The sequence below is a fragment of the Tachyglossus aculeatus genome, chromosome 1 (assembly GCF_015852505.1).
Source record: "Tachyglossus aculeatus isolate mTacAcu1 chromosome 1, mTacAcu1.pri, whole genome shotgun sequence".
NCBI classification, from domain to species: Eukaryota; Metazoa; Chordata; class Mammalia; order Monotremata; family Tachyglossidae; genus Tachyglossus; species Tachyglossus aculeatus.
In genome coordinates, this window is record NC_052066.1 from 136,080,576 (window position 1) to 136,368,933 (window position 288,358).

General features: G+C 45.9%; 2 protein-coding genes and 2 non-coding genes across 11 annotated transcripts; all 4 read left to right on the top strand.

Moving 5' to 3' along the window:
• Positions 1-58,138: 58,138 nt before the first annotated feature.
• ELOVL5 (ELOVL fatty acid elongase 5) lies at positions 58,139-168,535 on the top strand. Of its 8 annotated transcripts, none has more exons than XM_038757168.1 (9): positions 58,140-58,232; positions 119,305-119,386; positions 126,393-126,458; positions 131,356-131,543; positions 155,008-155,085; positions 156,508-156,679; positions 158,714-158,838; positions 163,236-163,370; positions 166,588-166,716. In XM_038757168.1, the coding sequence occupies exons 3-9, from the start codon at positions 126,401-126,403 to the stop codon at positions 166,714-166,716; spliced, it is 885 nt and encodes a 294-aa protein (XP_038613096.1). In that variant the 5' UTR covers positions 58,140-58,232; positions 119,305-119,386; positions 126,393-126,400. The 8 variants fall into 8 exon arrangements, with proteins under 8 accessions (XP_038613243.1, XP_038613096.1, XP_038613319.1 ...); XM_038757104.1 differs by lacking the exon at positions 58,140-58,232 and adding an exon at positions 60,598-60,768; XM_038757242.1 differs by lacking the exon at positions 58,140-58,232 and adding an exon at positions 67,887-68,040.
• LOC119934356 lies at positions 144,710-144,847 on the top strand. Its single transcript, XR_005452918.1, has one exon. It is a non-coding gene; the product is annotated as a small nucleolar RNA SNORA7 (small nucleolar RNA).
• A 61,224-nt stretch (positions 168,536-229,759) lies between the features above and the next one.
• On the top strand, positions 229,760-253,402 carry GCM1 (glial cells missing transcription factor 1). Its single transcript, XM_038762493.1, has 5 exons — positions 229,760-229,831; positions 242,541-242,793; positions 246,519-246,631; positions 251,596-251,724; positions 252,677-253,402. The coding sequence occupies exons 1-5, from the start codon at positions 229,760-229,762 to the stop codon at positions 253,400-253,402; spliced, it is 1,293 nt and encodes a 430-aa protein (XP_038618421.1).
• On the top strand, positions 234,239-234,376 carry LOC119936801. Its single transcript, XR_005453850.1, has one exon. It is a non-coding gene; the product is annotated as a small nucleolar RNA SNORA7 (small nucleolar RNA).
• Positions 253,403-288,358: the final 34,956 nt, after the last annotated feature.

A 288,358-nucleotide genomic window follows, 5' to 3' on the forward strand; every position in this document is an offset into this window, starting at 1 on the left:
CTCTCTCCTTCTTTGCTGTCTTGCATTTCCTCCTGCCTTCAAGATGCCCCTACTTGGATGTCCCCATCACCTCAAACTTAATATGTCTAAAACTGAACTTCTTATCTCCCCACCCAAACTCTGTCCACCTGCTCACTTTCCCATCACTATTGACGACACCACCATCCTTCCTGTCTTACAAATCCATCATCTTGGCATTACCCTTGACTCCTCTCACTCGTTCAACGCACATATTCAAGCCCTCACTAAATCCTGTCAGTTCTACCTTCACAACATCGCCAAAATCTGCCCCTTCCTCTCTATCCAAACTGCTACCAAACTAATGCAAGCACTGATCTTATCCCACCTTGATTATTGTATCAGCCTCCTTGCTGACCTCCCTGCCTCCTGTCTTTCCCCGCTCCAGTCCATACTCCATTCTGCTGTCCGAATCATTTTCCTTCAAAATTGTTAAGGCCATGTTTCCCCACTCCTCAAGGAACTCCAGTGGTTGCCCATCCATCTCTGCATCAAGCAAAAACTCCTCACCATTGGCTTTAAAGCATGCAATCACCTCGCCCCCTTCTACCTCACCCTACTGCTCTCCTACTACAACCCAGCCCACACACTTCATTCCTCTGGTGCTAACCTTCTCCCTGTACCTCCATCTCATCTATCTCACCACCGACCTCTCACCCACATCCTACCTCTGGCCTGGAATGCCTTCCCTCCTCATATCAGGCAGGTAATTGTTCTCCTCCACTTCAAAGCCTTATTGAAGGCACATCGCCTCCAGGAAGCTTTCCCTGACTGAACCCTCCTCCCTCTTCTCCCACTCCCTTCTGAGCCACTAATACTTGCTCTTACATTCATCCTCTCTGCATTCCCCATGGCGCGTATGTATATATTTGTATATATCTATAATTTTTTATATATTTATTTATATTAATGTCTGTCTCCCCCCCCAGGCTGTGAGCTCATAGTGGGCAGGAAATGTGTTTGATGTTATATTGTACTCTCCCAAGTGCTTAGTACAGTTCTTTGCACACAGTAAGCACTCACTAAATATTATTATTAAATAAATATTATTATTATTTGAACACCAAGGGACACCAAATACCACAGTGGCACAACTTATTATTATCATTATGATAATAATATAATGATGATAATAATAAGTTGTGCCACTGTGGTATTTGGTGTCCCTTGGTGTTCAAATTAGGTGTCAGCATAATGTGTACCTGTTCCTCAGGCCTTTGGGACCAAACACAATTTTGTTCAAATCGGGAATTAGTTTCAGTTACAGGGGAGAAGGGGGAAAGGAAATGCAAGAATAAAATAAGATTAATAATTTTATTTGAATAAAATAAATTAAAAAGTAAATGAAGTAAAATAAAATAAAACTAATTATGGCATTTAAAGCAGTTTTTATGTGCCAAAGCACTGTGCTACATGTTCTTTTTTTAAATGGTAATTGTTAAGCTCTCTTACTATGCATTAAACACTGTTCTAAGCTCTAGGGCAGGTACAAGTGAATCACTGGGGTAGATACTTGGGAAGCAGAGTACCTTAGTAGAAAGAGCTCAGGCCTGAGGGTCAGAGGAGTTAGGTTCTAACCCAAGCTCTGCCCATTGTTTGCTGTGTGACCTTGGGCACTTAACTTCTCTTTGCCTCAGTTTTCTCATCTGAAAACTGAGGATTAAATCCTACTCCCTCCTACTTAGACTATGACCCCATGTGGGACAGGGACTATCCTGATTATCTTGTATCTACTCCAGCTCTTCATACAGTGCTTGGCACATAGTAAACACTAAACATATACCATCATAATGATTATCATTATTATTAATGTTCACATAATGAGATCCAGCACAGTTTCTGTCCCACTAGAGGCTCACGGTCTTAGAGGGAGGGAGAGCCGGTACTTTATCACTATTTTACAGCTGAAGAAACTGAGGCTCAGAGAGGTTTAATAGCTGGCCCGAAGTCACACAACAGGTCAGTTAAAGAGCTTAAATGGGTACCCACGTCACCTGATTTCCAATCCTGTGGTCTTTCCACTGGCCTTGCTACCTTTTCTACTCATGGAAACATTTTTTTTTATGGTATTTGAAAAATGCTTACTATATGCCATGCATTGTAATAAGCATGGGGTAGATACAAGCTAATCAGGTTGGACACAGTCCCTGACACACATGGAACCTCACAGTCTTAATTCCCCATTTTATAGATGAGGTAACTGAGGCCCAGAGAAGTGAAGTGACTTCCCCAAGGTCACGCAGCAGACAAGTAGTGGAGCCGGGATTAGAACCCATGACCTTCTGACTCCCAGGCCTGTGCTCTATTTGCAAGGCCAGGCTGCTCCGAGCACTGGCAGGTTGGGCTCTCCCCAAATCACCTTCCGACGTCATTCCGTAAAGTGTCACTCCACTTTTCAAAGATCCGCAATTCTTGCCCATCCCTCTCTATTTTATTATTATTAGTAATAATAATAATAATAATAATAATAATAATGTTGCCATTTGTTAAGCGCTTACTATGTGCAAAGCACTGTTCTAAGCGCTTGGGGGATACAAAGTGATCAGGTTGTACCACGTGGGGCTCACAGTCTTAATCCCCATTTTACAGATGAGGTAACTGAGGCTCAGAGAGGTTAAGTGACTTGCCCAAGGTTACACAGCAGACATGTGGTGGAGCCGGAATTCGAACCCATGACCTCTGACTCCAAAGCCCGTGCTCTTTCCACTGAGCCACGCTGCTTCTCATAATAATGATGGCATTTGTTAAGTGCTTACTATGTGCAAAGCACTGTTCTAAGTGCTGGGGAAGGATACAAGATGATCAGGTTGTCCCACGTGGGGCTCACAGTCATCACCCCCATTTTACAGATGAGGTAACTGAGAGTCCGAGAAGTGAAGTGACTTGCCCAAGGTCACACAGCAGACGTGGCGGAGCAGGATTCGAACCCATGACCTCTGACTCCAAAGCCCGGGCTCTTTCCACTGAGCCACGCTGCTCAGTAGTAGTAGTAGTAGTGGTATTATTATTACTATTTGTTAAGCACTTATTATGTGACAAGCACTCTTCTAAGTGCTGGGGTAGTTACACATAATCAGGTTGGAAACAGTCCTTGTCCCACAAAGGGCTCACAGTCTAAGTAGGAGAAAGTACAGGTTTTGAATCCCCATTTTACAGATGATGACGTGGAGGCACACAGAAGTAAAGGGATTTGCCCAGGTTCACACAACAGGCAGCAAACAGAGCTGAGATTAGAACCCAGGTCCCTTGGATCCCAGGCCCATGTTCTTTCCATTAGGCCAAGCCACTTCTCTAGTCTACCCATGTGCATATAAATAGCACAGGTGGCCTAGAAAATCATTTCGAATGGAGTCAGGTTGCTATCTGGCTTTTCTTTTATGTTAAACAATCTACTGATAAATGACCTTACTTAGCTTCCCGTTTCAAAAGCGTCTTCTAACCACTGCCAGTTCCCCCTCAATAAGAGCCTCTCTAAGTTAATTTTTGGCTCCCAGCCTTGAAGGAGAGTTCTCTGGGCTATTTATAACTGTCCATTAAAATTGGTACCCAAAGGGTGGCCTTTAGGGCTATCCCATTGGGTTCTGGGTGGAATTCAATCAAGAACTTGAATCAGAGCATATAAATGTACCATCAAATTAGAGCTATCAAATGCAACTGCCTCCCATTTAAAGATTAAAAAAAAAAGAAACAGGTACTTCGGCAGGCTTGAATAATCCGCGATTGGTATTCGGTTCAACTAGTCCTTCAACTTCTCAAGTTCAGTGGAAAAATTCCAACCCAATCAAGTCCTTTCACTGAGATATTGCGGTGCTGCTGCATCAGACGCTAAATAAATGGAGCAACTGGATCAGCTAGGGTTTCGTATTCCTGAGCTGAGCTACAGATCTCTTTCGGAGAGACTGTGAAGAGCGGCTCAATGAGACAAGACAGTGGAAGCAAAGAAAACAGTCGATTTTCAATCATCTGTTGGGGGTTGAGGAAGGAGACAAATACGGATCATCAATCAGTAGATACTCAAAAAACCTCCTCAGTGAAAACCAGTAATAATAACTGTGATATTTAAGTGCTTACTATATGCCTAGCATTGTACTAAGCTCTGGGGTAGATACAAGATAATCTGGTCCTATATGTAATTTATTTACTTATATATTCTTATTTACTTATTTACTTATATAGTCTCCCCCTCTAGACTATAAGCTCATTTTGGGCAGGGAACGCGTCTGTTTATTGTTATATTGTACTCTCCAAAGCACTTAGTATAATTCATTCATTCATTCAATCATATTTATTGAGCGCTTACTGTGTGCAGAGCACTGTACTAAGCGCTTGGGAAGTACAAGTTGGCAACATATAAAGACGGTCCCTACCCACACAGTAGGCACTCAGTAAATATGAATGAATGAATGAAAGTAGATCTCACAGTCTGAATAGGGGGGAGAAGCCGTATTGAATCCATATTTTGCAGATAACAGAACTGAGACACAGAGAAGTGAAGTGGCTTGCCCAAGGTCATGCAGCTGACAAGTGGCAGAATTGTGATTGGAACTCAGGTCCTCTGACTCCCAAGTCCCTCTGCCCTCCCTCTGCCCATCCGCCAAGCTAGCTCTCTTCCTCCCTTCAAGGCCCTACTGAGAGCTCACCTCCTCCAGGAGGCCTTCCCAGACTGAGCCCCTTCCTTCCTCTCCCCCTCGCCCCCCTCTCCATCCCCCCCATCTTACCTCCTTCCCTTCCCCACAGCACCTGTATATATGTACATATGTTTGTACATATTTATTACTCTATTTATTTATTTTACTTGTACATATCTATTCTATTTATTTTATTTTGTTAGTATGTTTGGTTTTGTTCTCTGTCTCCCCCTTTTTGACTGTGATCCCACGCTTGGGTAGGGACTGTCTCTATATGTTGCCAACTTGTACTTCTCAAGCGCTTAGTACAGTGCTCTGCACACAGTAAGCGTTAAATAAATACGATTGATTGATTCACCACCATTTGCAAATAATTTGGATCTACCCTTACTATTTAGACAGTAAAGTTCTCGCACACAGTTTGCACTCCATAAATACCACTGATTCTTGCCATCCGGGGCCCACTTCTTCTACTTCTACTGCTGTTTCCCAAGGAACTAGAAGTATTATCCACACACAGTCAGCTCTCAGTAAATACACCCGGAGGATCAGAGATCAGATTAAGGAGTCTCAAGCCTAACTGAACTCTCTACTTGATCAGTGCTGTTCAAAACAGCTATTCCACTAAGCTAGTCCCAGTACACCAAGATAAACTGTAACCCACCACTTGGAGTTGCTTGTTATTTCAAAGATTCCTCTTTTTTTCTTTAATGGTATTTTTTAAGCACTTACTATGTGCCAGACACAGTACTAAGCACTGAAGTAGATACAAGCTAATCAGATTGGACACAGTTCCTGTCCAACGTAGAGCTCACAGTCTTAATCCCCATTTCACCACTGGGGCTGCTGGTTATCTCAGTGGCTTGGCCAAAGAGTCCTCTATTTTTTTTTAATGGTATTTGTTAAGCACTTACTATGTGCCACACACTGTAGTGAGCACTGGGGTTAATACAAGCTAATCAGATTGGACATAGTCCCTGCCCAACATGGGGCTCCCAGTCTCAATTCCCATTTTACAGATGAGGTACCTGAAGCACTGTAAAGTGACTTGCCCAAGGTCACACAGCAGCCAAATGGGGGAGCCAGGATTAGAACCCAGGTCCTTCTGACTCCCAAGGCTGTGCCCTACGCACTGGGCCACGCTGCTTCTCTTGCTGGAGACACCCACTGCTGATGCTCAGAGATTCTTATCTGGTTAATTAACAGGTGTGAAATGCTGAGTCCTGGGTTTCTTAATCCTGGAGTTGCTAGGGCAAGAGAGGATATATTTAGGTAACTGCTATGAGTTTCAGCTTTTTCTCAGTTTAATTTAGTCGAGGAGGCCTTTTCCTTTTCAGATAATTTGGCAAATTTCTATAATGAAAATAGAGATGCTGTGGACCTATTGGAGCAAGACATCAAACCAGTCTTGGAATTACTACCATTACCCTCTGTCTCTCTTCCTTGTCCGAAACCACCTTCCCAAGTGAATATGACAAGCATGCACATGTGCACAAACACACACACTATTTACAGGTAAGGATTGAGGATTGAGACTGTGAACTCCATGCGGGACAGGGACTTTGTCTGACCCAATTTGCTTTTATCCATCCTGTCACTTAGTGCAGTGCCTAGGACATAGTAAGTGCTTAACAAACACCGTAATTATTGTTATTGAGAAAGAGAGCTTGGGAGAAGCAAAATGTGTGGGATGGGGTGTTGCAGATAAAGAGAACTGATACATGAGGAAGACAAACAGTGAAGACTTTTTCTTTCTATGCTACTTGTTAAGCACTTACTATATAGTGCTTAGCGCTTAGAACAGTGCTTTGCACATAGTAAGCGCTGAATAAATGCCATTATTATTATTATTATGTGTCAGGCACTGTAATAAGTGCTGGGGTAGATACAAACTATTTTTTTCATTCAATTGTATTTATTGAAAGCTTACTGTGTGCAGAGCACTGTACTAAGTGCTTGGGAAGTACAAGTTGGCAACATATAGAGACGGTCCCTACCCAACAGCGGGCTCACAGTCTAAAAGGGGGTGACTAATCAGGTTGGACACAGTCTTAATCCCCATTTTACAGAAGAGGGAACAGAGACAGAGAGAAGCTAAGTGACTTGCCCAAGGTCACACAGCAGACAAGTGGCGGAGCTGGGATTAGATCCCAAGTCTAATCCAGGAAGTAGTGCGGTCTACTGGAAAGAGCCTGGACCTGGGAATCAGAGAACCTGGGTTATAATCTTGGCTCTGCCACTTGTCTGCTGTGTGACCTTGGGCAAGTCACTTAACTTCTCTGTGCCTCATCTGCAAAATAGGGATTCAATACCCATTCTCCCCCCTACTTAGACAGGAGCTGCACGTGGGACCTGATTATCTTGTATCTACTTTAGAGCTTAGTAGAGTGCTTGGCACATAGTAAGTGCTTAACAAATACCACAAATACCACAAGCAGGTTCTCTGACTCCCATGATGTGATCTTTCCACTAGGCCATGGTGGTTCTCTAGCTTTTGAAACTCAATGTTTAGAAGTTCTTGCTCAATTCAGGGAAATATGGATGACCTTTGGAAGTTTTTGAGGTGTGAAGTGTGGCAATCAATATTTCAGGAGAGTGAATTGGGTAGCCAGGGGCAGTGAGGGGTGGAGGAGAGGGTCGGGTGGGGTGGGAGAGCAGATAGAAGCAGGAAGACCCATGAGGAGACAGCTGAAGTCTTTTTGTCCTCTTCGATCAATCCTAAGAGAAAGATGGTGAGAAGCGGCATGACCTAGTGGAAAGACCACAAACCCAGGAGTCAGAGCACCTAGGTTCTAATCCCTGCTCCACCATGAACCTGCTGTGCAACTTTGGGAAAGTCAATTCATTTCTCTGTGTAACAGTTCCCTCATCTGCAGAATAATAATAATACTGGTATTTGTTAAGTGCTTACTATGTGCCAAGCACTGTTCTAATTGCTGGGGTAGATACAAGGCAGTCAGGTTGCCCCACTTGGGACTCACGGTCTTAATCCCCATTTTACAGATGAGGTAACTGAGGCACAGAGAAGTTAAGTGGCTTGCCCAAGGTCACACAGCAGACAAGTGGTGGAGCCAGGATTAGAACCCATGACCTTTGACTCCCAAGCCCGGGCTCTTTCCACTGAGCCACGCTGCTTCTCTCAATGCCTGTTCTCCCTCCTACTTCATTCATTCATTCATTCATTCGTATTTATTGAGTGCTTACTGTGTGCAGAGCATTGTACTAAGCACTTGGGAAGTACAGATTGGCAACATGTAGAGATTATCCCTACCCAACAATGGGCTCACAGTCTAGAAGGGGGAGACAGACAACAAAACAAAACGTGTAGACAGGTGTCAATACCATCAGAAAATAGAATTATAGCTATATATACATCATCAATAAAATAGAGTAATAAATACCTACAAATAAAATAGAGTAATAAATATGTACAAATATATACAAGTGCTGTGGGGAGGGGAGGGGGGAGGGCAGATGGGGGGCGATGGGGAGGGGAGGAGGAGGAGGAGAGGAAAAGGGGGGCTCAGTCTGGGAAGGCTTCCTGGAGGAGGTGAGGTCTCAGTAGGGCTTTGAAGAGAGGAAGAGAGGTAGTTTGGAGGATGTGGGGAGGGAGGGCATTCCAGGCCAGAGGTAGGATGTGGGCCAGGGGTTGATGGCGGGACAGGTGAGAATGAGGCACAGTGAGGAGGTTAGTGGCAGAGGAGTGGAGTGTGTGGGCTGAGCTGTAGAAGGAGAGAAGAGAGGTGAGGCAGGAGGGGGTGAGGTGATGGACAGCCTTGAAGCCGAGTCCTACTTAGATTGTGAGCCCCATGTTCATTCATTCAGTCATATTTATTGTGCACTTATTGTGTGCAAAGCACTGTACTAAGCACTTGTGAGAGTGCACTGCAACAACAAACAGACACACTCCCTGGCCACAGGGTCCCATGTAGGACCTGATTATCTTGTATCTGGCTACAGTGCTTGGCACATAGGAAGCATTTCATAAACACCGTCATTATTATTGTCAACTGTGATGGGAAAGCCAGGCAGAGTGGGCTTGGGAGGGAAGATGAGGAGCAGAAAATTAGCCTTGTTTAGCTTAGTTGGTCCAGAAACCATTCCCACTGCTTGCTATCAGAAGTGCTGGATATTAGCCATATTACTACCTGGTAATCATCACTCGGTTACCCAGAGATTTAGCAACAACTGTAACAAGGTAGGTTGTTTTGAAGCAGGGAGTGATTGGCCAACCATTTCATAACTATGTCTGCCTTGAGTCCAAGAACTACAAGCCTCTAGAGAGAGTCGTAGTTAAATGCCATCATTATTAGTATTATTACTTAACCTTGGGAAAAAGACAGATCGCAAAAAGAGCATGAATGTTAATGACTGGGGAGGAAGCTGCATCTGAAAACCACAGTAGCCATCTTGTTAAATTATTATATCTGGTACTGTCCAAAAGACATGCCAGATTTTGTGTCTACAATCCTACCCTGAGACTCTGCGATTCTTCAACCCATTCATTTTGGTTACGGAATATCCGGGGAATGTGCATTTTCTATTTGGTTTTGTTACTGTCTGCCTAAGTTAAATTACTGGATTTAATTATCCATGTTGGAAGACAGTACCAGCGCCAGAGAGACTTAACTACACATGCAGCTGTAGCTGAAAAGACTGACATATGGTGGAATGCCTACTCCACATTGCGTTCGCGATGAGACAATCTGTGGCTTCTGTGTGTTTGCCTCTTGCAGCAATCAATCAAACAATTATATTTATTGAGCATTTAGTGTGTATTTCATTCATTCATTCAATTGTATTTATAGAACGCTTACTGTGTGCAAAGCACTGGACTAAGCGCTTGGAAAGTAAAATTCGGCAACAGATAGAGACAATCCCTACCTAACAATGGGCTCACACTCTAGAAGGGGGGAGACAGCCAACAAAAAAAAACAAGTTGATAGGCATCAATAGCAGCAAAATAAATAAATAAAATTATAGATATATATTCATTCATTCAATCATATTTATTGAGCACTTACTGTGTGCAGAGCACTGTACTAAGTGTTTGGAAAGTACAATTCGGCAACAGATAGAGACAAATATACACAAGTACTATGGAGCGGGGAGGGGGGTAGAGCAGAGGGAGGGAGTAGGGACGATGGGGACAGAGCACTGTACTAAAGCTTAGGAGAGTACAATACATCAGAAGATTTTTTTGTTTGCTTTTGTTTTTTTCCTATGTGCCAAGCACTGTACTAACGCTGAGGTAGATAGAAGCTAATCAGATTGGACACAGTCCATATCCCACATGGGGCTCACAGTCTTAATCCCCATTTTATAGATTTTACAGATGAAGTAACTGAGGCACAAAGAAGTGAAGTGACTTGCCCAAGGTCACACAGCCGACAAGCGACAGAGCAGGGATTAGAACCCAGGTCTTTCTGCCTCCCAGGCCGATGCCGCCATCAGAGTGGTCTCAGAGTGGTCGAGTGGGAAGAAAGAAACATTCCCAGCCCACAGTGAGCTTACAGTCTAGAGGGGGAGACAGATATTAATATAAATAAATAAATTACAGATATGGACATAAGTGCCGTGGGGCTGAGTGGTGCATAAAGAGTGTAAACCTAAGTGCAAGGGTGACGCAGGTGGGAGTGGGAGAAAAGGAAATGAGGGCTTAGTCAGGGAAGGCCTCTTGGAAGAGGTGTGTTTTTAGTTTACAGTGAAGGTGAGGTGAGTGATGGTGTGGAATATGAAGAAGGAAGGACATTCCAGGCCAGAGGCAGGATGTGGACCAGAGGACGGTGGGGAAATAGACCAGATTGAAAATGCATCAGCTCCGTGGGGCTCTCAGCTGAGAGCATCAGGGGGGCAGCAAGAGGGCAGGGACGGGGGACAGGCAGTAGCTCGCCTCGTGGTAGAACACAGCAGCCAGAGTCTGCCTCTTGGTACCCCAGTCTTCCTGAATCCTCTGCCCAAGAAAAGGAACCCCTTTCTGAAGGCTATCAGGCTGGACTGTGACTGTCACTAGTCTGTAACTTCCCTGAGGGCAGGGATCATATCTTTCAATTCTTATTGTATTGTACTCTCCTGAGCGCTCTTCCCACAGTAAGTGCTCAATAAATACCGTTGATTGACTGACTGATTATCTCTTGAAAGAACCCTGTTTTTCCACAATGTACAGGCCTGCACTCACTGTGTCTTTCAATCCTTTATTCTTCCCTCCGCGCATGTGTGTGTGTGTGTGTGTGTGTGTGTGTGTGTGTGTGTGTGTGTGTGTGTGTGTGTGTGTCTTCTTAATGGGGCAACCATGTGTAGCTTAGCTTTCAGCCCAATGCGAGGGGGTTGTGTGACTAGTGCTTTTTGTCTCTGGTTAGCCAGGATCTGCCTGGTTAAAGATCTATAGACGGGAAGTTTTTCCGTTGAATATTATATTTGGTCATTCATCCACCCATCCATCTATTTAGTTGCATACTTGCTCATTCATTCATTCATCCATTCAGTTGTGTTTATTGAGTGCCTACTATAAGCAAAGCACTAAGTTCTGGGGAAGAATACAATAAAAGATGAATAAGACATGGTCCCTGGTCCTCGGGGCTTACAATCTTAAAGCGGAGGCAGGAGTTTGGTGACAGACACATGCAGCGTGGCTCAGTGGAAAGAGCACGGGCTTTGGAGTCAGAGGTCATGGGTTCAAATCCCGGCTCCACCACATGTCTGTTGTGTGACCTTGGGCAAGTCACTTAACTTATCTGAGCCTCAGTTACCTCATCTGTAAAATGGGGATTAAGACTGTGAGCCCCACGTGGGACAACTTAATCACGTTGTATCCCCCCCAGCGCTTAAAACAGTGCTTTGCACATAGTAAGCACTTAACAAATGCCATCATCATCATCATCATCATCATGCAGAAAGACTGACTACATAAAGACATAACATAGCAGAAAAATAGCAATAATAATAATAATTGTGGTATTTGTTAAGTGCTTACTATGTGTGAGGCACTGTACTAAACACTGGGCTACATACAAATTTATCAGGTTAGACACAGTCCTGTCCTGCATGGAACTCCCAGTCTCAATCCCCATTTTACAGATGAGGTAACTGAGGCATAGAGAAGTTAAGTGACTTGCCTAAGGTCACACAGAGACAGGTGATGGAGCCAGGATTAGAACCCACATCATTCAGACTACCAAGCCCGGGCTCTGTCCACTTGGCCATGCTACACTAAGATCCCCATTCATTCATTCAGTCGTATTTACAGAGTGCTTACTGTGTACGGAGCACTGGACTAGGTGCTTGGAAGTACAAATCGGCAACAGATGGAGATGGTCCCTACCCAACAACGGGCTCACAAGCGCTCAATAAATACGATTGGATGAATGAATGAATGAACCGTCTCTATATGTTGCTAACTTGTACTTCCCAAGCGCTTAGTACAGTGCTCTGCACACAGTGGGCGCTCAATAAATACGATTGAATGAATTTTTTTATTTTACTTGTACATATTTACTATTGTATTTATTTTATTTTGCTAATATGTTTTGTTTTGTGGTCTGTCTCCCCCTTCTAGACTGTGAGCCTGCTGTTGGGTAGGGACCATCTCTATATGCTGCCAACTTGGACTTCCTAAGTGCTTAGTACAGTGCTCTGCACACAGTAAGCGCTCAATAAATACGATTGAATGAATTTATTTATTTTACTTGTACATATTTACTATTCTGTCTATTTTATTTTGTTAATATGTTTTGTTGTCTGTCTCCCCCTTCTAGACTGTGGGCCCACTGTTGGGTAGGGACTTTCTCTATATGTTGCCAACTTGGACTTCCCAAGCGCTTAGTACAGTGCTCTAAACACAGTAAGCGCTCAATAAATACGATTGGATGAATGAATGTATGAACCGCCTCTATATGTTATTAACTTGTACTTCCCAAACTCTTAGTACAGTGCTTTGCACACATTAAGCACTCAATAAATAAGATTGAATGAATCCCCAGACCACCGTGGCTGCTGCCTGGATTATCTCTGTACAAAAACGCTCTGGGCATGTTACTCCCCTCCTCAAAAATCTCCAGTGGCTGCCAGTCAACCTACGCATCAAGCAAAAACTCCTCACTCTCGGCTTCAAGGCTGTCAATCCCCTCGTCCCCTCCTACCTCACTTCCCTTCTCTCCTTCTTCAGCCCAGCCCGCACCCTCCGCTCCTCTGCTGCTAACCTCCTCACTGGGCCTCGTTCTTGCCTGTCCCGCCGTCGACGCCCGGCCCACGTCCTCCCTCTGGCCTGGAATGCCCTCCCTCTGCCCATCCGCCAAGCTAGCTCTCTTCCTCCCTTCAAGGCCCTACTGAGAGCTCACCTCCTCCAGGAGACCTTCCCAGACTGAGCCACCTCCTTCCTCTCCTCCTCCCCATCCCCCGTCCCCTACCTCCTTCCCCTCCCCACAGCACCTGTATATATGTTTGTATGGATTTATTACTCTATTTTACTTGTACATATTTACTATTCTATTTATTTTGTTAATGATGTGTATCTGGCTTTATTTTTATTTATTCTGGTGACTTGACACCTGTCCACACGTTTTGTTTTGTTGTCTGTCTCCCCCTTCTAGACTGTGAGCCTGTTGTTGGGTAGGGACCGTCTCTATATGTTGCCAACCTGTACTTCCCAAGTGCTTAGTACAGTGCTCTGCACACAGTAAGCGCTCAATAAATACAACTGAATGAATGAATGACTGTCCAAAGTCCAGGATTCCCAGACACGGCCTTCCCAACGTTCTAGAAATTTCAGAAGCAGCTTAGCCTCTGTTTGAGTCCTTCCTGCCCTGCCCTGCAGAACCTCTGGAAATCAGTCAATCATATTTACTGAGCGCTTACTGTGTGCAGAGCACTGTACCAAGCTCTTGGGAGAGTACAATGTAGCAATATAACAGACACATTCCCTGCCCACAGTGAGCTGGCACAGGATAACAGGGGGCACCCAAAGCATAGTGACTCAACAGCTGTCTGATGATGCACTTGGACTGAGGCCAGCTAATGGCACAGCTTCAGGGCTCCAAGGCGGCTCCTGATCGGCACTGCTTTTCCTGATTAACATCCAGTCCCCTGTTCGCTGATTTTTAAAATTCTGTTGGCTGAGGATTTGGAACCATTTGCAATTTTGGTAGCTTGCCCTTTTGTTCTCAGTGACTTCCTTTCCCTGTGGTACAGTCATTCTGTTCCTGCTGGAATCTTACCCGGACACAGACCAGCACAGGGCAACCTCCGCTCCTGAGCCCCTGATGCCTACGAATTCTAATCCAGGCTCTGCCACTTGTCTGCTGTGTGACCTTGGGCCAGTCACTTCACTTCTCTGTGCCTCAGTTATCTCATCTGGAAAATGGGGATTACGACTGTGAGCCCCACATGGGACAATCTGATTACTGGTACCTAACCCAGCACTTAGGACAGTGCTTGGCACATAGTAAGTGCCTAACAAATTCCATTATTATTACTACTATAGAGCCAATCAATCAATCAATGGTATTTATTGAGCACTTACTGCCTACAGAGCACTGTACTGAAGAGAAGCAGCGTGGCTCAGAAGAGAAGCAGCGTGGCTCATTGGAAAGAGCCCGGGCTTTGGAGTCAGAGGTCATGGGTTCGAATCCTGGCTCCGCCACATGTCTGCTGTGTGACCTTGGGCAAGTCACTTAACTTCCCTGAGCCTCAGTTCCCTCATCTGTAAAATGGGAATTAAGACTGTGAGCCCCACGTGGGACAACTTGATCACCTTGTATCCCCCCCAGCTCTTAGAACAGTGCTCTGCACATGGTAAGCACTTAACAAATGCCATTATTATTATTATTATTATTATTATTATTATTATTACTAAGCAGTTGGGAGAGTACAATACAGCAGAGTGGGTAGACACGTTCCCTGCCCAGAACAAGCTCATAGTCTAGAGTCAAAGGGAATAGTTCATTTGCTCCTGTAAGTGAAGAAGTGGCACTTCTGAAAAACTTCCAACATCCCATAGTGTGTAAGCACTTTCAGGAATGCTGGGAGAGCATTCATTCTCCTTGGGAAAATACCAGAGTTGCCCTTGACCTTAAGAGAAACATGGACCTTATTTTCAGGTGAAATGCCTGAAAATACCTTGGGCCAGTCACTTAACTTCTCGGTGCCTCAGCTTCCCCATCTATAAAATGGGGATCAAATACCTGTTCTCCTTCCCCCTTAGACTCTGAGTCCCTTGTGGGCCAGGCCCTGCGTCTGGCTTGATTATCTTTTATCCACTCCAACAAACACACAGACACACCATAAGTGCTGAACGAATACCTCAATTGCTCTAATTACTCATTCTTTTTCTTCTTATTATTATTATCATTATTAGGGTTTGTTCCATTTACCGACATTTATGGGAGTGGCACAAACTGAGGCTTTGCTTTGGTTGGAAATTCTTTGACTTCCAGTGTGATGGATGTTTACGTTTGACTCATGATCTCCAGTCTTGATGATCAGATTACTGCTCTCAACTCTACCCTTTCTACTCAGCTAGACTCGCTCGCTCCCCTTTCCCTTCGCCGCTCTCGCACCACTAACCCACAGCCATGGATCACTGCCACTGTCCGCCTCCTTCGCTCTTATGCTCGAGCTGCCGAACGCTGCTGGCGAAAGTCTAAACACCATGCCAACCTCGTTCACTTCAAGTTTATCCTTTCCTGCCTTAACTCAGCCCTCTCTTCTGCCAGACAAAACTATTTCTCCTCCCTTATTGACACCCATGCCCATCACCCCCGCCAGCTCTTCCGTACATTCAACTCCCTTCTCAGGCCCCCGGTTCCTCCCCCTCCTCCTTCCCTCACCCCCAACGATCTGGCCTCCTACTTCATTAACAAAATTAAATCCATCAGGTCCGACCTCCCCAAAGTCTCTTCCCCCCTTTCTCCAACCCCCCGGCTCTCAACACTCTCTGCTACTCTCCCATCCTTCCCAGCGGTATCCTCAGAGGAACTCTCCTCCCTCCTCTCAAGTGCTACTCCGGCCACCTGTGCTTCTGACCCCATTCCCTCTCATCTTATGAAATCTCTCGCTCCATCCCTTCTCCCCTCCTTAACTTCCATCTTCAACCGCTCACTCTCCACTGGTTCCTTCCCCTCTGCCTTCAAACATGCCCATGTCTCTCCCATCCTAAAAAAACCCTCTCTTGACCCCACCTCACCTTCTAGTTATCGTCCCATATCCCTCCTACCATTCCTTTCCAAACTCCTTGAACGAGTTGTCTACACGCGCTGCCTAGAATTCCTCAACAACAACCCTCTCCTCGACCCCCTCCAGTCTGGCTTCCGTCCCCTTCATTCCACGGAAACTGCGCTCTCAAAGGTCACCAATGACCTCCTGCTTGCCAAATCCAACGGCTCATACTCTGTCCTAATCCTCCTCGACCTCTCAGCTGCCTTTGACACTGTGGACCACCCCCTTCTCCTCCACACGTTATCTGACCTTGGCTTCACAGACTCCGTCCTCTCCTGGTTCTCCTCTTATCTCTCCGGTCGTTCTTTCTCAGTCTCTTTTGCAGGCTCCTCCTCCCCCTCCCATCCTCTTACGGTGGGGGTTCCCCAAGGTTCAGTGCTTGGTCCCCTTCTGTTCTCAATCTACACTCACTCCCTTGGTGACCTCATTCGCTCCCACGGCTTCAACTATCATCTCTACGCTGATGACACCCAGATCTACATCTCTGCCCCTGCTCTCTCCCCCTCCCTCCAGGCTCGCATCTCCTCCTGCCTTCAGGACATCTCCATCTGGATGTCCGCCCGCCACCTAAAGCTCAACATGTCGAAGACTGAGCTCCTTGTCTTCCCTCCCAAACCTTGTCCTCTCCCTGACTTTCCCATCTCTGTTGATGGCACTACCATCCTTCCCGTCTCACAAGCCCGCAACCTTGGTGTCATCCTCGACTCTGCTCTCTCATTCACCCCTCACATCCAAGCCGTCACCAAAACCTGCCGGTCTCAGCTCCGCAACATTGCCAAGATCCGCCCTTTCCTCTCCATCCAAACTGCTACCCTGCTCATTCAAGCTCTCATCCTATCCCGTCTGGACTACTGCACTAGCCTTCTCTCTGATCTCCCATCCTCGTGTCTCTCTCCACTTCAATCCATACTTCATGCTGCTGCCCGGATTATCTTTGTCCAGAAACGCTCTGGACATATTACTCCCCTCCTCAAAAACCTCCAATGGCTACCGATCAATCTGCGCATCAGGCAGAAACTCCTCACCCTGGGCTTCAAGGCTGTCCATCACCTCGCCCCCTCCTACCTCACCTCCCTTCTCTCCTTCTACTGCCCAGCCCGCACCCTCCGCTCCTCCACCACTAATCTCCTCACTGTACCTCGCTCTCGCCTGTCCCGCCATCGACCCCCGGCCCATGTCATCCCCCGGGCCTGGAATGCCCTCCCTCTGCCCATCCGCCAAGCTAGCTCTCTTCCTCCCTTCAAGGCCCTGCTGAGAGCTCACCTCCTCCAGGAGGCCTTCCCAGACTGAGCCCCTTCTTTCCTCTCCCCCTCGTCCCCCTCTCCATCCCCCCGTCTTACCTCCTTCCCTTCCCCACAGCACCTGTATATATGTATATATGGTTGTACATATTTATTACTCTATTTATTTATTTATTTATTTATTTATTTTACTTGTACATTTCTATCCTACTTATTTTATTTTGTTGGTATGTTTGGTTCTGTTCTCTGTCTCCCCCTTTTAGACTGTGAGCCCACTGTTGGGTAGGGACTGTCTCTGTGTGATGCCAATTTGTACTTCCCAAGCGCTTAGTACAGTGCTCTGCACATAGTAAGCGCTCAATAAATACGATTGATTGATTGATTGATTGATTGATTGATTTAGCTAAGGTCGACCTCCTTAGTAATAATAACCATAATGACGGCATTTATTAAGCGCTTACTATGTGCAAAGCACTGTTCTAAGCACTGGGGAGGTTACAAGGTGATCAGGTTGTCCCACGGGGGGCTCACAGTCTTCATCCCCATTTTACAGATGAGGTGGCTGAGGCCCGGAGAAGTTGGGTGACTTACCCAGGGTCACGCAGCTGACAGGTGGCAGAGCTGGGATTTGAACCCGTGACCTCTGACTCCAAAGCCCGGGCTCTTTCCACTGTGCTACGCTGCTTCTCCAGCACTTACTATGTGCAAAGCACAGTTCTAAGCTCTGGGGAGGTTACAAGGTGATCAGGTTGTCCCCTGGGGGCCTCACAGTCTTAATCCCCATTTTACAGATGAGGTACTGAGGCCCAGAGAAGTGAAGTGACTTGCCCAAAGTCACACAGCTGACAATTGGCAGAGCCGGGGTTTGAACCCATGACCTCTGACTCCAAAGCCTGTGCTCTTTCCACTGAGCCACACTGCTTCTCAGTCAGTAGTAGTAGTAGTCAGCAGGGCACACACCACACACACACACACACACACACACACACACACACACACACACACACACACACACACACACACACACACACACACACACACACACACACACACCCTCCCCGAATGGCACAGGGAGAGCCAAAATAAGGAAAGAGGAAGAGAGACACAGAGACGGAGAGAAGGAGAGGAAAGTGTGTGTGGTTGTGTGTGTCTGCGTGTATTGCATGGGTTGGGTGTGTGTTGGAGAAGCATACAGAGAAGCAGCGTGGCTCAGTGGAAAGAGCCCGGGCTTTGGAGTCAGAGGTCATGGGTTCGAATGCCGGCTCCACCACATGTCTGCTGTGTGACCTTGGGCAAGCCACTTCACTTCTCTGAGCCTCAGTGACCTCATCTGTAAAATGGGGATTAAGACCGTGAGCCCCACGTGGAGCAGCTTGATCACCTTGTACCCCCCCCCAGCACTTAGAACAGTGCTCTGCACATAGTAAGCGCTTAACAAATACCATTATTATTATTATTATTATATCCCTACAGAGAGGAAGTTACAGAGGGAAACTTGGAGAGGGGGAGGAGACCAGGAATATCTTTCTAGATTCCTGCCCCACTTTGCTCTGGCTTTATGAGTGAAACCTAAAAATAGATTCTTCTACCGCCCACATTCCCGGGATACTGGCCTTTTGTGGTCCTTCAACCTGTTTTTCAAACACAGAATAATATGTGCTCAGTTCCCTCCTGGGCGTAGCTCCGTGCTAGGCATTTTCCAGAAGTTAACCAAACACGACCTGCCCCTGTCTTCTGGCAGTTTACACTGTCAGCTGAAAGACAGTCTGGGCAACCAGCAGGTAGCAGAAACATGGCTGGAGCTCTGAGACACAATGATACAAAGGCTTATTTTTACCCTTTGTGTTGGATTATATACTTTACCTTATGTTGAAAAAGAGGAAAGTGTGAGAAAGGGAGGAGTGGAAGCTCCTTGAGGGCGGGCATCTTGTCTAACATTTCTATTATATTATATTTCTATTATATTCTATTTATATATTATATAATATATTTTATATTATATACTAATATTATATATTATATTCTATTTCGATCAGAGAAGCTGTGTGGCCCAGTGGAAAGAGCCAGGGCTTTGGAGTCAGAGGTCATGGGTTCAAATCATGGCTCCGCCAATTGTCAGCTGTGTGACTTTGGGAAAGTCACTTCACTTCTCTGGGCCTCAGTTCCCTCATCTGTAAAATGGGGATGAAGACTGTGAGCCCCCCATGGGACAACCTGATCAGCTTGTAACCTCCCCAGTGCTTAGAACAGTGGTTAGTACATAGTAAGTGCTTAATAAATGCCATCGTCATTATTATTATTATAAAATACTCCCCCGGGGCTAACTACAGTGCTTTACTCACAGTAAGTGTTCAATAAATACCAATCAGTCAGATAGTCATATTTAGTGAGTGATTACTGTTTGCGGAGCACACAGTATACATACAATATAATACTAAACAGACACATTCCCTGCCCACAATGAGCTTACAGTCTTGAAGGGGAGACGTAACACTGGTTGGTCGATTGGAGTAGGCAGAGAAAGAGAAGTCAGAGGACAAGGGGGCAGTGGTTGGGGTCAGTGAAAAGGGACAAGTAATTGTTAAAACTTTTGGTGCCCGAAAATGGCAGATGAGCTTCACTGGGCAAGGGCAAGACATTGCACCAAGGGGAAAAAAATCAGTCGGTGATATTTAATGAACCCTTACTGCATGCAAAGCACTGTACTAAGCGCCTGGGAGAGTACAATACAGAGCTGATGACACATTCCCTGACCACCAGAAGTTACAGTGTAGAGGGAGAGACAGACTTTAAAATAAATTCTGAATATGTACATGAGTACTGTGGGGCTGTGGGTGGGGTGAATAGCAAATGCTTTAAGGGGACAGATCCAAGTGTCCCCGTGGATAGAAGCATAGAAGGGAGAGGGAGTCAGGGGCATTAGTCTGGGAAGGTCTCTTGGAGGAGATGTGAATGTAATAAAAAAAACTCTATTGGTGTCTCACAGCTGCCAGGCCCAACGCAGGAAGGCTATCCCAAAGTCACTGTTGCCTGCTTTTTGATCATCAATCCAAAGTGTGGCATCAGCCGACAAGGGGAACAAAACCAAAACAGAAGGCTTTGATCCTCTGACAGAAAACCATGTTTCCCCACTCCTCAATAATAATGATGGCATGTGTTAAGCACTTACTATGTGCAAAGCACTGTTCTAAGTGCTGGGGGGATACAAGGTGATCAGGTTGTCCCACATGGGGCTCACAGTCTTAATCCCCATTTTACAGATGAGGGAACTGAGGCACAGAGAAGTTAAGTGACTTGCCCAAAGTCACACAGCTGACACTTGGCAGAGTCGGGATTTGAACCCATGACTTCTGACTCCAAAGCCCGGGCTCTTTCCAGAGAGCCACGCTGCTTCTCTCAAGAACCTCCAGTGGTCACCCATTCACTTCCACATCGAATAGAAACTCCTCACCATCGGCCTTAAAGCATTTAATCACCTTGCCCACTCCTACGGCAACTTGCTTCTCTCCTACTACAACCCAGCCCATACTTGGCTCCTCTAATGCTAGCCTGCTCACTGTACTTTAATCTCATCCATCTTGCCTCAATCAATCAATCAATCGTATTTATTGAGCTCTTATTGTGTGCAGAGCACTGTACTAAGCACTTGGGAAGTACAAGTTGGCAACATATAGAGATGGTCCCTACCCAACAGTGGGCTCACAGTCTTAAACGTTGCCTCCAACCTCTTGCCCACATCCTGTCTCTGGCCTGGATCGCCCTCCCTCCTCATATCCGAGAGACAATTACTCTCTTCCCCCTTCATTCATTCATTCATTCGATCGTATTTATTGAGCGCTTACTGTGTGCAGAGCACTGGACTAAGCGCTTGGGAAGTACAAATTGGCAACATATAGAAACGGTCCCTACCCAACAGCGGGCTCACAGTCTAGAGGGGGGAGACAGACAACAAAACAAAACATTTTAACAAAATAAAATAAATAGAATAGTAGATATGTACAAGTAAAATAAATAGAGTAATAAATATGTACAAACATATATACAGGTGCTGTGGGGAGGGGAAGGAGGTAAGGCGGGGGGGATGGGGGGGATTAAAGGCCCATCTCCTCCAAGAGGCCCTCCCTAACTAAGCCCCACTTTCTTTTTCTCCCACTTTCTTCTGCATCACCCTGATTTGCTCCCCTTAGTCATCCCGCTTCCCAGCCCCATGGCACTTACGTACAAATCTGTAATTCATTTTTTTTATATTAATGTCTGTCTCCCCCTCTGGACTGTGAACTCCTTGTGGGCTGGAAATGTGTCTGTTATATTGTTATATTGCACTCTCCCAAGTGCTTAGTACAGTGCTCTGCACACAGTAGGAGCTCAGTAAATATGATTGACTGACTGGCTGACTAAAACCATGGCAGGTCTACGTTTGCAACACTGGCGAGTTCTCCGGCTGCTGCCTCTTTGGGATGACATAGGCATCTTTGCTTAATACCCACTCTGCCTGCCTCCTTAGTACTTCAAGCACTTGGTACAGTGCCCCGCACATAGTAAGCACTCAATAAATACCACTGACTGATTCTGTGTTTGCTGGTTTACTTATCAGATATTTATTTTTGGCTTGTTTATTTAGTAGCCTATTTTTACCATGTCTCCAAGCTCTGACTCACTTGAGTTTAGCCTTGATTTCCCCATTAGATTGGGTGGGCAGGGAACATGTCTACGAACTCTGTTACTCTCCCAAGCGCCTTAATATAGTGCTCTGCGCATAGTAAGTGCTCGATAAATATGACTGAATGATATTTATTTATTTATTTTACTTGTACATATCTATTCTATTTATTTTATTTTGTTAGTATGTTTGGTTCTGTTCTCTGTCTCCCCCTTTTAGACTGTGAGCCCACTGTTGGGTAGGGACTGTCTCTATATGTTGCCAACTTGTACTTCCCAAGCTCTTAGTACAGTGCTCTGCACACAGTAAGTGCTCAGTAAATACGATTGATTGATTGATTGGTTGATTGATCCTGTGTTTGTTTATTTATCAGTTATTTCTTTTTGGCTTGTTCATTTGATAGCCTGTTTTTACCATTGTCACTAGGCTCTGAACCTCCCTACCAACTCTGTTGTTATACTGTACTCTCCCGAGTGCTTAGTACAGTACTCCGCACACAGTCGGCACTCAATAAATAATAATGATATTTATTAAGTGCTTACTATGTGCCAAGCACTGTTCTAAGCACTGGGGGAGATACAAGGTAATTAGGTTCGTTCAATCATATTTATTGAGCGCTTACTGGGTGCAGGGCACTGTACTAAGCTCTTGGGAAGTCCAAGTTGGCAACATATAGAGACGGTCCCTACCCAACAGCGGGCTCACAGTCTAGAAGGGGGAGACAGATAACAAAACAAAACAAAATAAACTAAATAGAATAGTAAATATGTACAAGTAATAAGACAGTTGGCAGAGGAATCTCATCGGACAGCAACAGGAAATTCAAACACTGCCCTTTCCGGTGCATTGGTGCGGCCCCGATAGCCACACGGCAATCGCTCAAAGGGATTATTTTTTAAAGGATCAACAGCAAAACCGCTCAGAGAGACTACTTTTTAAAGGATCGACAGTAAAACCGCTCAAAGAGACTGCTTTTTAAAGGATCTACAGCAAAACCGAGCCCCTGTCCGTCTGCTACGTTTTGCAGGGAATTTTTCAGCCACAAAGATATTTGTTCGAGAAGAAATGAAAACATAAGGCTGCATTCGACCTCCATGTTTTCGGTTTACAGTCTATCCCTATTTTACAGATGAGGTCAATGAGGCACCGAGAAGTGAAGTGATTTGCCCAAGGTTACAGGACTGACAAGTGGCGGAGGCAGGATTAGAACCCATGACCTCTGACTCCCAAGCCTGGGCTCTTTCCACTGAGCCATGCTGGCTCTCTACTATTGATTGATTTATTGATTGTAAGGAATTCAAGGCAGGAACCACGTCATTACATGTTAGGCTTGCTTAGAACAGTGATTGGCACATAGTAAGTGCTTAACAAATGTTGTTATTATTTATTTTTATATAATGTCGGTTGAATGCTCCTAAGAGTTTTGCGCACAGTAAATGCTCAGTTGAGGGCTCTACAGAGAGGAGGCACCTAAGTTCTCTGCCCATTGTGGATCCTCCGGACAGTATTCGGCACATAGTAGGTGTTCAGTTCTCTGTATACAGCATACAGTCTTCTAGACGTGAGCCCACCTTCTAGACTGTAAGCCCACCGTTGGGTGGGGACTGTCTCTATATGTTGCCAACTTGTACTTCCCAAGCGCTTAGTACAGTGCTCTGCACACAGTAAGCGCTCAATAAATATGATTGAATGAATGAATGAATGAAAGGTATTCAGCACAGTGGTTTCTACATAATAGAAATAGAATAGAATAGAATAGAATAGTATAGAATAGAGAGAAGCAACATGGCTTAGTGGAAGGAGCACGGGCTTGGGAGTCAGAGGACATGGGTTCTAATCCTGGCTCCACCACTTGTCTGCTTTGTCACTCTGGGCAAGTCACTTAACTTCTTTGTGCCTCAGTTCCCTCATCTGTAAAATGGGGATTAAAAGTGTGAGCTCCACGTGGGGCAACCTGATTACCCTGTATCCACTCCAGTGCACACAGTAAGTGCTTAACAAATACAAGTATTATAATTATTATTATTATTATTACAGGCCTACTTCTCCGCAAGCAACAGATACTCGGGGCAGTGCTCTGCACATAGCAGGTGCCCAGCTCTCTACACACAGTAGACGCTCAATATAATGATCTACATATAGAAGGTGCCCCTCTCTCTGCACATAGCATGTACTCTTACAGTGCTCTGCACATCAGTGCTTAGAACAGTGCCTTGCACATAGTAAGCGCCTAACAAATGCCATCATTATATAGCAGGTGCCTAATTCTCTCCACGCAGACTTCTGCACACAGCAGTTGCTCAGTACAGTGCTCCACACATAGTAGGAGCCTATTTCTCGGCACATAGTACATACTTAGTACAGTGTTCTGCACAGAGTAGGTGTTCAGGACAGAGCACAAGTCTGGGAGTCAGAAGGTCATGGGTTCTGATCCTGGCTCTGCTACTTACCTGCTATGTGACCTTGGGCAAGTCACTTACCTCATCCACTTTAGTAAAACGGGGATTGAGACTCTGAGCCCCACGTGGGACAGGGACTGTGTACAACCTGATTTGCTTGTATCCACCCCAGCACATAGTACAGTGCCTGGCACAAAAAAAACGCTTAACAAATACTGTAATTATTATTATCATTATACAGTACGTGCTTAGTAGAGTGCTCTGCAAACAGCATAATAATAATAATAATAATAATGAAATTTATTAAGCGCTTACTACGTGCAAAGAGCTGCTCTAAGCGCTGGGGAGGTTACAAGGTGATCAGGTTGTCCCACGGGGGGGCTCACAGTCTTAATCCCCATTTTACAGATGAGGGAACTGAGGCATTGAGAAATGAAGTGACTTGCCCAAAGTCACACAACTGACAAGTGGCGGAGCTGGAATTTGAACCCATGACCTGTGACTCCAAAGCCAGGGTCTTTCCACCGAGCCACAGTGCTTCTTAATATGCTTAGTACAGTGCTCTGCACCCAGTAAAGTCACGGTACAGTGTTCTGCACATAGTAAGCACCCCCTGAACCCCATCTATGGCAACTGCCAGCTGAATTGCAATGTAGAAGATCGAATGCCACTAGTCAGAGCACTCTTCGGGCTTGATTTGCCTTCATTTGGATTCCAACAATGACTTTCTTCCCTTATCCCACCTTTTCTTCCTCTTTTCTAACCTGACATCTGATAGTTATTCCGTGTTCAGAATCATTCCCTATAGTGCAAAGAGAAATTACATATATGAGGAGATGAAAAGTCCAAAGCAAATCGAACAGTAAATTCACAGATTACTTCCTCTCCACTCAGGGCAAAGTTGGAGGCTGAAAAAGTTTCCAAATCGCTTTCAATTCTTTTTTAAAGTCAGAGTTTGGATAATGCGGTTGAACGTTTTATAAGCATGTAATTTGAAATGGCAGGATACTGTGACAGAAAGGTGTTGCTGGCAACAGCAAAAGAAGAAACTTAAAAAAAAGTTTAATTACTTGATCTGGAGCCTAATTAGCTTGGAGAGAAAGATTTTGCTATGTTAAAAGCCCGGATACCTATATGGATTCCTTCCTATATGGATACCTTTTTAGACTGTGAGCCCCCTTTTTAGACTGTGAGCCCACTGTTGGGTAGGGACTGTCTCTATATGTTGCCAATTTGTACTTCCCAAGCGCTTAGTACAGTGCTCTGCACATAGTAAGCGCTCAATAAATACGATTGATGATGATGATGGATTCATCAGACTGAAGGGACTATGCTCATATCTATGTATGGCTCCGGTTTTAGAAAGCAAAATTGCCATGATCTATAAAGATCAAGTGCAGCGGTGGGACTAAAAAGAGCAGGGAAAAATGGAAAAGCATTTGTCATAATTTGTCAGTGAATTGTTAGTTACTCCTCAAAAAGCAATTTCAGTGCTAATGTAGAGTAAAAAAATTTAATTCAAAGTGATCAGAGAACAAAGTATGTTGCAAGATGGGAAAGCAATAGCAATTAAAGCAGGTTAGCAAAAACACTTAAAGTTAAAAAAAAGTATGTGATTTCTCAGAGGGAAAGTAGACCTGTCTAAATCTAGTCGCTGTGATATGTCTTCATGTAAACTGAGCAAAACTCTACTTACACCAGAAAACTAAATAAAAAGCTAAGCCAAGGTACAACTTCAGTGATGATAAAGTTTCTCTTTGAGAAAAACTGAGGAATCTGCTGGAACCAACTGAAAAGGAAGAACTGAAGTGAGTCATGCACAGTGCTATTATCTTGACTTGGCCTAGTACATTTTAAATACGTTTTTCTGAGGCACTTTCACACCATTCTCACACAACCACCATGAAATAGGAGAGTGTTAGAGGGTTAGATATTATATCCCTACTTTACAGATGAGGAAATTGAGGCCAAGCCAGTTTAAGTGACATGCCGCAGGTCACGGAGAGCTGGGACTAGATCCCAGGCCTCCTGAATCCCAGACCCATGTTCTTTTCACCAGACCACAGGGCCTCTCTAGAAAACTTTTAATACTTGCTGAAGCAATCAATTATTTATAGTTATTCATTCATTCAATCATATTTATTGAGTGCTTACTGTGTGCAGAGCACTACTGAGCACTTGGGAAGGTACAATACAGCAATAAAGAGAACAATCCCTGCCCAAAATGAGCTCACAGTCTAGAAGAGGGAGACAGACATCAATGCAAATAAAGTGACATCAATATAAATAAATAAAATAAAATTACAGATATATACATAAATCCTGTGGGGGTGGTGGTGGTGGTGTCAGGGTGACGCAGAAGAGAATGGGAGATGAGGAAAAGTAGGGCTTAGTCTGGGAAGACCTCTTGGAGGAACTTTATTGAGAGCTTACTGTATGCAGAACACTGTAGTAAGTGCTTGGAAGAATATAAAACAACAATATAACAGACACATTCCCTGCCCACAATAAGCAAGCAATATCAACAACTTAAACCCCGCTGAATGACATAAATAACATATAGTAAAAACACAATATTTGGTTAAAAAACCCTATTCATCTCAAATTTTTAAATGAAAGAACATAATAATTGTGGTATTTGTCAAGCACTATGGCAGAAATGAGGTGTTCAGGTCAGACATAGTTCCTGTCCCACAGTCTAAGTAGGACACCAGATATGGAATCCCCATTTTAATAATAATAATAATAATGGCATTTATTAAGTACTTACTACCCCGGCCCACGTCATCCCCCGGGCCTGGAATGCCCTCCCTCTGCCCATCCGCCAAGCTAGCTCTCTTCCTCCCTTCAAGGCCCTGCTGAGAGCTCACCTCCTCCAGGAGGCCTTCCCAGATTGAGCCCCTTCTTTCCTCTCCCCCTCGTCCCCCTCTCCATCCCCCCGCCTTACCGCCTTCCCCTCCCCACAGCACCTGTATATATGTATATATGGTTGTACATATTTATTACTCTGTTTATTTATTTATTTATTTATTTTACTTGTACATTTCTATCCTACTTATTTTATTTTGTTGGTATGTTTGGTTCTGTTCTCTGTCTCCCCCTTTTAGACTGTGAGCCCACTATCGGGTAGGGACTGTCTCTATGTGATGCCAATTTGTACTTTCCAAGCGCTTAGTACAGTGCTCTGCACATAGTAAGCGCTCAATAAATACAATTGATTGATTGATTGATTGATTATATGCAAAGCACTGTTCTAAGCGCCAGGGAGGTTACAAGGTGATCAGATTGTCCCACGGGGGGGCTCACAGTCTTCATCCCCATTTTACAGATGAGGTAACTGAGGCACAGAGAAGTTAAGTGACTTGCCCAAAGTCACACAGCTGATAAGTGGTGGAGCTGGGATTTGAACCCATGACCTCTGACTCCAAAGCCCGTGCTCTTTCCACTGAACCATGCTGCTTCTCCTATTTTATAAATGAGGAAACTGAGACACCGAGAAGTGAAGTGACTTGTCCAAGATCACACAGCGGGCAGTTGGCAGAGGTAGGATTAGAACCTAGGTCCTCGATTCCCAGGCCCATGCTATCTCCACTAAGCCACTCTGCTCCGTAGCTTCAGGTCACAAGAAAGAGAACTTTGAAGTCACAGGAAAAATTCCAGGTAGAAGAAAAAGCATTGGAAAAATGGCTTCAAGGCTTGGGGATGGATTAGTTGGAGAAGAAGTGCCAGAGAGGGAACTTTTAAATGGCCACGGGGTGCATGCATGTGTGCATGAGATAACTGCGGTTTTTTAAAATGATTCTAAATGAGACCCTGGAAACATTATCTGCTTTCAGGGCCATCTCAGCCAACCCCTGATCTCCAGAGCTCAGGGATTTAGCTCAGGCCCACAAATCTCTTTTCAGGGGGAAGCTTCAACAATGGCAGTTCTTCTTCCTCCTGGGATTTGCACCCTTTATTCACCCCTCTCTCAGCCCCACAGCACTTGTGTTGCCAACTTGTACTTCCCAAGTGCTTAGTACAGTGCTCTGCACACAGTAAGCGCTTAATAAATACGATTGATTGATGGTGTACATAGCCGTAATTTATTTATTTGTATTAGTGTCTGTCTCCCCCTCTAGACTGGAAGCTCCTTGTGAGCAGGGAATGTGTCTACAACTCTGTTATATTGTACTCCCCCAAGTGCTTAGTACCGTGCTATGCTCACAGTGAGCGCTCTATAAATATCATTGATTGATTGATTGATGGTTTGGCTTGGGAACTGCATCCCAACAGGGTGGAAGTCTCTTCTTCTACTCCCTCCCATCTACCTGTCCCCAACATACACACATAGGCTCAGTGGGAAGTGGAGGTCTGGGAAGAGGAGCAGCGTGGCTTAGAGGATAGAGCATATAGGCCTGGGAATCAGATGGAACTGGTTCTGCTGTGTGACCTCGGGGAAGTCACTTAAATTCTCTTTGCCTTGGGTACGTCTTGTGTAAAATGGGGATTAAGACTGAGCACCATGTAGGAAAGAGACTGGGTCCAGCCCGATTTGCTTGTATCCACCCCAGTGCCTTATATAGTGCCTGGTACGTAGTAAGCACTTAACAAAAACCACAATTAATAAGAGGTGGGAAGAGGTGGCAAGTGGAGGTCTGGAAAGAAGTGGGAAGTGGAGGTCTGGGAAGGGGTGAGAAGAAGTGGGAAGCGGAAGCCTGGGAAGAGATGGGAAGCCGAGGTCTGGGAAGAGGAGCTATTTATCCCTTTGCCTGCCTCCTTCAGACCAGACTAAGGGATTCATTCTGCCGAACAAACATTTTACAGACCAGAATAGTTAACGGTCTTCTAATCCTGAAGGGAAATTGCCATGTAAGTGGAATTTCCACACAGTCAGCAAATCAATCAATTGTATTTATTGAGCACGTACTGTGTGCACAGCACTGTACTAAGTGCTTACAGTCTTCAGCATTCAAGCCCTGAAAGAATTGATCGTTGAACTAAATAGTGAAATTTTTATATTTTCAAAAGATACATTTTCAAAGCGGCAAAATCAATGCCCAGGGACTGATGGAAGCATATTAGTCCCCGTATTTTCTCATTGCGAGGTATTTTCATCGGAGCCCACGTGAGAAACGAGAGTGGAGTTTTCTGTTCCGTTGTTGATCTGTGAAGGAGAAGTGGAACAAATCATACAAGGACTCTACTTTTCCTCTACCTACACATTAAAATAGTTTGAAGTTGCTAGGTTCATTTAAGAAGGACTTACACTTGAGGGGATTTCCGGGTATCGGGGTTGGGAAAAATTCTCATTTGAAATCACATCAAATGTTCTCACGCTTGGAATCCAGTTGGATAGTGTGTAGCACTTCCAAAATAAAAACCTGCAAGATGTTGGGGACATGGGGATGGGGTAATCTCCAGGGCCAGGGCTGGGAAGTGGCAATCAGAACTTGTGGCTGATGATTTTGACACTCCTGTGTACTCCCTGTGAGACCTGGAAAGCATTCATTCTGTAGTTCTGTGAAACCTGATTATACTTGTGACTGTGTAGCCATTTTGGACAGGAAGTGTGGCTGGCTGGGAAAACTGGTGGCCATTTCAATAGGATTATACTTTTCAGGGGCCCAGATTTAATTGCAGGCTGTAGTAATAATAATAATTATGGTATTTCTTAAGCACTTACTATGTGCAGGGCACTGTACTAAGCACTGGGGTGGATACAAGCAATTCGGGTTGGACACAGTCCATGTCCCACGTGGGGCTCATAGTCTCAATTCCCATTTTACAGATGAGGTAACTGAGGCCCAGAGAAGTGAAGTGACTTACCCGAGGTTACTCAGCAGACAAGTGGCAGAGCCGGCATTAGAACCCATGGCCTTCTGACTTCATTCACTCTCCAATGGCTTCTTCCCACTGCATTCAAACAAGCCCATGTCTCCCCCGTCCTAAAAGAACCCTCCATTGACCCACAGCTCCCTCCAGTTATCATCCCATCTCCCTCCTACCTTTCCTCTCCAAACTCCTTGAGCAAGTTATCTACACCCACTGTCTCAAATTCCTCGCCTCCAATTCTCTCCTGGACCCCCTCCTATCTGGCTTCCGTCCCCATCTCTCCACTGAAGCCGCTTTAAGGTCACCGATGATCTTCTTGCCAAATCCAGTGGCTTCTACTCCATCCTAATCCTCCTCGACCCCTCAGCTGCCTTCACCACTGTGGACCACCCCCTTCTCCTGGAAACATTATCCAACCTTGGTTTCACTGACCCTGTCCTCTTGGTTCTACTCCTGTCTCTCTGGCCATTCATTCTCAGTCTCCTTTGCAGGCTCTTCCTCTGTCTCCCATCCCCTAACTGTGGGGGTCCCTCAAGGTTCAGTTCTGGGTCCCCTTCTATTCTCCATCTACATTCATTCCCTTGGAGAACTCATTTCTCCCATGGCTTCAACTACCATCTCTATGCAGATGATACCCCAATTTACATCTCCTCCCCTGATCTCTCTCCTTCTCTCCAGGCCCTCATCTCCTCCTGCCTTCAAGACACCTCTACCTGGATGTCCTCCTGTCACCTCAAACTTAACATGTCCAAAACAAAGCTCCTTATCTTCCCACCCAAGCCCTGTCCTCTCCCAGGCTTTCCACTCACTGCAGATGGCACCATTCATTCAATCACATTTATTGAGCACTTACTGTGTGCAGAGCACTGTACTAAGCATCACCATCCTCCCCATCTCACAAGCCAGTAACCTTAGCGTCATCCTTGACTCCTCTCTCTCATTCAACCCACATATTCAATCTGTCACCAAATCCTATCAGTCCCACCTTCACAACATCACTAAAATCCACCCTTTCCTCTCCATCCAAACTGCTACCACATTCATACAGTCACTCATCCTATCCTGCCTAGATTACTGCATCAGCCTCCTTGCTGACCTCCCAACTTCCTGTCTCTCCCCACTTCAGTATATACTTCACGCTGCTGCCCGGATAATCATTCTATAAAAACGTTCGGGACGTGTCACCCCCCTCCTCAAAAATCTCCAGTGGCTGCCCATCTACCTATATGTTGCCAACTTCTACTTCCCAAGGGCTTAGTACAGTGCTCTGCACACAGTAAGCGCTCAATAAATACGATTGATTGATTGATTGATCTACCTGAATATCAGACAAAAACTCCTCACCATTGGCTTTAAAGCATTCCAACCCTTCGCCCCTCTCCTGCATGGAAGCAGCATGGTATAGTGGATAGAGCACGGGCCTGGGAATCGTGGGTTCTAATCCCGGTTTTGCCACTTGTCTGCTTTGCAATCTTGAGCAACTCACTTAACTTCTCTGGACCTCAGTTCCCGCATCTGTAAAATGGGGAGTGAGACTGTGAGCCCCATGTGGGACGAGAACTGTGTTCAACCCAATTTTCTTGTATCCATTAAGCGCTTAGTACAGTGCTGGGCACATAGTAAGTGCTTAACAAATACCACAATTATTATTATTATTACCTCACCTTGCTTCCCTCCTACAATCCAGCCCGTACTCTTCACTCCTGTGGTGCTAACCTTCTGGCTGTGCCTCAATCTCACCTGTCTAACTGCCGAACCCTGGCCCACATCCTACCACTGGCCTGGATCACCCTCTCTCCTCAAATCCTCCAGACCGTGAATCTCCTCGCTACAAAGCCTTACTGAAAGCATATCTCCTCCAAAAGGCCTTCCCAGACTAAGCTCCACTTTTCCTCATCTCCCACTCCCTTCTGCATTACCCTGACTTGCTCCCTTTGCTCTTCCCCCCCCCCCCCACCCCAGAGCACTTATAATAATGTTGTATATGTTAAGCGCTTACTATGTGCCAAGCACTGTTCTAAGCGCTGGGGGGGATACAAGGTAATCAAGTTTGTCCCACATGGGGCTCACAGTCTTAATCCCCATTCTACAGATGAGGGAAGTGAAGTGACTTACCCAAGTTCACACAGCTGACAAATGGCAGAGCCGGGATTAGAACCCACAACCTCTGACTCCCAAGCCCAGGCTCTTTCTACTGAGCCACACTGCTTCTCTAACGTACATATGTACATATCTCTTATGTACATATCTGTAATTTTATTCATTTATATCGAGGTCTGTTTATTTGTACTGATGTCTGTCTCCCCCCATCTAAACTGGGAACTTGTTGTGGGCAGGGATTGTCACTCTTTTTTGCTGTATTGAACTTCCCCAGGCACTTAGTACAATGCGCTGCACATAGTAAGTGCTTAATAAATACGATTAAATGAGTGAATACTTTATTACCAGCGGTATTCAGGAAGTCATTCAATCGTATTTATTGAGTGCTTACTATAATAATAATAATAATTATAATGATAGTATTCGTTAAGCACTTACTATGTGCCAAGCACTGTTCTAAGTACTGGGGTAGATACAAGGCAATCAGGTTGTCCCACGTGGGGCTCAGTCTTAATCCCCATTTTACAGATGAGACAACTAAGGCACAGAGAAGTTACGTGTCTTGCCCGAAGTCACACAGTGGACAAGTGGCAGAGCCAGGATTAGAACCCATGACCTCTGACTCCCAAGCCCCTGCTCTTTCCACTAAGCCACACTGCTTCTCGTCAGAGCACTGTACTAAGTGCTTGGAAGCGTGGCTTGTTGGAAACAGCATGAGTTTGGGAGTCAGAGGATGTGAGTTCTAATCCCAGCTCTGCCACTTGTCTGCTGTGTGACCTTGGAAAAGTTACTTAACTTCTCTAGGCCTCAGTTCCCTCTTCTGTAAAATGGGGATTAAGAGTGTGAGCCCCATGCGGAACAGGGACTGTGTCCAACCTGATTATCTTCTATCTACACCAGAGCTTGGAACAGGGCCGGGTACATAGTAAGCACTTTTAACAAATACCATAATTATTAATTATTATTATTACTACTGGGCCCAGCCCTCCGCAGCAGGCACACCTCCTCCAAGAGGCCTTCCCAGACTAAGTCCCCCTTTCCTCATCTCCCTCTCCCTTCTGCCTTGCCCTGACTTGCTCCCTTTGTTCTTCCCCTCTCCCAGCCCCACAGCACTTATGTACATATCTGTAATTTATTTATCTGTATTGATGTCTGTCTTCACCCATCTAGACTGTAAGCTTGTTGTGGGCAGGGAATAATGTCTGTTTATTGCCATACTGTACTTTCCCAAATGCTTAGTACAGTGCTTTGCACACATGGCCTAGGTGCAAAAGCACGGGCTTGGGAGTCAGAGGCTGTGGGTTCTAATCCTGGCTCCGCCACGTGTCTGCTGTGTGACCTTGGGCAACTCACTTCACTTCTCTGGGCTTCTGACCTCTTCTGTCAAGTGGGAATTGAAACTGTGAGCTCCATATGGGACAGGGACTGTGTCCAACCTGAGTACATTGTATCCATCCCAGCACTTAGAACAGTGCTTGGCACTTAGCGCTTAACAAATACCAAAATAATAATAATTATTAGTCATTCAATCATATTTATTGAGCACCTACTGTGTGCAGAGCACTGCACTAAGCACTTGGGAAGTACAAATCAGCAACATATAGAGACGGTCCCTATCGTCTCTATTCAACTTGGTCCCTACCCAAGTCGCTTCATTAATTCATTCATCCATCCAATCACATTTATTGAACGCTTACTGTGTGCAGAGCACTATACTAAGCTCTTGGGAAGTACAAATCGGCAACATATAGAGATGGTCCCTACCCAACAACAGGCTCACAGTCTAGAAGGGGGAGACAGACAACCAAACGCAACACGGACACAGGTGTCAAAATCGTCAGAACAAATAGAATTAAAGCTACATGCACATCATTAACAAAATAAATAGAATAGTACACATGCACAACACTTCACTTCTCTGTGCCTCAGTTCCCTCATCTGTAAAATGGGGATGAAGACTGTGAGCCCCACGTGGGACAACCTGATTACCCCGTGTCTATCCCAGTGCTTAGAACAGTGCTTGGCACATAGTAAGCGCTTAACAAATACCATCATTATTATTATTATTATTACCCAACAACGGGCTTTAATAAATACGAATGAATGACTGAATGATTGAATGAATATCCCCCGGTTGGGTAACTGGCCAGGACCAAGGAGGCCCTCCCCATCTCCCCCTTACCTCCTTCCCTCTGCCCATCCGCCAAGCTAGCTCTCTTCCTCCCTTCAAGGCCCTACTGAGAGCTCACCTCCTCCAGGAGGCCTTCCCAGACTGAGCCCCTTCCTTCCTCTCCCCCTCGTCCCCCTCTCCATCCCCCCATCTTACCTCCTTCCCTCCCCTGTATATATGTATATATGTTTGTACATATTTATTACTCTATTTAGTTATTTATTTATTTTACTTGTACATATCTATTCTATTTATTTTATTTTGTTAGTATGTTTGGTTTCATTCTCCGTCTCCCCCTTTTAGACTGTGAGTCCACTGTTGGGTAGGGACTGTCTCTATATGTTGCCAACTTGTACTCCCCAAGCGCTTAGTACAGTGCTCTGCACACAGTAAGCACTCAATAAATATGATTGATTGATTGATTGATTCCCCTCCCCACAGCACCTGTATATATGTATATATGTTTGTCCGTATTTATTACTCTATTTATTTCATTTGTACATATTTATTCTATTTATTTTATTTTGTTGATATGTTTGGTTTTGTTCTCTGTCTCCCCCTTTTAGACTGTGAGTCCACTGTTGGGTTGGGACTGTCTCTATATGTTGCCAACTTGGACTCCCCAAGTGCTTAGTACAGTGCTCTGCACACGGTAAGCGCTCAATAAATATGAATGATTGATTGATTGATTGATTCCCCTCCCCACAGCACCTGTACATATGTATATACGTTTGTCCGTATTTATTACTCTATTTATTTCATTTGTACATATTTATTCTATTTATTTTATTTTGTTGCTATTTTTTTGTTTTGTTCTCTGTCTCCCCCTTCTAGGCTGTGAGCCCACTGTTGGGTAGGGACCGTCTCTATATGTTGCCAACTTGGACTTCCCAAGCGCTTAGTACAGTGCTCTGCGCACAGTAAGCGCTCAATAAATACGATTGAATGAATGAATTGATTCACTGAATGAATGAATGAATGAATGAATGAATGAATGAATGAATGAAAGTCCCTGTGGGCGCCCCGTGCCCGAGAGCGGCCGGCAGGGGGCGCCCGGCTGTGCCGGAGCGGCTAAGCCCCGCCCCCTGGCGCGAGCCGGGCCCCGGCGGGAGCGTTGATTGGCTGCGGCGGCGGCGGCGGGCTGAAGGAGGTGAACGCGCGCGGGCCGGACGGAGGAGAAGCAGGGGTGTGCGGCGCGCGTGCGCGGACCGGGCCTCGCCTCAGGGTGGCCGTGCGGCCTTGCCCTTTGGGAGGCCAAAATGGCGGGGCGGCAGAGGGGGAAGGGAGGGAATCAATCAATCAATCAATCAGTCGTATTTATTGAGCAATTACTGTGTGCAGAGCACTGTACTAAGCGCTTGGGAAGTACAAGTTGGCAACACATAGAGACGGTCCCTACCCAGCAGCGGGCTCACAGTCTAGAAGGGGGAGACAGACAACAAAACCAAACATATTAACAAAATAAATAGAATAAATATGCACCAATAAAATAAATAGAGTAATAATAAATAGAGTAATAAGCTCACCGGCTGGCCCCTATTATTACCCCAGCAATATTTTTTCCCAAGTGAAATTAGGAGAAGTAGTGTTGCCTCATGAAGAGACACGAGGAAAGGGAGGGAAGAGACACGAGCAAAGGGAGGGAAGGGGGAAGGTTGACGGGAAGGGAAGTGGGGATATGTTTGTACATATTTATTACTCTATTTTATTTGTACATATTTATTCTATTTTATTTTGTTAATATGTTTTGTTTCGTTCTCTGTCTCCCCCTTCTAGACTGTGAGCCCACTGCTGGGTAGGGACCGTCTCTATATGTTGCCAAGTTGGACTTCCCAAGCGCTTAGTACAGTGCTCTGCACACAGTAAGCGCTCAATAAATACGATTGAATGAATGAATGAATGGGGAGGAAGGGGAATGGCAGCCTGGAGGGGAAGCCCCTCTTGTGCGCAAGCAAAGCTGTGGGGAAGAAAGTAGGGGAGCAAGGGGAGGCGGCGGCCTGAAAGACAGTTATTCAGCCTCCTCCCACCCCTCCCCTTTCATTCATAGTCATTCAGTTCTTTTTCTTTCATTCATTCATATTTATTGAGCGCTTACTGTGTGCAGAGCACTGTACTAAGCGCTTGGAAAGTACAATTTGGCAAGAGACAATCCCTCGTGTTGAGAAGCCAGCGTGGCTCAGTGGAAAGAGCACGGGCTTTGGAGTCAGAGGTCAGGGGTTCAAATCCCGGCTCTGCCAACTGTCAGCTGTGTGACTTTGGGCAACTCACCTCCCTGTGCCTCAGTTACCTCATCTGTAAAATGGGGATTAAAAGTGTGAGCCCCCTGTGGGACATCCTCATCACCCTATAACACCCCCCCAGTGCTTAGAACAGTGCTTTGCACATGTAAGCACTTAACAAATGCCATTATTATCATTATTATTATTATCCCTACCCAACGGGCTCACAGTCTAGAAGGGGGGAGACAGACAACAAAACAAGTAGACAGGTGTCAATAGCATCAAAAATAGGTAAATAGAATTATAGATATATACACATCATTAATAAAATAAATAGAATAATAAATGTTTTAAATATACACAAGTGCTGTGGGGTGGGGAAGCGGGTAGAGCAGAAGGAGGGAGTAGGGGTGAAGGGGAGAGGAGGAGCAGAGGGAAAGGGGGGCTCAGTCTGGGAAGGCCTCCTGGAGGAGGTGAGCTTTCAGTAGGGCTTTGAAGGGGGGGAAGAGAGCTAGTTTGGCGGATGTGAGGAGGGAGGGCATTCCAGGCCAAATTTAAAAAATGGCATTATACAAATGAGGAAACCGGGGCAGAGAGAAGTCAAGTGATTTGTCCCTGCCTCAGAGCCCCTCCTCTTTCCAGTAGGCTATGCTGATTCGAGATGTATAAATATGGTATTTTCCTGAAATTGGAGATCATTGGGTGTGTCAATGTAGAACTGAGGATAATTTGAGGACTAGGAAAGAGGCACAAGATGAGCTTTAAGGGGCTTGAAAATAGAAAGTGCGTACACCTTTAATCCATGAACCTTTACTCTAATGCAACAGATTGCTATTGAGCCATTGAGAGTTCTCTGAGCTTGGAAGCACTATATCTGATGAAATCATTATTCACCCAATCTCCAGACCCCTGTCTAAAGCCTCTGGGCCTTATAGTAATAATGGTACTTTTTAAGAGCTTGCTATGTGCCAAGTACTGGGCTAAGCTCCGGGGTAGATATGTGGTCACATCAGATACAGTCCCTATAACACATAAGGGTCACAGTCTAAGAGGGAGAGAGAGCTGGTATTTTCATACCCAGTTTTCAGATGAAGAAATGGAGGTTAAGTAGTATCTTCAAGGTGGAGAACTGGCAGAGCCTGACCTAGAAGCCAGGTCTCTTTACTCCCAGTTACCCTTTCCAGTTGGCCAGACTGCTTCCCTTGTGTCCTAGCCTAATGGTCAAAAGAGTAGAAGGCTTTCTAAATGAGAAGGGTCATACTCTACTTTTCTTGAGGTGCGTGCTGAAAGAGAAGATTGGAAAATGGAAAGTTTGGGGCAGTCAGAAAAATAAGAGCTATGTATGGTAAGACCATGTGCAGAAGCTAATAGAATGAATGTATTCATCTTCTTGTTTAAAATGTCCATGTATTATCATTGGACTTGGTTTTAAACAGTATTAAACTTAAAGGTTTGCCACACAGAGTATAACTTTTGTGCTTTCTGACAGCGGTTTGAGTTTGACATTTGTTGGTACAGGGACCACTATCAAAAGCCATTTGATAAGAGAGCAGTCATTTTTCTAGTGGATTAGTATCCATGACATCAGGATAACCTCTGTAAATATCACCTTCCTGATGTCTTCTAGTACAAAGGACTACTACAGGTGTAAATGACAAGGACCATACTGAGAGCTAGCTGGTCAGGGTTTTACTTTTATCTTTAAAAGACTAACTTCCTTTGAGTTTCAAGTAGATTGACTTCGTTTGGGGTTCACCTATTTTGAATTGCTGTACACCCAAACAATAAGCAGTATTTTCCACACGTTAAATTTATGACAAATAGAACTCTAGAAGATATTCCTACAGCTTAAGGTATCGTTTTGATTTTGTGCTTGGCTCTTTAAGTACAACTTCAGCCTAATACATTGTGTGAAATCAACCGTGCTTGAAACTTGAAGGATGCATCCCCAAATTGCGCATGCACAAAAAATGAGACTTAAAATGCGTAACTCTGAATTTATGCAGACGTGCAGTTTATCGTGATCTGAAGTGATGGATTATTTTCTGTCGTGACTCTTAGGAAACAAATTAATGTTGCAAATGATAGCACACTAACAGGGATAGCTATCCAGGACCGAAGATCCAATGAATAATCATTTTCATGTAAATTCCAATCTCTTCTGATAAAAAAGGCCCCTTCTACAGTATTTGTAACAAATTCCACAGTTGGCAGCCATTTTCTTACTACTCTATACTTTCTTACGACTCGATACTTTCTTACTACTCTTTACTTCTGCCTAATGTATGAAAGTTATTTTCGAATAATTTGTCGGATACAGATCATGCTAAAATAGTCAGCTTAAGAAAAGTGTCAGCTTTTGAATAGGCTCTAGGGTGTCTTGAAAGGGTAAGTTTAGATGAATTCAGTTTTGACTGTGAGTTATGATAGGTTCCAGATAGTGAACTAGATATTTAGGAGAATTAAAAAATCTGAGTGGAAGAAAAATGCCAAATTTCAGAACATTTTTAGTGACATGTTTCCCTATCCCTGGGTTTAATCTGCTCCTCTCTTACTACAACCCAGCCCACACATTTTGCTCTGCTACCATCAACCTACGTACTGTACCTTGATCTCGTCTCTCTCACCATCGACCCCTTGCTCACGTTCTCTTTCCTGCCTGGACCTCCCTCCTCCTTCATATCCTCCATCTCGCCACTCTCTCAAAGTCCTACTAAAGTCCTACTAAAATCAAATCTCTGCCAACAGGCCTTTCCTGCCTGACCAACCCCTCATTTCCCCAACGTATTTTCCTTCCCTATGTGTTGCCTCTGCTTCTGGGTCTGTACCCCTTAAGCACTTTGATACTCACCCCATTCCCATCCCCCAAGCAGTCAGGCAGTCAATCGTATTTTTTGAGTGCTTACTGTTTGCAGAGCCCTGTACTAAGCACATAGAGTAAGTACAATACAGCAGACACATTCTCTGCCCACAGCGAGCTTGCAGTCTAGAGCATTTTTATTCATATCCTTATATTCTGCTGCTTCCCCACTCTGTACTTTAAAGTCTGTCTCCCTCCCCTAATAGACTGTAAGCTCCTTGCGGGGCTGGGATCTTTTTTTATGGTATTTGTTAAGCACTTACTATGTACCAGGCACTGTACTAAGCGCTGGGGTAGATCGAAGCTAATCAGATTGGACGTAGTTCATGTCCCACTTGGGGCTCACGGTAGTAATCTCCATTTTACAGATGAGGTGATTGAGGCACAGAGAAGTGAAGTGACTTGCCCAAAGTCATACAGCAGACAAGTGGGGGAGTCAGAATTAGAACCCAGATCCTTCTGACTCCCAGGACCATGCTCCGTGTACTTGGCCATGCAATTTTTCTTCTCCAAGTGGTTAGTGCAGTCTTTTGCAAATAGGGCTCAATAAATACCACTGATTGATTGGTTGTTAAGAGGGAAGGGGACTGGATTGGGAAAGGGCATTTGAGGTGCAGTGGTCTTTCTGCCCACCCAAACCTGAAGCTCCTGGGGTGAAGTCTAGGACACTCCCACAGGGTCAAAAGCAGTTTGAGCTATCCCCTCTTGCCAAAGTTCAAAGCTGAAGGGGAGAATAGAGTTGTCTGGATTCCCAGCTATAGGTAGAAACTGTGTGGGGTATCACCAACTCTAGAGGCCTGGACCCTGGGTAATGAGACATGAGTCCTTCAGCTCCCACAGGCAATTATTCTCTCCGCTGTACAGATCTGCAATTTATTCAATTATCTCAATACCTGTCTCCCCCTCTAGACTGGGCAAGGAATGTGCCTGTTATATTTTTATATTGTACTCTCCCAAGCGCTTAGTACAGTGCACTGCACACAGTAAGCGCTCAATAAATACAATTGATGGACTGCCTGACTAGCTCCCAAGAGGGAGGAGAACAGGGAGGAGTGGAAGGATCAATGCTCAAAGGAAATCGGATAGGCCACAATTAGTTTGAAGAACTCTCTATAAGAAATACCAGAACACACAAAAAATTCTTTAAACACCTTAATAGAGTCATTAATTCCATCTGATGATCATCGGGTGAGGTGCCCTCATGACTGAAGAAGAATTACCTGAGAGATTGATTGAATTCTTAAATTCAGTCTTTGCTGACAAAGGTGTTGTAGGGATTCCCATAGCCAGAGTGTTTTTGAAGCAGATGAGCCAAAGGAACCGGATTATTGGTGCTCAGCGTGCTTTAGACCAAAATGATGCCCCAAACGATCGGGGCTGGATGGCACCACGCTGAGAACGTCAAAGGAATTTGGAGAGGAAGTGACGAAAATCCTGGTGAGAGCTTGTAACCTAAGATGATCTGTTATACGTGGCCACTGTTCCAGAGCGCTGCTAGATTGCCAATATAATTCCAAAATAATAAGAAGAGCCCGAGATGAGTTATGGGCCAGTCAGCCTTATTTGCATATCTGGCAAGTTAGTAGAATCAGTAATTAGGTTTGGGATCAGTGAGCATTTAGAAAAACACAACTGCTGAAGGAAAGCCAGCATGGTTTATATAAGGGGAAATCATGCCTCACTAATCTGAGATTTCTGAGGGGTCAATAAGCATGAAGATAGAAGGGAACAAATTTGGTATAATAGAGTCTTTATCAAGGTTCCATACCAACGCTTTTGTAAAAAAAAACATTATCGTGGGATTGGGAGGAATGTTCTGTCAGGGACAGAAAGCTGATTAAGATTTGTTAGAGTGAAGACATTTCTTCCAAACCGGAGCCGCCTTAATAACATAGGGATTCCTAAAAGGAAAGTCCAGAGGTTCTGGACTTAGGATCCCACGCAGAGACGCCACAGGCAGCTGCTCACCTCTTGACCTCGCCAACGTGAACACCGCCTGAGAGGTTAAGGGAGATGGTGCCTGAAATTTTCTTAGTATGTTTGGTTTTGTTCTCTGTCTCCCCCTTTTAGACTGTGAGCCCACTGTTGGGTAGGGACTGTCTCTATATGTTGCCAACTTGTACTTCCCAGGCGCTTAGTACAGTGCTCTGCACACAGTAAGCGCTCAATAAATACGATTGATGATGATGATGATGAAATAACCTTCGTAAAATGGCTGCCACACATGCAAGCAACATCAGTGTGGTTTGGGCATTACTGACAGTCGTCAACGTCCAACACCTGTCCTCTCTAATGGTGTGTGTGCACAGTGTCCTTTTAAAATTTAGCTGCTCAGTAAATGTTGCTGGAAGAGTTGCTGGAAAGCCAACAAACTATTCACTTGGAACTGAATTCTGGTCCCAAGCCACTACCCTGGGCTGGCCCTGGCTCTACTGTGGCCACCCCTGCCACTGCCATCCCAGCTAAGCCCATTTCAAGGCATCCCGCGTTGGACGGGGCAGCTTTCCATCTGCCAGCTTGCCTGGAATCTAAAGGAAACGTGGGCCTTTAGGTCAATCAATCAATGGGATTTATTGAATGCTTACTGCATGCAGAGTACTATACCAGGCACTTGGGAGAGAGCAATAGGGAAACAGCTTGGCCTAGTGGAAAGAGCATGGGCCTGGGTATCAGAGGACCTGGGTTCTAGTGACTTAACTTCCAATGCCTCAGTTTCTTCACGTGTACAATGGGGTTTAAATTCTACTCCTTCCTACTAAGACTGTGAGCCCCCATGTTGGGAAGGGACTGTGTTCAATCGAAGTATCTTCTGTCTACCCCAGTGCTTAATATAGTATTTGGCACATAGTAAGTGCTTAGCAAATACCATGCACATGCACAGGATTAGGAGACATATCAATTGGACCTCTCATCTTCTTACCTTTCCGAAGTGAGATGGGGTTCGATGAGAAATCCATTTGCCAAAGTCCAGGGCCGAATTCATTCAATTGCATTTATTGAGCACTTAGTGTGTGCAGAGCGCTGTAGAAAGCACTTGGAAAGTACAGTTCGGCAACAGAGACAATCCCTACCCAACAACGGGCTCACAGTTTTTGGAGGGGTGAGACAGACGACAAAACAAAACAAGTAGACAGGCATCAATAGGTTATGTAAATACTGTGCAATTCTTAGAATGGAGACCTTGTTTTAGGTCAGAGATAGGCAATATTTTTGGGCAAAAATCCCCGAATATCTACTTTCCAGAACTTGGAGTGCCAGAACCTGGTCGAGAAATGCAGGAGGACCATTAGGACAGTGTGACATAGGAAGGAGTTGCCTTTGTCTTGCTTGTGCTCTAATTCCAAAAGCCAACCACAAAGCAAACATTTTGTTTCATACTGTATGCGTTCGCTGTGTTCACTATGATTTTGAGGGTGTCATTTTGAAACTCATCTCACAGTAATTTCAACTTTGATTTTCAGATGCCAGGAGGTTTTAGTCATTTAAGTCCCCTTAAATTCTCACTTTCTGAGGAATTGCCAGGGCACACAGAAATGAAAATGTGTCTTCAGCCACAAATGACTTCAAATAATCCTAGTACAATATTCTTGTAAGTGTGATGTGTCAGAAACACAAGTATAGCTAACTACTTTTCCTCAATGAAGTCTACGTGATAATAACCACTTTTTTAAAAACAAAGTTTATATCATTTGGGTACTTAAATTCACACAGTGCTGGTTAAAAATCTTTATGTCACTTGAAATGCCAAACAATCATCTGTTGAAAGGAAATGAACAAAGTTTTAACACTTTCATAAATTATCGCAGTGATTTAAAGAATCAGAATTTGAGATCTTAGTACACAGATTTTCTTGATGAATACTGTAATAGAATCTCCTAACAATATCCAATCTGTTTCCAGGAGTAAGTACACATGCTGCTTACCTTGCTAGAGGTTTGGGGGAGTTCGAGTTATTCCCTTCAGATGGAATTAATGTGCTATTGTTGTTGACTTTTGGGGGGGCTGTATTTACTTGGTCACTTCTTTCTGTGGGTGTGCCTGAAGTTTGCCCTGAACCTTGTGTCCGCAGTGCTTAGTTCACTACTTAACACAGAGTAAATGCCTAATAAATGTCATCGTGATAATGACAGTGAATGCACTATGATAGCAGAAAACTGGGGCCAGGTCACTTTATGTTGATAAAGAAATCTTTGATGACATTAAGTACGCTAGTCAGTCATTCATTCAATTCAATCGTATTTATTGAGTGCTTACTGTGTGCAGAGCACTGTATTAAGCACTTGGAAAGTACAATCTGGCAATACTGCTCATACATTAGCCACATGCTAGTGGCTTTTGTTCTGCCAAAAAAAAAAACACAGGACAAAGCTGTAGTCATTTTTAAAAATGGTACTGGTTGAGCACTTACTATGATGTGTCACATTCATTCAGTTCATTCAGTCGTATTTATTGAGTGCTTATTGTGTGCAGAGCACTGTACTAAGTGCTTGACGTGGCTTAGTGGAAAGAGCCCAGGCTTTGGAGTCAGAGGTCATGGGTTCAAATTCCAGCTCCGCCAATTGTCAGCTGTGTGACTTTGGGCAAGTCACTTAACTTCTCTGTGCCTCAGTTACCTCATCTGCAAAATGGGGATTAATCTGAGCTCCATGTGGAACAACCTGATCACTTGGTATCCCTCCAGTGCTTAGAACAGTGCTTTGCACATAGTAAGCGCTTAACAAATACCATCATCATCATTATTATTATTATTACAAGTTGGCAACATATAGAGACGGTCCCTACCCAACAACGGACTCACAGTCTAGAAGGGGCAGACATACTGTTCTAAGCACTGGGGTAGGTACAAGTTAATCAGGAAGGACACCATCCTTGTCCCCCCAAGGGGTTTACAGTCTAAGGAGGGAGGACAGGTATTGAATCTGAGGAAACTGAGGCACAGAGAAGTTAAGTGACTTGCCCAAGGTCACATAGCAGGCAGTGGCAGAGCTGGGATTAGAACCCAGGTCTTCCCTGACTCCCACTCATTTATTCATTTATTCACCAGACCATGCTGCTTCCCTAGTAGTTGCCCCCAGACTTTCCCAGGGACAAAATAATAAAGCAGTGTAGCAAGCTTTTCTATCTGGACTTTTTTCTCTGGCGGAGCTCATCACGTTAAGCTTGTGAAAGCTGTGTTACACAACTTTCTTGATTGTAAACTCCTTATGGACAGAATTATAACTTCTTCCTCTAGTGTGATAGCAGTTGTCCTTTCAGTGTGGCCTGCTGGTTAGAGCACAAGCCTGGGAGTCAGAAGGAGCTAGGTTCTAATTCTGGCTCCGCCACTAGTCTACTTTGTGACCTTGGGCAAATCACTTAACTTCTCCATGCCGCTCCTTCCGTCCAAATACTCGGTCTGTTTCCAAATCCCGTGGGTTCTACCTTCAAGACACTGTTAAAATCCCCCCTTCCCTCTCCATTCAAAATGCTACCACGCTGATCCGAACACTTATCCTATCCAGTCTTGACTACTGCATCTGCCTCCTCGCTGACCTCCCAGCCTCCTATCTTTCCCCTCTCCAGTTCATACTTCACTCTGATGCTTGAATCATTTTTCAAGAAATGCGTTCAGTCCGTGCTTCTCCACTCCTCAAGGCCCTTCCAATGGCCAGAGTTAGCTCTGTATCAAACAAAAAACTCTTTACCATTGGCTTTAAAGCACTAAATCGGCTGACTTCATCCTACCTCACCTCACTAATCTACAGCTCAGCCCATACACTCCACTTCTCTAGAGCCAGTTTACTCACTGCCCTGATCTCATCTATCTCACCTCTGACCCCTTTCCCACCCATCCACCTCCAGCCTGAAACTCCCTCCCCCTCCATATATGCCAGACCACCACTCTCTCCATCTTCAAAGCATTATCAAGGTCTTATCTCCTCCGAGAGGATTTTCCTGATGAAGCCCTATTTTACCCATCTCGTTCTCCCTTCTGCATCGTCTGTGCGCTTAGATCTGTGACTTTTGGACATCTGATATTTGCCCCAATCCCACAGCACTTATATACATATCTTTAAATGGTATATTATAAATTACTGATTTATGTTAATATCTATCTCCCCTTCTGGACTGTAAGCTTGCTCATTCATTTATTCATTCATTCACTCAATCGTATGTATTGAGCGCTTACTGTGTGCGGAGGAGTACACTAAGGTCTTGGGAAAGTACAATACAACAGTAAAGAGTGACATTCCCTGCCCACAACGAGCTTGCAATCCAGAGCGGGGGAGACAGATAGCAGTACAAAAAAATAAAATTGTAGATATGTACGTAAGTACTGTACATAAGTGCTGTGGGCTGAAAAGGGGGGAAGGCAACAGGAGCAAGGGGAATGGGAGATAGGAATGTCTGGGACATCCTCTTGGAGGAGATGTGCCTTCAGTAAGGCTTAAAGGGGCAAAGGGAGTAATTGGCGGTTTTGAGGAGGGACGGCGTTCCAGGGCAGAGACAGGACGTGGGCTAGGGGTTGGCAGCAAGACAGGAGGGATTAAGGTACAGCGAGACAGTTAGCACTAGAGGAACAAAGTGTGTGGACTTGGTTGTGGAGGAGAGAAGCGAGGTGAGGTAGGAGGGGGCAAGGTGATGGAGTGCTTTAAAGCCAATGGTCAGGAGTTTTTGTTTGATGCGGAGGTGGATGGGCAACCACTGGAGCTTTTTCATGACATGTCATTTTTTGTAGAAAAATGATCCGGGCAGCGGAGTGAAGTACGGACTGGAGTGAGGAGAGACGGGAGGCTGGGAGGTCAGCAAGGAGGCTGATGAAGTAATCCAGGTGGGATAGGCTGAGTGATTGTATTAACATGCCAGCAGTTTGGATGGAGAGGAAAGAGTCTGCCAATTCTGTTGTATCATACCCTCCCAAGCGCTTAGTACAGGGCTCTGCACATAGTAAGGGCTCGATAAATACCATTGATTGTTGGATGGGTTGATTCCCTCCTTTGTAAAATGGGAATTAAGACTGCGAGGCCCATGTGGAGACAGGGACTGTGTCCACCTGATTATTTTGTATCTACCCCAGTGCTTAGTCCGATTCCTGGCACATACTAAGTTCTTAACAAGCACCATAAAAAAAGACCCTCCCCAGATGATGAAATCCATCTCCGGGTGCATTTATCGCTGTAAAGGCCATTGCGGGACCCTCAATCCCAGCCTCAGTGTGGACACAAAAGGCTGTCCTGTTATATTATGTTTAATGTTGGCAACGTCTGGTGCTATTTTTTCTTTTGCCTCCTTGTCTCACCCATTGCAAAACTTCTGATCCAAAAGAGCCCTTCCTTTTGTAATAACAGCACACCTGTTACAGCATAGCTGGGTTAAAGGGGGGTATAGTTCAATGCTAATAGACTGCCTATGTTCTAGAGTGTCATTGTTTGTGATTCTCAAGAATATTCTCTCGGACAATCAGTACAGTGCTACGCATGCAGTAGCTGCTCAATTATAGACTCTCGATTGATTGTTCTATTGACACTTCTATTTGGTTTTGAATAATTCCTATTGAAAACACTATTGCCTTAATAGAATAAGTATACAGGTGATTTTATTTACTTATAAAATCAAGAGATTCCCACCTCCACACTAGAAGATAGCTTTAAGTACAACATTCACCATCTATAAAACTTTTGTAAGCATATCTGGAGTTCAGTGGTATTTATTGAGCACTTGAGCGCACTTACTGTGTGCAAAGGTCTGGACCAAGCACTTGGGAGAGATGGTAGACACGTTCCCTGCCCACAAGCAGCTTACAGTCTAGAGGGGAAGAGTTATAATGTAACTTGCTTATGTAGAAAAAATAACTAGCGGCATGGCATAGTGGACAGAGCCCACGTCCGGGAGTCAGTAGGTCATGAGTTCCAATCCAGGCTCCACCACTTGTCTGCTGTGTGAGCTTGGGCAAGTCACTTCACTTCTCTGGGCCTCAGCTACCTCATCTGTAAAATGGGGATCGAGACTGTGAGCCCCACGTAGGACAGGGACTGTGTCCAACCCAATTACCTAGTACCCACCCAAGCGTTAGTACAGTGCCTGGCACACAGTAAGCGCTTAATGGATACCATAAATATTATCATTATTATTATTACTTTGGAATATGAACAAACGGCTTTTCATAGCATTCGAGTTTGTCCGCTTTGGCTTCATGTCTGGTTGTGAAATGGGGCTGGATGTTGGGAGTACAGTGTGATTTAATGGAAGGGCAGGCCTGGGATTCAGAAGACCTGGGTTTTAATACTGACTGCGCCTCTTGTCTGCTGTGTGAACTTGGGCAAGTTCACACTTGCCCAATCAATCAACAATCAATGGCATTTATTCAGCACTTACTATGGGCGGAACATTATACTAAGTGCTTGGGAGAGTACAGTGTTGGCAGACATATTCCCTGCCTATGAGCTTACAATTCCTCTGTGCCTCAATTCCCTCATCTGCAAAATGGGGATTCGATACCTGTCCTCCCTCCTATTTAGACTGTGAGCCCCATATGGGATCTGATAGTCTTGTATCTACCCCGGCAGTCCGCCACTGACCAGCTGTGTGACTTTGGGCAAGTCACTTGAATTCTCTGTGCCTCAGTTCCCTCATCTGTAAAATGATGATGATGATGGCATTTGTTAAGCGCTTACTATGTGCAGAGCAGTTCTAAGCACTGGGGGGGGATACAAGGTGATCAAGTTGTCCCACGTGGGGTTTACAGTCTTAATCCCCATTTTAAAGATGAGATAACTGAGGCTCAGAGAAGTTAAGTGACTTGCCCGAGGTCACACAGCAGACATGTGGCGGAGCCGGGATTCGAACCCTTGACCTCGGACTCCAAAGCCCATGCTCTTTCCACTGAGCCATGGGGATTACGACTTAGCCCCATGTGGGACAAACTGATTACCTTGTATCTACCCCAGCGCTTAGAACAGTGCTCGGCACAGAGTAATTTGAAGCAGCATGGTTCATTGGAAAGTGAACCCCGGCTCCGCTAATTGTCAGCTGGGTGACTTTGGGCAAGTCAATTCACTTCTCTGTGTCTCAGTTACCTCATCTGTAAAATGAGGATTGTGAGCCCCACGTGGGACAACCTGATCACCTTGTAACCTCCCCGGCGCTTAGAACAGTGCTTTGCACATAGTAAGCGCTTAATAAATGCCATCATCATTATTATTATTATTAAGTGCACCGGCTTGGGAGTCAGAGGTCGTGGGTTCTAATCCCGGCTCTGTCACTTGTCAGCTATGTGACTTTGGGCAAGTCACTTCACTTCTCTGTGCCTCAGAGAATGAGGATTAGAGTGTGAGCTCCACGTGGGACAACCTGATTACCTTGTAGATACCCCAGCGCTTATAACAGTGCTTGGCACATAGTAAGTGCTTAACAAATGCCATTATTATTATTATTATTATTATCATTATTACAGTGCCCGGCCCATAGTAAAGTGCTTACCAAATACCAGAATTATTATTATTTCACTCTCCACCCAAGCTACACACTGCAAGATCCCTCTTCTGTACAAACCCATTCATTCCTCTTTATCAAGTTTATCAAGTTTTTTCTCTTCCACATTTGATGGTGCAAGATGAGTTGCTTTTACTGCCCGTTCTGATTGTTGGCCGTTGATCTTAATCCTGCGGGCCAGTTATGCCACCTCAAATGACAGATTTCAGAGTATGATTAGGAGGTCTTGGTTTTGTGCCAGCCTTTACAAACCAAGCAGGTGTGCCAGCCCTCGAGGCTGGGCTCTGGCCTCATGCCTCCTATTCTCTCTCTCTCCCTCTCCTTTTCCCTCTCCCGCGGGAGTGCGGATCTGTACTTTTCTGGGGCTGGGAGAGAGGCTCTGTCCTCCCCCTCTGGATCGCTTCTCTTGGGAGTGATTCTGCTCCCCATCATTCCCTCTCTCTCAGAGCACTGGAATCTTTCTCCACTTCCCCACTATAGCGCAGGTTATTCCCACTCTTTTTGAGACACACACAGTAAGCGCTCAATAAATCCGATTGAATGAACCCCCCCTTATCTCCTTCCCCTCTCCACAGCACCTGTATATATGTATATATGTTTGTACGTATTTATTACTCTATTTTATTGGTACATATTTATTCTATTTATTTTATTTTGTTAATAGGTTTTGTCGTCTGTCTCCCCCTTCTAGACTGTGAGCCCGCTGTTGGGTAGGGACTGTCTCTACATGTTGCCAACTTGGACTTCCCAAGCGCTTAGTACAGTGCTCTGCACACAGTAAGCGCTCAATAAATACGATTGAATGAACGAATGAACCATCCTCCTTGTTTTTAGCTCCTCCCCAAGCGCTCTGCCTGCAAGGGTTCTAATAATAATAATAAAACTATTATTGTACTTGTTAAGCACTTACTGTGTGCCAAGCACTGTTCTAAGCACTGTGGTAGATACAAGTTAATTAAATGTATATATACAAGTATATGCACCTGTATATATGTATATATGCTTGTACGTATTTATTACTCTATTTATTTATTTTATTTTATTTATTTTATTTTGCTATTTTATTTTGTTAGTATGTTTGGTTTTGTTCTCTGTCTCCCCCTTTTAGACTGTGAGCCCACTGTTGGGTAGGGACTGTCTCTATATGTTGCCAACTTGTACTTCCCGAGCACTTAGTACAGTGCTCTGCACACAGTAAGCGCTCAATAAATACGATTGATGATGATGAAGGGGGGGACAAAGTCCCTGTCCCACATGGGGCTCACACCTCCTCCCCATTTTGCAGATGACATAACTGAGGCACAGAGAAGTGAATTGAGTTGCCCAAGGTCACAAAACAGACTCGTTGGTGGATCAGGATTAGAACTGAGGTTCTTCCCGTGGCTTAGTGGAAAGAACCCGGGCTTGGGAATCAGTTGTCATGGGTTCTAATCCCAGCTCCGCACACAAAGCTGTGTGACTTTGGGCAAGTAACTTAACTTCTCTGTGCCTCAGTTACCTCATCTGTAAAATGGGGATTAAAACTCTGAGCCCCACGAGGGACAACTTGATTACCTTGTTTCAACCTCAGTGCTTGGCACATAGTAAGCCCTTAACAAATTCCATCATCATCATCAACTCCTAGGCCCGTGCTCTATATCTCTTAAGCCATGCTACCTCAGTGTCCCCTAATTACAGTAGGCAGGTCCTGCATAGTAGCAATAGTATTTTTTTAATGGTATTTGGTAAGTGTTTACTATGTGGCAAATACTGTTCTAAACGCTGGGGTAGGTACAAGTTAATTAGGTCAGAGTCCCAAGGAGCTCAAAGTCTAATCGAGACTAATCGAGACATATCTATTCGATTTATTTTTATTTTGCTAGTATGTTTGGTTTTGTTCTCTGTCTCCCCCTTTTAGACTGTGAGCCCACTGTTGGGTAGGGACTGTCTCTATATGTTGCCAACTTGGACTTCCCAAGCACTTAGTACAGTGCTCTGCACACAGTAAGCGCTCAGTAAATACGATTGATTGATTGAGAGGGAGAACAGGTATTTATTTAATCCCTATTTTGCAGTTGAGAAAACAGAGGCACAGAGAAGTGAAGTGACTCGTCCAAGGTCACACAGCAAACAACTGGCCGAGCCGATTTTAGAACCCAGTTCCTCTGATTCATTCATTCATTCATTCAATTGTATGTATTGAGCACGGACTGTGCAGAGCACTGTACTAAGCACTTGGAAAGTACAATTCAGCAATAAAGAGAGACAATCCCTGCCCACGCAGGGCTTACAGTCTAGAAGGGGGAAGACAGACAGCAAAACAAGTCAACAGGCATCAATATAAATAAATAAAATTATAGATATGCACACATCAAAACAAGTATACAGGCCTCAGTGTAAATAAATAGAATTATACATAAAGACATAAGTGCTGTGGGGTGGGGGGAAGAGCAAAGGGAGTGAGTTGAGGTGATGCAGGCAGGAGGGGGAGCTGAGGAAAAGTGGGGCTTAGTCTGGGAAGGCAGCGTGGCTCAGTGGAAAGAGCCCGGGCTTTGGAGTCCGAGGTCATGGGTTCGAATCCTGGCTCCGCCACATGTCTGCTGTGTGACCTTGGGCAAGTCACTTCACTTCTCTGAGCCTCAGTTCCCTCATCTGTAAAATGGGGATCAAGATTGAGAGCCCCACGTGGGACAACCTGATCACCTTGTATTCCCCCCCCCCCAGCGCTTAGAACAGTGCTTTGCACATAGTAAGCGCTTAACAAATGCCATTATTATTATTATTATTATTATTATTATTATTATTATTATTCAGTAGGGCTTTGAAGGAGGGAAATGTATTTGGCAGATGGGAGGAGGGAGGAGATTCTGGAGCAGAGGTAGGACGTGGGCCAGGGGTCGATGGCGGGACGGGGAGAGGGTTAGCACCAGAAGAGCAGAGTGAGCAGGCTGGGCTGTAGAAGGAGAGAAGGGAGCTTTCCGGAGAAGACCGGGATGCCAAACCGGGAACGCTGGGTTTAGGCCGGATGCCAACTTCATCATCATCAATCGTATTTATTGAGCGCTTACTATGTGCAGAGCACTGTACTAAGCGCTTGGGAAGTACAAATTGGCAACATACAGAGACGGTCCCTACCCAACGGTGGGCTCACAGTCTAAAAGGGGGAGACAGAGAACTAAACCAAACATACTAACAAAATAAAATAGACTGGATATGTACAGGTAAAATAAATAAATAAATAGAGTAATAAATACGTACAAACATATATACATATATACAGGTGCTGTGGGGAAGGGAAGGAGGTAAGATGGGGGGGGCGGATTCGGTCGCTGGCCCGCTAGGCGGGAGACCCTGGCCCAAGGAGATCCTGAGAATGCACGGAAGCATCTCTGCGCGCTGCTTTGGAAGACGAGGTTGTATGGAGGCGATTCCGCTGGATTCCCAGGGATGTGGGGGTCGGTGGCTCCGTCAGCTTCCTCACCTTCTGCAGCACCTCTACGGGCTTCCACGGGTTAATTGGGAGCAACATTTGAGGCTGGGTAGGATCCACCCTCTCCCACAGCTCTGGATTTTGGGACCTGCTGACTCCCGAGCCCATGCTCTTTCCGCTAGGCCGGGCTGCTGCTTCTTTATTTATGAAGCGTTTCCTGGGTGCAAACATTTATATTCCCCCCCAACCTGAACCCCACAGCACTTATGTACGTATCTTTAGATTATATGTTATTAATTATTTATTCATATTAATGGCAGTTTCCCCCTCTAGACTGTACGCTCGATGTGGGGCAGGGAATGTGCCTGCTAATTCCTCTCTCCCGGCTCCGTTGCTTGTCTGCTGTGTGGCCTTGGGCAAGTCACTTCACTTCCTTGCGCCTCGGTTCCCTCGTCTATAAAATGGGGATTAAGACTGTGAACCCCCATGTGGGACAGGGACTGGGTCCGACCCACCTTGCTTGTATCCACCCCAGCGCTTAGGACAGGGCCTGAGGCATAGAAAGTGCTTAACAAATACCATCAATCAATCAATCAATCGTATTTATCATCATCATCATCATCAACCGTATTTATTGAGCGCTTACTGTGTGCAGAGCACTGTACTAAGCGCTTGGGAAGTCCAAGTTGGCAACATATAGAGACAGTCCCTACCCAACAGTGGGCTCACAGTCTAAAAGGGGGAGACAGAGAACAAAACCAAACATACTAACAAAATAAAATAAATAGAATAGATATGTACAAGTAAAATTGAGCGCTTACTGTGTGCAGAGCACTGTACTAAGCGCTCGGGAAGTACAAGCTGGCAACATATAGAGACAGTCCCTACCCAACAGTGGGCTCACAGTCTAAAAGGGGGAGACAGAGAACAAAACCAAACATACTAACAAAGTAAAATAAATAGAATAGATATGTACAAGTAAAATTGAGTGCTTACTGTGTGCACAGCACTGTACTAAGCGCTTGGGAAGTACAAACTGGCAACATATAGAGACAGTCCCTACCCAACAGTGGGCTCACAGTCTAAAAGGGGGAGACAGAGAACAAAACCAAACATACTAACAAAGTAAAATAAATAGAATAGATAGGTACAAGTAAAATTGAGCGCTTACTGTGTGCAGAGCACTGTACTAAGCGCTCGGGAAGTACAAGCTGGCAACATATAGAGACAGTCCCTACCCAACAGTGGGCTCACAGTCTAAAAGGGGGAGACAGAGAACAAAACCAAACATACTAACAAAATAAAATTGAGCGCTTACTGTGTGCAGAGCACTGTACTAAGCGCTTGGGAAGTACAAGCTGGCAGCATATAGAGACAGTCCCTACCCAACAGTGGGCTCACAGTCTAGAAGGGGGAGACAGAGAACAAAAGCAAACATACTAACAAAATAAAATAGAATAGATAGGTACAAGTAAAATAAATAGAGTAATAAATATGTACAAACATATATACATCATTCTTATAATTAGTATAGGGCTTTGTACATCTTAAGTACTCAATAAATAGCAGTCAATCACCAATTGCACAGTCCGGTATTAAGTGCTGAGAGAGAAAATTGTGGGTAGGCATGTGTTGGGTAGGGACCGTCTCTATACGTTGCCAACCTGTACTTCCCAAGTGCTTAGTACAGTGCTCTGCACACATCATCATCGTCATCAATCGTATTTATTGAGCGCTTACTATGTGCAGAGCACTGTACTAAGCGCTTGGGAAGTACAAATTGGCAACATATAGAGACAGTCCCTACCCAACAGTGGGCTCACAGTCTAAAAGGGGGAGACAGAGAACAAAACCAAACATACTAACAAAATAAAATAAATAGGATAGATATGTACAAGTAAAATAGAGTAATAAATATGTACAACCATATATACATATATACAGGTGCTGTGGGGAAGGGAAGGAGGTAAGATGGGGGGGATGGAGAGGGGGATGAGGGGGAGAGGAAGGAAGGGGCTCAGTCTGGGAAGGCCTCCTGGAGGAGGTGAGCTCTCAGCAGGGCCTTGAAGGGAGGAAGACAGCTAGTAAGTGCTCAATAAATACGATGGAATGAATGTGTTGCTCTTTTGTACTCTCCCAAGCGCTTAGTACAGCGCTGTGCACACAGTAAAAGCTCAATAAATACGACTGACTGAGCCCCCCCTTTTCCCTCCCCTCCCCATCGGCCCCCCCCACCTCTGCCCTACCCCCGTCCTCTTCCCACAACACTTGTATACGTTTCTACATATTTATCACTCCATTTTATTTGTACATATTTACTCTATTTTATGAATGATGTGTATACAACTATAATTCTATTTATTCTGACGGTATCGACACCCGTCTACTTGTTTTGTTGTCTGTCTCCCCCTTCTAGACTGTGAGCCCGTTGTGGGGTAGGGACCGTCTCTAGATGGTGCCGACTTGTACCTGAGAAGCAGCGTGTCTCAGTGGGAAGAGCCCGGGCTTGGGAGTCAGAGGTCATGGGTTCTAATCCCACCTCGGCCACTTGTCAGCTGTGTGACCTTGGGCAAGCCACTTAACTCCTCTGGGCCTCAATAATAATAATAACGGTATTTGTTAAGTGCTTACTGTGTGCCAGGCACTGTACTAAGGGCTGGGGTGGGTACAAGCAGCGTGGCTCAGTGAGAAGCAGTGTGGCTTAATGGAAAGAGCACGGGCTTGGGAATCGGAGGTCATGGGTTCAAACCCTGGCTCTGCCACTTGTCAGCTGTGTGACTCTGGGCAAGTCACTTCACTTCTCTTTGCCTCAGTTACCTCATCTGTAAAATGGGGAGGAAGAACCGTGAGCCCGACGTGGGACAACCTGATTACCTTGTATCTCCCAAGGGCTGAGAACAGTGCTTTGCACATAGTAAGTGCTTAACAAATAGCATCATCATTATTATTATGTTATTATTGTACTTCTCAAGCCTTTACTATAGTGCTCTGCACACAGCGCTCAATAAATACGATTGACTGACTGACTGACTGAAAGAATGAATGAAAAGACAGGCACAGAGGTCATGGGTTCAAATCCCAGCTCCGCCAACTGTCAGCTGTGTGACTTTGGGCAAGCCACTTCACTTCTCTGGGCCTCAGTTACCTCACCTGGAAAATGGGGATGAAGACTGGGAGCCCCCCGGGGGACAACCTGATCACCTTGTATCTCCCAAGGGCTTAGAACAGTGCTTTGCACATAGTAAGCGCTTAATAAATATCATTATTATTATTAAAGTCACTTCACTTCTCTGGGCCTCACTTCCCTCATCTGTCAGATGGGGATGAAGACAGTGAGCCCACCGTGGGACAACCTGATCACCTTGTAACCTCCCCAGTGCTTAGAACAGTGCATTGCACATAGTAAGCGCTTAATAAATGCCACTATTATTATTATTAAAGTAAGCGCTTACTAAATGCCATTATTATTATTATTATTAATAATAATAAAGTCACTTCACTTCTCTGGGCCTCAGTTCCCTCATCTGTAAAATGGGGATGAAGACAGTGAGCCCCCCGTGGGACAACCTGATCACCTTGTAACCTCCCCAGCGCTTAGAACAGTGCTTTGCACATAGTAAGCGCTTAATAAATGCCACTATTATTATTATTAAAGTAAGTGCTTAATAAATGCCATTATTATTATTATTAATAAAGTCACTTCACTTCTGTGGGCCTCAGTTCCCTCATCTGTCAAATGGGGATGAAGACAGTGAGCCCCCCCGTGGGACAACCTGATCACCTTGTAAGCTCCCCGGCGCTTAGAACAGTGCTTTGCACATAGTAGGCGCTTAATAAATGTCATTATTATTATTATCATTATTATTATTAAAGTCACTGAACTTCTCTGGGCCTCAGTTCCCTCATCTGTCAAATGGGGATGAAGACTGTGAGCCCTCCCCATGGGACAACCTGATCACCTTGTAACCTCCCTGGCGCTTAGAACAGTGCTTTGTACATAGTATGCGCTTAATAAATGCCACTATCATTATTATTATAGTAAGTGCTTAATAAATGCTGCTATTATTATTATTATTATTATTAAAGTCACTTCACTTCTCTGGGCCTCAGTTCCCTCACCTGTAAAATGGGGATGAAGACTGTGAGCCCCCCTGTGGGACAACCTGATCACCTTGTAACCTCCCCAGTGCTTAGAACAGTGCTTTGCACAGAGTAAGCACTTAATAAATGTCATTATTATTAAGTCGGTTCACTTCTCTGGGCCTCAGTTCCCTCACCTGTAAAATGGGGATTACGACTGTGAGCCCCCACCGTGGGACAACCTGATCACCTTGTAACCTCCCCAGCGCTTAGAACAGTGCTTTGCACATAGTAAGCGCACCATTTTTCAAGCTTCATTAAGGGAAGGGAACTTCCCTGTCAGAAATCCATTCGCGGTCATCCTTTTTGTCCATTAATTCTGTTCTTGTGGGGTGACAGTTGAACACTATCGACACCGTGTATCTGGAGTCCGTTTCGGAATATTAAATCCTAAATACCGACTGATGAGTGTGAGGATAAAGTCAGGAAATCTGGGGGCATGGGGGAATGTCAAACATGTTCAGAATGAAATTTTCCAGCTAAAAGGAGAATTGGCTGATTTCCATGGCAAGTTTTATATTAAAACACGTAGAACAGAGGTAGTGACCAGTGCAGGATCGTCAAAATAAATACAAATTTTGTATTTTCTTCTCTTTTAGACTGTGAGCCCACTGTTGGGTAGGGACTGTCTCTATATGTTGCCAATTTGTACTTCCCAAGCGCTTAGTACAGTGCTCGGCACATAGTAAGCGCTCAATAAATACGATTGATGATGATGATGATGATTATTATTATAAAAGTCACTTCACTTCTGTGGGCCTCAGTTCCCTCATCTGTAATATGGGGATGAAGACTGTGAGCCCCCCCCGTGGGACAACCTGATCACCTTGTAACCTCCCCAGCGCTTAGAACAGTGCTTTGCTCATAGTAGGCGCTTAATAAATGCCATTATTATTATTATTATTATTATTAATAAAGTCACTTCACTTCTCTGGGCCTCAGTTCCCTCATCTGTCAAATGGGGATGAAGACTGTGGGCCCCCCCATGGGACAACCTGATCACCTTGTAACCTCCCCAGCGCTTAGAACAGTGCTTCGCACATAGTAGGCGCTTAATAAATGCCACTATTATTATTATTATAGTAAGCGCTTAATAAATGCTGCTATTATTATTATTATTATTATTATTGTCACTTCACTTCTCTGGGCCTCAGTTCCCTCATCTGTCAAATGGGGATGAAGACTGTGGGCCCCCCCCCGTGGGACAACCTGATCACCTTGTAACCTCCCCAGCGCTTAGAACAGTGCTTTGCACATAGTAGGCGCTTAATAAATGCCATCATTATTATCATTATAATTAGGCACAGTCCCATCCCTCAGGAGGGGGCCCCCGCCACGTGACCGGGGGGAGGCGGGGTTTGCGCATGCGCCGCCCAGTCTCCTCCCAAGGCACTTTGCGCGGGGCAGCGGGCGGGGGGCGTTGGGAGGGGGCTGTTTCCCGCGCGGGGTTTCCAAGGCAACGGGGCGGGGCAGGGAGCAGGCTGGTGCACGAGGCGGCGCGCATGCGCGCCGCCCCGGCGAGGGAAGACGGGGGGAGCCGAGGCGCCCCCCCCCGGCTAATAATGATAATAATAATGGTATTTGTTAAGCGCTTACTGTGTGCGAAGCACTGTTCTAAGCGCTGGGGGGGCGGGTGGGCGGGGGGGGCGTCCCGACCTGGCCTGACCATCACGAAAGTTCCGTCGCCCGCCGATTGGCTCCGGCGCGGCATGACGTCACGGGGCCGGCTCCCGATTGGCCCTCCGCGGCATTGTGACGTCACAATCGGGCCACGTTGGAAGGGCGGCCGCTAGGGGGCTCCCTTCCTGCCGCCCGCCCCCCGCCGGCGGCTGCCCATCATCTTCGTCCGTGGCCTGCGGCCCGCCGGACGGTCGCCCGCTCCTCCTAACCAGGTTATTACTCTATTTATTTATTTATTGTACTTGTGCGTATCTATTCTATTTATTTTATTTTGTTAGTAGGTTTGGTTTTGTTCTCTGTCTCCCCCTTCTAGACTGTGAGCCCGCTGTTGGGTAGGGACCGTCTCTATGTGTTGCCAACTTGTACTTCCCAAGCGCTTAGCACAGTGCTCTGCACATAGTAGGCGCTCAATCAATACGATTGATTGATTGAGCAACGCGCCGTGCCAGATGCGGCAGCTGTGGCCCCGCACCGGTCCTCGCCCACCCCACCACCCCCCGCCTCGTGGTCCATCATCATCAATCGTATTTATTGAGCGCTTACTGTGTGCAGAGCACTGGACTAAGCGCTTGGGAAGTCCAGGTTGGCAACCTGTAGATGGTCCACGCGCGGGCAGTGCCCAGGAAGCCACCGCTAGCAGCCCGCCCATGCTGGCATCGAGGCCTCTCGGCCGGGCTTTTCCCCGGGCTACGGGAAGAAAAAGAAGTATTGGTGCGGTTTTAGGGGCTGCAGGATGGGCGTTGGGCTCTGTTGGCATCAGCCAAGGAAGGTCATCCCTGCCACCCCGACGCCTTGGCACCTGTTAGGAGCGGTGGTCAGGAAGAGGGCCCCCCACTTGCCATTCTTAAGGGGAAGAGGGCAGGATCAGATGGCTGCCCCCTTGCTTTCTCCCTGCCCGGGTGGAAGGATGAATGGATGCATGCATGCCAGTGCTTGGCACATAGAAAGCGCCTACCACATGCCATCATCATCATGCCTACGCCCGGGTGGAATGCATGCCCCTGCCCAGGCGGAAGGATGGGTAGATGCATGCCCTACCATGTATGCCCCTGCCCAGGCGGAAGAATGGATAGATGCATGCCCCTGCCCAGGCAGAAGGATGGATAGATGCGTGCCCCTGCCCAGGCAGAAGGATGGATAGATGCGTGCCCCTGCCCAGGCAGAAGGATGGATAGGTGTATGCCCCTGCCCAGGCAGAAGGATGGATAGATGCATGCCCCTGCCCAGGCAGAAGGATGGATAGTTGCTTGCCCCTGCTATGCATGCCCCTGCCCAGGCAGAAGGATGGATAGATGCTTGCCCCTGCTATGCATGCCCCTGCCCAGGCAGAAGGATGGTTAGATGCTTGCCCCTGCTATGCATGCCCCTGCCCAGGCGGAAGGATGGATAGATGCATGCCCCTGCCCAGGCAGAAGGATGGATAGATGCATGCCCCTGCTATGCATGCCCCTGCCCAGGCAGAAGGATGGATAGATGCATGCCCCTGCCCTGGCGGGAGGATGGGTAGATGCATGCCCCTGTCCAGGCAGAAGGATGGATAGATGCTTGCCCCTGCTATGCATGCCCCTGCCCAGGCGGGAGGATGGGTAGATGCATGCCCCTGTCCAGGCAGAAGGATGGATAGATGCTTGCCCCTGCTATGCATGTCCCTGCCCAGGCAGAAAGATAGATAGATGCATGCCCGTGCTGTGCATGCCCCTGCCCAGGCAGATTGCTGGATAGATGCATGCCCCTGCCTGCACGCCCTGCTATGCATGCCCCTGCCCAGGCAGAAGGATGGATAGATGATGCTTTCCCGTGCTATGCATGCCCCTGCCCAGGCAGAAGGATGCATAGATGCTTGCCCGTGCTATGCATGCCCCTGCCATGCGTGCCCCTGCCCAGGCAGAAGGATGGATAGATGCATGGCTGAGCTGGAGAAGCGAGGTGGATGCCCCAGCTGCAGGCTTTGCAAGGAGCTGGACATCGAGGTGGGGGGTGTGCAGCCCCGTGACCCCCCAACTGTTTCGGTCCTCTTTGTAACGAGCGTTTTTTTTTGGGGGGGGGGAGAGGGGCTGTAAATGATAATAATTCATAATAATGATGGTATTTGTTAGTTGCTTACTGTGCACCAGGCACTTTTCTAAGCGCTGGGGTAGATACAAGCAAATCGGGTTGGACACAGTCCCTGTCCCACGGGGGGCTCCCAGAGTCAATCCTCATATTCCAGATGAGGGAACTGAGGCCCAGAGAAGCGAAGTGACTTGCCCAAGGTCACACAGCAGACGGGAGGTGGAGCCGGGATGAGAACCCACGACTCCCAGGCTTGTGCTCTGGCCACTGGGCTATAACCCCTTCTGCCCCAAGGAGGGAGGGCGAGGCCCAGCTGGTCCTTTTAGGGGGGCAGAGAGCCAAGGGCGGATCTGTGCCCCTCCCATGCCCCTCAGCTGTCGGGCTGCCCGGCCCCCTGCATCAGCCCATGGGAGCGGCCAGAGCTGGTTGGCTGGCATCCCCCGGCCGGACACGGGGGTGGGACGGGAAAACGGCAAGGGACCACGCGACTTTGCTGCTCTATTACAAAAAAGGAGGGGACGAAACCCCCAAAACTCAACCCTCGCAACTGCACCCTGACTCTTTAAGGGCCTCCTTCCGTCCACCACCAAGAGGAAAAAGCGACGCCGGCCCTCACCCCGCTTCCTCCCGACGATTGAGACGGGTTCACCTCGAACCCAACCATCTGCCCGCCGCAATTTTTCACCCCAAATTGAGGTGGGGAAATTTCTCCTTTCAGTCTCCTGCTCCTTGGGGTGCCCGCCTGGGGACGGGGGACGGGGGCGCGTCGTGCCGGGTGCCCGCCTGGGGAAGCGCGTTGGGCAGGGTGCCACTTGGGGAAGCATGTTGGGCAGGGTGCCCGTCTAGGGAGGGGTATTATGCGGGGTGCCCTCCTGGGGCAAGTGCATTGTGCACAGTCTTTTAGACTGTGAGCCCACTGCTGGGTAGGGACTGTCCCTATATGTTACCAACTTGTACTTCGCAAGCGCTTAGTACAGTGCTCTGCACACAGTAAGCGCTCAATAAATTCGATTGATGATGATGATGATGAGGATGCCTACCTGGGAGGGGGCATTGTGAAAGGTGCCCGCCTCGGGCGACACTTTGTGCACGGTGCCCGCCTGGAGAAGGCATGTTACCCTTCTGGGAAGTCACTTTGTGCAGGGTGCCAGCCTGGGGGAGGTGTGTTGTGTAGGGTGCCCACTTGGGTAGTCGAGTCGTGCTTGTACATATTTATTACTCTATTTATTTATTTATTTATTTATTTATTTATTTATTTATTTATTTATTTATTTATTTATTTATTTTACTTGTACATAGCCATTCTATTTATTTTATTTTGTTAGTGTGTTTGGTTTTGTTCTCTGTCTCCCCCTTTTAGACTGTGAGCCCACTGTTGGGTAGGGACTGTCCCTATCTGTTGCCAACTTGTACTTCCCAAGCGCTTAGCACAGTGCTCTGCACATAGTAATCGCTCAATAAATACGATTGATGATGACGCAGAGCAGCTGACAGTTGAGAGGTTGCTCGCACGGCTGGTCGCAGTTGTTGCTTGCCCGCGAGGTGAATTACAGGCATCGTCCAGAGGACCCATCGCTTGGGAGGTTTCGGCCCTCCACAGCTTTCTTCGTTCATTCATTTCACGCGTTCAGTCGTATTTATTGAGCACTTACTGGGTGCAGAGCACTGGACTAAGCCCTTGAAAAGTACAAGTCGGCAAAATATAGGGACGGTCCCAACCCAACAGCGGGCTCGCAGTCTAGAAGGGGGAGACGGACAACAGAACGAAACGCGTAGATGGGTGTCAAAATCATCAGAATAAATAGAATTGTCAGAGGGCCCGTTTCCCTGGGCCGTTTTGCAGCCTGTGAGGGTTGTGTGCGCTGTATCAATTACAGACGTTTACCAGACTTCTGCCGGAACTAGGTTTTGGGCAATTTTGTGGTGGAGGACACGCGTGCCTAACCGTTCCCTATAACTGACCTGCACAATTTTTGCACCCGAGGTTCCCACTGTTTGTTACAGTTGGCCTGGGGGCAAGAGCAGGGGCTTGGGAGTCAGTGGACCTGGGTTCTAATCCCGGCTCCGCTACTTATCTGCTGTGTGACCTCAGGCAGTCACTTAACTTCTCTGTGCCTCAGTTACCTCATGAGGAAAATGGGGATGAAGCCCGTGAGCCCCACGTGGGACGACCCGATTACCTTTACCCCAGTGCTTAGAACAGTGCTCAGCACGTAGTAAACACCTAACAAATGCCGTTATTATTATTGTTATTAATTCAAAGTTGCTATCCTCCAAAGAGACCCTGGGTGGGGGGAAAAAAAAGAAAACACTAATGGACGATGCAAAATACCGTTATTACTATTATTGTTATTAATTCAAAGTTGCTATCCTCCAAAGAGACCCTGGGTGGGGGGGAAAAAAAAGAAAACACTAACTGCCTTTTCCTTGAAATGTATTCAAATGGACGATGCCATTTTTCACTGGTCAGGTTTGTCCTCATCCCTTCCTTCCATCTCTTCCCCTCTTATCTGTGGCTTGAATAAAAGAAACGTTTGGGTTAATTATCGTTCATTGATTCAGCCGTATTTATTGAGCGCTTACCGTGTGCAGAGCACTGTACTCAGCGCTTGGGAAGTACAAGCTGGCAACATATAGAGACGGTCCCGACCCAGCAGTGGAAACGGTACTGAGCACGTATCTAGATTCGGTGGACTTGATACCTGCCCACAGGGAACTTGCAGTCCTCAGGGGGAGGCAGATGGCAAAATAATAAATCACAGGTGGGGGAAATAAGAGTATAAGGATGTGAACGTAAGCGCCGGGCTGAGTATCAAAGTGCCCAAGGGGAACACAGCCGAGCACAGAGTCTCACGTGCAAGAATTGACAGGACTAGAAGCTGAAAATCAAAGTGAAAGGATCATTTCTAATAGCAAGGCCCCTGAGGAAACTGTAAAAGAGTTGGCAGACAAACTGCACCTGGGCCAGCTGCTAGCCATGGGTTGTGATGAGAGAGAAAGAGAGCGAGAGAATGTGCAATGTGTGTGCATGAATAGGTAAGTTACTGAAAGGCTTCACACCATTTCAACCACATTCAACCTTCATTCCTCTGAAATGCCTACAGTGGTATCCCATGATTGATTACTGTGTGCTGAGCACTGTACTGAGCGCTGGGGAGAGGACAAGAGAAGAATAAACGGGTATTCCCCGCCCGCAAGCAGCTGACAGTTTAGAGGACTATGGGAAGCAGTGTGGCTCGGCGGAAGGAGCCCGGGCTTTGGAGTCAGAGGTCATGGGTTCTAATCCCAACTCCGCCACTTAGCTGTGTGACCTTGGGCAAGTCACTTCACTTCCCTGGGCCTCAGTTCCCTCATCTGTAGAATGGGGGTAAAGACTGTGAGCCCCCCCCCCCGAGGGATAACCCGATCACCTTGTCAACTCCCCAGCGCTTGGAACGGTGCTTTGCACATAGTAAGCGCTTCCAGGAGGCCTTCCCAGACTGAGCCCCTTCCTTCCTCTCCCCCTCGCCCCCCTCTCCATCCCCCCATCTTACCTCCTTCCCTTCCCCACAGCACCTGTATATATGTTTGTACATATTTATTACTGTATTTATTTATTTATTTATTTTACTTGTACGTATCTATTCTATTTATTTTATTTTGTTAGTATGTTTGGTTTTGTTCTCTGTCTCCCCCTTTGAGACTGTGAGCCCACTGTTGGGTAGGGACTGTCGCTATATGTTGCCAATTTGTACTTCCCAAGCGCTTAGTACAGTGCTCTGCACATAGTAAGCGCTCAATAAATACGATTGATGATGATGATGATGATGATGAATTCCCTAAAGATGACACTCCTCACCTACGTACCAGGTTTCTGTTGAGCCACCAGCATTATCGAATGAGTTCAGTCTCTCTCAGGTTTTCCTTTCCAGCGCATTAGCCTCTCAAGCTTCCCAACTCCTAGTCGGGATCAGCTTAGGATCGACTTGGGGATGAGCTACAGCTTAGGGCCCCTAAAGAGGAAAATTAATTTATTTCCTGTAACACATTTCCCCGGTATGAATAACGTCTGTGACCATATTGGGATGGACTTTCAGCATCCAAAAAATAGGATTGTGCTACTGGCTATTCTAACAAAGAACCTCATTAATCGATATGTTGCCAACTTGTACTTCCCAAGCACTTAGTACAGTGCTTTGCACACAGTAAGCGCTCAATAAATATGATTGAATGAATGAATGAATGAATATGTATATATGTTTGTACAGATTTATTACTCTATTTTATTTGTACATATTTATTCTATTTTATTTTGTTAATATGTCTTGTTTTGTTGTCTGTCTCCCCCTTCTAGACTGTGAGCCCGCTGTTGGGTAGGGACCGTCTCTATATGTTGCCGACTTGGACTTCCCAAGTGCTTAGTACAGTGCTCTGCACACAGTAAGCGCTCAATAAATGCGATTGAATGAATGAATTAATAGTAATAATGAGGAGAAGCAGCATGGCTCAGTGGAAAGAGCACGGGCTTTGGAGCCAGAGGTCATGGGTTCAAATTCCGGCTCCACCAATTGTCAGCTGTGTGACTTTGGGCAAGTCACTTAACTTCTCTGTGCCTCAGTTCTCTTATCTGTAAAATGGGGATTAAGACTGTGAGCCCCCCATGGGACAACCTGATCACCTTGTATCCTCCCCAGCGCTTAGAACAGTGCTTTGCACCTAGTAAGCGCTTAATAAATGCCATCATCATCATCATCAGCTGTGTGACCTTGGGCAAGCCACTTAACTTCTCTGTGCCTCAGTTCCCTCATCTGTAAAATGGGGAGGATGAAGCCCGTGAGCCCCACATGGGACAATCTGATTACCTTGTTGTCAGCTGTGTGACTTTGGGCAAGTCACTTAACTTCTCTGGGCCTCAGTTCCCTCATCTGTAAAACGGGGGTTAAGACTGTGAGCCCCCGTGAGACAACCTGATCACCTTGTAACCTCCCTAGTGCTTAGAACAGTGCTTTGCACATAGTAAGCGCTTAATAAATGCTATTGTTATTATTATTAGAACAGTGCCTGGCACATAGTAAGTGCTTAACAAATACCATTATTATTATTATTATAATTATGGTATTTGTTAAGCACTTACTATGTACCAAGCATTGTTCTAAGCGCTGGAGTGGATACAAGCAAATCAAGTTGGACGCAGTCCCTCTCCCACTTGGGGCTCACAGTTGCAATCCCCATTTTCCAGATGAGGTCACTGAGGCCCAGAGAAGTGAAGTGACTTGCCCGAGGTCACACAGCAGGTAAGCGTCAGAGCCGGCATTGGAGCCCATGACCTTCCGACTCGCAGGCCAGGGCTCTATCCACTGAACCAGGCTGCTGCTTGGGAGGGATCTCATAAGTGTGTATTCTTAGAATACAAGGAGACGAAATCCATCAGTCCCAGACTTTCTTTGTCTCCCCATTTCAGACTTTCCTCCCAGCTGCCATTATCTTCCTCATTAGCAAGCCCTTCTGCAGATCCTAGCTGGCCCTACACAGATGCTGGGGGACAGGCTTTAGGATGTTTGTAGCTCCCCCATCTTCATTCACTCTTGGGCCTCCTTTTTATTATCATTATTATTATTGTTAATAGTAATAATAATAATTCTGGCATTTATAAAGGGCTTAGTATTTATTAAGTGCTTATTACGTGCCAGGCACCGTACTAAGCACTGGGGTGGATACAAGCAAATCAGGTTGGACACTGTCCCCGTCCCACGTGAGACTCACAGTCCCAATCCCTGTCCTGCATAGGGCTCACAGTCTTAACCCCCGTTTTACAGATGAGGCAACTGAGGCCCAGAGAAGTGAGGTGACTTGCCCAAGGCCACACAGCAGAGAAGTGGCAGAGCTGGGATTAGAACCCGTGACCTTCTGACTGCGTTGTGCTCTATACGCTATGCTCCTTCCCCCTCCCAAGAATGACTCTTCTTTATCAGATATCACATTTAGCCCCCGCCCTACTGTTTGGGAGTGTAGGCTTCTCATTTTAATAAACTTAGGGGAAACAGAGCCATAACTTATTTATATTAACGTCTCCCTCCCTCTCCAGACTGTAAGCTCCTTGTAGGCAGGGAACATGTCTGCCAATTCTCTTATTTTGTACTCTCCCAAGCATCATCATCATCATCAATCGTATTTATTGAGCGCTTACTGTGTGCAGAGCACTGTACTAAGCGCTTGGGAAGTACAAGTTGGCAACATATAGAGACAGTCCCTACCCAACAGTGTTCATTCAGTCATATCTATTGAGCACTTACTGTGTGCAGAGCACTGTACTAAACACTTGGGAAAGCACTATACAACAGAACACAGTGACACTCTGCACGCAGTAAGCGATCAGTAGATATGATTGAGACAGTTCTGTATTCCACGTAGTTTTTAAATATTCAGTCAATCTTATTTATTGTGCACTTACTGAGCTTGGGAGAGTACAACAGAGTTGGTAGACGTGTTCTCAGCCCACGTATTCCATTATAAAAAAAAATTGGCAAACTAATCCAAGAGCACCTAATTCAGAGGTAAAAAAGATGGTTGTATCCGCTGTGGTTTGGGGAGGGACGCCCCAAGTTACTGCTGTGAACCTTGCTGTGGGCCAGTTCAGCACTCCCCTCCCCTTCAGAAAAGCTTTTGCTCCGAGTTTCTATAATGAGGCAACACAAGCCATGGCCTGCTATCCCAAGTACATGCTGTTACTAGGTAGGCCTCAAAGTCACTAATGATAATAGCAGTGGGGCTAACCCTTGACTGCCTCTTCGAGAGGCAGCTTAAGCGCTTAGTACAGTGCTCTGCACATAGTAAGCGCTCAATAAATACGATTGATTGATTGAGAGCAGGAACATGGAGATGGTTTGGGCCCGGCGAAGTCAGTGGTAGATGAAATTCAGGAGGCTCTGACCTGATTCCACCAGAGGACACAGCAATCCTTAAATGTTGGCGTTCCCAAGCTGCTCAACTCCCACTGGAATTGGCTTGTGCTGTGGGAACGCTGTTTTTATTTTTTTTTTCCCGAGTTGGACCAAAATCACTTTGTTTTTGTCATCACGTGGCTTTGATGTACGCAGTTATTTAACAGGAGCATTTCTAGAATCCGAGTCCAAGCAAAGTCCTGGGCTTATTCTAGAACAGAGGTGTGACAGAGTACAATCAGTCGATCGGTGGAGTTTCCTGAGCTCCTGCTGTGGGCCGAACACACTCTGCTTAGCCCTTGGGAGAGTACAGTGCAACGGAATTGGTACACGTGTGTTCCCTGCCCACGGGGAGTTTACTAATAGGAGTTTATAATAATAATGTTGATATTTGTTAAGCGCTTACTATGTGCCAAGCACTGTTCTAAGCGCTGGGGTAGAAACAAGGTAATCGGGTTGTCCCATGTGGGGCTCACAGTCTTCATCCCCATTTTATAGATTAGGGAAGTTAAGTGACTTGCCCAGAGTCACACAGCTGACAAGTGGCGGAGCCGGGATTTGAACCCACGACCTCCGACTCCAAAGCCCGTGTTCGTTCCACTGGGCCACGCTGCTTCCCCTTAGAGTTTGCAGTCTAAAGGGAGGTAGATCGTGTCCCAGGGAGAGTGTCTCCGGTGCCTTGTTGCTGGGGCTGTAGGAAGGGATGGGGAGATCAAGGAGGGAGTATCAGGTTCCTCTTCAACTCTGAGCCGTCCCTGCCTCTCAAGGAGAGAATGTCTTTGAAACCTACTTGGGAGTGACGGTCTTTCGGAGAGATGGCACTTCAGAATTGATTGGAGTCCTTGTTGCACTCTCCTTTCCTATTTCAGATCCTCACCTGCCCCCTCTCTCCGTGCCCAAAACCCAATCCTCAAAGACAAGCCCTAGGAAGGTATCATTGGAAAGCTTCTTGACAGGACCCGGCTCCAATCTCCCTCCTCCAGTCTGACTCCTGTCCTCGAGTTATTTGTAGCCGGAATCCCCGCTTCTCCTTCTGCCTGCATCAGAGGTATTCCTGTGAATTCCCTTTCCCCCTTGGAATAACTTGCCTGCCACGACATTCAGTAATTTATTTGCTTCCCAGGAGTATGAGCCCTCTCCAAAGGGCTGAGGGTTTCTCTGCTTTGCTCCAAAGTTCATTTTTCTCTTCACATCAGAGCGTCTTGGACGTTACCCTGTCTCTTACTGCGAATCCTGAATTGGCCTAAGAAATGATGAGAATATTCCCCATCTGAAAAAGGGAAAAAGAAATGGTTCCAGTTGCAGGCCCTACATCTCAAAGGAAGGTTTTCTTCCTCCTGTTTTCCTTCAGGCTCTTTGCGATGTTTGCTTCCCCCTCCTTTCTCTTTTTCTGGCTTTTAACCCATAATTTATTTGGTGCTGAATAAGGGTTTTTCACTTTTTCTCCCATAATAAGGGTTTTTCACTTTTTCTCCCGTCATCTTTGTTGCTGACCTTATGGAAATGTAGTTTTTCATGGTGAGGAAGACTGTAAGCACCTCGAGGTCAGGGGGTCCTGTCTACCTGCTCTGTTGAACTCTCCCAAGTGTTTAGCACAGCTCTCCGCACGCAGTAAGTGCTCAATAAATACCTCAATGGATTGAGTAGCTGGACTCTATGTGTTTGATCAGTCTTTGTTTTCTCTATCAATAGTGCTGAGTTGCCTGGACCGTTTTATTTATTCATTCAATCAGTCGTATTTATTAAGTGCTTACGTGTGCAGAACACTTTACACTGTAGTTTTATAGATACTCTAGGCATCTGTGCTTCTAGAGAAAGGGGACAGAGACCTTTCACTTTAAACCATGAGGGGTAAGCCTGTGGTCATTTTCTCTTTCCTCCCTTTCTTCCTCCAAGTGCCTGTTTTTAACAGTGCATCTATCTGTCTTTTTCAGCTGCACCAAGGACTGAGAAACAGTGAATGTTGTGAGGCCCAAACAGCTTATTTGGCCCATAGTAGTCTAGAGGAGAAATGCTTGTTTTGTGGCTCTAGAAACAGAAATCTTATCTCTGCAGAGAAATCCTGGCTTATCTTACCCTGGATCTCCAATTCAGGGCCCAGCAGGACATTTGCAGGTTTTTAAACCTCCCTGGGTTTCCTGTGGAGAATACGGAACTTGAGAGGGGGGGTAAAAAGGAAAAAGCTGGGCTCATTGTTCCCTGCTTTTTCGATTAGGGAGGTTCAGGCTACTGCAGCTCTATTTAGCCAGGAGAGCGTGACTAATTAAATTTGAATATTCAATTTAATCATGTCAGAAACGTAATCAGCTAAGAATTATAGTTGGTTGGCCACAGTAGAAAATGTTGATTAAAAGAGCTTTTTATCCTTCAGTGTCCCCCGGTTATTTGTAACTGCAATCTCATATTTTAAAATTCGAAGTCTGATTTGAAAGAGACCAAGTCTCTCGGGGACACGACTGCATTTTAGAATCACCAAAACTCGTCGGCGTTAGGTTTGGATGACATTTTTCAAGATCCGGGAGATACCGGCTACTGAAACAAATGTCAGAAATGATGACTGGATTATGGTTTTAAAATGGCATTGCTGGAAATGATTTACAGTCTGGTGGGTATTAAAGCTTGCTTCATAGTTAAGTCTCAAAACTCACTTTTTGTACTTTTGCTCATTTCACTATTTTGCAACTTAAAGAGTTGCCAGATAAGTCTGGACTTTAGAATCTTCGTGAATTTGCGTTGCAGTTTTTACTGTTGCAATTCACAAGGCTGTCGGTGTTTGAACTTCAGACCTCAGTTCTCCAGCAGTGAGTGTAATTCCTTGAAAAGCTTGCTTTTTATCTTATGAGGTTGGGAAGGGGGTTTATCTTAACTGAATTGTGGACCGTTTGGGGGAGAACATCTACTAGTGTACATTTCTGGCTAATTTTCTTTTCATTTATGAGCATATATATTAATTGACACTGTCTCTTTAGCATGTGGAGCTTTTACAGAGTACATCAGTGGCCTTTTGATCTCATTCTATTCTCCCAAAATAGAAGGTGTTTGCTAAATATTAGACTGGGAGCCCCATGTGGGATCTTGTATCAACCCCAATGCTTCGTACAGTGCTTGGTGCATAGTCAGTACTTAACAAATGCCAGTTAATTTGTGAGCAGCAGCGTGGCAGTGAGAACGTGAGAAGCTGCTTGGCAGTCTGGGTTCTAATCCTGGCTCTGCCACTTGTCTGCCGCATGACCTTGGGCAAGTCGCTTCACTTCCCTGGGCCTCAGTTACCTCAACTGTAAACTGGGGATTAAGACTGTGAGCCCCAGGTGGGACGTGCACTTTGTCCAACCCGATTAGCTCGTTTCCAGTGCTTAGTACAGTGCCTGACACACAGTAAGCACTTAACAAATGCCGTAAAAAATGATTCTTAAAAATACCAGGTGTTTGCTAAATATCGATGGTGTCTGGCATCTGCCTTTGCGGAATTTTGGTTTCAGAACAGAAAGTCGATCTTGACAGATCAGCTAGATCTGCAACCGCTTTGGGTAGGGGCACCTCAGTTCGTAGCCTTACCGTCTTTCGATTTTATCGTGCCCATGGTGGTACCCATTCAGGCTTCGGAGGTTGCCTGGTGGTGTGTGTGATGAGCTCCGATTCGGTGGCATCACTGGCCAGATCCGCTGCAACGGGAACCAGCCAACTAACCACTCCTGATAACCTTCTTGTAGAAATAAGAGAAAGGGGGTGCCCACAAAGGCCTCGTCCTAGGCCAAGGTTGCTCTTCTACCTAGCCCTTCAGCCCCAGACAGTTGCAAAGGATCCCACAAGGCTCATCCTCCCCAACTTTTCCATCACCGCGCTTGCCCTTCCTAAGGAGTTTGTTTCAGTGTTTTTCAACGCAAGGTCAGGGAGTTTCCCCTGGTGTTGAATCAGATTCTTCCCACTGCAACTCGAGCCCCCGTAGAGAACTTCTTGGTCTTTTAAAAGTTATTCTGTGGCTCCCCAGTGCCTGTTTCTGTTACAGGCAGTCGCGGGAAACGGGTAGAGGGGATGGACCGAAGCCGAGCGCATTGAGGTGGTCAAGCATCAGTGTTCCTTTCCCCTTTGTTAGATGAGGAGAGAGGTGCATGCCAGGGTGTTCTGAATTAGTGCAAGAGCCCATTATTGGGTAGAGGCTGTCTCTGTATGTTGCCGACTTGTACTTCCCAGGCGCTTAGTACTGTGCTCTGCACACAGTAAGTGCTCAATAAATACGATTGAATGAATGAATGAATGAGTATACCCTCATCAGCGCTTATTGGGCCCCTACTGTGGGAAGCAAACGGGGCTGGTTTCTTGAGAGCTTTACAATAAAAGGTGAGGTCCCCACCCTCCAGCACTTTACAGTCTCTCAATCAGTCGTATTTATTGAGCACCTACTGAGGGCAGGGCACTGTACTAAGCGCCTGGGCAAGTACAGTGTAACAATGGAACAAAGTTGGTAGACACATTCCCTGCCCCCAACAAGCTAATAACTAGGTATTTGTTAATCAATCAATCAATTAATCTTATTTATTGAGCGCTTACTTTGTGCAGAGCACTGTACTAAGCGCTTGGGAAGTACAAGCCGGCAACGTATAGAGACAGTCCCTACCCAACAGTGGGCTCACAGTCTATTAAGTACTATGTGCCAAAGCACTGTACTAAGCACTGGGGTAGATGCAAGATAATCAGGTCGGACACCATCCCAGTCTCACGTAGGGCTCGCAATCTCAGTGGGAGGGAGAACAGATATCAAATCCCCATTTTACAGATGAGGAAACTGAGGCACTCTAGACTGTAAGCCCATTGTGAGCAGGCAGTGTGACTGTTTATTGCAGTATTGTACTCTATCAAGCACTTCATTCATTCAGTTGTATTTATTGAACATTTACTGTGTGCAGAGCACTGCACTAAGCGCTTGGGAAGTACAAGTTGGCAACATATAGAGACGGTCCCTACCCAACAACGGGCTCAGTGCTCTGCATACAGTAAGCGCTCAAGGAATACAACTGAATGAATGAATGAGGCCCAGTGAAGTTCAGTGACTTGCCCAAGGTCATTCAGTTGGCAGATGGCAGGGCCAGGATTAGAACCCACTGGGGTTCTAATTACAGTCCAGTGGGGGAGGCCAGTAAGGGGAACCGAAGGGAAAGCATGCAACTAGTAACCACAGAAGTTAAGCATCCAATCAGTAGTATTGTGCAAACTCTGAGGTAGAAGACCTTAGCCCTGTCCTCAAGGAGCTGAAAACCCAGTGGACAGAATTAATGAATAAACAAAATACACCAAATAAGCACGACTGCAGAGGGTGGGTAATGGAATGCCCTGATCAGGGAAGTGGTGAGGATTAAGCATGGAATGCTGTTCCATCCTGGCGTGCTAAAGTAATGTTTTCCGACTAATACATGTCTCCCAGGGACCGATGTATGGATGTCTGGGGCGTGAGGGAATCAAGCCCTCACACCAGCCCCTTTTGACTTCTGTTGTCAGGAGGGGGGTGTCCTGAAATGGATGCCAAGCCAACTGGGGGCCTGTGCCCTCCCTTCTTCAGGAGGTCAAGCACGGAGAGAGAGAGGGAAGTTTCGTTCCAGAACCCAAGACCTCTCCTGGACCTTCAAAAGGAAAGAACATTAAAGAGTTGCCGCAGATAGGGTTTGTTTCCATCCAAACAGTTTATATTTAAAAAGGAACACGGTGTTTAGGAGGAAGTAAATGAAATGGAGGAATGTTTAGTGGCTAGAGCTGAGGCCCGGGAGTTGGAAGGACCTGGGTTCTAATTCTGGCTCATCCACTTGTCTTCTGTGTGACCGTGGGCAAGTCAATTCACTTCTCTGTGCCTCAGTTGCCCCATCTGTAAAAGGAGGATTAAGACTGAGAGCCCCACGTGGGACAGGGAGACAGGGACTGTGTCCAACCTGGTTAGACTGTGAGCCCACTGTTGGGTAGGGGCTGTCTCTACGTGTTGCCAACTTGTACTTCCCAAGCGCTTAGTACAGTGCTGTGCACACAGTAAGCGCTCAATAAATACGATTGATGATCTCAGTAGAGTGCCTGCAAGTAGTAAGCTCTTAACAAATACCATTTAAAAAAAAGTTGTTAGAAGTAGACTGGAACAGAGTGTGAGTGGCCGAGTGTGGACCAACCAAAATGAAAACCTGTGGGAAATAAGGAAGTCACAACCCTGGGACTTTCCACGGTCCTCAAGACCTTTTTCCATTTTGGAGAGCAACCCCGCTCTGGGCCGACCATTTTCTTTCTTTCCCTTTATCCATTTGGTTCTGCCGTGCGCCTTTGCCCTCTGTCCACAGCTCATCAGTGAATCAATCAGTCAATCAATCAATCGTATTTATTGAGCACTTACTGTGTGCAGAGCACTGTACTAAGCGCTTGGGAAGTGCAAGTTGGCAACATATAGAGACCATCCGTACCCAACAGTGGGCTCACAGTCTAGAAGGGGGAGACAGAGAACAAAACCAAGCATATTAACAAAATAAAATAAATAGAATAGATATGTACAAGTAAAATAAATAGAGTAATAAATATGTACAAACATATATACGTATATACAGGTGCTGTGGGGAAGGGAAGGAGGTAAGGCGGGGAGGATGGAGAGGGGGAAGTGGGGGAGAGGAAGGAGGGGGCTCAGTGTGGGAAGGCCTCCTGGAGGAGGTGAGCTCTCAGTAGGGCCTTGAAGGGAGGAAGAGAGCCAGCTTGGCGGATGTGGGGAGGGAGGGCATTCCAGGCCAGGGGGATGACGTGGGCCGGGAGTCGATGGCGGGACAGGCGAGAACGAGGCACCGTGAGGAGATTAGCGGCAGAGGAGCGGAGGGTGCGGGGTGGGCTATAGAAGGAGAGAAGGGAGGTGAGGTAGGAGGGGGCGAGGTGATGGACAGCCTTGAAGCCCAGGGTGGTATTTATTAAGTGTTTACTGTGTGCAGAGCACTTTACAAAGCCCTTGGGAGAGTACAGTTTAACAGAGTTGGTAGACTCACTCCCTGCCCACAACGAGCTTACAGTCTAGAGGGAAAGTCATCCTTTCCAAAAGTCTTTGCGCCGGTGGTGACCCCTGGCACTGACTCTATCCCCCTGCCACCCATCTTCCCATCTCCATGTCTCCCTATTCCTGCCACTTTGGCTCCCACCTCAGATCGTCATTCCAGCCCCCAGCTCTCTTAGTTGCCCCATCCCAGTGGCCGATTGCGATTTCCCCCTTCTAGACTGTGAGCCCACTGTTGGGTAGGGACTGTCTCTATATGTTGCCAACTTGTACTTCCCAAGGGCTTAGTACAGTGCTCTGCACACAGTAAGCGCTCAGTAAATACGATTGATTGACTGTTTGATTGATGGCCTTTGGATCTGGACGTTGGTGAGCTCTGAGAGCTAGTGAAGAACTGTGCTCGGCCTCCTGCTCTTTCTCCTTGATTCCCTCAACCACCCTGCTGCCTGTCCCCTCTCCTGAAGTCAGATAAAGGCATGTTCACACACTGTTGCTTTTTCTTGTAGGCTTAGTGATAATAATTGTGGTATTTGTTAAGTGCTTACTATGTGCCAAGCTCCGTACTAAGCACTGGGGTGGATACGAGCAGATTGAGTTGGACACAGTCCCTGTCCCACATAAAGCTCACAGTCTTAATCCCCATTTTACAGATGAAGGAACTGAGGCACAGAGAAGTGCAGTGACTTGCCGAGCATCATGATGATGATGGATAAGCCTTGGTCCTGACACTTCTGTATGACCCTGGGCAAGTCATTTAACTTCTATCTGTCTGGTTCCTCAACCATAAAATGGGAATTCAGTACCCGTCTCCCTCCTCCCCCTTAGACTGTGAGGCCACTTGCGACAGGGATTGTGTCTGATCGATTGTGTTGTATGTGCCCCGATGTCTAGCGCAGTGCTCGGCACACGGTAAGTACTTAGCAGATATCACAGCTATTTGGCCGTGCTGGACCCTTTCCCACTGGGGCATGGAGTCCTTTTGGGTTTTTTTTTTTTTAATCAGAGCAATGAAGTTCAACACTTAGAAATTCAAATGTAGGTTAAAGTGCACCTGAAGGCCTTTTCCATCCAGGATTCATTTACCACCAAAAGTGATGCCAAGTAGAGTGCCGAGGCTATGCCGTGGCACCTGGGCCCGGAGGGCGGTGGCCTTGTTAGACGCAGTGGCCTTCCCTGCCCGTATTAGCTGCCAGAATTCCTGCTGGGAGGAAACCCACGTTTTTCCTTCTGGTGGAAACCGTCACCATTAATGACATGGCAGCAGCCGTTAGAATCCAGGTTTCCCGATTCCCGGAATAGCGCGCTTTCCACTGGACCAACAGCATTGTGTGATCTGGGTTCAAATCTGCCAAGGCCCAGCCCTAAAGGAAGGTAGGGAAAGGGACAGAAAGGGAGAAGGCATGGGGGCTTAGTGTCAGAAGACAGGGCTGAACATTTTGGCTGACGGGGTGGAGATTAAGTTCGTGTTTCATCTTGAGGGGCGCATAAAATAAATCTCTTGGCTCTGTCTCTCTTGCTCCGTAGTTTAGGAAGAAACCTTGTGCCAGCTAGGTTATGACAATCAGATTTTCGCTAGGAGACTAAATACAAGAAAGGGAAAGGGGTGTCCCTGCATTTATAGCTCACCCTGGTCTTTAATCATCAATCAATGGTAGTTTTTGAGCATTTACTATATGTAGAGCACTGTACTAAGCATGTGAGAGAGTACAATAGAGTAAATTGTTTGGCCTAGTGGATAGAGAACAAGCCTGGGAGTCAGAAGGACCTGGGTTCTAATCCTGACTCTGCCACTTCTCTGCTGAGAGACCCTGGGCAAGTCACTTCACTTAACTTCCCTGTGCGTCAGTTACCGCATCCGTAAAATGGGGATTAAGACTGTGAGCCCCATGTGGGACAGGGACTGTGTCCATCCCGCCTAGCTTGGATCCACCCCAGTGCTTAGTACAGTTCCTGGCACTTAATAAGCTCTTAACAAATACCACAGTTATCATTATTAAGAAAACGTGGTCTCCGCCTTCAAGGAGTTGAAAACCTAGAGGGGGAGATGAACATTTAATTAATTACAAGTAAGGGAAGCAAATGAGTATAAAGATATGTACATAAGTGCTGTGCTGTTCAGTTCTTTCGGAAGGAAATAAGTATTCCCTTGAAATTCATATTGGACCAAACCTTCTGAATACCAAAGAGTTCGCCCTGGAGAAATCAAATTTGCTTCTCAGTGACCTATTTTTTGGGTTTTTTTTTTTTTTTTTGGATCAGAGCAATGAAGTTCAACACTTAGAAATTCAAATGTAGGCTCTCTCAGACAGTCCGGTGTTCCTGTATTAACTTAATTTTTAAAATTTCTCACTCGAGTTCCCCTTGCACTTGGAAGAGGGCGAGGGAGCAGGACATAGATGCACAAACTCCTAGACCCCTTCGGGAGTAGTGCGGGGAGAGAGAAGCAGCATGGTATAGTGGTTAGAGCACGGGATTGGGAGTCAGAAGGTCATGGGTTCATTCATTCAGTAGTATTTAGTGAGCGCTTACTGAGTGCAGAGCACTGTACTAAGCGCTTGGGAAGTACAAGTCAGCAACATATAGAGACGGTCCCTACCCGACAACGGGCTCACAGTCTAGAAGGGGGAGACAGACAACAAAACAAAACAAGTAGACAGGTGTCAATACCATCAAAATAGATAAATAGAATTATGGATATTTGCACAATATGCACACAGGGTTCTAATTCTGGCTCCGCCACTTATCTGCTTTGTGACCATGGGCAAGCCACTTAACTTCCTGGGCCTTGGTTACCTCATCTGTCAAATGGGGATTAAGATTGTGAGCCCCATGTGGGACACCCTGATTACCTTGTATCAACCCCAGCACTTAGAACAGTGCTTGACACATAGTAAGCGCTCAACAAAGACCATAATTATTAATGGCGGAGCCGGGATTAGAACCCAGGTCCTTCTGTCTCCCAGGCTCGGGCTCTGCCCACAAGACCAGGCTGCTTCGTCTCCAAAACGCCTGCCCTGGAACAAGGGTGCCGAGATTTAGCCCGGAGGGAACTTAGGTTTAAAAATAGCATTACGGGAGTCAGCTCGGCCCGTCTGGAGCCGATTAGACAAAGTAATGGAAAGCAGAGTTCCAAAATGTCAGATTTGGAGATGGCATGAGCAGTTGCAGTAAGAGCAAAACGTCATCACCGTTACCAGTTTGGTGAGGCCCTTTTCCGTACTTGAAACACTCTTGGAAATTGCCTTTCCGGGGAGAGGGAGCCAATGGGGTGGCATTAATTCATCATCTGTCCCGCTCCGTGACCGCCCTCTATGAAACGTCTCCTCTGCAAACTTTCATGACTCAGAACTGCAGTTTCCAGGAGAGCCATTGTGTTTAGAGGGGAATTGGGTGGAGTAGGAGAAGTAGGTTAAGCAGGGAAACAGTTAATGATAATGATGTTAAGCGTTTGTTAAGCGCTTACTATGTGCCAGGCACTGTAGTAAGCACTGGGGTGGAGACAAGCAAACCAAGTTGAACACAGTCCCTGTCCCATGTGGGGCTCCCAGGCTCAATCCCCATTTTACAGATGAGGTAACTGAGGCCCAGAGCAGCTAAGTGACTTACCCAAGGTCTCACAGCAGACAAGTAGCGGAGCCGGAATTAGAACCCGGGACCTCCTGGCTCTCACCCCATGCTCTCTCTGCTAGGTCACGCTGCTTCTCCAACAGCTGTGTTAAATCCAGGTTTCCCTCATCATCAATCGTATTTATTGAGCGCTTACTGTGTGCAGAGCACTGTACTAAGCGCTTGGGAAGTACAAGTTGGCAACATTTAGAGACGGTCCCTACCCAACAGCGGGCTCACAGTCTAGAAGGGGGAGACAGACAACAAAGCATGTTAACAAAATAAAATAAATAGAATAGTACCGCCAACGGCGGGGGATATTTGTTGGAGGGAATTTCCGAGGAATAAGTGATTTGACTGAAATCAGCGGAGAAGGAAGCATGATTTTTGCGTGTGTATGTGTGAAATGAGGTTTGTTGGGGAGAGCGCTGTGCAGACGGATTCCATTGTTGGTGCCCTCCAGGCGATCTCCCTCCTCATTGTCATCCCAAGTAATAATAATTATGGTATTTTTTAAAATGCTTACGATGTGCCAAGCACTGTTGTAAGCACTGGGGTAGATTCAAGGTAATCAGTTTGCCCCACGTGGGGCTCACAGTCTTTATCCCCATTTTACAGTTGAGCTAACTGAGGCACAGAGAAGTGAAGTGGCTTTCCCAAGGTCACACAGCCTCGCCCCCTCCTACCTCACCTCCCTTCTTTCCTTCTCCAGCCCAGCCCGCACCCTCCGCTCCTCTGCCGCCGCTAACCTCCTCACTGTGCCTCCCTCTCGCCTGTCCCGCCGTCGACCCCCAGCCCACGTCCTCCCCCGGGCCTGGAATGCCCTCCCTCCGCACATCCACCAAGCTAGCTCTCTTCCTCCCTTCCAAGCCCTACTGAGAGCTCACCTCCTCCAGGAGGCCTTCCCAGACTGAGCCCCCTCCTTCCTCTCCCCCTCATCCCCCTACCTACCCCCCCGCCCTACCTCCTTCCCCTCCCTGTAGCACCTGTATATATGTTTGTACATATTTATTACTCCATTTTACTTGTACATATTTACTATTCTATTTATTTTATTTTGTTAATATGTTTGGTTTTGTTGTCTGTCTCCCCCTTCTAGACTGTGAGCCCACTGTTGGGTAGGCACTCTCTATATGCTGCCAACTTGTACTTCTCAAGCGCTTAGTACAGTGCTGTGCACACAGTAAGCGCTCAGTAAATACGATTGAATGAATGAACAAGTGGCGGAGCCGGGATTAGAACCCAGATCCTTCTGACTCCCAAGGCCGTGCTCTCGCATCCCCGCTTGCCTTCGAGTGGGGAGAAGAGCCCACTGTTTCTAGACTGTGAGCCCACTGTTGGGTAGGGACCATCTCTATATGTTGCCAACTTGTACTTCCCAAGCGCTTAGTACAGTGCTCTGCATGCAGTAAGCGCTCAATAAATACGATTGATTGATTGATTGAGTGAGAAGGCCTCGTGGCCGTTCCCCGGAGTCCAGGCTTACCGTCAGTTGCCCGAGGTGGGCCATTTGGAGCTCTTAGCACCCATGGGTGGCAGCTGTCAGTCAGACTGCTGGACCAATTTGAGTCATGCAGAAGGACCAGAATCCTAGTCTACAGATTGAAACAAAAGTCTTTCTCCTCTATTTTGTTAGATTTGGTTTTGTTCTCTGTCTCCCCCTTTTAGACTGTGAGCCCACTGTTAGGTAGGGACTGTCTCTATATGTTGCCAATTTGTACTTCCCAAGCGCTTAGTACAGTGCTCTGCACACAGTAAGCGCTCAATAAATACAATTGATGATGACGATGATAACTAGAGATTTGCTGACTAAACAGAACTTGATGGCGGAAGTACAGATTCCTTCCATTTGTGCTTTTAAATTCGGGTTTGGGACTTTGGAGTTTTATTCCAAATGTGAGGGGCCAAACAAGAGCCATGCAGAAGGACCAGAATCGTAGTCTGCAGATTGAAACAGACGTCTTTCTCCTCTAACTAGAGATGTGCCGACAAGACAGAACTTGATGGCGGAAGTACGAATTCCTTCCATTTGTGCTTTTAAATTTGGGTTTGGGACTTTGGAGTTTTACTCCAATTGTGAGTTTCTACAAAAGCACTGACAAGTCGAAGGCCAGAGGAAAAGTATAATGGTAATAATGGCATCTATTAAGCACATACTATGTATAATGGTAATAATGGCATCTATTAAGCGCATACTATGTGCTAAGCACTGGAATAGATGAGAGAGAATCAGATCGGACACTGTTCTTGGGCCACACAGGGTACACGGTGTAGGAAGGGGAGCAGTGATCTTGTCCCCATTCTACGGATAAGAAAACCGAACTGCAGAGAGATTGTGACTTTTCCCAGGTTATGCCCTAGACAAGTTGTGGAGCTGGCCTGGCAATCAGTCGTATTTACTGAGCGTTTACTGTGTGCAGAGCACTGTACTAAGCACTTGGAAGAGTGCGTTACGACGGAGTCGGTAGAAATGTTCCCTGCCCACAAAGAGCTTGCAGTGTAGAGACAAGCTTACCGTTTAAGGGTAGGGGAGATGGACATTAATATAAATAAGTAATTTACAGATATGAACATGAGTGCTGTGAAGATCATTTATAGAAATGTTCAAGCAACGTGGCTTAGTGGAAAGAGCCCAGGCTTGGGAGTCAGAGGACGTGGGTTCTAATCCTGGCTCTGCCACTTGTCAGCTGTGTGACTTTGGGCAAGTCACTTAACTTCTCTGAGCCTCAGTTCCCTCATCTGTAAAATGGGGATGAAGATTGTGAGCCCCGTGTGGGACAACCTGATTGCCTTGTATGTACCCCAGCGCTTAGAACAGTGCGTGGCACATAGTAAGCACCAACTAATACCATAATTACCATTTCCCGACTCCCAGTTCCCACCTCTTTCCACTAGGCCAGGCTACTTCCCAAAAACTGGCAAGCATAGAAAATGAGAAAGCAGTGCTTCCATCATACATTTTCAGCCCTAGTGCCACTGTTGATAAGCAGATTTCCTCCAAGTGTTTGACCTCATTTAGGTAACAAATGCACCGACTGTGTTCAGCTTCTAATTCTGCACCACTCCTAATGCTCCCGCATTTACCCTTAACTCGTACAGAAGGTAGACTGTGATTCCTGAGAAGCAGCCTGGCTCAGTGGAAAAGAGCACGGGCTTTGGAGTCAGAGATCATGGGTTCAAATCCCGGCTCTGCCGATTGTCAGCCGTGTGACTTTGGGCAAGTCACTTAACTTCTCTGTGCCTCAGTTCCCTCATCTGTAAAATGGGGATTAAGTCTGTGGGCCCCCCCGTGGGACAACCTGATCACCTTGTAACCTCCCCCAGGGCTTAGAACAGTGCTTTGCACATAGTAAGCGCTTAATAAATGCCATCATTATTCCTGCTTGGTTGGACCCCCTTCTTAATTTCTGGCCCTTAAACTGAGCCACAGCCCCCGTCCCGTCCTCCTTCCGACAAAGGGAAGCAGTGTGGCCTAGTGGATAGAACATGGGCTTGGGAATCAGAAAGTCATGGGCTGTAATCCCAGCTCCTCCGCTCGTTTGCTGCGAGACCTTCGGCAGGTCGCTTCACTCCTCTGGACATCAGTTTCCTCATCTGTAAAGTGGAGATCGACACTGTGAGCCCCACGTGGGACCGGGATTGGGTCCAACCCGATTTGCTTGTATCCACCCCAGCGCTCAGTACAGTGCCCGGCACTTAGTAAGCGCTTAACTGTTACCGTCGTCATTATTGTTATTGCGAGACCTGGGCGGCCAGGCCAAGCGAGTGCCATCGAGAAGCATTTTTAGTGCCGTCGGTACAGTCTCTAGGATGAGCATCAGCAAGGACCACTCCCCCCCCCCCCCCATCCCTACTCCCTCTCCCCCCGCCTCACTTACCGTGCTATGTCTTAGGAGGGAGGGAGGGTTGGGGGTTGGCTCTGGGGGCTTCTGCTTTTACCTGCTGCTCCTCCCCTAGTTTCAGGGTCCAGGGCCTCCCCGCTGCAGAGCCCGGGCAGAGCAGGGGCCCTGGAAATGACTGGGTACCAAGGGTCACCAGGACCCACTCCAGGAGATCCTGGGTGATGAACATTCGGTACCATTGGGGCACTCGCCCTCACCACTTTTGGTGCTGGGCACCATTGACTTTAAAGCCCTCAGTCACCTTGCCTCCTCCTACCTCACCTCACTAATCTTCTACTATAACCCAGCCCGCACGCTTCCCTCCTCTGATGCTAACCTGCTCACTGTACCTCGGTCTCATTTATCTCACCGCTCAACCCTCGCCCACGTCCTGCCCCTGGCCTGGAACGCCCTCACCCCTTGTGTCCGGCACACAATTACTTTCTCCATCTTGAAAACCTTATTGAAGGCACATCTCCCTCAAGAGGCCTTCCCCGACTAAGCCCACTTTTCCTTTTCTTCAACTCCCTTCTGTGTTGCCCTGACTTATTCCTTTTATTCATCCCCCTTCCCAGCCCTACAGCACTTATGTACATATATGTAATTAATTTATTCGTATTCATGTCTGGCTCCCCCTCTAGACTGTAAGCTCGTTGAAGGTAGGGAATGTGTCTGTTACATTGTTATATTGTACCCTCCCAAAGGCTGAGTACAGTGCTCTGCACGTAGAGAAGCTGCGTGGCTCAGTGGAAAAGAGCATGGGCTTTGGAGTCAGAGGTCATGGGTTCAAATCCCAGCTCCGCCAATTGTCAGCTGTGTGACTTTGAGCAAGTCACTTTTAGACTGTGAGCCCACTGTTGGGTAGGGACTGTCTCTATATGTAGCCAATTTGTACTTCCCAAGTGCTTAGTACAGTGCTGTGCACACAGTAAGCGCTCAATAAATACGATTGATGATGAAGTCACTTCACTTCTCCGGGCCTCAGTTACCTCATCGGTAAAATGGGGATTAAGACTGTGAGCCCTCCTTGGGACAACCTGATCACCTTGTAACCTCCCCAGCGCTTAGAACAGTGCTTTGCACATAATAAGCACTTAATAAATGCCGTTATTATTATTATTATTATTATTATTATTATATTAAGTGCTCAACAAATACGATTGACTAACTGACTGTCTGACTGACTGACACCCTACGTCATTCCTCTCGGGTCTTAGCCAAGATCTGAGAATCTCCATTTAGGAGGGAGAGGATCCAAAATGGAAATTTTCTGGCCTGTTCTTCATCTGAACCCTGCTTCCTTTTTCACCGAATTCACTTGAAATGATCGGACAGATAGTTTGGGTTTTAGCAGTGGTGAGAATTGTCTCTAAGTAACTTGGTTAGACAAGGCCAAGTTACTCAACCTTCACATCAGTAAAGGTGGTCCTTCTCACTCTCAGGCCCATGTGTTCCTCCAAGCAGCTTGATGTGCCAAGCACTGTACTAAGCGCTGGGGCAGAGACAAGATAATCAGCTCGGACGCCGTCGTTGCAGCAGGTCAGTTTCGCCAAGCACTTGGTACCAATACGGTGTTTCAGTTGTTTTGGCCAAACAGTTGACTATAACTGTGGGAGCCATGCCCCAGAGGGTCTGTCTTCATCATGAAGGCCAATTCGGATGTTCTTTAGGGAAATTTGTGAAGACATGTAATTATGTAGGGAGCCCTCTTCAAGGGCAGTAACGATCATGATCTTCCTTTGAAACAGAAACCAAAGCCAAAAGTACTGCCTTAGATGAGGTCAAACCAAGGCCTTCTGGAACAAAAATAACTTGTTTTGATGTTCATTTTTTCCCTCTATTGATATTTCCCCATAATGTATCGCTTTAGAGTTGTGTGAGCTTTTCACTCCATTGATTTTAGAAGCATTTTTTTTAGAGTACGCAGTTTCCTCTTTGTGATCGCTTTGCTAAGCATTATTTGACCTCATAAAAATAATAATAATAATGTTGGTATTTGTTAAGCGCTTACTATGTGCAAAGCACTGTTCTAAGCGCTGGGGTAGATACAAGGTAATGAGGTTGTCCCACGAGGGGCTTACAGTCTTCATCCCCATTTTACGGATGAGGGAACTGAGGCCCAGAGAAGTGAAGTGACTTGCCCAAAGTCACACAGCTGACAAGTGGCGGGGCTGGGATTTGAACCCGCGGCCTCTGACTCCAAAGCCTGGGCTCTTTCCACCGAGCCACGCTGCTTCCCATGTTTTTTGTGGCTGGAATTATGATCACTTATTTTCCCTAACCCAGACCCCCGTAATTCACTTCTTCACGTTGAGTGAGTTTGTGCACGAGAAAAAACATCAAGAGCCGCCTCCCACTCCCACTTTTCTGAGGAGACCCACATGTTTAGGTTTTGGGGCTATTTAGCATTCCTCTCACTACACTTCACCATCTGAACCTTGGTTTAGCAGGTGAAAGCCAAGCATTTTGGGCAGCCAGCTTCAGGGCTGCAGGTAGCCTCACTGAATCATAAAGACCTTCCAGAATAATCAATCAGTGTTATTTATTGAGCACTTACTGTGTGCAGAGCACTATACTAAGCGCTTGGGAGAGTGCAATACATCAGAATTGGAAGAAATATTCCCTGTGTCGCCTGCTGGACTCCCTGGGAAGCTTTGTTTAACTCTTTTGAGCCAGGAACTAGTTGTGTGTGTGTTCTAAATGTTTGTCACCAAAGCTTGCCGGTGTCACCTTCATAACATCGCCAAGATCCGCCCTTTCTTCTCCATCCAAACCTCTGCCACGTTAGTACAGTCACTCATCCTATCCCGATTGGATTACTGCATCAGCCTCCTTTCTGACCTCCCAAGCTCCTGTCCCTCCCCACTTCAGTCTATACTTCACGCTGCTGCCCAGATGATCTTTCTACAGAAACACTCTGGGCATGTCACGCCCCTCCTCAAAAATCTCCAGTGGTTGCCTATCAACCTCCATATCAAGCGAAAACTATTGGCTTCAAAGCTCTCCATCACATTGCCCCCTCCTTCCTCTCCTCCCTTTTTTCCTTGTAAATCCCAGCCCACGTACTTTGCTCCTCTGGTGCTCTACATATTTATTACTCTATTTATTTTATTTGTACATATTTACTATATTGTATTAATGATGTGTGTATAGCTATAATTCTATTTATTCTGATAGTATTGACACCTGTCTACTTGTTTTGTTTTGTTGTTCGTCTCCCCCTTCTAGACTGTGAGCCCATTGTTGAGTAGGGACCATCTCTATATGTTGCCGATTTGTACTTCCCAAGCGCTTAGTACAGTGCTCTGCACACAGTAAGCGCTCAATAAATACAGTTGAATGAATGAATAAATGAGCCTGCTCACTGGACCTCATTCTCGCCTCTCCTGCCATCGACCTCTGGCCCACATCCTACCTCTGGCCTGGAATGCCCTCCCTCCTCAAATCCAGCAAACAATCACACTTTCCCCTTGCAAAGCCCTACTGAAGGTTCACCTCCTCCAAGAGGCCTTCCCAGACTAAGCCCCCTTTTTCCTCAGCTCCCCTTCCCCTCCACGTTGCCCCGACTCGCTCCCTTTGTTGTAACCCCCTCTCCACCCCACAACACTTGTTTATATATGTACATATCTATAATTATATTCATTTATATTAATGCCTGTTTACTTGCTTTGATGTGTGTGTATATATATCTATAATTCTATTTATTTACACTGATGCTATTGATGCCTATTTACTTGTTTTGATGTGTCTCACCCCTTCTAGACTGTAAGCCCGTTGTGATGGCATTTATTAAGCGCTTACTATGTGCAAAGCACTGTTCTGAGTGCTGGGGAGGTTACAAGGTGATCGGGTTGTCCCACGGGGGGTTCGCAGTCTTAATCCCTATTTGACAGATGAGGTAACTGAGGCACCGAGAAGTGAAGTGACTTGCCCAGAGTCACACAGCTGACAGTTGTTGGAGCCGGGCTTTGAACCCATGACCTGGCAGGGATTGTCTCTCTCTAGTGCTGAACTGTACTTTGAGTACTTAGTACAGTTCTCTGCACACAGTAAGTGCTGAATAAATACAGTTGAATGAATGAATTTTAATAAATGTAATTTTGCAGTTACTGAAAAGGGCAGAACTCGGAGGGAGTTGTCTAGTTCCCAGAACAGACTGGCTGAATGGGACCCAGAGAGTTCTCAAGATTCATTCGCCTACCATTCTTCTCCAAACTCCTTGAGCGAGTTTGTCTATACCAGCTGTCTCAGGTTCCTCTCTTCCAATTCTGTCCTTGACCCCCTCCAGTCTGGCTTCCATCCCCTTCACTCCACAGAAACCACCTCTCAAAGGTCACGTATGATCTCCTCCTTGCCAAATCCAATGGCCTCTAATTCGTCCTAATCCTCCTCAACCTCTCAGCTGCCTTCGACTCTGTCAACCACTCCCTTCTGGAAACATTATCCAACCTTGGCTTCACTGACACTGTCCTCTCCTGGTTCTCCTCCTGTCTCTTTGGCCACCTATTCTCAGTCTCTTTCGCAGGTTCCTCTTCTGCCTTCCATCCCCTAACTGTGGGGGTCCCTCTTGGTTCAGTTCTGGGTCCCCTTCTAGTCTCCCTTTGGATTACTCATTCACTCATGTGGCTTCAACTACCACCTTCATGCTGATGATTCCCAAATCTACATCTCCAGACCGGATCTCTCTCCCTTCTGCTCTCTCACATTTCCTCCTGCCTTCAAGATGTCCTGCCGTCACCTCAAACTTAAATGTGTCCAAAACAGGACTCTTTATCTTCCCACCCAAACCCTGTCCTCCCCCTGACTTTCCCATCACTATAAGTAGCTCCACCATCCATCCTGTCTTACAAGGTCGTAACCCTGGTATTATCCTTCACTCCTCTTTCTCATTCAACTCACATATTCATTCTATCGCTAAATCCTGTCGGTTCATCCTTCACAACGTCACTAAAATCCGTCCTTTCTTCATCCAAACTGCTGCTGTGTTAATCCAAGCATGTATCCTGTCCCGCCTTGATTACTGCATCAGCCTCCTTACTGATTTCCCTGCCTCCTGTCTCTCCCCTCTCCAGTCCATACTTCACTCCCCTGCCCGGATCATTTTTCTACAAAAAAGATTAGTCCATGTTTCCTCACCCCTCAAGAATTTTCAGTGGTTGCCCATCCACCTCTGCATCACACTGAAACTCCTTACCATCGGCACTCAATCACCTTGTCCCTCCTACCTTATCTGGCTTCTCTCCTACTACAACCAAGCCCGCACACTTTGCTTCTCTAGTGCCAGCTTTCTCACTGTACCTCACTAACTCACCACTGACCTCTCGCCCACATCCTGCGTCTGCCCTGGAACACCTTCCCTTTTCATATCTGACTGACGATTACTCTTTCTCCCTTCAAAACCATATTGAAGGCACATCTCCTCCAAGAGGCCTTCCCTGACTAAGCCCTCATTTCCTCTTTTCCCATTCCCTTCTCCATTACCCTGACTTGCTCCCTTTGTTCACCACCCCTCCTTACCCCCCTTCCTCAGCCCCTAACCCTAACCCCTAACCCTAACACCTATATACATACCTGTAATTTATTTATGTACATTAATGTCTGTCTCCCAGTCTAGACTGTAAGCTCATTGTGGGCAGGGAATGTGTCTGTTTATTGTTGTATTGCACTCTCTCAAGTACTTAATACAGTGCCCTGCGCACAGTAAACAATAAATACGATTGAATGAATGAATTTTAGTATTGAGCTCTTACTCTGTGCTTAGGGAATGGGGGAGATACAAGGCAATCTTGACTTGTCTTATGCTGTCGAGTCATCTCCAACCCATAACGACGCCATGGACACATCTCTCCCCAAATGCCCCAACTCCATCTGCAATCATTCTGGTAGTGTCTCCAGAGAGTTTTCTTGGCAAAAATTCAGAAGGGGTTTACCATTGCCTCCTTCCATGCAGTAAACTTGAGTCTCCACCCTCGACTCCCTCCCGTGCTGCTGCTGCCCAGCACAGATGAGTTTTGACTTGTAGCAGATTGCCTTCCTCTCGCTAGCCGCTGCCCAAGCTAGGAATGGAATTGTTAAGCCTCTGCTTGACTCTTCCCTTCCATAGTTGAGACAGTCAGGTCTGGCACAATTCCCTGTTCCACACAGGACTCACAATCTAAGAAGGAGGGAGAGCAAGTATCTTGCCCCCATTTTACAGATGAGGACGCCAGGGCTCACAAGGGTTAAACGACTTGCCCACAGTCTGGACCCCAGATCTCCTGGCTTCCAGCTGCAAGTTCTTTTCACTAGGGCCATACTGCTTCTCCAAAGGGAATCAGCACCTCTTCACATAATACTGCTTCCATATCAGTCAGTGGTATTGATTGAGTGCTTACCATGCACAGATCACTGTACTAAACATCCAAGCAAGGAAGGTAATAATAATAATAATGATGGTATTTGTTAAGCACTTACTATGTGCAAAGCACTGTTCTAAGCACTGAGGGGGATACAAGGCGATCAAGTTGTCCCACATGGGGCTCACAGTCTTAATCCCCATTTTACAGATGAGTTAACTGAGGCACAGAGAAGTTAAGTGACTTTCCCAAAGTCACACAGCTGACAGTTGGCGGAGCCGGGATTTGAACTCCTGACCTCTGACTCCAATGCCCAAGGTAGTTGACCACTCTCAAGTTAGAATCACCTGAGGGGATGAGGGCAGAGAGAAAATGTTAACCAGCACAGGGAAATGCTGAATCAGTCAATCAATCAATCGTACTTATTGAGCGCTTACCGTGTGCAGAGCACTGTACTAAGCACTTGGGAAGTACAGGCTGGCAACATATAGAGACAGTCTCTACCCAACAGCAAATGGGGTATTTTAGAAAGCCAAGGGAGGTGTTGGTTTCATCATCATCAGTGGTAGTTATTGAGCGCTTCCTGTATGCAGAGCACTGTACTAAGCCCTTGGGAGAGCACAATACAGCAGAGCTGGTAGACACATTTCCTGCCCACAACAAGCTTTTGCTGGCACTCCCTGTGCCAAACAGCAGCCTGCTGGCCTGCTTTCTGTAGCAAGTGAGAGGTATTCAAAGTAGCTTGCCCCATCCCCACCCGGGGCACCGAAAGCAGGTAAGAGGCGAAGAGCAAGGCAATTACGTGCCCACAAGCCTGATTTCAAAAGGGATTCTATTTTAGGCTAATGAGGAATAGTTTTGTTTGAGACATTCAGGCATGTTTCTAACTCCAGGGATTCTCATTCATATGTTTGTAGTCCAACTCCTGAGGCACATATGTTTCTGTTCACACTTGCTAGCAAGCCTTTATTCTGCCTTTTTTAGATTAGAAGTTCCTTGAGGACACAGCTTGGTGTCTGTACTGCTGAACTGCTCATAAAATGTTCTTTGGTTTTTGTTTTCTCTTGTTTTGCCTTTTTTATTTTCTGATGATGCAGCCAGTAGGGTGATTTACCCTGCTCCCTTCCTCACTCATCCCTGTCAGGAATATATTACCAATTTCAAAAGCAAACTTGGCTTAAATAGCTCTTTTTGCACAGTGAGGAAATGGGTGGACTTTATTTTCAGAGAATAGATTATAGGGGAGGGGAAGGTAAAAGGAGAACAAAACAATCTGTTAGCATAAATGAATCCCGGCTGTTCACTGTTCTTGTGCAGGGCTACTAAGAAGAATTAATTAGCCCAGAATAGGGAGGCAAAACCTCCGTCCATTCTAAAATCCCCATTTTACAATGTCTGTATGATTTTCATCCTTACATTTTTGGGTGGCAGTAATTGCCGCCCCTGTCATGGAATTTGTGCAACCAGATTATTCCAAGTTTGAATGTGAGGAGAGTAGAGGCAAAGGGTTTTCCATGAGGATATTTTGCCTTGGAATTCCCTTTTCCAGATACCCCACAAGCAAGAAATTGTGGGCACTTCAGCTGTAGCACAAGGCAAATTACTCTACTCCACTTCACAGCCTTATTGAAGGCACATCTCCTCCAAGAGGCCTTCCCTGAATAAGCCCTCATTTCCTCTTCTGCCTCTCCATTCTGCATCACCCTGACTTTCTCCCTTTATTCACCCCCCCATCCCGGCCCCACAGCACTTATGTACATATTGTTAATTTATTTATATTAATGTGTGTCTCCCCCTCTAGACTTTAAGCTCATTGTGGGCAGGGAATGTGTCTGTTATATTGTTATAGTGTACTCTCCCAAGCGCTTAGTACAGTGCTCTACACACAGTAAGTGCTCAATAAATACAATTCAGTGAATGAATGAATGAATGAAATGTTTTTATTCTGAGTCTCTTAAGCTTTTTTGTTTATTTTATGGTATTTGTTAAGCGCTTATCATGTGCCAGGCACTCTACTAAGGGCTGGGGTACATACAGGCTAATCAGGTTGGACATAGTCCATGTTCCACGTGGGACTTACAGTCTTAATACCCATTTTACATATGAGGTGAACGAGGCACAGAAAATGAAGTGACTTGCCTAAGGTTACTCTGGGTGGTGGGGAGAGAGAAGGAGAGAGCACAAGCTCAGAAAGTCAAGTTGTCCTCAGTTCAGCCAGTCAGTGTCTCTTCTGGAACAGAAGTTCAGAGACAAAAAAAATTTGCCAAGGAAGACTCACTGGCCTCTTCCACACCGAGGAATACCACATTCATCATTTCTGAAAAATTTTCAACACCCCCCCCCCCCCAAAAAAAAAAAAGCAAATACACCCTGCTGACCGTTTCACTCAAACTAAAAAAAGACAGTCACTCTTGCCCTTTGAGTTCAGCCTGAGCAGATGTGGATTTTCTGACCAAGTGGTTGGTGTTCCCCTGTAGACTGTAAGCTTGTGGTTTGGGAGCAGATCTACCAATGCTGTTGTACTCTCCCAGGCGCTTAGTACAGCACTCTGCACACAGTAAGCACTCATTAAATACCGTTAATTGTTCCTATGTGAACACACTTGATTAAGTGCTGGTGACTCCAGACGGTTCTGTCAACCTCCCAGCTGACCTAGGTGCTGGAGGCTGCACTTTGCTTGGTGACTCCGCAGGGTGGCAAAGCGTGGAAAATTACCCTCGTAATCAGGGCTATGGCATAGGACACCCAGGAGATCCCCTTGGACAGCAGGCACCTGAGTTTAGCTTCAGGATTAGATGGAATTAAAGGCACTGAACAACTTAAAATCAAGCACTTAAAGGTCAACCCTTGACAGTCCAGTCGTAGATCCCCTCCCCATCCCTTGCCCTAACTCCAGCCGTTATGTTGTTTTTCAGTGTACTTTGATTCTTTGGAAACATCAATACTTGGAATCTGGCTGCAATTTACAAGTTTTAGCTATTGCGTGATGGGTCACCTCCCTGATTCCAATCACAAGGAATTTTCCACTAGAAATCTCCAAAGTCTTCTCCGAAACTACTCCTGGCCCCCGGCTGTGGATCTGCACTACCCCATGTTGGAACTGAAGTTCACTGTTAACTGTTTTAAGTTGAAAGCTGGTATTTCGCTTGCCAGCCAAAGGCAATACCGTAACTTTACTAAAGTAAGACAGTTCTCTTTGTTTCAGAGAATGGTTTCCAGCTGTAATTTTTTTTTTCCATCCCCTCCCTGCCCTGCCCTTGTATGGCACTTGTCTGCGTCCTGGCTGCTGGCATCTCCATCAGATGGTGCAAAGAAACTAGTGATAATAATAATAATAACAACAATAATAATAGCTGTGGTATTTGTTAAACGCTTATGAACTGCTAGATATTATACTAAGCGCTGGGGTGGGTACAAGATAATTGGATTGGACACAGTCCCTGTCCCACATGGGGCTCACAGTCTTAATCCCCATTTTACAGATGAGGTAACTGAGGCCCAGAGAAGTGAAGTGACTTGCCCAAGGTCACATGGCAGACAAGAGGTAGAATCCAGGTCCTCTGATTCCCAGGTCTGTGCTCTTTCAATCAGTCAATCAATCAATCGTATTTATTTCCTTCCTCTCCCCCTCGTCCCCCTCTCCATCCCCCCATCTTACCTCCTTCCCTTCCCCACAGCACCTGTATATATGTATATATGTTTGTACATATTTATTACTCTACTTATTTATTTATTTATTTATTTATCTTACTTGTACATATCTGTTCTATTTATTTTATTTTGTTAGTATGTTTGGTTTTGTTCTCTGTCTCCCCCTTTTAGACTGTGAGCCCACTGTTGGGTAGGGACTGTCTCTATACGTTGCCAATTTGTACTTCCCAAGCGCTTAGTACAGTGCTCTGCACATAGTAAGCGCTCAATAAATACGATTGATGATGATGATGATGATGATTGAGTGCTAACCGTGTGCAGAGCACTGTACTAAGCGCTTGGGAAGTCCAAGTTGGCAACATATAGAGACAGTCCCTACCCAACAGTGGGCTCACAGTCTAGAAGGCCTTTCCAGTAGACCATGCTGCTTCTTGTAAGACACACTACACATACACTTACAGACCAGTTTCAGTCACCAGGCACTGCCCAAAGTGCAGATATTCAGGGTCCAATCTGGCCCTGAGAAGCGAGCGAGGCAAGTGGGGTGATGGCTCCAGGGAGCTCACATTTCGGGGAGGTCCCATTCTCCTCCCAAGAGAGCTGCCATCACGTGAACCATGTGAGGTGTTACAGTCAACAGAGCCCAGCCAGCTCCCGCTGGCCCCTGTGGTATTAGTTGCGTGCAGTCAGCCCTTTTCACCGAGAAAGGCAGCGAGGTGAGGCAGGCTTTAATTCTGCCTGCTGCTGAAGCTGAGCTGAGTTGCCTGCTGTCCAAGGGACCTCTTGGGTTCCCTATGTCACAGGTTTATACCCTAATATTCGTTGTCATAAGCATCACTGCCTGATGTCTACTGTATCAGCCTTCTCTCTCATCTCCCATCCTCATGTCTCTCCCCACTTCAATCCATATTTCATGCTGCTGCCCAGATTGTCTTTGTCCAGAACACTCTGGGCATGTTACTCCCCTCCTCAAAAATCTCCAGTGGCTACCAATCAATCTGTGCATCAGGCAGAAACTCCTCACCCTGGGCTTCAAGGCTGTCCATCACCTTGCCCCCTCCTACCTCACCTCCCTTCTCTCCTTCTACAGCCCAGCTCGCACCCTCCACTCCTCTGCCGCTGATCTCCTCACCGTGCCTTGTTCTCACCTGTCCCGCCATCGACCCCCGGCCCACGTCATCCCCCGGGCCTGGAATGCCCCCAATCCCTCTGCCCATCCGCCAAGCTAGCTCTCTTCCTCCCTTCAAGGCCCTACTGAGAGCTCACCTCCTCCAGGAGGCCTTCTCAGACTGAGTCCCTTCCTCTCCCCCTCGTCGCCCTCTCCATCCCCCTCATCTTACCTCCTTCCCTTCCCCACAGCACCTGTATATATGTATATATGTTTGTACATATTTATTACTCTATTTATTTTACTTGTACATATATATTCTATTTATTTTATTTTGTTAGTATGTTTGGTTTTGTTCTCTGTCTCCCCCTTTTAGACTGAGCCCACTGTTGGGTAGGGACTGTATATGTTGCCATCTTGTACTTCCCAAGCACTTAGTACAGTGCTCTGCACACAGTAAGCGCTCAATAAATACGATTGATTGATTGATTGATGTCTCCGGAGCAGGGGTTGAACAGGTGAGAGACGTGTTTACAGGATCACCGATGGCCGCCTGCTCTGGGCGATTGCTTCTGTCAGAATCACCTTTCTTGAGGTATCAACTTTTGTGTTAGAAAAGCCCTGCTCATTGAAGGAAATGAAATTTGGTAGAATACTGTTATTAAAAGGACAGCCTGAAAGCAGCCTGCCAAAGTCCAGGACTGGTCAGGGAACATTGTTGGATACTGACTTGAAAAGACTTGCCAATTAGTGTAATTTACCGTAAGCTGTGGTACTCCTTTTCCGGAGCTGAGGAGTGTTATCCTATGTCAGGTAGTTGAGCAAAAGGATTGATCCAATCACTTATCCTATCCCACCTTGATTACTGTATCAGCGTCCTTGCTGACCTCCCAGCTTCCTGTCTCTCTCGTCACTCCAAGCCATTCTTCACTCTGCTGCCCAAATCATTTTTTTATAAAAATGTTCAGTACATGTTTCCCCACTCATCAAGAATCTCCAGTGGTTGCCCATCCACCTCCACATCAAACAGAAACTCCTCGCCATTGGCTTTAAAGCACTCAGTCATTTTGCCCCCTCCTACCTCACCTCAATCCTATCCTCCTACAACCCATCCTGCACACTTTGTTCCTCTAATATTAACCTTCTCACAGTACCTTGATCTCATCTATCTCGCTGTCGACCTCTTGTCCTGCCTCTGACCTGGAATGCCTTCCCTCCTCAAATCTGGCAATTACTCTCCCTTCCTTCAAAGCCTTATTGAAGGCACATCTCCTCCAAGAGGCCTTCCCTAAGCCCTCCTTTCCTCTTCTCCCTCTCCCTTCCATTCATTCATTCAATCATGTTTATTGAGCGCTTACTGTGTGCAGAGCACTGTACTAAGCGCTTGGGAAGCACTTCCGTGTCACCCTAACTTGCTTTCCTTCATTCAGTCGTATTTATTAAGTGCTTACTGTGTGCAGAGCACTGTACTAAGCGCTTGGGAAGTACAAGTTGGCAACATATTCATTCACTCCCCCTCCCAGCCCCACAGCACTGATGTATATATCTGTAATTTATTTATTAATATTAGTGCCTGTCTCCCCCTCTATCTGTAAGCTCATTGTGGGCTTTCTAATATTGTTATATTGTACTCTCTCATGCGCTTAGTACAGTGCTCTTCACACAGTAAGCGCTCAATAAATACAATAGACTGATCTAGGCCCAGCCCCAAACCAAAGGCAGTTCCCGTGGCTCTGACTTTTGTAAGCGAATGTCATTTCCTAAGGATTTTTTTTTCCCTTCTCAGCACTCTGCAGGGCACCGGGCCAGTCAGCTTACCAGCAGAGACATTTGTGTAGAAATAAAAGATTAGCTGAGTACTCAATGTCCTTTCTAAACTGGTAGAGAAAGTTCAGTGCCTGCTTATCAACCTTAAAGATGGGCCCGAGTGGATGAATCTGCCCACTTCTGCATTACTGGTGAAGAAAATATTCCATTGCCCCTCCACCCATTTTTGTCAAAATTCGGATTGCCTTGCCTTGCTCTTTCTCTGCTGGTCTCTGGGGTGAGATTTTCTCCTTCAGCTGGAGTTTACCGCAGGCAGGTGCTGAGCATCTCACCAAAAAGCAAGTGAGAAGAGACTTTATCAACTCCCTGAGGACCAAACCATGTCCCTTTACTTTTACTGTACTCTTCCAAGTGCCCAGGGTAATGCCCTATGCACAGTTTGCATGCAGTACTGAATAAATGCAAAACTCAGCTACTTTTGAGTCTCCTGCACTCCTTCAGTTATGCCTGACTTGAATTCTTTTGGGCTTTGGGCCAAAAGACTTCTTTTTGGGGGTTCATTTGCTCTGAATCAGAAGAATCTTCTGAGAAATTACCCGCTTGAGTTTTACATCCACTTTCTCCTATTTTGTAGCTTAACACAAACTGAGTCTTTCTTATTTGAACATTTCACATTTTTTGTTTTGAAAAATAGACTTTCAGCAGCTGATACAAAACACGTATATTCATATTTCATTAGTAGATAACTCAACATGGCCATTTGCTTCTACATTAATCATCAGCAGTAGCAGTCAAAACAAGAACCCTCTCCCTCTGTGTGGGCTCTTTGACGTATCTGCTTGATTGCTTGTTTTGCTCTTTTTTGCTGGGTGTCTTGTCTTATAGAACAGTGCTTTGCACATAGTAAGCACTTAACAAGTACTATTATTATTATTATTATTATCATCAATCAGTGGTATTTATTAAGCACTTACTCTGTGCCAGACAGCGAACTAAGCTCTTGGGAGAGTCTAGTCCAACAGATTTGGTAGGCCTGTTCCCTGCCCACAAGGAGCTTGCAGTTAGAGGTCTTATCTCAATTTTTCTCTGCCTCCCAGTGCCATATCAATCAATTAGTGATATTTATTGAGGAGTTACTATGTGCAGAGCAATATACTAAGTGCTTGGGAGAGTACAGTACGACAGAATTAGCAGGCATATTCCCTGCCTATAACAAGCTTACAGTCTAGAGGGGAAGACAGACATTAACATGACTAAATAAGGCAGCGTACACCTAGGCTTATACCCTAGTTTTTGTTGTATAAACATCAACACATATATGCAAACCCACAGATGCTTTGGAAATGGGTTTAAGTTGACTTGACTGTATTCCTTTTTGAAGGTACCTTTTTCCTCTCTTCAGTCTTCCCGCCCTTTTACCGTCTCCTTGTCTTCTACACCTCCCCTCCCCAGTTTGAGTGCAGTGCATTAACTGGATTCAAATCACATCTCCTCCAAAGCCCTCATTTCACCTACTCCCTCTCCCTTCTGCGTCACCCTTGCCCTTGGATTTATACCCTTTATTCGCCACCCCCTGAGCCCCCACAGGGCTTATGTAATTTATTTTAATGTCTGTCATTCCCTCTAGCCCTTGTATGCAAGGGTTGTGGGGAAGAAGGGGTAAGTGAGTACCTAAGTACTTATGGTGCATGGACTCAAGTGCATGGGTGAGATGCAGTAAAGAGGGGAAAATGGGGGAGATGAGAGCTTGATCAGGGAAGATTTTTGGTTTTTCAGTGGTATTTGTTAAGCGCTTACTTTGTGTCAAGCGCTTTTCCAAGTCCTAGGGTAGACACAAGATAATCAGGCTGGATACAGTCTGCTGTGTGACCTTGGGCAAGCCACTTAACTTCTCTGTGCCTCAGTGACCTCATCTGTAAAATGGAGATTAAGATCATGGGACAACCTGGTTACCTTGTATTTACTCCAGTGCTTAGAACAGTGTTTGGCACATAGTAAGTAAGCACTTAGCAATTACCATTCTTCTTCTTCTTCTTCTCCTTCTCCTCCTCCTCCTCCTCCTTCTCCTCCTCCTCCTCCTCCTCCTCCTCCTCCTCCTTCTTCTTCTTATTATTATTCAGTCCCTGTTCCTCATGGGGCTCCCAGTCTAGGTATCGAATCTCCATTTTACAGTTGAGGAAACTGAGGTGCAGAGAAGTTAAGTGACTTATCCAAGGTCACACAGCAGGCAAGCGGCAGAGTCAGGATTAGAACCCAGGTCCCCTGACTCCTAAGCCTGTGCTTTTTCCACTAGGCCACACTGCTTTTTGAAGGGCTGTAAAGATCAATCAGCCAGTCATATTTAATGAGCACTTACTATGTGCAGAGCTTGGGAGAGTACTTGGGAGAGTACAGTGAAACCAAGTTGGTAGACACATTCCCTGCCGAGCTCACAGTCTAGAGGGGGGAAACAGACATTAATATAAATAAAGTACAGCTATGTACGTAAGTGCTGTGGGGCTGAGGGAGGGGTAAATACAGGAAGCAAATCAGGGCAACAGAGGAGGGAGTGGGAAAGGAGGAAATGAGAATTAGGGAAGGGCAGTGGTCTGTTGAATGTGAAGGAGGAGGGAACCCCAGGCTTGGGGGAGAGTGTGAGCAAAGGGTCGACAGTTGAGAGAGATGAGCCAATCACACCAAGCACTCCACCTTTATTCTCTCATTCTTGTGCTATTTTTGCAGCAATAGCACTTCAGTGGCTGACTCTGATTCACCTTGCAAATCACTGTCCCCCTTGGTCTCTTCTGCTCACTCATTTTCCATTTTGTTTCAGTGCATTTCCTTTGGCGTTTCAACTGGCAGCTAGCCCTGACTGGATTTCACACCTGTTTTTCACAGACTGTTTTCTGGTGGGAGTTGTCGCTCTGTTGTTGTTTGAGGCATTAGCAGTTCTGCAAATGAAAGAAAACGCATATTATTTCCATTCCAGCCCTCCATGACATCGGTGAGGATGATGTCACCCCACCTATTTTTACTTACTATTATCACTACTCATTGGGTGGTTTAACCCTCCTACTTGCTCAAGACAACAGTAGTACATAGTAAGCGCTTAATAAATGCCATTATTATTATTATTATTAGAGATCCTGCCATCCTAGTTTGTAATGTGTGTGTCTTGTTGCGACATCTAGACTTTTAGACTGTGAGCCCACTGTTGGGTAGGGACCGTCTCTATATGTTGCCAACTTGTACTTCCCAAGTGCTTAGTACAGTGCTCTGCACACAGTAAGCGCTCAATAAATACGATTGATTGATTGATTGATTGATTAATCTAGACGTATCAAAGCCCAGATCTGTTGCAGTACTCATGTTACTCTTTATTGTAGGAAGAAACTGAATTATTACCTGAGTTGCTTTTCACTCGGTACCTTAAACTCGTATAGGTTTTTGCAGAAGCAGGCGCGGCCTGGCAGATAGATTACAGATCTGGGAGTCAGAGGGATCTGGGTTCTAATCCCACCAGCTCTGCCACTTGTTTTCTGTGTGATCTTGGGCAAGTCACTGTGCCTCAGTTACCTCATCTGTCCAATGGGGATTAAGAATGTGAGTCCCTTTTGGGTCATGGATTGTCTTCAGCCTGGTTATCTTGTATCTACCCCAGTGCTTAGTACATAATCCCTGGCACATAGTAAGTGTTTTAACAAATACCATAAAAACAACAAAAAAACCACTGTCCGTTGGTTAATTATAGTATCTTCCCAGGTACCAAAATGGAACTGAATGACCTAAAATTTCAGGTGTCTTTCATTTTCTTTTTTAAATTTTCCATAAACTTTCTCTTCTTCCTTCTGGTCTTACCACTCCCATCCCCACCCCCAAAATTGTTAAACACTCAGCAGAAGCGTCCACCAAGTCCTTGAGTGCCTTAGCCACAAAGAGTTAAAATCCGTCTTCCTCTATTATTGCTTTCTCTCTGGCTTGCTTTAGCCAGTTCACTCAATAATGTCGATGTTGGATCAGCCAGTCAGAGCTTCAAAAGGATTTTTCCAGCCTCCCAACAGTTGTTCGGCTCCCACTGGTACATCTGAAGTTGCTGCCCAGTTAAGCGAGCCTGAATTAATTGAGATTTAGAGTTTCCTGCCAAGTCGCCTTCCGTGTTGCTGTTAAAGCATAAGTAAGTGTTGACTTAATCCCAAACTGCCTTGTGCTTTAGTCACTTCATTTTGTTCCAAGTGTGCCGATGGGGAAGTGGTTTAGCTACAAGGATGTTGTGCCATTACCCTTTTATTCCTTGTGACACCAATGCAAAATTTCTCAGGCTGCAAGCCAAAATATTGGTGTTTTTTTTTTCAACCGGCTTGTTCCCCGTTTCCGCCTGGGAGTGGAAACATCGAGCTATCTCCTGCTACTTTATATGGAAGCTGATAACTATGGAATCTGAATTTAACTGACCTCTTTACCGATACATGAGGCAGGATCCATCTGTCCATCCACAATCCATCCAGTTGACTATTATCTCTGGTAAGAACCTTTTTCTGTAAAGGCGCATTTTCTTTAAGTAGATTTCCTGGATAAGGAAAGGCAACTTGATGAGCCTTTAATAAGAGCCTACAGGCCAGGCCCTTTTACTAATCACTTGACATGAAGCACTGTACTAAGCGCTTGGGAGAGTACAGTACAACAGAGGTAGTAGACACATTCCCTGCCCACCTTTTGATCCTGTTCTTCTGATCCTGTATATGCGGTAACGTGCTCAGGTGAGGGATATCTCTATTAATCCTTTTTTTTCCCTCATCATCTTCTTCAGAGAAACTGACGCAGATCTCATGACTGTCCATTTCTTTAGGGTGCTTCTCTCATCGTGGGCTCCCATAGTGAGAAACCTCAGAGTCTCCACGAGGAAGAGGTTAGAGATGAGTAGTTGATCTCACTGAATGGTCAATATTGACCGTATTGTGATATCTAGATCCCAGCGATGTCCTTGTAAGAAGTTTATTGGAGTAAAATGTACTGTGTCATTACACCATACTCTGAAAATGTGATCACAGTTAGATTCCATTAGTCTTTCGTGGATATCGGCTTTCCTTTGGTTCAGTGTTCAGCTAGAGACTATGGTCTGGGGGAGACGGCAAGGTTAGGGCTGCTTCATCAACCCAAAACGGTGAATCAGTGGTATTTATTGTGTGCTAACTCTGTGCCGAGCACTGGACTAAGCTCTTGGGGGAGTACAATATAACCGAGTTGGCAGACATGTTTCCCTGACCACGCTCAATGATGACAGCTAAATAAACTTTTATCATTAATTGTTATCATGCCTGCTGTGACATGGACATCTGTTTAATTTGGCCCAATTTCTCTTGTCTGAGCTGTGAGCTAATTCTCTAAATGTCTACTGAACAGGTAAATCAACTCGAATCCGTAGAAACAGTCTGGCAACCACTTAAGCATTTGTTTTTCTCTTTTTTCACTTCTTTTTCCTTGTATTAAGTGCTCACTGTGTCCCAGGCATTGTACAAGCTAATCAGGTTAGACACAGTCTATGTCCTACAAGGGGCTCGCAATCTTCATCCCCATTTTACAGATGAGGAAGATGAGGTAACTGAGTCACAGAAAAGTAAGTGAATTTCCCAAGGTCACACAGCAGACAGGTGGTAGAGCTGGGATTAGAACCCAGCTCCTAGAAGCAGCGTGGTCTACTGGAAAGACCATGGACGTGGGAGCCAGAAGCATCTGGGTTTCTGGCTCCACGTCTGGTCTGCTGTGCGACCTTGGGCAAGTCGCTTAACTTCTCTATGCCTCAGTTGCCTCATCTGTGAAATGGGGATTATTAAGACTGTGAGCCCCATGTGGGATATGGACTTTGTCCAACCTGATTTCCCTGTATCTATCCCGGCGCTTAATACAGTGCCTGGCACGTAGTAAGTGCTTAACAAATACCATTTTAAAAACAAAAACAAAAAAACAGGTCCTCTGATTCCCAAACTCACGCTCTTCCCACTGGGCCATACTGCTTCCTTTCCCTGGATTGGGTTCTTTTGGGTCATGGCATTTTCCGCCTACCTATGTGCTTTCCCAGCTCGCTGTTTCATTCATCTTCAGTGGTATTTATTGAGCGCTTTCTATGTGAGGAGTACTGTAGTAAGCGCTTGGGAGGGTAAGAGTTGGTAGACACGTTCCCTGCCCACAATGAACTAATTGTGAATAATGCCTGATTTGGGGGTGTAGGAGGGAAGGAACTGAGTGGTGGAGCTTCAGAGTGACAGGACAGTGAAGGAGAGAGTGACCGTCTGTCATTCTAGGAGTGGCTTATCCCAGTTCTCCCTGGAGAAGGAGGATTGGACATTTTGCCCTTCCAAAGCCCCTTCCCATCTGTCAGCCTTTTGATTTACCACCCAAACCTGCCGTTGTAACCAGCCTACACCCTAAATTGCATTTTATCTGAATTTGCTCAAATAATTTGCAATTCTGTTGAATACCTTCCTTGAAAGCTGAGATTTTTCAAGTGGCCCTTCAGGCTCTTGTCAAAGCAATGAGCTGCATTTTTTTAAGGCATCCCAGTGTGAACTCAGGAGTAGCTAGTTTTGTGTAGGAGAGCAGGCTGGTTTGATGTCACTTGCACTTTATAAAGGTTCGTGGACGTGACCTTGTCTGATCGTGACTAAAAGACTGTTCACTCGGTCATATTTATCGAGCACGTACTGTGTGCAGAGCACTTTACTAAGCTCTTGAGAGAGTATAGAGAAGCAGCGTGGCTCAGTGGAAAGAGCACGGGCTTAGGAGTCAGAGGTCATGGGTTCAAACCCCACCTCTGCCAATTGTTAGTTGGGTGACTTTGGGCAAGTCACTTAACTTCTCTGTGCCTCAGTTCCCTCATCTGTAAAATGGGGATTAAGACTGTGAGCCCCCCCGTGGGACCTGATCACCTTGTATCCCCCCCAGCGCTTAGAACAGTGCTTTGCACATAGCGCTTAACAAATACCATCATCATCATCATGACAGTATAACCGACACAGTCCCTGCCCACAATGAGTTTACAGTCTAGAGGGGGAGACAGACATTAATATAAATAAATAAATTGCCGATATGTACATAAGTGCTGTGGGACTGGGAGGGGGAGATTTTAAAGGGAGCAAGTCAGGGTAACACAGAAGGAGTGAGATTGATTGATTGATGGAGAGAGGAAGGGTGGGTTTAATCATCATCATCATCAATCGTATTTATTGAGCGCTTACTATGTGCAGAGCACTGTACTAAGCGCTTGGGAAGTACAATCAGGGAAGAAGTGCTTTCAATAAGGCTTCGAAGGGGAGGGAGACGAGTAATTCATTCATTCATTCAGTCGTATTTATTGAGCGCTTACTATGTGCAGAGCACTGTACTAAGTGCTTGGGAAGTACAAGTCGGCAACATATAGAGATGGTCCCTACCCAACATCGGGCTCACAGCCTTTGTCCGTTAGATATGAAGAGGGCGTTCCAGGCCAGAGGCAGGATCATCATCATCATCATCAATCGTATTTCTTGAGCGCTTACTATGTGCAGAGCACTGTACTAAGCGCTTGGGAAGTACAAATTGGCAACATATAGAGACAGTCCCTACCCAACATTGGACTCACAGGATGTGGCCGAGAGGTCAGTGGCAAGATAGACAAGATCAAGGTACAATGAGAAGGTTAGCGGAGCAAGGGGTTCTGGGTCCCAGACCCCTGGAAAACACTCAACCGCACTTTAATCTGTTGAATTGGTGCAAGTTGGACACAATCCCTCTGTAGACAACAAATGGGCCGGTATAAAGCCAATTTGTCAGGCCCAAATAATCTTTTACTCATTAAACCGGTCCAGCGGTGGGGTGGCCAGCCTTGAGGGTGAAATCGCTTTCTAAATATCACCTCGTTTCACTGCCTGTGACAGAATGAAGACAAATAATGCTGAGTGCATCAAAAAGCATCGACCTAGAAACTGAATTATTTAAGCAGGCTTTTCCATTGTTCCCTTTCCTAAACAGGGTTTGAAGAAAAGTGGAAATATTTGAACATATCCAAAGCTGTTGGCCTCAGATGTTTCCATAGGGCACTGAAATGTAGAGAGGTGGGATGGGGAAGAGGATACTTAAGCCTCGGATCAATTGGAATGAGTTCTTCACCGGATTTCATGGGATTTTCCTATCTCTCTAGCTCGAACTATCCTATTGCGGACTTGGAAGGTCCAAGGTTTCCCGGACTCCTGGATATTTGTATAAAAAAAGCAGAACAATTACGGGGAAGCAGCACGGCCTAGAGGAAAGAGCATAGACCTGGGAACCTGGGGACTGGGTTCTAGTCTCTGCTCTGCCACTTGCTTACTGGGTGACCTTGGGCGAGTCAGTTATCCTCTCTGTGCCTCAGCATCCTCATCTGTAAAATGGGTATTCAGTACCTGTTGTCTCTCCTTCTTAGACTCTGAACCCCATGGGAGACAAGAGCTGTGTCCAACTTGATTAAATTCTATCTACCGCAGTGCTTGGCACCTAGTAAGCGCTCAACAATCAATCAGTGGTATTTCTTGAGCACTTTGTGCAGAGGACTGCACTAAGCGCTTGGGAGAGCACAGTACAACAGAGTTGGTACCCACAAGGAGCTTGCAGTTTAGGAGCTTGTGGGTAGGACATGTTCCTACCCACAAGGATCTTGCAGTTTAGGTATTATTATTAGCATTAGCATTATTATTATTATTGTTAGTTGAAACCAGCCCCAACTAAAAAAGGCAATTGAAAAATCCCGGAATAGTTGATTTCCTTGTAGCTGAAATCCATTAGCAGATCACAGACCTTTTTGGGGGTGGGGAGTGAGGGGTGGGAGAGGTATTTGTTAAGCACTTACTACTTTCCAGGCACTGTACTAAGCGCTGGGGTAGATGCAAGTTAATTAGATTGGACACAGTCCCTGTCCCACATAGGGCTCACAGTCTTAATCCCCATTTAAGGCTGATCTTGTGACTTCTCTTCCAATGTATAATCATGGTATGTATAAGAGCCTGGGCCTAGAAATCAGGTGATGTAGTTTCTAATTCTGGCTCCATCATATATCTGCTGTGTGTCCTTGGGTAAGTCACTGAACCTCTCTGGCCCTCAGTTACCTTATCTGTAAAATGGGGATTAAGACTGTGAGCCCCACATGGGACAGGGACTGTGACTGACCTGATTGCCTCATTACCCCAGCGCTTAGAATAATAATAATAATAATGATGGCATTTATTAAGCGCTTACTATCAATCAATCAGTCATATTTATTGAGCGCTTACTGTGTGCAGAGCACTGTACTAAGCTCTTGGGAAGTACAAGTTGGCAACATATAGAGACAGTCCCTACCCAACAGTGGGCTCACAGTCTAAAAGGGGGAGACAGAGAACTAAACCAAACATACTAACAAAATAAAATAAATAGAATAGATATGTACAAGTAAAATAAACAAATAGAGTAATAAATATGTACATATATACACATATACATACATATGTACATATGCATATACACATATACATATACATATGTACATATATACATATATACAGGTATTTATATGTGCATGTATATACAGGCTTACTATGTGCAAAGCACTGTTCTAAGCGCCGGGGAGGTTACAAGGTGATCAGGTTGTCCCACGGGGGGCTCACAGTCTTAACCCCCATTTTACAGATGAGGGAACTGAGGCGCAGAGAAGTGAAGTGACTTGCCCAAAGTCACACAGCTGACAGTTGGCGGAGCCGGGATTTGAACCCGTGACCTCTGACTCCAAAGCCCGGGCTCTTTCCACTGAGCCACACTGCTTCTCTAGAAGCAGAACAGTGCTTGGCACAGAGTAAACACTTAACAAATACCACTTAACTGCTAAGCACTGTGCTCAAGGCTGGGGTAGGTCCCAGATAATCAGAAGTGACACAGTTGCTTCCCCACAAGGAGCTTAGGGTCTAGGAGAGAAATAGGTTCAAGCTAGTCATCATTTGTCCATCCCCCCTGCCCCCCGCAAGACCCCCAAGGGTCCGTGAGAATGTGAAAGGTTCTGGTGGCAATCCTTGGTGACTGTACTTAGCTAATCAATCAATCAATCGTACTTATTGAGCGCTTACTGTGTGCAGAGCACTGTACTAAGCGCTTGGGAAGTCCAAGTTGGCAACATATAGAGACAGTCCCTACCCAGCAGTGGGCTCACAGTCTAGAAGGGGGAGACAGAGAACAAAACCAAACATATTAACAAAATAAAATAAATAGAATGGATATGTACAAGTAAAATAAATAAATAAATAGAGTAATAAATTTCACTCAGAGCAGCCAATGAGAGTCTCGTGAGATTTCGGAGAAGCAGCGTGGCTCAGTGGTCAGGGGTTCAAATCCCGGCTCCTCCAGCTGTCAGCTGTGTGACTTTGGGCAAGTCACTTCACTTCTCTGGGCCTCAGTTCCCTCATCTGTAAAATGGGGATTAAAACTGTGAGCCCCCCCGGGGGACAACCTGATCACCTTGTAACCTCCCCAGCGCTTAGAACAGTGCTTTGCACATAGTAAGCGCTTAACAAATACCATCATTATTATTATTATTATTATTTCTCACCTACCACTTCACTGCTCTGGTGGAATATCTCGCTAATGAAAGCTTTCAGTCTGAAAAGACTGCTTAATCCTGCCACTCCTGGATATTTGTGCTATTTAAAAAAAGCCAAGGTCTTGTCTAGCTGAGAGTTGCCCTTTGGCAACTCAGCCTAGATGTTGCATGGGGAGATTAGCAACGACTTAGCTGCTTCATAGAGGAATCCACTGGTTTGTCTCGGCCGCTTAGATACATTAAAGAAAAGGCACTTGATCTCCCAAAGGGTGTTGAGGCTAAAGAAATGGCTCAGAATTTACTAATGTATGCCTTAGGTCATGTGGTTTAGGGTAATATTTTAGTCATACTGAAGATTAAATGTCAATCGAAGGAGAGGTCTTAACGGGTCAGTTGTGTAAGAAAACTGTTACCCCCGGTCGCCCCTTAAAGAGGACAAATGAGGGGAGGGTAATTTGTGGAAATGCACTCCTGCACCCCTAATTGATTCTGCTCCTTGTTAGCTGATTCCCACCCCGACCATAGTCCGTGCCGGCCAACTTGTCCTGAGCCCCGTGTTACCATTTTTATTTGTTTTTGAAGAGGGCCAACAGTTGCCTAACCACACTGCTTTTAACTGCCCTTCAGATACTGGGTGGAGGGGCTGGGACCCAGGGAGGGAAGTGAAAACGACTGCCACGTCATTAAACTAAATCACCTCGACCTTTTTTCTCTTTTCCTCATGGGTTCCATTTCACTCCTGCTACCTTTTTTTGTTTCTTATCTCTGGATTCTTGTTCATTTTCTCCCCATTTGAGGGTGAAAATGGGGTGTCGGGTTTCTGTCGAGGGTCTGGCTAGTTCTGCGTAGAGTGAAAGGATTTCATTTTCCAATCCACCCAACCACGCACTTATTTATTCCCCCCTGAATTAGCACTTCAGAGTCAAAGTGACCTTACTAATTTTAAATTTAACATGGCGTCACCAAAGCCTCTTCCCCTGTCTGTTTCACTCCGTAAATGAACCTCAGGTAATCCTCAACTGTGAGCCTGCTGTTGGGTAGGGACTGTCTCTATATGTTGCCAGTTTGTACTTCCCAAGCATTTAGTACAGTGCTCTGCACATAGTAAGCGCTTAATAAATACGATTGAATGAATGATGATGATGATGATGATGACGACATTAAGCGCTTACTATATGCAAAGCACTGTTCTAAGCGCTGGGGTAGATACAAGGTAATCAAGTTGTCCCATGTGGGGCTCACAGACTTAATCCCCATTTTCCAGATGAGGGAATTGAGGCCCAGAGAAGTGAAGTGACTTGCCCAAAGTCACACAGCTGACAAGTGGCAGAGCTGGGATTCGAACCCATGACCTCTGACTCCAAAGCCCGGGCTCTTTCCACTGAGCCACGCTGAATGAATGAATGACTAAAGACGTTTCGCTTTATGGCAAATGGCACTTTATATTTCAAAATGGGCAGCTTGTAACACGTTGGCTCGACCTGATGATGCTAGCTTTCTTTATGGTATCAGCTCGGGGGTCGGGGGTGGGGGTTAGGGGCCTGGGCGTTGTGCACGTGAGAACCAGGGGGAAATGGTTTGGAGGATCTGGGTTCTAATTCCGACTCCACCACGTACCTGCTATATGTCCCTGGGCAGGTCACTTAACTTCTCCGTGCTTCGGGTTCCTTGGAAGAGTACAATACAGAACTGTCCAAGAACCTCCAATAGCCTCCCATCCACAGTGCTCTGCACATAGTAAGCGCTCAATAAATACGATTGATGATGATGACGATCCACCTTCATATCAAACAGAAACTCCCTATCATCCGCTTCAAAGCATTCAACCAGCTCTCCGTCTCCTACCTCTCCTCGCTGGTTTCCTACGCAACCCGACCTACACACTTTGCGTCTCTAACGCCAGCTTGCTCACTGTCCCTCAATCTCATCTATCTTGCCGCCGATCCCTTGCCTCCATCCTCCCTCTGGCCGAGAACTCCCTCCCCTTTCGTATATATTTGGTGCTATTGATGCCTGTCTACTTGTTTTGTTTTGTTGTCTGTCTCCCCTTCTAGACTGTGAGCCCGTTGTGTTGGGTAGGGATTGTCTCTATCAGTTGCCAGTTTGTACTTTCCAAGCACTTAGTACAGTGCTCTGCACACAGTAACCACTCAATAAATATGGTTGAATGAGTGAATGAATATATGCTAGATCACCACTCTCCCCACCTTTATGAATATATTAATAATAATGATGGCATTTATTAAGCGCTTAGAACAGTGCTTTGCACATAGTAAGTGCTTAATAAATGTCATTATTATTATTATTATTATTATTATTATCATATGTGCAAAGCACTGCTCTAAGCACAAAATTACATCCCCTCCAAGATGCCTTCCTCTAGCATCTGTGCCCTCATTTCCCGTACTCCCTCTCCCTTCTGTGTTGGCTAGGATACCCTTATAAGTCTTTGATTGTCACCCCACAGCTCTTATAATAATAATAATAATAATAATAATAGTAATAATAATAATAATGTTGGTATTTAAGTGCTTACTATGTGCCGAGCACTTTTCTAAGCACTGGGGGAGATACAGGGTAATCAGGTTGTCCCACGTGGGGCTCACAGTCTTAATCCCCATTTTACAGATGAGGTAACTGAGACCCAGAGAAGTTAAGTGACTTGCCCAAAGTCACACAGCTGACAAGTGGCAGAGCTGGGATTAGAACCCACGACCTCTGACTCCGAAGCCTGGGCTCTTTCCACTAAGCCATACTGCTTCTCTTCTGTACAGAGCCACAATATATTTCAACATCTGTCTTCCCGTTTAAGACTATGAGCTCCTTGTGGGAAGGAGAACATATCTACCCATGAGCTCCTTGTGGGAAGGAGAACATATCTACCCACTCTATTGTATTGTACTTTCCCAAGAGCCTACCACAGTGCTCTTCACACAGTAAGCACCCAATACCATGGATTGATTGCTCGATGCCACGGCTCCTGCCGAGAAGGCTGCTGTCAACCTTTCGGCTCCAGGGTATCACAGGGTCTGCCGCTTGGGATGCCCGGCCGAATCGGTAAACCTTCACCATGGGAAGAGAGTCTTTCCAGCTTTTTCCACTCCCTTCCAGGACGCTCAAGCTGGAAATTGGAGAGCTTTCTGTGTAGACCCGCCCTTCCGATTTGAAGAGGACCCCAGGGATATTGAAGTTGACCCGTGGGTGCTTGTGTTCACTGTAGAAGTAAACTGGTGCCGGAGCGGCCTGGGCCTTTCCAGACTTTCTCCCCACAGCCGTTGGAGGGTTTGTTGGTATTTTTTGTCAAGTTCTGGGGAGCACTGAGTTCCAAGTTCAGCTGGCACCGTCTGGCAGTATCATCACCCTCCGAGGACCTTGTAGGAGAGTTGGCATTTTCTTGGCCAGGGGACCATTCGCTGTTAGCTGGTGGTTGTCTAAGAGTGAGCTGCCCACTAGAGCCGGTCTGCTTTCAACTTGTGCTCATCAGACCTGTGGTCCGTTCGCAAATATTTATTTATGAGCACCATTTGGTTGTGTCATAATTGTGTATTTGTTAAGCCCTTGCTCTGTGCCAAGCACCGTGCCAAGTGCTAGGGTGGATTCGACATAATCAGATTCCACATGGGGCTCAAAGTCTGTGTAGGAGGGAGGACAGGTATTAAGTCCCCCTTTTGCAGATGAAGGAATCGAGGCATAGAGAATTGAAGTGACTTGCCCAAGGTCAGACAACAGGTGCGTGGTGGAGGCAGGATTAAAACCCAGGACCTCTGACTCCCAGTCCTGTGCCCCTTCCTCTGGGCCACACTGTATAGCACTTTCCTCAGGGCTAGGGGCCCACATTCAGTCAGTCAATCAGTGGCATTTATTAAACAGCTACTATGTGCAGAGCACTGTGCTGTTTGGGAGAATAAAATAGAGTTGGTAAATATGATCCCTGCCTTCAAGAAGCTTTCAGTCTCAGTCTAAAGCATCTAGAGTTGAGGAGCATAGCTAAGAGTTCAGAAGGTCAGGCTGAGGCTATGGGGGTTGACCCTTGGGAGCAAGCTGGACCCCACTGGGCCCAGGGGCAGTGATGATTAGCCCCCCACAAGCATGGGACAGACCCCACACAGAGTATCCTCTACGCAGATCCGTGTCCTACGATGGCTTTTCTCGTCCCTGTCATCCCCCTTGAGACCAAAAGCTCACTGTGGGCAGGGAATGTGTCTGCCAACTCTGTTGTATTGAACCTCCAAAATGCTCTGTACAGTGGCCTCCATACGGTGAGCGCTCAATGAATACCACTGATGATGATGATGGTGGTGGTGATTGATGAGACTTTGAAAATGGGGGAATCACTCAATTGTATTTAGTGAGCTCTTACAGTGTGCAGAGCACTGTACTAAGCCCTTGGGAGAGTACAGTATAATAGAGTTGGCAGACACATTCCCCGCCCATAAGGAGCTTGCAGTTTAGAGGGGGAGATAGACATTAATCTAAATAAGTAAATTATGGGTATGTACATAAGTGCTTTGGGGCTGAGGGAGGGGTGAATAAAGGGTACAAAGCCAAGTAAATGCAAGGGTGATTCATTCATTCAGTCCTATTTATTGAGCGCTTACTGCGTGCAGAGAACTATACTAAGCACTTGGAAAGTGTACTTCCCAAGCGCTTAGTACAGTGCTCTGCACACAGTCAGCGCTCAATAAATGCGATTGAATGAATGAAATGAATGCAGTTCAGCAACAGATAGAGACAATCCCTTCCCACAGTGGGCTCAGAGTCAGGAAGGCGGGCGGAGGTGGTGGTTTAAAGGGAGTAGGAGTAGGGGAAATGAGGGCCTTAATCGGGAAGGAATTGGAGACTTACTTGGGAAATCTTCTTGCTTGGATTTGGAAGACTGATATACAATAGTGAGTTGCTTAAGTCTTCTTGTTACTTTTCCAGCCCTCCCACCCTACACCCCCCCCCCCCATATTTGGTGATGTGTGAGGTGGGCTGGGCTACCCTGACAATCAGTCGTATTTATTGAGTGTTTACTGTGTTCAGGGCACTGTACTAAGGTCTTGGGAGAGTGAAACCCAACAATGTAACAGACACATTCCCTGCCTACAAAGAGTTACAGTCATCATCATCATCAATCGTATTTATTGTCCCCTAAAAGAGTTCTGAGCAGTGCCCTTATTTGGAGCCACCATCCAGTAGAGTCAGTAATAGTACTAGTAATAGTAGTAGTACTAGTATTAAGCACTTCCTATGTGCAGAGCACTGTACTAAGCATTGGAAGAGAATACACAGATGGGAATTAGCCATGGTCCCAGTCCATCGGGGAATTTACAATCTGAGTCAGTGCAAAGTTCTTACAACTGGATTGGATCCTGCCTAAAAAAAGCATCGTGGCCTAGTGGAAAGATCTCGTGTTCTAGGTTGTAATCCTGGCTCTGCCATTTACCTGTTGTGTGACTTTGGGCAACTCACTTAACTTCTCTGTGCCTTGTTTCCTCATTTGTAAAATGGAAATATAAACCTGTTTTCCTTCCCCATGAACCCCATGTGGAACAGGGACTGTGTCTGGCCTGACTGTCTTGTATCTACCCCAGTGCTTAGTACAGTGCTTAGCCCTTAGTAAGCTCTTATCAAATACTACAATCATTTATTATTGTTATCATTATTATTATTATTCCCTAAAATGGAAGAAGGAATCCTGCTCTCTAGGGGACCAATCAGTCAGTGGTATTTATTGAGCACTTTCTATGTGCAAAGCACTGTGCTAAGTGCTTCTTGTGGTCAGGATGTGTGTCTGTTGTTGTATTGTACTCTCCTAAGCACTTAGTTCAGTGCTTGGCACACAGTAATCACTCAATAAGTATGATTGAATGAATGGGAGCATATAATACAATGGAATTAGTGGGCATGTTCCCTGCCCATAACGAGCTTACAGTCTAGAGCACAAGCATATAGTCTAGAGGACTCAATTAATTTCTCCCCAGGGGATGGTGGGGGTGTGGGGGGGGGGGGGTGGAGAGAGAGAGCATATATATTATGGAATTTTTATATATATAAATAATAATAGTGGAGGAAAGTTCCTCCTGAGTTCCTCCCAATTCCTCCCGAGTGGAGGAAGGAGGAAGATTGGGGCAGGTAGCCGCCCGACAAAGCCTGAACTTGGGGGTAAGGGGATGCAGTCTCCAGAAGTGGGGTGAGGTTGGAAGGGTGGGGGGGAAGTATTTGGAGAAGGGGTGGAAGGATGTTGTTTTGGTGGGGGATGATGAGGAGATGCTTCCTCAGTTGTTTTCATGACTGCGCTGGGCTGGCTGTAATAATAAATAATAATAATAATAATGATAATACAGAGTGTTTTTGTATAATGTATAATGTACAGTGCATAATAACAATACACCGCAGACTGTAGTGGCTAGCCGCCCCAAGTCTGCAGTGCACCAGTCTCATGGCTCCTCAGAGGCGCTGGACCTCGAAATTCAGGCTCTATAGACCAGTCTCCCCAATTCCCTGCTCCCCATCTCCCCTCCCGACAGCCCAGTTGTCCAAATCGGGACAAATCTGATCCCCTCACTTCGGGCCTTAAATGCACAATTTGGAAAAATAAGAGGCCGGCCCCTCTTGGCCATTTGTTGCTCGTTTCAAAACCTTCTCAGAGTCTCCATTCTGGGAACTCAGTGATCTTGAAGCGGCATCCGGGGGCTAGTGGGCTCCATTCCCGCTTCATTTCCCATCAGAAATGATCAATGAGAAGCAGCGTGGCTCAGTGGGAAGAGCCTGGGCTTTGGAGTCGGAGGTCGTGGGTTCGAATCCTGGCTCCGCCACGTCTGCTGTGTGACCTTGGGCAAGTCACTTAACTTCTCTGAGCCTCAGTTACCTCATCTGTAAAATGGGGATTAAGACTGTGAGCCCCACGTGGAACAACCTGATCACCTTGTATCCGCTCCCAGTGCTTAGAACAGTGCATTGCACATAGTAAGCGCTTAACACATGCCATCATTATTATTATTATTATTATTATTATTATTATTATTATTATTATCAGTTTTGAACCGTTCTGCCCTGTGGTTCTGTGGCCTTAAGATCCCAACCCTGTCTTTGCTGAGAGGCTCCATCTGGTCTTGCCCATCTAGCGTTGCCTGTCTACTTCTACTGATTATCCAGACATCCAGATAATCCAGATTATCCAGACTGATTACCCAGATTAACCAAGGCTGGCACCACCATCCAGCTTCTTTTTTTAATGTAGGTAAGGATGTCAAAAAAATTAAATAGTAAAGAGTGGTCTTCCCAAAATGTCCAAGCTTAAGGCTGGGAACTCTTGACCAACGACACCTTCCCGCATGTGTTTCTGGTCAAATCTCTCACCCCTTAGGGAATCTTGTTAGAGAATTAGTGTGGCTTAGTAGAATGAGCATGGGCTTGGAGTCAGAATACCTGGGTTCTAATCCCGCCTCTGCCACTCATCTGCTGTGTGACCTTGGGTAAGCCACTTAACTTCTCTGTGCCTCAGTTACCCTATCTGTAAAATGGGGGTTAAGACTGTGAGCCCCATGTGGGACAACCTGATGACTTTGTAGCTACCCCAGCGCTTAGAACAGTGCTTCTCACATAGTAAGCGCTTAACAAACATAATAATAATAATAGTTACAAAGTGTCACTTTTTTGTCCTTTAGCAGTTCTGATTCTCCCCCTCCAGCACTGACTGAGAAGTCCCCGGAACTGCTATAAAAAGTTACCGATGTACCAAAGGTCCTAGCACAAAATTGAAAAAGTACTCAAGGACAATAGGTGAAAATTCACTTTCCTAGTTGAAATTGGCAGCTGACCCCTTCGGCAGATTATGCCAACATCGTGTTATAATGGCTGTGCTTGGAGTGGCCTCAGTTTTGATGATGATTATGATGATGATAATCAAGTGCTTAGTACAATGCTCTGCACACAGTAAGTGCTCAATAAATAAGACTGAATAATAATGTTGGTATTTGTTAAGCACTTACTGAGTGTCACGCACTGTTCTAAGTGCTGGGGTAGAAATAGGTTAACAAGTTCGGACATAGTCCCTGTCCCACACGGGGCCTATAGTCTAAGTAGGAGGGAGAACAGCTATGGAATCCCCATTTTATAGATGAGGGAACTAGGGCACAGAGAAGTGAAGTGACTTGCCCAAAGTCACACAGGAGGGATTAGAACCCAGATCCTCTAACTCCCAGGCCCCTGTTCTTTCCCCTAGGCCATGCTGCTTCTCTTTGATGCTGTTTTATGCTGTTTTTCTACAAAAACAGTCTAAAAGTGTGACATACGGCAGACATACAGCGGAGTCAGGAATAGAACCCATGTCCTTCTGCCTCCTAGGCCGTAGCTCTAACCGCTAAGCCACACTGCTGTGGGAGAATAGGGGTAGTAGACACAATCACGTACCCCCAGAGAAGTCACGGTCTAATGCGGGAGGCGGATGTAAAATAAACTACAGTTGAGGGAAGCAACATGAGTGCTACCCAGTGGGAGTGGGAATTAAGTGAATAGGTGAAGTTGGAGTGGCAATAGGGTGGGGAGATAAGATTAATCAGAGAGGGCTTCCTGGAGGAGGTGCAACATCAGGAGTGCTTTGTTACTCTATTGTTACTCTATTGTTACTCTATTGTTACTCTATTTACTGTTACTCTATTTATGTTACTCTATTGTTACTCTATTGTTACTCTACTGTTACTCTATTGTTACTCTATTTATTGTTACTCTACTTATTTATTGTTACTCTATTTATTTATTTATTTTACTTGTACATATCTATTCTATTTATTTTACTTTGTTAGTATGTTTGGTTTTGTTCTCTGTCTCCCCCTTTTAGACTGTGAGCCCACTGTTGGGTAGGGACTGTCTCTATATGTTGCCACTTTGTACTTCCCAAGCGCTTAGCACAGTGCTCTGCACATAGTAAGCGCTCAATAAATGCGATTGATGATGATACAAAAAAAAGTTCAGCCCATGTCTCCCCACTCCTCAGGAGCCTCCAGTGGTTGCCCTTCCACCTCTACATCAAACAGAAACTTCTCACCATCAGCTTTAAAGCACTCAATCAGCTTGTTCCTTCCCACCTTACCTCACTCTTCTCCTATTTCATCCTCTCGTGCCAGCTTGCTCATTGTGGTCTTGTCCATCTCACTGCCGACACTTTTTCCATGTCCTCCCCCCCACCGCCGTCCACGTATGCCAAACCACCACTCTCCCCACCTTCGAAGCCTTATTTAAGGCCGTGTGTCCTCCATGAAGCCTTCCCCAATTAAGCCCTCTTTTTTCCAGCTTCCTGTTCCTTCTGTGTCGACTGTGCACTTGGATCTTACCTCCTTCCCTTCCCCAGAGCACCTGTATATATGTATATATGTTTGTACATATTTATTATTCTATTTATTTATTTCTTTTATTTGTACATATCTATTCTATTTATTTTATTTTGTTAGTATGTTTGGTTTTGTTCTCTGTCTCCCCCCTTTTAGACTGTGAGCCCACTGTTGGGTAGGGACTGTCTCTATATGTTGCCAATTTGTACTTCCCAAGCGCTTAGTACAGTGCTCTGCACATAGTAAGCGCTCAATAAATACGATTGATGATGATGATGATGATCTGTTCCCTTTACCCCACCCACAAGCCCCACAGCACCTGTGTACGCATCCATAATGTATTTATTTATAGTAATAAGAAGAATAATGATGGTATTTGTTAAGTGCTTCCTATGTGCGAAGCACTGTTCTAAGCACTGGGGAGGATACAACGTGATCAGGTTGTCCCAAGTGGGGCTCACAGTCTTAATCCCCATTTTACAGATGAGGGAACTGAGGCATAGAGAAGTGAAATGACTTGCCCAAAGTCACACAGCTGACAAGTGGCGGAGCTGGGATTTGAACCCGTGACCTCTGACTCCCAAGCTCGTGCTCTTTCCATTGATCCAAGCTGTTATATTAATGTCTGTCTCCTCCTCTAGACCGTAAGCTCATTATGGGCAGGGAACGTGTCTACTGACATATTATACTCTCCCAAGCATTTGGTACAGTTTTCTGCACACAGTCAGTGCTTTGCACATAGTAAGCGCTTAATAAATGCCATCAAAAAAAATGAAAATAATAAATAAATACCATTAATTGATTGTTTCAACTAAAATATATCTCAAATTACTGAGCCCTACAGTTCTTCTGCCTCCATTTCTTTGTCAAAGCCTAATGGATTGGTTTGCCCACCTGGATCTGAACCAAACAGATCCTCCCCCTGCCCTCTTAAGGATCCTGACGGCTCTCACGTGAACTGGGGGGATACCAAGCCTCTAGAACCTTCTCAGCAATTTATTTAATTTTAAACTTTAATTTTTTAACTTAGCTATGCTGCTACCATCCCTATCCGTAACTGTTGGGCCGAACTCTCCCCCCAACCCTGGTATCTCCACTCCTTTCACAACCAATCCATCCTCATCTCCACCACAAAACAGAAGAAAGAGGAGTTAGGGGCGTCCATTACAAAATTTTTAAAAATTGGTTTTAAAACAAAAAAGCCCGGGGTTTTTTTGTTGTGTTTTTTTTTGTTGTTGTTGTTTTTTTTGTTGTGTGTGTGTGTTTAATAAAAAAGGAAAGAAAAGCCACAGGGGAGGGGGCAGGTTGCCAGGAAGTGATGGGCAAGGAGGGATTAACCTTACCAGAGGTGCTAATTCGATCATCATGTTGGGGGTTCTGGAACAGATCCTAATTTATAACATAAGTGTGTGGGAAAACATACTGCATGTTCAGAGAACGTAAAACTCTGCTGTGTCATGGGGTGTGCTCATCAAAAAGTAGTGTTTTCTCTTGCTCTCAAGCACTTTCTTTCCCAGGGTAGTGATAGAATTCAGATTTGCTGTCCTACATCTGAAATACAGCAGTACAAAAAGCCTCCATTCTTCCTTTGATCTCTTTATGCACCCTGTATCTGAATAATGTGCTAGTAATTAGAGGTTAATTGCTATTCCATCATTCAGATTCCTTTGCTTGGAAACATGCTTTTTGCAGTCCCACAAAGAACATGGGAATTTTTTTTTTTATCCTGTCTCCTCTCTTCTTGGAAGCTGCTGTTCCTGACTTAGTAGCAAATTGCTTTTTTAAAAACGAGGACTCCGTGTTGCGACTGTAGAATCCCAGTAGCATTTGATTTGGGGAGAGTTATTGGCAGCAAACTTGAAGAATGTTCCCATGGCCCTGGGAAACAGGAGCAGATTGTTTGAAAGGGATTGAATTTGTATGGTGGGGAAAAGGAAGCGGAGAAATTCAGCCTCTCCACCTGCCTCCCCTGTGCCAGTTTATGCCCCCCCTCCCAAAATTCTTGGCTTCGGGGCTGGTTTAGCTGCGGGCAAGAGCAGGAGGGGAACAGAACAAGATTCGGGGGGTGAGGGTTGTTGCGGGGTTGGGACAGGGTGCAGTCCAGTAGTTAACCCGGGCCCTGGGAGGCTGCTGCAGAGAAGCCACATGATATTATACATCATATATATATATCATGTATGCATAGTACATGATCATCATCATCAATCATATTTATTGAGCGCTTACTGTGTGCAGAGCACTGTACTAAGCGCGTGGGAAGTACAAGTTGGCAACATATAGAGACAGTCCCTACCCAACAGTGGGCTCACAGTCTAAAAGATCATGTACTATACGTGATAGAGGATGGGCCTGCGAATCAGAAGGTCATAACAATAATAATGGCATTTATTAAGCTCTTACTACGTGCAAAGCACTGTTCTAAGCGCTGGGGAGGTTACAGGGTAATCAGGTTGTCCCACGGGGGGCTCACAGTCTTAATCCCCATTTTACAGATGAGGTAACTGAGGCCCAGAGAAGTGAAGGGACTTGCCCAAAGTCACACGGCTGACAATTGGCGGAGCCGGGATTTGAACCCACGACCTCTGACTCCAAAGTGCGGGCTCTTTCCACTGAGCCACGCTGCTTCATGGATTGTAATCCCGGCCCTGCCACCCGTCGGCTGTGTGACCTTAGGCAAGTCACTTCACTTCTCTCTGCTTCAGTTCCCTCGTTTGTAAAATGGGGATCGAGACAGTGAGCCCCACATGGATTACGGACTGTGTGCAACCCTATTTGCTTGTATCCACCCCAGTGCTTAATACGGTGCCTGGCACATAGTAAGCGTTTAACAAATACCATTATTACTATTATTATTGTTAATAACTGCCAACCGCTTTTGCACCAAATCCATTGGCTTTGTGATGAGATTTTCCTCCCAGGGGCACTGCTTGAAGAGTCTTGCTCAAGAGAACAAAACTTAGATCAGCTGGGCAGGGCTTTACCGACTTGCTTTCCCTTCAGGTTCATTATCAATCATCAGTGGTATTTATTGTGCTCTTACTATGTGCGGAACAATCTACTCAATGCTTGGGAGAGTGCAGTACCTCAGTGCTTAGCATAGTGCTTGGCACATAGTAAGCCCTTAACAAATAATAGTAATTATGGTACTTGTTAAGCACTTACTAAGTGCCATGCACTGTACTGAGCACTGGAGTAGAGGCAGGTTAATTGTTTGGGTATAGTCCCTGTCCCATAAGGGACTCACCGTCCAAGTAGGAGGGAGAACCTTAATTATTATTAATTCTTCCCCAATATTAAATTACTCCAAGTCAAGGATATCTTAAGCCCTGGCATGCACACACACACATACGCACGCACGCACACACACACACGCGTGTGTGTGCATGTGTATATATATATGCATATTTAAATAAATAAATAAAATTATGTGATCTGCATTCATATGAGAGAGAATAGATAAGCAGGTGCATGCAAATGAACGCACCCTTATGCTTAACTCTCTGGTTTTCTTGTCTTTCTTTGGAAATGTCTTCAATTGCTGACTATTAAGTGCGCGTTTTATGTTGTTATTCCGCTTCTAGAATCGTCTCTAAACTACATAATTCCCCATTCCTTGGAGGCCCTTTATTAATGCCGTTTGCAGTTCCCCTTGATCTTTGCTCTTATTCTTGCTGACCGAGGGAGGCCACCCAAGATGCATGATGTGAGACCTTTCTTAGATCAAAGTGAACATGTACCCTGCAGCTGCATAGACAGGAAGCCCCTGGAATACATCCCCCGGAGGACCCTTCAGTTTTCCAGTTTTCAGCCGGTTGTCTTCTGGAAACCAAATTTTCACCCTTTTTAGTACTGTAGGACTTCCCATTTCGTCCTTTGCAAAGGTTCTGGCCATTAATCGGGCTCTGTCCCTCCATTTTAATATACAGTTACTGTATTTATAAAGACTTTTATATTGATTCCAATGATCAGGTCAAGCGCAGTCCCTGTCTCTCACACAAAGCTCTCATTTTACAGAAGAGGAATCCGAGGCCCAGAGAGGTTAAGTGATTTGCCCAAGGTCACCCAGTAGGCCAGAACTGGGTCGAGAACCCAGGTCCCACACTGCCATTCTCTCTCTATTATATAGTACAGTGGAGTTTGACGAAGGGAGAGGGGCTGCACATTTAACCAGTAAGAACACTGTTGAGCTGTCATATCTACTGTCCCTGCTTGAGAAAGGCATCAACTGATATATTTAATTTAATTTTATTTTATTTTTTGGTCACCGGGATGGTTGCTACACTTGTCCATTGTTCCATTCCCGTGGGGAACCGTGAATTCTTATTCCTGAAACTTAAGCGGTACTCGTGATTGGCGGAAGAAATATAATCTGGGCCCTTGTAATTTGTTGACTTCTTCTGACCCAGTTCCGAAAACCAGTTGAGGAAACTTTCCAGGAGTGTAACTTTTTGCAGGCAGCAGCGGAGATAGAAAAACTCGAGGCAGACTGTGCTGCCTTTTCTTTTTTGAACTTCTCCCTCTCCCACCTCCGTTTGCACCGTTCTGGGACCCGTGGGGCTGGTGCTCTGCACGGAATAAGTGTACAGTGAATACTTTTCTTGGTAATAATAATGATGATAGTGATGGTGTTTGTTAAGCGCTTACTATGTGCCAGGCACTGTACTAAGCACTGGGGTGAATACAAGCTAATCAGGTTGGACGTAGTCCCTGTCCCACACGGGGGCTCATAGTCCCTATTTTCCAGATGAGGTCACTGAGGCCCAGAGAAGTGAAGTCACTTGCCCAAGCTCACACAGCAGACGAGTGGCGGAAGGGGGATTAGAACCCGTGACCTTCTGTCTCCCAGGCCTGTGCTTTAGGAGACGTCGTGCATCTTCTGTCAGCACGCTCGGTACGCCATGCCGCTTGGACGGCATTAATGAGGTTCTCCAAGCCATTGGTGAGACAGGTTTCCGCCGAGTCCCTTATCCATGGGATGTGGCGTCAGAAGCCTCTCGGAGTCGAGGTTGGCTCACTGGGTATTGCGTAGCTGTGGGAATGTCACCTCCCCCGGGTCCCGCCTCGGCTTATCTCGGGACTTCTCCCCTTCTCCCTTCAGATCCGTGTAGCCCGTCAGACTCCGCAGTAGCTTCTTTGCCTGCTCCTTTCAGAGCCCTCAGGTCACAGCGCGCCTGGCATCCGTGAGTACCCCCCTCGGGATTTGATCGTCCTTGCGGGCTTTCTGTTTCTTTTTTAAGGAGAAGAATAACGGTGATAATGAGGAGAGAAGCCACATGGCCTAGTGGGTAGAGCACGGGCCCGGGAGACAGAAGGCCCTCCGCTTGTCTGCTGCGGGTGACTTGGGACAAGTCATTTCATTCATTCAGTCGTATTTATTGAGCATTTACTGTGTGCAGAGCACCGTATTAAGTGCTTGGGAAGTACCAAGTCAGCAACATAGGGAGATGGTCAATCAATCAATTGTATTTATTGAGCGCTTACTATGTGCAGAGCACTGTACTAAGCGCTTGGGAAGTACAAATTGGCAACACATAGAGACAGTCCCTACCCAACAGTGGGCTCACGGTCTAAAAGGGGGAGGCAGAGAACAGAACCAAACATACCAACAAAATAAAATAAATAGGATAGAAATGTACAAGTAAAATAAATAAATAAATAAATAAATAGAGTAATAAGGTCCCTGCTCTGTGCCTCTCAGTTGCCTCATCTGTAAAATGGGGAGTAAGGCTGTGAACCCCAGGTGGGACGGGGACTGTGTTCAACCTGACTAACCCATAGGTACCGACACATAGGAAGCGCTTAACAAATACCATAAAAAATATTAAGAAAAGATTACTTATTGATTGTCAAATGAGCTGCAATTTTAAGTGCATTTTTTTTGCCTTAGATTTAGCTTGTGAATCACTGTTCATCCAGATCCCTTTCTTCCAAATTATAATAATTATATTTGGTAAGCATTCACCATGTGCCAAAAACCGTACTAAGGGCTGGGCTGGTTACACCATAATTAGATCAGACAGAGCCCATCTTCTGCTTGGGGCTGGCTTACAGTATAAGAGGGAGGGAGAACAGGGATCGAATCCCTATTTTACAATGAGGAAACTGAGGCACAGTGAAGTTAAGTGACTTGCCCAAGGTTACCCAGCAGGCAGATGGAAGAGTCGGGATTAGAACCCAGAACCTCCGACTCCCAGGCTGTTTCCAGGGGACCCACTGCTTCTCATATTACTTGCCCCATACCAACTTTTCCCCCGGTATGTATATTTTAAATAGGTTTTCTTTGTGACTTTTTAAAACCTGATCCTTTCAGAGTCCTTTTAGAACCTGAGCCTGTTGGTGTTGGGTCATTTTTATTTCTCTGATTTATAAGTTAGAGAAGCAGCATGGCTCAGTGGAAAGAGCCCGGGCTTTGGAGTCAGAGGTCATGGGTTCGAATCCCGGCTCCACCAATTGTCAGCTGTGTGACTTTGGGCAAGTCACTTAACTTCTCTGTGCCTCAGTTCCCTCATCTGTAAAATGGGGATTAAGACTGTGAGCCCCACATAGGACAACGTGATCACCCTGTAACCTCCCCAGCGCTTAGAACAGTGCTTTGCACATAGTAAGCGCTTAATAAATGCCATTATAAATAAATAAGTTCTCTCAGTAGTGGTTGTTTTGGCCCTGCAGCCCCACCACACCTGTTACATGTGGTCTGAATTCTGTCACCTTGATAAAGGGAGCAAGTAAGACGGTCAGTCGGTTCTGTCCAGATGCGTATTTTCACCATGTGTGTTGGATAGGATGCTGTTTGGGAATTAGCAAACGTTCTGCACGGGCCTCCGCCTGGGTAGAGTGCGACATGGTGTTGGAAGAAGCGTCCTTGTACGTTTGCACCCTTCATCCGACCCGGAGTGAGTACTGCCGGGCAGCTTTTCCTCAGTGAGGGTTTCGGCAAGAACGCAACCCCCCCTTGCCGAAGGAGAAGTGGGAATAGTTGCTGTCCTGATCCTGCCCTTTGCAGCCCCTCAGGGGACAGAGCAGGCGGGGCACTCTCAGGATGGCCTTGGGGTTCCCCTTTGTGGCTGCTGGGGACCCCACGTCTGCCCACTGTGTCAAGGAGGCCCTGAAATGTCACATAGGATGGATTCAGTTTTGTTTTCTACTTTTTAGTCAGTGCATCCAATATCCTCTGTAGCTCTGTAGCTCAGACAGATTACATCTGTGGCTTCCCTCTTATCTACACTCTCCACCATATAATAATAATAATGATGGCATTTGTTAAGCGCTTACTATGTGCAAAGCACTGTTCTAAGTGCTGGGGGGAGATACAAGGTGATCAGGTTGTCCCGCGTGGGGCTCACAGTCATCATCCCCATTTTGCAGATGAGGTAACTGAGGCTCCGAGAAGTTCAATGACTTGCCCAAGGTCACACAGCAGACACGTGGTGGAGCTGGGATTCGAACCCATGAGCTCTGACTCCAAAGCCCGTGCTCTTTCCACTGAGCCACGCTGCTTCTCACAAAGTTGTCTGGCATGGCATATTTGGTGGATCTGCTGTTCATAATAATTGTAATAGTAATTGTGGTATTTGTTAAGCACTTACTGTGTGCCAGGCACTGAAATAATAATAATTATGGTATTTGTTAAGGACTAACCAAGTGCCAAGCAGTGTTCTAAGCACCGGAGTAGATGCAGGGTAGTCAGAGTGTCCCCCGTGGGGCTCACAGTCTTAATCCTCATTTTACAGATGAGGTAACTGAGGGCCAGAGAAGTGAAGCAACTTGCCCAAGGTCACACTGCAGGCAATTGGCGGAGCCGGGATTAGACTAAGCGCTGGGATAGATACAAGGTAATTGAGTTGGATACGGTCCCTGGGGTCACAGTCTTAATCTCCATTTTCCAGATGAAGTGACTGAGGCCCAGAAAAATGAAGTGATTTGCCCAAGATCACACAGAAGACAAGTGGCGGAACTGGGATTAGAACCCAGGTCCTTCTTACTCCCAGGCCTAGGCTCTATCCACCAGGCCACACCAGAAACTTCATTCGATTGTTTGATTTGCTTTAGTATCTCCTCATGTCTCGTATTAAGGTGACCAGTTTGCAGTGACCAAATCAATCCCTGTTTCCTCACGCTTTTCTTTTTAATGGAGATTCACTTCATTTTCTAATTTCTTCTCTGTCCCAATCTAATTTGGCAGAAAGGGATCTGGATGGATAGTGAGTCACAAGCTAAATATAAGGCAAAAAATGGCCACCAGTGTCCAAACCTTCTTAAGCTATTCATTCATTCAATCATATTTATTGAGTGCTTACTGTGTGCAGAGCACTGTACTAAGTGCTTGGAGAGTACAGTTCGTCAACAGAGACAATCCCTACCCAACAACAGGCTCACAGTCTAGAAGGGGGGGAGACAGACGTCAAAACAAGTAGACAGGCATCAATAGCATCAATATAAATAGATAGAAGTATAGATATATATACATCATTAATAAAATAAATAGAATAATAAATATGTACATATATACACAAGTACTGGGGGGCGGGTGGTGGGGTAGAGCAGAGGGAGGGAGTCAGGGCGATGGAGAGGGGAGGAGGAGCAGAGGAAAAGGGGGGCTCAGTCTGGAATGAGCTTTCAGTAGGGATAGGATAGGGTATGTGTCCTCAGCCATGTTGTTTTGAATGGGTCCTCCTTTTTTTAAGTGCAGTCATTTCTGCCAAAATGTGGTAGTTGTGTTATTGAAGAAGCTTGGGATATGGGAAAATCGCATTCTAATAATGTTTGATTCAAGCGGAATTAGTGAGTTCAGGGGTAGATGATTCGAAGATGCCGCCATTTCTGTCATTTTTCTATAGCAATTTTGTCATTTTCCACCGCTTGCAGAATGCTCTGCACCCTTGCCACTTATAATTGTTGTTTTAGTGCATTGAGTACTGGAAAGTTGCAAAATCACAAGATACCAGCAAGGCTGGTGCAGAGACAGGGACGTGTAGAAAGATTACATCCTGACCAACGCTGGGTGGGCAACCTTCTCTTCCTGCACTGATTCTGCTTGTGTAAACTTGTGGATTGTGCATATCCACAGTACAGACTTCTTGTGTAGGAAAAATGTTTCCTAATTCTGCCATCCTGTAAAGAAAGCACCGGATGTTATTCACCCGGCAGAATTCTTCATTTTCTTGCCTGCTCAATCAATGAATCTTATTTATTTAGTGCTTAACTGTGTGCAGAGCAATGTTCTAACTGCTTGGAAGAGTACAGTATAACAGTATAACAACGTTGGTAGACACATTTCCTGTCCGTAATGAGCTTACAGTCTAAACGGTGAGACAACTTTGTTTGATCTCTTGTTTGATCTTTTTTCCACCATCATCATTTGGAAGAGTCAGGTGATTACTGTGGATTAGAGGTTCCAAACATTGGACAGGTTTATTTTTGAAAGGCATCTGGGGAAGAAAATCCACCCTCCTCTACCACTCGTCCCCTTCCTGCTCTCCCGAGGATCTTCAAAGAGCAAACCAAACTGTAAATTCATTCATTCATTTAATTGTATTTATTGAGCGCTTACTGTGTGCAGAGCACTGTACTAAGCGCTTGGGAAGTACAAGTTGGCAACATATAGGGACGGTCCCTACCCAACAGCGGGCTCACAGTCTAGAAGGGGGAGACAGACAACAAAACAAAACATATTAACAAAATAAAATAAATAGAATGGTAAGTATGTACAAGTAAAATAAATAGAGTAATAAATATGTACAAACATATACAAGTGCTGTGGGGAGGGGACGGAGGTAGGGCGGGGGGAATGGGAAGGGGGCTAAGGGGGAGAGGAAGGAGGGGGCTCAGTCTGGGAAGGCCTCCTGGAGAAGGTGAGCTCTCAGTAGGGCTTTGAAGGGAGGAAGAGAGCTAGCTTGGCAGATGGGCAGAGGGAGGGCATTCCGGGCCAGGCGGAGGATGTGGGTCGGAGGTCGACGGCGGGACAGGTGAGAACGAGGCACGGTGAGGAGGTTAGCGGCAGAGGAGCAGAGGGTGCAGGCTGGGCTGTAGAAGGAAGGAAGGGAGGTGAGGTAGGAGAGGGTGGGGGGATGGACAACCTTGAAGCCGAGAGTGAGGAGTTTTTACCTGATGCATAGATTGATTGGTAGCCACTGGAGATTTTTGAGAAGGGGAGTAACATGCCCAGAGCATTTCTGCACAAAGATGACCTGGGCAGCAGCGTGAAGTATAGATTGAAGTAGGGAGAGACAGGAGGATGGCAGATCAGAGAGGATGATGCAGTAATCCAGTCGGGATAGGATGAGAGGTTGAACCAGCAGGGTAGAGGTTTGGTTGGAGAGGAAAGGGCGGATCTTGGCGGTGTTGCGGAGGTGAGACCTGCAGGGTTTGGTGATGGATTGGATGTGAGGGGTGAACGAGAGAGCGGAGTCGAGGATGACACCAAGTTTGCGGGCTTGTGAGATGGGATGGATGGTAGTGCCGTCAACAGTGATGGGAAAGTCAGGGAGAGGGCAGGGTTTGGGAGGGAAGATAAGGAGTTCAGTCCTGGGATTGCAAATGGGATTGCATACCACAGACGAGAGTGCCTGGATTGCCAGAGAGCATTTTGGGTAAGCAGCTGCTCATTCTGCCTCTTGCCCCGGGTAGGCTGGTAGTTCCACCAGCTCTGCTCGTTGCCCCCACCCCTTAAGAGTGAGGCCGAGGCCCTCTTGAGTGCCATATGGGGCACTGCCAGGAGTTGGATAATAATAATAATGGCATTTAGCGCTTACTATGTGCAAAGCACTGTTCTAAGAACTGGCACTGTTCTGGCAGGCACATGCCCTCAGGGGTTCCTTTGGCAAGCCCCATCACTGCCCACCTACTCTGGTCCCTCCACTTGATTAATGCACCTTAATGGGGCGTGTCGAAGAGGGCCGTGGTTTAGACAGCTGTCCACCTGGGGTTCGGCTCTTCTGGGTCCACTCTTCATGGCTCTGATAAGGGAGGGGACTTGTGGGATAGTGAAGAGGGGAGGGACAAGCGGTTTCCTTTAATTTCTTCGTCTAGACTAAGCTCTTTCTGGGCAGGGAAGGTATCTACCAACTCTGTAGATACACCAGCAAGTGTCAAGTTCCCAGGATTGAGGCTCACACCCTACACTCTGAAGATCTTTGGGGTGGAGAGGGGTGTGCACTGAATGGCTACACTCCGCAACTTCTCAACTGCAGGAAATTGCTTTGTAAGAGCTTTTGGTGGGGTGCTTTAAGGAACTTGGGGTCTAAGATCCGCTAACCCCGAAAAATTTTGTGGTAAAAACCACAAAATGAGTAATGGTAGGTAGTCATTTTATTCTATGTATTGTAGTGGAACTGGAAGTCAGTTGTTTTTAAAGGTGATGCTACTGCCGGTGTGATCCTTATTTGAAAGGGTTATGTGGCAACTTCGGAGGTGAGGCAAACCTCAACCTTCAATTCATCACCTTTTTAAAATAACCACCTGCGAGTAGCAGAACTTCCATGGGTTTTTAAAACATTCAGCTCTCTGACATGTTTAGCAAGTGAGGGGATGTGTTCTAAGCTTTGAAGTGAAAGTTTTATATTCCCCTTTCACTCCCCCTCAGTATGACCCATTTTGTGGTGCAGTTTTGTCTTCTTTCATTTCTCCCGAGCTTCACTTCTGGTTCTTTGATGAGTGCTGCTCTTACTGAACCAAGCCACTCACTGACAGCTTCAGGGAAAGAGTGTTGGACTAATAATAGTAATAATAAATGTGGTATTTGTTAAGTACTTACTATGCGCCAGGCACTGTACAAAGGGCTGGGGTAGATACATGCAAATCGGGTTGGACACGGTTCCTTTCCCATATGGGGCTCACGGTCTCAATCCTCATTTTACAGATGTGAAGGGACTTGCCTAAGGTCACCCAGCAGACAAGTGGAGGATTTGGGATTAGAACCCATGACATGACTCCCAGCTCCTTGCTCTTTCCACGAGGCCGTGCTTCTTCACACACTGTGCCGTGCTGCAAGGCACATTTTGGGAAGTTGGTGTTTTAGCTGGCTCATCCTCAAGGACTTGTCCATCTGAATTTGGAGGTCATTGAAAAAGAAACACGCAAGTGGTTTCACCTTGACTATATGGCATTTTGTAAATAAATTTTTTTCTGTTAGGGGAAAGGCCTTTGTTATGAGTAGAATCTAATGAAACGTTTTTTTTTTCTTAATAGGTTTTAAAATGGAGTTCCTGGATGCAACCATCAATAGTTATTCAGAGATTTTGCTTGGACCAAGAGGTAAGGAGATGCATGCATGTGCTTTGTGTAAGGTGATTTTTTTTATGGTATCTGTACCATAAAAGCAGCGTGGCTTAGTGGAAACAGCCCGGGCTTTGGAGTCAGAGGTCGTGGGTTCAAATCCCGGCTCTGTCACTTGTCAGCTGTGTGACTTTGGGCAAGCCACTTAACTTCTCTGTGCCTCAGTTACCTCATCTGGAAAATGGGGATTAAATCTGTGAGCCCCACGTGGGACAACTTGATTACCTTGTATCTACCCCAGCACTTAGAACAGTGCTTTGCGCATAGTTAGTGCTTAATAAATGCCATCATCTTCATTATTATTATTAAGCACTTACTATGTGCCAAGCACTGCCCTACGTGCCAGGATAGATACAGATGAATCAGGTTGATTGACACAGCCCATATCCTACATGGGGATTAGTCTTAATCCCCATTTTATAGATGAGGTAACTGAGACATGGTGAAGTTAAGTGATTTGCCTCAAAGCCACACAGCAGACAAGTGCAGGAGCTGGGATTAGAACTCAGGTCCTCTTACTCCCACGCCTGTGCTCATCCACTAGGCATGCTCGTTCTACTAGGCCACACTGCTTCCATGCTTGATGGTACTAAAGCACAGATCTGGTGGAGAATGAGGTTATCATTCGGGGCCTTTAACAAGAAGGACACCAGTTTGTTTCCCCCCCGGACCTTCCTGTTGGAATGGTCGCTGTCCGTTTCTTTGTTTTTTGTTCAGTGGTATTTGTTAAGCGCTTACTATATGCCAGGAACTGCACTAAGCACCCGGGTAGATACAAACTAATCTGGTTGGACACAGTCCCTGTCCCACATGGGGGTTCAAAGTCCTAATCCCCATTTTAGATGAGGTAACCGAGGCCCAGAGCAGTGAAGCGACTTGCCCAAGTTCACACAGCGGACAAGTGGTGGAGCCAGGATTAGAACCCAGGCCCATATCCACTAGACTACACTGCTTCTTATCCTCTCTCAGGCTCTACAGGCTGAGCTGCAAGGAGCTCTGGCCTTTCCTGTGACCGTTCCACACCATCCCATGTATTTTTCTTCCAAATTGCCAGTGGAAGAAACTCTGCCTCGGGTTATGTCACATGCCCTTTTCTCACTTCTCCTCTGGAGAGGAGGCGGAAGAAGGCCCAAAGCGAGAGCCAGTTCATCCCAAGGGCACTGGGCTGAACTGATGATGGTCACCGCCAGTAGCTTCTTCTCTGTCATCTTTCTGTTGGCTAACTTTGGACAGTTGTGGCTACCAGGCACTCTCTGGGTTGTAAATACTTATATAAATGGACCAGGATGACTGATAAGACAGAGCAGTAGTGTTTATTGTGTGTCATTCGGATATGCCAAATGAGGGAGTGACATGTTCCCTGCCTTAGAAGGAGCTCATACGCTAACAATAATGATTATGGTATTGTTAATTGCTTACTATGTGCCAAAGCACTGCTCTAAGCGCTGAGGTAGATATAGGGTAATCAGGTTGTCCCACGTGGGGCTATCACTTTTAATCCCCAATTTACAGATGAGGTAACTGAGGCCCAGAGAAGTGAAGTGACTTGCCCAAGGTCACACTGCAGGCAAATGGTGGAGCCGGGATGAGAACCCACGTCCTCTGACACCCAAGACGGTACTCATGGACAGAGGAAGCCAATTTATAAGGAACCCAGTTATGACTGGGCATAATCACACATTCTGTCGGAAAAAGGCTGCTATTTCAATGATCTAAAGGGACACTCAGTTCTCCTATAACATAAGGTTCCCTATGAACCCTACCTTAAGGAAACTTCATGTTGTACTATGCACCCCCCTTTTTTACAGTATCTGTTCAGTGTTTACTATGTGTGGAGGACTGTTCTAAGCGCCGGAGTGGATGTGAGTTCATCAGGTCAGATGCAGTCCCTGTCCCACATGGGGTTCAGTCTAAGGAGGAGGGAGAATTGTTATCGAATCACCATTTTGCAGTTGAGGAAACTGAGACGCAGAGGAGTCAAAGATCTGCCCCAGGTCACACAGCAGGCAAGTGTTGGAGCGGAATTAGAACCCAGCCCCCCTGGGTCCCAGGTTGCTGTTTTATCCATTAGTCCACGTTGCTTCCCTTGATTGATCCCACACACAAACATTTTTTCCAGCATCATTTTCATTCTCTCCAGGCAGATGTGTTTTGTTGGAAGAACACTCTTTAATTTCATGGAAGAACTAGGTGCACTGTATTTTTATTAAAAGTTTAGGGGAAAATTAAGGATGGAGGTAATAGCAACAGTGTCTTGAAATTGTAGAACGCTTTTCCAAAGTCCTTTCTGATCAGTTTTTTTTTTCACTTTAGCTCCACAATATTCCTGCGAGGTAGGAAGAGACAAGTATTTTTATGCCTATTTTTCCAGTGAGGAAACTGAGTCACAGAGAGGTTAAGTGATTTACCTGAGGTCTCACAGCAGGGCAAGGGCCAAAATCTTTTTCGTTGCTTCTCCAATCCATGCTCTGTCTGTTGGAATATGCCGCCCAGCCGGAAGGAAATACCAGTTGTTAGTCGAAGGATATGGTCCCCTAAGTGCCCTATTCTGCCTTTTCCCACTTCAGGGAAAGTACAGTAATCGTAAACAGAGTGTGAACCGAACAGGCCTCACATGGGAAGCAGCATGGCCTAGTGGAAAGAGCCCAGGCCTGAAAGTCTAAGGTTCTCATCCTGTCTCTATCACTTGTCTGTTGGGTGACCTTGGGCAAGACACTTAACTTCTCTGAGCCTCAGTTCCCTCACCTGCAAAATGGGGAGTCAGTACCCATTCTCCTTTGTACTTAGCCTGTGAGCCCCATGTGGACCTGATGATCTTGTATCTAACCCAGTGCTTAGTATGATATTTGGGACACGGTAAGCGCTTAACAAATGCCATCATTGTGGTGGTTATTATTATTATTATCATTATTATTACCGCTAGGCTAGAAAGAGCCAGAGAGGTTTGCTAGGCCCTGTTGATCCCTGCATCTCCTCTTCTGTCCCTTCCCTCCACCCTGAGCACACGGCACTTACTTCTATTATCAAATTTCTGCCACTTTGTACTTCATTCAACCTCTCAGCCCCCAGCACTGCCTTTCTCTTTCATATAGTGGTTGGCTTAATCTCACCACTATCAATAAATAGGAGAACCTGCTTCTCATCCCGACTCTGCCATTTGCCTGCTGTAACACCTCAGGTAAGCCCCTTCGTAATAATGATGGCATTTATTAAGCGCTTACTATGTGCAAAGCACCCTGTGCTGCAATAACCTCATCTGTAAAATGGGAAAATACTTGTCCCTCTCCTTAGACTGTGAGCTCCATGTGGACGGGAACTGTGTCCAGTTTGAATTTATTTTGTCTTTAGCCCAGTGCTTGGCACACGGTAAGTGATTAATAAATACCTCTCCCTTTCAGCTATGGGTCGTATTGTTCAAATGTGGAGCAGCTAGATGGGGCCTCAGGGTTGAAAAAGTGGCGGCTAGAATCCTGCTTAGGTGCTGTAGTTGGTGCCCATAACCTCGCTTAACCCAATGAAAAAATCTACTTCATGTTGGCAACCCATGGCAGCACATTGCTGTGGGTACCCATAGGTCAGGTAGAGTGCAGTACGTGGGTTTCTAATGGCAGTTTGGAGTGTCATTCATTCGTTCAGTCAGTCGTATTTATTAAGCATTTACCATGTGCAGAGTACTGTACTAAGCATTTCCCAAGTGCTTAGTACAGTGCTCTGCACACAGTAAGCGCTCAATAAATACGATTGATTGATTGGGAGAGTGTAATACAACAATAAGCAAACACATTCCCTGCCTGCAACGAGCTTGTCTCCACCTCACGTATAATTCTAAAGGCCTGGTCTGGAAAGGGAGTTTCAACTTGGCACAGTGGAAAGAGCCCAGGCTTGGTAGTCAGAGGTCATGGGTTCGAATTCTGGCTCTGCCACTTGTCAGCTGTGTGACCTTGGGCAAGTCACTTAACTTCTCTGTGCCTCAGTTACCTCATCTGTAAAATGGGGACTACGACTGGGAGCCCCACGTGGGACACCTGATCACCTTGTATCCCCCCAGCGCTTAGAACAGTGCTTTGCACATAGTAAGCGCTTAACAAATGCTATCATTAATGTTATTATTATCTACTTCTTAGAAGCATTTCTGAAAGAAACGTTTGTGATGGGGAAGGGGTTATGCTGCCATTTTTAGCAATGGAGCATAAATAAATCTTCCCTCCACATCTCATTCATCCATTCAGTCATATTTATTGAGAGCTAACTGTGTGCAGAGAACTGTACTAATCGCTTGGAAAGCACAGTTCAGCATTAGAGACAATCCCTGCCCACAACAGGCTTTCAGTCTAGAAGGGGAGAGACAGACATCAAAACAAGTAATCAGACATCAATAACATCAATATAAATAGAATTATAGATATATTCGCATCAAAGCAAATAAAGATGCATTAATGTAAATAAATAGAATTATAGATATGCACCAGTGCTGTGGGGCGGGGGAGGGGAGGGAGAGCTGAGGAAAAGGAGGGCTTAGTCCGGGAAGGCCTCCTGGAGGAGATGCGCCTTCAGTAGGGCTTTGAAGGGGAGAAGTGTGATTTTTTTGGCAGATTTGAGGAGGGAGGGCATTCCAGGCCAGAGGTAGGACGTGGGCAGGGGTCGACGGCGGGACAGGCCATGTTCGGGACCTACTCAAAATGCTTTCTGCAGACCTTATTGACGGGTCTTGCCTCCTTAACTGCTCCGTTTCCTGAGACCCCCTAAAACATTTTATGAGGGCTGAGGGGAAAACCTTTCTTCCTTACTGGCTATCTAATACTGATATTAAGGTGAATGCTTGCAGAAAGCACGTTATTAACTGTGCCCCTTTTTTTATTCTTTCATTCTGTTTCAGATCCCAGAGTAAAGGGATGGCTTCTTCTGGACAATTATATGCCTACCTTCATCTTTTCAGTCCTATACTTGTTAATAGTATGGATGGGACCAAAATACATGCAGAATAAACAGCCATATTCTTGCAGGGGAATTCTAGTGGTTTATAACCTTGGACTTACGCTGCTGTCTTTCTATATGTTTTATGAGGTAGGAAACTATTTGAGACTTATTTTTTATTCTTAACCAGTACTTTAATTCCTGTTTCACTTACATTAAAAAAGGGTGCATTGTGTATATTGACTGCAGCCCATATGTCCTAGCTGTTCTTAAGGCTGTTCTTGCAGAAAAAAGTTACCGTGTCTTTGAGAGGTTTTGTCAAAACACCTGGAAGTTACAGAATTAATAACTGATAGAGCAGAGAAAAAGGTTTTCTCTTGTTGCATTTGTTGAAGAGACTTTTAAAAACGATATTATTGGTGTACAAATAACTGATAGAATCACTTTATTTTACTGTCTTATCTTGCAAATGAATCATTTTGAGCCGAATTTAGTATCTCTAAAATTTAGTAAAAACAAAACAAACCTACCACTGTAGGTGTATAAGTTGCTTTTATTTTCCAAAGCACTTTCCCAGTAATGATGTCAAATGAAACGTCCAAAAGCTCTTTGAAAGCATTGGTCCATTTTATTTTGAAAGTTATAAAGCAAGGTTTTTTAAAAAAATTATACTGTAATTATACTCATCCGTCATTTCCCTTTAACATTCCCAGGTTGGTTTTTAAAAGTTCACGTAACTAGCAGGTAAAGTAATTTCTACTAACAGAGTATTTGTGTTCTTGAAGAACCTTGAGTTTTGGGAAAGTCTCATTTAGTGACTATTTACTCTGTGGGGATTAATAGATTATGGGGGTAACTGGTTTAAAGATACCTCCACGACTGACAGTTTTCACTGCAGATTCCTGAGGTTGTCCACCACTAACAATGTTTTTAGCCGTTCTAATTTAGTTTACTGAAATACTGTAAGGTTGAAAAAAACACAAAGTACCATAAATCTGAGGCAGAATCTGGGAAGCACAGAGCATCGCACTTTGAAAGGTGCCACATATATGCACATGACTGATTTTACCTTTACCGAAATTAGTTGCACCAACATGTGGATCCTGTTATACCAGGCTAGTCTTGCTCTGTGGGAACAATGCTCCCTAATTCTTCCCACATATTTTAGCCATATTGCAAAATGAAAACCTGTATTATAACAGAACTGACTTTAAATAATAATAATAATGATAATTGTGAAATTTTTTAAGTGCCAAGCACTGTAACTAAGCCCTGGGGTAGATGCAAGATTATCAGGTCCCAAACGGGATGGTCAGTGTAAGTGGAGGGAGAACAGGTATTGAATCCCCATTTGGCAAATGAGGGAACTTAAAACCAAGAAGTTAAGTGACTTGCCCAAGATCTCAGAGCAAGTAAGTGGCAGAGCTAGGATTAGAATCCACGTTCTCCATCTCCCAGGCCCGTGCTCTTTCCCCTGCTGGAAAGGGCACTTGTAAGAAGCTGTAGATTTTGAGTGTTTTGGAGGAGTCATCTGTTTTTGCTTAAAATCAGTGTTAGTATTTGCTCCTCTGGATGAACACAGGTGGGATAGTTTGGTTTCTAAAAGTGTAAAAGTATATCATCACCCAGAAACCCTAAGAATTTAACATGTCCATGTGCTTCTCTGGTAATCTGAATAGTTTCCTTGTTGTGGTGTAGAATCAGTTTTTTAAGGTGGGGCCAAGGAGCAGGATATGTCAGAATCAATCTCTTGGTCTCTTTGAGACTGGATCTGATTGAAAAATAGACATCTTGCCAAAGATGAATTCCCCTCAATTCTGTGACTCATGCTTTAACAAAAAAACTAGGCCTGTTCAGTTAAAAAGAAAAAAAATCCAGGTACAACACTGCTCTTTGTCAGTGAGATTTTTATGGTCTGTAGGGTTTTCTGCCAACATTAAAAAGCCAAGCTTTAAAGCGTTTACCGTGCCAAGGGTGCGGAAAGAGTGGCGCTTGCAGTGGATGTGAACGGAGGGAGGAGGGCAGGTGCCAGTCTCCGTCACATCCGCATCTCAGCTGGAATTGCGTAGAACTCCCTCCGAATCCAGTTGTTGTTGAAATGGCAAAAATTACTTGGGGTGCCAGGGGAGGGAGGGAATTCCAGACCTCAGGCATATGTGGAGCCAGCCTATGTACTGAGCTCTTACTGTGTGCAGAACAGTCTACTAAGCGCTTGGGAGAGTACATTATAACAGAGTAGATTGACATGTTCCCTCCCCTCAAGGAGCTGACAGCTCACACCTTCACAACATCTCCATCCAAACTGCTACCACGTTAATACGATCACTCATCCTATCCCTGCTAGATTACTGCATCAGCCTCCTTGCTCACCCCGCAACCTCCTGTCCACGAAGCGGGGATTAGAACCCACATCCTCTGACTCCCATTCTTCTGCTCTTTCCACTGGGTCATGCTGCTTGTTAGAAAACGTTTAGCTTTAAAAGTTTTTTAGTGGGGCTGGTAGGGAATACAAAACAGGGGGAGACTGAATCATATTTACTAATTGGTTGCTTACTGTGCGCAGAATACTGAGCATTATATACCAACTCAACTTCGGTAGGGATTGTGCAGTGTAGACAAACATTCCAGGAGCCAAGTACCACTGATCTTTTCCCCTCCCTGGTCCCAAGAATGTGGACATAGCGTCTCAATCACTTGATTGACAGGCCTTGCCCTCTTCCCAATCCTGTTGCAGCCCTACACAACTTCAGGGTGGACCTATCCAGGCTGACAAAGAAGAGAGAAGGGCGGTGCAAACCCTCCTCTGTGCCTCAGTTACCTCATTTGGAAAATGGGGATTAAGACTGTGAGCCCCATGTGGGACAACCTGATTACTCTGTATCTCCCCCAGCGCTTAGAACAGTGTTTGGCACATACTAAGCACTTAACAAATACCAAAATTATTATTATTATTACTATGTGTCAAGCAATGTTCTAAGCACTGGGGTGGGTACAGATTAATCAGTTTAGACACAGTCCCTATCTCACGTAGGGCTCACAGTCTAAGGAGGATGGAGACCAGTTATTTAATCCCCTTTTTACAGATGAGGAAACTGAGGCACAGAGAAGTGAATTGATTTGCCCAAGGTCCCACAGCAAGATCTCGGCCGAGCCAGGATTACATCTCAAGTCCTCTGGCTCGTAGGCCTCACTTCACTGTCAAGTCCTAGAAAACAGTTTTCTGACTTTTATCCTTGTCACAACTTTCAGGACAATCGTTACAAATTATGAAGGTGTACACATATATACATATGTGTCATAAGAAAAAAGAGAAACTAAACTCTTAGAGTTTAGGTAGTTAAGGATTTTGGAAAACAGCTCAAAAGCCTAGAAGATTCATTCATTCATTCAGTCGTATTTATTGAGCGCTTACTGTGTTCTGAGCACTGTACTAAGCGCTTGGGAAGTACAAATTGGCAACATATATCACAGTTACTGTCATTGTCTCTAGATTATCAGGCTTTGACAGATAATCCAACTCATGTTCAGTGTTAAGTATTGAAATACTCAGCCAATGAGTAAGCTCTCTGTTTACCATGGTGCAGCAGACTACATAATGCACATTTCTTTATGCTTATTTCTCTGACGTGCTCCATGTGAGGATAGCGTATGAAAAATTAACTTCATAGTCATGAATGTGTTTCCTTAATTTGGGTTCATGAATACACTTTTTAAAAAATGGTATTTGTTAAGCACTTACTATGTGCCAGGCATTGTTCTAAGTGCTGGGGCAGATACAAGTTAATCAGGTTGGACACAGTCTATGTCCCACATGGGGCTCATAGTCATAATCCCCATTTTACAGGTGAGGTAAACTGAGGCCCAGAGAAGTGAAGTGTTTTGCCCAAAGTCACACAGCAGACAAGTCACAGAGTCAGGACTAGAACCCAGGTCCTTCTGGCTCCCTGCCCTATGCTGTAGCCATTAGGCCACACTGCTTCTCTAAAATGTGTCTAAACTGATTTGCTTGTATCTACCCCGGTTGCTTAATAGATCAAAATTAGTATTATTATTATTATTACTTCTCTGTGCCTCAGTTCCCTCATCTGTAAAATGGGGATTAAGACTGTGAGCCCCATGTGGGACAACCTGATCACCTTGTATCCCCCCCAGTGCTTAGAACAGTGCTTTGCACACAGTAAGCGCTTAACAAATACCATCATCATCATCATCATCATTAATAATAAAATGTTCTAAGTTAATCAACATAATCACTCTCAAAAATAGGAAAGGGCCCTTGAGTTCAACCAGAAAAGCAGACTCCCAGTGATGTGTTGAAGGGATATCCAGCAGTGCTGAGCTGGAGATAGAAATGATGTAGAGGGAGGAGGCAGCCAGTAACTTCTGACAACATTTAAACCTTATTAGTATGAAAGAGTAAGCTCTAGATAACAATATGGGTATTATGGATCATCCACAAACCTTCTGTAGAGAAGCAGCGTGGCCTAGTAGAAAGAGCACAGGCCTGGGAGTTAAAAAGGACCTGGGTTCTAATCCCAGCTCCGCCATCTGTCTGCTGTGTGACATGGGGCAAGTCACTTAACTTCTCTGTGCTTCAGTTACTGCATCTGCAAACTGGGGATTAAGATGCGAGCCCCTGTTGGGCACGGACTGTGTCCAACCTGATTTGCATGTATCTACCCCGCCACTTAGTACAGTACCTGGCATTTAGTAGCTCTCAGAAACATAAAAAATAATACAAAATTTTAAAATGAAGTGGACACACTCCCAAGCATTACCCTGTCAGTCTACCGCTTTCAATGGAAAACATGTAAAGACTTGGTTTAAAGCACTGGGTGAATTTTGTGTGTTGTTGAAGGTAAGTTGTGCATAGTCACGGGGTTGAAATAATTCAAATGACAAAAAAAACTTGCCCTCCATTGTTAATGAAGGGTTTGTCAGCATTGAGGTCGGAGTTGGAGCCAATGTTGCAAAGTAAAGTTTTTAGATTAAAAAAAAGGTGTAGGCAGCAAATATTAATTTAATCTATCAGTCATTTCTTATCAATGTCAGTGAGGTTTAGTACATTTTTTTTCTAGTTTTTCAGACTACCCATATGAGTCATGGAAGAAAGCACAGGTCTTTTTTGTTTTTTGGTGGGTTTTTTGCTTTTGCTGTTCAGTCTTAAGAACAGTATGTACCAAATGAAGCATCTAAATATTTTAGCACTTTAAAATGTTTGAAAAAATTGTTCATGACCACTTTAGAGCCCGTACACCTGTGAGTTGTGGGTCAAATGATTAAATTAGTCCCACTGTCTGAATCTCCCAAAGTATATCTGCAGGTTTTGTTGTGCATCTAGATAAAATTAGAACATTTGCTGGCATGCATAATTTATGGGATTACTTGCAGTTAAATCTGTTCCTCTGCAAAACTGTAGGAAAAAAAATAGTCATAAAGTGTCAAATCAATCAGTGGTGTTTATTGAGCACTTACTGTGTGCAGAGCACTGTATTTAGCAGTTGGGAGAGAGTACAAGGAGTTTTCAGTCTAAAGGGAAAGACAAACATTGGGAATAAATTACAGGTAGGGGGAATAGCAAAGTATAAGAATATGTACAGAAGTGCTATGGGGCTTAGAGTGGGGTGAATATTATGTGCATAGGTGATACAGAAGGGAGAGCAAATAGTGGAAATGAGGGCTTAGTTGGGGAAGGTCTCTTAGAGGAGATATGATTTTAATAAGGCTTCGAAGGTGGGGAGAGTGGTGGTCTATCATAGGAAGGGGGACAGAATTTCAGGTCAGGAGGAGAACGTGGGCAAGTAATCACTGGTGAAGCATATGAGATCGAGGTGAAATTGACATTACAGAAGCCAAGTCTGTGAGCTGGGTTGTCATAAGGGATTAGTGCTGAGCTGTATGGTTGGAGAGAGAGAACTGATTATTATAGCTGTAATTCTATTTATTCCAACGGTTTTGACACCTGTATGCATGTTTTGTTTTGTTGTGTGTCTCCCCCTTCTAGACTGTGAGCCCATTGTTGTTCAGGGACCGTCTCTATTTGTTGCTGACTTGCTCTTCCCAAGCGCTTAGTACAGTGCTCTGCGCACAGTACACGCCTAATAAATATGATTGAATGAATGAATGATTGAGGGCCTTAAAGTTGTTGTTGATTAGGTGGATGAGTAACCATTGGCGGTTTTTGAGGAGTGGAGGAATAAGGACTGAATTTTTTTTAATGCCTTACGTTAAACACTTACTATGTGCCAGGCACTGTACTGAGCCTTGGGGTAAAAACAAGTTAATCAGGTTGGACCTAGTCCCTGTCCCACATAGGGCTCACAGTCTTAATCCCCATTTTACAGATGAGGTAACTGAGGCCCAGAGAGGTTAAGTGACTTGGTCCCTGGTCACAAAGCAGACAAGTGGCGGAGCCAGGATTAGAACCCAGGTCCTTCTGACTCCCAGGCTGGTGTTGTATTTACTAGACTGTGGAATAAGTCTAGTATCTCCAGATCAAACATCTCCTAGACTGTGAGCCCACTGTTGGGTAGGGACTGTCTCTATATGTTGCCAACTTGTACTTCCCAAGCGCTTAGGACAGTGCTCTGCACACAGTAAGCGCTCAGTAAATACGATTGATTGATTACTAGGCCACAGTGCTTCAGAAAAATGATCCAATCAGCATAGTGATGTGTGGACAGAGGTGATGCAGCAGTCCAGGTGGGATAGGATAAGTGCTTAGATCAGCGTGGTATAAGTTTGGATAGAGAGGAAAGGGCAGATTCTAGAAATGCTGTGAAGGTAGAACCGACATTTTGTTACAGATTGAATATGTGAGTTGAATGAAAGAGATGAGTCAAAGATAATGCAAGGGCTTGTGAGACAGGATGATGGAGTTGTCTGTAGTGATGGGAAAGTCAGGGGGGTTGACACTGTTTGGGTGCGAAGATGAGAAGTTCAGTTTTGGGCCTGTTAGCGGTGTCAGCAGGATATCGAAGTAGAGATACCTAAAGGCCAGAGGAAATGCAAAACTGCAGAGGAGAGAGGTCAGGGCTGGAGAGGTAGATTTGAGAATCATCTGCGTAGAAATGGGAGCTGAAGCTGTGGGAGCAAATGAGTTCTCTGAGGAAGTGGATATAGATGGAAACTAAAAGGGAACTCAGAACTGAACCTTGAGGCACCACCGCAGAAGGAGCAGGGGAGACGAGGAGCTTGAGAAAGAGACTGAGGAGCAACCAAAGAGATAAGAGAACAAGAAGGGCTCAAATGTACCAGGCCTTCCTTTGTCTGCACATTTTGAAAGCTGCTAGCTAAAAAATGCTCATAATAATAATAATAATGGCATTTATTAAGCGCTTACTATGTGCAAAGCACTGTTCTAAGCGCTGGGGAGGTTGGTGATCAGGTTGTCCCCCAGGGGGCTCACAGTTTTAATCCCCATTTTACAGATGAGGTAACTGAGGCACAGAGAAGTTAAGCGACTTGCCCAAAGTCACACAGCTGACAGTTGGCGGAGCTGGGATTTGAACCCATGACCTCTGACTCCAAAGCCCGGGCTCTTTCCACTGAGCCACGCTGCTTCTCTAGCCACGCTGAGTCTCCCATCGAGAATGACAGGTAAACCTCGAGAACCCGCAGGAAGGAATTGATTATGGTGATAGTGGTTTGCACAGCTAAAACTAAAGTAACTTTGGAAACTCTTCAGCATCAAATTGGGTTGTTCCTGATTTGAGGGGGGTTATTCCAGAATTCCGTCTGGACCACAGAAGGAAGTTGGGTCTTTTTCCTTTGTTTTTATTTTTAAAGAACAGTGGATTTTGCATTGACTTGACTGCTGGTTTAATCCCAACTGTAGGATGGAAGGGGTGATACCCCCATTTTTTTTAACAGACCAAATGGAGGCAAAGATAAGTTAAAAGATTTCCACCCCACTCAGTTCTCCCCCATGGGACTGTGGGTAGCAGCATGATCGCTTGTAGAGTAGCAACGTAGAGTAGCAGTTCAGATGTTAATTGGTTGAAAGAGTCATATATGGCAGTTCCACCCCTTCCTTCCCCATATTTTTGAACTAGATTCCCAGCTTGCTCATTCCAAAGTCTGACAAGACCGGAGAGCTTTCAGTCAGGGCTGAAAAGAGGCCTTCTGCCCCTTTTATCGCTTTGAAGCCTGTCCCGTCCCAATCCACATCACGCCCCACCCTCTGAAATTCCTGCTCTGTTTTAGCTCCTGTGATCCAAAAGAAAAGGTGGCCCCCAGGGGCCGGATTGATAACTTTAAAACCTATCTGCATGGCTGGTTTAAGTTACCTGGCAAACTTTTCCTCAGCCCTTCCCAGGCTCACCATTGACTGAGGAAGGCTAATTCGGTCAGTGAGTGCCATTTCTTCTTAGAATTCTTATTTCCCCTCCTGCCCTATGTCTCTGAAGACCAGGTAGATGTCTTTCAAGCCCTGGACCTCTGAATCCGTGCAAACTTGTTAGCTGGAACCCTTGGCTATCCTGCCCAGGCGACATAAGAAGGCAAAGTAGAGAACTTCTAGGGCAGTTCCAGGATTGTCTCAGGAACTGTCTCCGAATGGGTCCCTTGTCTCTTCCTGCCTGAGGTTTGGACTCAGAAGATCCTTCAGAGTTGGGAACGGGCACTGTCCTGTTGGCTTCCTCTCCTGACTCATCCCCATTGTTGATCCACCCCCTGACAGATTCCTGGCTACAAAAGTATATCTCAGATATCTTATTTATTTGTATAATTGCTCCTCTATTTTGCATAATTTTTGTAACCCCGAAGGAGGCTGTTATTTGGGGAATTGAGTCAAGCAGTAAGTACAAAGGAGAAGAAAAGATCAAAGAAAGGAGGGGAGAGGGAGAAGGAAAAAGGGCACAGGGGACTGCCTGCTTCTCTTACTTCTCTGGCCTTCTCCCAAGTGCTGCAGACCCTCTATGAATTAGTTGTATGGTGTGTGTTCTTACCAGCCCTGCCCTCCTACCGGGACCCTGGCAGTCTTAATGAATGAACTATCTCCACCAATGTTGTTCCATTCTCACTCTCTGATCCCCCTCCTACCCCATCACATAACTATTGCCACTTCCAGCTATGAAACCAATCTTTTATCTCCTCAAAAACCGGGGTGGGGCAAGTATGCAAGTGAACCCGGTGCAGCCATCCGTAAGAAACTTTACCTGAGGAGAGGGACCTAGAAGATGGCAGAAGAGCTGACTGTGTGGCCAAGGGGTAAGAGCATCAGGTTGGGACTCTGGAGAACTGGGTTTGAGTCCCAGCTCCAGTTCTGCCACTGGCCTTCTGAACTCAGTTTCCACATCTGTAAAATGAGGAAACTATAAAGTGGGCATAGGAGAGATGATAATAATTATAATGGTGGTATTTGTTCAGTGCTTACTATGTGCCAGGCACTGTACTAAGCTCTGGGGTGGATACAAGCAAATCAGGTTCAGAGTCAACCCTCGTTCTATAGATGAGGTAATTGAGGCTCAGAGAAGTGAAGTGATTTGCCCAAGGTCATCCAGCAGACAGGTGGCAGATCCGGGATTAGAACCCACGTCCTCCCGATTCCCAAACCCATGCTCTATCCACTAGGCCATGCTGCTTCAGTGAGTCCTGGGTAATAATAAATAGAATAATAATGATGAGTTGGAGAAGCAGCATGGCTCAGTGGGAAGAGCATGGGCTTTGGAGTCAGAGGTCATGGGTTCAAATCCCCGCTCCGCCAATTGTCAGCTGTGTGACTTTGGGCAAGTCACGTAACTTCTGGGCCTCAGTTACCTCATCTGTAAAACGGGGATGAAGACTGAGCCCCCCGTGGGACAACGTGATCACCTTGTAATCTCCCCAGCGCTTAGAACAGTGCTCTGCACATAGTAAGTGCTTAATAAATGCCGTTATTATTATTATTATTAATGATGATGGTATTTGTTAAGCACTTACTATGTGCAAAGCACTGTTCTAAGCTCTGGCGCGGGGGGCGATACAAGGTGATCAGGTTGCCCCATGTGGGGCTCACAGTCTTAATCCCCATTTTACAGATAAGGTAACTGAGGCACTGAGATGTTAAGTTACTTGCCCAAAGTCACACAGCTGACAAGTGGCAAAGCTGGGATTAGAACCCGTGACCTCTGACTCCCAAGCTCATGCTCTTTCTGCCAAGCTAGCTCTCTTCCTCCCTTCAAGGCCCTACTGAGAGCTCACCTCCTCCAGGAGACCTTCCCAGACTGAGCCCCTTCCTTCCTCTCCCCCTCGTCCCCCTCTCCATCCCCTCCATCTTACCTCCTTCCCTTCCCCACAGCACCTGTATATATGTATATATATTTGTACATATTTATTACTCTGTTCATTTATTTTACTTGTACATATCTATTCTATTTATTTTATTTTGTTAGTATGTTTGGTTTTGTTCTCTGTCTCCCCCGTTTAGACTGTGAGCCCACTGTTGGGTAGGGACTGTCTCTATATGTTGCCAATTTCTACTTCCCAAGCACTTGGTACAGTGTTCTGCACATAGTAAGAGCTCAGTAAATACGATTGATTGATTGATTGATTTCCCGCTGCTAGCGGTTATCTGTCTGATAACCCTGCAAATGCCACAATTCTAAGCACATAGTAAATGCTTAGTAAATACCAAAAGTAGGAAAGGAGATGGTGCAAGCTTCACAGGATGACCTTAGCCACCCAGGGCCTGTGCCAGACATATCTGATTCAGCCTGGGGGTGGGAGAGGCCATTTCTTTGTTCTTTGCCCTCACCTGTCTTAAATAAACAAATAGGGCAGATTAACTAGAGAGAGCAGTTTCTGGTAACTGCAGGAAAAAAAAAGCCTCTTTGGGGTCACTGTTGCCAAATGATTTTTATGTATATCCTTGTTCTCTGGGCAGGCTCCACTCGTAATTAGAAACCACCGGCTCTTACCTGACCCTGTTCGTGAGATGTGTTGTCACCGTCAGTTGGCCCTAAACAACTGCATTTCAGAAGCAAATGGGCACCGTTATTTTGGGGATACTGATCTTGTTTCGGGCAGGATTTTTGCGAAGCAGCGTGGCTCAGCGGAAAGAGCACGGGCTTCGGAGTCAGAGGTCAGGGGTTCAAATCCCGGCTCCGCCAACTGTCAGCTGTGTGACTTTGGGCAAGTCACTTCACTTCTCTGTTTCTCAGTTCCCTCATCTGTAGAATGGGGATTAAAACTGTGAGCCCCCCTGTGGGACAACCTGATCACCTTGTAACCTCCCCAGTGCTTAGAACAGTGTTTTGCACATAGTAAGTGTGTAAAAAATCCCATCATTATTATTATTATTATTGTCGGGGCTCGTAACACCCTTCAACTAGCGTTGAGGGGCTTGGGCGGGGGCAGAGGCCAACCCCATACCAGAGGAGCTCAGAGCTAGAGTGGCTGGAGAAAGCTGCACGTTTCCAGTTGAAAGCACAAGGCATGTCTGATCTGCACCTGCTTGGGCTCTGAAAGAGAAATTGTGCAAGATTTTCCTGGACTTCTAGTGTCCCTCTGTTCTTCATCTGGGCTTTGCTCCCACTTTGCTTTCATTGTTTCTCTTTTTTTTTTTTTTTTGAATGGTATTTAAACACTTACTATGTGCCAGGCATTCTACTAAGTGCTGGGGTACATACAAGCTAATGGGGTTAGACACAGTCCATGCCCTCACGAGGCTCACAGTCTTAATCCTAAGGCACAGAGAAGTGAATTTGAGAGAATTTGATGCTGTTGACACCTGGCTACTTGTTTTGTTTTGTTGTCTGTCTCCCCCTTCTAGACTGTGAGCCTGTTGTTGGGTAGGGATTGTCTCTGTTGCCAAATTGTTCTTTCCAAGTGCTAAGTCCAGTGCTCTGCACACAGTAAATGCTCAATAAATACGATTGAATTAATGAAATGGATGAATGAAAGAGATGACTTGCCCAAGGTCTCACGGTAGACACATGGCAGAGCCGGATTAGAACTCAGATCCTTGCTGACTTGAACTTCCCGAGCGCTTAGTACAGTGCTGTGCACACAGTAAGCGCTCAATCAATATGGTTGAATGAATGAATGAATGAATCCTCTGACATCCAGGACCATGCTCTTTCCATTAGGTCACACTGCTTCCCTTCATCATCAATCGTATTTACTGAGCGCTTACTATGGTCAGAGCACTGTACTAAGCGCTTGGGAAGCACAAATTGGCAACACATAGAGACAGTCCCTACCCAACAGTGCGCTCATCAAGTGGCCCCAGCAGCCTTTTGGTTTGGAGAGTAGAGGTGGTCAGTCAGAATGCCCCGCCCCCACCACTGTCTGTTAGAGGGGCTGGAAATTCTTGGCTCCGGTAATTTTTCTTTTATCTCGGTTTTAAAACCGAACTTGGCCCCCAAGAAACTTGCGATATTTGGGAAATAATAACAATAATGTATTTGTTAAACACTCACTCTATGGAAGCACTAAGCGCTGGGGTAGATACAGGCTAATCAGATTGGACATAGTCCCTGTCCCGCAGGGGGCTCACAGTCTTAACCCCATTTTGCAGATGAGGTAGCTGAGGCACAGATAAATTAAGTGACTTGCCCAAGGTCACACAGCAGACAAGTGGCAGAGTCAGAATTAGAACCCAGGTCCTTGCTCTATTCACTAGGCCCTGCTGCTGCAGAAGTGATGGTGGCTAGCCCCTGGCTAATTGGACTCAGAAAATTTAAGAGCAAACCTCTGTGTGCGATCTATCTGGACAGAAGGAAATTCTAATGTGTTCAGGCCTAGTTTCTTCATTTACAGACGTTGACCTGACTTATTGGAGTGTTCTCTGAGGTGGTTCCGGATTACATGATGATGATGATGGTATTTGTTAGGCGCTTACTATGTGCCAAGCACTGTTCTAAGTGCTGGATTAGATACAAGATAATCAGGGTGTCCCACGTGGGGCTCACGGACTTAATCCCCATTTTACAGATGAGGTAACTGAGGCATAGAGAAGTTACGTGACTCGTCCAAAGTCATACAGCTGATGAGTGGCGGAGCCGGGATTAGAACCCACGACCTCCGATTCCCAAGCCCGTGCTCTTTCCACGAACCCACGCCGCTTCTCTAATTAGATGTTGGATTAGGTGTTGTAGCTATCATTATTCCCATAAACCGTCACCTCTTTGTGGACAGGGAACATGCCTACCACCTCTGTTATATTGTGCTCTCCCAAGCACTTAGTAAAGTGCTCTCAGTGATTACAACTGGTTGATTCCTGAACACACACATCATTGTGTACTTAATTTGTCACTTCAGAAGAGAAAAGTTCATGCCAGGTTTAATGCTAAGGGTGGTTAGAGTTATAATTAGGGACAGACTACTCTGAGGAGCCCCTCTCAGGATCACACCTGGAGAGTTTCCAGTACTCTACCAGTCTCGGCTACAGGTGGGAGAGTCAAACAGAGGCCTACCCGTTCCATTCGTAGCTTGGGCAGTGGCTAGCGAGTGGAAGGTAATCTGCTATAAGTCAAAACTCACCGATGCCAGGCAGCAGCAGCATGGGACAGAGTTGAGGGCGGATACTCAACTTTACTGTGCGGAAGGTGGCATTGATAAACCACGTCCATATTTTTACCAAGAAAACTCTATGGCCACGCTACCGGAACAATTGTAGATGGAGAGCTGGGCGTTCTGGGAGAGATGTGTCTGTGGGGTCGCTATGGGTCGGAGTCGACAGCCTAAGACCAGACCCTGAGGAGAATGAGATATAGGGTATAAGTAGTAAGGACAGATAATTTTCATCATTTAGAAGATCTGTCGTATAAGCAGCAAACACCCATTTATTTATTTTATTTTTAGGATTCTGGGAAACTAAAGTAGCAGCAGATCGGTCCCTAAAGGAAGTGAAGCAGCTGAGGTGTGCTCACAGAAGGGCAAAGATGCCCTGAAATTCCCCTCCGTGCTTACAATTCCTTATGTTTCTTGAGGGCTGTCGGTGTTGGAGGTGATCCCGCCTGGTGTTGAGTTGCAGGACAAACCGCTGGGAGACCTACCTGTCAGGGAAAGCTGCCCGCACTGGCTTGCATTTAGTACAGGGCTCTGCACATAGTAAGCACTCAATAAATACAATTGACTGACCCAGACTGATGGGCTCCCACCACATCCTGACTGCTGTATCGAACTCTCCCAAGTGGTTGGTACAGTGCTGTGGCCAAAGTAAGCGGTCATTAAATGCCATTGATGATGACTGTAAGCTCGTTGTGGGAGGGTATGTGTCTGTTTTATTGTACTCTTCCAGACAGTACAGTGTTCTGCACACAGTAAGCGCTCAGTAAATAGGATTGACTGATTGGCTGAGAACATGCCATCCAGTATGTACGAGGACAAGCTGGGTGGCACATCGCCTCAGAAATATTTCCTCCGCACCGTGTTGGGGCATGAATGCCACTCCCTTTGTTCTGGGCTCCTCCCAACCGTGCCAGCCTCGTGGCACCGGCCACTTGCCTCAAATGAGGGTGATGCCCCTTTTAAACTGTGAGCCCACTGTTGGGTAGGGACTGTCTCTATATGTTGCCAACTTGTACTTCCCAAGCACTTAGTACAGTGCTCTGCACACAGTAAGCGCTCAATAAATGTGATTGATGATGATGATGATGATGCCGTTGCCCTCTTCTGCAGGCCCGGCCATCAGGAGAATGGCACCCAAGTCGCCTTCTATGGCAGCCGCCCCAGATACAGTGCACTGACTTGATTTACCCTTTAGAGCCTACCAGCTCTGTCCTAGCCTCAAACCAATCTATTGTGTTTCTCAGAGGAAGCAGCATGGCGAAGTGAATAGAGCACAAGTCTGTGCCTGACATATAGTAAGCGCTTGAGAACTCACCTCCTCCAGGAGGCCTTCCCAGACTGAGCCCCCCCGTTTCCTCCTCCTCCCCTCCCCATCGCCCTCTGCTGTACCTCCTTCCCTTCCTCACAGCACTTGTGTATATTTGTACATATGTATTACTCTATTTTTTTAGTGATGTGTATATAGCTATAATTCTATTTATTTTGATGGTATTGGCACCTGTCTATTTGTTTTGTTTTGTTGTCTGTCTCCCCCGTCTAGACTGTGAGCCCATTGTTGGGGAGGGACCATCTCTATATGTTGCCAACTTGTACTTCCCAAGCGCTTAGTACAGTGCTGTGCACACAGTAAGCGCTCAGATAAGGGGTGGAGCTGGGGTTAGAACCCATTACCTTCTGACCGCCAGGGCCATGCTTTATCCACTACACCATGCCGCTGGGATCAGTCAACCAGTGGAATTTGTTGAGCGCTTTCTGGGCACAGGAGCACTGTACAGAGCCCTTGGGAAAGTAAAATACAATAGAGTTGGTGGTCGCAATTCCTGCCCTCAAGGGGCTCTAGGGGAGGAGGTGGGATGGGGTGGTGGTCCCACCGGGGTTCCTCGGGCTGAATTAACCCCACATCATTCATTCATTCAATCGTATTTATTGAGCATTTAATGTGTGTACAGCACTGTACTAAGCACTTGGGAGAGTACAATATAACAATAAATAGACACATTCCCTGCCCGCAATGAGCTTAAAGTCTAGAAGGGAAGACAGATATTAATATCAATAAAAAATATAATTTGCAGTTACATACTTGAGCGTTGTGGGGCCAGGACGGGGGATGAATAAAGGGAACAAGTCAGGGTGAGCAGTTTGAGCTTTAGATTTTTGGAACCAGATTTTTCCCCTGACCTCAAAGGGGCTTCCAGGTAAATAAGCTCATTGGGTGTGAGTTGGGGAACCCAAGAGTCCCTGTTGGATCAGAGCCACCGAGGGGATGGGAATGAATCTAAATGAGGGCTGATCAGATAATAGACTGTGAGCCCTCCTGAAAGTCAGGACTGGGTTTCGTTCCCTCCGTGGTATTCCTTCCCAGTGCCTAGTGCGGTGCTCCACATGTACTAGGAACTTAACCAATACTAGTACTACTATCAGTCAATCATCAATCAGTCGTATTTATTGAGCACTTACTGTGTGCAGAGCACTGTACTAAGTGCTCAGGAGAGTACAGTATAAAAGAGTTGGTAGACATGTTCCTGTCCACAATGAACTTACAGTCTAGAGGGGGTAAGAGACATTAATGTTAAGAAATTATGGATAGGTACATAAGTGCTGTGGGACTGAGGAAGGAGTGAAGAAAAGGGAGCAAATCCATGCTGAGTATTTTCTGCTACGCATCTATTCCCACCTCCTTCCAATCTCACCACCTCTGACTATTTACTCCATCTCCCTTCCCCTTCCTTGAGTTGTTTTTCCCCCAAAATTACATCTGCATTCAGTTTGCCATAATGTGTTTCTAATCAATCAGTGGTATATATTGAACGCTTACTGTGTTTCAGAGCACTGTACGAAGCACTTAGAAAAGTACAGTACAACAAAGTTGGTAGGCATATTCCCTGTCCCCAGAGAGCTTCCAGTCTTCAATAGACATCCCGGCTACAACACGATTAGGCAAGTAGGGAACGTTCTTCTGACCATGAGATCTTGTTTGGGCTCTCCTAATGCGGTATTGAATAAGCTGCTTGCTGACAGGCTTCTGGCTTCGGTATGGGTGAGTACCTCAGCGCGGGTTTTTCTTATATCGTTCTCTCGTACTCTCCCAAGCGCTTAGTACAGTGATCTGCATAAAGTAAGCGCTCAATAAGCATGATTGATTGATTGATTAAATCAAGAGGTTTTGTGTGAATGCATCTCCTGTGTTATAGGAGAATTTGAGCATATGCACTCTCCAGCTGGATTTTTGGGTTCTGAATTTTTGTGTCATCCCATCTCTCCTCTTAGTAAAACCGAGTGAGTGAATGAGTGAACAGAGGGAGTGAGACACCGCTGCTGTGTGGGACTTAGTGAGCACAGGTAGGATTTGAGCTGCTGGCCTCTGTCATGCCACAAGAGGAGAGAGTCACCCCTGGCTCATCCCGTCGCAGATTTCTTACCTCTGCTACGCAACCAACCCCTCTGAAGGCATAAACTCTCCTCCTCTTTGGTTTCACGACCATTTATGTATCGTGATATCCCTCTTGGAGAAGTTTGGTGTGTCACTTCAAGACGCACGAGTCTGGTCCTGCCTTCTGGAAGAGGGTTCATGAGATTGAAGATTATATCCCTTTCAGTATTAAGAGATTGCCAAACAGGATGAGTCAGTCTGTAGGACTATTTAGTGCAGCTTCTATGAATTCCCCCTTCTGTATTTGGGACATCCAATACATTGATGTATGGACTAGGCTCTGTGGCCTCGTGAAGTCATGTTTATTAAAAGTAAGGCTCTTTGAGGGCATTTAAGACGAAAACCGGAAAGTTTGAGGTCAAAGAATAGGGGGAAAAAAGTTCTCCCTAGGCAGCCATTTCAATTTGGTGCCATCTATTTTTGCCAGCCCTTGTCCAGGCACGGAGATTAAGTAAGGATTTATTTCAGAAGTTGAGGGCAGACTGATCCTTGGAAATATCACATAGTGTGTTTTTGTTCAGGGTTCTCTGTCACTAAGGAAGCAGCGTGCCTAGTGGCTAGCGCATGGGCTGGGAGTCAGAAGGACCTGGGTTCTAATTTCGGCTCCGCCATTTCTCTGCTGTGTAAACTTGGACAAGTCACTGGACTTTTCTGGGCCTCAGTTACCTCATCTGTAAAATGGGGGTTAAGACTGTGAGCCCCATGTGGGGAATTGGACTGGGGCCAACATGATTACCTTGCATCTACCCCAGTACTTAGAACAGTGCTTGGCATATAGTAAGCACTTAACAAATAACATAATAATAATAATTATTATTATTATTATTATGGTACGCCATGGGCAGGGGAGATTTCCTCGCCTCTTCATGCTCTGGCTGCTATGGACCCATGACAAGTGAAGACTGTATCCCTTGTGGCCCTTGGGAATTGCTTATTACACTTTTCCCAAATCTCTCTTCCAAAGGGAGAGATATCGTGGCGGAAATATATTTATTTTAATGTCTGTCGTCCTCTCTAGACTATAACTCTTTGTAGGCAGGAAACAAGTCTTTTAACTCTGTGGAATTGTACTCTGCTGAGCACTTAGTGCAGTGCTCTGCACATAGTAAGAGCTCAATAAATAATATTGATTGATCTGAAATTAGGTGCCATTTAAGGGAGTTCTTTTAAGCCTCAGTGACCCTTCAGCACATGGCGGGGTCTCTTCATATGAGTCTATAAAATGAAGGACCTTCTCCTAACTGGGTAACACCTGTTCTTAGAGGTTGAGGATGTAGGGGTAGAGTTCTGTGAAAAGGGAGCCCAGGTGAAGAATATTTTAACAAAACGGAAAGCTCTGCCTCATAACACTGCTGGGTACCAGTCCACCTCCGTGCCTTAGGTGGGTGTGAGGCAGGTGGATGTCCTGTGAAGGTACAGTTTCTGCCCTGACGTCCTCAAACATTTACCCAGAGTGTTCTGCTCTGCTTCGCCTCCCAATCCTCAACCCATAGATGAAGGGGGAGCCAAGAGAAATGGACCTAGGTGGGAATGCTCCTTGGCTCTTCCACCCACTCCACGAATAGCATCTGGGACCCCCAGGGTCAGGCCTGCCCCTCCCTGTAGATGAGCCTGTCTGTCCTAGAACCCATCCTGGGCATCTGAAGGGGAAATCCTAGGAGGCAGTGATTGACTGCCCACTCTTTACAGGGCACCAATGTGGTGCAGGGGAGTGGCAGGATGGAGAAGACCCAGTCCCTGCTTCAAGGAGCTTACAATCTTTTGGGAGAGACAAGACCTACCTGAGTACAAAAAACATGTACTGGGGATGACAGAGACCTGTAAAAGAGTTCCCAAGGGATAGAGTCCCTAGAGCAAGGTGGATCCAAGCTGAGAAGCAGAAGGCCTGGGAATCAGAGAACCTGAGTTATAATCCTGGCTCTGCCACATAATAATAAATGATAATAATAAAAATAATAAATATGTTTGTTAAGCACTTACGTGCCAGGCATCCAGTGACAATGTATGGATCCGAAAGCTGGACAGTGAAAAAACAGGCTAGAGAGAACACCAATTCTTTTGAAATGTGGTGTTGGAGAAGGCTTTTGTGAATACCATGGACTGCCTGAAAGACAGACAAATGGATTTTAGAGCAAATTAAACCAAAGTGGTCTTTGGAAGGCCAAATGACTCGACTTAGATTAACGTATTTGGGACACGTCATTAGGGGGACTAATTCTCTGGAGAAGACACTAATGCTGGGAAAAGTTCAGGGAAAACACGGAAGAGGCAGACCAGCAGCTAGATGGTTAGAGAGCATAACTACAATAACGGAAGAATCATTAGAAAGGTTGTGGATTATGGCAGAGGAGAGGGCGTTCTGGACAAAGTATATCCATGGAGTCGCTATGAATCTGAAACGACTCAATAACACTTAATAATTGTACTAAGTCCTAAGGTAGGTGCAAAATAAAAGGGGTGAACATACTTCCTGTCCCATATGGGGCTCACAGTCTTAATCCCTATTTTATAGATGAGGAAACTGAGGCTCAGAGAAGTGAAGTAACTTGCCCAAGGTCACATAGCAGACAAGTGGCAGAGCTGAGATTAGAACCCAAGCCCTCTGACTCCCAGGCCTGTGCTATTTCCACTAGACCACGCTGCTTTTAACTTGCCTGCCGTGTGACCTTGGGTAAGTCACTTAACTTCTCTGAGCCTTAGTTCCCTCATCTGTAAAATGAGGATTCAGTTCCTATTTTCCCTCCAACTGAGGCTGTGAGTCTCATTTGGGACCAGAGACTCTGTCGGACCCGATTATTTTGTGTTTGCCCCAGAATTTAGTACAGGGCATGGCACATGGTAAATTCTTACCAAATACTAGAATTATTATTATTATTATCATCATCATTGATAAGACTTGAGAAAGTAGGAACATGGAGGGGTTTTGGTAGCTACTCCCACATCTCTTACCCCACTAGCAGCAGACAGCTGGAGTAGAGGCAGCATCTCAGTGTGAGCAGACACGGGGCTGCTTTTTTAGGCTAGAGTTTCAATGATGTTCCATGTGATGCTCAAAAAACCAGTCGAAGAAACCCTGAGCAGTTTTGTCAGTGGAGTGTGTAAAACCGTCTCTGAAACGTGCAACAGTTTGACTCGTTGACACCAGGTGCCGGGAACTCTGAAAAATGAAAAGATTCACCCTTATCATCAAAGAAAAGAGTTGTGAGATTAGTTGCGTTGCCCGCCTCAGGGAGAAAGCCATAAAAAGCAACTCCGGAGGTAGTTGTAGAGTTGCCCTTTGGTTCACAGATGAAACTGCTGGTGATATCTGATATCCCCTGCATCTGGGAGTGAGGATGTCTTTGAGAGAGAATCACTTTTTATATAATCGTGTTTGTTAAACACTTACTGTGTGCCAAGTACTGTACTATGCGCTGGAGTAGTTACCCAGATTGGGCACAGTTCATATCCCTCCCGGGGCTTGCCGTCTTAATCCTCATTTTACAGATGAGGTAACAGGCACAGGGAAGTTGCGACTTGCCCAGGGTCACACAGCAGACAAGTGGTGGAGCTGGCATTAGAACTCACATCCTCCAACTTAGGCACCGAGTCCATGAAAATGCAGTAATGCCCCATCTCTGGCCTCGCCCTGCCAATTGCCCGTGGTTAAGAGGGAAAATCTCCCACTGCCAACAGGTCCTGAGTTATTGATAGTAATAATAATAACAATAATAATGGCATTTATTAAGCACTTACTATGTGTAAAGCGCTGTTCTAAGCGCTGGGGAGTTTACAAGGTGATCAGGTTGTCCCAAGGAGGGCTCACAGTCTTAATCCCCGTTTTACAGATGAGGTAACTGAGGCCCAGAGAAGTGAAGTGACTTGCCCAGTCACACAACTGACAAGTGGCGGAGCCAGGATTTGAACTGATGACCTCTGACTCCAAAGCCTGTGCTCTTTCCACTGAGCCACGCTGCAATAATAATTGAGTCATTTGTTAACCGCTCACCACGTGTCAAGCACCGTAAAAGGTGCTGGAGTAGATACAAGATAATCAGGTCGGACACAGTCTAAGTAGGTTTTGATCTGTGTTGAGACGTCACCCTCCCTCCTCTTCCTTTCCCCCCACCCCAGCCCCACTCACTGGGAGGTGTCTGATAGGTGTCAAGGAAGATCTCTGGAAGCAGCAGAAACTGCAATTTCATTCACTCATGTGGTAGAACCTCAATCAAGTAGGCTACTACCAGTGGCTTCCATTTTCTTGCTCGTTTTGGGCAGGGAACGTTGTCTTCCAACTCCTTTGCACTGTACTCTCCCAAGCACTTAGCACAGTGATCTGCAAACAGTAACATAGTAAGTGCACAATAAATAAAATTGATTGACTGATGTGTGTGGGCTGGGTTGTAGTGGGAGAAGGGAGATAGAAGATGAGCATGGATAGAGATAGGAGGAAGAGAGCTGATTAAGAGCTTTGTATCCGATGGAGAGGAGTTTCTGCTTGTTATGGAGGTAGATGGGCAACCGTTGGAAGTCTTTAGGAAGTGGGGAGTTGTGTGGAGAATGGTTTTTATAGGAAAATGATCTGTAAAGTATTGGCTGGGGAGGGGAGAGGCTGGAGGGAGGAAGATCGACAAGGAGGCTGATGTAGGTTTGTCTCTCTTATCCATTCCCCGCATGTGAGACCCCATTGCGGTGAAGTGATTTGGCTTCACTTTTCTCCATTTGACAGGAGGAATGGAGCAGGAGAAACGCACATCAGAACCCTTCCCCTCTGTGCCAAGCCAGCACAGGGACACAGACAGATAGCAGTCTTAAAGACTGAAAGAGAGCAAACAACCAACCAATCAATCATATTTATTGAGTGCTTACTATGTGCAGAGTACTGCGCTGAGCGCTTGGGAGAGTTCAGTATAACAGAGTTGGTAGACATGTTCCCTGCCCACAAGGAGCTTACAGTCTAGAGGGGGAGACACATATTAATATAAATAAATAATAATAATTAGATTAGATACAAGATAATCACGTTGGATACAGTCCCTGTCCCACAGTCTTAATCCCCATTTTACAGATGAGGGAACTGAGGCCCGGAGAAGTTAAGTAACTTGCCCAAGGTCACACAGCAGACAAGTGGCAGAACTGGGATTTGAACCCAGATCCTTCTGACTCCCAGCCCTATTCTGTATCCACTAGGCATGGCCATGGATATGGACATAAGTGCTGCGAGAGAAGCAGTGTGGCTCAGTGGAAAGAGCCCGGGCTTTGGAGTCAGAAGTCGTGGGTTCAAATCCCGACTCTGCCAATTGTCAGCTGTGTGACTTTGTGCAAGTCACTTAACTTCTCTGGGCCTCAGTTACCTCATCTGTAAAATGGGGATTAAGACTGTGAGCCCCCCGTGGGACAACCTGATCACCTTGTAACCTCCCCAGTCCTTAGAACAGTGCTTTGCACATAGTAAGCGCTTAATAAATGTTATTATTATTATTATTATGTAATGAGAAGAAATTGCTTAAACCTACTTGCTCCCATCCAGCTGCCTGATTCTGAACAAGTGCACAATTCCACGGTCACTCACTGAAAGGCTTTTTGTTTTCTTCCGGTTTAATATTTTTACCCCTTTCCTCCAATTAATTTGATAAAATGGAAAACGCAAAGAATCAGCAAATAGAATACAATAGTGAATAGAGTCCGAGCCTGGGAGGCAGAGGACCTGGGTTCCAATCCTGGCTCTGCTACTTGTCTGCTGGGTGACGTTGGGCAAGTGACTTCACTTCTCTGGACCTCAGTTTCCTCCTGTGTAAAATGGAGGGTCAATACCTCTCCTCCCTCTTACTTAGACTGTGATCCCCCCGTGGGACAGGGACTGCTTCCGACCCGATCCTTGTATCTATCCCCCCGTGGAGTACATAGTGCTTGGCATATAATGAGCGCTTAATAAATACCACCGTGATCGTTTTTAATACAAACAGTAAAAATGAAAGCAGTTCAACATATAATAAATGGATCAGGTCCAAAACACCCAGTTCACCATTGAGATAACATAGCCATGAAGGAGGGGGTTAATCAGGGAATGCTTCCTGGGGAAGTGAATTTTTAGGAGCCCTTTGAAGGTGGGAAGGGGGATGGCTTAGTGGATTTGAGAAACAGCACAAAATAGCGGATAGCGGAGTCAAAGGATGATAGGTTCTAATCCCGGCTCCACCACTTGTCTGCTGTGTGACCTCGGGCAAGTCACTTCACTCCTCTGGGCCTCAGTGACCTCATCTGTAAAATGGGGATTGAGACGGTGAGCCCCACGTGGGACAGGGGCTGCGTCCAACCCGGTTTGCTTGTATCTACCCCAGCGCGTAGTACAGTGCCTGGTACATAGTAAGTCACAATTATTGTCGTTATTTGAGCTGGAGGAAGGGCGCTCCGTGCTGGAGGAAAACAGCGAGCCTGGGTCAGAGAGAGTGGAGGACGGAGAGCAATGCAGAACCACAACAACACCAGCCCCGTCTTCCCGGCCTCTCAAATCTGGACCCGGAGCGCAGTAGACATCGCGACATCCAAATCACACCTAGGAGCTCGGCAGACGCCCAAGCTCCTCCGATTTCCTCTCGCCTTCTGGAATCTAGGATCGCCAGCCGGGTCACCACTTTAACCGTGTGGTGTTTGATGTGGCCGGGGCCCTCAAACACTGACGACTTGCTTTTTCTTCTCTACCCTTCTTAGTTGGTGACAGGAGTGTGGGAAGGCGGTTACAACTTCTACTGCCAGGATACACACAGTGGTGGCGATGCAGACATGAAGGTAATGACCCTCCTTTGTTCCCCAGCCTTCGGTAACTTAAGTTAAGCAACTTAAGTTGCTGCCGCATAAAGGTCAGAGGTGGGCAGAGGGAGTCTCGATACCCATTTAAAGTTTTCTGAGGGTAAAGGCTTTGGATGTTAATCAGTGCCACGCTAATCGAAGCCCAGTTTGGTAGGCAGTTGGGTGAGAACGACATTTGACGTGCGCTCTGCCGAAAAGACTCCCTGAATCTGAAATTCAAGTCTCTTCTCTTTTTTATTTTGGAGGGTCCCTTTCTTGGCTGCTTCCTGTGACCCACGACTCACACCGACATCAAACGTGTCTTTAGTGGGGAGTTTCACAACCCAATTGTTCTTGCTCAGATTTACTTCTGGAGAGATCAGGCGGGGAGAGTGGTGTCAGCCTCCGCATTTCTGATGTGCGCTCTGGCTTTCCTGGCCCCATTAAAACCATCTCTGCTGAGACTTGTATTTAAAGCTTTAAATAAAGTTTCTTTAAAGCAGTGCTTGCTGGCTGGTTTGACCTCCTGTTGACGCCATACTTTAGATCCCATCCTGGCACACCTGGCACTTTGTGTGTCTTTAAACTTGCAGGGGAATTTTACCTGGTTCTCTAAAAAATGAGCAATCTCAATAAAATGTGAATTTTTACAGCACTTCTATTGGCCTTCCTACTACTCCCAGTATTTGAAAATACTTTTTTTGAATATTTTGTAATCAATTATACCCTGTAGTTTCTTCTAATATCTAACCCTCCTCCGGATTGTAAGCTCCTTGCGGGTGCAGGAACCGTGTCTTACCATGCTGTAGAGAAACAGCATGGCTCAGTGGAAGAGCCCGGGCTCTGGAGTCAGGGGTCATGGGTTCAAACCCCGGCTCCGCCACTTGTCAGCTGTGTGACTTTGGGCAAGTCACTTAACTTGTCTGTGCCTCAGTTCCCTCATCTGTAAAAATGGGGATTAAGACCGTGAGCCCCACGTGGGACAACCTGATCACTTTGTAACTTCCCCAGCGCTTAGAACAGTGCTTTGCACATAGTAAGCACTTAATAAATATCATCATTATTATTATTACCAACTTTATTGTGTTGCTCTCTCCCAAGTGTTTAGTACAGTGCTCACAGTAAGCACTCAATTGATATCAGTGACGGGTTGATATTGTGACCTCATTTGGTCCTCATGTGATCTGTGAGGAAGATATTATTATCTCCATTGTACTGAAAGACAGTGAGACACAGACAGGTGAAAGGACCCATCTGAAGACATCACATCAGTGTCAGAGAAAGCCAGTCTCCTCACTGACAGATCTTTGCCTGCTTCCATGAGACCACATTACCTTCTTAGTAGCAAGTGTGTCAGCCATTGGAGAACCACTTCCAAAAACACTGCACCGGTAATTCAAGTCTTTCTCCCTCTCCCATCAGATCATCCGAGTCCTCTGGTGGTACTACTTTTCAAAACTCATTGAATTCATGGACACCTTCTTCTTCATTTTACGAAAGAACAACCACCAGATCACCGTTCTGCATGTCTACCATCACGCCTCCATGCTGAATATCTGGTGGTTTGTCATGAATTGGGTGCCTTGTGGTCACTGTAAGTAGTTCAGAGGTCGGGGGAGGGAGGGGTCTGTTTGGAAAAGACGCTGAATCCCCTTAGTGAGCTCTTCAGGGTTGAGACTTTCTCTCTGGACGGGACAGCCTTCATGTGCTCACAGTCAGTAAGAATGGAAGACAAGCCAGGAGTCAAGATGTCAGTTTTATTCTTTTAGATCGCAGTAGTGCGCAGTGTGATGTGCGGGCTGTGGGGCTTGGGGAGAGCAAGGGGTAGAAAATCCTTTGGTTGGGGATGGATGTGATGGTTGGAGCTTGGGAGTCAGAGGTCATGGGTTCAAATGCCGACTCTGCCAATTGTTAGCTCTGTGACTTGGGGCAAGTCACTTAACTTCTCTGTGCCTTAGTTACCTCATCTGTAGAATGGGGATTAAGACTCTGAACCCCCCATGGGACAACCTGATCACCTTGTAACTTCCCCAGCGCTTAGAACAGTGCTTTGCACATAGTAAGCGCTCAGTAAATGCCATTATTATTATTGTTATTATGGTTGACACTGGTGGACCTTGAAACTGGGAAATGGTAGAAGACCTTGGGCCTAGAGGCTTCAGGCTGGAAGGCTGGAATGGCGGGTGTGGTTGGAGAGATTATCTGTTGGTGGAGAGGGTTGAAAGCACGGCATTCCTCAGAGTTGTTCCACACAGACACTTGGGCCCTCTGAGGCCATCCTTTTCTCTCCCAGGTGAGTCAAGCAACCATTTGGGTGGCCTCTTAGGGGCAAGAGGAGCCCCTGCCCTTCCCCACCACCCACCATCTGCAAGGCTGGTTCTAGAACCCACCTCCCCAAAACAAACTCCTTAGGAACTATCATTCCCAGGACCAAATGGGATGCTCGCTTCCCAGTTCATTTGGCTCTCCTCCTCAGCCCCGAAAATCCAAGATTAGCTCTCCAATCCCCACACGACAGTCTCTTAAGGTAACATTTGCAAATGCTGCAGCTGGGAATGCCAAGTGAGTGCAAGACTTATTTTAGCCTCCTTTTGTGCTTCTCCTTTTCTTTTGGGGTTCTTATTGCCTCCTTAATAATAATAATAATGATGATGCATCTGTTAAGTGCTTACTGTGTGCAAAGCACTGTTTTAAGCGCTGGAGAGGTTACAAGATGATCAGGTTGTCCCATGGGGGGCTCACAGTCTTAATCCCCATTTTACAGATGAGATATCTGAGGCCCAGGGAAGTTAAGTGACTTGCCCAAAGTCACGCAGCTGACAATTGGTAGAGCCGGGATTTGAACCCATGACCTCTGACTCCCAAACCCGTGCTCTTTTCCACTGAGCCACGCTGCTTCCTTAGGTAGCTAAACCTTGAGTCACCTCACCCTTAATTACCCCTGTTCTCTGTTTAGCTGGCTCAGCTTTCCTAAATATGCAAAGGCTTAATTCTTCTGTTCCAGTGTGAGGGACTAAGAGAATGTCACAGAGTTACTAAAATGTAGTTTTCAGGCGGCTGTCTTTGCCCTGTTCCTGTGACTCCTGGGTGACTAACGTATAGCCGGAAGGGTCCCTTTGGAATCGACCTCTCCATCCTAAGGGTAGTCCTGTGCTCCTGCCGAAAAGTGGCAGCATGCCCTCCCGAAAGAGAAGAGGCCCTGGGAATGGAAACATTAGTAAAAGCAGTTATCGTTTCCCAGGCTCTTCATGGCAGCAAATGAAACTTGGAATTGTGGCACTGGTCACAACAGACGCCGGTCAGAAGGGGGTGGGGCATTCAACGGGTGAGGGGAATGTGGGCAGGAGTTTGGGGAGAGTGCCAAATGTGCTGATGGGGCACCCACCCATCCTGGCACTTCCAGAGGATTAGTTCAGCAGTGGCAGGCCGCCTAAGTGGAAATGGATTTCTAGTGGCATGTTTCAGCTGTTCTTGCTTACGGGGCCTGTTGGGTTTATTTTCCAGATTGAGCAGTGCATTCACATTTAGCGGGGGGAAAAGCAGCTTGAACTTCGAAGGCTGGCAGAATGCAAAGTCATTAACGTGCCTCTCGTCCCCTCTCCTCCCTTTCCCGCTCCTCTTCATGTAGCCTACTTTGGAGCCACATTGAACAGCTTCATTCACGTCCTTATGTATTCCTACTACGGCCTGTCTGCTATTCCTGCCATGCGCCCTTATCTGTGGTGGAAGAAATACATCACCCAGGGACAGCTGGTGAGTTTTTGATGACCTTTTTTGGGGGGACATGGCAAAGAAGCTCTGTAAATCATTGATTTCTCCTGCCCCGTGTTTCTTCCCGGTAGCCGGCTGGCTCCAAGACGTGTACTGCTGACTCGGTTTTCGGCTGTCTGTAGGAGGCCCCGCCCAACTCCATCTTCCCTACTTAAACCATCATCGGCCAAAGCGCCTGCTTGGCGAAGAATTCCATGCGTCAACCAGTCGTCGCTGGCATTGACTTCCTCCGCCGACTCAGAGACAAATGCCATGGCTCCATCTGTGGGCTAGACGGATGTCTGTCGAGGTTGTGTGGTGTTTTGGCAGTGGGGACTTGAAGGCTGTTTGGATTCCTGCAGCTGGGCAAGGATTTCTTTGAGCTAATCTCTGGCTGGCGATACAGGCAGGGAAAAGTGGTATCCACACCCCTTTTGTGACTAAATGTCCAGGAGCCCTGGACCAAAATCCCCTGTATGAAAAGTTTATCATGAACAATGGGGCAAATCTTGAGAAGCAGCCTAGCCTACCGAATAGAGCACAGGTAGGACCTGGGCTCTAATCCCGGCTCCGCCACTTGTCTGCTATGTGACCTTGGTCAAGTCACTTCACTTCTCTGTGCCTCAGTTACCTCATCTGTGAAATGGGGATGAAGACTGTGAACCCTACATGGCATATGGACTGTGTCTGCCACATAGTGCTTTACAGAAAAAAAAAAACCTCTCTGAGACAGTCTCTAGGTCGCCATTATGATCATGGGTCTCGTTAATTGATATGGACCATCAAAAGGGCTCTGAATTCAAATAGCTACTGGTGGCTAAGCATTGATGCTTCTTCAACCCTAAAGCTCATGATATTAACAAAAGCAAAGTTGTATCTTGTCGTGCAGCTCAACGTAAGGTACATTTGTGTCCAGTGGAGAGATGCTAAGGGGTCTTACAGACAGACTGCTACCGAGCAAAGGAATTGTCTGTGTCTTGGAAGAAGCTTTTCCAATTCTTGTACTCTGCTACAGTTTTACCAAAGGAGGCAGCTAGCTCTGCCTCGGCTGTGGGCAAGGAAGGCATTCAGTGAAAGTGGCAACAAGACTTTACCATTTTTGAGTACCCCTACTCATTAATAACAGTAATCGTCATAATAATATTAGCGGTATTTTTTAACACTTACTATGTGCCAAGCGTTCTCCTAAGCCCCGGGATAGATACAGGATCATCAGATCAGACAAAATCCCTGTCCCACATGGGGCTCAGAGTCCAAGGGGCAGGGGGAACAGGTATTGAACTGTTTCACTAAGGCACAGAGACCATAAGTATTTTGCCCAGAGTCACACAGCAAGCGAGTGGCAGAGCCAGGGTTAGAACCCAAGTATCCTGACTCCCAGCCCTGTGCACTGTCCCGGCAGGCCACACTGGTTCTCATCCGTTGATGAGATGCTGCAAAATACAGTGGACCTGCCAGCTGGCAAAGATGCGGCCTTCATTCCAACTTAGGGAATGAATTCCAAGGGATTCACTAGGTCAGTCAGAGCTATAATGCAGTGAAGCTCTCCTAGTGTGTCTTTTTTTAGAGAATGACCAGCAGGGAAGGCATTTACTCCTCAATCACTGGCAAAGTACTTTCTGCCTTCGGTATATGGGGAAGGAACCCCCAAAGGAATGTTGGCATCTTTGAAGTCCTGGACCCTCACCATCTCCAGGCTTAAATGAGAGAGCTGTTCGTGTCAACCACCATGGCATAGAGCCAATCTTCGTGTGGACAGAATCCTCACTGGTGGAGAAGAGCGATATGGTGCAGTCCCAGGATCACGACGCCGCTTAAACAGGGTGCCGGGGAAGTGTGGGGAGCAAAATCAAGATTTACCAAGTGTCGTTGTAATGATGTCGTTTCCGTCAGCATCGCCCATCCGGAAGGCAAGGCCTCGAATAACCAGGTCCTGGAATGCAGTCAGTCGACCAGCAGTGAAGCAGTGCTCAGAGCAACCCAATTTGAGGGAGTGGGCATCTGAGGAGACTGGATGAAAACAGATGTCTCATGCAGGGGTCACCCGTCAGCAAGGAAGGCAGATAAACCATTTGAAAGGCACAGTGAAGCCCATGCTCAAGCAGTGCAGCAGAACTGTGGGTGGTTGAGACTAGACAGCTCAGTCAGCCGTCAGAAATGAGGTGAGGGGCACTTAACCTCACCTTAAGTTAATTTAACAGAGAAGCAGCGTGGCTCAGTGGAAAAAACATGGGCGAGGGAGTCAGAGGTTGTGGGTTCTAATCCCGACAGCCACTTGTCTGCTGTGTGACCTTGGGCAAGTCACTTTACTTCTCTCTGCCTCAGTTCCCTCGTCTGTAAAATGGGGATGAAGACCGTGAGCCCCATGTGGGACAACCTGACTACCTTGTATCTCCCCCAGCGCTTAGAACAGTGCTTGGCACATAGTAAGCGCTTAACAAATGCCACCATTATTGTTATTATTACTAACTGATCGAATTCACAAGAGGCAGCACTGAAAACAACCCCTGATCTTGCAAAGAGAAAATGCAGTGCCACGGCAAAGACGATCTTTCTGGGTCCCTGGCGTGGAAAGAATTGTTGTTGGTCTCTTCAGCCACAAACATGAATATAAATCTTACCCTCATCTTTGCCCACAAGGGACAGGTAGATGTGGGTGTCCGGTATATATAAACACGAGATGACATCCAGGCAGCAGACCATGGCTTGATGAGTAATGATCAGACTTCCAGAGACAGTTTCCCAGCTGTGATTATGTTTCTGCCTTTCTCCCATCTGTAGTAATAATAATAATGATGGCATTCACTAAGCGCTTACTGTGTGCAAAGCACTGTTCTAAGCGCTGGGGAGGTTACAAGGTGACCAGGTTGTCCCACTGTGGACTCACAGTCTTCATCCCCATTTTACAAATGAGGGAACTGAGGCACAGAGAAGTTAAATGACTTGCCCAAAGTCACATAGCTGACAATTGGCGGACCTGGGATTTGAACCCACGACCTGACTCTAAAGCCCGAGCTCTTTTCCACTGAACCACCCTGCTTCTCTATACCATATTGTACATATTGTACCATATTGTATCTGTACCATAATTTAAGAAAGTAGGTGGCTGCAAAGCTTTTAACAGATAGCTAAGGCCTCCTTCTTATGGAAGGCCTGGGAAACAGGACAAATTTTCATGCATGACATATGAGGGGTGTGGAATAGGAGAAACATAACGCTTCAGAGTCACTGGAAATCGACCTAGAATGATTTTTTTTTTTGCCCCCAACGTGTTTCACACCTTGTAAGTACACAGTAAGTTATTCCTTAGGGCTTTTTTTTATAAATAATGATGGCATTTATTAATATTAAGTGCTTACTATGTACAAAGCACTGTTCTAAGCGCTGAAGCACTGTTTTTTTAGATTCGAAATGATTTCAGTTTGTAGGATTAGCGTCAGTAATCCACATACAACTTCTGGATTCCCCTGTTTTTGAGTCCTTACTGTTTTTTTCCTCTTAATCCCCTTCTAGAGGGGTCAGTGTTCGTTGCCATATTACAGCGATTGGGAATACGGAACAGAGATATAATGGTCAGTAGAAGGTCACACAGCATATTCTCTTGGCAGAGCCAGAATTGAAATTCACAGGTTTCAAGTTTACAGGCAGAAAACCAGGCAGCTGCAAGAATTTGAGCTCCATTTGGGCAGGAAGTGGCACCCCGGACCCTACTTTTACTTTAAGAATTTGCCCGAGTCATTGTGTCATAACCAAAACACTCATCTTAAAAATAATGCTCAAAAGCCTGATAAGAAATCTTGAGTCAGTTCCACTCCTACATACCGCTAGCAGCTTGTCCTAATAAGAGCCCTGTAAGCAGTCCCAAAGGTATTTGAACTGTTTCTGAGAACCTTTGTGTGGTTTTGGTTTTCTTTTCTTCAGTTTTCACCCTAACCCTGTAAGCCTCGATTATCTGAACTTCCCTATAAAATGTTCCAGCAAGTGTGTGATATTAACACAAAGGCTGCAAATATGAGGGAAAAAAAATGGTGTCTCGCTGCCTTGATACCTCATTCTGTGGTATCAGCCCCTCCCATGGTACCTACCCAGATCCATCCTCCCCTCTTTCCTTCCTCCCGTAAACCAGCCTGTGTTTCTGCACTCAGAGATGCCTTTGGCAAAGTTCAGAAGTGACCACTGAGGGGTTGGTGCAGGCATTCTAAACCAGTTTAAAAGAGCGCATGATACTTTATGAGCAAAATTGTGATTTTTTTTTGTGTGCGTATCTAAGGAGAGATTTAGAGAACTCAAGTCGACTCAGAAGCTAAATGTCCTTTCAGGCCATATTTGTGACTGACCCAGCTCCAGTCGTGTGGTGGCATCCGGCTCTCATGGTGACCCCTCTATGACTCTGTTTCCAGGTCCAGTTTGTGTTGACAATCATTCAGACCAGCTGCGGTGTTGTGTGGCCCTGTTCCTTTCCGATGGGTTGGCTGTACTTCCAGATTTGCTACATGATTTCTCTCATTACCCTGTTCACAAACTTCTACATCCAGGTAAAAATCCTGTCTTCTCCTATCTACCTGTCGGTTGGTGTCACCCGTCGTCCGGGGACGGGTTCGTTCAGTGATCGGCGAGGCGAGAGAGAGCGAGAGGCCGGGGACGGAAAGCCTAAGTTTTATATAAAATTTATGCCACGAGGTGAATTGAATTTATGTAATTGTTTAGGCGCAATGGATTGAGCTTCCCTTTCGGGAGGAATATAATCAATTAGCAATATTAGAGCTTCCCTACACGGGAGGAACACAATCATCCGTTAATCGCGCGTAGGTGAGTTGGTTAACTCTCACCCATGTGCACTTCCCACTCGGGAAGAATCCACTTACTTTCCCACATGGGAAGAATTCATTACATTACCCGCACACGTGGTGGGCGGCTAGCTCTCACAGTGTGCTCTCCCTACATGGGAGGAATCCACTCATAATTCCCATCAGCAGCGGGATACCTGGGTCCCACCCTCGAAACACTCACCCATCCCACGGCCCTTGCCTCAGTGTTTTGGTTCTGGTTGTAGAGCGGGCATCTGGCCTTCTGGGCAGGGAGAGACACGGGGGCTGCTGCTCCTGCTGCTGCGTGTCCTGGTGTTCTGACCCCGAAGGTCAGAGGCAACAGGTATTTATTGCCTGTGCCCCTAGGCCGTTCCAGCTTCCGGCCTCAGTCTATCCAATCTCTGCCCTCCCCCCCTCCTCCATACCTAATTTGGTTGGCACGGGGGCGAGGGACACCTTCTGTATTCCCAGCTTGGGCTGTCAATCTAGCAGATTTGGTCGTGGGGGCGGTATCCCACCCTCACTTCCGAGTTCCGCCTGCTGGCTCAGGCGGTCACGAGATAGCTTTTGACCTTGAGATGGCCGGTACCCAAGGGTCACCTCGGGACAGTTGGCCATTACAACCTGGTGAAAATGTATTTCTAAACATCTGTTGGGAGAGCTTGGGAGCGGAGGTAAAGCCTCTAACTCATCCATTCCTTACCGTTGCCACTCTTCCCCATCAACACAAACACACACACACACACACACACACATTCTCTCTCTCTCTCTCTCGTCTCGCTGTCTCTCGCTCTTGTTGCCAACTTGTACTTTCCAAGCGCTTAGTACAGTGCTTTGCACACAGTAAGCGCTCAATAAATAGAATTGATTGATTGATTGATTCTTCCTATAAACCAGGAACACCATATAAGATGGAGGTTTACCTTGCTGACCATACGACATCTCTGTTCATGTGGCAGTGTTTTATATAATCAGCTTTAGCTCATGTGCCCAAAACTGAACTGTCCCCTCAAAGTGTCTTTATAGGTTGATCAAGGTGAATTAAGGTGGGGCCTCCACCAAAATTGCAAGAAAAGATGTTCTTGGTGCTGTGATGGCCTTGTTGCCATAATAATAATAATAATAATAATGGCATTTATTAAGCACTTACTATGTGCAAAGCACTGTTCTAAGCGCTGCCATGTTACAGCCCCTGCTAGAGAAGCAGCGTGGCTCAGTGGAAAGAGCACAGGCTTTGGAGTCAGAGGTCATAGGTTCAAATCCCAGCCCCGCCAATTGTCAGCTATGTGACTTTGGGCAAGTCGCTTAACTTCTCTGTGCCTCCGTTACCTCATCTGTAAAATGGGGATTAAGACTGTGAGCCCCCTTGGGACAATCTGATCACCTTGTGACCTCCCCAGTGCTTAGAACAGTGCTTTGCACAAAGTAAGCGCTTAAGAACATGGGCTTGGGAGTCAGAGGTCATGGGTTCAAATCCCGGCTCTGCCAATTGTCAGCTGTGTGACTTTGGGCAAGTCACTTAACTTCTCTGGGCCTCAGTTACCTCATTTGTAAAATGGAGATTAAGACTGTGAGCCCCCAGTGGGACAACCTGATCACCTTGTAACCTCCCCAGCTCTTAGAACAGTGCTTTGCACATAGTAAGTACTTAACAAATGCCATCATTATTATTATTATTATTCTCCCCCGGATTGTAAAAGACCTCGAGGGCAGGGAGGTATTGAAGTATTTACTAAGTTCTGAGGTCTGGGGTAGACATATTCACATCAGACAAAGTCTCTGTCCCTCATGAGACTCACGGTAAAGGGAGGTAGGGAGGAAGAACAGGCATTTAATCCCCGTATTACAGATGAAAAAACTGAGGCACAGAGAAGTTAAGTGATTTGCCCAAGGTCACCCAGCAGATAGTGGCAGAGCCAAGATCAGAACATAAGTCTCTTGTCTCCCATTTTCTGTTGTATTCTCCCAGCCGCTTAGTACGATGCCCTTGTAGAGTCAGTGTTCTGTAAATAATCCCGATCAATTTCATTGATCCTGCCATTTTTTGTGTGGTTTAGTGAGGGTAGGAGGTTATCCTTTGGCCTAGTGAGGAATGGGAGTTTTTGTTTTGCTCTGGTTTGATTATTTGCCTTGAAATATATGTTTGAGGGTGAAATTCATATAAAATATAAAGAATTACTCAGAGTCTTGTCAGGGACTTCAGATTCCTATTCCTGAGGAGAGCACTATTCAAACGTGATAAACTTTAGACTCCTGCTCTCTCTTATCCCCTCTTTATAAAGACAGATTTCACTTTCATTTAATTAGAAGATGCCCTAAAGAGGCTAGAGATTTGTTCTCTCAATTCTTCCTTCAAATCTCTTGTCTACTTGCGTAGGGTTGGGAATAGCCTAGAACACCTTGGATAAATTTTCCAGATTGCATGTGCCACTACACACTGTTAATGGTGAGAAATCAACATTCAGGTTGTGAGAAACCAGTGCTCGTCTCATCAGTTCTAGTGGCACTTGAGTTTTTGCTTAGGGCTAAGGCTGAGGGCTGGGGAAAAGAACAAGGCTATTCAATCATTGGTATTTCTTGAGCACTTACTGTGGGCAGAGCACCATAATTAGCTCTTGGGAAAGTACAATACAACCCAGTTGGTAGACACAGTCCATGCCCCCAGGGAGCTTGAAGAGTAGAGGGAGAATTGGGGTTAGAGGTTATTAAATCACCTGTTCACACCTCCACCTTTCCGAAGGTTCTTTTAGGAACTAGCCTAATGTCGTCCAAAAGCTGAGTAGTTGGTTTTTAGTGGGGTTTTGGGGGGTTTTGGGGGTTTTTTTCTGGCTTAACAGCAACCCCGGTTTCTCTAGGGAAATGATTCCGTTCCCTAATCAGGTCACGTGTTACTGCCACGTAAAGAGACCCAGTCACCCCAAATGTGGTTCTGTGTTCTTTTCAGACGTACAACAAGGCATCGGCCCGGAGGAAAGACTATCAGAATGGCTCTGCTCTAGTCGTGAATGGGCACACAAACAGCTTTTCTTCCCATGAGAACAACGTGAAGCCGAGAAAACAAAGGAAGGATTGAAGACAGAGCTTTTTGCAATCCCTGAAAACAAAAATCATCTGATTGTAAGCACAATATGAGTTGTGCACTGATACTCTAACGGCTACTGTAACTATTCCTGCCTACAATAGTGCGATTTTTCTGTAGGACTTAACCAGTGCAAACACCCTAGAACACGTATAAAAGATAACAAAAGTAGGCTAAAGATTTTAGTAATTATGGGCTCTCGTTGACCCTGGTAGAGACTGTGGAAGGGAGTAGTATTGTAGTATATGACACTGCTGTTGCCTTATTAGTCAATATGATAGGTGCTGAATTGTGATTCACAATTTCAAAACACTGTAATCCAAACTCATATTTTTTACTGTAGATTAAGCATGTGATTATAAATGTAAATTTGTATGACATTTCAGTAGAGATAAACACACATGCCTTAAGATTTAAAAAGCAGGGCCCAAAGCTTCTTGTTAATTTAAAAGTAGACTGCGTCTATAGGTTTGGGTTTTTAGTTTGTTTTAAATAGTTTCATTTAGAGAAGATCATGATGGAGAAGATGAGTAAATCCAGTGGCTAGTACACACTCAAGGGAAAGCAGAAATGGCCACTTTCCACTTTAGTAATATTGGCTTTGAGCAAATACAGTCCTGTTGGAAGAGCTGATTGACCTTTTTAGCAGATCTTATTTTTTTATTTTGAGTGCCGTTAACGTAAAATAAAATTGGTGTTCAATCAGTCTTGATAAGACTTAAATATAGCTTCTTTCTCTCTAAGTTTATTGAGCATCCAGGGTAGATCCACCGTTTGTAATTTCCAAACCTCTCTCTACATGCTAAGCTGTTTTCATAGTCGGGGACCATGCCAGCTTCATTTTGAGCACCTTGGGTAGGAGGCCTGCATTTTCAAAAGCCGACTGGATACTTCTGATTTAACATAGTCCCTGTAGATAGAGTTAAAGAGTTATTCTGTGACATTTAAGACAAGGGTCGTGTTTAGGTTAGTTTCTATATTGCCCTCCGTTCAGATGCAAAATTGCTTTTAAAAATGTGCCTAGTGTACCAAAAAAAAACCTTTCCAAACTTAAAATAATTAAGAATAATAAGGTAAAATTAAACAGGTAGCTGCAGTATGAGAGCTTTGAAATTTGATGAAGATGATTATTTAGGGTAAGTCATCTAGAACTATCGCCATTTTTCTGCTTGGTATATCACAATTTGTTTAGAACTGCTCATTTAAAATTATATACCATTTACTCAATAGAACCCTTGCCTCGCACTTGAGTCAGTGGTAAAACAGGTAAGAGCTAATATGTCATTTATAGTGTTGAAATATATCTGATGAATACTTTACTCATTGAACTATGAGTCCATTGAACCACTCACAATGTCTTAGTCGTTATTGATCTAAGTGTGTAGACTAACCGTTGCGTTTGGTATTTGTGTCTATCGAGTTGATCATGCTTCAGTTTTGCACATCTGTATTTAGGGAACTGTTCAGTTCTCTTATTAATTGTGTGGGTTTGCTTTACTCTTCTTCGGAAGGAGACACAGCGTTTGTTTACATTTATCTTATCCAAGCTAGACGTGTGGGTGTGTGCGTGTGTGCGCACTTGTGTGTGTGTGTGTGTTTTTAAGTATTTGTCTTCATTTCTAGGTACCAGTTTGCAAAGTCTTTACATATTTCAGTAGAGCAGCAGTAATATTCAAACTAGTGATGTGTGCTAGAAATCCATAGCTCATCTGGATATATATGCGTGTGTGTATATATGTATACACATATACACACACACACATTGTCAAACGGTGTCAAACATTAATCATTAAAACATTTTTGATTATCTGTGCTCTGGTCTCCTCTGCGTCTGTCTACGGTGAAGTTCCCAAAGGAGATCTTTGTCACACCCGGAACTGGCCGTCTTGAATACTCATTCAATGAGTAAACCTTGCTGGAATATAAAATCCACCACCAACCTGAGCTGAATTTGAAGGTGGCTGAAGCGCTGGAAACAGACAAGTTAAAGAGTAAATCGTGGTACGTGAAAGTCAAGGCAGACATGAACAGGAGAGATCTTGACTAGAAGGAGCACTCACTCCCTGGAGAGAGTATTTCCAAGGGAGCGGTCAATCAGTGGTGTTTATTGAGCACTTATAGAGCACTGTACTAAGTGCTTGGGAAAGTACCCATTGACAGAATGGAACTGAAGGTCTACAACTTCATCCAAGAGTGGGTTCCATAGTGGTAGTAGAGAAGCGGCGTGGCCTGGTGGAAAGAGCCCCAGCCTGGGAGTCAGAGGATGTGGGTTCTAATCCCGGCTCCATCACTTATCTGCTGTGTGATCTTGGGCAAGTCACTTAACTTCTCTGTTCCCTCATTTGCTGAATGGGGATTCAATGCCTGTTCAAGCTCCTACTTAGACTGTGAGCCCCATGTGAGACCTGATGATCTTGTACGTACCCAGGGTTTGGCACATAGTAAGCACTTAATAAATACTGCAATTCTTAGAGTAGCCCTTCGGTTCCAAGAGGACATTGCAGGCGCTGAGACTGCATCGGGGAGTGTCTTTGAAAAGAGGATCACTTCCAGGCTCTGTCCCCATAAGTACAGTGGTATCGTGGTCCAGAAGGAGAGTGGCTTGTGATAGGGAATGGAAAGGGGTCTCCAACGTGATAACCCAACCTCCAAGCAAGGGGCTGATTTGGGTGGTCTCTGGGGGTCCCTTCCTGCTCTCGGATTCTTTGGCCGACTAGGGCCACCAAGCCCCCAGTGAGGGGGTGAAGGGTGAGGGCCCAAGCAGACTCTGTAGTGTGGTATCAGGGGAGCGGGTTGGTTGGCTAGGTAGAGGATTAAGGGTGCCCTTCCTGGTTGTGGAAGTGGAAGCTGCCAGAAGTAAGAAACCTGTCCCTGGGGGCCCCGTTAGTTACCAAGTTGAGTAGAATCTTGGGCCTCCAGCCCTGCTGTGATCTTCATTTTCCCCTTCCCCTCTCCTTGCCAAGCTGGACCCCTGAGGCCACCAGGCCCACTCACAAATAATTCCCCTTCCGCCAGATCCCCAGGGTGGTGCTCAGGGTCACCTAGGCGGGGACCCAGGGATCCAAACGATCACTTCTGGCCCCGCCAAGATTCAGGCTCAACCTCCAGGGAACCGAACGACGCCTCCCAGCAGGCCGGTAACCTCCTGGCTCTGACGTGTCACCCGGTCCGCGGTGTCCAAATGCGGCGGAGAAGTTCTGGGATTCTTGCCATGTGAGCCGCCTGGCAGAGGCTGGCGGCGTCCCCGTTCGGCTGTGCCGCCCTAACAACGGATATGGCAGAGGGCTGGAGCCAGGGAACAAGCTTGGCCCGCTCTCCACTGAGACTTGGTGTGAGCGCTGGAGACTGCTTTATCCCAACACGCCTGCTCCTTTTTTTCTTCTTCTCCCGCACCCACTCTTTACAGTGGGAAGGGCACGGATAACCGACAACACAAATGACCTGTGACTGCATCACTTGAAGTGTATTGCATCCAATATTCCTGTTTGCCCTGAAAGTCCTATTTACTGTTTATGTCTCAGGTGTTTATTTGCCCAGTCCCCTTCGTTTGCCATTATTCTAGTTTCCTTGCAAACCTGTGGCTGCAGAGAGTGAGGGCCCAGGCCAGAGATAGGGGTAACCAACCCCAGCCAGAGCAGGGAGAGATCTCTCCTGTGAGGCCAGGGGTTCCATAGTCAGTGCTGTCATCACAGGGGTGGTCTCTGAGGGAGATGAAGCGGTGGGCTCGGTGAGTGGCAGCTATAATTGCCGGGCCACCAGAGGCAAGAGCTGGGTTGCCGGGAACCCCCCAACACCCAAGGCCAGACCTTTGGGACTTCCCCCTTTCCCCCCACAACCATCATCCAAGGCCGGACTCCCGGGGATCCCCCCAGGCCCGGCTCCTTGGACTCTGAGGCCGGGCTCCCGGGACACATGGTGAAGTTGTTGGGACTGCCGGTGGAGATGGTGGCCCAGCGGGACCAACCAGAGAAGTCCCGTGATGCAAACCTGCTTTTCCGTGACGTGGCGCTTTACCTGAATACGCAGATAATAATAATAATAGTGGTACTTATTAAGCGCTTACTATGTGCAAAGCACTGTTCTAAGCACTGGGGAGGTTACAAAGTGATCAGGTTGTCCCACGGGGGGCTCACAGTCTTCATCCCCATTTTGCAGATGAGGTAACTGAGGCACAGAGAAGTGAAGTGACTTGCCCAAAGTCACACAGCTGACAATTGGTGGAGCTGGGATTTGAACCCATGACCTCTGACTCCAAAGCCCAAGCTCTTTCCACTGAGCCACGCTGCAAGGGGTCTTCAACCCAGCAGCCTCCCTCTTAAGAAGGATGACCTAGAACAATGTTTTCCTTGATTTCACTCGAATCTATTGTGGTCAAAAATAAGTTCCCACTTTGCAATGCCTGTAGATTTTTCCTAGCATGCTGCAGGAGCCAGGATAATAATAATTATGTTTCTTGCTAAGCGCTGACTATATGCCAAGTACTGTACTATGCACAGGGGTAGATATAACATCAGAGTCCCTCTTCCACATGGGGTTCACAGTCTAACTAGGAGGGTATAGGATTTAATCTCCATTTTCCAGATGAGGAAACCGAGCCCAGAGAAGTTGACTGACTTGCCCAAAGTCACTTGGACAAGGGATGGAGTCAGGATCAGAACCCAAGTCAGTGCTCTTTCTACTAGGCCATGCTGTTTTCCAGCGGTGGATAGCATGTGCTAGGAATGGTAGCCTAGCTACTGGACACTTGGGGTTATCTCACCTGGAGCCAGAGATGCCCGGTCATAGGGTGAGCAGAGACCAGGGCTCCTGGCCAGGGCTGAAAAGAAAGGAAGGAAAAACCTTGTGATCTTCCTGGCGGGAGGTGAGAGGCCTGACCCAAGGAACAAGAAACCTCAACAAGTCCAAAGTCAAGTCCAGAGACACGAGGAGCAGGGCCACCATCGACCCCCGCCCCACGTCATCCCCCGGGCCTGGAATGCCCTCCCTCTGCCCATCCGCCAAGCTAGCTCTCTTCCTCCCTTCAAGGCCCTACTGAGAGCTCACCTCCTCCAGGAGGCCTTCCCAGACTGAGCCCCTTCCTTCCTCTCCCCCTCGTCCCCCTCTCCATCCCCCCATCTTACCTCCTTCCCTTCCCCACAGCACCTGTATATATGTATATATGTTTGTACATATTTGTTACTCTAGTTATTTTATTTATTTATTTATTTATTTTATTTATTTTGTGAGCAGGAAAATCTAGTGCAGGGCCTGACTAGCGTGGTTCTCCAGGCACCGGTTAGTGCTGAGCCTTGTGTCCTTCACTCAGTCATTCATTCAGTTGTATTTATTGAGTGCTTACTGTGTGCAGAGCACTGTACTAAGTGCTTGGAAAGTACAGTTCAACAACAAATAGAGACAATCCCTACTCAACAACGGTCTCACAGCCTCAGCCCTCCCTCTGCCCATCCGCCAAGCTAGCTCTCTTCCTCCCTTCAAGGCCCTACTGAGAGCTCACCTCCTCCAGGAGGCCTTCCCAGACTGAGCCCCTTCCTTCCTCTCCCCCTCGTCCCCCTCTCCATCCCCCCCATCTTACCTCCTTCCCTTCCCCACAGCACCTGTATATATGTTTGTACATATTTGTTACTCTATTTATTTATTTATTTATTTTACTTGTACATATCTATTCTATTTATTTTATTTTGTTAGTATGTTTGGTTTTGTTCCCTGTCTCCCCGTTTTAGACTGTGAGCCCACTGTTGGGTAGGGACTGTCTCTGTATGTTGCCAACTTGTACTTCCCAAGCGCTTAGTACAGTGCTCTGCCCACAGTAAGCTCTCAATAAATACGACTGATGATGATGATGAAAGCAGCAATGGTGAAGTGTGTTCCCAGAAATTTTCCAGCAGCCCAAACCTGGAGCAGGAAAATCTAGTGCAGGGCCTGACTAGCGTGGTTCTCCAGGGACTGGTTAGTGCTGAGCCTTGTGTCCTTCACTCAGTCATTCATTCAGTTGTATTTATTGAGTGCTTACTGTGTGCAGAGCACTGTACTAAGTGCTTGGAAAGTGCAGTTCAACAACAAATAGAGACAATCCCTACTCAACAACGGTCTCACAGCCTCAGTGACGACGTAAGGAACTCTTGGCGTCACATTAACTTTCTCGTCTCTTTCAACATTTCCCAGGTCTCCAGGTTTAGGGAGTTGATCTCCACTTCCCAACTTGTCATCTGGAAGACTGGAAGGTTTGCAGTTTGGTGATGCCTGATGCCTGTTCTGGAAGGAATATGGTCTTGGGAGTCTAGGGATCCGTGTTCTAATTTTGATTCCACCTCTTCAATTAATCGATCATATTGATCATTTACTATGCTCAGAGAACTGTACTAAACACTAGGGAGAGTACAATATAACAGTTGGTAGAAACATTCCCTGCCCATAATAAGCTTACAGCATAAAGGGGAAACAGACATTGATATAAATAAATAAATTATGGATACTTACATAGGTGATATGGGGCTGAGGAGTGGCGGGGAAGGGAGCAAATTCAGATCTACTTACCTGCTGCAGGACCTTGACTTCACTCTGCTGCAGTTTCCTCATCGGTAAAATGGGGATTAAATATCTGTTCTCCCTCCCCTTAAGCTCTGAGCCCCACATAGAACACGTGTCCAACTTGATAATCTTGTATCTACCCAAGTGCTTAGTACAGTGTCTAACACCTAAGTAAGCACGTAACAAATACCACAGTTATTAAGTAATTTTCTATCCCACTGACTCAGCATTAGTAGGTGCCTTCTATGATACCTATGGCTAGGAAACAACGCCCTGCATGAGGTTAATATGATATTTCAAGCCCCGAGGCCAGTATGAAGAAGCCAGGAAGGAGGCTACTGAAAACCTGAAAAAACCCTTCTTCCTGAGGAAGGTAAAAAGCCCGCAGTGACTCAATAGGACCCATCTCTTCCCACCCACCCTGCCCCTGCCTCCCTCACACAACTTATCCCTTTTAAAGTAACAGTAATCCTTTGAATATTTAATTTTTATTATTGACCACAATTGGTCATCACTGTGAGAAGCGTGCCTCAGTGGAAAGAGCATGGGCTTTGGAGTCAGAGGTCGTGGGTTCAAATTCCGGCTCCGCCAATTGTCAGCTGTGTGACTTTGGGCAGGTCCACTTCTCTGGGCCTCAGTCGCCTCATCTGTAAAATGGGGATTAAGACTGTGAGCCCCCCGTGGGACAATCTGATCACCTTGTAACCTCCCCAGCGCTTAGAACAGTGTTTTGCACATAGTAAGAGCTTAATAAATGCCATCATTATTATTATATAAGTATCTGCTTTGTAAAGATGAGAGAACTGGGGCCCAGAGGGGCAAAGGCAAGACAAAAGCCTTGGTCTTCAGACGCCTAGATCCTTGCCCTTTCTACTAGCCCATGCAGCCTCTGTGCAGTCCCAAGAGGGCAGGGAGAAGATGATCCAAGTTTTTCATTCAATCATTCAACTGTACTTTTTAAGCACTTACTGTGTGCAATGCACTGTACTAAGCGCTTGGGAGAGTACAATATAACAATAAACAGACACATTCCCTGCCCACAATGAACTTACAGTCCGAAAGGGGAGACAGGCATTAATATAATTACAGATATGTACATGAGTTTTGTCTTGGTATCCTCCCCAGCTCCCATGTTCCAGACCCACCGTATCCTCGAACTTCCTCTGCCGGATGGAGAACCGGGACAGGATCAAGGAGTGGCTACTGGCATGACTCCGTCACTCCTGAGCGAGGTTGGCTTGCTTCCCATCCCTTTCTTCCCTCAGGCTCATTTCTCCCGAGTGCTTTCTGGGAAGCACCGTGCATCCCTGCTGAATATGGGAGACCCAAGCTATTTCCCAAGTTTACTAGGAGATGGTGGCCCACTGGGGAGAGAGACCCTGAGAGGCCTCAGATGAAATCAGCAAGGAGCACAGTGATGCGAGTTCCGAAAGTGAGCAGTTGAAGTGACGACGACAATGATGATGATACTGGAAAACTTGGTTAAATAGAAAACAACCGGAATCCACGCCTGTCAGGTGGGCGATCCTTGTTCTAACCCCATCTCCGTCCAGTCATTCCACTCCAAACTCCTTAAGCAAGTTGTCTAAGCCTGCTGCCACAACTTCTTATCCTTCAATTCTCTATCCGACCCCCTCCAATCTGGCTTCTGCCCCCTTCACTCCAGAGAAACCATCCTCTTAAAGGTTACAAATGACCTCCTTCTTGCCAAATGCAAGGGCCTCGTCTCTGTCCTAATCTTCCTCCATCTCTCAACTGCCTCAACAAAGCGGAACATCCCTTTCTCCTGGAAATATTATCCAACCTCAGCTTCACTGACACTGTCTCCTGATTTTCTTCCTGTGTAGCTGACCCCCTTTTTTCAGTCTCTTTTGTGGGCTCCTCCTCTACCTCCCGTCCCCTAACTATGAGAGTCCTTCAAGGCTCAGTTCTGGGTCTCCTTTTATTCTCCATCTACACCCACTCCGTTGGTGAACTCATTTGTTCCCATGACTTCATCTGTATCTGGATGACTCCTAAATCTCCATCTCCAGTTCTGATCTTTCTCCTTTGCAGTCTAACATTTCCTCCTGCCTTCAGGACCTCTCTACTTGGATGTCTCACTAAAAACTCAAACATATCCCAAACATGTCCGCCCAAACCCTGTCCTTCCCATGACATTCCCATTACTATAGACAGCGCCACCATCCTCCTCCACTCGGAGCTTGGCATTATCTTTGCCTCTTTTCTTTCATTCAACCCCCATAGCCAGTCTGTCACCAAATCCTGTCAGTTCAACCTTCACAGCATCTCCAAAATCCACACTTTCTTCTCCACCCAAACTGCTACCACATTTAATCCAAGCACTTATCCTACTCCACCTCGATTATTGCATCAGCCTCCTCGTTGACCTCCCTGCCTCCACAATTTTATTTTGTAGTATGTTTGGTTTTGTCTCCCCCTTTTAGACTGTGAGCCCACTGTTGGGTAGGGACTGTCTCTATGTGTTGCCAATTTGTACTTCCCAAGCGCTTAGTACAGTGCTCTGCACATAGTAAGCGCTCAATAAATACGATTGATGATGATGATGATGATGCCTCCTATCTCTCCCCGTTCCAATCCGTACTTCACTCTACTGCCTGTATCATTTTTCCACAGAATGAATCAACCAATTATTGAGCACTTACTGCTTGCAGATCATTGTACTAAAAGTTTGGGAGAGTACAATAGAATAGAATTAGTAGACACATTCCCTGCCTAAAGCGAGTTTACAGTCTAGAGGGGGAGATAGATATTAATATAGATAAATAAATTATGGATATTCATTCATTTATTCGATCATATTTATTGATCACTTATGGTGTGCAGAGCATTGATATGTACATTGATGCTGTGTGACTGAGGGAAAGGTGACTAAACAATGCAAATCCAAATGCAGTGGCAATGCAGAAGGGAGTGGGAGAAGAAATAAAGGAAGACCTCTGTGAGCAGATGTGCCCTCAATAAGGCTTTGAAGATGGGGAGAGTTAATGCTTGTCAGATATGAGGAGGGAGAGTGTTCCAGGCTAGAGACAGGATTCAATACAAGGGGTATTGAATCCCTATTTTGCAGATGAGAGAACTGATTCCCAGAGAAAGTCAGCAACTTGCTCAGTGTCACACAGCAAGTAATTGGGAGAACTGGGATTAGAACACAGGTCCTCTGACTCACAGGCCAATGCTCTTTCCACAGGGTCACGACGTTTCTGAGTCTCTCCCCGACTGGAGCCTCATGTGCAGGCTCATTCATTCATTCATTCAATCAATCGTAGTTTTTGAGCACGTACTGTGTGCAAAGCACTGTACTAATTGCTTGGGACAGTACAATATAACAATAAACAAATTTGCTGCCCACAACTGAGCCCACTGTTGGGTAGGGACCGTCCCTAAATGTTGCCAACTTGTACTTCCCAAGCGCTTAGTACAGTGCTCTGCACACAGTAAGCACTCAATAAATGCGATTGATGATGATGATGAACTAGCTTACAGTCTCTGCCAGGATAGATCTGGTGTGGATTGGAGCCAGCCTATTTAATAATGATGGCACTCGTTAAGCGCTTACTATGGGCAAAGCACTGTTCTAAGCGCTGGGGAGGATACAAGGTGATCAAGTTGTCCCACGTGGGGCTCACAGTCTTAATCCCCATTTTACAGATGAGGTAACTGAGGCCCAGAGAAGTGAAGTGACTTGTCCAAAGTCACACAGCTGACAAGTGGCGGAGCCGGGATTAGAACCCATGACCTCCGACTCCCAAGCCCGGACTCTTTCCACTGAGCCACGCTGCTTCCCCCCAATGCACACCTCTCTCACAGGCAGAAGAAACTCTTCTCTCTCCCCAGTTAGACTGTAAGCCCCGTGGGGGACAGGGACTGGGTCCAAAGTGATTATCTTGTATCTGCCCCAGCGTTTAGCACAGTGCCTGATGAATACCACAGTGATGATGAGCTGAAAATAAAACCACCCCGATTCCGGTGGTGACAAGAGCAGAAAATCTCCCAGGGATTCCTGTGCCTCCTTGACAGGTTGAAGTTGAAACAACCCTAACCAATATTTCACAATAGCTGTCAGGGCCCACCCATCCTTCCCTTCCCCAGTTGCTCTAATGTGTGGCTTTATTTCGGGAGGAAGCGTATGAGGCTAATGAGGTCTGCTGAGCCACCGCACAACAGAATGCAGAAGCAGTAAGATTTTCCAGCAACTGCTAATTTGAGGTTAGAAGCAGCTGAAGCACTGAGAGGATTTTTGATGGTCACGCCTAATGCGGTCTCAAAATTTCTAGTTCAAAGCATACGGTCTGCCTTTCGGCAGCTTGGCTTAGTGGCTCGGGAATCAGGAAACTATCAGCTCATTATCTGCAGGGAACGTGTCTACCCACTGTTACGTCGTCATACTCTCCCAAGGACTTATTACAGTGTTCTGCACACAGTAAGTGCTCAGTTAATACGATTGATTTTTTTTAATGGCATTTATTAAGCGCTTACTATGTGCAAAGCACTGTTCTAAGCGTTGGGGAGGTCACAAGGTGATCAGGTTGTCCCACGGGGGACTCACAGTCTTCATCCCCATTTGACAGATGAGGTAACTGAGGCCCAGAGAAGTGAGGTGACTTGCCCAAAGTAACACGGCTGACAATTGGCGGAGCCGGGATTTGAACCCATGACCTCTGACTCCAAAGCCTGTGCTCTTTCCACTGAGCCACGCTGCTTCTCCAATTCTCTTGATTGATTGATGCCATTTGGCAGAAGCTGCTTTAGGACACACATGCAGGTGTATCCATTTACGTACTGCCCTGACCTTGCAGATTTTCTGATTTTGATGGAAAATCCAACTCCCGGAGCTCTACGGAAAAAATCTCCCTGGGACTGTCGCACTTTTGGCTGATGATGAACTGATGACATCCATTTGGTCAACCGATATCCAGCCATTTATACCGTTGACAATTTTAACTTAACATGATGTCTGTCATAACTTATTCTTGTCCCAACAAATAACAGTAATAATAATTGTGGCATTTGTTAAGCGCTTACTATGTGCCAAGACCTGTACTGAGTGCTGAAGTAGACACAAGTTCATCAGGTGCCATAGGAAGCGCACAGTCTAAGTAGGAGGAAAGACAGGCATTGAGTCTCCATTTTGCAGGTGAGGGAACCGAGGCACAGAGAAGTGACTCATTCAATCCACATTTTAAATCCATCACTAAATCTTGTCAGTTCAACTTTCACAACCTCACTAAACTCTGCCCTTTTCTCTCCATCCGAACAGCTACCACCTTGGGCAAGTCACTTCAGTTCTCTGTGCCTCAGTTATCTCACCTGTAAAATGGGGATTAAGACTGTGAGCCCCCCAGGGGACAACCTGATCACCTTGTAACCTCCCCAGTGCCTAGAACAGTGATTTGCACATAGTAAGCGCTTAATAAATGCCATTATTATTATTATTATTATTATTATTATTACCACATTTATCTAAGCACTTATCCTATCCTACCTTGACTACTGTATCAGCCTTCTTGCTGACCTACCATCTTCCTGTCTTTCCCCGCCCCAGGTCATACTTCACTCTGCTGCTCAGATCATTTTTCTACAAAAACATTCAGTCATGTTTTTTCTTTTCTCTTGTCACTCTTCAAGAACTTCCAGTGGTTGCCCATCCACCTCCACAACAAACAGAAACTCCTTACCATCAGCTTTAAAGCACTCCATCACCTTGTCCCCTCCTACCTCACCTTGCTACTCTCCTAATACAACCCACCCTGCATACTTCACTCCCCTAATGCTAACCTTCTCACAGTACCTCGATCTCATCTATCTAGCCATCGACCTCTCACCCTGGAATACCCTCCCTCTTTATATCCAAAAGACAATTACTCTACCCCCCTGCAAAGCCTTATTGAAGGCACATCTCCTCCAAGAGGCCTTCCCTGACTAAGCCCTCTTTCCCTTTTCTGCCACTCCCTTCTATGTCACCCTCACTTGCTCCTTATATTCATCCCCTTCCATCCCCTGTCACATCTTCTAGCCTGTGAGCCCGCTGTTGGGTAGGGACCGTCTCTATGTGCTGCCAACTTGTGCTTCCCAAGCACTTAGTACAGTGCTCTGCACCCAGTAAGTGCTCAATAAATACAATTGAATGAATAAATCCCCCTCCCAATCAATCAATCAATCGTATTTATTGAGCGCTTACTATGTGCAGAGCACTGTACTAAGCGCTTGGGAAGTACAAATTGGCAACACATAGAGACAGTCCCTACCCAACAGTGGGCTCACAGTCTAAAAGGGGGAGACAGAGAACAGAACCAAACATACCAACAAAATAAAATAAATAGGATAGAAATGTACAAGTAAAATAAATAAATAAATAAATAAATAGAGTAATAAATATGTACAACCATATATACATATATACAGGTGCTGTGGGGAAGGGAAGGAGGTAAGACGGGGGGATGGAGAGGGGGACGAGGGGGAGAGGAGGGGGAGAGGAAAGAAGGGGCTCAGTCTGGGAAGGCTCCCAGCCCCACAGCACCTAGGTACTTATCTGTAATTTTATTCATAGAGAAGCAGCGTGGCTCAAAGGAAAAGGCATGGGCTTGGGAGTCATAGGTCAGGGGTTCTAATCTTAACTCTGCCACTTAGCTGTGTGACTTTGGGCAAGTCACTTACCTTCTCTGTGCCTCAGTTACCACATCTGGAAAATGGGGATTAAGACTGTGAGCCCCACGTGGGACAAGCTGATTACCTTGTATCCCCCCAGTGCTTAGAACAGTGCTTGGCACATAGTAAGCGCTTAACAAATGTCATTATTATCATTATTATTGATGTCTGATTCCCCCTCTAGACTGTAAGCTCATTGTGGGGAGAGAATGTGTCTGTTATATTGTACTCTCCCAAGTACTTAGTACAGTGCTCTTCTCACAGTAAGCGTTCAGTAAATACAATTGACTGGCTGACTGACTCACCGACTTGCCCAAGATCACACAGCAGGCAAGTGGCAGAGCCGGGATTAGAACCCAGGTCTCTTGAATCCCAGACCCGTACTCTTTCCACTAGGCCAAAAGTCATAATATTGTGGATCAGGGTTACTATTTCTAAGCTAGACAGCTCTTTGGGATCCAGGCTGGTGTCAAAATAATACTTTAGATTGGCATAGCCTTTTTATTTTTTTACCACAAGCCTTAATATACTTATCTCCTTTTGTTCAAACAACATTCCTGTGAAGTAGGCAGAGACAAGTTATTATCAGGTGAAACCAAGGAGGTGTGAGCCTTGGGACACAGAGCTCTACCAACTCAAATATTTTTGCTTTTGTAATAAAATGTTGGGGCTCAGCTCCACGTGTTTCTAGAATGTGGAGTCTGCCCCTTTAGACTATAAGCTCATTGTGGGCAGGGAATGTGTCTGTTATATTGTTATATTGTACTCTCCCAAGCACTTAGTACAGTGCTTTGCACACAGTAAGCGCTCAGTAAGTATGCTTGACCAACTGACTAGAAACTCTGAACAGGGTTACATGTCTACATGTCCCAGAAATCTTTAGAGCAGAGGAGTCCTTCACCTCCCTCCATCCCTACAGTTCTCCCTTCCCGCATTGAATCCAGCTGTATCCCGGGAACGGCCCTACCTCAGGATAAAACCTGCTGAGCCTGAGCAGGACCACTCAGGATCTGAACAGGCCTCTACAAAGTTGGCGAAGGTAGTAGCAGCAGTCATGACTGGCGCCCAATTTCTATTTCATATTCTTCCATCTTCGCTTCCAGCCCCTTCTCCCTCCATGTTTTCTGCTTCCCCTAAATCCTGCATGGGTAATGTGACCAGAAGTCCTGATTTGGGTGGGACTATCCCAATATAGGGGTTCTGTCCTGGTTTCCAACAGGTTATTAAGAGTCTTCCTTTAGACAGTCAGGAGCAAAACAAATCCTTTAGCCGTGGCTGCCTGTGAGAGAGAGAGAAAGAGAGAGAGAGAGAGAGAGAGAGAGAGTGAGTGGTGTGTGACCTAGTGGAAATGCTAAAAATAGTAATTGTGGTATTTGTTAAGTGCTTACTATGTGCCAGGCATCGAACTAAGTGCTGGAAAGAGCATGGGACTGGGATTCAGGAGACTGGAGTTTTAGTCCTAGCTCCTTCAGTTGTCTGCTGTGTGACCTTGGCCAGTTTACTTAACCTCTCTGTGCTTCAGCTTCCTTATCTGTAAAATGAGGATTAAATACCTGTCCTCCCTCCTTCTTACACTGGGAGCTTCGTGTGGGTCAGGGCCTATTCTTGATTTGATTGCTTTGTACAACCCCAGTGCTTAGCACAGCATTTGGTTCTTAGTAAGGGCTTAATAAATACCATAATTATTATTATTATTACTGTCCCTGGCTCCCCTCCTCTCTGTCATCCTCTGCTCCCTTCTCTGTCTTTTCTCTGCTCTGTCCCTGCCTCTATCAAATAATAAAAATTGTGGAATTTTTGAAGTGCTTACTATGTACTAGCACTGGGCTAGATACAAGATAATCAAGTCCCACATGGTGTTTATGTTTTAAATAGGAGGGAGCACAGGTATTGAATCCCCCATTTTTCAAATGAGAGAACTGAGGCCCAGAGAAGTGACTTGACAGAGCAGACAAGTTTCAGAGCCGGGACTAGAGCCCAGGTTCCCTGATTCCCAGACCCATGCTCTTTCCACTAGTTCATCATCATCAATCGTATTTATTGAGCGCTTACTGTGTGCAGAGCACTGTACTAAGCGCTTGGGAAGTACAAGTTGGCAACATATCTCTCTGCCTTTGTCTCTTCCTCCCCCTATACCTCTCCCTTCACCCTCTTTCTGTCTTTTTCCCTCTCTCGCCTGTCTAGCTCTCTTTCTATTCTTCCTTTCCTGCTTTTTTCTACCCTTTAATCTTCACACCCCGTTAAGCTTCACCCCTCCAAAGTCCTGTCCTCGGCCCATATTCGGAAAAATATGGTCGCTTTATCCCTATTACCCCACCTTTCTGGTTTCCATTCCCACAGGAGGCGACTCCGGAAACATTCTCCCAGGAAAACTGGCTGGGCTAAGCTGTTTGTGGCCTTTCAGACAATCCCAATCAATCAATCAATTGTATTTATTGAGCGCTTACTGTGTGCAGAGCACTGTACTAAGTGCTTGGAAAGTACAAGTTGGCAACATATAGAGACAGTCCCTACCCAACAGTGGGCTCACAGTCTAGAGGACTATCTAGTCTATCCCAGGCAAATAACTATTTATGGCAGGCAGAATGGTCGAACAGCTTTTATTTTCATTATATCTTCAGATTTTCTGTTCAAGGTGGTTAATATTTAACTGGTGGATGAGAAAGATTACCTGAGGGAAGGGGAGATCTCAGGCCTGAACGCTGGATTGCAAGGCGTTTACAAGGCCCTCCCCACCACCCAGTGACTAGTGAGAACCAGGAGGCCCAGGGAGAAGGCTCTCGGCCATCCCCGATTAGAGGGCCCAATGGGGCTAGGTCCCCTGGGGAGGTGATAGGAGAGGACTGAGAGGGACCCCTTGAATTAGAGAGTTGCCTTTCATCCCCAAATTACTCAGGTTTCACATCACCTCCTAACAGATTTGGGGGTGAGGTGGTTATTTCTATTTTATTAGAAAGGAAACTGGGGCACAGAGAATTAAAGTGACTCTCCCAAAGAAAAATCCAAGAACAATGAATCCTGGAAATCTGGAGTGGTTGGCCTCTCAGTTCAGTACTCCTAGCAATCCAATCAATCAAGCTATAGATCAATCAACTGTATTTATTGAGTGTTTACTATATGCACAGCACTACTAAATAATAATAGTACCAATGCTACTAATAATGGAGGTGTTTGTTAACACTGTGCCAAGCATTGTGCTAAACACTGGGGTCAGTCCCCATCCCACATTTCATTCATTCATTCATTCACTCAGTTGTATTTATTGAGCCCTTACTGTGTGCACAGCACTGTACTAAACGCTTGGGAAGTACAAGTTGGCAACATATAAAAACGGTCCGTACCCAACAACGGGCTCACAGTCTAGAAGGGGGAGACAGACAACAAAACAAAACATGTAGACAGGTGTCAAAGTTGTCAGAACAAATAGAATTAAAGCTGTATGCAAGTCATTAACAAAATAAATAGAATAGTAAATATGTGCAAGTAAAATAGAGTAATAAATCTGTACAAATATATATACAGGTGCTGTGGGGAGGGGAAGGAGGTAGGGCAGGGGGGATGGGGAGGAGGAGAGGAAAAAGGGGGCCCAATCTGGGAAGGCCTCTTGGAGGAGGTGAGCTCTCAGTAGGGCTTTGAAGGGAGGAAGAGAGCTAGCTTGGTGGATGTGCGGAGGGAGGGCATTCCAGGCCAGGGGAAGGACCTGGGCCGGTACTCGATGGCGGGATGGGTGAGAACGAGGCACAGTGAGGAGGTTAGTGGCAGAGGAGTGGAGGGTGCGGCCTGGGCTGTAAAAGGAGAGAAGGGAGGTGAGGTAGGAGGGGGCGAAATGATGGAAAGCCTTGAAACCAAGAGTGAGGAGTTTCTGCTTGGTGTGTAGGTTGACAGGCAGCCACTGAAGATTTTTGAGGAGGGGAGTAACATGCCCAGAGCGTTTCTGCACAAAAATGATCCAGTCAGCAGAGTGAAGTACAGATTGAAGTGGGGAGAGACAGGAGGATGGGAGATCAGAGAGGAGGCTGATGCAGTAATCCAGTCGGATAGGATGAGAGATTGATCCAACAAGGTAGTGGTCTGGATGGAGAGGAAAGGGTGGATCTTGGCGATGTTGTGGAGGTGAGACCGGCAGGTTTTGGTGACAGATTGGATGTGTGGGGTGAACGAGAGAGCAGAGTTGAGGATGACACCAAGGTTGCGGGCTTGTGAGACAGGGAGGATGGTAGTGCCGTCTACAGTGATGGGAAAGTCAGGGAGAGGGCAGGGTTTGGGAGGGAAGATAAGGAGTTCAGTCTTGGACATATTGAGTTGTAGATGGCAGACAGACATCCAGATGGAGATGTCCTGAAGGCAGGAGGAGACATGAGCCTGAAGGGAAGGAGGGAGAGCAGGGGCAGAGATGTAGATTTGGGTGTCATCAGCGTAGAGATGATAGTTGAAGCTGTGGGAGCAAATGAGTTCACCAACGGAGTGAGTGTAGATAGAGAACAGAAGGGGACCAAGAACTGACCCTTGAGGAACCCCAACAGTAAGGGGATAGGAGGGGGAGGAAGAGCCCTCAAAGGAAACTGAGAATGAATGGTCTAAGAGGAGATAAGAGGAGAACCAGGAGAGGATGGAGTCTGTGAAGCCAAGGTTGGATAGCATGTTGAGGAGAAGGGGGTGGTCCACATTGTCGAAGGCAGCTGAGAGGTCGAGGAGGATTAGGATAAAGTAGGAGCCGTTGGATTTGGCAAGAAGGAGGTCATTGTTGACCTTTGAGAGGGCGGTTTCAGTGGAGTGAAGGGTACAGAAACCAGATTGGAAGGGGTCAAGGAGAGAGTTGGCAGGGCCTAAGAGACCGCACCCTAATTTCTGCTTGAATTTCAGGTGAGTTATCCCCCACCTATGTTCACCTCCTCCCTCGGAGAACAGAGATTTCAGCTCTCAAACGTGATTTTTACAGTTCTGCCCCAAACACAATCTCATCCTTTCAAGCCAGTCTCTAAGATTAAGATTAAGAAGGAGCGTGGCTTAGTGGAAAGAGCCCGGGCTTGGGAATCAGAGGTCATGGGTTCTAACCCCGCCTCTGCCACTTGTCTGCTGTGTGACCTTGGGCAAGTCACTTAACTTCTCTGTGCCTCAGTTACCTTATCTGTAAAATGGGGACTAAAAGTGTGAGCCCCACGTGGGACAACCTAATTACCCTGTATCTACCCCAGCGGTTAGAACAGTGCTTGGCACAATTATTATATTATTAAGACTGCCTTAGGGATGACCTTCCAAATGACCTATATTAACCTTTGGACTCATGAGGGCTCCTAGGCATTGCCTGGCTCTAGAGAGATCTCAGCTTCTTGGTAATAATGCTAGATGCTTGCTGCCCCTTGCCATTTCTGCATAAATTGCCCAGAAAATCAGAGCAAATCCTTCTGGGGTAACAGCAGAAACCGGAGCCTGCCTTCACGGGTTCAGGAGTTCATTCGGATCATTATTTCCAAACAGGAATGCTTCCCTGCTTCCCTGCCCCCAGTATTTCCTTTGAAAAGGACTGTGGTCCGCCTGGCTGATTGATGCTCTGGCCTGCGGGTGCTCTCATATTCGGCCCTCATGGCTGCCGCTTGGAAATGGATTCTGCGGTGTCTGAAGAATTTCCCACTGCTTTGTCTTTGCAACTGTTTTCCCACTGGTGCAGGGGAGATTTTAAGGTGAAGAGGAGTTGTTTCTTCCTCTATCCCACCCCTACAGAGTCCCACAAGGATTCTTGTCTAGCCGGAGCCCGTAGGAAGATTTTTTGTTTTAGTGAATGGGGGGCAAGGCCGAAACAGTATGTGTAGCATAGAGAAACCTGCAGGATGATGCTTCTTCAAGGGAGGAATAAAATTTCCGCAACTATCTTCTACACAGACTTTTTTTTTCTTCTGGCATTTAAGTGCTTATTATGTGTCAAATACTATTCTAAGCATTGGGTTATTAATAACAATAATAATAATGATGATGGCATTTATTAAGCACTTACTATGTGCAAAGCACTGTTCTAAGTGCTGGGGAGGTTAGAAGGTGATCAGGTTGTCCCATGGGGGGCTCACAGTCAATCCCCATTTTACAGATGAGGTCACTGAGGCAACAGAGAAGTTAAGTGACTTGCCCAAAGTCACACAGCTGACCATTGGCGGGGCCAGGATTTGAACCCATGACCACTGACTCCAAAGCTCGTGCTCTTTCCACTGAGCCACGCTGCTTCTCATGAGCCACGCTGCTTTTCATATTCTTATAATTAATAATTACAATTAATTGTTATTATGAATTAAGCACTTCTCATAATTAAAAGTTATGATATTTTTAAGCACTTATTATGTGCCAAGCACTGTTCTAAGTGCTGGAGTAGATACAAGGAAATCAGATTGGACACATTCCCTGCCTTACATGGGGCTCTCCGTTTCAATCCCCATTTTACAGAAGAGGTAACTGAGGCACAGAGAAGTGAAGTGTCTTCCCCAAGGTCACACAGCAGACAAGTGGCGGAACTAGGATTTGAACCCATGACTTTTGGACTCCCAGTCCCCTGCTCTATCCACTGCATTAGAGGCAAGTTAATTAGGTTGGACACAGTCCTTGTCCTGTATGGACTTCCAGCCCAAGTAGGAGGGAGAACAGGAGACCTGAGGCCAAGAGAATTAAGTAATCAATCAATCAATCAATCATATTTATTGAGCGCTTACTGTGTGCAGAGCACTGTACTAAGCGCTTGGGAAGTACAAGTTGGCAACATATAGAGGTGGTCCCTACCCAAGAGTGGGCTCACAGTCTAGAAGGGGGAGACAGAGAACAAAACCAAACATATTAACAAAATAAAATAAATAGAATAGATATGTACAAGTAAAATAAATAGAGTCATAAATATGTACAAACATATATACATATATACAGGTGCTGTGGGGAAGGGAAGGAGGTAAGGTGGGGGGGATGGAAAGGGGGAGGAGGGGTTACCCAAGGTCACCCAGCAAGCAATTGGCAGAGTCAGAATAAGAACCCTGGTCCTCGGACTCCGGGCATTGGCTCTATAATAATAATTGTGGTATTTGTTTAGCACTTACTATGTGCCAGGCACTCCACTAAGTGCTGAGGTGGATACAAGCAAATCAATCTCCATTTTACAGAAGTGACTTGCCCAAGACCACACAGCAAAGTGGTGGAGTCGGGATTCGAACCCATAACCTTCTGACTTGCAGGCATGTGCTCTATCTGCTACGCCGTGCTGCTTCCCACTGGGCCATTGCTGCTTCTTGATGCATAACAGTGCTCCTGGGCCTTTCTCTATATATTCATTTATTTTACTTGTACATATCTATTCTATTTATTTTATTTTGTTAGTATGCTTGGTTTTGTTCTCTGTCTCCCTCTTTTAGACTGTGAGCCCACTGTTGGGTAGGGACTGTCTCTATATGTTGCCAACTTGTACTTCCCAAGCTCTTAGTCCAGTGCTCTGCACACAGTAAGCACTCAATAAATATGATTGATTGATTGATTTCTCAACAGCAAAACAATACAAAAAGGGAAAACATTTTGGTGTGCCTGGTGTAGCAGCGTGATCCCACAGTGGTCCTTCTTGGCCACGCATGTACTCATAGGTGGACTTCACTGTCTGCAGTCTGATTTTTAAATAAGGACCAATATATGTGAGTATATGTCTCATGCCTGGGGTATCGCCCCTACAATCAGCTGAGGCACGGATACAGAATTATTATCAAGGCCCTACTGAGAGCTCACCTCCTCCAGGAGGCCTTTCCACACTGAGCCCCTTCCTTCCTCTCCCCCTCATCCCCCTCTCCATCCCCCCATCTTACCTCCTTCCCTTCCCCACAGCACCTGTATATATGTATATATGTTTGTACATGTTTATTACTCTATTTATTTATTTATTTATTTTACTTGTACATATCTATTCTATTTATTTTATTTTGTTAGTATGTTTGGTTTTGTTCTCTGTCTCCCCCTTTTAGACTGTGAGCCCACTGTTGGGTAGGGACTGTCTCTATATGTTGCCAATTTGTACTTCCCAAGCGCTTAGTACAGTGCTCTGCACATAGTAAGCGCTCAATAAATACGATTGATGATGATGATGATGATGATCTGTCACCTGGATATCACCGAGGGAGCGGTGCTAACCAGAACTCACTGAGGGGAGCTACCCAGGCCACACGTGAGGAAGGAGGATCAGCAATGGTAGCTACTTTCACTGCCCCACCCGCCAGTATGGCCAGACAGCCCACAGATGGGCCTATTTTGGTACTAACTGGTCGGGATGTTGCTTTTCAGTGTTTCATTTTCTCTGTGTGTGATGTTATTGATCGCCATAATGTTCTCAATAAACCCTGCAAGGTCCTCTGTGGCTTGCTTCAAAACTCAAGCAAAAAACTGATAGTGTGATCGAAGGCAATGAATGAAATTCCCTTTCAGCATATCTATACGAGTGTGTGCGTATGGTATTTGTTAAGCACTTGCTACGTGCCAGGCACCATAATAAGCACTGGGGTAGATATCATCATCATCATCATCATCATCATCATCAATCGTATTTATTGAGCACTTACTGTGTGCAGAGCACTGTACTAAGTGCTTGGGAAGTACAAGTTGGCAACATATAGAGACAGTCCCTACCCAACAGTGGGCTCACAGTCTAAAAGGAGGAGACAGAGAACAAAACCAAACATACTAACAAAATAAAATAAATAGAATAGATATGTACAAGTAAAATAAATAAATAAATAAATAGAGTAACAAATATGTACAAACATATATACATATATACAGCTGCTGTGGGGAAGGGAAGGAGGTAAGATGGGGGGATGGAGGGGGGATGAGGGGGAGAGGAAGGAAGGGGCTCAGTGTGGGAAGGCCTCCTGGAGGAGGTGAGCTCTCAGTAGGGCCTTGAAGGGAGGAAGAGAGCTAGCTTGGCAGATGGGCAGAGGGAGGGCGTTCCAGGCCCGGGGGATGACGTGGGCCGGGGGTCGATGGCGGGACAGGCGAGAACGGTCCCTGTCTCACATGGGGCTCACAGTCTTAATCCCCATTTTACAGATGCAGTCTATAATAATAAGAATGATGGCATTTATTAATCAATCAATCGTATTTATTGAGCGCTTACTGTGTGCAGAGCACTGTACTAAGAGCTTGGGATGTACAAGTTGGCAACATACAGAGACAGTCCCTACTCAACAGTGGGCTCACAGTCTAGAAATAATAATGGCATTTATTAAGCACTTACTATGTGAAAGCACTGTTCTAAGCGCTGGGGGGGTTACAAGGTGATCAGGTTGTCCCACGGGGGGCTCAAAGTTTTAATCCCCATTTTCCAGATGAGGTAACTGAGGCCCAGAGAAGTGAAGTGACTCACCCAAAGTCACCCAGCTGACAATTGGCAGAGCCGGGATTTGAACCCGTGACCTCTGACTCCAAAGCCCGGGCTCTTTCCACTGTGCTACGCTGCTTCTCCAGCACTTACTATGTGCAAAGCACAGTTCTAAGCGCTGGGGAGGTTACAAGGTGATCAGGTTGTCCCCTGGGGGGCTCACAGTCTTAATCCCCATTTTACAGATGAGGTAACTGAGGCACAGAAAAGTGAAGTGACTTGCCCAAAGTCACACAGCTGACAATTGGCGGAGGCGGGATTTGAACCCATGACCTCTGACTCCAAAGCCCAGGCTCTTTCCACTGAGCCATGCTGCTTCTCCAAATGCAAAGTCCATGCAAGGTCCAAGGACTAGATCACTAGTGATTTTTAAGAAAAGCAGCATGGATAAGGCAGGGCCTGGGAATCAGAGGACCTAGGTTCTAATCCCAGGTCTGCGACTGCTGTGTGACCTTGGACAAGTCACTCGACTTCTCTGTGCCTCAGTTCCCTCATCTGCAAAATTGGGATTCTCCCTCCTACTTAGACTGTGAGTCCCCTGTGGGACAGAGATTGTGTCCAACCTAATTAACTTGTTTCTACCCCAGTTCTTAGTAGAGTGTTTGGCCCATAGTAAGCGCTTAAAAAGTACCATTATTGTTATTATCATTATTATTATTCAAAGGATGATTCTGTGCTTACAGCAAGAGAACAGCTCCCTCCCGAGTGAGAGCTCATCCCAGCAAAGCATTCAGGACAGGGGCAGAGCCTGAAACTGAGGTAACAGCTGCTCCCTATTGAGTCAAAGAGCTATAACTCACGGGCTGCTGAGAGGGGGGCCTGGCATCGGGGGTGGGCACCTGGCATTCCTTGGCCACTGGGAAGCGGGGAGGGACTAAGGAATGCTGCAAACTATCCAATCCCAGCTGAAGACCAAACCGTTGGCCAGCAGCCCATGGGGTCAGTCACTAAGGTGGCCCTTCTTCTCCAAAATGAAAGCTCCAGCCTAAAGTCCCGTGCTCATTCTAAAATGAGAACCTCAGCCAAAGAACAGGATGCATCAAAGGAATTTTGCCAGATTCCCTCAGCCCCGCAGCTCTTTTGGACCTATCCGTAATGCATTTATTTTTATTAACGTCAGTTTCCCCCTCTAGACTGTAAGCTCGTTGCGGGCGGGGAATGTGTCTACTGACTCTGTTCTATTACACTCTCCCAACAACTTATTACTGTGCTCTGCATACAGTAAACGGTCAACAAATATCATTGATTGAGTTTTTCAGCAAGAGGGCTGCTGAGCTGTGACTTTAGTGGCTCTCGCCTGACCTTCATTCTGCCAAGTTGTCCATTCAGCACGTAGGCCTCACTCCCTGAAAGAGCACGCTGCTCTTCCTTTGGCACTGGGTGGCCACCATTTGAAGGGCAGAAGGTCTGGAAGTGTTTCCCCAGCTTCAGCTATGGGAAGCAGGGTGACTTCATGGAAAGAGCCCAGGCTTAGGAATCAGAGGACCTGGGTGCTAATCTCCGCTCCACCACCTGTCTGCTGCGTGACCTTGGGCAACTCATTTAACTTCTCACAATTCTCTCATCTGCTAAATGGGTATTCCATACCTGTTCTCCCTCCTACTTATCATGTATCTAATCCAGTGCCTAATACAGTGCCTGGCACAAAGTGCATAATGAATACCACAATTATTATTATTCAGCTTAGCCTGGAAATTCTATCACACTCAAAGACTCCTAAAGAAATCCCAAACCATTCTTATGTCAGTCTGAAAACTCACTGATGCCATTTGCCTGTTGTGTGACCTTGGGCAAGTCATTTAACTTCTCTGTGCCTCTGTTTCCTTATCTGAAAATGGGGATTAATTCCTGTTCTCCTTCCTACTTAGACTCTGGGCTCTGTGTGGGACAGGGACTGGGTCCAACCTGATTATCTTGAATAAAACCCACTGCTTAGGACAGTGTTTAGCATATAGTAAATGCTCAACAAATACCACAGTTGTTATTACTACTATCCTCTTTTCTCAAGAGGCCTTCCCAGACTGAGCCCCCTTTTTCCTCTCCTCCTCCCTATCCCCCCGCTCTACCTCCTTCCCCTCCCCACAGCACCCGTATATATGTTTGTACAGATTTATTCCTCTATTTATTTTACTTGTACATATTTATTATTCTATTTTATTTTGTTGTTAATGATCAATCAATCAATCATATTTATTGAGCGCTTACTATGTGCAGAGCACTGTACTAAGCGCTTGGGAAGTACAAATTGGCAACATATAGAGACAGTCCCTACCCAACATTGGGCTCACAGTCTAAAAGGGGGAAACAGAGAAAAAAAAAACCAAACATAGTAACAAAATAAAATAAATAGAATAGATATGTACAAGTAAAATAAATAAATAAATAAATAGAGTAATAAATATGTACAAACATATATACATATATACACGTGCTGTGGGGAAGGGAAGGAGGTAAGATGGGGGAACAGAGAGGGGGACGAGGGGGAGAGGAAGGAAGGGGCTCAGTTTGGGAAGGCCTCCTGGAAGAGGTGAGCTCTCAGCAGGGCCTTGAAGGGAGGAAGAGAGCTAGCTTGGCGGATGGGCAGAAGGAGGGCATTCCAGGCCCGGGGGATGACGTGGGCCGGGGGTCGATGGCGGGACAGGCGAGAACGAGGTACGGTGAGGAGATTAGTGGCGGAGGAGTGGAGGGTGCGGGCTGGGCTGGAGAAGGAGAGAAGGGAGGTGAGGTAGGAGGGGGCCAGGGGATGGACAGCCTTGAAGCCCAGGGTGAGGAGTTTCTGCCTGATGCGCAGATTGATTGGTAGCCACTGGAGATTATTGAGGAGGGGAGTAATATGCCCAGACCGTTTCTGGACAAAGATAATCCGGGCAGCAGCATGAAGTATGGATTGAAATGGAGAGAGACACGAGGATGGGAGATCAGAGAGAAGGCTGATGCAGTAGTCCAGACGGTATAGGATGAGAGCTTGAATGAGCAGGGTAGCGGTATGGATGGAGAGGAAAGGATGGAGAGGAAAGGATGGAGAGGAAATGATGTGCATCTAGCTTTACTTCTGTTTATTCTGATGACTTGACACCTGTCCACATGTTTTGTTTTGTTGTCTATCTCCCCCTTCTAGACTGTGAGCCCGTTGTTGGGTAGGGACCGTCTCTATATGTTGCCAACTTGTACTTCTCAAGCGCTTAATACAGTGTTCTGCACACAGTAAGTGCTCAATTAATACAATTGAATGAATGAATGAATGAATGAATTTGCCACTTATATGGGGATCAAGGACAGCCTGTTAGATTTCCATCTCCTCTCCCCCCAGCTACCGAAATGAATGGAAAAGGAGGGATGTAGGAGCACCGCTTCGTGCTATCCTCATCCTCAACCAGTCCTCAACCAGCTCCAGCCGGCCAGGGGCAAAAAACAAGCAGAAAACCCCGAATCAGAGATGTCTGCCTTACAGCAAAACACGATGTTCCAGGCACTGTTCTAAAAGCTGGGGTTTTCTGTCTAATGATCCCAAGTCATGTCTGACCCATAGCGACGCCATGGACACATCTCCCTCAGAACGCCCCACTTCCATCTGCAATTGTCTGGTAGTGGATCCATGGAGTTTTCTTGGTAAAAATACGGAAGCGGTCCACCATTGTCTTCTTCCGAGCAGTAAACCTGAGTCTTCCCCCTCAACTTTCTCCCATGCCGCTGCTGCCCAGCACAGGTGAGTTTTGACTGGTAGCAGATTGCCTTCCACTCGCTAGCCACTGGCCAAGCCAGGAACGGAATTGGTATGCCGCTGCTTGACTCTCCCTCCTGTAGTCAAGACTGGAAGAATACTGGAAACTCTCCAGTGCAACCCTGAGAGGTGAAATGGTGGGGTAGATTCAAGCTAATCAAGTTGGATGCAGTCCCACGTCCTATGTGTCTTAATCCCCATTTTACAGATGAGGTAACTGAGGCCCAAAGATGTTAAGTGACTTGCCCAAGGTCACACAACAGGAAAGTGGCATACCTGGGATTAGAACCCAAGTCCTCTCATTCCCAGGCCTGTGCTTTATCCATTAGGCCATGCTGCCTCCGGCCTGCTGCTTCAGCTGAGTCTATAGGGTTAGAAAAGAGGAAGGAATTTGTCTCAGTACAGTTTAGGAAGCATTTAGGAAGGGTTTCAGCCCTATTTTATTGATAAAATAAAGCCCTTTTAGACTGTGAGCCCACTCTTTTAGACTGTGAGCCCACTCTTTTAGACTGTGAGCCCACTGTTGGGTAGGGACTGTCTCTATATGTTGCCAACTTGTACTTCCCAAGCACTTAGTACAGTGCTCTGCACACAGTAAGTGCTCAATAAATACGATTGATTGATTGATTGATAATATTATTGCCTTCAGTACACCAGATATGACTGCCTGTCTGTGTTTTATACTGGGGTCCTAAATTTATATTAGGGTCCAAAAAATCTAAATTGGAGTGGGTAAAGTTTTTACCCTAGCCTGCTTCTATTTCACATTAGTACTGGGTTTTACAACAGGATATTAAGAGGGCTTGAATTGGAATGAAACAGACAGCCAACTAAGGTCAGTACATTTCATTCTTTTTGGCTATAAAACATGATTTGGGCTTGGTCTTTCAATATAGTCAAATGAAAGGGCAGCGGATGTAGGGCCAAACAATCAATCAACCAGCCAATAATATTTGAGTGTCCACTGAGTGCCTTGCACTGTACTGAGCACTTGGGAGAGTATAGTAGGAGCCAAAAACAGAGCCTCTGCTCTTAAGGAGCTTTTAATCTAAAGGGAGAGGCTGACAGATAGGGAGACAGCTCAAAAGCTGAGGGGAGAGAGTAGAGCGAGCAGTTGAAGAATCAGTTCCTTCTAGCTAGCTAGCTGCCAGGATGAGGAATCGAAGCAAAGAGCATAAAACAGATTCCTAATCTCCAGGAGATAAAAACTAACTAGTCTCTTCAGCCAATAATTTTATAATAGCGGATACCATTTAAAGCCAGCGTGTTGTGGCTTGAAGCTTTCCAGTGTTCCCTGCTTCTTGTGGGGAGGTAAGAACTGATTCAAGAATTTCGGGCAAGTCATTTAACTTCTCTGTTAGCTCATCTGTAAAATGGGGATTAAGACTGAGCCCCAGGTGAAACAAGGAGTGTGTCCAACTTGATTATCTTGAATCTGTGCCAACACATAGTACACTACTTGGCACCTAGTAAGTGCTTGACAGGTGCCATAAAAAAATGGGAGAAATAAGCAGGTTTTTGTAATTGATAGGGAAGGAGTGCTGAAGAGTGGTGTGACCTAATGGAAAGAGCAGAGGTCTTGGAGTTAGAGAAGCTGGGATCTCCACCACTTCCTGCTGTGTGACGATGGGCAAGTCATTTAACTTCCCTATACTTCAGTTTCCTCATCTGCAAAACTGGGGATAAGAAACCTGTACTCTCAGACTGTGAGCCCCTTGTCGGACAATCAAGAATTTGACCCATCAATGGTATTTCTCAAGTACGTACTGTATGCAGAGCACTGTACTAGCATTTGGTAAAGTACAATGCCGTAGAGTTGCAAGACACAATTCCTGACCTCAGGGAGCTTACAGTCTAGTGGGGGAGACAGACATTAAAATAAATTATAGATAGAGGCAGCAGCAGAGTGTATTACATAAGTACTGTGGAGAAGCAGCGGAGAAGCAGCGTGGCACAGCGGAAAGAGCACCGACTTGGGAGTCAGAAGTCATGGGTTCAAACGGCTCTGCCAATTGTCAGCTGTGTGACTTTGGGCAGGTCACTTCATTTCTCTGGGCCTCAGTTACCTCATCTGTAAAATGGGGATTAAGACTGTGAGCCCCACGTGGGACAACCTGATTACCTTGTATCTATCCCAGCGCTTAGGACAGTGCTTGGCACACAGGGAGCGCTTAACAAATGCCATCATTATTATTACCATGGGAATGAAGTGAGTATTGGAGGGCTGAAGAGGTGCAGATGCAAATGCCCAGATGACACAGAAAGGAGGGCAAATAGGGTAGAGAAATGAAAGGTTTGTCAGGGAAGGCTTCTAGAAGGAGATGTGATTTTCGTAGACCTTTGAAGAGGTGGAGGGCTGAAGAGGTGCTGATGCAAATGCCCAGATGACACAGAAAAGAGGGCGAAAAGGGTAGAGAAATGAGAGGTTAGTCAGGGAAGGCTTCTAGAAGGAGATGTGATTTTAGTAGACCTTTGAAGAGGGGGAGATTGGTAGTCTGTCTAATTTGAAGGTTGAGTGAGTTCCAGGCCAGAGGGCAATTCATTCATTCAATCGCACTTATTGAATGCTTACTGTGTGCAGAGCACTGTACTAGGCGCTTGGGAAGTGCAAGTCAGCCACATATAGAGAAGGTCCCTACCCAACAATGGGCTCACAGTCTAGAAGGGGGAGACAGACGACAAAACAAAACATCATGAGCAAGGGGTCAGTGGGAGAAACAAGATCAAGGTATTCATTCAATCAATCATATTTATTGAGCACTTACTGTGTGCAGAGCACTGTACTAAGTGCTTGAGAAGTACAAGTTGGCAACATATAGAGACAGTCCCTACCCAACAGTGGGCTCACAGTCTAGATGTACAGAAGATATCAGTACAGAGGATGGCATTAGAGGAGTGAAGTGTGTAATCAATCAATTATTTGTATTTATTGAGTGCTTAGTGTATTCAGAAAACTGCACTAAGCGTTTGGGAAGTAGTGGGAGGTGAGCAACTACCAAGGGTTAATAGGACAGGAAGAGCTGAAAAGTGCCTTAAAAAGTGCCTTAAAAGTGCCAGGTTTCTGTTGGATGCATATAGAGCTGAGCAACCAATGGAGGTTTTTGAAGAGTGGGATAGCATGGGCTGAACTTTATTTCTGTAGAAAAATGATCCAGACAGCAGAGTGATATATGGACTGGGGTGGGGACAAGTAGAAGACAGGGAGGTCAGCAAGGAGACTGATGCAGTAAACAAAGTGGGATAGGATAAGGGCTTGAATCTGCAAGGTAGCTATTTCTTATTGCAACACAGCCCATACACTTTCCTCGTCTAGTGCAAGACTAACATACCCACATTCTGCCTCCTACCTGAAACACCACCCCCTTACTACTACTACTACTACTAATAATAATAGTGATGGCATTTGTTATGCACTTATTATGTGCAAAGCACTGTTCCAAGTGCTGGGGAGGATACAAGGTGATCAGGTTGTCCCAGGTAAGTGCTTACTATGTGCAAAGCACTGTTCTAAGCGCTGGGGAGGATAGAAGGTGATCAGGTTGTCTCACGTGGGGCTCACAGTCTTCATCCCCATTTTACAGGTGAGGGAACTGAGTCCCAGAGAATAACAATAATAATAATGATGGTATTTCTTAAGTGCTTACTATGTGCAAAGCACTGTTCTAAGTGCTGGGGAGGTTACAAGGTGATCAGGTTGTCCCACGATGGGCTCACAGTCTTAATCCCCATTTTACAGATGAGGTAACTGGGACACAGAGAAGTTAAGTGACATGCCCAAAGTCACACAGCTGACAATTGGCAGAGCCAGGATTTGAACCCATGACCTCTGACTCCCAAGCCCATGCTCTTTCCACTGAGCCATGGTCCTATATCTGCCAGACCCCTTCATATCCGACAGACCATCACTCTTTCCACCTTCAAAGCCTTACTAAAACACATCTCCAAAAGACTTTCCCTGACTAAGCGTCATCAACCAATCGAAAAATCAATTAAATAATGGTATTTATTGAGTGCATACCATGTGGAGAGCACTGTACTAACCGCTTGGGAGAGTACAGTACAACAGAGTTGGTAGACACACTCTCCGCCCATAACGATCTTACAGTTTAGAGGGGGAAACAGACTTTAAAATATATTATGGATATGTAATATAAGTGCTGTGGGGCTGGGGGTGGAATGAATGTCAAGTTCTTAAAGGAGACAGACCCAAATGCATAGGTGATGCAGTAAGAGAGGAGACTGATGCAGTAATCCGGTCGGGATAGGATGAGAGATTGAACCAGCAGGGTAGCGGTTTAGATGGAGAGGAAAGGGCGGATCTTGGCGATGTTGCGGAGGTGAGACCGGCACGTTTTGGTGACGGATTGGATGTGGGGGTGAACAAGAGAGCAGAGTTGAGGATGACACCAAGGTTGTGGGCTTGTGAGACAGGAAGGATGGTAGTGCTGTCAACAGTGATGGGAAAATCAGGGAGAGGGCAGGGTTTGGAAGGGAAGATAAGGAGTTCAGTCTTGGACATATTGAGTTTTAGAGGTGGACAGACATCCAGATGGAGATGTCTTGAAGGCAGGAGGAGACACGAGCCTGAAGGGAGGGAGAGAGAGCAGGGGCAGAGATGTCGATTTGGGTGTCATCAGCGTAGAGATGATAGTTGAAGCCGTGGGAGCGAATGAGTTCACCAAGGGAGTGAGTGTAGATAGAGAACAGAAGGGGACCAAGAACTGACCCTTGAGAAACCCCTACAGTAAGGGGATGAGAGGGGGAGGAGGAGCCCGCAAAAGAGACTGAGAATGAACGGCCAGAGAGATAAGAGGAGAACCAGGAGAGGACAGAGTCTGTGAAGCCAAGGTTGGATAGCTTGTTGAGAAGAAGGGGGTGGCCCACAGTGTCGAAGGCAGCTGAGAGGTCGAGGAGGATTAGGATAGAGTAGGAGCCATTGGATTTGGCAGGCCGGAGGTCATTGGTGACCTTTGAGAGGGCAGTTTCTGTGGAATGTAGGGGACGGAAGCCAGATTGGAGGGGGTCGAGGAGAGAGTTGGCATTGAGGAATTTGAGGCAGCGGGGGTAGACGACTCATTCAAGGAGTTTGGAAAGGAATGGTAGGAGGGAGATAGGGCAATAACTAAAAGGGGAGGTGGGGTCAAGAGAGGGTTTTTTTTAGGATGGGAGAGATGTGGGCATGCTTGAAGGCAGAGGGGAAGGAACCGGTGAGGAGTGAGCAGTTGGAGATGGAAATTAAGGAGGAGAGGAGGGACGGAGCGAGAGATTTCATAAGATTTATTCATTCATTCATTCAATCGTATTTATTGAGCGCTTACTGTGTGCAGAGCACTGTACTAAGTGCCTGGGAAGTACAAGTTGGCAACATATAGAGACGGTCCCTACCCAACAGTGGGCTCACAGTCTAGAAGGGGGAGGGAATGGGGTCAGAAGCATAGGTGGCCAGAGTAGCACTTGAGAGGAGGGAGGAGATCTCACTTGAGGATACTGCTGGGAAGGATGGGAGAGTAGCAGAGAGGGTTGAGAGCCAGGAGGTTGGAGAAGGGGGAGGAGTGACTTTGGGGAGCTCAGACCTGATGGATTTAATTTTATTAATGAAGTAGGAGGCCAGATCGTTGGGGGTGAGGGAAGGAGGAGGGGGAGGAACAGGGGCCCTGAGAAGGGAGTTAAATGTATGGAAGAGCTGACGGTGATGATGGGCATGGGTGTCAGTAAGGGAGGAGAAATAGTTTTGTCTGGCAGAAGAGAGGGCAGAGTTAAGGCAGGAAAGGATAAACTTGAAGTGAACGAGGTTGGCATGCTGTTTAGACTTTCACCAGCAGCATTCAGCAGCTCGAGCATAAGAGCGAAGGAGGCGGACAGTGGCAGTGATCCAGGGCTGTGAGTTAGTGGTACGAGAGCGGCGAAGGGAAAGGGGAGCGAGGGAGTCTAGCTGAGTAGAGAGGGTAGTGTTGAGAGCAGTAATCTGATCATCAAGATTGGGTAGAGAGGAAAGGGAGGCGAGGTGAAGTGTGAGGCTCTCAGAAAAATGGATGAGGTCGAGAGAGCGGAGGTCTCTTTGAGGTAGTAATGAGGTAGTATGAATGTATAAGATGGTAAACATCAAACAGTTCCTGAATAGGCTATTGCCATTGTTGGAGTCAGCATCCTGGGCTGGGTGGTTCATTGATCTGACCCTTTTCTTTTGGCTTTACATTTTCTTTCTTTTTTCTTTCTTTCTTTTGGCTTTACATTTAACATCACTATGGCATTTATAAAGTAGAAACTATATGATCAGCATTGTATGAAACGTTGGTGTGGATGCATGGTGATCAGATCAGTTCTACACCTAAATGGGGTTCACAATCTACAAGGGAGGAAAATCAGGAATCTTATGCTCATTTTACAGAAGAAGAAAGTAAGCAGCCTGCCCATGGTTTTTCATTCATTCATTCAATCGTATTTATTGAGCACTTACTGTGTGCAGAGGCCTGTACTAAGCACTTGGGAAGTACAGATTGACAACATATAGAGACAGTCCCTACCCAACAATGGCTCATGGTCTAGAAGGGGGTTACACAACAGGCCAGTGGCAGAGCAGGGATTAGAACCTACATCTCCTGATTCCAAGGTCCACGCTGTCTCCATTAGGCCACGTCAACATTGCCTTACTTTTCCAGCCCCTGAAAGCCAATTCAGCTTTAAGTTCAGATAGGTCAGAGATACATGTCCAGTCAGGAGTGTGCTAGAAGGGTGTCCTGGCCCTGAGTCATTTTGAACAAACTGGACAGGGAATCTGGGTCATGAAACCTGGGCCTCCCTGTAGTGTAGGGGAGGGAGGGTGGTGTCATTGCCCCTCAGCCAGACTGTTTACGGGTCCTGTTAAATCCCCAGACTTCATCAGCAGTAGCCCCATCAATATGCTGCTGTGCCTTCCTGTTTCTCCGCATCCTGGTCCTGAACTCTGAGTCTCTGCATTACTACTGGGTCCCTTTCCACAGTCAGTGACTGGTTGGCCCATGACTTTCTGCTGCCGGCTGACAGCAATAAACCAGAGTTTCACTGATCACCGACAAAGGCAGCAGTGTATTTTTCTTGAAAGGATTTGGTCTCTCGGGTGGACTCTCACTGAGGGGGGATTTCACATCAACCAGTATTTGAATCTAGCCCTGAGCAGCATATTTCTACCACTGGAATACGCTTGTCACTCCTATCGAATGAATTACAAACCACTTCAGTTTCACCATTTGTCACGATGGGGAACTTTGAACCACATCCCTATTATGTATGTGCACATCAACCTATGAACTCCACTTATTTCTTCACCGAGCCATCCGTCTTCATTCCTAACACCATCAATTGTATCTTTATTTATTTCTATCCTGCTCCACTAATTTTAAATAATTTATGTCTTTTTGCTTCCCCTGCTAGATTGTGAGCAACTTGAGGTCAGGGACCATGGATCTTTCCTCTATCACTCTTTTCCAAGTGCTCAGTGTAGTGCTCTGTACTATAACTACAATGCTCAAAACTGCAATTGATTGACCTCTAGACTGTTAGTTCCTCATGGCCAGGGAACACATCTACCTACTTGTAAGCTCTTTTTTTATGGTATTTGTGCCAGACACTGTACTGAGCGCTGGGGCAGATACAAGCTAATCAGTTTGGATTCAGTTAGTGTTCTACATGGGAATTCATTCTTTCATTCATTCAGTCATATTTATTGAGCACTTACTGTGTGCAGAGTACAGTACCAAGCACTTGGGAGAGTACAATGCAACAGGAAACAGAAACATTCCCTGCACACAACAAGCTTATCCATTTCACAGATGAGGTAAGTGAAGCCCAGAGAAGTTAAGTGACTTGCTCAAGGTCACACGGAAGACAAGGGGCAGGGCCTGAATTGTTAATTCATTCTTTCATTCGATTGTATTTATTGAGCACTTACTGGGTGCAGAGCACTGTACTAAGTGCTTGGGAGAGTACCATAAGACAATAAACGGGCACATTCCCTTTCCACAAAGAACTTATGGTCTAGAGGGGTTGATTAGACCGACATGAAAATACAGGCATGTGCTCTTTACACTAGGCCATTCTGTTTCTCCTTGAGGGCAGGGAACATGTCTACCAAATCTGTTATATTATACTCTCCCAAGAGCTTACTACAATGCTTTATAAATAGTAAGTGCCCCCAAAATGGTATTGATTGATTGATTGATTACCTACTACATGTACTGTACTGTCCTAAGTGTTCAGTTCAGTGATCTGCACACAGTATGAACTTAATAAATACGATTGATTGATTGGTTTCTAGATTGCCATGTTCACAGGTCAGGAATGCGTAGGTTAGGAATCCTGCATCTCTCTTCTACTCTGCTCTTCCATCCTTCTCCAGGATGAGGATAATAATAATGAGAATAATTATAATAATTATTATGAGGATAATAATAATAATAATGATGGTATTTGTTAAGTGCTTACTAAGTGCTAGGCACTATATGAAGTTCTGGGGTAGATACAAGCAAATTGAGTTGGACACAGTCCCTGCCCACATGGGGCTCACAGTCTCAATCCCCATTTTCCAGATGAGGTAACTGAGGCCCAGAGAACTGATGTGACTTGCCCAAGATCACACAATAGACATGTGGCAGAGCTGGGATTAGAACACATGACCTTCTGATTCCCAGGCCCGTGCTCTATTCTCTACCCGATGATGCTTTATAATGACGGTGAGAGGAGACCCTAGCCCACAGCAGGGCTATTACCTGGGAGGACAAATGTGCACCTCAATCTGGGGGTACTCACGAAAGCTATGAAGGTATCTGGTCCAAAGCAAAACAAGCACAGTGCTGAGTGTGGAATGGAGAAGCAATAAGCACGTAGGGTTTTATGGCTGGAGGATTTTACCGTGGAAGGAAATACTAATGGGTTCAACTAGTGGGCTCTAGACTGTAGGCCCACTGTTGGGTAGGGACCATCTCTATATGTTGCCAACTTGTACTTCCTAAGCGCTTAGTACAGTGCTCTGCACACAGTAAGCGCTCAATAAATATGATTGAATGAATGAATGAATGTGGGGATTAGATAAATTCAAAACAGAGAGAAAGACGCTGGTGGGTAGGGACCGTCTCTATATGTTGCCGACTTGTACTTCCCAAGCGCTTAGTACAGTGCTCTGCACATAGTAAGCGCTCAATAAATACGATTGAATGAATGAATGAATGAATGAATGAATGAATGAATAGGGATGAGGAGGAGAAAAATTCAGGGTATTAGATGGTCCATCTGTACCCGTGAAGATGGGTGTCAATCTATCAATCAATCAATGGTATTTACTGAGCGCTTACTGCCCAGACTGAACCCCCTTTCTCCTCTCCTCCACCCCATCCCCCTGCTGCCCTACCTCCTTCCCCTCCCTACAGCACTTGTATATATGTGTACAGATTTATTACCTTATTTATTTTACTTGTACATATTTACTACTCTATTTATTTTGCTAATGATGCACATATAGCTATAATTCTATTTGTTCTGACGATTTTGACACCTGTCTACATGTTTCGTTTTGTTGTCTGTCTCCTCCTTCTAGATTGTGAGCCCGTTGCTGGGTAGGGACTGTCTCTATGTGTTACCGACTTGTACTTCCCAGGTGCTTAGTATAGTGCTCTGCACACAGTAAGCGCTCAATAAATACGATTGAATGAATGAATGAATGTGTGCAGAGCACTGCACTAAGGTCTCAGGAGAATACAATCCAACAGAGTTGGTAGACATGTTACATCCCCGTCCACAATGAGCTCACAGTCTAGAGAGGGAGAAGAACAACCAATCTTCAGTTCCTCCAAGCATCCCGGTTGGAGTCACTGGTGAGATCATTTGTCTGAATCACTAATAACGTAGCTCGTGGCCTTAGGTTCTTAGATAGAAAGGAAGTATTGTTTGAATCTGGCCTCTAACCCCTCCAGAAACTTCATGGATCGATGACCAGCCCTACTCCGTCCCTCGCCCTCACTCCTTTCATTTCCCAGAGCACCCAATTGGGACTTTTTAATGTAAATAGTCATACACTCTACTATTTCCCCTACCCATAATTTATTTTAATGCCCGTCTTCTCCTGTAGACTGTAAGCACCTTTTGGGCAGGGATCATTCATTCATTCATTCAATCGCATTTATTGAGTGCTTACTGCGTGCAGAGCACTGTACTAAGTGCTTGGGAAGTACAAATCGGCAACATATAGAGACGGCCCCTACCCAATAACAGTCTCACAGTCTAGAAGGGGGAGACAGACAACAAAACAAAGAAAGTAGACAGGTGTCAATACCATCAGAATAAATAGAATTATAGCTATATACAACATATCATTAATAAAATAGAGTAATAAATGTGTACAAATGTACACAAGTGCTGTCCCCTCACAATACTTCATTGTATTGTATTCTCTCAAGTGCATTGCTCTGCACATTGTTGGCACTCAATAAATACCATTTGTTGATTGATTGATTCCTGGGGTCCTCAAACTGGTCCAGTCACAAAAGCAGCAAAGAGGCACCCTTGTTCCCAAGACCCACTGTGTAGAGGTGGGTTTCTGCAAAGAGCCAAACCTCCACTTCCCACGCAGGACTGCCTGGGTTTCAACCCCTTTCGACTTCCAATTTGTGCCATCTGCAGTTCTTTCCCTCTTCTCCCTTCTCCTCCCCCTTCCTCTCCCCCCTCCACACACACACACACACCCTGCACCTTGGCCTTCAGTCTTGTCAGCAACTTTAAGTAGGCCACTCTAATGAGAGCTGAAATTTAAAGAGCACCTTTATTCTTTCAAAGCAGTTTTTTTTTATCCTCTTATCTCATCTTTTCGCACGCTAACCCCGGGAAGGCGGAGAGAGGCGAGTATTATTATCGTCCTTTTACAGATGAGGTAACTGAGGTATAGCAATATTAAGCCAAGTTGTCCAAAGTCACACAACAGCCCAGTGGAAGAGCTGGGCTCAGGAGCCCGGTTTTCAGACGCTCTGACTCATTTTTTTCCATGAGACCATGTTGCCTCTTAGTAATGAGTAGTTCTAATCATAATAATAATAATCTGTGGCTGCTTTCTTAAAGCGCTCTCTAAATCCCAAGCATTGTACTAAGCCTTGAGGTAGGTCATCAGCGTACCTTAGTGGATAGAGCATGAGCCTTGGAAGCAGAAGGACCTGGGTTCTAATCCCAGCTCTGCCACATGTCTGCTCTGTGACCTTGGGCAAGTCACTTCACTTCTCTGGGCTTCACTTCTCTTCTCTGGGCTTCAGTTACCTCATCTGTAAAATGGGGATTAAGACTGTAAGCCCCATGTAGGACAAGGCACTGTGTCCAACCTGATTAACTGGTATCTACCCCAGCACTTACAACAGTCCTTGACACATAGTAAGTGTTTAACAAGTACCATGATTACTGTTATCAGACTGGATAACAGTCAATCAATCAATCATAGTCTGGAGGAGGAGAACAGGTATTGAATCCTCATTTTATGGATGAAGAAACTGAGCCACAGAGAGGTTAAGGGAATTGCCTAAGATCACACAGCAGGGAAATGGCAGAGCTGGGATTAGAACCCAGGCACTCTAACTCCCAGGCCTCTACACACAGTACTGTGTTCTCTGTAGAGAAGCAGCATGGCTTAGTGGAAAGAGCCTCGGCTTGGGAGTCAGAGATCATGGGTTTGAATCCTGGCTCTGCCACTTGTCAGCTCTGTGACTTTGGGTGGGTCACTTCACTTCTCTATGCCTCAGTTACCTCATCTGTAAAATGGGGACTAAGACTGTGAACCCCACGTGGGACAAGCTGATTACTTTGTATCTACCCCAGTGCTAAGAATAGTGTTTGGCACATAGTAAGCACTTAACAAATACCATTATTATTATCATTATTATTATTTTATTATTATCACTCATGGCATGCAGTGCCTACAGTCTACCTGCAATACCTCAGGGAAGGGTGATTAGTGAAAGATGGGATTTGCTACTGATGCTTCCACGGTGTCTTCAGAGAGTGCCTATCTCACCCTCCTTGGGACTGAAAACATAACCTGGGCAAACAGACTTTCCCAGCAGCAGAAGCCAAGGAGGGAGAGAACTGAGGCATATAGTGAATCAAATAAGAAACAAAACTTGGTTTTGGTGCCTCCCATGCCCAGCCTGGTTTTCCAAATCCCTACATCATCATCATCGATTGTATTTCTTGAGCGCTTACTATGTGCAGAGCACTGTACTAAGCGCTTGGGAAGTACAAGTTGGAGAGTAAAGCGACTAGTAAATTAATTGATGGATGATGAACAAATAAAGCAAATGTAAAGATGAAAAACTGGGAAACAAGCATCCTCTGAGCAGTTAGCAAGGTCACATTGCTGGCAGATGCAAAGAGCATTGTCCAGATAGGGGAAAACCCTTTCCAAGGTGAGCTACGACTCCTTAAATGGAAGCAGAAGTGACCAAGGTTTGGGGATTATGCTGCACATAGGAGGTTGAACTTTTTTTTTTCCCACCAAGGTCCTTATCAGTCAATGGTCTTTATTGAGCACTAACTGTGTGCAGAGCACTGTACTAAGAGCTTGGGAGAGTACAGTACAACAGAGTCAGTAAACAAATTAGCTGCCCACGAGGAGCTTACAGTCTTAGAAGGGGAGACAGACATTAATTTAAGAAATAAATTATGGATATGTATATAAGTGCTGTGGGGCTGAGAGTGAGTCTCAGAACCCACAGCACTTATTCATTTATATTACTGTCTGTCCCTCTAGACTGTAAGCTCGATGTGGGCAGGCATGTGCCTGTTTCTTGTTATATTGTACTCTCCCAAGCACTTTAGTACAGTGCTCTGCACATAGTAAGCATTCAATAAATCAATCAATCATATTTATTGAGCACTTACTGTGTGCAGAGCACTGTACTAAGCACTTGGAAAGTACAAGTTGGCAACATATAGAGACAGTCCCTACCCAACAGTGGGCTCACAGTCTAAAAATATGATTAAAGATTGAAGTATCCCATAGGTGGAGGCTCCATGACCAAACTAAGAGCCAACGCAGCCTATTCTGATTCCTTCTTCCCTCCCCTACTCCCCTTTTGCCCCTGCTATTCACAATGCAGTTTTCTCAGAATGGTCCCCTCCCATCCACTGCACTGCTTTTCGTATTCCTTTCAGCATTCCTGTATTCCTTTGTACGTCTGTCGTGAGCAGTCTATCAGACCACCAGCTCTGAGATCCTACCCTGTGCACCTCCAAGACTCCCAGGTCATCCATGCACCCTCCTTCTCTGGAGCAGGGAGGGCCAAGCCCAACCTGCTCGAAGGTCCAGACCCAGATGATGATGATGATGATGGCATTTATTAAGTGCTTACTATGTGCAAAGCACTGTTCTAAGCGCTGGGGAGGTGACAAGGTGATCAGGTTGTCCCCTGGGGGGCTCACAGTTTTAATCCCCATTTTACAGATGAGGGAACTGAGGCACAGAGAAGTTAAGTGACTTGCCCAAAGTCACACAGCTGACAGTTGGCGGAGCCGAGATTTGAACCCATGACCTCTGACTCCAAAGCCCAGGCTCTTTCCACTGAGCCACGCTGTTTCTCTTGATGGACTCTCTGAGGCCCAGGCCTCAGCCTAGGAGCTCATAGAAGGTGGAGGATGTAGACTGTAGACTGTAAGTTCACTGTGGGCAGATATCATGTCTACCAACTCTGTTAAATTGAATTTTCCCAAGTGCTTGGTACAGTGCTCCACACACAGTAAGCACTTAATAATTCCACTGATTGAGTGAGGATGCTTTTGGCAAGGACTGACACCAAAAAACCTCCCCAGGCAAGAAGAAGACAAATCAGCACTACGCTCTCGGTGTGGGGGTCTGGGGTGTGGAGTTAATCAATCAATCAATCAATCGTATTTATTGAGCGCTTACTTTGTGCAGAGCACCGTACTAAGCGCTTGGGAAGTACAAGTCGGCAACATATAGAGACAGTCCCTACCCAACAGTGGGCTCACAGTCTAAAAGGGGGAGACGGAGAACAAAACCAAACATACTAACAAAATAAAATAAATAGATATATACAAGTAAAATAAATAAATAAATATGTACAAACATATATACATATATACAGGTGCTGTGGGGAAGGGAAGCAGGTAAGATGGGGGGGATGGAGAGGGGGACGAGGAGGGGAGACCCAGTTAACCCGGCCCTGCCTCCACCACTACCCTAATATTTATATTTTTTCTTTCCTAAACCAAGTTCAAATCCTTAGGAAACAAATCCACCCCAAACCAGGGTTCTCCACTCCCCAACTTTTGACACGAGGTTGTCTCCCAGTTAGCTGAGTGTTTAACAGCGGCCTCTGAGGATGAACCTTTCTCTGGAACTGGGGCACTTCGCTGCTATTTGGCAGCCAGAAGGAGACCTAACAAGGCCCCCAAGGATCCATAATTGGTCCCCGCTGAGCTCGATTCTCGCTGCTCCCTACCAGTCCAACCAGCCTGTCCAGAGGAAAGACGTTCAGAATGTCTTCACCCCAGGGAGCGCCTCCCTGACTCCCCGCCGCACGAGTCTCAGTGACAGGGCGACAAGGCCATGGAGGTGGTCCCAGCTGGTCTCCCGGTAGCCCTCTCCACAAACACCGAGCCCGGGAAGCAGCATGGAGTAGTGGATATGGCAAGGGCCTAGGAGTCGGAAGGTCAATCAATCAATCAATCAATCAATCGTATTTATTGAGCGCTTACTATGTGCAGAGCACTGTACTAAGCGCTTGGGAAGTACAAATCGGCAACACATAGAGACAGTCCCTAACCAACAGTGGGCTCACAGTCTAAAAGGGGGAGACAGAGAACAGAACCAAACATACCAACAAAATAAAATAAATAGGAAAGAAATGTACAAGTAAAATAAATAAATAAATAAATAAATAGAGTAATAAATATGTACAACCATATATACATATATACAGGTGCTGTGGGGAAGGGAAGGAGGTCATGGGTTTAATCCCGGCTCTGCCACTTGTCTGCTGTGCGGCCTTGGGCAAGTCTTGGGGCACTTCTCTGTTATATCATCTGTAAAATGGGGATCAAGACAGTGAGCCCCATGCGGAATAGGTCAATCCAATTAGCTTGTGTCTACCCCAGCTCTTTTTTTTTTAATGGCATTTATTAAGTGCTTACTATGTGCAAAGCACTGTTCTAAGCGCTGGGGAGGTTACAAAGTGATCAGGTTGTCCCACGGGGGGCTCACAGTCTTAAGCCCCATTTTACAGACGAGGTAACTGAGGCCCAGAGAAGTGACGTATTTTGCCCAAGGTCACACAGCTGACAATTGGTGGAGCCGGGATTTGAACCCATGACCCTGTATATATGTATATATATACGTATATATATGTATATATATTATATATATATGTATATATGTTTGTACATATTTATTACTCTATTTATTTATTTATTTATTTATTTTACTTGTACATATCTATTCTATTTTATTTTGTAGTATGTTTGGTTTTGTCTCCCCCTTCTAGACTGTGAGCCCACTGTTGGGTAGGGACTGTCTCTATATGTTGCCAATTTGTACTTCCCAAGCGCTCAGTACAGTGCTCTGCACACAGTAAGCGCTCAATAAATACGATTGGTGATGATGATGATGACCCGTGACGCTTAATACAGTGCCTGGCACGTAGTAAGTGCTTAACAAATACAGAGAAGCAGCGTGACTCAACGGAAAGAGCCCGGGCTTTGGAGTCCCTAATCCCGGCTCCACCACTTGTCTGCTGTTTGACCTTGGGCAAGTCACTTCTCTGTGCCTCAGTTCCCTCATCTGTAAAATGGGGATGAAGACTGTGAGCCCCACGTGGGACAGCCTGATCACCTTGTATCCTCCCCAGCGCTTAGAACGGTGCTTGGCACATAGTAAGCGCTTAACAAATACCACTATTATTAAAAACCACAATTATTTTTATTGTTATCATTCCCTTCCCAGACGGGCTCCTCTCCCTCCCAGCATGGCCAGACTGTCCTCTGCTGGATGGAGAGGAGGTGGCATGGCTAGAGTGGCGAGTCCAACCAATCTGTGCTATTTATTGAGCATTTACTAAGTGCAGAGCACTGTACTGAGTGCCTGGAAGAGTATACTACAACAGAATTAGCAGACACATTCCCTGCCCATGTGGTTCCAGCTGGTTGTCCCCCGACCCTTGTGCCCTACTTTTATTTTTGAAAGACCAGCCTCCTTCTGCCTCATCTCCCGGCCCCGATTCCCACAGCTCAGAGGAAGCGGGCCTGGGAGAGTCTGGAACTCCGGGGGATGGGCTCAGAAACTAATCAAGTTCTGGGAATTTCTGCAAAGAACCCAGACTGTGAGCCCGTTGTTGGGTAGGGATTGTCTCTATTTGTTACCAAATTGTAGTTTCCAAGCGCTTCTTACAGTGCTCTGCACAGAGGGAGTGCTCAGTAAATGCGATTGAATGAATGATGAATGAGCCTCTTGAAGTGGGTCACTAATTCTCCCTGAGTTACACGGTGTTCCTCAGGGTCTGTCACAGCCACCATGCGGTACGCGAAAACGGTTGCCTGCTTCTTCGTTCCAAAATGACAGACTTACGAATGTCATCGAGAAGGAGCAGAAGTACCAATGCGAGGCACACTGGCTTTTATTTTTGCTGTTTCCAAGAGCTGTTATTTCAGTTAGTTGGCTGGTGCGGGGAGTTAGCAAAGGGGTGTCCAGATTTCTCTAGAACCATCCGTGGCCACCTTGGTTGGGCCTAGAACGAGGGAGCCATTCAGAGTGGCCAGCCCTGAGGCAGCAACTGTAGGCCCATGAGGACGACTCCAGGGGTGGGTTTAATCAATCAATCAATCAATTAATCGTATTGATTGAGTGCTTACTGTGTGCAGAGCACTGTACAAAGTGCTTGGGAAGTACAAGTTGGCAACATATAAAGATGGTCCCTACCCAATAGTGGGCTCACAGTCTAGAAGGGGGAGACAGAGAACAAAACCAAACATATTAACAAAATAAAATAAATAGAATAGATATGTACAAGTAAGATAAATAAATAGACTAATAAATATGTACAAACATATATACATATATACAGGTGCTGTGGGGAAGGGACGGAAGTAAGGCGGGGGGGTGGAGAGGAGGAGGAGGGGGAGAGGAAGGAGGGGCTCAGTGTGGGAAGGCCTCCTGGAGGAGGTGAGCTCTCAGTAGGGCCTTGAAGGGAGGAAGAGAGCTAGCTTGGCGGAGGGGCAGAGGGAGGGCATTCCAGGCCAGGGGGAGGACGTGGGCCGGGGGTCGATGGCGGGACAGGCGAGAACGAGGCACAGTGAGGTGGTTAGCAGCAGAGGAGCGGAGGGTGCGGGCCAGGCTGGAGAAGGACAGAAGGGAGGTGAGGTAGGAGGGGGTGAGGTGATGGACAGCCTTCAAGCCGAGGGTGAGGAGAATAATAATAATAATAATGGCATTTATTTAGCGTTTACTATGTGCAAAGCACTGTTCTAAGCGCTGGGGACATTACAAAGTGATCAGGTTGTCCCACGGGGGGCTCACAGTCTTAATCCCCATTTTACAGATGAGGTAACTGAGGCCCAGAGAAGTTAAGTGATTTGCCCGAAGTCACACAGCTGATAATTGGCAGAGCGGGGATTTGAACCCATGACCTCCGACTCCAAAGCCCGTGCTCTTTCCACTGAGCCATGCTGCTTCTCTAAGAAGACTTGTTCCTGAAGTCTGAGAGCCAATGGGTATAGAGGTGTAGCCCTCTAGCCCTCCTCCCACCACAGCAGAAAGCCTAGGGGAACACTGTGGCCACCAGAGGACCACTTTGGGCTCCTTCATTCATTCAGTCGCATTAATTGAAGTCTTACAGTGTGCAGAGCGCTGTACTAAGTGCTTGAACTTCCAAGTCAACCGAGCCCTTGAATACTGTCTCCCCACCCCCTTATCCAGAAGCCAATTGAGAAGCAGCATGGCTTTGTGGAAAGAGCACAGGCTTGGGAGTCAGAGGACATGGGTTCTAATCCCGGCTCCGCCACTTTTCTGCTGTGTGACCTTGGGCAAGCCACTTCACTTCTCTGTGCCTCAGTCATCTCATCTGTAAAGTGGGGGTTAAGACTGTGAGCCCCATGTGGGACAACCTGATTCCCTTGTATCTATCCCAGCACTTAGAACAGCATTTGGCACATAGTAAGCGCTAAAACAGATACCATTATTATTAATTATCTATATGTCTTTAATCATATTGATTGAACTCTTATTTATTGCCTCTTGCTGCTTCCCGGTCTTGGTGCTTGTGGTGCTTGGTGCCAGCTGGGCCCACCTCCACGGCCTGGTTACCCTGTCACTGAGGCACATGGGGCGGGGAGCCGGGAAGGTGCTCTCTGAGGTGAAGAGATTCTGAATAGATTTCCTCTGGTACTAAGTGTGTGGGACATTCCTTCATTCATTCAATCGTATTTATTGAGTGCTTACTGTGTGCAGAGCGCTGTACTAAGCGCTTGGGAAGTACAAGTTGGCAACATATAGAGACAGTCCCTACCCAACAACAGGCTCACAGTGTAGTACAATACAAAAGAGTTGGTAAACCCTCATTTCTCCTAGGAACTTAAGACACTTTGATATTTACCCCACCCTCAGCCCCACAGCATTTATGTACACATCCTTTTATCCTGCCATTTGCCATAATTTATTTTAATGTCTGTCTCCTCCTTCAGTTGGCAGTCTCCTTGTGGGCAGGGATTGTGTCTACCAACAGTATTACATTGCACTCTCCCAAGAACTTAGTATGGTGCTCTGCGCTCAATAAGCGCTCAGTAAATAACAACCGATTGGTAATTTATCGATTGCTTACTATGAGTAAAGCACTGTACTGAGCTCTTGATGTAGAACAATCGTGGAGGCAGAAACAACCTCTGCCCTCAAGGAGCTTTCAGTCTGGTTGCTTCCCCGACTTGTAATTTATTTTACCGACTACCTCACTTGCAAAATATGGGCAGTTAATAATAATAATAATGACATTTATTAAGTGCTTACTATATGCAAAGCACTGTTCTAAGCACTGGGGGGATACAAGGTGATCAGGTTGTCCCATGGGGGGCTCCCAGTCTTAATCCCCATTTTATAGATGAGGTAACTGAGGCACACAGAAATAAAGTGACTTACCCAAAGTCACACAGCCGACAATTGGCAGAGCAGGTATTTGAACCCATGACCTCTGACTCCAAAGCCCAGGCTCTTTCCACTGAGCCACACTGCTTCTCTATTACACTTCACTTTGGTTATTCTGTACTTCTCAGGTACCCAGTACAGTGTGATACCAGGAGGCCTTTGCTACTGCTCCAAATTATTATCATTATTATTATTATGGTATTTGTTGGTTGGCTATGATGTTGTGGTTTCTAGATTGCCATGTTCTTAGGTTAGGAACGTGTAGTGGAGGGAAGTAGGGGGTCAATCTCAATCCTGCACCTCTCTTCTACTCTGCTCTTCCGTCCTTTTCCAGGGTGAGGATAAAAACAAACACCATCATCATTATTATTATTGTTGTTTTTATCCTCACCCTGGAAAAGGATGGAAGAGCAGAATACCATAACCAGCAAACACCATCATCGTTATTATTATTATTGTTGGTTATGGTATTATGCTTTCTTGATTGCCATGTTCTTAGGTTAGGAACGTGTAGTGGAGGGAGGTAGGGGTCAATCTCAATCCTGCACCTCTCTTCTACTCTGCTTTTCTGTCCTTTTCCAGGGTGAGGATAAAAACAAACACCATCATCATTATTATTATTGTTGTTTTTATCCTCACCCTGGAAAAGGACGGAAGAGCAGAATACCATAACCAACAAGCACCATCATCATTATTATTATTATTGTTGGTTATGGTATTATGCTTTCTAGATTGCCATGTTCTTTGGTTAGGAACGTGTAGTGGAGGGAGGTAGGAGTCAATCTCAATCCTGCACCTCTCTTCTACTCTGCTCTTCTATCCGTTTCCAGGGTAAGGATAAAAATAATAATAATAACGATGATGGTATTTGTTAACCGCTTACTACGTGATGGGCACTGTACTAAGCGCTGGGGGAGATAGAAGTAAATTGGGTTGGACACAGTCCCTGTCCCACGTGGGGCTCCCAGGCTCAATCCCCATTTTACAGATGAGGTAACTGAGGCCCAGAGAAGTAAAGTGGCTTGCCTGAGGTCACACAGCAGAGAAGTGGCGGAGCTAGGATTAGAGCCCATGACATTAGACATTAGACATTAATGTCATTAGACATGACATTAGAGAGGCAGCGTGGCTCAGTGGAAAGAGCCCGGGCTTTGGAGTCAGAGGTCATGGGTTCGAATCCCAGCTCTGCCACATGTCTGTTGTGTGACCTTGGGCAAGTCACTTCACTTCTCTGAGCCTCAGTTCCCTCATCTGTAAAATGGGGATTAAGACTGTGAGCCCCACGTGGGACAACTTGATCACCTTGTATCCCCCCCCAGTGCTTAGAACAGTGCTTGGCACATACTAAGCACTTAAATGCCATTATTATTATTATTATTATTATTATTATTATGACCTTCTGACTCCCGGGCCCGTGCTCTAGCCACTAGCCTATCCTGCTTCCTGCAGGGAACTGGGGGAGCTCAATACAACCTCGCTTCCTGCTACTACTACTACCACTACTACCACTACTACTATTACTTCTGCAGAGGAATGAAGACAGATGCAACTCTAACACCATCAACAAACGAGACATGGCAACAACGAGAAATGCGTCCAAAACCCAGTGTTTCCTGATATCTTACTTCAATCAATCAATCGTATTTATTGAGCACTAACTGTGAGAGGAACAGCGTACTATTCTCTTGGGATCAGTGGAAAGAGCCCGAGCTTTGGAGTCAGAGGTCATGGGTTCAAATCCCAGCTCGGCCAGTTAATAACAATAATAATAATGATAGCATTTATTAAGCGCTTACTATGTGCAAAGCACTGTTCTAAGCGCTGGGGAGGTCACAAGGTGACCAGGTTGTCCCACGTGGGGCTCACAGTCTTAATCCTCATTTCACAGATGAGGTAACTGAGGCCCAGAGAAGTGAAGTGACTTGCCCAAAGTCACACAGCTGCCAAGTGGCGGAGCTGGGATTTGAACCCATGACCTCTGACTCCAAAGCCCAGGCTCTTTTCCACTGAGCCACGCTGCTTCTCTAGCCACGCTGCTTCTCTAGCCAGTTGTCAGCTGTGTGACTTTGGGCAAGTCACTTTACTTCTCTGTGCCTCAGTGACCGCATCTGTAAAATGGGGATTAAGACTGTGAGCCCCCCGTGGGACAACCTGATACTTTGTAACCTCCCCAGCGCTTAGAACAGTGCTTTGCACATAGTAAGTGCTTAATAAATGCCGTCATTATTATAGAGAAACAGCGTGGCTCAGTGGAAAGAACACGGGCTTGGGAGTCAGAGATCATGGGTTCTAATCCCAGTTCTGCCACTTGTCAGCTGTGTGACTTTGGGCAAGTCACTTAACCTCTCTGTGCCTCAGTTACCTCATCTGTAAAATGTGGTTGAAGACTGTGAGCCCCATGTGGGACAACCTGATAAATTTGCATCCCCTCCAGCGCTTAGAACAGTGCTTGGCACATAGTAAGCAATTAACAAATGTCATTATTATTATTGTTATTATTATTATTATTATTAAACAGACACATTCCCTGCCCACAAGGAGCTTACGTGTTATTGAGGGGTTTTGGCTTTTTAAATTGCTGCCTCATAATTATAATGATAATTGTAGTGGCAATTATTAAGCACTTACTGTGGGGGAGTGCTGGGTTAAATACAAGATGATCAGATTGGAATAGCTTCTGTCCCCAAAAAGCCTAGCCAGGCCTTGTACACAAAATGAAAATAGTGGATAGACAAGGTCGGAATATCAGGAATCCAGTCTTATTCATTCAATCATATTTATTAAGCGCTTACTGTGTGCAGAGCACTGTAGTAAGCTCTTAATTAGGTCCACACCACACATAAAAACTCATGTACTTGGTGGTTTCCAATTTTATCCTTTGAGTTGTGCCATTGTCCCTGATCTAAGTCATAGGATCAGCTTCTTCCCAACTTGTCACTGCAAGCAGCATGGCGTAGAGAAGGAGCATGATGTCTTCTATCATCATCATCGTCATCATCAATCGTATTTATTGAGAACTTACTGTGTGCAGAGCACTGTACTAAGCGCTTGGGAAGGACAAGTTTGCAACACATAGAGACACTCCCTACCCAACAACGGGCTCACAGTCTAGAAGACTGTGAGCCCGTTGTTGGGTAGGGAGTGTTTCTGAATTGAACTTTCCAAGCGCTTAGTACAGTGCTCTGCACACACTAAGGGCTCAATAAATATGACTGAATGAATGACGTAGAGCAGGGGCTTAGGAGTCAGAAGCTTGTAGGTTCAAATCCCGGCTCCACCACTTGTCTGCTGTGTGGCCATGGATAAGTCACTTTGTTTCTCTGTGCCTCAGATCCCTCATCTGTAAAATGGGGATTAAAACTATGAGCTCCCTGTCGCACAATCCTACGAGCCCCACGTGGGACAGGGACTGTGTCCAACCCGATTTGCTTGTATCCACCCCAGCGCTTAGTACAGTGTCTGGCATACAGTAAGCGCTTAACAAATACCATAATTATTATGATTTCTTTCTCTCTCTTTAAAGTCAATCCATAAATCATATTTATTGAGTGCTAACTGTGTGCAGAGCACTTCCCAAGCACTTAATACAACGCTGTGCACAAAGTAAGTACTCAGTAAATACTGCTGATTGATTGATGTTGAAGAGACCAAGGTAGTGGGAGAAATAATGAAAATTTTGTCCTTTATTTTCTTTTCAAATGGGTTTCTTTGCGCTATTTAAATTTCCATTTGCTCAGACTTCAGGCTCTGGCCTCATTCCTCTCAGTAATCCTATGCTCTGTTTTTGTTTCTCTCCATAAACCAGCGCACTCCACACTCTCCTTCCCACAAATGGACTTCTGTATAGCTGGGCCGTGCTGTAATTTTAAAACTCAACATTTGAACATTTAGAGGCCAGCTGGTTCTGTGTCCATTTCAGCCTTCTTCAACATTGCTTCCACCCGTTAATTTTTCAGTGGCCTTTAAAGTTGATAGTACCAAGCCCGCGGTTGTTTCTGGAGAAGAATTTTAGGAGTTCCAGGAAAATCGGCATGAAGAAAGTCTTTGGCAACCTTACCCGAGTAGTAAGTTGGAGAAGAGTGAAATGGCATCAGGAGTGTAGTTGGGTTAGGAGGAGCATCCCTGGAGCTCTCTTACAAGCCCTCAGAGGAACACCCTGTCCATGTCCTTAGGCCACCCTCAAAGCATGGTGTAGTGGACAGAGCAGGGCCCTGGGACTCAAGAGGTCATGGGTTCTAATCCTGGCTCCACCACCTGTCTGCTGTGTGGCCTAAGTCAAGTCACTTCACCTCTCTGGACTTCAGTTCCCTCATCTGTAAAATGGGGATTGAGACTGTGAGCCCCACATGGGACAGGGACCGTGTCCAGCCCTATTTGTTTAGATCCACCCCAGCGCTTAGTGCAGAGCCTGGCACTTAGTGCTTAATAAATACTGCAATTATTATTATAATTATTAGTTTCTCCATCATATAATGAAGCCAAAGTGCCAGCCCAGCAGAGATACGTTCTCTCCTGGGCCACTGGCAAAAGCCTTGAACGTGTCTTCGTTTTCCTTTAATTGTTGGCCAGGAAGGACATGAAAGACCTCAGGTGAAAAATGAAGACATTTCTGGGACCAATTAAAGAAGGACTCGGCTTTTGGCCGACCCTCCTTGTGCTGGAAATTTAATGCTACGGCCATTGAGCCTCAGTTACCTCATCTGTAAAATGAGGATTAAGACTGTGAGCCCCACGTGGGACAACTTGATCCCATTGTATCCCCCCAGCACTTAGAACAGTGCTTTGCACATAGTAAGTGCTTAACTAATGCCATCATTATTATTATTATTATTATTTAGAGGAGGACCGCGATGAAAAGATGGAGAATTTTGTCAAGCTTATTTCTACAAAGAAAACTCTCTGGATACACTACTAGAATGATTCATTCAGTCAGTCGTATTTATTGAGCGCTTACTGTATGCAGAGCACTGTACTAAGTGCTTGGAAAGTACAGTACAGATTGCAGGTGGAGGTGGGGCGTTCTGAGAGAGATGTGTCCATGACGTCACTAACGGGTCGGAGACGACTCGACAGCATAAGACAAGAATAAATCTGGGGATTTAGCTCTTAGAGTTTGAAGGATCATTCTCATATGGAAGCAGTGTGGCCAAGTAGATAGAGCACAGGGCTGGGAGTCAAAAGGACCTGGGTTCTGATCCCAGCTCGGTCTCTTGTCGGCTGTGCGACCTTGGGCGAGTCACTTCGCTTCCCTGTGCCTCAGTTCCTTCATAGTAATTACCACGATTATTATTATTACTTTGAGGAAGGCTGGTTTGAATGTAGTCCTTTCCTGAGGCGGGTGGGCTTCACAAAGACCCTAGGGATCTAAGATTCCCATCTCAGGTGACATCCTCATAGGCCTGAGGCTCCGAGAATGGGGACCCGGTTTTTGGTGATGGACACTTTGACCCCCGAGCAAGAAGGGGCTTCTGATCCTGGCTGATCTGCCCTTTGAGGGAGCCCCCATGGCCATCTGGACTCAGCCCAGGTTAAGCACCCCAATCTTGACTTCCCCTGAAGGCAGAAACCATAGTGTGTGGTGGGTTTTAAAGATGGTCATGCAGTAAGAAACCCTCATGCTTTGCCACAACACAGCTCTCAAAAAACCCAGGGGTTCTCCCAGTTTTCCTGTAGCCTCCAACCGTTGGGATTGAAATCAATCAATCGAGCAATGGTATTTATTGAGCGCTTACTGTCTGCAAAGCCCTGTGTTAAGTACTTGAGAGAGTACAAAATAACAGACATCCACAGACACCAATAGCACTGTTGAAACCTAAAGGTGGCCGCTCTTTTTGTGGTGTCCTAACTTTTGTTCCCTATTGGTTTTCCCTGTTACCCCACTGATTCCTTCCGGTTCCTCCCACCTCCATCAGCCCGCGATTCAACAGCCAGGAAACAAAAAAAACAGTGGCATTTGTTAAGCGCTTGCTATGTGCCAAGCACTGGTCTAAGTACTGGGATAGATACAAGGCATTCAGGTTGTCCCACGTGGGGCTCACAGTCTTAATCGCCATTTTTACAGATGAGGGAACTGAGGCCCAGAGAAGTTAATTGGCTTGCCCAAGGTCACACTGCAGACAAGTGGCGGAGGCAGGATGAGAACCCACATCCTGTGACTCCCAAGCCCGGGATCTTTCCACTAAGCCATGCTGCTTCTCTGTAAAATGGGGATTAAGACTGTGAGCCCCACGTGAGACAACTTGATCACCTTGTATCCCCCCCCAGCGCTTAGAACAGTGCTCTGCACATAGTAAGTGCTTAACAAATGCCATCATTATTATCATTATTATTCTCCGCCAAGCTTCTCCCAATAATAATAATAATAATGGCATTTGTTAAACGCTTACTATGTGCAAAGCACTGTTCTAAGTGCTGGGGGGGGATACAAGGTGATCAGGTTGCCCCACATGGGGCTCACAGTCATAATCCCCATTGTACAGATGAGGTAACTGAGGCTCAGAGAAGTTAAGTGGCTTGCCCAAGGTCACACAGCAGATATGTGGCGGAGCCGGGGTTCGAACCCATGACCTCCGACTCCAAAGCCCGGGCTCTTTCCACTGAGCCACGCTACTTCTCCCAATCCAATCCAACCCAACCCAACCCACATATACCATTTCTGAGCAGCCTGTTAGGGAAGTAGCATGGCCTAGTGGATAGAACACAGGCCTGAAAGTCAGAAGGACCTGGGTTCTAATCCCAGCTCCGCCACCTGTCTGCTGTGTGACCTTGGGCAAGTCATTTCACTTTTCAGTGCCGCAGTTCCCTCATCTGAAAAAGGAGGATTAGGACTGTGAGTGCCAAGTGGGACAGGGACTGTGTCCAACCTGATTAGCTTGTATCTACCCCAGCACTTAGAACAGTGCTGGACACTTAGTAAGCGCTTAATGAATATCATGACTATTTTTATAACTGAGCATGGCTTCACACAGGCTCTGGCTTGTTTTCTTCACAAGAAAACGAGCTAAGGCTGGAAGCCTCAGAAAGGCAGGCTGTGCTCACATAGCATGACCTAAAATTAGAAGTTAGTACAATGAACTCACAATTTATACGGACATTCAACTGCATAGTGCCGGTGTCACTACCACATTTTTACTTTCTGGTTGATCATGCACTGCATTCCTTACTGCTATGACCAAAAATTAAGTCCTTACATAATCCCCAGTATAACCTGGTGGATAAAGCAGAGGCCTGGGAGTTAGAAGGTCATGGGTTCTAATCCCTGCTCTGCCGCTTGTCTGCTGTGTGACCTTGGGCAAGTCACTTCACTTCTCTGGGCCTCAGTTACCTCATCTGTAAAATGGGGTTTGAGACTCTGAGTCCCACGTGGGACAAGACAGTGTCTAACCCAATTTGCTTGTATCTAATCATCATCATCATCATCAATCGTATTGAGCGCTTACTGTGTGCAGAGCACTGTACTAAGCGCTTGGAAAGTACAAGTTGGTAACATATAGAGGCAGTCCCTACCCAGCAGTGGGCTCACAGTCTAAAAGTGCTTTGTACAGTGTCTGGCACAGAGTAAGAGCTTAACAAATACTACAATTATTATTATTATTATTGTTGTTGCTATTATTGCTGTTATTATTATTATTCTCCCCACCCCTTCAAAGCTTTATTGAATGCACATCTCCTCCAAGTGGACTTCCCTGACTAAGCTTCTAGACTGTGAGCCCGTTGTTGGGTAGGGATTGTCTCTGTTGCTGAATTGTACTTTCCAAGTGCTTAGTACAGTGCTCTGCACAGAGTAAGCGCTCAGTGAATAAGATTGATTGAATGAATGAATGAATAAGCCCTCTTTTCCTCTTCTCCCACTCTGTTTTGCATTGCCTGAACTTGCTCCCTTTATTCATCCCCGTCCCAGCCCCACAGCTCTTACATACATATCTGTAATTTATTTATTTATATTAATGTCTGTCTCTCCCTCTAGCTAGTTGTGGGCAGGGAATGCATCTGTTTATTGTTGTACTCTCCCAAACACTTAGTACAGTTCTCCGCACACAGTAAGTGCTCAATAAATATGACTGAAAGAATAAATGAATGAATGAATGAATGAATTAATCCAAGGCTTCCCATTAAAACCTGGCCCTTCAGATGGGTGATCCACAGGGAAGTAATGACTTTCCTTGAATGACTGGCAAAAAAGTGAGCAGACCTTATCACAGGGAATGTGTCTATTATACTGTTTTATTGTACTCTCCTAAGTGTTTAGTACGGTGCTCTGCATACAGTAAGTGCTCAATAAATGGGACCGATTGACTGACTCGGGATCTTGGCCCTGTATTCTCTTACCCTATAGTAAACTTTAGGGGATCCAAAGTGGTTGTTTCCCCAAGTCCTCCACTGATCCTGTCAGAAGGTACATGAGGGAACTGAGGCCCAGAGAAGTGAAGTGACTTGCCCAAGGTCACTCAGCAGACAAGTGGTGGAGGCAGGAATAGAACCCATGACCTTCTGATTCCCAGGCCTGTGCTCTGTCAGCTACACCTTGCTGTTTCTCTTACCCACCCCCGCCCCACACATTTTTCCCTGCAAGGACTCTGAGCAGACTCCAGCCCACCACAAGTACTCTATTTTCTGGCTAAATATCCTAAATATCATAAGGTGATCGATTTGGGGCTGACACAACTTTGGAAGTGCCGTGTATATTGTCTCCACAACACTCTGGGGCCTGCTCCTGCTGAGAGAAGGGAAATAAGAGTTAGAATCCCTTCGTTGTCTTTTGGCCCCACCTGATACTGGGGTAAATCACTAAATCTGAAAACAAAGTTGAAGGAGCTGGAGGAAGAGGGAGAGAGAGGGAGAGAAAGGAAGACAGAGAGATAAAGAGAGGGGAAAAGGAGGAGAGAGAGAGAGAAGGGGAGAGAGAGAGAGGGAGGTGAGAAAAAGAGAAGTAGAGATAATAATAATAATAATGTTGCCATTTGTTAAGCGCTTACTATGTGCAAAGCACTGTTCTAAGCGCTTGGGGGATACAAAGTGATCAGGTTGTCCCACGTGGGGCTCATAGTCTTAATCCCCATTTTACAGATGAGGTAACTGAGGCTCAGAGAAGTTAAGTGACTTGCCCAAGGTTACACAGCAGGCATGTGGTGGAGGTGGGATTCGAACCCATGACCTCTGACTCCCAAGCCCAGTCTGTTTCCACTGAGCCATGCTGCTTCTCTAATGAAGAGATGAAGAGAAGCAGCGTGGCTTAATGGAAACAGACTGGGCTTGGGAGTCAGAGGTCAAGGGTTCAAATCCCGACTCTACCAATTGTCAGCTGTGTGACACTTAACTTCTCTGTGCCTCAGTTACCTCATCTGTAAAATGGGGATGAAGACTGTGAGCCCCACGTGGGACAATCTGATCACCTTGTATCCTCCCCAGCACTTAGAACAGTGCTTTGCACATAGTAAGCCCTTAACAAAATGCCGTCATTATTAATACAGTGCTCTGCACACAGTAAGTGCTCAAGAAATATGATTGAATGAATGAATGAAGTCATCCACCTGTCTCTCATGGACCTGATACATTGGATCATCTAGACTGTGAGTTCATTGTGGGCAAGAATGCGGTGTGGCTCAATGGAAAGAGCCCGGGCTTTGGAGTCAGAAGTCATGGGTTCAAATCCCAGCTCCGCCACGTGTCTGCTGTGTGACCTTGGGCAAGACCCTTAACTTCTCTGTGCCTCAGTTTCCTCATCTGTAAAATGAGGATTGAGGCTGTCAGCCCCATGTGGGACAACCTGATTACCTCGTATCTACCCCAGCGCTTAGAACAGTGCTTTGCACATAGTAAGTACTTAACAAATACCACCACCATTATTATTACTATTATTAAGAATGTGTCAGTTGTTCATTCATTCAATCGCATTTATTGAGCGCTTACTGTGTGCAGAGCACTGTACTAAACGCTTGGGAAGTACAAGTTGGCAACATATAGAGACGGTCCCTACCCAACAGTGGTCTCACAGTCTAGAAGCAGTCTAGAGAAGCAGTGTGGCTCAGTGGAAAAGAGCATGGGCTTTGGAGTCAGAGGTCATGGGTTCAAATTCCGGCTCCGCCACTTGTCAGCTGTGTGACTTTGGGCAAGTCACTTCACTTCTCTGGTCCTCAGTTACCTCATCTGTAAAATGGGGATTAAGACTGTGAGCCCAATGTGGGACAACCTGGTCACCTTGTAACCTCCCCAGTGCTTAGAACAGTGCTTTGCACATAGTAAGCACTTAATAAATGCCACTATTATTATTATTATTATTAGAAGGGCTCACAGTCTATTATTCTCTCCCAAGTGTTTAGTACGGTGCGTTGCACACAGTAAGCGCTCACAAAATGTGATAGATGATGGGAAAAACCCCCCACAAACAACTGAGTCCCAAAGAGATTCCTTCATACTTGACTCTGCCAGTGGAATTAGAAGTTAGTACAATGAACTCACAATTTATACAGACATTCAACTGCATAGTGCCAGTGTCACTACCACATTTTTACTTTCTGGTTGACCATGCACTGCATTCCTTACTGCTATGACCAAAAATTAAGTCGATGGAGGGTAAAAGTCTCATGATCCAACCTGCTAGTAGGGACTGTCTCTATGTGTTGCCAACTTGTACTTCCCAAGCGCTTAGTCCAGTGCTCTGCACACAGTAAGCGCTCAAGAAATACGATTGATTGATTGATTGATTGAACTGTACTTGGAATTTGGGGGCATTTTACCCAATTGGCTAATCTGCAGCCGCTTCTTTATTACCTGTCCTGCTCCTGGGTTTGGACAGGCCAGATGCCAGAGCTGATTAGCATAGTGTACCCTGACCTGGGGGGAGACCAAGGCTGCCTCTGCGAGGACAGGGTCTCCAGCCTAACCTGGAGTTGAAGTTTTGCCCTGGTGACACGGAGTTCCTGCATCTCCCGGGAAAGGTAAGATAAGTCGGAGACCCAGAAGCAACTCTGACTAGAAGGGACACAAATAATAGTTGCTTAAGACGTAACGCTGCTTTAGGGACGGGGGATATAATAAATGAGCGGCAGGCAAACTCACTTTTTCTCTGGTGAACCCTCTGGAGGATAGGAACCGTTTCTAAATTCCCACCCGTGTATTGTTTTCCAGTGCCTAGTATAATGCTCTTCACACAGTAAGTGCTTAATCAATCATTCAATCAATGCTATTTATTAATGATAATAATAATGATGATGGCATTTAGTAAGCGCTTACTTGCTGTGTGCAGAGCACCGTACTAAGTGCTTGGGACTTTTAGACTCACAGTCTTTTAGACTGTGAGCCCACTGTTGGGTAGGGACTGTCTCTATATGTTGCCAACTTGTACTTCCCAAGCGCTTAGTACAGTACTCTGCACACAGTAAGCGCTCAATAAATACGATTGATTGATTGGGAGAATACTGTACTTAGTACAGCGCTCTGAACATAGTGAGGACCTGTATATATGTATATATGCTTGTACATATTTATTACTCTATTTATTTATTTATTTTACTTGTACATATCTATTCTACTTATTTTATTTTGTTAGTATGTTTGGTTTTGTTCTCTGTCTCCCCCTTTTAGACTGTGAGCCCACTGTTGGGTAGGGACTGTCTTTATATGTTGCCAACTTGTACTTCCCAAGCGCTTAGTACAGTGCTCTGCACACAGTAAGCACTCAATAAATATGCTTGATTGATTGTACATATTTATTACTCTATTTATTTATTTATTTATCTTGTACATATCTATTCTACTTATTTTATTTTGTTAGTATGTTTGGTTTTGTTCTCTGTCTCCCCCTTTTAGACTGTGAGCCCACTGTTGGGTAGGAACTGTCTCTATATGTTGCCAACTTGTCCTTCCCAAGCGCTTAGTAAAGTGCTCTGTACACAGTAAGCACTCAATAAATACGATTGATTAATTGATTGATTAAACACCATCGATTGATTGAACAGAGTTTAATATTATTACTAACTACTTGAAGAGGCACAAGACAATTTATCGCTTGCTATTATTATTAACTACTTGAAGAGGCACAAGACAATTTATTGCTTCGTGATGATTTAAGTATTCAGTCCTTATGGAAAATCTAGATTACTGATGTGTTTGCTTTCTTCTCTTTCTTGACCCGAAAAGCTGTATTTTTCTCCCTTGTTAAGTTTATCTTTCCCTTTCACTCTGGTATTTAATGCTCTTTTCCACCGGTGAAGTTACATCAACAACAACAAAAACACTTGACTGTGCTAGAAGAAGCTACTAAATTGTTTTCTGAGTCAGAACAATCTACAACAGGATTACTTCATTCTAGCACCGACTTTCAAATTATGGAACAAATTGACTTATTTCAAGATGTTTTAATAAATCCCATGCCATTCACTCTTGGATCTCACATTTAAGAGAGAATGTAGCAGTTGTTGTTCAAATCAGAGAATGGCTCAGAGGTGTGTCTCATAGGAGACTACAGGTGGGTTTGATTTCTGCATTTTTCATAGTTGTTCTTCCAATTTTCTCTATTAAGGGTCATCTCACCTGTAACTTGTCTTTTCAAACCCAAAAATGACTTTCTAGCCTACAAAGCTTCTCTGACTTCTTGATGATTTTTAAGGGGATGAGATGTTTTCATGATCTTTGAGTACATTTAATTATTATTATTATTATTAATTGTGGTATTTGTAAAGTGTTCACTATATGTCAAGCACTGTACTAAGCATGGGGTAGACACAAGATAATCAGGTCCCACTGTTTTGTTCTCTGTCTCCCCCTTTTAGACTGTGAGCCCACTGTTGGGTAGGGACTGTCTCTATATGTTGCCAACTTGTACTTCCCAAGCACTTAGTACAGTGCTCTGCACACAGTAAGTGCTCAATAAATACGATTGATTGATTGACTGATTGAAATAGGACTCACAGCCTACGTAGTACAGTGCTCTGCACACAGAAAGTGCTCCATAAATACGATTGAATGAATGAATGAAAGGAGGGAGAACTGCTATTGAATTCCCCATTTTGCAGATGAGGGAACTGAGGCACAGAAAAGAGACTTGCTGTGTGACTTCGGTTAAATCACACAAGCAGGCAAGTGGTGGAGCTGGGATTAATAATAATAATTCATTCAATCACTTATTGAGCGTTAATTAATAATTATGGTACTTGTTAACCGCTTCCTATGTGCCAAGCACTGTTCTAAGCACTGGGGTAGATACAAGTTCCTCTTCTCCCACTCCCTTCTGCATAACCCTGACTTGCTCCCTTTATTTATCCTCCCTCCCAGCCCCAGAGCACCGATGTGCATCTTGTCTTATTCCGTCGAGTCGTTTCCGACCCACATCGACTCCATGGACACATCTCTCCCAGAACGCCACACTCTCCATCTGCAATCGTTCTGGCAGTGTAGCCATAGAGTTTTCTTGGTCAAAATACAGAAGTGGTTTATCATTGTCCCCTTCTGTGCAGTAAACTCAAGTCTCCGCCCTCGACTCTCTCCCATGCTGCTGCTGCCCAGCACAGGGGAGTTTTGACTTTCACTTGCTAGCCACCGGCCAAGCTAAGAATGGAAAGGCCGTGCTCTTTCCATTAAGCCACGCCACTTCTCTGTATTATATTATTATTTGCTGGGTAGCCTCTGGACTAGAATTTGATATTAAGATCAGGGCATATTTACTGAGAAACTGGTTAGTGTTAGTCCACCAGAGCTAATAGAAAAATGTACCATAATCATGATGTATAATCATGATTATGGCACACACATATATTTATCACACACTCTGTGGTGATTGTTTATGAAGGAGAGTAGGAGATGTATTTATGTTAATGTCTGTCTGTCTCCCTCTCTAGACTGTAAGTAAGTTCGTTGTGGGCAAGGAACGTGTCTACCAACTCTGTTATGTTGTGCTCTCCCAAGCGCTTAGTACAGTGCTCTGCACACAGTAAGCGCTCAATAAATGCCACTGACTGACTGACTTGACTCTCCCTCCCAAACCGTGAGCCCCATGGGGGACATCCTGATAACCTTGTATCTATCCCAGCGCTTAGAACAGTGCTTGGCACATAGTAAGCACTCAACAAATACCATCATTAGTATTAGTATAGCTGAGACTGGTAGAGGACTGGAAACTCTCCAGGTGTGGCCCTGAGAGGGGACTTATGTACTTATCTGTAATTTATTTATTTATAATAATTTCTGCCTCCCCCCAGACTGTAAGCTCGCTGTAGGCAAGGAATGTTTCTTTTTATTGCCGTATTCTCCAGAGCAGTTGGCACAGTGCTCTACACGCAGTAAGTGTTCAGTAAATACGATGAATGAACAAAAGGTTAGACACAGTCCCTGTCCCACATGGGGCTCATACTCTTAATTGCCACTTTACAGATGAGGTAACTGAGGTCCAGAGAAGTGAAGTGCCTTGCCCAAAGTCACACAGCAGACATATGGCGAAGCCGGAATTAGAACTCAGGTCCTTCTGACTCCCAGAACTGTGATCTATCTACTAGGCCATGTCACATCCTCTGAGCCCCAGGCCTGTGCACTCTCCACTATGCCATGTTGCTTTCATTTAGCTTTGGCTCTGATTGCAGCCTATTTTCTACCTGAGCTTTTACTAGCCTTGCTTTCCTGTTCATGCATCCTTGCATATGTGTAAAAATAAAAATAAGCTTTCCTAGGTTACCCTGCAATTTTGCTCTGGAAATCTCACTGATGAAGTCTCAAGTCAGATCATTGTTCTCTCCCACTTCAAAGCTTTATTGAAGGCACATGTCCTCCAAGAAACCTTCCCTGACTAAGCCCCACTTTTCCCCCTTCTCCCCACTCCCTTCTGCATTGCCCTGTCTTGCTCCCTTCATTCCTCCTCCCCCACACTCCCACAACACATATGTATATATCTGCAATTTATTTATTTATGTATATTAACGTCCTTCTCCCCCTCTAGACTGTAAGCTCATTATGGGCCGGGAATGTTTCTGTTTGTTGTTGCATTGTACTCTCCCAAGCACTTAGTACGGTGATTTGCACACAGTAAGCACTCAATAAAATACGATTGAATGAATGAAAGTCTCCCACCCTCGCACAAAAACTTTTATAACGTCTAATTGACAAAGAGGGTTATGCAGTTTAATGAATATATCAGTACTGGAGCCAGGAGTAGAATTTAGAAAACCTAGTCTATTATAGGACTTAGTCCTGCCTAAACCCATTGTACTCCATCTCTATGAGCTTCAGGAAAAGTAAATATTGGATCAAAAAATGGATTTTGCTTGGTCTCTTACCAAAGAGCACTTGACTTTGCAAATTGATTCTCTCTCCACTTAAAGGGTTTAAACTGTCTATTGAAAATGATCTTGAGAGGCAGCCAATACATTGAGTGGGTCAATTTGGTACCAAAAATGTCAGGTGACGCTGAATCTAAAGATGAGTCCCTGGCTAATGCCACCCTGACCAAAAAGATGCTTTTTTTGTTTGTTTGTTTTTTGTAGAGTAATCCATCTCGCTACTGATAGTGCAATCTCAACAGCCTCACCTGAAAGGTGTTTAATCTCCACTCCAAGCCAGGTTTTGGGAGCCTGTGGTATCAAACAATCATTAGCATTTATTGAATAATTTGTTTAATCTCCACTCCAAGCCAGGTTTTGGGAGCCTGTGGTATCAAACAATCAATAGCATTTATTGAATAATTACTGTGTGCAGAGCACTGTACTTAGCGCTTGGGAGAGTACAATATAGTCTCCCAGTGGTCTGGTGCTGCCTGGCTGTCTATGTCGTTCATTCATTCAATCATATTTACTGATTGCTTACTGTGTGCAGAGCACTGTACTAAACACTTGGAAAGTACAATTTAGCAATAAAGAGAAATAATCCCTGCCCACAGTGGATTTACAGTCTAGAAAGAGGGAGACAGACATCAAAACAAGAAAACAGGCATCAATATAAATAAATAGAATTGTAGAAATATACACGTCGAAACAAGTAAACAGCTGGGTGATGTCGGAATAAGCGTTGGAGGAGATACAAGATAATTGGGTTGAACACGATCCCTCTTCCACATGGTGCTCACAAACTAGGACCATTGGGAAATTCGCATCATGCTATGCTGTGAGTGACTGCAGAACTCTTCATTCATTCATTCAATCATATTTATTGAGCGCTTACTGTGTGCAGAGCACTGTACTAAGCGCTTGGGAAGTACAAGTTGGCAACATGTAGAGATGGTCCCTACCCAACAACGGGCTCACAGTCTGGAAGGGGGAGACAGACAACAGAACAAAACATGTAGACCGGTGTCAAAATCGTCAGAACAAATGGAACTATAGCTATATGCACATCATTAACAAAAAAAAATAGAATAGTAAATATGTACAAGTAAAATAAATAGAGTAATAAATCTGTACAAATATATACAAGTGCTGGGGAGGTGAAGGAGGTAGGGGGGATGGGGAGGAGGAGAAGGAAAAGGGGGCTCAGTGTGGGAAGGCCTCCTGGAGGAGGTGAGCTCTCAGTAGGGCTTTGAAGGGAGGAAGAGAGCTAGCTTGGCGGAGGGGCGGAGGGAGGGTATTCCAGGCCAGGAGGAGGACAAGGGCCGGGGGTCGATGGCGGCACAGGCGAGAACGAGGCCCAGTGAGGAGGTTAGCGGCGGCAGAGGAGCGGAGGGTGCGGGCTGGGCTGGAGAAGGACAGAAGGGAGGTGAGGCAGGAGGGGGTGAGGGGATGGACAGCCTTGAAGCCCAGGGTGAGGAGTTTATGCTTGATTCCTAGGTTGACAGGAATCCACTGGAGATTTTTGAGGAGGGGAGTAACATGCCCAAAGCATTTCTGTACCACGATGATCCGGGCAGCAGAGTGAAGTATAGACTGAAGTGGGGAGAGACAGGAGGGTGGGAGATCAGAGAGGAGGCTGATGCAGTAGTCAGTCCCTTGAGCCCTGAGAGAGACAGAGAGAGACAGGAAGAGACCGGGAGAATAAACCCACCGAAGCAGCCAACGGGAGAGGGACAATCCCACCACTTTACCAGCATTCATTTCCCTTGTCCCAAGGCATTGAAAAACAGCACTCAGCAGCTCTCCCGTATTTGGGCTGCTGGTATGTGGACTCTTGCAAAACTTTCAATGGAACAAGTTTTTCTGGCAGAGAGCCTTGATTTTGTCTTTAACAGGTAGCCTCACTTGTACTTGAGAAGCAGCATGGCTCAGTGGAAAGAGCACGGGTTTTGGAGTCAGAGGTCATGGGTTCAAATCCCGGCTCTGTCAAATGTCAGCTGTGTGACTTTGGGCAAGTTATTTAACTTCTCTGAGCCTCAGTTACCTCATCTGTAAAATGAGGATTAAGACTGTGAGCCCCCTGTGGGACAACCTGATCAATTTGTAGCCTCCCCAAGGCTTAGAACAGTGCTTTGCACATAGTAAGCATAAATAAATGCCATTATTATTATTATTATTATTATTATTACCTTCTTACCTTAAGGCAAAGGCTTCCCAATCCGAACTGCTTGAGCGTGATGACTTTGAGACCCCTTTGAAACCTCCGGTTGCGAAAACTTGACGTCTGGGGAAGAGTGTAGCCCCGCTGAAAGCCGTGGGGAGGGGGCACCAGCATGGAGCCAGAAGAGTTTCCTCCTCATGGCAGAGAGATAAACTGGGATATCAATGACATGAGACTACCACAGGTAAGTCTCCATGTGCCTTGAGAAGTCCTCTCAACACTCTCATTCCTTTATCATCATCCCTTCACTCAAATATTTATTAAATGCCCCACAGGTAATCAACAGATGACAGTCAGTAAGTGTAACGTGCCAAGAGCCAGGGTTTAATTTGGGCAAGATTGTGCCACAACTCAGTCCTGGCATCTCTGGAATTGATCCATAGCTCCAGAACCTCTGGAATTGATAGTCCATAGTTCAGGAACCTCTAGAATCGATAGTCCCTAGTTCAGAAACCTCTAGAATTAACAGCCCTCCTATAACCTGTCACCTCTGGGATTGATGGTCCAAACCTCTAGAATGTTATTTGTTAAGCACTTACTCTGTACCAGGCACTGTTCTAACTGTTGGAGTAGATACAAGGTAATCAGATCGGACATAATCCATGTCCCACATGGGGCTCACAGTCTTAATTCCCATTTTACAGATGAGGTCACTGAGGTTCATTTACCTCCGACTTGCGTGATTTGTGTGCCGTGTGACTTGTCCTAGGCTCCTCCGGGACATGTGAAAGAATAGACACTGTTCCTGCCATAAACTGGAACTCCGGTTGAGTCCAGGCAGTAGGACAATCAGAGAGATATGCAAGACCTTACTTGACTCGCCTCCAGCCTTAGAGATTCCCAGAGATTGGATTCCAATGTGATGGGGAGATTTAAGTAAAATACCATCCATTTCTCCCTGTGTTTTGTGATGTTTATGCAAGGAATCACTCCACCTAGATATATCCCCAACTCAACTTAACGTAAAACCTGAGTCTGCCAGTGAGCATTATTAAGTAAAAGAAGAAAACTGCAACCTTTCACGGATAGAAGTTGGGTTTTTTTTCAAGCTAGAATTGGTCCAAAGTGAGAACTTGGTAATTCTCCGGTTGAGAATTGTCAGGACTTTGCCCAGTCTGGTTTCTGATGTTCAAAAAAACTTTTTTCTCAGAGTGCTGTTTCTACTTTGTGAAGTTCTCTAAGGAAGAAGCTTGCTCGGGCAGATAGAGATGCAACCCTGGACTGTAACCATAAAAGGATGGGGTCCATTTGTTGGTTGTTAGGAGGGGTGTATCATCATCATCAATCGTATTTATTGAGCGCTTACTATGTGCAGAGCACTGTACTAAGCGTATCATTCACCTGCCCTCTCCTCCACCATCATCATCATCATCATCAATCGTATTTATTGAGCGCTTACTATGTGCAGAGCACTGTACTAAGCGCTTGGGAAGTACAAATTGGCAACATATAGAGACAGTCCCTACCCAACGGTGGGCTCACAGTCTAAAAGGGGGAGACAGAGAACAAAACCAAACATACTAACAAGATAAAATAAATAGAATAGATATGTACAATTAAATAAATAAATAAATAAATAAATAGAGTAAAAAAAAAATGTACAAACATATATACATATATACAGGTGGTGTGGGGAAGGGAAGGAGGTAAGATGGGGGGGATGGAGAGGGGGACGAGGGGGAGAGGAAGGAAGGGGCTCAGTCTGGGAAGGCCTTCTGGAAGAGGTGAGCTTAGAGAGCAGCGTGGCCTAATGGATAGAGCATGGGCCTAGGGGTCAGAAGGATCAGGGATCTAATCCCGACTCCTCCAACAGTCTGCTGTGTAACCTTGGCAAGTCACTTCACTTCTCTGTGCCTCAGTTACCTCCCCTGTAAAATGGGGATGAAGAGTGCAAGACCCACGTGGGACTGGGACTGTGTTCAACCCGATTACCTTGTATCTGCCCCATTGTTTAGTACAGTGCCTGATGCATAGTAAGCACTTAATAAATACCACAATATTTATTATTATTATTATCATTGCTATTGTTATGCCCCGTTGCCTCTTTCAGTTGTACCCCTGTGGACTGAGCATTCATATTTCAGAATGTGCTGTCCTCCTTGGTGAAGGGAGGAGGATTTGGCGCCCTGGACTAGCCAGACTCATCTGAGAGACGCATGTCAGAGGATCGCAGCCAGAAGCCCTCAATCAATCAATCAATCGTATTTATTGAGCGCTTACTGTGTGCAGAGCACTGTACTAAGCGCTTGGGAAGTACAAGTTGGCAACATATAGAGACAGTCCCTACCCAACAGTGGGCTCACAATCTAGAAGGGGGAGACAGAGAACAAAACCAAACATATTAACAAAATAAAATAAATAGAATAGATATGTACAAGTAAAATAAATAGAGTAATAAATATGTACAAACATATATACATATATACAGGTGCTGTGGGGAAGGGAAGGAGGTAAGACAGTGGAGATGGAGAGGGGCACGAGGGGGAGAGGAAGGAGGGGGCTCAGTCTGGGAAGGCCTCCTGGTCATACTTACTCAAAAATGAGTCAGAACAACAATAATAATAATAATTGTGGTATTTAAGCATTTATTACTATTCATCCAATCATATTTATTGAGCACTTACTGTGTGCAGAGCACTGTACTAAGCACTTGGAGAGTACAATTTGGCAACAGATAACAATAATAATAATAATAATAATGGCTTTTGTTAAGTGCTTACTATGTGCAAAGCACTGTTCTAAGCGCTGGGGGGATACAAGGTGATCAGGTTGTCCCACGTGGGGCTCACAGTCTTAATCCCCATTTTACAGATGAGGGAACTGAGGCTCAGAGAAGTTAAGTGACTTGCCCAAGGTCGCATAGCAGACATGTGGTGGAACCGGGATTAGATAGAGACAATCCCTATCCAACAACAGGCTCGCAGTCTAGAAGAGGGGAAACAGACAACAAAACAAAAGAAAGCAAGTAAACAGGCAACAAAGCAAGTAAACAGGCAACTACTAAGCAACAGGCGACTAACAAGCAAGTAATTAGGTAAACTATTAGGAGACACAGTGTGGGCTAGTGGATAGAGCATGGGCCTAGAAATCAGAAGGTCCTGGATTATAATCCCAGCTCCACCGTTTGTCTGCTGTGTGACCTCGGGAAAGTGACTTAACTGCTCTGTGCCTCATTTACCTCATCTGACAAATGGGGATTCAGACTGTCAGCCCTATGTGGGACAGGGACTGTGTCCAACCCAATTATCTTGTATCTACCCTAGCTCTTAGAACAGTTTCTGGCACATAGTAAGTGCTTAACAAACATCATTCCTTTTTTTTTCTTTTTATGTGTCAGGCACTGTTCTAAGCGCTGGGATGGATACAGGCAAATTGGTTGGACATAGTCCCTGTGCCATGTGGGGCTCACAATCTTAATCCCCATTTTACAGATGAGGTAACAGAGGCCCATTTATTCATTCATTCAATCTTATTTATTGAGTGCTTACTGTGTGCAGAGCACTGTACTAAGCACTTGGGAAATACAAACTGGCAACATATAGAGACGGTCACTACCTAACAACAGGCTCAGAAAAGTGAAGTGACTTGCCCAAGGTCACGCAGCAGACATAAGATGGAGGCAGGATTAGAACCCAGATCCTTCTGACTCCTAGTCCCATGCTCTAAACTCCTGTGAGCCACAATTTTTAGATGCTCTCAACAAAGACAGGATCATGGATCATACCTTGGCCTCACCAATCACACTCGCACTCACTGGCAATCATCTCCCCTGACACAGGAGCAGCATCTTCAGACCATGAGGACAGCCCCAGGCATGGTGGTGAGCAGCTGAGCTGGGCTTCAAATAAATGGCATTGTCAAGTCCGAGGGGATACAGTTTCTGGGCCGAGTCCTTGGGTCTCCTCATGGTTTCTGTAGTAATTTTTACCAGTTTTTATTCACTATTTTAAAGCCAGCCTTAGTCTCGTTTGAGGCTAATCATAAGTCTAGTTATTGAGCAGTTAGTAATACTACTATAATAATGATGACATTTATTAAGTGCTTACTATGTGCAGAGCACTGTTCTAAGCACTGGGGAAGTTACAAGATGATCAGGTTGTCCCACAGGGGGCTCACAGTCTTAATCCCCATTTTGCAGTTGAGGTCACTGATGCACAGAGAAGTTGAGTGACTTGCCCAAAGTCACACAGCTGACAATTGGCAGAGCCGGGATTTGAACCCATGACCTCTGACTCCAAAGCCCGTGCTCTTTCCACTGAACCATGCTGCTTCTGTGCGCAGAGCACCATTTGTAATCAAAGCTGAACAACCACAGTCTGCAAGTGTTTCTAACAGAGGCGAGAGAGCTCTCAAGGTTTGAACTAAGATTGGGAGAGGATCATTCATTCATTCAATGAATCGCATTTATTGAGCACTTACTGTGTGCAGAGCACTGTACTAAGCACTTGGGAGAATACAACAATAAACAGTCACATTCCCTGCCCACAAAGAGCTTACAGTCTAGAGCTGGGGAGACAGGCATCAAGGCAGATAAATAAATTACAGGATCAAATCTCCCAGTCATGCAATTACATGTGGGTACCAAGACTTGGCCCTCTCAGGGTCGCACCTGGAGAGTTTCCAGTACACTACCAGTCTCGGCTATGGGAGGGACAGTCAAGCAGAGCCATACCCATTCCATTCCTAGCTTGGGCAGTGGCTAGAGAGTGGAGGGAAATCTGCTACAAGTCAAAACTCACCCATGATGGGCAGCAGCGGCATGGGAGAGAGTCGAAGGAGGGAACTCAAGTTTACAGCGCGGAAGACGGCAATGGTAAACCACTTCTGGATTTTTACCAAGGAAAACTCTATAGATACACTACCAGAATGATCGCAGATGGAAAGCTGGGTGTTATGGGAGAGATGTGTCTGTAGTTTTGCTACGGGTCGGAAATGACTCGATGGCATAAGACCGAGACCTAAGTCTCACGCATCTTTCAACCGATCAATGGCGCGGAATGCTAACTGGGTGCAGAGCACTGTACTGAGCGCTTGAGAGAGTACAGTGCAATAGAGTAGGTAGACACAATCCCTGCCCAGAGGCAGCATACGGTCTAAAGGGGAAGACATAGTTCTGGCTGCTGAAAGTAGGTCAGATGTGGAGTTTGGAAATCTTGAGAATGTTTCGCGTAAATGCTAAACTTCTTAACTAAGGATAACAAAGTTATGTATACTTGAGTTAGAAATTAAAACTAACATAGGACCTGCTTCTCTTCTCCCAATTAATTTCTAACCTCCCCATCTTATAGCCCCCCAAATGCTACCCACCTAGTAGTCCCCCAAATGTTACTTCAACACTTCCCGGCAGCCTTAGCACTTGGAAACTCACAACCCACATAGCACTTTTGTACCTTTCTTAAATACTCTATTGCTTCCTCCTCTCAGTAACTTATTTTAGTCTCTCTCCCCCTATAAACTGAAAGCTTCCTAAGGGCAAGGATCGTGCCTGCTAATTCTATTGTAATCAATCAATGGTATTTATTGAGTGCTTACTGTGTGCAGAGCACTGTGCTAAGCATTTGGGAGCGTATAATGTAATAGAGTTGGTACATTCCCTACTCACAACAAACTTGTACTCTCCAGCCCTTAGTATATAGTAGGCACTCAATAAATGCTACTGAATGACTGGAGATTGATATACCAAAGTGAGGAAATGAATTAGCATTATTTTAACCCCCTGGTTGAAACATCCCCTGGTTGAAACATCCCCTGAGGTCCCCTCCTGAGCACGGGCCCACAATAAAATCCCGAAGTTCTTATGGGTAGGGTGAATTGGGCCTTCAAGATTCACCCCATCATTTTGAATGGTTCTCCACCTTCAGAATTGAGGAAATCCATTCATTTATTCAGTCATACTTATCGAGTGCTTAATGTGTGCAGAGCCCTGTATTAAGCGCTTGGGAAAGTACAGACACATTCCCTGCCCACAACACACTCGCAGTCTAGAACTCACAGTCCAAGACTTATCTTCCAAGACCCGAAGCAGAAAATAGGATACTACCTGGCGGCAAAGGGAATAATGAGGCTGAGCTGAAATGTAGTTAGTAATAGTCTCAATCCGTGTGCCGTCTCTTGGCTATCTGAAAGCTAGTTATCCACTTTAGGATTCTCCAGGCCTCTGGCTCCTGCTCTTCCTTTTCTACTCCTCTTCCTCCTCCTCTTCTTTCTTCTTTTTTTTTAATAGTCTTTGTTAAACACTATGTGTCAAGTGCTGTTCTAAAGCGCTAATGTAGTTGCAAGATAATCAAGTCAGGCTCAGTCCCTGTCCCACACAGGGCTTCCACTTCCCCTGCTCCTTATCTTCTGCCTTTTGCTTAGAATTAACACATCCGCCGATGGACATTTGACTAACTACCCGACACCCAGGTGTGCCTGCCATTACTTGGGTTTCACTGGGCACAGAGCACAGCACAGTGATATTTCGTGAAGCATTTTGTAGCAGTCCGTCGGTACCTGGAGATCCTCCCAGCCCCTGCTCCACAGCCAAGGTGTTCGTCTGGGTTTCTGTGCACCCAAGGGAGCAGCTTCTGAGCCTCAGGACTCAGTGGCAGGAGTTCACTCATTCGATTCAATATTATTAATTGAGCACTTACTGTGTGTGGAACACTATTCTAAGTACTTGAGATGGGAGAATACAATAGAACAATAAACAGGTGCATTCCCTGCCCACAAGGAGCTCGCAGTCTAGAGGGGGAGACAGACACCAATATAAATAAATTACAGATATGCACATAAGTGCTGTGGGGCTGGGAGAAGGAATGAATAAAGGGCTGGGTGACACAGAAGGGAGCGGAAGAAGAGGAAAGGGGGTTTGGGGAAGGCCTCTTGGAGGAAATGTGCCTTCAGTAAGGTTTTGAACGGGGGTGAGTAATTGAGGTGGTTAAAAGAAAAATGCCGGACAACAAGGGCTTCTGGTGGCATCTCCATGCCAGGCATGGGACAAACTGGCTGAACACCAGACTATCCATTATAAAATTGGAAGGGCGAGGAGGAAAATGAAGAGAAGAGGATAAAACTAGTCCTGTAGGTGGCTTGTGGACACTCTGGACAAGGTGATAGTTAGGAAGGAGGCTGAAATCACAAGAAGCGTAACCTCATAGGAAGAGCACTGGTCTAGGAGTCAGAGGACCTGGGTTCTAATCTCAGCTCTGAAATTGCTTGCTATGGCCTTGGGCAAGTCACATATCTTCTCCGTGCTTCAGTTCTCCTGTTCTCCCTCCTACTTAGGTGTGAGCTCCATGCAGGACAAGGGACTGTGTCCAACTTAATTAACTTGCTTCTACCCCAGTGCTTAGAGCAGTGCTTGATGCATAGTACATACTTAACAAATTCCAAAAAGAATGGCTTAACTGAAGTGATTTCATTCATGATCATGATCATATTACCTACGGCATTGTAGGTAATCTCCCAAGGGCTTAGTACAGTGCTCTGCACACTGCGAGTAGTCAGTAAAGACCAGTGATGGTTTGATCCTTGAAATTCAGGTACCGAACCCCTGTTGGTGCCCAGAGTTGTGAGTCGTCTGTGCTGCAGACAGACATGGGGAAAGCTAATAATAATAATAATAATAATGTTGGTATTTGCTAAGTGCTTACTATGTGCCAAGCACTGTTCTAATCGCTGGGGTAGATACGAGGTAATCAGGCTGTCCCACCTAGGGCTCACAGATGGAGACCATTTTACAGATGAGGTAACTGAGGCATAGAGAAGTTAAGTGACTTGCCCAAGGTCACACAGCTGACAAGCGGCGGAGCCGGGATTAGAACCCAAGACCTCTGACTCCCAAGCCCGGGCTCTTGCCATTAAGCCACACGGCTTCAATAGCGTAGCTTCAGTAGGTAGCTACAAGCCAAGCTACCAGACAGGACACCCTGTATACCTGGCCATCTCCTAGGGAATGCACACTGCCCAGGCAGAAAAGATTCCCAGACAGGCCGAGGGAGAAGGAATGCACCCCCGGCAGGGCCCGAAGCCAGGAATGTTCAGTAGGTCAGGGATCTCCTGGGGCCTAAGGAATTTCAAGATGGGAATCAGAAAGGAAGCCGGGCTTCTGGAGGAGGGAATGTATCTGTTTATTATTATATTGTACTCTCCCAAGAGCTTAGTACAGTGCTCTGCGCTTAAGAAACACAGCTGAATGAACGAATGAAGTGACGGAGCTGGGATAATGAATGAAGTGACGGAGCTGGGATAATGAATGAAGTGACGGAGCTGGGATTAGAACCACGCTGCTTCTCCTTCAAATTCCCGTCAGGTTTTTAAAATCCTTCCTATTCCAGGAAACCTTCCCCAGTTAGTAACAGCACTCAAGTCTTGTGAACCCAGTTGTCATCATTAGCCTGTATGTATTTCATGCCCATTCTCAGCACTTAGAGGTAGATAGATAGGTAGAATCAGTCAGTTCTCTCCCCTCTCTTTATCCTCACTCATCTCCATTCATTCATTCGTTCATTCAATCGTATTTATTGAGCACTTACTGTGTGCAGAGCACTGTACTAAGCGCTTGGGAAGTACAAGTTGGTAACATATAGAGACGGTCCCTATCCAGTAGTGGGCTCACAGTCTAGAAATAATAATAATAATGGCATTTATTAAGCGCTTACTATGTGCAAAGCACTGTTCTAAGCGCTGGGGAGGCTACAAGGTGACCAGGTTGTCCCACGGGGGGCTCACAGTCTTAATCCCCATTTTACAGATGAGGTAACTGAGGCCCAGAGAAGTGAAGTGACTTGCCCGAAGTCACACAACTGACAATTGGCTGAGCTGGGATTTGAACCCAAGACCTCTGACTCCAAAGCCCAGGCTCTTTCCACTGAGCCACGCTGCTTCTGTAATCTCCATCTGCATCTGTAATCCTCATCTCCAGCTACAACCCAGCAGCCTACTTACTTTACCTCAGTCTCATATCCATCTATATCAACTCCTTGCTCACATCCTCCCTCCTGCTTGGAACTCCCTCCCCCTTCACACCTGACAGACCACCACTGTCCCCATCTCCAAAGTCAATCAATCAATCAATCAATGGTATTTATTGAGCGCTTACTGTGTGCAGAGCACAGCGTGGCTCAGTAGGAAAGAGCATGGGCTTTGGAGTCAGAGGTCATGGGTTCAAATCCCAGCTCCGCCAATTGTCAGCTGTGTGACTTTGGGCAAGTCACTTAACTTCTCTGTGCCTCAGTTACCTCATCTGGAAAATGGGGATTAAATCTGTGAGCCCCAAGAGGGACAACCTGATCACCTTGTAACCTCCCCAGCGCTTAGAACAGTGCTTTGCACATAGTAAGCGCTTAATAAATGCCATCATTATTATTATTATTATTACTAAGCACTTGGGAAGTACAAGTTAGCAACATATAGAGACATTCCCTACCCAACAGTGGGCTCAACATAATCTCGGCTCCACCACTTGCCTGCTGCGTGACCTCGGGCAAGCCACTTCACTTCTCTGGGCCTCAGTTACCTCATCTGTCAAATGGGGATTAAGACTGTGAGCCCCATGTGGAACAACCTGATTACTTTGTATCAATCCCAGTGCTTAGAACAGTGCTTGGCACATAGTAAGTGCTTAACGAATGCCATAATTATTATTATTATATCTCCTCCAGGAAACCGGCTCTGACTAACCTCTCATCTCTCCACGCTATTGTCAGCTTCATTTATGTTCATAACCTTATACTTGATTGCTTCTCCTAACTGTTATTTCTTTTACTGTCTCTCTTCCCTGATAGATTATAAGCTCCTTGATGGCATGGGTACTGTCTACTAGCTCTATTGTTTTGCCGCAAGCATTTAGGTACGGTGCTCTGCACAAAGTGCTCAATACTCATTCATTCATTCATTCAATCGTATTTATTGAGTGCTTACTGTGTGCAGAACACTGTACTAAGCGCTTGGGAAGTACAAGTTGGCAACATATAGAGATGGTCCCTACCCAACAACGGGCTCACAGTCTAGAAGGGGGAGACAGACAACAAAACAAAACAAGTAAGCCTCTTTCACTGGAAAGAGCCCAGGCTTTGGAGTCAGAGGTTGTGGGTTCAAATCCCAGCTCTGCCAACTGTCAGCTGTGAGACTTTGAGCAAGTCATTTAACTTCTCTGGGCCGCAGTTACCTCATCTGTAAAATGGGGATTAAGACTGTGAGCCCTCCGTGGGACAACCTGATCACCTTGTAACCTCCCCAGTGCTTAGAACAGTGCTTTGCACATAGTAAGCGCTTAATAAATGCCATCATCATTATTATTATTATTAAGTAGACAGGTATCAATACCATCAAAATAAATAGAATTATAGCTATATAAGCATCATTAATAAAAAAAGAATAGTAAATATATACAAGTAAAATAAATAGAGCAATAAATCTGTACAAACATAAATACACGTGCTGTGGGGAGGGGAAGAGTTCTTCTGCTTCCACTATGTGTAACTTATTTATGTTTGTCTGTCTGTCACCCGCATTAGATTGCAAGCTGCTTGAGGCTGTATGTGTCACACTTTTCTTGTGCACTCCCTTGCGCATACTGTAGTGTGCTGCACTCAGTAGGTGTCCAGTGAATGTGACCACTTGAAAGGCGATTAGTACTTCTTATTATAATTATTATTATTAGTATGGTATTTAAATACCTACTACTACTACTAATAATAATAATGGCATTTATTAAGTACTTACTATGTGCAAAGCACTGTTCTAAGTGCTGGGAAGGTTACAAAGTGATCAGGTTGTCCCACGTGGGGCTCACAGTCCTATTTACAGATGAGGTAACTGAGGCACAGAGAAGTGAAGTGACTTGCCCAAAGTCACACAGCTGACAATTGGTGGAGCCGGGATTTGAACCCATGAACTCTGACTCCAAAGCCTGGGCTCTTTCCAGTGAGCCACGCTACTAGGTGTCGAGCAGTATGGCTAGTGGATAGAGCCTGGCCCGAGAATAAGAAGGACCTGGGTTCTAATTCCAACTCCGCCAACTCATCTGCTGTGTGACCTCAGGCTAGTCAGTTAACTTCTCTGGGCCTCAGTTTCCTCATCTGTAAAAACGGAGATTGACTGTGAGTCTCATGTAGGATGTGGACTGTGTCCAACCTGGCTACGTTGTACGTACCCCAGTGTTTAGAACAGTGCCTAGCATGTAGTAAGCACTTAACAAATATCATTAAAAAATACTGGAGTAGACACAAAATAATTTAGACACAGTCTCTATCCCAAGGAGGGCTCACAGTCCAAGTAGGACGGAGAACAGACATTGAATCCCCATTTTGAAATTGAGGGAACTGAGTCACAGAAAAGTGGTTTGCCCAAGGTCATACGGGAGACCTGGGGCGGAGCTGGGTTTAGAACCTAGGTGCTCTGGTTCCCAGGCCCCTGCTCTTTCCATTAGACTATATCAATCAATCAATCAATCGTATTTATTGAGCACTTACTGTGTGCAGAGCACTGTACTAAGCGCTTGGGAAGTACAAGCTATATGCCACTCCTTAATATCTGTCCATGCCGACTAGTGTGGATGTAAGAAATGGGTCCCACATGCCTCTCCCCGCTCATTTATTCTTTCAATTGTATTTACTGTGTATGTGCAAAGCACGGTACTAAGCACTTGGGAGAGTGCAATGTAACAGCAAACAGACACATTCCTGCCCACAATGAGCTCACAGTCTAGAGGGGGAGACAGACATCAATATAAATAAATAGATAAGTAAATAAACTACAGATATATACATATGTGCAGTGGGGATGGGAAGGAGGATGAGTGAAGGGAGCAAGTAAGAGCAGCACAGAAGGGTGTGGGAGAAGAGGAGAGGAGGGCTTAGTCAGGGAATGCTTCTTGAAGGAGATGTGCTTTCAAAAAGCTTTGAAATTGGGGAGAGAAATTATTTGTTTGATAATAATAATAATAACGATGATGATGGCATTTATTAAGTACTTACTATGTGCAAAGCACTGTTTTAAGCACTGGGGAGGATACAAGGTGATCAGGTTTTCCCACGGGGGACTCACAGTCTTAATCCCCATTTTACAGATGAGGTCCCTCACCATCCCCCCGGCCTTACCTCCTTCCCTTCCCCACAGCACCTGTATACATGTATATATGTTTGTACATATTTATTACTCTATTTATTTATTTATTTTACTTGTACATATCTATTCTATTTATTTTATTTTTTAATATGTTTGGTTTTGTTCTCTGTCTCCCCCTTCTAGACTGTGAGCCCACTGTTGGGTAGGGACCGTCTCTATATGTTGCCAACTTGTATTTCCCAAGTGCTTAGTACAGTGCTCTGCACACAGTAAGCGCTCAATAAATACGATTGATTGATCGATTAAGTGACTTGCCCAAAGTCACACAGCTGACAATTGCCAGAGCCGGGAGTTGAACCCACGACCTCTGACTCCAAAGCCCGTACTGTTTCCATTGAGCCACACTGCTTCTCTATGGCATTTGTTAAGCGCTTACTATATGCAAAACACTGTTCTACGTGCTGGGGAGACTACAAAGTGATCAGGTTGTCCCGCAGAGGGCTCACAGTCCCAATCCCCATTTTCCAGATGAGGTAACTGAGGCCCAGAGAAGCCAAGTGACTTGCCCAAAGTTACACGGCTGACAACTGGCAGAGCCGGGGTTTGAACCCATGACCTCTGACTCCAAAGCCCGGGCTTTTTTCACTGAGCCACCCAGGCCAGAGGTAGGATGTGGGTGAGGGATCGGGGGAGAGATAGATGAGATGGAGGTCCATCGAGAAGGTTAGCATTAGAGGAATGCTCAGCAGTGACCTCACCGTCAGCCCGGCCGCATGGTCGCCACCTCCGGATGTGGTGTCGGGAGGGGACGAGAACAGCGGCGTTGTTTGGGTTCCTCCTAGGACGTGCAGGCCCCGGACTGGTTTGAGGAGTGGCCGGACTCCTCCGCGAAGCGCATCTACAGCTCGGAGGACCGGAACGCTCAGAGGCATCTGAGCAGCTGGGCCATGCGCAACACCAACAACCACAACTCCCGCATCCTGAAGAAGTCCTGCCTGGGCGTGGTGGCCTGCGCCCATGACTGCTCGCTTCCCGCGGGAGGGAAGGTCTACCTGAGGCCGGCCATCTGCGACAAGGCCCGGCAGAAGCAGCAGCGTGAGTCCCAGCAGGGTTGGCGCTTAGCCCCTCGGCTTCCAGAGACATAGGGCCTCCTGCAAAAGCCTCCTCCCCCAAGTCGGGCCCGGCCAGGGGTCAAACCCTGGCCCGGCTGGAGATTTGGTAGTTGATGACCACTAAGATAGCCCAACACCCTTCCCCTTGTCCCCCCAAAAAAAATTAAAGGAGGGGTTCTGTTTTTCAGGACAGGAAATGAAAAACTGCAATGGATGGGAGTGAGATGTCAAATCTGGAGAGTTTCCAGTACTCTACCAGTCTTGGCTATGGAATGGAGAGTCAAGCAGAGGCCTACCCATTCCATTCCTACCTTGGGCAATGGCTAGTGAATGGAAAGCAATCTGCTACAAGTCAAAACTCACCTGTGCTTGGCAGGGACAGAGTCGAGGGCAGAGATTCATGTTTACTGCGTGGAAGGAGGTGATGGTAAACCACTTCCATATTTTTACCAAGAAAATTCTACGGATATACTACCAGAACAATTGCAGATGGAGGTGGGGCTTTCTGAGAGAGATGGTTCCATGGCTTTTCGCTTTGGGTCAGAGATAACTTGGCAGTGTAAGACAAAACATGGGTAGCCCGAAGCAGTCCGTCTTCTACTCTGTCTTGTTGGCTCTCCCTGCCTTTTCTCTCCCTTTAAACATAGTGTTTGTAAAGCCACTTATTCTCTGCCAAGGAACTGTTCTCAGCATTGGGATAGATACAAGCCTTATTGAAGGTGCATCTCCCCCAAAAGTCCTTCCCTGACTAAGCCCTCCTTTCCTTTTCTCTCACTCCCTTCTGTATCACCCTGATTTGTTCCCTCTATTCACCCTTCCTTCAGCCCCGCAGCACTTACGTATAGATCCATAATTTGTATTAATGTCTGCCTCCCCCTTTAATGATAATAATGATGGCATTTGTTAAGTGCTTACTATGTGCAAAGCACTGTTCTAAGCGCTTTAGTCTGTAACCTCATTGTGGGCAGGGAATGTGCCTTCCAACTCTATCATATGGTACTCTCCCAAGCGCTGAGTACAGTGCTATGCACAGTAACCACTCAGTAAATACAAATAAATGATCGAATGGATGAAAATAAATAGACCAGACATAATCCCCTCGATGGGACCAAAAGGTTTGGAAGAGCAGGTATCATTTTCCCCACTTTACTAACAAGGAAACTGAAGCCCAGCAGGAACGTGTCTACATACTCTGTTGTATTGCACGCACTTAGTACGGTGTTCTGCACATAGTAAGTGCTCAATAAATTCCATCGATTGACTGATTAAGTAACTGGCCCATGGTCACAGAGCAGACCGGTAGCCAGAAGCAGCGTGGCTCAGTGGAAAGAGCACGGGCTTTGGAGTCAGGGGTCATGGGTTCGAATCCCAGCTCTGCCACATGTCTGCTGTGTGATCTTGGGCAAGTCACTTAACTTCTCGGAGCCTCAGTTACCTCATCTGTAAAATGAGGATGAAGACTGTGAGCCCCCCGTGGTACAACCTGATCGCCTTGTATCCCCCCCAGCACTTAGAACAGTGCTTTGCACATAGTAAGTGCTTAACAAATGCTATTTTTAGACTGTGAGCCCACTGTTGGGTAGGGACTGTCTCTCTATGTTGCCAATTTGTACTTCTCAAGCACTTAATACAGTGCTCTGCACATAGTAAGCGCTCAATAAATACTACTGATGATGATGATGATGATGATGACCAGAACTCAGCTCTCCCGGCTTCCGGGCCCATGTTTTTTTTCTACTTGGCCCCTCCTCCCCTTCACCCTCCTGGGGACATTCTTAGCACCCTACATTCCCTCTGAATACCCTACTGTCACCCACACAATACTTAACATGAACAGCTGCATCGCTAGTGGATAGAGAGCACGGGCCTGGCACTCAGAAAGTCATGGGTTCTAATCCTGGCTCCGCCACGTAATAATAATAAAAATAGTGATGGCATTTGCTAAGCACTTACTATGTGCCTGTTCTAAGCACTTGTCTGCTGTGTGACCTTGGACAAATCCCTTCACTTCTCTGGGTCTCAGTCACCTCATCTGTAAAATGCGGATTGAGGCTGTGAGCCCCACGTGAGGCAGGGACTGTGTCCAACCCGATCTGCTTGGATCCACCCCAGAGTTTAGTACAATGCCTGGCACATAGTTAATCAATCAATCAATCAATCGTATTTATTGAACGCTTACTGTGTGCAGAGCACTGTACTAAGTGCTTGGGAAGTACAAGATGGCAACATATAGAGACAGTCCCTACCCAATTATTATTGTCATTATTATTATGTGCATATCCATAATTTATTTATAGTATCATCTGTCTCCCCATCTAGACCGTAAGCTCCTTGTGGGAAGGGAGCATGTCTTCCAGAAAGCAGAAAGCAACGTGGCTCAGTGGAAAGAGCACGGGCTTTGGAGTCAGAGGTCATGGGTTCGAATCCCAGCTCCGCTACATGTCTGCTGTGTGACCTTGGGCAAGTCACTTAACTTCTCTGAGCCTCAGTTACCTCATCTGTAAACTGGGGATTAAGACTGTGAGCCCCACGTGGGACAGCCTGATCACTTTGTATCCCCCAAGCACTTAGAACAGTGCTTTGCACATAGTAAGCGCTTAACAAATGCCAACATCATTATTATTATTCCAACTCTGTTGTAGCGTACTCTTCCAAGCACTTGGTACAGTACTCTGCACACGGTGAGCACTCAATAAGTACCATTGATGGATCGATTGAAAGCTTGCAGGGTTACAGTGTGGGAGGAACGTATTCCCTCCCTGCCCCTTTCTCTAAGTTGCCACCTCCGAACGAAGCAACTTAAAGGAGAATGGTTGGTAGAGAGTGCACACAGAGCGGGAGAGCAGAGTTCAGAGATTGTGCAGGTGCTCCTTGGGTGAGCAGTGTGGCCTAGTCGTTAGAGCAAGGTCCTGGGAGTCAGAGGGATCTGGATTCTAATCCCAGCTCTGCCACTCATCTGCTGTGCAGCCTTGGACAAGTCACTTCTCTGGGCCTCAATCCCCTCATCTGCAAAATGGGAATTAGGAGTGTGAGCCCCCAAGTGAGACAGGGACTGTGTCCAACCCAATTTGCCTGGATCATAATTATGGCATTTGTTAAGCACTTACTATGTGCCAAGCACTGTTCTGAGCGCTGGGGTAGATACAAGGTAATCAGGTTGTCCCACATGGGGCTCACAGTCTTAATCCCCATTTTACAGATGAGGTCACTGAGGCCCAGAGAAGTTAAGTGGCTTGCGCAAGGTCACACGGTAGTCAAGTGGCAGAGCCGGGATCAGAAGCCACGTCCTCCGCCTCCCAAGCCCATGTTCATTCCACTAAGGCACGCTGCTTCTCAGTTCAATACTTGGCATGTAGTATGCAATCAACAAATACCACTATTATTATTATTATTATTATTATTGTTTCCTTGGACCCCAGTGCCACCCTCACCACCCTTGCCACTTTCTGTCGGGCTCTGCTTCACTTTGGTTCCCTAAAGGTAAATGGCACCCACCACTCCAGGCTTGGTTTCACGCGGACCATGTGCCCGCAGAGCTGAAGGAGATTGAGTCTGTCATGATGCCTACCTATTAATGATCTTCCACCTCAATGCCAGCCTCACTCCTTCCTCCCCATCCCCATGGCCCACCCCATCTGACCCAGTCCTCTCTGGCCCTCCCCCCATACCCTGGCCTCCACCTCACCTCCCTGTTCTCTTCTCCTGCAGGAAAGCGCTGCCCCAACTGTGGCGGCCCTCTGAAACTCATTCCGTGTAGGGGGCACGGCGGTCACCCCGTCACCAACTTCTGGAGGCATGACGGACGCTTCATATTCTTCCAGGTGGGATCCAAAATGATAATAATCATGGTGCTTTTAGATGCTTACTATGTGCAAGAACTGTATTAAGCACTGGGGTCTTGTCTTATGCCGTCGAGTCATTACCGACCCATAGTGACACCACAGACACATCTCTGCCAGAATGCCCCGCTCTCCATCGGCAATCGCTCTGGCAGTGGATCCAGAGAGTTTTCTTGGTAAAAATACAAAAGCGGTTTACCGTTGCCAACTTCTGTGCAGTAAACTTGAGTCTCTGCCCTCCACTCTCTCCCGTGACATTGCTGCCCAGCATGGGGGAGTAGCCACAAGATAATCAGATGGAATACAGTCTCTGTCTCCCATCAGGGCTCACATTCATTCATTCTTTCATTCATTTGTTCAGTAGTATTTATTGAGTGCTTACGGTGTGCAAAGCACTGTTCTAAGCACTTGGGAGAGGACAATATAACAATGAGCAGACATATTCCCAGCCCACATTGAGTTTACAGCCTAGAGGAGCCAGATGGGGAGGGAGAATAGGCATTGAATCTCCATTTTGCAGTAACTAGAGACAGAGAGAAGTTAAGAGACTTGCCTTAAGCTACTCAGCAGGCAAGTGACAGGGAACCTGAGTCTTCTGTGTGCTTTTCCCACTAGGCATGGAATAGCAAAGCAGCATCGTGTCATGGGTAGAGCACAGGCGTAGGAGTCAGAAGTCCATGGATTCTAATCCCGGCTCCACCTCTTGTCTGCTGTGTGATCTTGGGCAAATCACTTCACTTCTCTGTGCCTCAGTTGCTTCATCTGTAAAATGGGGATTGAGACTGTGAGCCCCACGTGGGACAGGAACTGAATCCAACCCGATCTGCTTGTATCCACCCCAGCGCTTACTATAGGGGCCGGCACATAGTAAATGCTTAACAAATACCATCATTATTAGGCCACCATTCTCACACTGTACCTCCTATAAAGCCCTTTCAAAGCCATACACAATTATCATTTTGGGAACAAAGATGCTTGTACAATCATTCTTTCATCCCTCTCCATATCCCATTCCTGGGAAACTATTGAATTTGCTGGCATAAAGAAAGATAAAGGGGAACTTACCAAGCTGAGGAAGGATGAAGGTAGGGGGGAGGTCATTATTTTCTAGGAAACTACTTGATTGTTTTCAAAGAAGCGAAAAGGCAGAATGTTAAATTTGCATCCCAAGATTTATTCTAATACGTTTAGCATCTGAAGGGAACTCTGGCTTTCCAGGTTACTTATTATGTGGGAGAAGATCAAAACCCAGAGTTCCACAAGTGTGCCCAGTTTGGAGGGAGGAGGCTGGAAGTACGTAAATAAGTTGCCGTGTGGTCTCTTATTAAGTGTACCAAGCTATTCAATTGTCTAAGTATATTTTCAGTAGGCCCTTTAGCCCATTTCTGGATCTCAGAACAGGTCTTCCAGAGTTTAATAGTAGATGTGGCATTAGTTAAGCACCTACTATATCCCGAGCACTGTATTAAGCGCTAGGGTAGACGTAAGATAGTCATGTCGGACACGATCCCTGTGCCACGCGGGGCTTAGAGTTGAAGTAGAAGGGAGAATGGATATTAGATCTCCATTTTTATTATTATCAGGTGCTGTCGAGTCATTTCCAATTCACAGTGACTCTATGGATATATTTTCTCCAGAACATCCTGTCTTCTGCCATAATCTGTAACCTTGCTAACGGTTCTTCCCGTATTATCAAGAAGCAGCATGACTCAGTGGAAAGAGCATGGGCTTTGGAGTCAGAGGTCATGTGTTCAAATCCCAGCTCCGCCAACTGTCAGCTGTGTGACTTTGGGCAAGTCGCTTAACTTCTCTATGTCTCAGTTACCTCATCTGTAAAATGGGGATTAAAACTGTGAGCCCCTCGTGGACAACATGATCACCTTGTAACCTTCTCAGTTCTTAGAACAGTGCTTTGCACATAGTTAGAGCTTAACAAATACCATCATTATTATCATTATGGTTTCTATCCATCTAGTTGCTAGTTTGTGTCTTCCACATTTTTCCTGAACTTTTCCTAGCCTCTGTCTTCTCTGTCTTCTCCAGAGAATGTATTCTCCTGATTATGTGTCCAAAATATGCTAATCTAAGTCATTTGGCCTTCCAAAGACCACTTGGGCTTAATTTGCTCCAAAATCCATTTGTTTGTTTTTCACATGAGGAAACCAATGCTAAGAGAAGTTAGGCAGAGGAGCTGGGAATAGAACCCAGAGCCTCTGATTCCCCAGCCTGTGTTAATAATAATAATAATAATAATAATGATGGTATTTATTAAGCACCTACTATGTGCAAAGCACTGTTCTAAGCGCTGGGGAGGTTACAAGGTGATCAGTTTGTCCCATGGGGGGCTCACAGTCTTAATCTCCATTTTACAGATGAGGTCACTGAGGCCCAGAGACGTTAAGTGACTTGCCCAAAGTCACACAGCTGACAACTGGCAGAGCTGGGATTTGAACCCATGACCTCTGACTCCAAAGCCCATGCTCTTTTCCACTGAGCCACGCTGCTTCTCTATCTGGTGTTCTATCCAGTCAGTCATGCTGCTTCCTCCTTAAAAGGGGCTTACAAAGCCGAGAAAAGAGCCTTAATTGGGCTCTAGAGGCAAGTACGATATTTTGAACAAAGGTCGCAGTTGGTAGAAGAGACAGCTTTTCCCACTTCATGCACTGCAGAGCCTTTTAGACCAGCCAATAAGATAACTGCTGGCTAGGGAGTGTCGTAGGCCTCCATGTGTCCGGTCCAACTCATCTCCTCTCACATTCGGCGGCAGCCACAAGACCCAGTAGTGTTGGGGAGGCCACCAGGCAGAGCCTCCCCATTGGTCTTGGGGCTACTCCTGTAGCCTCCTTTGTCCAAATAGATGTGGGTGGGGGGAGGGAGAAGCAGAGCCGCATGGCTCAATGACAAGAGCACAGGTTTGGGAGTCAGGGGTCACGGGTTCTAATCCCAGTTCTGCCACTTATCAGCTGTGAGACTTTGGGCAAGTCGCATAACGTCTCTGTGCCTCCGTTACCTCGTCTGTAAAATGGAGATTAAGTCTGTGAGGCCCACATGGGACAACCTGATTACCTTGTATCTGCCCCAAGCTCAGAACAGTGCTTGGCACATAGTAAGCACCTAACAAGCGCTTAGCTAATACCATCATCATCATTAGAAAAGAAAGCCACATACCCTCCACAATCACCTCTATTGCCACCAAACCTTCTATTAAAGCCATCAACAAGGAACTCATCATCTTCATAAAAGAAAGCCACATATCCTCCACCAATCACCTTTATTGCTACCAAACCTTCTATTAAAGCAGTCAACAAGGAACAGCATTTAGCTGACACACTTGTACTTCCCAAGCGCTTAGTACAGTGCTCTGCACATAGTAAGCGCTCAATAAATACGATTGATGATGATGATGATGACTTCACAGCCTCTCCTTCCTCCTCCTCCTCCTTCTCCTCCTTTTCCTCCTCCTTCTCCTAGTAAGGTGCTGATGGGCAGAGATACAGACTAAAGGGAGGAGGAGGAGGAGGAAGAGGAGGAGGAGAAGAAGGCCTGAAAATCCACAAACAGGGATAACCGAAAATAGCTATTTCAGAAATTCTCTTTGGGGCTATGGTTGTGGTTTGGCCATGTAAAATGGTGACTTGTCCAACCAAACGCTCACAACTTGCAGGCGTTCATTGTAAAAGTCTAGCCACCAAATCCTATCTAGTATGTACTTATCTCTGATTGGGTACGTCCTGAAAGTAACAATAATAATAATAGTAATAATAATAATGATGGCATTTGTTAAATGCTTACTACATGTCAAGCACTGTTCTAAGTGCTGGGGTAGGTACAAACAGGTTGGATGCAATCCCTGTCTTACTTGGGGCCCGCAGTCTAAGTAGGAAGGAGCACAGGTAATTAATCTCCACTTTACAAATGAAGCGATTGAGGAACAGAGAAGCGAAGTGACTTGCCCAAGATCACACAGCAGGCAAGTGACAGAGTGGGGATTAGAATCCAGGCCCTCTCACCTCCCGGGGCTGTGTTCTTTCACCCAGGCCACATGACTTCTCTGATGATCAAGATCACCAGCACAGATGGGGTGGCTACAGTGTGCTGTACTGGGCACCTACTGGGTGAGGGACACTGTACTGAGCACCTAAGTGTACAGAGCACTGTACTGAATGCCTAGAATGTAAAGAGCACTATTTTGGGACCAAGGGAAAAATAAAGAGATACTTTGTCCTCATCGTACTTAAACCGGAGTAGCTTCCAATTTAAGCAGGAAGTCAGGCAGGCGTCCACTGGCAAATACACAATAATTGAAAGAGTGAGAGAGCAGGTATAAATAATAACTGCAAGTGAATCTATCGATTAGTGACAAATATGGAAGCTGATCCTGCAGTCAGTCAATCAATTGTATTTATTGAGCATTTACTGTGTGCAGAGCACTGTACGAAGCACTTGAGAGAGCACAATGTAACAACATAAGGGACACATTTCCTGCCCACAGTGAGCTTACAGTCAAGAGGGGGGACAGATATTAATAGAAATAAATAGATTTACAGATAAGTGCATAAGTGCCATGGGGCTTGGAAGGGGGATGAATAAAGGGAAAGGGAACAAGTCAGGGTAGCACAGAAGGGAGTGGAAGAAAAGGGAAAGAAGACTTAATCAGTGAAGGCCTCTTGGAGGGGTTGTGCCTTCAGGAAGGCTTTAAATGGTGGAGAGTAGTTGTCGGTAGGATATGAGGAAGAGGGTTACCAGACCAGGGGGTAACATGTGAGTGAGAGGTCATCGGCGAGATAGACGAGATTGAGGTACAGTGAGAAAGTTATCATCAGAGGAGTGGACTATGTGGGCTTGATTGTAGTAGGAGAGTAGCAAGGTGAGGTAGGAGGGGGCAAGGTGATTGATGAGTGCTTGAATGGTCTAATGTTCCTCTGACTTTGACCTCCTTCCTTCAGTCCAAAGGTACACATGACCATCCCAAGCCAGAAACCAAGCTAGAAGCAGAAGCAAGGAGATCTGTGCAAAAATGTCCCCTCTCAATTTCCTTCAGGCAGACCGACCTCCAAAGGAACCCAGCTTCCAAGGTGACTCCTTCCTCCTGGTAGCCTCTTCTCCGGTCCTGGCCCCATGAGGAGGCACAGCCTGTTGGTGTCACGCCTCAAGCTCCGCGCCCTGGCAGTGCGAGGCCAGGTGGCCACATCGCTCCAAAATCAATCAATCATATTTATTGAGCACTTGCTGCCTGCAGAGCACTGTACTAACTGCTTGGAAGAGTACAATATAACAATGTAACAGAGTTGGTAGACATTTTTTCCTGCCCACAAAAAGCTTACAGTCTAGCTAAAATAAAAATAATCTAAGGTAGTGGGTCAGCACCTCTGTGAGAGGCCACCTGGGAATTCTGGATGCTAAAAGTGCTCTCCTCCACCTTTTCCTTTGCTTTTTTGTGTCTCCATCCTCCTCTACCCCCCAGTCCCTTTTTCCCAGCCAAGAGATTAAAAGACTGCAACCCCTTTTGGCTTCCAAAGACGGACCTCAGATTAGAAACCGTGTCATTTTACGCCCTCTCGCAAGCCCTTCCGCTAGGCCACACTGTCAGCAAGGAGTTCTCTCTCCCTCAGCTGTGGTGCAGCCCGGGAGAGTGGCTGGAGTGAGAGCCAGTGAGGAGCGCTTAGTACAGTGCTCTGCATACAATAAGCGCTCAATAAATACGATTGAATGAATGAACTCTGGATATCTGTGCTGAAGCGGCTAGTCTCTGCCAAGTCCGGTCCCTATCCATCCCACCAATCAATCAGTTGTATTTACTGAGTGCTTACTGCGTGCAGAGCACTGAATTAAGTGCTTGGGAGTATATTCCTGCTCTTCCTCTTCCTCATGCTCTTCCTCTTATGTCCTTGGCGCTCAGCCTTCATGGGTACGGGCTCCCCAAGAACGGATCGAAAGGAAATCACTCAGTATATTTGGGATCTGGGCTCTACTTTGAAAAGTATGTGTTTGTGTGCATGTGTGTGGATTTTGTCTTTTTCTGTTAAGCCCAGGCCCCGGGACACCCGGAATCCAGAAAGTTGGCCCTTATTCAGGCCTCCCCCCGAAGCCCCCCTGCTGCCAGACAGTTCCAGTGGATGTTGGACAGAGAACACCACCCAGAATCAGGTAGCGAGTGCCTGCTTTTCCCTCGTCTCCAAGAGTTGCGGTTTCGGAAGCTCCACGCTCCCCATCCCGGCTCCCGCCTCCTCCTGCCCCGTCGATCGATTGTGCGGTGCAGGGGCTGCGGTCTCTGGCCCCCATTCTGGTAGAGCGGAGCCGCCTGGGTGGGCCACGGAGGCCACACCGGCCAGGAGCCCCTACCCTGCTCAGCCCCGGGTTGGCCATCCTCTTCCTCTGACTGACCAACCCTTCGACATCGTCCATCCCATGAACAGAGCGGAAACCAGTGCCCAGCCAGCCCCCAGGGGCACCTCCACAGCCAAGGCCGGACACCTTCCATGGCGGCCTCCCCCTGGCTTGTCTGGGGGTGACCCGTATGAAGAGAAACTGCGGGTGGATTTCAGTAGCAACGGTGTCCTTCCTGGGTACCCCCTTCCCCAGGAGGACCCTTTCTTGCTTGCGTACACCCTGCGCCCTCCCTGTCCTCGCCCCCCGCTCACCCTCCCAGCCAAGGGCAACAGGTGGAACTTGGAAGAAGAAGCGGCACCAAGATGCAGGGCCCTAGATCCCTGCATGGGGGAAAGCTTCTTCAGTCTCTATCCTTTAAGGTGACCGGAGGCTCCGGCCCGGTGTTCGCCCAGGGGAGCCGGTGAGCGTTTCCCAAAGGAAATCACTCCACCGTCCAAATCGGATGAGGAAAACGTCCATCCAGACTCTTTCTTTTCGCGGATCTTCTTCGGGGTCACCTCTCCCCGCGACCGTCCCTAAGGCGGGACCAAATCCGGACAAACAGCCCGTACCCGGAGAATGGAATCCTTGCTTTTCTCCTCCGCCCCATCTCCAATTTAACACCTTTACAAAACAGCAGAGCTCACCTTGCTGCCAATCTCAAGAGGCTTTGACAGACTACCAAAGGCCTTCAAACACACAGAGATATCACAGACTCACCTCGGAGATGTCCCAGTTCCAGTGGGGCTGTTAAAACTGACAGAAAATAGGAAGAATGAAAAAAAAATGTTATTCAACGCATGAATAGAATGACCCTGCCACCTCAGGGCATGAAAAATATAGAGTTTTGGGGACTTTGGGATCAAGGTTATGTTCAAACTCGATTCCTTAAAATATTTGCTAAATAAAGAAGCTCAATTCAAACTTTGAGCAATGGAACCTACAGGGTCGAGGCCCTGAGTGATTCTGGGTCAAATGCAATTGCCAGGGTTATCACCCCTCCTCTAGTAAATCAGTCAATCAGGCAATCTTAGTACAGAGCACTGTACTAAGCGCTTGGGAGAGTACAAGGAAACTCTGTTGGTAGACGGAATCCCTGCTCACCAGGTGCTTACAGCCTAGAGCCGACTGTCTATGTCCGACTGTCTATGTCAGCAACAACAGTTGTGACTGAGCACAGTGTGCAGAGCATTGTGTCTAGAGTCTGAGTGCAGAGAGCACTGTATTAAGAGGTTGGGTGTGCATACGGAGGAAGTAAAAGGCAGAAGGAGCTTAGTACAGTGCTCTGCACACAGTAAGCGCTCAATAAATATGATTGAATGAATGAAAAAAGGAGCTGAACAACCCAGTGAGAAAGAGAAGCCACCATAAATGGACGGTTGTCTCCCCCTCTAGGCTGTGTGCTCACTAATAATAATAATAATAATAATAATAATAATAATAATAATGGCATTTATTAAGCGCTTACTATGTGCAAAGCACTGTTCTAAGCGCTGGATATCTATAAATAAAACATAACACTGTGGGCAGGGAATGTGTCTACCCGTTCTGTTGTATTGTACTCTCCCAAGAGCTTAGTACGGAGCTTTTCACACAGTAAATACTCAATAAATAATAATAATAATGGCATTTATTAAGTGCTTACCATGTGCCAAGCACTGTTCTAAGCTCTGGGGAGGATACAAGGTGATCAGGTTGTCCCACGTGGGGGCTCACAGTTTTAATCCCCATTTTACAGATGAGGTAACTGAGGCCCAGGGAAGTTAAGTGACTTGCCTAAAGTCACACAGCTGACAATTGGCAGAGCCGGGATTTGAACCCATGACCTCTGACTCCAAAGCCTGTGCTCTTTCCACTGAGCCATGCTGCTTCTCTTCATAAATATGATTGATTGATTATTAAGAGAGTCCAAGGTATGAGAAGCAGTTTGGCTCAGTGGCAAGAGCACGGGCTTGGGAGTCAAAGGTCATGGGTTCTAATCCCAGCCCTGCCACTTGTCAGCTGCGTGACTTTGGGTAAGTCACTTAACTTCTCTCTGCCTCAGTGACCTCATCTGTAAAATAGGGATTAAGACTGTGAGCCCCACGTGGGACAACCTGATCACCTTGCATCCCCCCCAGTGCTTAGAACAGTGCTTCGGACACAGTAAGCACTTAATCAATCAATCAATCGTATTTGATTGATTGATTAAGTGCTTACTGTGTCCGAAGCACTGTTCTAAGCACTTAACAAATGCCATTATTATTATTACTATTATTATTAGATGAAATAGTAAACAGTATAATAGAATAGAATAGTAAATAGTAATAATAGAAAAAAATCATCGATCAATGGAAAAGTGCACAAGAGTGCTGAAGAGGTAGAGGGACTGATATAGCCAGGATAACTGGGGATTAATTAATAGTGTTTATTGAGCACTTGCAGAGCACTGTACTAAGCACTTGGGAGAGTAACAAAATAACAGAGTTAGTAATTGCATCCCCTGCACACGAGGTATTTACTGCTTAGAGGGGGAGACAGATATTAATATCAGTGGTATTTACCGAGTGCTTATTGTGTGCAGAGCTCTGTATTGAGTACTTGGGAGCGTACAATCAGGGAAACCATCAGTATTATTGGTATTCAATCAATCCATCAGTGGTATTTATTGAGTGCTGTACTAAGCCCTTGGGAGAGTACAATACAACAGAATTAGCAGACAAGTTTCCTGCCCATAGTGAGGTTACAGTCTAGAAATGATAATAATAATAATGATGGTATTTGTTAAACACTTACTTTGTGCCAAGCACTGTTCTAAGCACTGGGCTAGTACAAGATAATCAGGTTGTCCCATGTGGGGCTTACAGTCTTAATCCCCATTTTACAGATAAGGTAGCCGAGGCACCGAGAAGTTAGGTGACTTGCTCAAAGTCACAGAGCTGACAAACGGTGGAGCCGAAATTAGAACCCAAGGCCTCTGACTCCCAAACCCGGGCTCTTTCCACTAAGCCACGTGGGGAAACATACAAAAGAAAGAAAAGTCGTGATCTTTAAGAAGCTCACACTCCAGCAGGGAAGACCATATGTATAAATTGGCAAGCATTCAGTAGCTTAGAATATGGGAATGGACAGAAATATTAATAATAACAATAATAATAATTCTGGTATTGAGCGCTTACAGGCACTGTACTAAGTGCTGGGGTTGATACAAGGAAATCGGGTTGGACACAGTCCCTGTCCCATGTGGGGCTCACATTCTCAATCCCCATTTTACAGATGAGGTAACTGAGGCCCAGAAAAGTGAAGTGACTTGCCCAAGGTCACACAGCAGACAAGTGACAGAGGTGGGATTAGAACCCATGAACTTGGTGAATAAATAAACACACTTCAGTTCATTCATTCATTCAATCGTATTTATTGAGCGCTTACTGTGTGCAGAGCACTTGGGAAGTACAAGTCGGCAACATATAGAGACGGTCCCTACCCAACAGTGGGCTCACAGTCTAGAAGGGGGAGACAGACAACAAAACAAAACATATTAACAAAATAAAATAAATAGAATAAATATGTACAAATAGAGTAATAAATACGTACAAACATATATACGTATATATATATATATATATTGCTAATGCAATGACCATCTAAATGGATCAAATATATATTTTACCAACACTTTTTCAGTTGAGAATCAGCATGGCCTAGTGGATAGACCATAGGCCTGGGAGTCAGAAGACTTGGGTTCTAATCTCGGCTCCTCCATTTATCTGCTGTGTGACCTTTACCTCATTGGTAAAACGGGGATTATGACTGCGAGCCCTCTGTGGAACAGAGACTGTGTCCTACCGGATTATCTTGTATCTAACCCAGCCCTTACTACAATGCCAGGCACTTAGTAAGTGCTTAAAAAATACCATTTTTTTAAAAAAAGCAGATAAAGCCATGAGTGCTGAGGTGGCTGATGAAATGTGATATGACTAGGAAATCAATTGTAGAAGTAAGGTGGTTTTTAAGGAGGGTGGGAGGGAGGAATGGGGCTTGACAAAACCAACGAGGGAAGGCCATTTCAGTCAATCAATCAATCAATCAATCAATCGTATTTATTGAGCGCTTACTGTGTACAGAGCACTGTACTAAGCACTTGGGAAGTACAAGTCGGCAACACATAGAGACAGTCGACGGATGGGTGTGAGCTTGTTGGGGCAGGGAATATGTCTGATGTATATTGTACTCTCCCAAGTGCTTAGTACAGTGCTTTGCGCACAGTAAGCGCTCACTAAATACGATTGAATGAATTAACCACGATTGAATGAATGGGTGAACAATGTGAATGCACTCAATAAATGCCATTGATTTATTGCTGCAGGTAGGAGCCCTCAAGCAGCGTGGTCTAATGGAAAGAATGGCCTCACCTCCTCCAGGAAGCCTTCCCAGACTGAGCCCCTTCCTTCCTCTCCCCCTCATCCCCCTCTCCACCCCCCCATCTTACCTCCTTCCCTTCCCCACAGCACCTGTATATATGTATATATGTTTGTACATAATTGTTAAATGTATTTATTTATTTATTTTACTTGTACATATCTATTCTATTTATTTTATTTTGTTAGTATGTTTGGTTTTGTTCTCTGTCTCCCCCTTGTAGACTGTGAGCCCACTGTTGGGTAGGGACTGTCTCTATATGTTGCCAACTTGTACTTCCCAAGCACTTAGTACAGTGCTCTGCACACAGTAAGCGCTCAATAAATACGATTGATGATGATGATGAAAGAACACTGGCCTGAGAGTCAGAGTGCTGGGGTCTGATTCTCGGCTCTACCCCCTGCCTGCCTTGTGACCTTGGGCACATCACTTCGCCTCTAGGTGCCTTAGCTTCCCCAACTGTAAAATGGGTACTCAATACCTGTTCTCTTTCCTCCTTAGACTGGGTGCTCTGCGTGGAGCAGGGACTGTGTCTGATTTGTTCATTCATTCAATCCTATTTATTGAGCGCTTACTGTGTGCAGAGCACTGGACTAAATGCTTGGGAAGTACAAGTTGGCAACATAGAGAGACGGTCCCTACCCAACAAAGGGCTGGTCATCTTGTATCTACCCTAACACTTAGCAGATAGTAAGCAATTAACAAATACTATTATTGTTATTATTAGCATTATTTTCATTATTATTATGAGTGTCGATATTGAGGGATGACTGAGAAGGGAACTTGAGAAGAGTGTGAGCCAGGGTGGATCAGGAGAAGAGAGGGTGTGGGGAGGAGGAAGCCAACAGGTGGAGAGTCGGGGAAGCTGATATCCGCGAAGCTCCAGTCCCAAGAAAAGGAACACAAGAAAACCTAGATGCTGAGAAACTGGAGGGCCTGAGATCTACAGTTCAGGATGCCCATTCAATAATAATAATAATAATAATAATAATAATAATAATAATAATAATAATAATAATAATGGCATTTATTGATGATGATGGCATTTATTAAGCGCTTACTATGTGCAAAGCACTGTTCTAAGCGCCGGGGAGGTTACAAGGTGATCAGGTTGTCCCACGGGGGGCTCACAGTCTAATGATGGCATTTATTAAGCGCTTACTATGTGCAAAACACTGTTCCAAGCGCTGGGGAGGTTGCAAGGTGATCAGGTTGTCCCACGGGGGGCTCACGGTCTAACGATGACATTTATTAAGCGCTTACTATGTGCAAAGCACTGTTCTGAGCGCTGGGGAGGTTGCAAGGTGATCAGGTTGTCCCACGGGGGGCTCACGGTCTAATGATGGCATTTATTAAGCGCTTACTATGTGCAAAGCACTGCTCCAAGTGCTGGGGAGGTTACAGGGTGATCAGGTTGTCCCACGAGGGGCTCACGGTCTAATGATGGCATTTATTAAGCGCCTACTATGTGCAAAGGACTGTTCTAAGCACATTTATTAAGCGCTTACTGTGTACAAAGCACTGTTCTAAGCGCTGGGGAGGTTACAAGGTGATCAGGTTGTCCCACGGGGGGCTCACAATCTTAATCCCCATTTTACAGATGAGCTAACTGAGGCACAGAGAAGTGAAGTGACTCGCCCAAAGTCACACAGCTGACAATTGGCGGAGCCGGGATTCGAACCCATGAACTCTGACTCCAAAGCCCGGGCTCTTTCCACTGAGTCACGGTTCAATGCGACATGGGGCTCGCTGGCAAGAGAGCCAGTGTAGTATTATACCCCAGATGGGGTCAGCAGCCCCCCGCCAGTGTAGCTGATCCCCCTGAGTATAGTCAATCCAACCTTAGCACCCTTCAGTAACTCAGGAGGAAAATACATTAGAGCAGAGTGGAGCCTCGTGTCATATATCTCTTAATATATATATATTTTAATGGTACTTGTTAAGCACTTACTATGTGCCAGGCTCTGTACTGAACTCTGGGATAGACACAAGCTAATCAGGTTGGGCACAGTCTCTGTCCCACATAAGGCTCACAATCTTAATTCTCGTTCAACAGATGAGAAAACTGAGGCACAGAGAAGTGAAGTGACTTGGCCACGGTCAAGTGTTGGAGCAGGGATTAGAACTCAGGTCCTTCTGACTCCCAAGCCTGTGCTCTACCCACTAGGCCACATTGCTTCTCTGGTGCATCTGGCGCATCTCCTTCTGTCCATTCACCCACTAAACATTTATCTTATGAGAAGCAGCGTGGCTCAGTGGAAAGAGCCCGGGCTTTGGAGTTAGAGGTCATGGGTTCAATTCCCAGCTCCGCCAATTGTCAGCTGTGTGACTTTGGGCAAGTCACTTAACTTCTCTGGGCCTCAGTGACCTCATCTGTAAAATGGGGATTAAGAGCGTGAGCCCCCCGTGGGACAACCTGATCACCTTGTAACCTTCCCAGTTCTTTGCACATAATAAGGGCTTAATAAATGCCATTATTATTATTATTATTATTATTATCTTCTCTCTTGCTCTGCCTCCAGGACTCCAGCGCAGACTGCGGGGTCAGGACAAGAAGTCCGACCTCTCCGGATGTGGTCCAAGGCTCTAAAAAGGAGAGGCACAGAGAGGTTGGGTGGCTTGCCCAGGTCACACAGCGGGTAGGTGATGGGGTTGGGACTGGAGCCCGGGTTCTCTGACCTCCAGGCCCAAGCACTTTCCAGGAGGCCATGCTGCTTCTCTAAACTCCCCTCCCTAAAAGGTTGCCTAGGTGGGGAGTGGGGCTACGTTTATTGCGGAACCGTCAGCAGGTAGCATGGGAAGGCATGTGAGCTTTGGCAAATCGCTTAACTTCTCCGAACCTCGGTTTCCTCATCTGTAAAATGGGGATTAAGACAGTGAGCCCCATGTGGCATATGGGCTAGCTAGCTCTCTTCCTTCCTCCCTTCAAGGCCCTACTGAGAGCTCACCTCCTCCAGGAGGCCTTTCCAGACTGAGCCCCTTCCTTCCTCTCCCCCTCGTCCCCCTCTCCATCCCCCCCATCTTACCTCCTTCCCTTCCCCACAGCACCTGTATATATGGATATATGTTTGTACATATATATTTCTCTATTTATTTATTTTACTTGTACATATCTATTCTATTTATTTTATTTTCTTGGTATGTTTGGTTTTGCTCTCTGCCTCCCCATTTTAGACTGTGAGCCCACTGTTGGGTAGGGACCGTCTCTATATGTTGCCAACTTGTACTTCCCAAGCGCTTAGTCCAGTGCTCTGCACACAGTAAGCGCTCAATAAATACAATTGATGATGATGATGATATGGGCTGCATCCGACATGACCGACTTGAATCTACCCCAGCGCTTAGGATGGTGTCTGGCACATAATAAGCACTTGGCAAATACCATAAAAAAAAAGAGGCCCGTCACTCTGTTAGGTTCATTCCTTTTAATGCTCCCACTCCAGACAGAGCCTAGGAAACTGGTTCCTCGATTCAACTCCATCTTGGATACCATCCATGGAGGGGCAGTTCGGGAATGGACGACAATGGGGGAGGCAGTTTTTCTTTTTAACCACCTCTTTCCTCGATCCCAACCCAGATCTACAAAACGGCAGTTTGCCCAGGACCACTGAATACCCTCCCAGTCGGAACTGGGGAGAGAGGCGGCCTGAGGGCCAGGGGAGAAACCAGAAATGATGCCTACAGGTGCCTGCCTGTGTCTCCCACCCCTTTACATCACATCACATTACATTACATTACATCACATTAGCGAAGAACTTTGGGTGAGCAGTAAAATACCTTCAAGGGTTTACGGGGGACATGGGAGGGAAAAGGAAAGGAAATGTCCCAGAAGCTCATCGTGGCCTTTAGGATAGAGCACAGCTTTGGGAGTCAGAATCAATCAATCAATCAATCAATCGTATTTATTGAGCGCTTACTGTGTGCAGAGCACTGCACTAAGTGCTTGGGAAGTACAAGTTGGAAACATATAGAGACAGTCCCTAGCCAACAGTACGAGAGACATGGGAGGGAAAAGGAAAGGAAATGTCCCAGAAGCTCATCGTGGCCTTTAGGATAGAGCACAGCTTTGGGAGTCAGAATCAATCAATCAATCAATTGTATTTATTGAGCGCTTACTGTGTGCAGAGCACTGTACTAAGCGCTTGGGAAGTGCAAGTTGGCAACATATACAGACAGTCCCTACCCAACAGTGGGCTTACAGTCTAGAAGGGGGAGACAGAGAACAAAACCAAACATATTAACAAAATAAAATAAATAGAACAGATATGTACAAGTAAAATAAATAAATAAATAAATAGATTTTCCAGCTCCACCACTTGTCTGCTGGGTGCCTTGAGCAAGTCACTTCATATCTCTGTGCCTCAGTTACCTCATTTTTAAAATGGGGATTAAGACTGTGTGCTCCCTGCAGGTCCTGGACCGTGTCCGAATTGATTAGCTATCTATCTATTAGTATCTGGCTAATATTAGCTAGAGACGCAGCATTCTGTAGTGCCTAGGGCATGGGCCTGGGAATCAGGAGGTTATGGGTGCTAATCCTGGCTTCACCACTTGTCTGCTGTGGAACCTTGGGCAAGTCACTTCACTTCTCTGTTCTTCAGTAACCTCATCTGTAAAATGGGGATTGAGACGGTGAGCCCCACGTGGGACAAGGACTGTGTCCAAACTGATTTTCTTGTGTCCATCCCAGTGCTTAGTACAGTGCTCATTAGCACATAGTAAGCACTTAGCAGATGGCATCATTATTATTATCTACCCCAGGGCTTAGTACAGTTCCTGGCACATAGTAAGCGCTTAACAAAAATGATTTAAAAAAATAGAGAATCACATAGGCAGGTCATCTTTGTGATGAATGCAGCAGCCAGGATGTTGGGGAGGGTGTGACAGCCCCTCCATATGTGACTGTTTGGCATCAGGGGAAGGGGAAAGACCCGCCCAAGAAATGTTTTGTGGAAACTGCATCCCTGTCTATTTTCCTATTCCTCTTCAAGCCTTCTAGAGCACTGATGAAGTGGTGTGGCCTTGTGGAAAGAGCATGGGCCTGGGATTCAGAGAACCTGGATTCTAATCCTGGCTCTGCTGCTTGTCTATTTGTGACCCTGGGCAAGTCCTTTCACTTCTCTGGGCCTTGGTTCCCGCCCCCTCGTCCCCCTCTCCATCCCCCCACATCTTACCTCCTTCCCTTCCCCACAGCACCTGTATATATGTATATATGTTCGTACATATTTATTACTCTATTTATTTATTTATTTATTTTACTTGTACATATCTATTCTGTTTATTTTACTTTGTTAGTATGTTTGGTTTTGTTCTCTGTCTCCCCCTTTTAGACTGTGAGCCCACTGTTGGGTAGGGACTGTCTCTATATGTTGCCAATTTGTACTTCCCAAGCGCTTAGTACAGTGCTCTGCACACAGTAAGCGCTCAATAAATACGATTGATGATGATGATGATCTGTAAAATGGGGATCAAGACTGTGATCTCCATTCATTCATTCATTCAATCGTATTTATTGAGCGCTTACTGTGTGCATAGCACTGTACTAAGCGCTTCGGAAGTACAAGTTTGCAACATATAGAGATGGTCCCTACCCAACAACGGGCTCACAGTCTAGAAGTGGGAGACAGACAACAAAACAAAATATGTGGACAGATGTCAAGTCATCAGAATAAATAGAAATAAAGCTAGATGCACATCATTAACAAAATAAATAGAATAGTAAATATGTACAAGTAAAATAAATAGAGTAATAAATCTGTACAAACATATATATAGGTGCTGTGGGGAGAGAAAGGAGGTAGGGCAGGGGGGATGGGGAGGAGGAGAGGAAAAATGGGGCTCAGTCTGGGACAGGGACTTTGTTCAACCTGATGATCTTGTATCTACCCCATCATCATCATCATCAATCACATTTATTGAGCGCTTACTAGTGCAGAGCACTGTACTAAGCGCTTGGGAAGTACAAATTGGCAACATATAGAGACAGTCCCTACTCAAGAGTGGGCTCACAGTCTAAAAACCCCAGCGCTTAGAACAGTGCTTGACACAATAGTCAGTGCTTAACAAGAACCATCACTAATATTATTATTATTATTATTCTCAATTTCCTGCCATGCAACAGGATTTAACGTTCCGTTTCTGCACTTAATCCGTGAGCTCTGGGTAGCTCATTGTGGGCAGGGAATGTCTGTTTATTGTTACACTGTACTCTCCCAAGCACTTAGTACAGTGCTTTGCACCCAGCAAGCGCTCAGTAAATATGATTGAATGAATACACTCAATAAATATGACCGAAAGCTTAATCCGGAGCTTGACCCGTATTAAGTGTTTAACAAATGCCACCTTTATTATTCTAGCTCTGTGTCAGCCCCTGCCTCCAGGCCCTTGGCCCGTCCCCGATCTGTGATACAAACCACAGATGGTCTACTGAAGCCTGAGGAGACGGATGAATACCAAGGCAGGGACTTGGATTATTGAGTTGGGTTCAGGGGAGGATGGATGGAATGAAATAGAAAAAAAAAATTAAAAGATCTGGTGTTTGAGAAGTTTTGATTCTAGAGTGATGCTCAACTCTCCCGAGGGAGAGGGCAAGAGTCCCGCCAGCTGGGCCATTGCATCACGAAAGGTGAGAAGTGCCAGGAGGGTCAGGTTTACAGACCTTCCACGCCAGGGTTCACTATTCCCCTCCAACTGGGCCACTTGAGAAGCAGCATGCCCCCGTCTCCACCCCTTGTCTGCTGTGTGACCTTGGGTAAGTCACTTCACTTCTCTGGGCCTCAGTTACTCCACCTGTAAAATGGAGATTGACTGTGAGCCCCACGAGGGGCTGTGTCCAATCCGATTTGCTTGAAGCCACCCCAGCGCTTAGTACGGTGCCTGGCACATAATAAACTCCGCATTTATTCATCACGGAAGGTGAGCGGTGGCCGTCCGGTGGGGCCCAAAGACCCTCCAGCCCGGAGTTTCCCATTCCCCTCCGCCGGGCCATTTCATCATGGAAGGTGAGTGGTGTCAGTTGGGTCAGACTGCCCTCCTACCCCTTCAAAGTTACGGTTAGGTTGGTCTGTCCCTTACTCTCTCCTGTCCCCCATCTAACTTTCCCCCGAGTAACTCTTGAACTTTTTATCGAAACCTCTCTCTCACCTGCTGGTTTTGCCTCTAAAATCCCCGTTTCCCCCACTTGTTGTTGTCTTATGCTGTCGAGTCGTGTCCAACCCATAACGACGGCACAGACCCATCTCTCCCAGAATGTCCAACTTCCATCTGCAATCGTTCTGGTAGTGTATCCATAGAGTTTTCTTGGTAAAAATACAGAATTGCCTCCTTCCGTGCAGTAAACGAATCTCTGCCCTTGACTTTCTCCCGTGCTGCCGCTGCCCAGTACAGGTGAGTTTTGACTTGTAGCAGATTGCCTGCCACTCGCTAGCCCCTGCCCGAGCTAGGAATGGAATTCATTCATTCAAGTGTATTTATTGAGTGCTTACTGTGTGCAGAGCACTGTACTAAGCTCTTGGGAAGTACAAGTTGGCAACATATAGAGACAGTCCCTACCCAACAGTGGGCTCACAGTCTAGAAGGGGGAGACAGAGAACAAAACAAAACATATTAACAAAATAAAATAAGTAGAATAAATATGTACAAGTAAAATAAATAAATAGAGTAATAAATACGTACAAACATATATACAGGTGCTGTGGGGAAGGGAAGGAGGTAAGGCGGGGGTGATGGAGATAGGGAGGAGGGGGAGAGGAAGGAAGGCGCTCAGTCTGGGAAGACCTCCTGGAGGAGGTGAGCTCTCAGGAGGGTCTTGAAGGGAGGAAGAGAGCTAGCTTGGCGGATGTGGGGAGGGAGGGCATTCCAGGCCAGGGGGAGGACGTGGGCCAGGGGTCGATGGTGGGGCAGGCGAGAATGAGGCCCGGTGAGGAGATTAGCAGCAGAGGAGCGGAGGGTGCAGGGTGGGCTGGAGAAGGACAGAAGGGAGGTGAGGTAGGAGGGGATGAGGTGATGGACAGCCTTGAAGCCCAGGGGGAGGAGTTTCTGCCTGATGAATGGGTAGGCCTCTGCTTGACTCTCCTTCCTATAGAAGGATCTAGGAGACCAGGGTCTCCAGGTGCGACCCTGAGAGGGTTTCTCCCAATACAAAGCACATAGTATCCCTGTTTCCTTTGACATAAAGAACATAACATCTCTGTCTTTCCCCTGAAAGAACGAAAGAGGACAATGCTTAGACTGTGAGACCCAGGTGCAACTTGATTAAGTTCATTCATTCATTCAATCGTATTTATTGAGCACTTACTGTGTGCAGAGCACTGTACTAAGGGCTTGGGAAGAACAAGTTGGCAACATATAGAGACAGTCCCTACCCAACAGCGGGCTCACAGTCTAGAAGGGGGAGACAGACAACAAAACGAAACATATTAACAAAATATAATAAATAGAATAAATATGTACAAGTTAAACAGATAAATAGAGTCATAAATATGCACAAACATATATACTTTTACCCCAGCTCCTAGAACAGAGCTTGACACAAGGAAGCGCTTAGCCGATACTGTAATAATACTTGTCCTGCAAGAAGGAAGATGAAATGATACATTGGGATCTCTCCTTATGGGAATTCCATGGTACTCAAAGTTCCTTGGAATACGGGTGCCAAACCATGGTTTCTGACCACCCCCACCACACAGGCATCAGAGTGTGGTGTGAGCTCTAATTACCTCCTTGGGCCACTGGGAATAGGATACTCAGAGGCCGACCCTTCCTCCATAGCAACCCTGAGAGGGAGAGGGATAATGCAAGCTCCCCATAACCCCTTTTCTGGGATATCTCAATTTCCACCCCACCTCACCCCCGACTCTGTAATCTTTTCCTATACTGGTGGTATTTGTTAAGCACTTACTATGTGCCAAGCACTGCACTAAGTGCTAGGAGAGATACAAGAAAATCAGTCTCATTCAAGGGAGAAAAAGTACTGAATCCCCATCTTGCAGCGGAGAAGTGGCATGGCGTAATGGATAGAGCTTGGGCATGAGAGTCAGAGGTCATGGGTTCTAATCCCAGCTCTGCCACTTGTCTGCGGTGTGACCTTGGTCAAGTCACTTCACTTCTCTGGTCCTCAGTTACCTCATCTCTAATATGGGGAAAATGAGCCACTGGGGGGACAGGGACTATGTCCAAACTGATTTGCTTGTAATAATAATCATTATTATAATGATGGCATTTATTAAGCGCTTCCTATGTGCAAAGCACTGTTCTAAGTGCTGGGGAGGATACAAGGTGATCAGGTTGTCCTTTGTGGGGCTCATGGTCTTAATCCCCATTTTACAGATGAGGTCACTGAGGCAAAGAGAAGTGAAGTGACTTGCCCAAAGTCACACAGTTGACAAGCAGCAGAGCTGGTGTTTGAACCCATGACCTCTGATTCCCAAGCCAGTGCTCTTTCCACTGAGCCACACTGCTTCTCACTAAGCCACACTGCTTGTACCCACCCCAGCCCTTAGTACAGTGCCTGGCACATAGTAAGCACTTAACAAATACCATTATTATTATTGTTATTGAGGCACAGAGAAGTTAACTGACTTGTCCAAGTTCCCACAGTGGGTAAGTGGGGGTGATGGGATTAGAACACTGACCCCCAGGCCTGGGCTCTTTCCACTAGAGAAGCAGCGTGGCTCAGTGGAAAGAGCCTGGGCTTTGGAGTCAGAGGTCATGGGTTCAAATCCCGGCTCCGCCAATTGTCAGCTTTGTGACTTTGGGCAAGTCACTTAACTTCTCTGTGCCTCAGTTCCCTCATCTGTAAAATGGGGGTGAAGACTGTGAGCTCCCCGTGGGACAATCTGATCACTTTGTAACCTCCCCAGCACTTAGAAAACGCTTAATAAATGCCATTATTATTATTATTACTAGGCCTCACTGCTTTTCTATTCTTGAGGTTGAGGCTCAGGGCCTGTTCTGAAGCTGAGGACCCCCTTTTACTCCTGAACACGTAAGCCGGCAGAACTCTGAGTCCAAAGTGGACAAAAGGTGGATTTTAAGTGCTAGCTTCATTCTGCATGCTTGACATTTCTCAGAAACCAGTCTCCCCCCAGATCAAAGCCGGGTAGCGTTTGCCTCACTAGGTAATTGTAGCATAGGCCAAAAAAAAAAAATCCTTTGAACGTTTTGCTTATGCTGACTTCTGCTCCCATGAACAAATCCAATCGTGACAGCAGAGATGAGATGAGATACGGGTGGGCCGACCTCCGCCGCAGATTCGGAAAGAAAAAATCGGGGCATCTTGCAACTGTGAGGAATGTTCGTCATGAAGATCAAATCTCCCTACTGCACTTCAAAACTGAAAACTAACCTAAGGTATGTTCCCTACAGTGGGGCTATGAGAGGGTCAGGGTTGGGGAGAAGAAGGTGAGTGTTTGTAGTCTTTTTCTTGAGAAGCAGCTGTGGTCTAGAAAAATAATAATAATTATTATTAATAATAATAATAATTGCATTTATTAAGCACTTACTATGTGCAAAGCACTGTTCTAAGCGCTGGGGGGGGTACAAGTTAATCAGGTTGTCCCACGGGGGGCTCACAGGGTTCATCCCCATTTCACAGATGAGGGAACTGAGGCCCGGAGAAGTGAAGTGACTGGCCCAAAGTCACTCAGCTGACAGTTGGTGAAGCCGGGATTTGAACCCATGACTTCTGACTCCAAAGCCCGGGCTCTTTCCATAGAGCCACACTGCTTCTCCTATAAGCAGTCCTATTAAGCACTTACTGTGTGCCAGGAACCATACTACGTGATGTAGTAGATACAAGGTAATCGGGTCCCTGTCCCACATCGGGCTCTCAGGCTTAATCCCCATTTTACAGATGAGGTAACTGAAGCACAGGGAAGTGAAGTGACTTACCCAAGGTCACACAGCAGACAAGTGGCAGAGTCGGAATTAGAACCCAGGTCCTTCAGACTCCCTGTCCCGTGCTCTATTCACTAGGCCGTGCTACTCTTTGAGGAAAGGGTATTTCCTCCATGCTCTGGAGGAAAGAGCATGGGCCTGGGAAGTAGTGGACCTGGGTTCTAATCCCAGCTTTGCCACCTGCCTGCTATGCTGTGCTATGCTATGCACCTGCCTGCTATGTGTTGCCACTTGTACTTCCCAAGCGCTTAGTACAATGCTCTGCACACAGTAAGCGCTCAATAAGTACGATTGATTGATTGATTGCTGTTTGTGACCTTAGACAAGTCACTTCACTTCGCAATTCCTCCATTTCCTTAACCTTAAAATGGGCATTCAACACCTGTTCTCCCTCCGAGTTAGACTATGAGCTCCATGTAGCACAGGGACTGCATCTGACGTAATTATTTTGTTTGTATGTATCCCAGGGCCTAGTTCAGTGTTTGGAACATAATACATTCAATCGTATTTATTGAGCACTTACTGCAGAGCACTGAACTAAGCGCTTGGGAGGTACAATCAATCAATCGTATTTATTGAGCGCTTACTGTGTGCAGAGCACTGTACCAAGCGCTTGGGAGGTACAAGTTGGCAACATATAAAGACGGTCCCTACCCAACAGCGGGCTCACAGTCTAGAAGAATTTAGGAAGAATTTGTTTCTATGTTAAATGGGAATTTAACAAATGAGATTGAGATTACTATTATCATAATTATTATTATTATTTGTAGTATGGGGCACCTCTCCATGCTCGCGTTTCAGAGGCACAATGTTGCTGACACTGAAACAATTCAAACGCAAAACACTGTAAGGTGAAGTGAATGTTCTCGTCCCGCTTCTGCCACTTGTTGGCTGTGGGATTTTGGACAAGTCACTTAAACTCTCTGTGTTTCACTTTCCTCATACCTTCTAGACTGTGAGCCCACTGTTGGGTAGAGACTGTCTCTATATATGCCAACTTGTACTTCCCAAGCACTTCGTACAGTGCTCTGCACACAGTAAGTGCTCAATAAATACGATTGATTGAATAAAATACCTGTTCTCCCTCTTCCTTAGACTATGAGCCCCATATGGGGCAGGTACTGTGCTCAACTGACAGTACTACATACCCCAGTGCTTGGTATATAGTAACTCCTTAACAAATACCATTATTGAGGGGAATGAGTGTGTCTTCCTGAATCTCCCTGACAGTGAGAAAATATCTTAGAGATTGAAAAAAATCCAGTGATCTCCAGCGCTTAGAACAGTGCTCTGCACATAGTAAGCACTTAACAAATGCCATCATTATTATTACTGTTATCCGGGAAACCAAAGGAATTGCAGTGGGAATGAGCTGGGGGAAGTAGTGTGGCCTAGAGGATAGAATAGGGGCCTGGGAATCAGAAGGACCTGGGTTCTGAACCCTGCTGTGCCACTTGTCTGCTGTGTGACCTGGGCAAGTCACTTCACCGGTCTGTGCCTTAGTTTCCTTATCTATAAAATGGGGATTAAGACTCTAAGCCTTATGTGGGACAGGGACTGTGTCCAACCCGATTATCTTCTATCTACCCCAATGCTTAGAACAGTGTCTGGCACACAGTAAGTGCTTAACAAATACCACAATTATCATTATTATTATGCTTGTCCTCCTCCCATTCTTAATTCCCATTTTACAGATGAGGGAACTGAGGCCCAAAGAAGTGAAGGGACTGGGCCAAGGTCACACAGCAGATAAGTGGCAAAGCCAGGATCGGAACCCAGGTCCTTCACTTCTCTTCATTTCTCTTCACTTCCCTCATCAGCAAAATGGGGATTAAGATTGTAAGCGCTACGTGGGACTGTAACCAACCTGATTACCTTATATCTAACCAGCGCTTTGTACAGTGCCTGGCACAAAGTAAGAGCTTAACAAATCCCCCCCAAAAATGCCTGCCTATTTCTTCCATTTGACTGCAAAGTTCTTCAGAGCAGGGACTGAGCCTATTCCCTTCATTCCAAGTGCCTTGTACTGAGCTCTGCACATAATAGGCATACAGTAAATACTAATAAATGAAGACACAGCAGGGAGAAGGAATGGAGCAGCAGTTCAGGCAAATTGATTTTTTCAAGACATCAGTTAAGCACTTATTATGTGCCAAAGAAGCAGTGTGGCTTAATGGAAAGAGCACAGGCTTGGGAGTCAGAGGACATGAGTTCTAACCCTGGCTCCACCTCTTGTCAGCTGTGTGACTTCGGGCAAGTCACTTAACTTCTCCCTGCCTCAGTTCCCTCATTAAGACTGTGGACCCCATGTGGAACAACCTGATAACCTTGTATCTAACCCGGCGCTTAGAACAGTGCTTGGCACATAGTAAGCGCCTAACAAATACCATCATTATTATTATCGTTACTAAGTGCTGGGCAGGTACAAGATAATCAGGTTGGATACAGACCCACCTAGAATTTAGTCTCAATCCCCATTTTACAGGTGGGGGAATTGAGGCCCAGAGAAGTGAAGTGACTTGTCCAAGTCACACAGCAGACAGGTGGCAGAGCTGAGATTAGAATCCAGGTCCTCTAACTCTCAGGACGGAGCTCTTTCCACTAGGCCCCCCCCTCTCCTCTACTGAGGGTACCTTTACTGATCGATTTAGTCCACCTGGGGGTAAAGCATCACATGAGGGGCGGTCCTCAATTTGTCACATGAGCTAGACAATTCACCTTCTGCCTTTATCTCTGCTTCCCCCTCAAAGTGGCAGAATGATGTTACTGTTTATTGTTGTATTGTACTTTTCCAAGCACTTAGTACAGTGCTGGGCACACAGTGAACGCTCAATAAATACCATTGACTGAATGAATTGAACGAATGACTCTTCAGGGTGTCGGTGAAAAGAGCTGGAAAATTCCTACAGGAGGATTGAATTTGGACTTTTCAGCTCAACCCTGAAGTTGTAGGCTTGCAGGGAGGAAGGCAGGGAGGGTGAAGTAGCATGGTGTGGTGGATACAGCCCCGTCCTGGGAGTCAGAAGGACACGGGTTCTAATCCTGGCTCCGTGACTTGTCTGTTCTGTGACTTTGGGCAAGTCAATTCCCTTCTCTATAATTCAGTTGTCTCATCTGTAAAATGGGGATTCAGACTGTGAACCCCAGGTGGGGCAGGGACTCTGTCCAACCCGATTTGCTTGTATCCACCCCAGCATACAGTGCCTGGCACATAGTAAGTGCTTAAGAAATATCATTATTATTATTATTATTATTATTATTATTGTTGAGGGCTTTGAGAAGCAATACAAGTTGGGAGTAGATGGTTGGGGAGAAAAGGATTTTAATGGGTCATTAGCTCATTCTCTGGGCACGGCTAAAGGTGGGATGGACCTCCCTCTGGGGTATAGGTTTGATCACCCCAGAGATGGTTTTATATTGGATAGTGTGGTTTTCCACTGGTGTGCCCCCTGCCCAGTTTGGATGTCACACTGGACACCTCTATGTTGGACATTTTTGTATTTAGCTCCCTTCCATACATCTAAACATAGAATTTGTCTGGATGAATTACTGATGGTGAGTAGTTTATAGACAGGGCTTATTCTGGAAAGTGCATCCTACATTAGACACCTCCTATGGCTCTTCAGTGGTCCTTAATATCAGAAGGTCATCTTGGTGTTAAGGAGAAATCTTAAAGTGGTAAGGAAAAGGGACTGGAGGAGATCCAGCTGTGACCTTTGAATTTCTCCGGGGGGGCAGGGGAGACTGGCAGTTCATAGCCCTGTCACCTCTGGACCAGGGAGTTCATAGCATTGGCTCCTCTGGATCTGCCAGTTCATAGCCTGGTAACAAGGTAACAATTGTCCTTTGGTAACAAGGACAATAAAATTGCTGCACACTCGAAATCGTGACCCGTATAAAATGTAAAGTGACATCATCATTAGAGCCCTGGCACCACTTTCATGACAAATGGAGAGTGCTGCAGGATTGGAAGGAAGCCACTGGCATGGTTTCCTGCTGAAATAGTGTTTGCTAGTCAGACTTAGGAAGCCCCACTCTCACCCCTGCTTGACCCAGCGGCTCCAGTTTGGCAGCTCCAGCTCTGCCTTTCCCAACAGGGTCAGTCCGGCCCCAGGCCAAGATGGTTCGGTGATTATTTCAATGTTTGACCCGAACTGCTCTTGAGAACGCTGTGTCCAGTCTCTGGCAGCCTGTTTCTGGGAAGATATTGCCGAAATATTTCAGGGAGCGCAGAAGGGAGCCATCAAGGTGATTAAGGGGCTGAGACAGTTTTATGAAGAAAGATTGAACCTTGGCAAGATGCGGTTATCTTGGTGGGAAGCACACTGAGCAGCATTTTCAAGGTCCCTCCTGTTCAGGAGAGAGGAGATTGATGCAGGACATGACAGAAAGAGAGAGAGAGAGAGACTGAGAGAGAGAGAGATGGAAGAAAGAGACTGAAGCAAGAGTCATCACTTATCAGCAGGTCCAGATTGACAGAGAAAACAATAACAATAATAGTACTTGTTAAGCATTTACTATGTGTCAACCACTCTTCTAAACACTGGGGTAGATACAAGTCAATCAGGCTGGACGCAGTCCCTGTCCCACAGTGGGCTCACACTCTTAATCCCCATTTTACGGATGAGGTAACTGAGGCCCAGAGAAGTGAAGTGACTTGCCCAAGATCACACATCAGACATGTGGAAAAGCTGGGATTGGAACCCAGGTCCCTCTCACTCCCAAGCCCGTTCTCTCTCCACTAAGTTATGCTGGAGAGAAAGAGAGAGAGACAGAGAGAGGAAAGAGAAAGAGAGAGAATGTGCAGGAGAGACTTTCATTCATTCATTCAATTGTATTTATTGAGCTCTTACTGTGTGCAGAGCACCGTACTAAGCACTTGGAAAGTACAATTCGGCAACAGAGACAATCCCTGCCCAACAAAGGGCTCACAGTCTAGAAGACTTGTTTGTAGCAGGAGTTGTTGCCTATCAGGAGGGCCATATTGACAGCTGGCTTCAGCTATAGCCCCAGAATTAGGGGACAAGATCACTAGGCCAAAACCATCTAGAGTCTTTAACCTACAAATATCAAATTAAAACGTGGCACAGGATTCAGTGGATCACGGCAGAGCTGGGAGCAGTTAGGACAAACGTTTCCTGTTGGGTTACAAGACGTAAAGTTAGAGATGTTGGATGGAACATCCCTGACCCTGAGGAGGTCACAGTAAACAGGAGGACAACCGCTCGTGGTTCGTTCAAGAATCCAGCGGCCACTTTTTTTTTTTAATGTCATTTGTTAAGCGCTTACTCTATGCCAAGCACTGTTCTAAGCGCTGGGGTTGATGTAAACCCATCAGGTTGGACACAGTCCCTCTCCCATATGGGGCTCACAGTCTAAGCAAGAGGGAGAACAGGTATTGAATCTCTGTTTTACAACTGAGGAAACTGAGGCTTAGTACAGTGCTAAGTGCTTAGTACAGTGCTCTGCACACAGTAAGCACTCAATAAATACGATTGATTGATTGATTGATTGAGGCTCAGAGAAGTGAAGTGACTTGCCCCAGGATCGTAGCAGCATGGCGTAGTGGAAAGATCAAGGGCTTGGGAGTCAGAGGACGTGGGTTCTAATCCCGGATCCACCACTTATCAGCTGTGTGACATTGGGCAAGTCACTTAACTTCTCTGTGCCTCAGTAACTTTACCTGTAAAATGGGGATTAAGATTGTGAGCCCCACATGGGACAACCTGATTATCTGATTACCTGGTATCTGCCCCAGCACTTAGAATAGTGCTTGGCACATAATAAGCGCTTAACAAATACTTTTTTAGAGAAGCAGTGTGGCTTAGTGGAAAGAGCACGGGCTTGGGAGTCAGAGGACGTGGGTTCTAATCCTGGCTCTGCCACTTGTCTACTGTGTGACCACAGGCAAGCCACTTCACTTCTCTGTACCTCAGTTACCTCATCCGTAAAATGAGGATTAAGACTGTGAGCCCCATGTGGGACAACCTCATTAGCATCTATCTACCCCAGTGCTTAGAACAGTGCTTGGCACATAGTAAGCGCTTAACAAATACCATCATTATTATTGTTATTATTAGGCCACACTGCTTCTCTGTTGCAGAAGGAATCGTGCTCTGAATGAACAATTAGTCTGATCCATCTTTCTGAGCACCTCACACCCCACCTGGCCTCCCTTTCCTCTCTATCCATTCTTGATGATCAGATTACTGCTCTCAACTCTAACCTCTCTACACAGCTCGACTCGCTCACTCAGTACAGTGCTCTGCACACAGTAAGCGCTCAATAAATACGATTGAATGAATGAATCCAGGATTGGATCCAGGGTGATCTAGTGGAAAGTCCTCGGGCCTAGGAGTCAGAGAACCTGGATTCTAACCCCAGCTCTGCCAGTTGCCTGCTGTGTGCCCTTGGGCAACTCACTTAACCCCTGTGCTTAGTTTCCTCATCTGCAAAATGGGGATTCAAAGTCTCTTCTCCCTCCTCCTTACACCTGTGAATTCCATGAGGAATTGAGATGGTGACAGACCTGGTTAACTTGAACCTCCTCCAGCATTTAGAATGGCCCATGACACATAACAAATACCATAATAATGATGATGATAATGGAGCCAATCAATCAGCGGCATTTATTGAGTGCTTCCTGTTTGCGGAGCACTGAGCTAAGTGCGTGGGAGAGTGCAGTACGACAGAATTGGTAGACAGGTGCTCTTCCCACAAAGAACTTACAGTCTTAAGGGGGAAGCAGATAATAAAATAAATTACGGATATGGACATAAGTGAAGGGGGCTGAGGGTGGGGTGAATGTTAAGTGCTTAAAGAGTAAAGATCTAAGGGCATACACTGCCAAAATGGGGTTTTAGTAGGACTCTATCTATTTATTTATTTTATTTGTACATATCTATTCTATTTATTTTATTTTGTTAGTATGTTTGGTTTTGTTCTCTGTCTCCCCCTTTTAGACTGTGAGCCCACTGTTGGGTAGGGACTGTCTCTATATGTTGCCAACTTGTACTTCCCAAGCGCTTAGTACAGTGCTCTGCACACAGCAAGCGCTCAATAAATACGATTGGTGATGATGATGATGACTCGCCCTCTGCAGCTTCTGCTGCCTCCAATTCCACACGTACACAATTGACATTGCCCACGCAAAGAGACGCCGGTCCTCCATGGCTTGATGGAACACCATCAAGTGTGTTGGGAGAAGCAACATGGCCTAGTGGATAGAGCACAGGCCTGGGAGCCGGAGGGGCTTGGGTTCTAATCCCAGCTCTGCTACTTGTCTGCTGTGTGACCTTGGGCAAGTCGCTTAACTTCTCGGTGTCTCTGGAAAGGGGATTAATACTGTGAGCCCCATTTGGGACATGGATTTTGCCCAACCTGATTAGCTTGTATTTACCCCAGGGCTTAGTAAAGTGCCTGGAACACAGTAAGCACTTAACAAATACAATTAAAAAACAAACAAAAAACCCACCAGATCGGTACCTCCTTAGACCTAAAAAGCTCTAATAATGTGTGAAACAAAATGCTATTGGTCAAGTTCCTTTTAATAATAATGGCATTTATTAAGCGCTTACTATGATGGACATTTGATGGACATTTTGACATTCCATCTCTATGATGGACTTACTTTTGATGGACATTTGTACATATTTACTATTCTATTGATTTTATTAATGATGTGCATATATCTATAATTCTATTTACCTATTTTGATGCTATTGATGCCCTTTTGATGGACATTTGTACATATTTACTATTCTGTTGATTTTATTAATGATGTGCATATATCTATAATTCTCGTTATCTATTTTGATGTTATTGATGCCTGTCTACTTGTTTTGTTTTATTGCCTGCCTCCCCCTTCTAGACTGTGAGCCTGTTGTTGGTTAGGGATTGTCTCTTATCTGTCCCATACTGAGCCCCCTCCTTCCTCTCCCCCTCCTCCCCCTCCCCATCCCCCCCGCCTTACCTCCTTCCCCGCCCCACAGCACCTGTATATATGTATATATGTTTGTACGTATTTATTACTCTATTTATTTTATTTGTACATATTTATTCTATTTCTTTTATTTTGTTAATATGTTTTGTTTTGTTGTCTGTCTCCCCCTTCTAGACTGTGAGCCTGCTGTTGGGTAGGGACCATCTCTATATGTTGCCAACTTGTACTTCCCAAGCGCTTAGTACAGTGCTCTGCACACAGTAAGCGCTCAATAAATACGACTGAATGAATGAATGAATGTTGCCAAATTGCACTTTCTAAGTGCTTAGTACAGTGCTCTGCACACAGTAAGCACTCAATAAATACGATTGAATGAATGAATGAATTAGCATCAATGTCTGTCAGTCACTCGATCGTATTCATTGAGTCTGTACTGTGTGCAGAGCACTGTACTAAAAACTTGGGAGAGTACAATATAATAAACACATTCCCTGCCTACACTGAACTTCCAGTCTAGAGGGGAAGACAGACATTAATATAAATAAATAAAATTTCAACTATGTACATAAATGCTGTGGGGCTGAGAGGGGGGATGAATAAAGGGAGCAAGATGAGGTGAGCCTACAATAAGCTACCTTTTGAGTGACTGTTTGTGACCCAGCGAACAACAATGACGTGCATTTAGCTTTAATTCTATTTATTCTGACGACACCTGTCCACATGTTTTGTTTTGTTCCTTCAATTCATTCAATCTTATTTATTGAGCACTTACTGTGTGCAGACCACTGGACTAAGCGCTTGGGAAGTACAAGTTGCCAACATATAGAGACAGTCCCTACCCAACAGTGGGCTCACAGTCTAGAAGGGGGAGACAGACGACAAAACAAAACATATTAACAAAATAAAATAGAATAGTAAATATGTACAAGTAAAATAGAGTAATAAATATGTACAAACATATATACAGGTGCTGTGGGGAGGGGAAGGAGGTAGGGTGGGGGGTGGGGAGGGGGAGAGGAAGGAGGGGGCTCAGTCTGGGAAGGCCTCCTGTGTCTGTCTCCCCCTTCTAGACTGTGAGCCCGTTGTTGGGTAGGGACCATCTCTATATGTCACCAACTTGTACTTCCCAAGCGCTTAGTACAGTGCTTTGCACACAGTAAGTGCTCAATAAATACGATTGAATGAATGAGGAACGGATTGGTGAAGGCATTGATGGGCTATACCTGAGACAGGTGATTTGCGGGCCTGTGGGGGCGGAGCATGGAGGGAGGCATGGCTTTCTCTCCCTGTTCTCCCATTATGGGCCTGGATAAATCAGTGACTTCCAAAGAGAGCCACAGCTGTGATGCCTAAGGTAGATTAAAGGCCATCTTTTTGAATCACAAGAGAGCACCTGGAGGCCCATGCAGAGAAGCTAGAAGGGAGCATGCTGAGAGCAGCGGCACTTAGGAGCAGAAAGAAAAAGCATCAGCCAAACGGGCTCCTTTGACCACAGACTGGCCGTGGATCCTTGGAGGAGTGAGTGTATATGTCATTCCCTTGCATGCTGGTAAAACTATGTAAAAACTTTCCCCAGTAACCTTGTTGATCAGTTGTGTGTGGTTTGACTCTTCTACTGTGTCCCTGAGGCTCCTTCAGTCTGGGAAGGTTCTGGCTGGCATGAATTGGGGATTCGGGCCACAAGTCAAGGCAACGTGGAAGGGACTGGAAGAGGAAAGGAGGGCTTAGTGAGGAAAGGCCTCTGGGAGGAGATGTGCCTTTGATAAGGCTTTGACGGTGGGGAGAGTCATTGTCTGTCTGATATGAAGGAGGAGGGCGTACCAGGCCAGAGGCAGGTCTTGGGCGAGAGGTCGGCGATGATAGATGAGATTGAGACACAGTGAGAAGGTTGGCATTAGAGGAACAAAGCGTGTGAGCTGGGTTATGTGACTTTGGGCAAGTCACTTCTCTGCGCCTCAGTTCCCTCATCTGTAAAATGGGGATGAACTCTGTGCGCCCCCCCGGGGGACAACCTGATAACCTTGTAACCTCCCCAGCGCTTAGAACAGTGCTTTGCACGTAGTAAGCGCTTAATAAATGCTATCATTATTATTATTATGAGAGGTTAATCAGGGAAGACTTCTTGGAGGAGATGTGATTTCAGAAGGACTTTGAAGATGGGGAGAGCAGTGGTCTGCAGGATAAGCATATAATCCTGGCTCTGCCACTTGTCCGCTCTGTGACCTTGGACAAGTCACTTCACATCTCTGCCAAGCTAGCTCTCTTCTTCCTTTCAAGGCCCTACTGAGAGCTCACCTCCTCCAGGAGGCCTTCCCAGACTGAGCCCCCTCCTTCCTCTCCCCCTCTCCATCCCCCCATCTTACCTCCTTCTCTTCCCCACAGCACCTGTATATATGTATATATGTTTGTACATATTTATTACTCTACTTATTTATTTTACTTGTACTTATCTATTGCATTTATTTTATTTTGTTAATATGTTTGGTTTTGTTCTCTGTCTCCCCCTTCTAGACTGTGAGCCCACTGTTGGGTAGGGACTGTCTCTATATGTTGCCAATTTGTACTTCCCAAGCACTTAGTACAGTGCTCTGCACACAGTAAGTGCTCAATAAATACGATTGATAGTAGGAGAATAGCTGGGTGAGGAAGGAGGGGGCAAAGTAATTGAGTGCTTTAAATTGAGATGCACTAACTGAGATCCTCCACACCGCTGCTGTTTGGACACTGATGGTTTAATAAAAAAAGATTAAATGATTCTAGTGTGTCTTCTCTAGAATGTAACTTCCTTTTGAGGTCAAGGATCAAGGCCACCAGCTCTGTTTTTACTTTCCCAAGTTTTTAGTACAGTGCTCTGCACACATTAGGTGCTCAATAAATACTGCTGAATGGCTGAGTGAATGAGACTTTCCTATCCTCCTTGTGAGTTTCTTCACTGAGGGCAAGTGTGGAGTTCACTGCAGACTGCAGGGGTGGGTGAGGGGAGAGCAAAGGGAAAACTGTCATCCCAAGTGAATAACCTTTTAAAGGAAAGGGTATCACCATCTTCAGGCAGCAAAGACAGAGATTGTGTGGCAAAGGCTAATCTGGCCCTGTTGGCTCACCTAATCTAACCCAGTCAGGGAGTGGGTAGGGATGTGTCTGATGATGTCACATTGAGGCTCAGGGATTTGACTTCTGGCTTGGGGGTGACAGGTGAAAGAAGACATAGAAATGTTGTTGCCTCCTCTTCGGGTTTCCCTCCTTGTCTGGAGAATAACTGGGGCCATCTTGTCCCTTCAGAGGAAGGGTGATGTTATGTATTGGGCCAATAACACATTAAAATTGCTTTATGTGTATTAATGTCTGCTTCCCCATCAAGACTGTAAGCTTGTTGGTAGCAGCTGCGTGGCTTAGTGGAAAAAGCCCCAGCTTGGGAGTCAGAGGTCGTGGGTTCTAATCCTCTCTCTGCCTCTTGTCAGTTGTGTGACTTTGGGCAATTCCCTTAACTTCTCTGGGCCTCTGTTACCTCATCTGTAAAATGGGGATTGAGATCGTGAGCCCCACTTGAATCAACCTGATTACCTTTGTATCTACCCCAGCACTTAAAACAGTGCTTGACTTAACAAATGCTATTATTATTATTATGTCTGTTGCATTGCACTCTCCCAAATGGTTAATACAGTACTCTGTACATAGTAAATGCTCAATAAATACCTTTGATGGTGATGAAGAAGATGAGGGAGAGGCCAGAGAGTTGGAAATGAGAGGAAGGGGTTGGATATGAGGTTGGAGTCCCTTTTGCGGGTAGCTTGGTGCAGCTCTGACTACGATTGGAAGGGGAATGGTGAGAATTGGACTACACTCTCCTTTTTCCTTCCTTACTCTCCCTTCTCTGTCACTTATACACTTGAATCTGTAATCTCTAAACACTTAATATTCACCCCACCCTCAGCTCCATGGCACCTACGTATGTACCCGTAATTGATTTTAATGTGTCTCTCCCTCTGGACTGTAAATTCCTTGTGGGCAAGGACTGTTTCTACCACTTCTGCTGTATTGTACTCTCCCAAGCGCTTAGTACAGTGCTCCGCATGGAGTAAACCCTCTATAAATACCACTGATTGAGACAGGAGAGGAGGGAGATTTAATTTCCAATCAGGGCAGTATCTAGGGCTTTGGGAAGGTGGGTGGGAGTATTCACAGAGGGACCTAAGCAGACTGGGGCAGGTGGCAGAGAGATCCCCTCTCAGTGGTGGCATTTATTGGTTGATTTATTGGTTGATGTCATCCAATGGCTGTCTCCCGTTTCTGCGTTAATAATAATAATAATAATAATAATGATGGTATTTAAGTGCTTCCTATGTGCTGAGCACTGTTCTAAGGGCTGGGATAGATACAAGGTTATCAGATTGTCCCACGTGGGGCTCACAGTCTTCATCCCCATTTTCCAGATGAGGTAACTGAGGCACAGAGAAGTGAAGTGACTTGCCCAAAGTCACACAGTTCACAAGTGATGAAGCCAGGATTAGAACCCAGGACCTCTGACTTCCAAGCCCGGGCTCTTTCCATTACACTGGGGCTGCACAGACAAGAATTATGCCCTCAGACCAGGGGACAGAAGAGAGCCAGTGAGAGATGGGATGCATTGATAAGCTTTTTGTGGCCCGGGATCATATCTAAGGCCTAAGCCCCTTATCACAGACTAAGCTCCCCCGCCCTGTTGCCCCAACTTGCTCCCTTTATTATTATTATTATTATTAATAATAATAATAATATCATCATCATATTTAAGCACTTACTATGCATCAGGCACTGTCCTAAGCACCTTTGCTCTATCCCCTTCTCTCCACCCCAAAGCATTTGTGTGTATATGTACATATCTATAGTTCTATTTACACTAATGCCTGCTTACTTGTTTTGATGTGTATATATCTATAATTCTATTTATATTGATGCCTGTTTACTTCTTGTCTGTCTTCCCCCTCCCCCTTCTAGACTGTGAGCCCATTGTTGAGTTGTGATTGTCTCTATTTGTTGCTGAATTGTAGTAGTAATAATGATATTTGTAGAGCGCTTACTATGTTCAAAGCACTGTTCTAAGCGCTGGGGAAGTTACAAGGTGATCAGGTTGTCCCACGGGGGGCTCACAGTTTTAATCCCTATTTTACAGATGAGGTAACTGAGGCACAGAGAGTTGTGACTTGCCCAAAGTCCCACAGCTGGCAGTTGGCAGAGCTGCGATTCGAACCCATGACCTCTGACTCCAAAGTCCGTGCTCTTTCCACTGAGCCACGCGCTTTCCAAGTGCTTAGTACAGTACTCTGCTCACAGTAAATGCTCAATAAATACAGTTGAATGAATCCATGAATCTACCAACTCTGTTGAATTGTGCTCTCCCAAGCTCTTAATATAGTGCTCTGCACACAATAAGCGCTCAATCAATACCAGTGATTGATCGCATTGGGCGTATGCATTCTATCTTGAGTTGACAAGAGAAGTGGTAGAAGTCCCCCTTTCAGACTGTGAGCCCACTGTTGGGTAGGGACTGTCTCTATATGTTGCCAACTTGTACTTCCCAAGCGCTTAGTACACTGCTCTGCACACAGTAAGTGCTCAATAAATACAATTGAGGATGATGATTGATGGGAAGCCCCCTGCCCAATTTTCACAAACCCAGGAGACCCTTCTCTGTCTCCCCCTTCTAGACTGTGAGCCCACTGTTGGGTAGGGACTGTCTCTATATGCTGCCAAGTTGTACTTCCCAAGCGCTTAGTACAGTGCTCTGCACACAGTAAGCGCTCAATAAATACGATTGATTGATTGCTCCCCCTCTGTCTTCCAAGCTCAACTTCCACCCTCAAGGCTGCCCCTGATTCAAAATGGCCAGTCTCTTTTTCCAATACAGCCCCACGAGAAGTTGGAAATTCAGGCCTAGTGGAAAGAGCCCAGTCCTGGGAGTCCAAGGAACGGGGTTCAAATTATTCTCTACCACTTTCTTTTGTGTGACGTTGGGCAAATCACTTACCTTCTCAGTGCCTCAGTCCCCTCATCTGTAAAATGGGAGGTGAAGACTGTGAGCCCCTTGTGGGACGTGGACTGTGCCCAACTTTAGTAGCTTGTCTCCACCCCAGTGCTTAGAACCGCGCCTGACACATAGTTAAGTGCTTAAAAAATTCCACTGAAAAAAGGAAAAAAAAAGTTGTGGACTACAAAGATTGAGAAGTTAAGGAAAAATAGTGCACAGTAGTGGGCAAGAGTTTGCTTTCTAGTGTGGCTGATTGGATCTATCTGAAGTGTGAGCCTTGTTGTACGTTACCGAGATTGCCCAGTATTTGGGAGAGAGCTGTATTAAGCAGAGAGGTAACTCGTGTGTGTTGTGGGGGAGAAAGTCTGTCAGACAACTGTGTGATCCGGCCTCCCAAATCTGATCTGTCTGGTGATTTTTTGAGCCACTTTTTCCTGTAATACGCCTTTCCCTGATGACGCTGCTGTTTTCTATCTCTGGAGAAAAACTTAAAAGAAAGAGCACAGGCCTGGGAATCAGAGGACCTGGGTTCTAGTGCCGGCTCCGCCACTTCGCGGCTGTTTGACCTTGGGCAACTCACTTAACATCTCTGTGCCCCAGTTTCCTCATCTGTAAATTGGGGATTAAATCCAACTCCCTCCTACCTATATTGTGAACCCCATGCGGAACAGGGACTGCGTCAAACCTGATTATCTCTGATCTGCTACAGTGCTCGGTACATACTAAGCACTTAAATGCTGTAATTTTTATTTATTATTGTTTTATCTCTGGCCTATCTGTCTACTCTTGCTCTACACCCAGTCTCTCAGGGAGCTCATTGCTTCATGTAGCCTCAGCTACCTCCTCTATGTGAGAAAACTCCCCCAAATATCTCTCTTATCCCGACCTCTCAACTGACCTGTATTCCTGCTTTTCCTCTTGCCTCCAGCTTGTCTTATGCTGTCGAGTCGTCTCCCACCCGCAGCGACTCCATAGACAAATCTCTCCCAGAACGCCCCACCTCCATCTGCAGTCGTTCTGGTAGTGGATCCGTAGTTTTCTTGGTCAAAATCCAGAAGTGGTCGACCATTGCCTCCTCCTGTGCAGTAAACTTGTGTCTCCACCCTCGACTCTCTCTCGTGCTGCTGCTGCCCAGCGTGGGGGAGTTTTGACTTGAAGCATGTTGCCAACTTGTACTTCCCAAGCACTTAGGACAGTGCTCTGCACACAGTAAGCGCTCAATAAATACGATTGCTTGATTGATTGAAGCAGATTGCCTTCCACTAGCTTTCCCAAGCTAGGAATGGAATGGGTAGGCCTCCGCTTGACCTTCCCTCCCATAGGCGAGACTGGTAGAGGACTGGAAACTCTCCAAATGCCATTCTGAGAGGGGCTGCGTCTCCATCTACCCACCAGTTAAAAAGAATGCATGTACGTAGTGCCATCTTATGGCTTTCGTCTCAAATTTCCCTTCAAAAGATATTTGAAGGTTTCTGCTGAAGAGCAGTCCTGCTTAGATCACTCCTTTTCTGCTTCAGTATTTATTGAGCGCTTACTAGGTGCAGAGCACTGAACTAAATGCTTGGGAGAGTGCACTGGCATACTTGATTCCTGCCCTTAAGGAGTTTACAATTTAGTGGGGATGACAGGAGCTCAAACAAATAGCAGGTGAAGCAGTAGAGTATGGAGAAGATATGAACCTAAGTGCAATGGATGACGTGCAAGTGCTTAGTTGCGGAATTAAGGTGCGATTAATCAGGGAAGACCTCCTGGAGGCGGTGTGATTTCAGAGCAGCCTTGAAGATGGGGAGATTAATGGTGTACCAGATCTCATCACCATCAATCGTATTTATTGAGCGCTTACTGTGTGCAGAGCACCGTACTAAGCGCTTGGGAAGTACAAGTTGGTAACATATAGAGACAGTCCCTACCCAGCAGTGGGCTCACAGTCTAAAAGGGGGAGACAGAGAACAAAACCAAACATACTATGAAGGAAGCAGTGTGGCTCAGGTGAAGAGAGCCCGGGCTTGGGAGTCAGAGGTTGTGGGTTCTAATCCTGGCTCCGCCACTTGTCAGCTGTGTGATTTTGGGCAAGTCACTTTGCTTCTCTGGGCCTCAGTTACCTCATCTGTAAATTGGGGATTGACTGTGAGCCCCACGTGGGACAACCTGATCACCTTGTATCCCCCCAGCGCTTAGAACAGTGCTTTTGCACGTAGGAAGTGCTTAACAAATGTCATCATTATTATTTCCAGGCAGAAGAGACAGCATGAGCAAGAGGGTGGTGGAGAGAGACTAGAATGAGGCAAAACACATGGGTAGGTTGACTAAAGCCATATCCCGACTCAACTACCGCATCAGCCTCCTCGTAGACCTTTCCCGGCTCCCGTTTTTCCCTTCTCTGGTCTACCTTTCACTCGGCTGTCCAGATCCTTTTTCTAAAATATTGTTCGGCATCTGTCTCCCCACCCTTCAAAATCTTACAGTGGCTGCCCATCCACCTCCACTTCAAGCGGAAACTCAAGGCATTCAATCAGCTCTCTCCTGTTGGGTTACCTTTGTTCTCCCACTACACCCCAGTTTACACACTTGGCACTTCAGGTGGGATTTCTTCTCCCCTCTCCCCCAAATTTAAGCATCCCCAGGTGTGAAACTGTACCGGCATGGGGACTTCAGCCTAATTTATAATTCCTGCTCTTGCCCCCAGGCAAACCACCTGAACAAACCAAGCCATCATTCATTCAATCGTATTTATTGAGTGCTTACTGTGTGCAGAGCACTGTACTAAGCGCTTGGGAAGAACAAGTTGGCAACATATAGAGACGGTCCCTACCCAAAAGCAGGCTGGTGCAGCATGGGGGTAAATGTCTGGCTGGTGTGCACAAGGCAGTGGGAATAAACACTCTCCCAGGACTTGTATCTGCAGCATAGGATGCCTGTAAGGTTCAGAGAAACATGAAATTGCTTGAAAGTAAGCTTTCAAAGAGTCAAGTGAAAAGGGTGCTTTACTGGAGACGTCAAAGCCTCAACCTTTCCTTTGTCATACCCGAGTGTATGCAGACTCCAACCTTCAAAGAAATGATTGGAAATCAGGAACACCTCCCCAGAGACTCGTTGTGGAGACTAAACTCCGTCTTCCATATTCAAGTCAAACATTACAGGGGACAACATTTTCTATAAACAGGAGGCAATTAGGTTAAGTCGGAATAAAAACTGGCAGGCAGTTACTACCATAAGTGGCCAGTTAATGGAGATAATAAATATTATATAATGTGACCACGAACTGAATTAAATCCGGGTACTAGGGAAAGATCTAAATTTAGGCTTAGTAGTCTGACAATAGATCCTATCTATTCCCTCTCAACTATTATTATATTATTAATGGTATTTATTAGGTGCTTGCACAGTAAGCACCCAATAAATACGATTGAATGACTGAATGAATGCCGAGCACTGCACATGGAGCTCACAGTCTAATTAGGAGGGAGTAGGGTTGACTCTTTTACAGTTGAGGAAACTGAGGTAGAGAGAAGTTATATGACTTGCCCAAGATCACGTAAGCAAATGGCAGAGCTGGGATTAGAACCCAGATCTTCTTGACTCCCAAACCCGTGCCCTTTCCGCTAGCTCACACTGCTTCCCTAACACCGTCATCGTCTATCAGGCAAAAATGCCAAACATCAGGGAAGAGACATAAATAGTCTCTGGAAGTAGAGTGGTCTGGGCCTTGCATTAACTTCTTCTCATCCCTCCGAGTAGTTTTGTATCCAGGCCTGCTTGACTGTCTCCTAAATTGAGTGGAGAAGAGTAACTCCAGTGACTAGTCTCTAGGAGTTGTAGAATATCAAAAGGCTGGAACGTGATGGGCCTTTAGGCCTGGACTCCATTTTGTGCGGCCAAGTCTCCATTTACTCAAAGCAGGAATATCATGTATCCTCTCCTTGTTTCTCCTGTCCGGATATCTGCCTCATCGGGGACTGAGGTACACCAGTCTTGAGATGGGATGAGTCTGTTCCTCTTTCAGCAAGATCATGAACCCTGGCTGTTTTCATCATGCTGGGAGGCCACATGGCGTAGTAGAGCATGATCCCGGGAGCCAGAAGGTCATGGGTTCTAATTCCGCCTCCACCACTTGCCCGCTGTGTGACCTTGGGTAAGTCACTTCATTCCCTGTACCTCGGTTACCTCCTCTAAATGCGGATTTAGACCGTGAGCCCATGCGGGACAAGGTCAGTGCCCACCCCGACTTGCTTGTATCCACCCCAGCGTTTAGTACAGAGCCTGGAACGTAGCAAGCACACCATCGTGGCTCAGTGGAAAGAGCACAGGCTTTGGAGTCAGAGGTAATGGGTTCAAATCCCCGCTCCGCCAACTGTCAGCTGTGTGACTTTGGGCAAGTCACTTAACTTCTCTGGGCCTCAGTTACCTCATCTGTAAAATGAGGAAGGTTAGGAGGCCTTCCCAGACTGAGCCCCTTCCTTCCTCTCCCCCTCCTCCCCCTCTCCATCTCCCCCGCCTTACCTCCTTCCCTTCCCCACAGCACCTGTATATATGTATATTTTTGTACATATTCATTACTCTATTTTACTTGTACATATCTATTCTATTTATTTTATTTTGTTAATGTTTTGTTTTGTTCTCCATCTTCCCCTTCTAGACTGTGAGCCCACTGTTGGGTAGGGACCGTCTCTATATGTTGCCAACTTGTACTTCCCAAGCACTTAGTACAGTGCTCTGCACACAGTAAGCGCTCAATACGATTGATTTAAAATGGGGATTAAGACTGTGAGCCCCCCGTGGGACAACCTGATCACCTTGTATCCCCCCAGCGCTTAGAACAGTGCTTTGCACATAGTAAGCACTTAACAAATACCAACATTATTATTATTACTATTATTATTTGGCCATCTTTTCTCCATAGTGAGAACCAGGTGCGGTTGAACAATTAGCTGAGTACAAATTTACTGCTGTCTGTCTTAAGGTATACCTCATGTATTGTGCTCCTCAATTACATGGAAACCTAGGATTCTGAACCAGCTGTGTATATAAAGCTCTGTATTTCTTGAAGTTGAGCTGGCCTTGATGAGCAGAGGGAACTCCACCCATTGACCACCACTCACTCTAGTGCTAGAAATGACATGAACAGTAATCGACTTTTCTCTGACATACCCTTTCGAACATAACACGGAGGCCGTGAAGCTTTCTTCAACACATCAAAAGGGAGCAGTGTGGCCTAGTGGAAAGAGCGTAGGCCTGAGCGTCAGAGGACGGACCTGGCTTCTATTCCTGGCTCCGCCACTTCTCTGCTGCGTGACCTTGGGAAAATCACTTACCTTCTCAGTGCCACGGTCACCTCATCTGTAAAATGGAGATTATAATAATAATGATGGCATTTGTTAAGCGCTTACTATGTGCCAAGCACTGGGGGATCCAGGATAATCAGGTTGTCCCACGTGGGGCTCACAGTCTTAATCCCCATTTTACAGATGAGGTAACTGAGGCCGGTGAAGTGACTTGCCAGAAGTCACACAGCTGACAAGTAGTGGAGCAGGGATTAGAACCCATGACCTCTGACTCCCAAGCCCGGGCTCTTTAAAGTGAGCCACGCTGCTTCTCTAGGCGTGATTATGACTGTGAGCCCCATGTGGGCCACGGACTGCATCCAACCTAATTAGCTTGTATTTACCCCAATGCTTATTACAGTGCCTGACATATAGTAAATGCTTAACAAGTACCATTAAAAAAGAGGGTTCTAAGTTTCTTAAAAGCATTTGGACGCACATCCCTCCTTGTTTGTTGATTAAGCTCATTGCGGGTGCGGGGGGGGGGGGGAATGGGTCTACCAATTCTTGTTCGTTCAATCATATATGAGTGCTGCAAGTCATTTGACTTCTCTATGCCTCAGTTACCACATCTGTAAAATGGGGATTAAGCCTGTGAGCCCCACATGGGACAACCTGATAATCTTGTATCCTCCCCAGTGCTTAGAACAGTGCTTTGCACATAGTAAGCGCTTAATAAATTCCATCATTATCATCATTATTACAGACCACTTAACTAAGCGCTTGGGAGAGTACAACAGTAAACAGACACATTCCCTGCCTACAATGCGCTTACTCTG

Excerpts from the sequence above, each read along its gene's own strand:
- ELOVL5 (XM_038757315.1), top strand. The coding sequence starts at position 126,401 with ATGGAGTTCCTGGATGCAACCATCAATAGTTATTCAGAGATTTTGCTT. Across the intron at positions 131,544-155,007 it reads CTTTCTATATGTTTTATGAG|TTGGTGACAGGAGTGTGGGA; the intron begins GTAGGAAACTAT and ends TACCCTTCTTAG. Across the intron at positions 156,680-158,713 it reads TTGGGTGCCTTGTGGTCACT|CCTACTTTGGAGCCACATTG; the intron begins GTAAGTAGTTCA and ends CTCTTCATGTAG.
- GCM1 (XM_038762493.1), top strand. The coding sequence starts at position 229,760 with ATGGAGCCAGAAGAGTTTCCTCCTCATGGCAGAGAGATAAACTGGGAT. Across the intron at positions 229,832-242,540 it reads ATGACATGAGACTACCACAG|GACGTGCAGGCCCCGGACTG; the intron begins GTAAGTCTCCAT and ends GGTTCCTCCTAG. Across the intron at positions 251,725-252,676 it reads AAAGGAACCCAGCTTCCAAG|CCCAGGCCCCGGGACACCCG; the intron begins GTGACTCCTTCC and ends TTTTCTGTTAAG.